General features: G+C 43.5%; 3 protein-coding genes and 2 non-coding genes across 7 annotated transcripts; 4 read left to right on the forward strand and 1 right to left on the reverse strand.

Annotated features, from left to right (window-relative positions):
• Positions 1-3,874: 3,874 nt before the first annotated feature.
• On the forward strand, positions 3,875-9,591 carry TPT1 (tumor protein, translationally-controlled 1). Its single transcript, XM_030565485.1, has 6 exons — positions 3,875-3,997; positions 4,557-4,630; positions 5,511-5,698; positions 6,998-7,103; positions 7,706-7,822; positions 9,364-9,591. Exons 1-6 carry the CDS (start codon positions 3,970-3,972, stop codon positions 9,364-9,366), a joined length of 516 nt encoding a protein of 171 aa, XP_030421345.1. The 5' UTR covers positions 3,875-3,969; the 3' UTR covers positions 9,367-9,591.
• LOC115644614 lies at positions 9,174-9,305 on the forward strand. The gene has a single exon (XR_003998550.1). It is a non-coding gene; the product is annotated as a small nucleolar RNA SNORA31 (small nucleolar RNA).
• An 859-nt stretch (positions 9,592-10,450) lies between the features above and the next one.
• Positions 10,451-10,585, forward strand: LOC115644615. Its single transcript, XR_003998551.1, has one exon. It is a non-coding gene; the product is annotated as a small nucleolar RNA SNORA31 (small nucleolar RNA).
• Positions 10,586-37,651: 27,066 nt separating this feature from the next.
• On the reverse strand, positions 37,652-205,608 carry GTF2F2 (general transcription factor IIF subunit 2). Of its 3 annotated transcripts, none has more exons than XM_030565504.1 (9): positions 205,441-205,607; positions 201,961-202,034; positions 199,889-199,907; positions 198,425-198,569; positions 176,476-176,514; positions 122,461-122,542; positions 73,321-73,420; positions 56,343-56,486; positions 37,652-38,095 (listed from the first exon to the last, which is right to left on the reverse strand). In XM_030565504.1, the coding sequence occupies exons 1-9, from the start codon at positions 205,504-205,506 to the stop codon at positions 37,976-37,978; spliced, it is 789 nt and encodes a 262-aa protein (XP_030421364.1). In that variant the 5' UTR covers positions 205,507-205,607; the 3' UTR covers positions 37,652-37,975. The 3 variants fall into 3 exon arrangements, with proteins under 3 accessions (XP_030421364.1, XP_030421355.1, XP_030421373.1); XM_030565495.1 differs by lacking the exon at positions 205,441-205,607 and adding an exon at positions 204,938-205,157; XM_030565513.1 differs by lacking the exon at positions 176,476-176,514 and having other exon boundaries at positions 205,441-205,608.
• On the forward strand, positions 159,070-160,487 carry KCTD4 (potassium channel tetramerization domain containing 4). The gene has a single exon (XM_030565525.1). It carries the CDS (start codon positions 159,250-159,252, stop codon positions 160,021-160,023), a length of 774 nt encoding a protein of 257 aa, XP_030421385.1. The 5' UTR covers positions 159,070-159,249; the 3' UTR covers positions 160,024-160,487.
• Positions 205,609-256,656: the final 51,048 nt, after the last annotated feature.

A 256,656-nucleotide genomic window follows, 5' to 3' on the forward strand; every position in this document is an offset into this window, starting at 1 on the left:
CACTCTGGTGGGCCAGGCCAGTTTGTTTACCTGCCGTGTCCACAGGTTTGGCTGACTGTGGCTCCCACTGGCCACAGTTTGCCGCTCCAGGCCAATGGGGGCGGCGGGAAGTGGCAGCCAGCACATCCCTCGGCCCGTGCCATCTCCCGTGCTGCCATTGGCCTAGGACGGTGAACCGTGGCCAGTGGGAGCCGCGATTGGCCAAACCTGCAGACGAGGCAGGTAAACAAACCAGCCTGGCCCGCCAGGGTGCTTACCCTAGGGAGCCGCATGCCAAATGTTGCCGTTCCCTGGATTAAAAATTCTTCCAAGTCACATTGAAACCAAATCTGAAATTTCTCAAAACTTTCAGGGTCTTTAGATCCAGTGTTCTGGCTTGGCTCGTTGTAGAGATAAACGTGAGTTATGAAGATTGGCTCAAGTTCTGGACCCAATCTGAAATCCCCCAGTGATTGCCAGGGACAGAGACAGACTAGATTATGCAGGCTTAATTAAAACACCCAAAACAAACAAACAAACGAACAAGTACACCTCTACCCCAATATAATGCGACCTGACATAACACAAATTCGGCTATAACACAGTAAAGCAGTGCTCCTGGGGGCGAGGGGGTGGCGAGGCTGCGCACTCCAGCAGATCAAAGCAAGTTCGATATAATGCGGTTTCACCTATAACGTGGTAAGATTTTTTGGCTCCCGAGGACAGTGTTACATCAGGGTAGAGGTGTAGTCTGATTTTCAGAGGTGCTAACCACACACAATTCCCATTGACTAATGTAGTTCAGCACCTGGAAAAACCGAGCCACTTACTTCCTGAAGACTCCTCCCTGTCAAAAGTTTGAAATGCCCAGTTAAGGCTACAATGTTTCAATTTTATGTACAGCATAGAGTCAGGGCTACAAAGTCACAGTACTCTCTTAGCCCTGGGTTTCAGCAGTAGAGAACAGAAGAGTTTCTAGGGACACAGGATCATTCTTGTGAGGTGCTCTGCACCCTCAACTTCCAGTACCTTCCATGTGAATTGAGAGCACTCAATACCTCCCCAGACTGGATCCTGGGCCCTGTGTAACTATACACTGAGTGTGCTTAGCGATAATTGGGACTTTGGACTTCAAATTTTTAATTGCTTTCTCACAAGTGCTACATTTTAAAATCCCTCCCTTCAATTCCCCCACTTCTACCTGTTGTACAGACAAAACTATGCAGGATCTTTTCAGGGGGCAAGACAAAGATGCCACATTTATTATGATAACAATCTGATTTATGACCAATAACTAATATCTTAATCCTTATACACACACATTATACCTAATACCTATATACACACACACACACACACACACACACACACACACACACACACACACACACACATCCATCAGATGTTCTGCAGCTACTGCATAGTTACCAATCCTGAAGATAGCTTAAGTTCAGGGCTTGATTTTGCAGCTTGGGTTTGTAACTTGTGGCGGCTAACTGGCCAGGAAAGCTGGGCACAAGGACAAGCTGGCTCTCTGTTAGGCATGCACTGATGTCCTTCCATGTTGGCGGCAGAATATTACCCTCCAAAGTCTTCCATCTCATCCACCCTTTTTGTAGGCTTTAGTTTGAATCCAGAGTCTATAGGTCTTGTTGTGTCAGGCTGCCTCTGGGTTTGGTGATTGATCACCTGTCAACTGCAGGCGTGACTTTCAGCCTGGGACCTGGCTTTGATCTTCCTTCTGTTGCACCTTTTCTTTTTAGGGTGGACTCTTCTTACTTTGTTAGGGCTCTTGTCTGCATCTTCAGTTTGAACTCTATTTCATCAGGACAGGCTGGGGCTGGAAGTTGATTCCATCATTCATACATGCCTCATTCACACATCTAAACTAAACTAATAAGATTACAGCAGGGTTTGCAAAAATGAAGGTTGGAGGAAGCTTTTACAAAATGGAGTGAGCGTTTTAAAATGGGGTTTGAATTACAATATGGCAAACAGTGAACAGAAGTTACAATATAGACAAGTGTAGTGGATGGCAAACAGTGAACAGAAGTTACAATGTAGACAAGTGTAGTGAATGGTGAACGGAAGTTACATTAATAAAGTGAACAATTAAAAATAATTTCATTTATCAGTTCTGCCTACCCAAAACACTAGTGTACAATATTGGTATAACAACAAATAGTTTCATTTGCACCTGCTCCTCCAGGGTTGCAATCTTAATATCCCCTTGTGTCTTTCAACTCACTCATCTCCATCTCAGAGTCCCCAAGTCCTATACCCAAGGCCCACATCACTTTCTTTCCAGGGAACAGACCCTACAGAGTCACAGCTATAGTTGTTCTTTGTTAGTGCATGATGCAATTGAATGGGAATCATCTGATGTCTTAAAAATGTATCTCTTACCGAGTAAGAAAATAACTATCTGTCATCTATCACCTGTCATTTTAATCTGATTGTTTTTTGAAGTGTTGTTGTAGCCGTGTTGGTCCCAGGATATTAGAGAGACAAGGTAGGTAAGGTAATATCTTTTACTGGCCCAGCATCTGTTGGTGAAAGGGTCAAGCTTTCAAGCTACACAGAGCTCTTTCTCAGGTCTACAACATGTATGCAGTGTACAAATGTAACATTTCCAGTTGCATACTACATTATAAAGAAGGAGTAAAATTCTCCACTGTCTTGTGACTTGTGTAGTGCAAAGTTAAGTGCAAAATGTTTTTTCCTTACTCTGTGGTCCTTGAGTGTAAACTCCTCAGGGCAAGAACCTGATTTTTGGGGGTGGGACATTGTATAAATAAACAAACAATATTAACAAATAAATAATAGCAGCAATAATTCTCATTCCCTGCCTGCCCCCCTAGAAAGTGGGGGAGGCGAGATTATTGCCCAGGGGCAGGCAAAGGAGTCTGTGGTCATCCTGTTAGCAGATATAAACCGACTCCCTTGTGGGTACGTCTACAGTGCAAGCTCTACAGCAGCAGCACTGCAGCATTGTATCTGTAGCACAGAAACTTGCTACTGTAACAGAGGAGATTTTTCTGTTGCTATAGTAAATCCACCTCCTGGAGAGGCTGGCATCACCTAGGTCAACAGAAGAATTCTACTATATCTACAGTGGGGAGTAAGTTGACCTAACTACAGTGCACTGGGCACGAAACTTTTCACAGCTCTGAGTGACTTAGCTGTGACTTAAGCTAGGTGTCCACCGGGCCTATGTATTGGCTGGCCCATGTAGCTCTGGGTGCAGAGTGGAGCTGGCTGGAAGAAACAATGAAAAATTGTGACTATTTTCATTACATATTTAGTTTGTAGGTTTGGGTCAAATTTGACTTGCCACCGGACAGTTTCTGACCGGCCATCAGCTAGCTGCAGCTGCTCTGGTGCAGTACAATAATGCCTGTATCTGTAATTTTCACTCCATGCATCTGAAGCAGCGGGGGTTTTACCCATGAACGCTTATGTCCAAATAAAGCTGTTAGTCTTTAAGGTGCCACGCGACGCCTTGCTGTTCTGGTGCTCGGCGTGCAGCTGCAGCCCCATCTGGGAGGGCTCACACTGCTGTCAGTGCCAACACCCAGTCCCTTCCCGGGGCGCAGCACTGAGGGGCAGGGCTGGATCGTGCCCACTGAACTCAGGGACAGCTCTGCCCCCTGCCACTGACAGCAACACTCCTGGAGGCGCCCTGGGGCAGAAAGCCGCGCAGCCGCAGTGCGGCGCGGCGCATCCCCGGCTCGCCGTAGCCAACGCCAGGCAGCCGCCGCCTCCGATATGGCCGCAAGGTGGCGCCGCGCTGCAGGGTGTGTGTGCTACGTCACTATTCTCGGCGCTGCGAGGAGCGCAGGGATTGGTGACGCGCCGGGGACGTGCCCGCTATATGAGCTCTGGAAGCCGCTGACTCGGCCCTTTCCGCCTCGCTCCCTCCCGCTCTCGGGTCGCTCGCCGCGCAGAGATCGAGCCGCGCCGCCGCCCCCCTCCCCCGCCGCCGCCGCCATGATCATCTACCGGGACTGCATCAGCCGTGAGCGCCAGGCGGGCGGGGCGGGCCGGGCCGGGCCGCCAGGGCCCGGAGCACTAGCAGGCCGGGCGGGGAATGCGGAGCTCTGCGGCGGGGGAGGGGAGCGGCCGCGGCCCGCCTGGGAGTGGCCGGGGGCGGTGCCTGGGCCGCGGGGAGGAGCGGCGGACTGAGGGTTGCGGGGCTGGAGCCGGGGGTGGGGCGGTGTGCTGGGGTGGGGGGGCGGGACAGGGCCGCGGGGGGGCTGGGCTGGAGCCGGGCGGGGGGGGGGCTGGGCTGGGCTGGAGCTGAGGGGTGCGGGACAGGGCCGCAGGGGGGGCTGGAGCCGGGCGGGAGGGGTGTGCTGGGCTGGAGCCGGGGGGTGGCGGGGTGCGGGACAGGGCCGGGGGGGGCTGGGCTGGTGCCGGGCGGGGTGGGGGGGCTGGAGCTGAGGGGTGCGGGACAGGGCCGCAGGGGGGGCTGGAGCCGGGCGGGAGGGGTGTGCTGGGCTGGAGCCGGGGGGGTGGGGTGCGGGACAGGGCCGCGGTGGGGCTGGAGCCGGGTTGACGCCGCGCTCTCCCCGCAGAGGATGAGATGTTCTCCGATATCTACAGCATCCGGGAGGTCGCCGACGGGCTCTGCTTGGAAGTGGAGGGGAAGGTGAGTCACTGGGGCAGGGCCTGTCCGGGACTGGGGACACGTGTCCCGCACAGCTGCCGTGGACACTGCTCCCTGCCCGGGGCACGCGCCGATCCCGAGCGCTTCCCCGGGACGCAGGCCTCGGAGCTACCTCTGGCCCCAGCCTCCGGCCCGTATCTGACCTATTGCTCCCCAGAGGCCCAGCCTCTCCGCGGGTGTAACCACCCAGGCTGGCTGGTAAGTGATCGGCGCTGGCCCCTAGCATCAGCTGCTTGCCCGGTTCTGCTGGGGCCAATAGGCAGTTTCAGGAGCAAAGCTGCTATGGTGTGAGGCAGCTCTGGCCAAGCCCTGTTGGCCTCACCAGGGTATCCCATCTTAGAGTAACAAAGGCAAAGGGTTAACTTGGTGACAAGCACAGTTGAAGGTAGCTCACCTTGTTTTGGTCCTTCCTGCTTAGCAGATCAGTTAACTATGGTTTTTAGCCCTTTCCTGAAATGGTTAACAACTTGATCTGTTGCTCGTGACTAAAGGGAGGCAAACCACTGAGGTGGCTGGCATGTCTGAGACTATCCCAGCTAGAGGATTGACATATCTGAGAATAGTCTGTATAGCTTTTGGTGGTGTTATTCTTATCAGGACTTGGCACAGAAATAGTATACTAGAACTGACAAATATTTTTAATCTGTATGGAAGTTCTAGCCCTACTTATCTGATAGGACAGTCGAATTCAGTGCTGCTGTTGTGAAATAATGGGGTAGTTCTATAGTCCACTTCAGCTTTAAAATGAGCAGTTCCTGAATTGACTGACAGCTGAGTTGATAGTGCTTTTCCAAACAATGTAAGTATCATTTGATTCTGGGGAGCTTTTCTCTAAAGCTTTTGGGGTTCTCTTTAAATCTAGATGGTTACCAGGACAGAGGGTCAGATTGCTGATGCTTTAATTGGTGGCAATGCCTCCTCTGAAGCTGTTGAAGAAGGAACAGATCCCACAGTTATCACTGGTGTCGATATAGTAATGAATCACCATCTTCAGGAAACTAGCTTTACAAAAGAGTCCTACAAGAAGTATATCAAGGACTACATGAAAGCGTAAGTGAACTCACCAGTGAATGGTGCATCACAAATGTCACCTCCTTAGGTGGCATATTCCCAAAAGCAAGTGTGAGTCATGATAGATGCTGATATGTGCTGTGGTCAGTTTGACACTTTAATAACTTTCAGTGTATTTGATGAAGAGGATTTTAGCCCACAAAAGCGTGTGCCAAAATAAATTTTGGTCTCTAAGGTGCCACAAGGACTGCTCATTGTTAGTGCTCCAGTAGTTTGCCATCATTTCAGGCTCATGAGGATTGAGTATAGGGGAGCACTTCAGACAATGGTCTTAACTAAGGTACAGGACTTGTTCATGCGGTGTAGGTCTTACCCTTGCCTTCCTGTTCGATTGAGTGTTGCAGGCTTTGTGTAAAACAGGAATGTTTCCTCTACTCCACACAGTAAGGCTTGATGCGCTAACATTTATTAGGCCTCATTGCCTTAGATTAGAGGCATTCTAGAACTAGTGTAAAGCTAGAATATTTGTAGGTAAATGCTTGTGTGTTATAAATTATAAGAGAGATTTCCAGGAAGCTGTTTAATTTGACACAACACCAAAAAGTTTCATTACCTAAAATTATGCATGTGAATAGAATTCTGATCTAATTATCCAGCTGTCCAGCATTCAGACTCATAGCTTTCTTCCCTCCAAGTTGGAGGGAGCACCTTTCACTTGGGAGTCCCATCTTGGGCCTTATATTTATATTTTTTGGCTTGGAACAGTGCTCTTGCTGCTGTGGAACTCTGCCTACTCTCTACACATCCATGAAAGTACTGTTAGTAGCCTTTTTTTAGCAGCCAGAGCATTTTGCATTGCAGATGTCAACAGTCAGGTTGCTGGGAGTACAGGCAAGTCTATCTTAGGCAGGGGTTCCATTCCATGGTTATCGCGTAAAGTGAAAACCGCGTATTGTCAAAATTATATCCCCAAGCCTTTTAAATCCTGCCCGCAGCTTTGGGGGGAGCTCCATGGTGGCTGGAGTCTCGGGCCCTTTAGTTCGCCACAGGAGCTACCAGCCACCTCTGCAGCTGGGAGCCCTCTGGGTGATTTAAAGGCCCTGGGACTCATGCCCCAGGACCCTTAAATCTTGAGGCCATGCCCCCCGACTCCAGCCATACATGTAAAGTTGAAATTGTGCATGTTAAATGTACGTAAGTTGCGACAGACCTGTATTAGGGATGCTGGTTCAGCAACAGCAAGCCAACTACTTCACCTTTGGCATGAAGTGACCCCAGTCTGCTGAACATCTTTGATGTTTGTTAGAAAACAAGCTCTTAACTAGAATCTCTTTTTAGAATCAAAGCCAGACTTGAGGAACACAAGCCAGACAGAGTAAAGCCTTTCATGACAGGGGCTGCAGAACAAGTCAAACACATCCTTGCGAACTTCAAAAATTACCAGGTAAACTTCAATAGCTTTATACTATTTTTGTGGTATAAAACAAAGGGATATAACTGAGATTTGTCCTACTCTTGCAGATACCTTATAGATTCTGAACCTCTTGACTACTGCAAGTGTGGTGATTGGGGGGGAGGGAAGGCGGGGGGGGGGCTTCAATCTACCTTTTTCTAGGCTGTCTAGTCATACTTTATAAATGGCTCTAATGTGGTGCTTGCTCATAGCTTTCCTGAGCAGCAACAGAATGGAGTTTACCTGACTCTTGACTCTCACTGCCTAAAGGCTCTGAATAGAAATAGTACAGTTGACCAGTCTGAGTATCACAGCTTTGCCCAGCTGTTGAACATGCAGTGGAAGTCTCGAAACGGGCTTTAAAAGTCATACTGCATTGACTTATTTGGAAGGCTCTAATCATAACAGTTAAAACTCGTCCAAAATGGGCTTAGATTATTAGAAGTTGATGGCACTTGCCTGAACTTTCTAGATCTGGATGATGGTTTTTTGTTCCCCCCCAAACACTGTCCACAGAGTGTTTTGGTTACTCATAGTTAGTCTTTACTTCATAGTACATCCATAATTGTAGTAACACCAGTTCTTTTTCAAAGTTCTTTGTAGGTGAGAACATGAATCCAGATGGCATGGTGGCTCTCCTGGACTTCCGTGAGGATGGAGTAACTCCATATATGATTTTCTTTAAGGATGGTTTAGAAACTGAGAAGTGTGTAAGTACTGACTTCTTGAGTCACATTAACGTATTTAAGCATGTGGCTAACTTCCTTGGTGTATAAAATGTCCACTGTTGCAATATAAGTGTTGCAAGTGACTAATTCAGAGTTGCTTTGGAACTAGAATCACCTGTCAAAATGTCGATGTGACAGCACTGATTATCAGGCTCCATACTGGTGGATAGCTGGTGATATATAATAGTCTGACCTATGTATCAGAGGCTATCTAGCCAATAGTCCCTTCTGGCATTAAACTGAATTGTACTGAAACAGTACTGGAAGGCATCTATCAAAGATGTGGTCCCACTACAGAGACCAAATCAGACCAGTGGTGGTATATTTCATGGTGTGGTGCTCACCATATAGAGCCCATCCTTTCCTCTGGTAATCATAGTGGTTCTTGCCTAACATACTAGGGCAGTATTTAAGACAAAATAAAACCTCTAATGCAGGTGATGTTGTTTCTTGGGTTACATTCTGGTACATAAACTCTAGATTGCTGCAGCCCCCATTATACTCTTAACTGTACAGCTTGGCTCACACCTTCCCTTCAAATTCAATTGGCTTCAAATTTAGTCAGTTACACATCTCGGCTAAAGCAGGTTAAATGACTTCAGGTTCTAGAAGGGCCAAGTACCCAGGATGGAATTAATTTGATCCTACAGTGAAGTTAGTATTTGATTATAATCAGCCACAGCAAATCCCTTCCTTTAAATTACTTTGATGGGGCCAGTACTGCAGTTAAAGTGGCTGTGAACAATATTCATCCAGGAAAACCAGGTGCAAGGCACTAAAATAAATTTTCTGGTAGGCAAGATTTTAAAGGTGGCCAGCTAATTTTTTTTCCTACTCTTACAGGAGATCCTACAAATTTCATACAGCGCTAACTATGCTTGTTAACTCCTGCAGCTCTGATTTCTCAGGGACATGTAGTTTTCACACTGTTAGAATAAAGTAGTGAACAATGGGACTATCTTCCCCACTTGGGCTGAGCAGAAACTTTTTTGTGCATCGCTTTCCCAATCTACCAGTGCGCACTGAAGGTCTAACACTATTGATTCCAGGGGAGGCTAGCAGGATATTGTTTTTGTTCTCTTGGAATGCTCTACCTTGAAACTGTCTCACAGCTCCTCTTGACTTTATCAGATTTGTACCATATTCTGTAAAGCTTAATCAGTCTTGTCCCCTGTGAACCTGAACTTGTATTCAGGAGGTGGCATAAGATGAATCCAGTCACGTTGTCATGCCAGCAGTGGAGATGCAGGGAGAAATCTAGGTGGCCACTGTTATGTTTGGTATCTTTAGAAAGCTCAGAGCATCAGTAGCGCTGAAAGCTTGTAGAAATGTTATGCATCCTCTGATAGACCGTGAGCAATTCTCCTGCTGCTCCTGGGTTTGCACTGTGATGCGAAAGCAACTTCCTTGTGCTTTCTGCCTGCCTGGTCATGTGGCAGCTCAGATTGAATTGGGGAACACATGAAGAGTTTAGAGACACTTGCTCGGCTGAACCTGAAATAACCGTTGTATTCTTGTTACAGTAACAAAACAGAGCAACTATTTTGGATCACCTGTCATCATAACTTGCTGCTACTCTTTCCTCATCAACACAACACCAGGACTCAGCAGTGTCTACCAACTGGACTGATACCATCTTGAGCTTTATTCACTTATTTTTTACCCTGATTTGGAGTGGAGGCATTGTTTTAAAAAAAAAACTTGTCATGTAGGTTGTCTAAAATAAAACTCATTAAACCCATTCTAGGTAATGCCTGTTGGTCTAATGTGTTTGTTACGCTGAACTCCTACCGTAAGCTTGCTGCAAGTCTTGTGCCCAAGGACCTTTATACTTGTTGGTAATATAGCCTGATCCTAGTACACTGCAACTTAAGACTGTCTTCAGATAGACTTCATGCAAGTCACTACTTGAGACACGGGAATGCGAGCGCAGGCTCCTAAACTTCTGCCTGCCTAGCAGTCTGAGGTGACTAAGGGAAATGTCCAAAGTGCCATCATAATGAAGTGGACCTTCTGCATCTCTCACAGTTCTACAAACTGAAGTAATTAACTCTCTGGAAGAGATACCAAAACCAAATAAAACAAAACTGAATTTAAAGCTATTAATATGGAGTATTGGCTGAGCTTCTTTATCAGGCAAGAATATTTGGTTTCTTTACTGTGCACAGCAAGCTTAAAGCAGGGGGGGAAGATCTCCGTAACAACACCAGAATGCAGATGTTGAGCTAGTGCATGTGTGTACAGGGGAGGTTGTGGGAATGCAGCTAATATAAAATTAGTGTTGCTTTATAGACTGTCTACAGGTACCACGGAACCATGGAGCAGTATTCTCACTTGGAGCAGCAGTGCGTAAGTGATCAGTGATAGGATTATGTAGATTTACAACTGGCTTAATAGGTGGGACACTGAATTTACTTGAACTAGCTAAAATATTCCCAATGAAAAATGAAGTAGGTTTTGACAGGAAAATAAGTATTGAAGAAAGCTAATAGAGATCACCTTGCTACTTGGGTAAAGCATGCAGGGCTGGTGTTATACCTTACAACCCCTTCAATACTGTACCCAGCTTTTATTTGGATGTTAGTCCTTGGTGGAGGATTGTCACTAACAATGCATCTACTTGACAGACCTGGAGCATGTGACGATTGCTTCTCTGGTCCTCACTAGGATGCAAGAGTAAAACAGTTCCTTGCGCTTTCTGCCTGTCATCCTGTGGCAGTCCAGATTGAATAAAGGAATATAGTTAGCCTAGAGCCATTACTGTTAAACTAAAATAGCTTGACATTAACAAGCTTGGCAGTAGGTGGAAGGACTGGGTATACCTTTCCAGTCACAATAGCCTCTTCAAAGGGTTTCTGCTACATGTGATCAATTTAGGGTGTTTCAGAGCAGGTTGCTGTTAGATCACTAAACAGTGATGGAAATAAGATTTAATCTTTTACCCAAGATGGACTTACAGTTGTCAACAAAAGTAAATTACTTTAGTCTGTAAGTGGCAATCTTGTAGTTATGCATTCAACTTCTAGTTTAGCATTGTCCCATCTCATTGCTCTCCCCTCTCAATCTAGCCTACAATCACCAGCTTTATTCCTGGGGGAAGGCAGTTACCTTAGACTTGTACCCTTCCCCCACACTGCAAAATTATGTTCTTCCTTGACACTGTCTCAGCCCTTTCAGGGAGAGAAGCAATGAGATGCTAGTCCCATGCACTGCCAGGGGCTTCTTGTCTCCTTCCCTTCTGCAGTGGGTGGCTTTAATCTGTCCTCATTGGAGGAGCTGTTGTATTGGGCTGGGTGACAGACCTCTTTAGGCTCTACCTATTTTCTAGTTTACGTACCCAAGGTGCCCAGTACAGCTGGGGTGGATCCTACAGAAAGACTTCCTAAGGCTTCATGTAATGTCTATAGCCCACTACTCCCCCTTAGCCATTCACGTTTCTTTTGGCTGTCTTCCCTACTTAGCATGTAGTCAGATTAAATGACCTCAGTGATTGAATAATGAAAGCCCAAGGGCTTGTCTAGCCTTGAAAGGGTTGCAGCTTCAGATATACCCACTATGTGAAGCAGCAGCTCCCTCATGTGGATACACTAAGTATAAAAGTTCATAGTTTATTGCAGTTCAGGATGAGGACTAATCTCATCTGCTACAAATCACCTTTATAACAGCATGGGTTTCTATAATTACAATGGTGGTAAATCATACACCCAAGTGCCAACTCCCACAGTGTAGCTTCAGTGTACGTTCAGTCTAAACTGCTTTAAAAAATGAGGAGTCTGGTGACACCTTAAAGACTAAGATTTATTTGGGCATAAGATTTTGTGGGTAAAAATCCCACTTCAGATTCAGCTGAAGAAGTGGGATTTTTACCCACACAAGCTTATGCCCAAATAAATGTTAGTCTTTAAGGTGTCACCAGATTCCTCATTGTTTTTGTGGATACAGACTAACACAGTTGCCCCCTCCTGCTTACACACACATCTTTGGTCCTGTTCTAAAATGGGAGACAGCAAGTGTGATGCTTTGGTGGAGGATTCCTTAGACAATATGAGCCCTTGATTGAAGGGGCTTTTCCTCCCAAGTCTGTGTCAAAAGCTCAAATAAAAGAGGGTTGAGCAGCTGAACTGAAATCCTATTTCCTTGTGCTTGTACGTTAGTTAAAAAAATGCATTATCAGCCATGCAGTCATAGCCACACCCTCCCCAACTTAAGTTTTATTCTTGGCTATAGGCCTAAGAATGGCTCCATTGTCCAGCTTTGGTCACTAAAAAATTAATGCAAAAAAATGGATGTCAATCCCCACCAAGCACTGCTGCCTGGCTCTGTGATACAGCTGATGACTTGCAGCAAGCAAACCCTGGCATGCTGCAGAAGGTGAATGCCCAAAAAATTCAAAGCAATTTGGACTGAATGATTAGAGGTCTGTGATTCATGTAGAGCCTGAAACTATGTCCCTTCCCCTCCCTTTATCTTAACCCTCTTTACATCATGAGATGTGATGGGGGGGGGGAGGAATTAAACTGCTGTACATGTAGTGTCAGCATCATGTCTTCCTGATATTCCTCAGTGCTGTGCGGGCAGGGCATGGATCACTGTTCACATTGCACTCTGTCAGTGCCTGGCCGGGGCCAGGATAACTAATGACCCAACCACTCAACCAAATTTTGTGATGAATCCTAGTCATGTGCCACCTGATACATGTGCGTAAACTAAGAGTTCCCTTATTTTCTCCCTTTCAATGAGTAGCTTGCATTTCTCTAAGCAGCCTAACTGCTTTCTACCACAGCTGTCTCTCTTTGGGTACGTCTACACTACAGGATTATTCCGATTTTATATAAACCAGTTTTATAAAACAGATTGTATGAAGTCAAGTGCATGCGGCCACCCTAAGCACATTAATTCAGTGATGTGCGTCCATGGTCTGAGGCTAGCGTCGATTTCTGGAGCATTGCATTGTGGGTAGCTATTCCGTAGCTATACCATAGTTCCTGCAGTCTCCCCCACCCCTTAGAATTCTGGGTTGAGAGCCCAGTGGCTGATGGGGCAAAAATCATTGTCGCGGGTGGTTCTGGGTAAATGTCATCAGTCATTCCTTCCTCCGGGAAAGCAACGGCAGACAATCATGTCGTGCCCTTTTTCCCTGGATTGCCCTAGCAGATGCCATAGCACGGCAACCATGGAGCCCGTTCAACTCTTTTTTTTTACAGTCACCATATGTGTACTGGATGCCTCGGACAGAGGCGATACTCCAGCGCTACACGGCAGCATTCATTTGCTTTTGCATGATAGCAGAGATGGTTACCAGTTGTTCTGTACTATCTGCTGCCAGTGTAATTTGGCAATGAGATGATAGTTATCTGTCCTGTGCTGTCTGCTGCTATCATGGGTGCCCCTGGCTGAGATTGGCCGGGGTTGCAAAAGCAAAACTGGGATTGACTCCCCAAGTCAATCCCTCCTTTATGGTTTCTAAAAATAGAGTCAGTCCTGCCTAGAATATGGGGCAAATGTACTAGAGAAGCAGTGTATCAGAGAGTACAGCTGCTCTGTGTCAGATCCTGCAGAAATGATGAGCTATATGCCATTCACAGGGGGTGCCCCTGCAACAACCCCACCCGTTGCTTCCCTTCTCCCCCAACCTTCCTGGGCTACCGTGGCAGTGTCCCCCCCCATTTGTGTCATGAAGTAATAAAGAATGCAGGAATAAGAAACACTGAGTTTTTTGTGACATAAAATGGGGGAGGCAGCCTCCCAGTGCTATGATAGTCCAGGCAGGACATTAAGCAGTGTGGGGGAGAGGAGCCCAGCATCCCACTGCTATGATAGTCCAGGCAGTATAGAATCTTTTCTTTTCACATGAAAGGGAGGGGGCTGATTGAAGCTCAGCCCCCACTTGCTATGATGAAGAAGGTTACCAGCCATTCTGTACCATCTACTGGGAATGACGGAGTCATTCCAATTTTCTCCCAGGCGCCCCCAGCCAGCATCATCTGAAGCCAGCCAGGAGCACTCATGGTTTGATAAGGACGGTTACCAGTCCTACTGCACTGTCTGCCACCAGGGAGGGAAGAGGAGTGGATACTTCTGCTGCAGCATCGCGTCTACCAGCAGCATTCAGTAGACATAGGGTGACATTGAAAGAAGTCAAGAAACGATTTCTTTCCCTTTCACGTGTGGGGGGGTGTAAATTGATGAGCTATTCTCTGAACCACGCTGGACAATGTGTTTGAACCTACAGGCATTGGGAGCTCAGCCAAGAATGCAAATACTTTTCGGAGACTGCTGGGGACTGTGGGATAGCTGGAGTCCTCAGTACCCCCTTCCTCCATGAGCATCCATTTGAGTCTCTGGCTTCCCATTAGACTTGTCACGCAGCACTGTGTAGCCTGGAGATTTTTTTTTTTCAAACGCTTTGGCATTTCGTCTTCTGTAACGGAGCTTTGATAGAACAGATTTGTCTCCCTATACAGCGATCAGATCCAGTATCTCCCGTACGGTCCATGCTGGAGCTCTTTTTGGATTTGGGACTGCATTGCCACCCATGCTGATCAGAGCGCCACGCTGGGCAAACAGGAAATGAAAATCAAAATTTCGTGGGGCTTTTCCTGTTTACCTGGCCACTGCATCCGAGCTGAGAGTGCTGTCCAGAGCGGTCACAGTGGTGCACTGTGGGATACTGCCCAGAGGCCAATTTGCAGCCACACTAACCCTAATCCGATATGGTAATACCAATTTTAGCGCTACTCCTCTCATCGGGGAGGAGTACAGAAACCGATGTAAAGAGCCCTTTATATCGATATAAAGGGCCTCGTGTGGACGGGTACAGCGTTAAATCGGTTTAACGCTGCTAAAATCGGTTTTGAGTGGTGTAGACCAGGCCTTTGTCTTAACTCAATGCTAACTACCAATTGATAGTGTTGTTTCACTCATCTCCTAGCCCTACAAATTTTGCTCAGTGCTTTGCAGTTCCTTTAGCATTTAGTGCTTCAGTCAGTTAAAATCCAAGTGCCACTGAAAAATTGATGGTTTCAGATACACTACTCAGCTGATTAAGATCCAAATGCCACAGCACCTGCTAGCTCAGTGTTTCTCAAACTGGGGTCACCACTTCTGTAGGGAAAGCCCCTGGTGAGCCAGGCCAGTTTGTTTACCTTGTGAAAAGTGCCTACAGGTGACAGGATTTTATTTTTGGGGGGGGGGGGGTATTATTTTTTCTGGGTGAATTCCCTTGAAAGCATAGTGAGTGTCTGGTTTCATGTGCCTAGTTGTTACTGAGGCATTTAATGCAGTGGCTGAGGTACATCACATCTTGTGATAGTTCCCTGTAACAATGCAGTGAGGCTCGTTGGCTCCTGAATGAGAGCATCTACACGGGCATTTAATTAATACACTTGACCATGCATTGGACTTCAGTTGATTAGGCTTGACTGTCCTGTGGCCTGATCTATACTGAAAAATTATATCAGCATAGCTGCACCTGCATCAGTCAGGGTGTGAAACAACTACACCCTTCATTAACATAACTGCATCTACGCTGGGAGCTATGGCCAGGAGAGAGGACTTCTGTTGACATAGCTAAGGTTGTTTGGGGAGAGGGTGTTCCTGTGCTAATGGGGAAAAAGCTCTCCTGTAAGTGTAGACTGAGGGTCTACACATTACAGATTTTAAGAGGTCCTGTGAGATGTGCCTGGAATCTATAAATGGGTTCTTAATCCTACACTAGCCATCAAATAAGCCAGCATCCATGATACCTTACAATAGGATATGTGCATTTAAGCCTCTCTTTCTACCCAGGATGTAAATGTCTCAATAGAAGAAGAAAAAAATCCCTGCAGATCTGGGTAAAAAATCTTGGCAAATTAGTCTCAATTTAATTTTCACTGGATTTTCAACTTGACAAGCCCTGATTGAAAACTTGCTCATCTTGCTTACCCAGCCCCTATGTCAAATTGCACCCAAGCCTGGCAGCACACAGCTTCAAGAGTTGTGCTGTGCTGTGGCTGGTCTTGTTAATATGCAAGCCCAGCTTGCAGCTATCCTGATGCTTCTGTGGCTCTCATCACTGATAGTGGAGTCAGATGCTTCCATTTAGAGTGATCTGTGAGCAAAAAAACAAAAAGCTTAAGTGACACAAGAAATGCTCCGAAGAAAGTGATCTAAGCCCAAAAAATGTGTGGCACTTGTCAAAAACGCTCAGCATTGGCCTCACTGCTACTACTGAAGTACCATTGACTTTACTGGGCAGAGAGTGAGGTGGACACTAAAGAACGTTGCAAACTCCTACCCCATATGAACAGTGAGCACTAGGTTAGTGTTGATAAAGCACTATAAACGTGACTAATGCCTTACATATAGAAGCCAGCCTGGGCCATATACCATTCAAGCTAATGGCCCAATCCTGCTAATACATGCATGTGAATAAATGTACTCACGAGTAGTCTGAGCCTCTGAACATCGGCAGCTTTCCCAGTGTTCCCCTTCAGGTGCTCTGACCAAGGCAAGGTTTCATTCAAGACTTCAATCTCTTTGGCCTTGTCTACACTACAAAAGCCGCCATGTTAAGAATCTCACTAGGATTACATGAGTAAAGTTACTCCTGTAATAAGTATTTGCTGGATCAGGCCCTAAATTAAGATGGTTCTTGAAGAGTAATGATCACTAACATGGGAAGTGAAATAATACGGGTAACAGCAATACAAGGGTAGTTCTTTGAAGATTAGCGTATCGGCTGCCAAGAGCTGTGGTGTAAATTGGTAGGAGCTCTTCATCCAGCACCTAACAAATTATCAGGTTCATAGATCTCCATTGTGCCAAGAGAAGTTGAGTCTAATTTAAATTGGGATTATAAAGGGTGATTTTTTAAAAAAAATCATTACTTTAATATCCAGTATTAGTTGAGTATTGGCTGGTAAGTATCCATAATGCTACTAGAACCCTGGCATTTCATTTAACAGCAGACAGCACAGATTGGGTTGCAGCTTCTAGCGCAGTGTTATTGCATCAGCACACTTGGAAATACCACTTCTTGACATCAGTTCAAAGTGAACCTGAGTAAGCAGTTGCGCACACTGAGGAAAGATGAGTAACCTCTTCACACCCTCCTTGTACTCAAAGCCAATAACTGACTCAGAACATTGTGTGAGCACAGAGACTTGCAAACTAAAAGAAAAGAGACCTGACTCCATTCGGTGGGCAACTGTTTTTTTCTTTTCAAGTCTTAGTTCATCATCCTCCTGCCTGCCCTCACATCAAGACCCTGCAAATTCTCTGGCACTGTATCATGGACAGGTCCCGTGGACCCAAAAGCTGAACATAACAAAGGAACGTGGGGGGGGGGGTTACATCCAGAAAGAATATTTAATGAATTGGGCTGCCAGCAAAGAACCTTTCATTTATGATTTAGCTCCCTGACATCTTTGTGATACAATAACTATTCAAGAGTAGTCATAATTGACTGCTTCCACACCACCTTAATTACTGGCAATTTACCAGAATGTTACTGTTTATATATTGTATTGCTAAGATTTTACAATACACTATAATAATATAAGGTAAAGGTGAACAATGCTGTAATATAAATAGGCTGAAACAGGGAGGGGAAATTACAAATGTTTATTTTTGAGCACAGCATGAAACACTCTGGCATTCTATTCTCCCCAAAAGGGGGGTTATTGACATACCTGTTAAATTACTTACATATGGCAGAAGAAGAGTATTTAAAAAATTCACCATTTACTAGTCTTTAAAAATTTGTGTACAAAGACTTAGGCTCAGACTTTGAAAAGTATTTAGGTGCTTGACTCCCTTTGAAATCAATGGGATCCAGGTGCATAAATACCTTTTAAAATCTGGGCTTTATTTACCAGGAGAGTGACCCCAATTCAGTCATCATTGGCTGGCAGCTGACATAGGTACACCAGTGATGCCTCCTGTGGCTGATTTATGCCAGTGTAAACATGTTAAACCAGTTTAAGTGCATCTATTAGGGATTTGCATCAATTTAACTAGACTGATTTTTAAATGTAATTAAACTGGTAGGAAAGTACTCTGGAAGTAAAGGCAAGGCCTTGTCTATATTCTCCTCTGTACTTGCATGTCTTCTGCCTAGTACATGATGAGACAAGAACAACTGTCCTCCAGTGTCTAATTTCCTGTGGAATTTGGCTTCTCCTCTCCCCGGTGCTATGCCTTAACAGACAACTATCACTCGAGAGACAAGGTGGGTGAGGTCAGATCTTTTATTGGATCAACTTGTGTTGGTGGTAAAAATACAAACGTTTGAGCTACACAGAGCTCTTCTTCAGATGACTGTGTAGCATGAAAGATTCTCTCTTGCCAACAGAAGTTGGTCCAGTAAAAGATATTTCTTCACCGACCTTGTCTCTGAGGCTTTGTCTACACTAGCACTTTCAATCGGTCAAACTTTTGTCGGGGTATGAAAAAAAAAACATCCCTGACCAACAAAAGCCCCCCTGTGGACAGCACTATGTCAGTGGGAGACACTCTCCTGCCAACATAGCTACCGCTGCTTGTTAGGGGTGTCTTAATTATATTGGCCAAAGAGCTGTCTCCTGCCGGCAGAGAGCAGCTACCCAGGAGACCTTGCAGTGGCACAACTGTGCCGCTGTAAGGTCTGTAGCAGGGCCGGCTCCAGGCCCCAGCGCGCCAAGTGCGTGCTTGGGGCGGCATGCCGCGAGGGGCGCTCTGCCGGTTGCCAGGAGGGCAGCAGGTGGCTCCGGTGGACCTCCTGCAGGCGTCCCTGCGGAGGGTCTGCTGGTCCCGCGGCTCCAGTGCAGCAGCCGCAGGCATGCCTGCAGGAGGTCCACCAGGGCTGCGGGACCAGCGGACCCTCCGCAGGGACGCCTGTGGGACGTCCACCAGAGCTGCAGGACCAGCGAGCGGCAGAGCGCCCCCCATGGCGTGCCGCCGTGCTTGGGGTGGCGAAGTGGCTAGAGCTGGTCCTGGTCTTTAGTGTAGACATAGCTTAACATCCTGGGATCAACATGGGTACAACAACACTGTTTGCAAACAACTATCATTGGAGTCATTTTATTCCACTAATTCCTTATTTACATACATTATTCCCGCCCTCCCCCCGGCCAATATTCTGGAAATAGTATCGACCAATATGGGAAACATGCAGAAATTCTTTATTTCAGCAGTTCCCATCCTGGTCCATGGGCCATTGAGAGCAGGGAGGTCACATACTGCTGGTTCTTCCAATATTTCCAGCTACTTCTAGGATCAGCTAGGTTTTTCATTGCAAGGCATGGCCTTGAGAAGCAGCTGGAAACATGGAGGGGGCACCAGCCTTATAATCTGTGCTACGATCACAAGTATATAACAGGAAAGGAGGTGGTAGGAGCTTCACATAGACTGCAGCCGTCAGCCACCAGCTGGAGAATAATGTCAGATAATAGGGAATGTGGCTGCCCCCTGGACATTCCATCCATGTGCTGATTAGGGGACAAGCTGCTGTCAGAGTTTGGGAGGAAGCCATCTGATAACTCACATGCTTCCACTTTTAATGTTACAGGAAAAACCCAGCCACGCAGTGACAACTCCCAGCAGCCACCACCAATTCCCAGTCTGAAGCTCAGCGGAACTGGATTAAAATGGCTGCAGGGAGTTCTAATGCACACCTCTGATTGGGGGAATAGCAGCTAGAATGGCAGAGGCCTCACCCAAGGGCCAGATAGGACTCAGGGTAACGTTGGATTCTGCCCAGAGAAGCTTGGGCCTTGTACAATTTTCCTGCCATCTAAGGGAGGGAGTTTATTAGCAAACATAGACTTGTGGACTATGGGGAAACCTTTTGTTTGTTTTTAAACCAAAAGGGCGTTTTTGCCTTCCACTCTTGTTTGTAAGATAACCCCACTAGCTTAGGCACCGTTTCCTTCTCACCCTGTACTAAGGACTCTTTCCCATAATGGTGTATTTTTACCCATCCCTCCCCCCATCACAAACAGCTTCATCTTACTTTGTTTCCTCTCCCAAGAGATGTCTAGGGAAATGTCACCTCCCTCCAGCGGTGGGATACAACCACATCAGTTGCGCTTATTACATCTCCCACGTCCCATTCTGCACCTTCGGTAGAGCCAACATGTGTCTCATACAGATTTCTGATCAGGCCCTTTGTGAGGCTGTTAAACAGTGGAAGAAGTTGGATAGGGAAACCCTGCAAATAAGATGACAAGAACCCAGCCTGTCATCTAATTTACAGGGCAAGGTGGGAGTCACTTAACTCTTACAATGCTGAAAGGGAGGAGGATTGCCTTCTGTACTACACACTTAACGAACATCAGAACAGTCACACTGGGTCAGACTAAAGGTCCATCTATCCAGTATCCTGTCTTCTGACAGTGGCCAATGCCAGGTGCTTCAGAGGGGGTGAACAGATCAGGTAATCATCAAGTGATCCATCCTGTCATCCACTCCCAATTTCTGGTAAACAGGCTAGGGACACTCAGAGCATGGGTTGCAGAACTTGGATTCTGAAGAGGAGTACGCTTGTTCTTAATACCTCCTCAATCTCTCTTCTCTCCACAAGGGTGGGTATACTCCTGCCCCTCTCTCTGATCTGTTGGTCCATGAGATCTTCCGGCATGATCTACGCTGCTTGGCTGCCTCCTTTTGGCCACCAGCCTTCATGGCCTAGGCACAGATATGCACTGGGCTTCCTGCAAGCTCCAGTTCAAATTCCTCACTTTCACCCTGTTATCTTCCTGGCCTAAATGGGAAGACATCAGCTGACAGTGGGGAAACAAGTGATGTCGGGCATACAGGTCAGAGGCAAAAGTACTGGTTCCACTCCAGACACCTCCTGGCCCTATCTCATCAGTCAAGCCTTTCCCTTTTTCCTGCACATCAGATAACGCTTGCTGCCCCTCCTCCGCTCCATACACACACCCAAATATGTGGCAATTATCCAGTTTGCCTAAGAATTTAAGCAGCCTGAATGTCATTTCATGATTGATGTGCGTTAATATTTCTATTGTTCAGCTGCTTTAGGGATGATGGTTACATTACCACAAAAAAATCCCCTAAATATGGCAGACAGAACCCCAAGTTAACAGCTGCACCACAATACTGATATAGCCTGGCAGTTTTATATCTAGGTTATTTTTCTAATTGCCTCTGATGACTAATAAGGAGTACATGCCTGGGGGCAGTGGAGTATTGTGTTAACTTACACAAGAGGATGACAGGATGTCCAGATGATTCAAAATACAAGTTCTCTCATACCAATTAGCTTGCAGCCATTTAGCCTTTCACTGGGATCCTGTCAGATCTCACAGGCTAAGCTGGTTGACCCAGGTCAATGCTTGAGTGTGAATCTTCTAAGGCATTGTCTACCTAAGGGAAATTAACCAGCATCACTATTCCTGTGTGAATGCTATTCAAGAATAAGAGAGATTTTATGCCAGAATAATTGCTTCCCTTCCAATGCAGAATTACACCAAATTTCTTCTGGAATAGAGAATGCAGAGCATCCCCATGGGGAGCTATTGCAGCATAGTTAGTCTGGAATAGCTCTGCTGGTTAATTTTTCTGATGTCGACAAATCCTAAGGAACACTTACATGCAGCCAATGACTCTGCCTAGTGCCAGGGTTTGTCAGATAAAACATACAATCAAGTTCTTGACCACTTGAAAGACCATGCATGAGATGAGTGAAGTGTTAACACTGTTGGCCAAATCCCCATGTGGGTAATAACAGAGTCTATCTATGTTAGAGGAAGAATTGCCATGGTGTTAAAGTAAGTGAACTGGCAATAAAGAGATCTGTACTCTATTCAGCTGTTGGCTTGATGTGTCACCTTGTACAGTTCATGTTCCATTCCCGTGCTTGTTTCCCCATCTGTCTGATGTGGATAACACCTACTCCATGTGCTGCTTTGCCATATACCTGACAGAAGAGGTGACAGGGGAGATATAGGGCCATATTGTTGCATCGGAGGAGCCAACTGGTAATTGTGGCACTGGAAACATGCCAGCTGGCTGGCTGGAGTACAATTCCCAACAACAGAGACAACTGCATAAGTGACCTGTAAAAGAAACCAGTGATTACTCTATCCCTCCCACCTTCAATCTGTCCCTCCCACACATTGTTTTTCATTTGGTTTGTTTGTTTTTGGTTCTTTAAAATGTATAAGAAGTCTTTATTCCTCCCACTTCCCCTCCCCCCCAACCACCCTTTCCCCCCAAAATAATTTTTTTGGATACTCTCCCCGCTTCATAAGAAATATCACATATTGACTTCTCTTTTGCTGGAAGACACTTTGGAGAATTAGTGGCCTTGTGAGAACCCCTGATGGAGAAGGGAGAAGAGATTTTTAGTCAGGTGGTTTAAACTCTAATTTAAATGGGCTTTTTGAAAAAATATTAAACTGACAGCTTTCATTAGGAAAGATTTAAACAACTCACTTCCTCAAAGGAAAGCCTGAGAAAGCTCTGCCTCCAATGCTCCCCTCTTCCAAAGCAAGGCTTGATCTTCATAATATTTCCAAGATTAGAAACAAGCAGAAAAGAAATTAACAAATATAAAACCATCCAGAACATTTACATTATGAAGAAACAAAAAGGTCACACACTTAAAAAAAAAAATCTTTGCAGGTCACCTTTAATATCATGGTTAGATTATCATGAAGAATCTATGCGGGGGGATTCCAGTCTGAAGAAAAAGGAGTACACCCCAGTTCAGCACACATGTGGACAAATACAATTTAAGGGGGGAGACGAAAGAGAGACCTCTAACCACTTCCAGCAGTTCATGGATGAATGAAGCAGAGTCCTGCCAATCCTGTGGTCTCCTTTCTTGGTGGAGGTTTTGATTTGTATACCTAGAATTTGCATTAATGTCCCACATTTCAGGGACAGAGGGTATTTATTTATAGTTATTTGAGTTGAGCATAAGTGGCTGCTTTTTTGTTTGTTTGGGGTTTTTTTTTTGAGCAGATTGGGAAGAGTTAGTCAGAAGCTGGTAATGGGAACTCATAACAGCCACAGACAATTAAGGAAGCAGATCAATTGTCAAGTGCAGGACAATGGTGAAATCTGATGAGAATATTCATCGAGTGATGCAGAAGGTGTGTGGGGCTGTACAGTCCACTCCTGGTACACAACTGCTGAGAGAGTTGCGTCTGGGGCACTGGGACCAGTAAATGTTATTACTGTGGCCTTATATAGCACATTTCAAACAGGCCTCAAAGTGCTAAGCACTAACTAGTATCCCAATTTTACAGAAAGGACAAATGAGGCATCAATGTTAAGGGTCTTGGCTAAGGTTATACAGCAATCCAGTGGCAAAGCCAGGAACAGAACCTCAAAGTCTCATCTCCTAGTCTGTGCTCAATCTACCAAATTACAGCTCAGTTTTGAGTGGAAAGCTGGGGCTGCTAGGACATGTAGCTCCCAGGGAGTAGCTGCAAATTGGGGCTGGATTAGGGAGAGGCAAGCAGGCCTACTCCTGATGCCTTGATGTTGCACTTCACATGGTACAGTTTTACTGCATATATTTAATATATTTGAAAGCGAGCATTAAGTACAAACTAGCTATTGATCCAGTTGCCAGACTCACTCCAGAGTGACAAGTATCAGAGGGTAGCCGTGTTAGTCTGGATCTGTAAAAGCAGCAAAGAATCCTGTGGCACCTTATTAGTCTATAAGGTGCCACAGGATTCTTTGCTGCTTTTACAGATCCAGACTAACACGGCTACCCTCTGATACTTGACACCATGCAAGGCACTGCATTTAGCCGTATGGAATGGAAATCCATCAACCTCATGAAGAAACTTGCACAAATACAGACAGATATCATCTTCCTTTCCAAATGCAAACGGATGGACATCATACCAAATGGACTAAAGGTAAAAAATCCACTGCTATCTACATACTACACAGACCACAGTGAGAGATTATGTCATACTCTATCAAAAAAACTGAGGAACCACCTGATCAGCATCCTATACAGCAAACAGGAAAACATCAAAAAAGAGCTCTCCAACCTGGAGACTCTCATTAATAACAAAACTTCTATACAAACGGACTTCACTAGAATAAGACAGGAGATCTACATTACTCACTTCACCTCTCTTCAAAGGAAAAAGGACTGTAAGCTGTCTAAACTCCTACCTGCCACATGGGGCCACAACAGTGGTACCCCTAACCCACCCAGCAATATCGTCAATCTATCCAACTACACACTCAGCCCAGAAGAAAAGTCTGTCCTATCTCGGGGACTCTCTTTCTGCCCTGCCACCCCCACCAACATGATACAGTTCTGTGGCAATCTGGAAGCCTACTTTCACCGTCTCCGACTCAAAGAATACTTCCAGGACAACACTGAACAGTGCACTGATACACAGGTGCCCTCCCACCAACAGCACAAGAAAAAGAACTCCACATTTTACGTCTGTTAGTCTATAAGGTGCCACAGGATTCTTTGCTGCTACTTCAGAGTGACTGGCTCAATGACAGAATGGTTCACTCAGGGCAGTTACACTCTGGCAGAATAGTGTGCAGCATTTTCACCTAGCACTGACTACTTTGCATTACTTATATTGTAGCAGCACCACACAGCCCCAGTCATGGGTCAGGATCCCATTGTACTAGGTACAAACCAGATGCATTTGTCCTAGGTTTTCATCCTCAAACAAAGTAGCACTATTAAGTCAGATGTAAAAAGCCTCTTCCCTTGGATGCTCCTGATCTGGACTTGGGACAACCAAGATAAATAGCTCCCAAAGTTTTACACAAAACTCACTACACTCTGTGACAGGACACTAGGTTATACTTCTCTAAGCACAGTGCAATACATTGTCACTGTCAAGGACCAGACTTCAAAGAGAAACTGCTGAGCTTCAGTTCATTTGCAAATTTGACACCATCAGCTCAGGATTAAACAGACTGTGAATGGCTAGCCAACTACAAAAGCAGTTTCTCCTCCCTTAGTGTTCACACATCAACTGCTAGAAGAGGGCCTCACCCTCCCTGATTGAACTAAACTTGTTATCTCCAGACTGCTTCTGGCCTGCATATTTATACCTGCCTCTGGAAATTTCCACCACATGCATCCGACGAAGTGAGACTTCACCCACGAAAGCTTATGCTCCAATACATCTGTTAGTCTTTAAGGTGCTACGGGACTCTTTGTTGCTTTTTACAGGTCCAGACTCGCATGGCTACCCCTCTGATACTTGTCACTGTCTAGACGTTTGCAGGTTGGGAATAATGCCAATAGATACAACGTATCAATGGAATGTATCACCACATAACATTTAGAGACAACAATCTCCGAGAAACATTTAGCTACTTAAAGGTTACTAGAAAACTTTATGGGAAGTCATGGCTATTTACAGCGGCAAGCTGCTTTCCAGGCTTACAACAGTTGGGACGTGACCCTATATTGCTCCTTTCTCCCAGAAAATTCCTATCAACTTTAATAGGAATTTGCCCAAGAAAATGTTGTGTTATCATAGCCTTAAACGCTAGTTGAAACAAGGTGTAGGGGCCTTTAGATGTTATTTAAAAAACAGGATCATAGCATTAAAGATAGGATAAAAGCAGAAAAACCTGAGGTGCCTGTAAAAGGTCTCTCCCTCTGACATGGGACAGGTCAGTCCACACATATTGGGTTCTCTGTCACACACTGAAGAAGCAGGAATACAAATTAAACTGTAAAAATTTCAAACATGAATCTAGGTAGGCACCTTCTCTCTCCTGAGCTACCCAGGAGCCACTGACGTCTCACCTGCTACTCCCACTGCACTTAGAAGACAGGACAATTTTGTCTAGAAATTTAACTAGTCCACATGCTGGGTTTTTGCCAGGCCAGGATGCACTGATAGAGCTCCCACAGGCCACAAACTGGAGACATTTCTGTGCAAACTCTTGTCCCTGTGAGGTCTAGCCACTGAGGCTTTCCACAGCTTCTCTTGAAACTGGAAATCCTACTATCACTTTTAACATGATTTTTATTGAAAGGTCAATGGGAAAATGCTCATTCAATCTTAAACTGAAAAATTGCCTGGTGGATTCCAGAGCAGTGGAGGGGAGAGGGAAAGGTCTGCCCAGGTCTAGGGGCACAATCATTTTGACTAAATAGTTGCTATATTTTTTCTCTGGGCTGTTGGGAGTGTGTGATGGCAGCTGAGCTGTCTGACTGGGTTAAGAAAGGTTTTTCCTGTAGGGAACATTGCTCTTCTCACCCCTCACTTCTAAGGCATTGCTGCATACTTTTGGAGTTAAGCACATTTTCAGTGATTCCTCCAGGTTATTAGGTGTCTTACACATAAATATGGGTGAAACAGGGGAGAGAGATAGCTCAGTGGTTTGAGCATTGTCCTCCTAAGCCCAGGGTTGTGAGTTCAATCCTTAAGGGGGCCATTTAAGGATCTGGGGCAAAAATCTGTCTGGGGATTGGTCCTGCTTTGAGCAGAGGATTGGACTAGATGACCTCCTGAGGTCCCTTCCAACCCTGATATTCTGTCTGCCTCACCACTGAGGAAAACTATGAGAGAGTCTCCTGCAGAATTAATTAGATACTTTAAAATTCTCAGTATAATACAGCCATTGATTCCTTTGATTATGCTAACAAAACAGCAGAGCCCTTTCAATGTGAGAACTTGCTAGGCAGGTAAATGCACCTTGGTCAAGCCCCCTCTTTGCTCAAATTAGGCCTTTAATTTTAGTAGGTCATTTCATTACCTGTTCCACCACAATTGTGCGGGGATCATTGTTTCATCATTTTTAAAAGCAAATGTAAAGCTACTGAGCTCTTCCATTGGGAGTTCCCATTTTCTCTATTCTGACTGATTTTCAAGATAGTCCTGACCATACACATTCCATTCATTTTATTGACTAGTTCAGATAATTGTTGCCCAGCAGCAATTTGGCACAGATTGAAATGTTTTAAAGAACCTTCCATTGTTTTAACTGCCACTTTAATTCAACCCTTTGTCCTTCCTTATTTTCTTTCTTTAAGGTCATTTAGGCCTCATCTCTGCTTCAGAATCAAAACACTGTGAATATGGTTGTCTGCAGCTGGCTTAGCTGAGCTGGTATTGAGCGAAGGCTAGCCATAAAAGCACTTGTGTTCAGCATTCTTTCCGACAACTGTGCTCAAAGCTTGCTCATAACACAGGGTGTATGTGGTTAGCTGAAACGATGCTGAATATGGTTTTTCCTTGTCTACACTTGCAGCTCAGTGGTGCTCAGTGTTAAGCTTATCACTGACAACTGCTCTGCAATGGTTTAATATTGTCATGTAAACTAGGCCTTAGTGCTCTGCATTTCTTTTTCCTTTATCTCTTCCCCAGAGAGGTACCAGAACCTCTTCTTATCCCAGGTTCTGGTATATGTTAGGACCTTCACCTACTGTCACCCACTGCCAGTCTCCCCATTTCTATTCTAGAAAGAGGACTCCATGGATTCATGGCTTGCTCATGGCAGGTCGGCCTCTATCCTCTGCACTCAGGGAGAGAAGCGGGCAAGGAAGAGTATCTCAGATTATGCCCAAGAAGCTTGAAAAATGTTGGTTGAAGAAGCAGCTGGGATGATGGAGGATAAACAAGCCAAGGTGAGGAGAAAGTTAGAGTTGAAAGGTAGAGAAGTCTGAAAACTCACAACAAATCTCGCAGAAATTTAAAGATCAAAAGGCAGAGCAGCTCTGGAGAAATGTTCCCACTGCTGTTTGTACCACAGGGGCAGGCTGCCCTTCAGAGGCTTGCCATGCTGACCACAGCTCTGAACTGTCTCTGGAAACTACAGAGAAAGGACCCTCACAGGGGTGAGCCTGCAGAAGCGCTCTCAACCATGAATAATAAATAATCAAAGAAAATGATTTGCTGGGAGTCAATATGATGACTAACCAAATACCATCTGAGTGATGGTGACATCTGAACGTGGGTAGGCAGAACTGACACATACAGGAGGTATGTTCAGTCAAAGCCAATTTAAAGCAGCTGGTGAAGACAATACAGAAGTGACAGAAAACAATGTAGGCTTTGAGGAGCACTTACTCAGATTTTAACAGTTAGTTAGCACTGTTTCCACTCCAAATGATGACGCTCACTTCTGTGTCAAAGAATCAGTAACACCTTTCCAATAGACACACATAACTTTCTGCCAGCACCCTTTTAATATTCACATGCTGCTCCTTTTGAGGTGCAGCAAAGAAAACTAACATCTCTCATTTGTAAGACAACTTCCCAGAATTGACAGTGTCTAGCATCATCTACTCCAACCCATTTTTCTGAGTTTATATTTTAGAACATACAGACTTACATATGCACATTCCAAGGTAGACCTGCTCATCTTCCACATAATTTTCTGGAGACAGCTACTGCTAGATTCTTGGACTGCCTTCACCACGAATCACATACGCTTGGACCGTGTCTACACTAGGGAGTTTTGCACTGGGATAAAAAATGGTTACCTACCTTTCATAACTGTTGTTCTTTGAGATGTGTTGTCCATTCCACATTAGGTGTGCGCATGCCGCGTGCGTGGACTTCGGGAACTTTTTCCTTAGCAGCTCCTGTTGGGTCGGGCAGGGGAGCCCACCAAAGTGGTGCCTCCATGCCGGGGCATATATACTCCTGCTGACCCAACTCCCCTTCAGTTCCTTCTTGCCGGAGACTCCAACAGAGGGGAAGGAGGGTGGGAAGTGTAATGGATGCGAACACCACATCTTGAAGAACAACAGTTATGAAAGGTAGGTAACCGTTTTTTCTTCTTCTTCGAGTCCTTGTTCACATCCATTCCATATTAGGTGACTCACAAGCTTACCATAGGAGGAGGGTAGGAGTCATGGAGCAATTGACTGAAGAACAGCCCTGCCAACCATTGCATCATCTCTGGCTTGCTTGTTGACTGCGTAGTGGGCTGTGAAAGTGTGCACCGATGACCAGGTGGCTGCTTTAAAGATCTCCTGGATTGGGACGTGCGCCAGGAAAGCTGCTGAGGACGTCTATGCCCTTGTTGAATGAGCTGTGATCACTGGGGCTGGAACCTTGGCAAGCTCGTAGTAAGTGCGCATGCAGTCCGCAATCCACGATGAAATGTGTTGTGCTGAGACCGGAAGCCCTTTCATTCTATCAGCTATAGTGACAAACAACTGCATTGACTTGCAGAAAGCTTTAGTTCACTCCAAATAGAATGCCAGGGCTCTTTGGACATCCACAGTGTGCAGGCTACGGTGACTCGGGTCTGTATGTGGTTTAGGAAAGAACACTGGTCAACAAATGTCCTGGCCCATATGAAATTGTGAGACTATCTTAGGGAGGAATTTTGAGTGTGGCCTGAGTTGCACTTTGTCCCTATAAAAAATTGTATAAGGAGCCTCCGAGGTTAGGGCTCGTAACTCGGACACCCTCCTTACGATGTAATGGCCACCAGGAATGCCACTTTCCAGGAGAGGTGCAGGAGAGAGCAAGAGGCCAGGGGCTCGAATGGGGGCCCCATAAGCTTGGAAAGGACCAGATTAAGGTTCCAGGGAGGGACCGGTGGGCGCGAGTAGGGGAAACCTCTCTCCAATTCCTTGAGGAACTGCACCACCATGGGGTTAGAGAACACAGAGTATTCGGATTCCCCCAGGTGGAACTCTGAAATGGCAGCTAGATGCACCCTGATTTAAGAAGGAGTGAGACCCTGATGTCTGAGGTGCAGGAGGTATTCTACGATGATTGGAATAGTGGCCTGGGGTGGCTGTATCTGCTTAGGCTCACACCAGCAGGAAAATCTTTTCCATTTAGCTAGGTAGGCCGCCCTAGTGGAAGGTTTCCTACTGCTAAGGAGAATTTGTCGTACCGGAAGAGAGCACTGGCTCCCCATAGCGTTGAGCCATATAGCTTTCAAGCTATGAGGTGCAGAGATGCAGATCCAGGCGGAGTAGGCACCCTCTGTCCTGCATGATGAGGTCTGGTGTAGGGGCAGGGCAACCGGAGTGGCCACTTACAGCTCTAGCAGGGTTGTAAACCTGTGCTGCCGAGGCCACGCTGGAGCGATCAAAATTATCATCACCTGGTTCCTGTGAACTTTGAAGAGGACTCTGGATGAGCGGGAGTGGAAGGAAGGTGTACTTCAGATTTCCGCTCCAAGGGATCGCGAAGGCATCTGCGACCGAGCTCAGACTGTGGTTCTGGAACATGCAAAACCGCACACCTTGGCTGTTGTCCTTGGTGGCAAAGCGGTCCATTTGGGGAAACCCCCATTTCTGGAAGACTGACTGCAAGATATCCGATCTTATCAATCACTCGTGCATGCAGTATGACCTGCTGAGGCTGTCCACTAGCTTGTTCCATTCTCCCGGGAGATATGATGCCACGAGATGGATGGAGCGGGCTATACAAAAGTCCCACAGAAGAAGGGCCTCTTGGCAGAAGGGAGAGGAGTGGGATCTGCCATAGTGTCATCTGTCAGAACTGTCATGTTGTGACTTTCCAGAGTAGCGTGAAAGGTTTGGCAGGCTAGACAAACCGCCCTGAGCGCCTTCACATTGATGTGGAGCGACATCTCGGCCTTGGACCAAAAGCCCTGCCTCCTTAGGTCCCCTAAGTGAGCTCTCCAGCTGAGGTCTGCGGTGTCTGTCACCAGTGTCAGAGCAGGCGGCGATGCGTCGAAGGGGATACCCTCACATACTACCGGCCCATTGAGCCACCAGCGCAGGGAGTCCAACATCTGGGCAGGAACCGTCAATACAAGGTCTAGGGGATCACTGCCTGGGCGATACAATCGGGCAAGCCACGCTTGTAAAGTCCTGAGCCGTAGTCGAGCGTATTTGACTACGTGGGTGCACAGTGCCATGTGCCCTAGGAGCTGCAGGCAGCATCTGCCCATGGTAGCAGGGAACCTTACATTGAGTCTATGACTCACTGGATGGCCATGAACCTCGATTCTGGAAGGCTCGCTCGTGCATGCACCAAGTCCAGCACTGCCCCGATGAACTCCAGCATTTGGGTTGGTATCAGGGAAGACCTGGGCAAATTGAGTAGATGGTCCAGCTTGTGGAATGCGTCTAGGGACACCGTCACATGGAAGCAGACCTCCCCTTCAAACCGACCTGTGAGAAGCCAATCGTCTAGGTATGGGTATATCCGTATTCTCCTTTTTTGCAGGAAGGCTGCCACTACTGACATGCACTTTGTGAAGATGTGGGGGGCTGCTGCCCGGCTAATGGGAGGACTGGGAACTGGTAATGGTGCTGGTTTATGGCAAATCGTAGGAACCGCCAGTGAGTGGGGTGAATAGCGATGTGAAAGTAGGCATCTTTCATATTGAGGGCAGTGTACCAATCCCCCAGATCCAGGGATGGGATAATAGTGGCTAGAAGAACCGTACAGAAGCGGACCTTGACTAAGAACTTGTTGAGCCCATGAAGGTCTAAAATGGGCGGAAGGCCCCCCTTTGCCTTTGGGATGAGAATGTAGCGGGAGTAAAACCTCTTTCCCCTTAGTTCCCGAGGGACTTCCTCCACCACCCCTGCCTCTAGGAGCAACTGTACCTCCTGCATAAGGAGTTGTTCATGAGAAGGGTCCATGAAGAGGGACAGGGAATGAGGTGGAGAGGGAAGGAGGAGAACTACAGCGTGTAACCCACTTGTACCATGCGTAAGACCCAACGGTCCGACGTTATACGGGACCACGCCTGGTAGAAGTGGGAGAAGCGGTCCGAGAAACGTGGGGAAGGATCTGGGATCTGGGTTGGTACGCTGCCCTCGAGCGAACCGTCAAAACCCCTGCTGGTTGCCAGGCTGGGGCATGCCCTGGCCCTGGCCCTGACTAGGCATGTTATTCCGCCTGCGCCTGTTGTCTCTGCCCCTCCTGCGATAAGGCTCCTGCCTAGGGTGGGGCTGGTACTGCCGTTGTTGCAACGGATGGGGTTTGAATGGCCTCCTCTTGAGTCGCCGGAGTGTGCATGCCTAATGGCTGGGGGTGGTCCCTTGCTGCTGCTGATAGGCCCAGGGTGTTCAAGAGGGCCATTATCCCGGCGGTCCCCATTGGGGCTGCCACATGATCTAGGGCTCCCTACTAGCCAATGCTCTGCAGGTGTAGCTGGAGCGGCCTGAGTCAACCTCAGATTCTGAGGAGGCCGATCTTGAAGGCCAAGGCGGTGCCCTGGCATGGTGCCGTTGGGGGGCTAGAAAGCGGCTTCTCCCTGACCGGGATCGGTACCAATGCTCTTGGGACCGGGATTGCTGTCTTTTGTCTGGGGCCAGGGATCGTGGCCTTATGTCCCCTTGGTGCCGGCTTAGTGGCAGTGCCGGGGAGCGGTGCTGTGCGCTGGCTCAGTTTCGGTGCCATAGAGTCCCGCTGAGTCAAAGGTGGCTGGGAGTCCACGGAGGCTGAGCTCGACTGGGAGCGGTGCCGAGGAAGTGACCTCGAGTGGTGCACCATTACTGGCTTGCCTCTGGACGACACCCTTGGTGATGGCCCCGAAGGCTGCTCCTTGCCAGGGTGGGGGCTTGCCACCGACAGCTCGATGAGGTCTTTTGCAGCCTCAAAGGTGACTGGCGTGGAGCGCTGTTCCAGTCCTCCTTCTGCACTCAACCCACTTAGTCCGGGGCTCCACAGGCCCTGTGGCGCTGGAGCCACCGGTGCTGGTGTATGTCCTGGGGCTGCACTGCTCTTTTGTGTTTGGTCCCTTGGGAGGTGCCTCCTTCTTATGTGGGGAGCGCTCTCTTTGCCTTTTGGCTTCCCCTTTGACCGTACCAGAGAGGTCAAGCGGTGCCGGGGCTTGTCCTGTTGTTTTGGTGCCGCATGCTTGCAGTGCCCCACTGGCACCAGATCATGGACTGAGAGGTCCGCACCGAGGATGTCAGCCCCAAAGCTGGCTGGTCCGAGGCCGCAGGTTGTAGCACAGCCTCCATGAGCAACTGCTTGAGGCGAAAGTTTCTCTCTTTCTTAGATCTTGGCTTAAAGGCCTTACATATCTTGCAGCGCTCAGTCTGGTGCGCTTCCCTCAAACAACGGAGACACAAGTCATGGGGATCACTGATCAGCATAGGCTTGTGGCACGTGGCACAAGCCGTAAACCCTTGGGCCTGTGGCATGCCCCGCAGCCCAGGGCTAGTGCTGGAAACAACTTCTAGGCACCTAAACCAAAGGAAGCTTAACCATCTACTATTAAGTAGGGCTAACTACAGATAACTATTAACTACAGATAACTGTTACAACTGTGCTAAGGGATCACTCGCAAGTGAGAGAAGAGTTGTTCCAATGCGGCTGCGGATAGTAAGAAGGAACTGAAGGGGGGTCGGGTCGGCTGGGGTATATATGCACCGGTGTGGAGGCACCGCTCTGGCGGGCTCCCCTGCCATCCCGATGGGAGCCGCTAAGGGAAAAAGTTTCCGACGTCTGTGCACACGGCGCGCGCACACTTAATGTGGAATGGATGTTGTCATAAACAGATAGTTAAGGGTTAATAGAACAGGAGTACTTCATGTCTCTTTTGACTGTAAAGGGTTAACAAGTTCAGTGAGCCTGGCTGTCATCTGACCAGAGGACCAATCAGGGGACAGGATACTTTCAAATCTTGAAGGAGGGAAGTTTTTGTGTGTGCTGTTAGTCTTTGGTTGTTGTTCTCTCTGGGTTCTCAGAGGGACCAGACGTGCAACCAGGTTTCTCTCCAATCTCTCTGATACAGTCTCTTATATGTCCAGAATAGTAAGTACTAGGTAGATAAGGCGAGTTAGGCTTATGTTTGTTTTCTTTATTTGCAAATGTGTATTTGGCTGGGAGGAGTTCAAATTTGTATTTTGCTGAAAGGATTTTAATTTGTACTTGTATACTTAGGCTGGGAGGGTATTCCCAGTGTCTATAGTTGAAAGACCCTGTAACATATTCCATCTTAAATCTACAAAGATAATTTTTACTGTTTTTCTTTCTTTAATTAAAAGCTTTTCTTGTTTAAGAACCTGATTTTTTTATTCTGGTGAGACCCCAGGGGACGGGGTCTGGATTCACCAGGGAATTGGTGGGGAGAAAGGAGGGAAGGGGGAGAGAAAGGTTACTTTCCTCTCTGTGTTAGGATTACTTTCTCAGGGAGAGTCTGGGAGGGGGAGAGAGAAGGAGGGGAGAAGGTGAATTTTCTTCTCTGTTTTAAGATTCAAGGAGTTTGAATCACAGTGATCTTCCAGGGTAACCCAGGGAGGGGAAGCCTGGGAGAGGCAATGGTGAGGGAAAGGGTTTACTTTCCTTGTGTTAAGATCTGGAGGGACTGGGTCTTGGGGGTCCCCGGGCAAGGTTTTGGGGGGACCAGAGTGTACCAGGCACTGGAATTCCTGGTTGGTGGCAGCGCTACAAGTACTAAGCTGGTAATTGAGCTTAGAGGAATTCATGCTGGTACCCCATCTTTTGGACGCTAAGGTTCAGAGTGGGGAATTGTACCATGACAGACATGAACAAGCACTCAAAGAACTGCACCAATGTGGTTTGCTCTGGTTTGAAGCTGCTGCTCTGAGTTTACCCTCAGGATTTATACCAGTGCAGCTGAATTGGTGCAACATCCCTAACGCTGATGACTAGTTCTTTGCATCCAATTTGTCTGTCATCTTTAGGGTAAGCTCCTTGCGACTGAGACTGGGTTATCTTATTTTAAAGTACCAAGCACACTGCTGACATGTGACAAATAATGTTGGGATTGGAATTAGGGCTATGGATTTCAACATTTATTTTCTGAAATATTCAGAGGCTGTTTTTAGCGACTAAATACAAAGGGTGCAGTTTCAGACATTTCCCAGTTGATGTTTATTTTACTTCAAGTGCACATGATCCTTAGTCTACTACACAGCCTAAACCACAAAAGTCATGGCATGAACTACAGGGTGGGTTCCCAATTTTTCAGTGCGTGAATCATATCTTAAAAATAATTTCGTGGACCATCTCCCTTCTCATTCACTATTCCACAGGCCACTGAACAGTGCCACCATATTCCCTCTATTCGGGAGTATGTAATATCTCTGTGGCAGCTACAGAACTTGCCAGCACAAAGTGACATTGGGAAACCGATAACCCTAAAAATACATCCGTTTATTTAATAAAATTTAGCAAGCAGATACAAGGAGAACCAGCACTACGTGACCTGCCAGTTCTTCAGGGATGACCAAGCACGTGTTTTGCAAACCACAGTTCGGGAACCTCTGCACTAGAGAAGAATGCAGTCTTATTGTAGGCATGACCATCATGCAGGAAAAGGCAGTCAGTGGAGGAACAATCAGCATATCTGACGTTGCTGCAACTCTCTGGTTAAATGAATAAATAAGTAGTCAGGGAGACCAGGACATCAGACCAGACTGCCTAAAGCCAGGCTACTCCCATCAGACTGCTTGGGCAAGTGGCACTCCTCCCCCTCTTCTGCTGGATCTCCCTGGAGGAAAAGCTAGTAAAAACGAGAAACCCAACACTATTTTTGCTCAGAAGAGTAGGCACATGAAGGGATTATTCATCCCATCCCTAATTCAGACAAACTTGAGGTCCTTAGCACCATGTGTTACACATACGGAAGAACTCTGAAACCAGGGAGAGGGAGGGAAGGGGATGCATTAGCTGACTGAAGTCTTTTCTGTCTCTAGGTCAAGGCCTAAAGATCACCTGCAAGCTTCAGCCTGTGATCAACACAGTGGCCCAGCTCCTGGGTGGTTCAACTGGCAAGAATATGGATATTAATTTATTTCTGGCAACATTAGTGTCTTCATGTTACCCATTCTGAATAGGTTTCTATAGTACACATTTATCTCATATATGGTTTTAATTTCTGTAAACAGTGCCTAGTTTCTATAGCAACAGGCACTCTGCATATCACTAAAATAACTGAATTTCTTTAATTCCACTGACCTTTTGCAGTACTGTGACTGATCAGTTCATCTCATTAGAACTACAATATTTTGCTAAACCACTGAGCAGCTGAAGACATATTATAAAACAGTAAATTAACATGCATCAAAATCAAAAATATGTTCTTGTTTGGCGAATCACACAGGACTGCCATCAAGAGCATTTTACGCCTATGGCTGGACTTAATTTCTATATCAATATTGGCAAATTACAAATAGAAGAACAAGATTGTAGTCTTTTTGCAATAGACACACGTATTTCTGTTCTTTTTGTACAGCACCTAGCAAATGGCATCTGTCTGATGACAGTCCGAGGCACTACAGTACCACAAACAAATAATAACTAGGAATGTGACTTTAGAAATCAGGATATTTCCAAAAACAACAGTAAGGGAGAACTGAGTTCAATCACATGAAGACAATCAATAGAAAGTACTTAAGTTGGAAAAATTAATCAAGCTTTTTCTTTCTCTCTTAGGCAATGGGTAAGTAAGCAGGCTAAACTGTATACAGTTCTTTTCTCTCCACTCACCTCAAATAAATATTTTTTTTACCTCATCTGGATATACCTCAGTGATATATTGCCCCTGAGCTACCATCCTTCCTTCAGCTCCTCCCTCCACTTCCTTTGCCTGCACCTTGACCTTCAAAACCTTTAGAGGCCTAGGACACTGCTACATCAGTGTTATCATTTGTATCCATGGGCTCATCCACACTCATCCGTGGCTAATGCAGCGCCGAAAGTCCAGAAAAAAGCACCACAGAGCTGGAGATAAAGCATTCTTGGCTGAAGGAGCTCAGCTGTGGAAGAAAATTCCAGTGAAGATCAGAACAATACAGAATCTCATCACCCTCGGGCAATTCTTAAAGACTCTCCTCTCTGATAAAGCATTTCTTCCATAATCAACATGATAATGACAATAAAAACTTCTGTTCCACCTTGTGTTTAGCTGTGACATTCTGAAACAGAGCTCTGTGTAAGCTTGAAAGCTTGACTCTCTCACCAACAGAAGTTCTTCCAATAAAAAATATTACCTCATCCACCTTGTCTCTCTAATAAAAACATTGGTATTTACTCAACATTTTTTTATTTTTTTTTTAAAGTAGATCTTTCCAATTTCATTGGTATCTGTAAACACGTGAGACACAGATTTTAGTGATGTAGGAAAATGTGACGAGGAAAAAAATATCCAAGGCATAGATTAAGTTAAATTGACCCTGTTTAAAAACAAAATGCCTTTAAACACCCCACCCAATCTGAAACTACTGCTATAACTGAGTTAATTAATATGCATCCATAATTTTTCCTGACATTTTGGGATGCCAAAATATAACAACTCTTTAAAAAAAATAAAAGGAGACTACTTTTCACTTAGAACAGTACATGTCAGCTGAATGCTTTACAAAAGTGGGCATTTAGTCCCATTTTAAAAATGCGGAAAGCAAGGCACAGAATGGTTAAGTGACTTTCTCAATGTTGCAGAGAGATCCAGTGGCAAACTCAGGGATAGAAACTATGTCTAAAAATAACTTTTCATATCTGTATAATTCAATTGATCAGAGCTCTAATATTCACTCAATAATGTACGTAATGTTATTTGCTACAAATTAAATGTTCTCTTTATTGATAGGCTTACACACAAAACATGATCACATTTTAAAAAACAAACATACTAAAGATCTATTCGTTCCTCACTGTACTTATGGGGCCAGAGTAGTTTTTCCTCAGTGATACACTGTAGTGGTTCCCCTCTCCCCCATTAACTAGTTTAGCAGAGAGTTTTTTTTTAAGCTGAGCTTTATTTGTTCTCAGGAAGACTTAGGATCACCATGAGTGTCATGGCTGAAGACTGATCCTGAAAAGCACAGAGTACCATTAAACTCCATATCAGTATTAACTATGGATGATCAGGCCCCTAAGGAACACAGTAGAATAGGACGTAAAAAGCTCAGTACTGCTGGGATGCAAAACACAAAGTTACAGATCCCTCTAAAGTATATTTTAATTTAAAGTTATCAATATTTAACAAAACTACTTAAAATATAAAGCCAAAACTCAAAAGGTTTCTAATAAAGATAAATCTAATACAAGTTTATTCTGTACATTTTTTTGTCAAAAACAAGACAAATGTATAGAAACGTCCAAGAAATTTGTTTTTAAAAATGAAGCCAGGCAAATTACAAAGTATTACTCTTTTTAATATCTCTTGGTACTGAATTGTGCTCAATCCAGTCTGTTTAACTGCAGTGTTCCCTCAGTGCAGTCCCATTATTCTATAACCTCTGTGTTTGCTTCATTAACAGTTGCATTAATCACTCTTCTCTTCTCCTTGATAATGTCTGTATTCTGGCTTCAGCTCCCATGTGTTTTTGTGGGTTCCCTTAACATTGTAGATGCCTATTTCTCTTAAAATTTCTTTCAAATATATCTGAAAAGGAACAAAACATTTAAATTACAAAGACAGGCAATTACTGTAGTTCTAACTGAAAACAATGCACATGATCTGCCAACCCACATTTACACTGTTAATAAAAATGATAATGAAACAATCTGACAATTACCAATAATTTCTTTATAAGGTTTAATAGTATAATGGAACTAACTTCTGACATTCTGTGTGATTAGTTGTGCAATAATTGCATTTTGAATGAATGGCTGACAGGTTTTAAATCCCTTGACTACAATACATATTAAAGCAGAAGTAGATTTAATAGTCAAAAATGCATCCTTGGAACTGGAGAAGGAATTACTGAGTCACAACTAAGACAGTTCTTCAGTTGGCCTCATTGTTTAGTTAAGAAGTGCAGCACCTCTAGCGAGCTGAACTAAGGGTCAGAGGTTGGGGCAGTAGGTGCTTGGAGTGTCACAGAAGCAGTATCTTAACATCCCGGGAAGGAGGATTATATATCTGTAGAGCACATGTAAATAAAAAGCATTAACACCCAGAGGTCGGGAGGCAAGAAGGATCCCACAGCATACTGATTTGTTGGGAGATTAGAAAAATCAAAAGGCTGCAAGATGCCGAAGATACTATATGCTTTACAAATTCCAGTGTGAACAATTTTATTTATCTTTCGATTGGACAGTATTACAATGCTACAAAGGAGTCTGAGTGATGAGGTGCCTTCAACTTCAAAGGCCCAGAAATATGGCAGGAGGTCGCATGTTCCAATGGTGAGCTTCTGAGAGTAGGCGTTCCAGGAGGTGACTGTAGGCTGTCCCAGTCACCTCTACTGATACATTAGGGGCGTAAATAACTGAGGCCTGGTCTACACTACGCGTTTAAACCGATTTTAGCAGCGATAAACCGATTTGACGTCACACCCGTCCACACTACGAGGCCCTTTATATCGATATAAAGGGCTCTTTAAACCGGTTTCTGTACTCCTCCCCGACGAGAGGAGTAGCGCTGAAATCGATATTACCATATCGGATTAGGGTTAGTGTGGCCGCAAATCGACGGTATTGGCCTCCGGGCGGTACCCCACAGTGCACCACTGTGACCGCTCTGGACAGCAATCTGAACTTGGATGCACTGGCCAGGTAGACAGGAAAAGCCCCGCAAACTTTTGAATTGCATTTCTGTTTGGCCAGCGTGGAGCTCTGATCAGCACAGGTAGCAATGCAGTCTCCTGAGAATAGAGAAAGAGCTCCAGCATGGACCGCACGGGAGGTACTGGATCTGATCACTATATGGGGAGAGGATTCAGTGCTAACAGAACTCTGTTCCAAAAGACAAAATGAAAAAATATTTGAAAAAATTTCCAAGGCTATGATGGAAAAAGGCCACACCAGGGACTCAGTGCAGTACAGAGTGAAAGTTAAGGAGCTCAGACAAACCTACCAGAAAACCAAGAAGCAAATGGAAGGTTCGGGTCAGGGCAGAAAACATGTAGCTTCTATGCTGAGTTGCATGCAATTTCAGGGGGCTGCGCCACCACTACCCCACCCCTGCCCATGGATTCCAAGGTGGGGGTTGTAATCTCAACCATGGCTGAGGATTCTGTGGAGGGGGAAGATGAGGAGGAGGAAGAGGACGAGGACGACCTTGCAGAGAGCACACAGCACTCCGTTAGCCCCAAGAGCCAGGAGCTTTTTGTGACCCAGATGGAATTACCCTCCCATCCCTCCCAAGCCACTATCCCAGACAGTGAAGCCATGGAAGCGACCTCTGGTGAGTGTACCTTTGTAAATATAAAACATGGTTTAAAAGCAAGCGTTTTTTAATGATTGATTTGCCATGAGGGCTTGGGATGCATTCGCGGCCAGTAAAGTTACTGGAAAAGTTTGTTAACATGTCTGGGGATGGAGTGGAAATCCTCCAGGGACATCTCCATGAAGTGCTCCTGGAGGTACTCCAAAAGCCTTTGCAGAAGGTTTCTGGGCAAGGCAGCCTTGTTTCGTCCACCATGGTAGGACACTTTACCACGCCATGCATGTAGCAAGTAATTGGGTATCACTGCATGACAAAGCATAGCTGCATATGGTCCCGGTGATTGCTGGCATTCAAGAAACATCCGTTCTTTATCTCGCTCTGTTATCCTCAGGAAAGTGATATCGTTCACAGTAACCTAGTTGAAATTCAAGAATTTAAGTAAGGGGACAGAGATGGCCATTCCTATTGGGCTGTTTGCCTGTTGCTTAAAAGAAATCCTTCCTTGCATGTAGCCAAGCGGGGGAAGGGAAATAGCGCTGAGCTTTTTCGCGTTTGGCTATCAGGGATCATCCCTGCTACCAGCCACGCGGTGGGGGGGGGGGGAGGGGGGTGATTAGCAGTGATCTTCCATGATACCAGCCATGTGGTGGGGGGAGGGGTAAAGCGATCATCCCACAGAATTGGAGGGGGGAGGTGACTTTTCTGCTGCTGCATGTTAACAGGAAAGAAGCATCACTGAACGGGATTTGCTTGGTTTTTGGGAAAGGAGGGCACTGTTATATGAAGGCTGCAGAAGCCGAAAGACAATGGCTTACCATGGCTGCATGCAAGCTGAATTCTGATGCCCGGGCCTGCGTCTGTGAGATCTGTAACACCAGAGCCGCAGGCACTCAATATTAAAATGCAACCTTGTAGTGAAATCACATGTGCTATGTAAGGTGGATAGTGTTGTTCATTGTGACAGTATAACCATTGTTCCCTAAAATGTATCTTATTAAATACTTCTCTCCCTTTTTTCCCTCCCTCATGCAGCTGCACATTTTTCAAGTCTCCCTACTCCATCCCGAAGGCTATCTCAGATAAGGCGGAGGAAAAAGAAGACGCGAGATGAAATGTTCTCGGATATCATGGAAGTGACCTGCAATGAAAGAGCTCATCTGAATGAGTGGAAGGACGTGGTATCAAATTACAGGAAAGATGCCAGTGAAGGTGAGGATAGGAGGGACGCTCGAGATAAGAGGTGGCGCCAGGAACATCAGAGGTGTAGGCAGGAAGATATGCGGTGGCAGAATGCAACGCTGGGGCTGCTGCGTGATCAAACTGACATCCTCCGACGTCTGGTGGAGCTTCAGGAAGAGCAGCGCGGTCACAGAGTGCTGCTGCAGCCCCTGTGTAACCACCCTCACCACGTTCCATATCTTCCTCAGCCAGACGTGTAAGAACGCGTGGAGGAAGGCTTCGTGCACCCGCCCACTCCACCCCCGTGGACAGCCCAACCAAAAGGTTGTCATTACATTGAAATGTTTTTAGTGGCCTTTTCCTTCCCTCCTATCCTCCTCCCAAACCACACCAGGGATACCTTGTCATTTCTCTCCCTCTTTTCATAATGATTTTTTAATAAAGAATACATTATTTTTATTGTGACTTTATTTCCTTAAGCAAGCTGTAATAGAAGGGGGAGGGTGGGTTGCTTACAGGGAATGAGTCAATCAAGGGGGGGCATTCATCAAGGGGAAACAAACACAACAGTTACACCAGACCCTGGCCTGTGATGAAACTTTTATTCAAAGCTTCTCTGATGCACACCGCTTCCTGGTGTGCTCTTTTAATCGCCCTGGTGTCTGGCTGCGCGTAATCAGCGGCCAGGTGATTTGCCTCAGCCTCCCACCCCGCCATAAAGGTCTCCCCCTTACTCTCACACAGATTGTGGAGCACACAGCAAGCAGCAATAACAAAGGGGACATTGGTTTGGCTGAGGTCTGAGTGAGTCAGTAATGTGAGCCAGCGTGCCTTTAAACGGCCAAATGCACATTCTACCACCATTCTGCACTTGCTCAGCCTGTAGTTGAACAGCTCCTGACTACTGTCCAGGCTGCCTGTGTATGGCTTCATGAGCCATGGCATCAAGGGGTAGGCTGGGTCACCCAGGATAACTACAGGCATTTCAACATCCCCAATTGTTATTTTCTGGTCTGGGAAGTAATTCCCTTGCTGCAGCCGTTTAAACAGACTAGTGTTCCTGAAGACGCGAGTGTCATGAACCCTTCTTGGCCATCCCACGTGGATGTTGGTGTAACGTCCCTTGTGATCCACCAGCGCTTGCAGCACCATTGAAAAGTACCCCTTGCGGTACTTTTTTAATTTTTAAACGATAGTGACTTTATTTCCTTAAGCAAGCTGTAATAGAAGGGGGAGGGTGGGTTGCTTACAGGGAATGAGTCAATCAAGGGGGGGCGTTCATCAAGGGGAAACAAACACAACAGTTACACCGGACCCTGGCCTGTGATGAAATTCGTATTCAAAGCTTCTCTGATGCACACTGCTTCCTGGTGTGCTCTTTTAATCGCCCTGGTGTCTGGCTGCGCGTAATCAGCGGCCAGGTGATTTGCTGGCTAGTCTGTTTAAATGGCTGCAGCAAGGGAATTACTTCGACAATGATTTTTGCCCCATCAGGTACTGGGATCTCAACCCAGAATTCCAAGGGGTGGGGGAGACTGCGGGAACTATGGGTTAGCTATGGGATAGCTACCCACAGTGCAACGCTCCAGAAATTGACGCTAGCCTCGGACCATGGACGCACACCACTGAATTAATGTGCCTAGTGTGGCCGCGTGCACTCGACTTTATACAAGCTGTTTTACAAAACCGGTTTATGTAAAATCGGAACAATCCCATAGTGTAGATGTACCCTGGGAGGGTGAAGAACTATTTCAGCTTAAGGACATTTGGCACAAGAACAAATGAATATAAAGCTGGCTGTGAACAGATTTAGGCTGGAAATTAGAAGGTTCCTAACCATCAGACAGGTAAGGCTCTGGAATAGCCTCCCAATACAAGTTGTGGAGGAAAACACCTTAACTAGTTTTGAGAGAGTAGAACAAATTTATGAGTGCAACTGTATGACCGTGTTGCTTCTGATGGCAAGGGGCAGGGCTTAGCATCCCTGGAGCTCATTTGTGGTTTATATCTTACGCTCCTAAAAGCTCATGTTTTAGCCAGCTACCTGTGGGGGTCAAGAAGGGACTCTTCCCCCCCACCCCACATATTCTGGAATTTTTTAATCTTCTTCCTCTGAAGCAGTAGGGATGGCTACAGCTGGAGATGGACCACTGGATGGGGAGGGCCAGGGCTTTAAGAAGGCATCAAGCATCCTCTCTCAGATGCTTGGCTGGCTGGTTCTTGCTCACATGGTCATGATCTAAGTGATCGCCATATGTGGGATTGGGAAGGAATTTCCGCCCAGGTCAGACTGGCAGTGACCTCAGGGATTTTCCACCTTCCTTTGCAGTGTGTCAGTGAGGCTCACTTGCCAGGATTATCTGGGTATATCTCATTTCCCTGCCATGGCAGGGGCTCAGGAATAGGTGCACCTTGGTCCCTCCTATTCCCTGCCTGTGGCACATAATAGTCTAGTCTATTCTGGGCTGTTATACTTTGGTCTAATTTTGGTTGTTGGGTTTAGCGTTGATGGCCTGTGATATACAGGCAATCAGACTTGATGATCTGGTGGTCCCTTCATGGCCTTAAACTCCATGACTATGACTCAGTCTATTGGCAGTACAATAACTCCTCACTTAAAGTCATCTCAGATAATGATGTTTCATTATTACGTTGCTGACTAATTATGGAACGTGCTTGTTTAAAGTTGTGCAATGCTCCCTTCTAAAGTCTTTCGGCAGCTGCCTGCTTTGTCCACTGCTTTCAGGAAGAGCAGCCCGTTGCAGCTAGCTTGTGGGGACTTGGAACCAGGGTGGACCGGCAGCCCCCCTATCAGCTCCCTGCTCCCCTAAGTTCCCTGAGCTGCAGCTGCCCAGCAGGCTATCAATTTCAGGCTATCAATTGCCGACAGTTCAGCTGTCCCTCCCTCCACTGCCACGTGCTGCTCCTGCCCTCTACCTTAGAGCTGCTCCCCAAAACTCCTGCTTGCTGTGCAGGGGGGGAATGAGGGAGGGTAACATCATCAGGGTGTCCCCCTCCCCCTGCTCCTGCACCCCGCTTACCCCTTCTCCATATAGAGCAGGGAGGGGACAGACGGAGAGAGACAGAGAGCTTGGGGTAGCAGCTGCTGTCTCAACTTCCTGATCCACTTAAAAAGACAACGCACTTAAGAGAGGGTCAGCTTACTTGAAGGGGCAGCGTGCATCTCTCTCTCTCCCCCACAAACGAGGTGTGTGTCTGTCTTTGTCTGCTATGCTGTTTCCCCTCCCTTGTGTTCATGCTGCCTTGGGTGAGAGGCTACATTAACAACGTGTTAACCCTTGAGGGCTCAGCTGGGTGCTAGTTCATCATTTAGCAGCAAGGCATTCCCTGGGAAATATCCCTTCTTCTTCCACCCTCTAACTTCACCACCTCAACCAAGCTTCACAATCATCATAGCTGTGAACAGTATTACACTGTTTGTTTAAAACGTATACTGTGTGTGTATATATATCTCTATAATATATAGTTTTTTGTCTGGTGAAAAAACATTTCCCTGGAACCTAACCCCCTCATTTACATTAATTCTTATGGGCAAATTGGATTTGCTCAACATCGTTTCGCTTAAAGTCGCATTTTTTCAGGAACATAACTACAACGTTAAACAAGGAGTTACTGTACCGCTCGTTTACTGGATCCTCAGCTGCTTCTGAATGTGCAGATGACACTAGTGACCAACAGTGGTTTTTTCCCATCTGCTCTTAGCCAGAGGTTGCAACCTTTTATTTCAGATTGCTACACTGATCCTTGCTTTTGTCACCTCAAGTTTGTACTTAGTGTCAGTACTCCATAGGATTTGTTAAATATCAACATTCAATACCTCAGAAAGCATCTTAGCCAATTGTTTTAAAACTCTTGGGTGAAAGTTATGTGGTCCTGCAGATTTTAAAATGTTTAACTTTAGTAATTATTTAACATCCTACCTAATTACTGTCAGAATAGTTGTGATAAAAAAAAAGGTCATCCCTTTAAGATGTGAGTATATCATCTTGCTTTCTTCCAAATAAAGAACAAGTATGTATTGAAAAATGCTTTCCCTTCATCATTACTTACAATTTTACCAACCCCACCTTCTAATAGACTTATACAATTGTTAGGATTTCATTTGTTCCAGATATTTTATTTACCATTTATATTATTGCAGTGCCCACAGTCCCCAGTCAGGATCATGGCCCTACTATTCTGGCACTGTACAAACAGAAGTAGATATTGGTCCCTGCCCCAAAGAGCTTACAAGCTGGGTAAAACTAATCAGGTTTTTGAACGTGAAATAGCTAACAATGATTACATCTAAAGATTAACTACAAAGAAAAAAATTCGGGTTGTTGCTTCTTTTGATTCTTTATAATGTATGTTGGAAAGTTTTGCTGTTTTTGTTTGTTTGTTTGTTAAGGATTAGATATTCAGGTACTGCCTACCCTGGAATACTATAGCAACCACAGTTTGAGAATCACTACCTAAGATTTATAGTGTGAGCATTTTCAAACTCATTCTACAAAATGTATTGATCTGTGTTTGTTAGAACTTTTACAGCTTTTACATCTCTAGTGACACTAAGTGATAACATCTGCCTAATCTTTCTCTTACAGATGAGCCCATGGAAAGCAGAAGTGTTGATACAACAGCCCCCCTCTCATCCTTGTGCAATTTTATCTCCACCCCAAGTTCTACTTGGAGCAGAGACTGAGATGAACGTATGCAAGAAAGATTTGGCCAACTTTATTTTTTGGCTTTAAGAACCTGGATTCTGATCATTAGTATTCTCCCACATCAAAATTTTACTAAGCATAGTCTCTATCACCAGTTCTGTAAAAATGTTATTCTAATTAGATTTATGTAGGAAAATCATTCTTAAAATGCATTCTGAGGATATTTTAAAATAATTTCCCCTTCATTATGTAATGATTATAAATAAACCTGGATTAATAATCGACCACACATACAAAAGAACTACTTTTTCATTATCCTTTTTAGGTCTTCAATTAAAATTATCATTGGTACAAATGGCAAACAAAGAACACAAGGTTCATTTTGTACTGCATGGATGACTCTTCAGTGTCTGAGTTTTAAGTGCCATAGACATAGAGCACTAACCCCAGCAGGTGGCAGCAATAGATTAAAGGAAACTGAGATGCACATTACTGTGTTTAGTATCAGAGGGGTAGCCGTGTTAGTCTGGATCTGTAAAAGCAGCAAAGAATCCTGTGGCACCTTATAGACTAACAGACTGCGTCTGTGAGTACAGATGAGCTTCCCTCCAAACAATATACAGCTGCTTTCATATTATAAACTAGACAGACTTTTCAGCTTCCTGACTGAGTATTCATACATGATTCTAGGCCATGCAGATCAATTATGTGAGTTTTTTTGTTAAAATGATACTGGTAGTGTGCAGTACATTTTCAAAAACGTGCATGCCATATGTACAATTTAACAGGAACTGCATGCAAGTACACTGACGCATGCACACATGGAATTAAACATGCATTCATTTTCAACTCTTGTGCACAGGCAACACTGCACTTCATAGCATGGCCTCCCTGTCTTAGTCCCAAGCACTGTCAAGCTATGCTAAGAAGTGCAAAATTGGATCCAGCCTGCGGGACTGCCCCTGGTAGCTAAGTGGCCCCCGGATGAGAGTGGGGGGCCGAGGGCTCCATATGCATTGTCCTTGCCTCCAGACACTGTCCCCCGCAGCTCCTATTGGCCAGGAATGGGGAACTGTGGCCCCCTTCCACACCCCGCACTCTCTCCTGCACCCCAACCCCCTGCCCCAGCCCTGCATACAATTTCCCCACCCAGATGTGGTCCTCGGCCCAAAAAGTTTGCTCACCCCTGGATTAAGATATATTTATGAAATCAAGGCCAAATTCTACCCTTGAAGATGTGCACAGCTACCACTGAAGTCCATGGGAATTAAGCACAACAAAAGCTATATACCCACCCAACCACATTAAGCAAATATATGTAGGCAGTTATTGGACTGATTTGATTAAGTTACGGCTTAGAAGACAGGTCACACAACTGCAAAATGCTTCTGTGGAAGAGAAAGCATAGCATGAGGAATACAATACTTATAGGCATTTCTCAACAGAATTCAGAGAACTAGGCACTTTATTTTTTTTAGATCAAACTGAAAAGACAGGCTTTTCTGAGAACAAGATTTGATTAACTTTATTTGAACTTTGTGAGGAAATTTAAGGACATTTAGTCCCTGTCTACTCTGGGATTAAACTGTTACCTGAAGCATGGCTTTAAAACTCACTTTAAACATGGTTTAAAGACACTGTGAATAGGATTAAAATTAAGTTTAAACAGAATTTAGAAACTGTTAAGAGTTTTATTTAAAAAAAAAGATTTATTTTTAAAAATGTGTCAATAATTGTTTTAAGTTAGTTTATTTACCTTGTATATGGGTGGATTCTGGAGTGCTAGATAAAATCCCTGCACCCCCAAATCCTGTGAAAACAACAAAGCATTCTCCATATCCAGTGCCAAAAACTGGAGAGCAGGGACTGGGAGCTTTGGGCATGCGTAGAAATGAGATTTCTTTGCCAATCCTAGCGTCTCTCTCTTTAATATAACTCAAAATTATATCAGAAAGTAACAAAGGAAGTCTCTCTTGTGGGAACAGTCAAAACAAGTTCACAAGAATAATGCAAAATAGGACTGACACTGAGGTCATTAGCTTGCTTTTGTTGCACTTCCCTGCTTGAGAAACTTCCCCTTGTTTTCAGCGAGTCCTGAGTCAGACTAGAGAGAAAAAAATAACCGGTAGGGGAACCTATCCCTTTTTCCACAATTGGGGAGGGGGGCAGGAAGGTTGGCAACAGAGGGTAAAAGGTAAACACTTCATAGGAGCGCTGATTCTAAGGTTTCTTTTTATTAGAATAAAAAGGTGTATTTTAAGAATCTTTTAGGTAGCAATGTTCTAACTAACACATTCTAAAAACCACCTTTTATCCCCATCAAGAGAAACTAAGGGAGAGTAGAGCTGCAATATTATCTCCCTTGATCAAAAACTCACAGACCTCAACTACCCGTAATGTAAACCAACGCTACATTTAAAAGAAAAGCACTTGGATTTTCCTTCAATCTCTATCAAATTTGCACTCTAGCACAAATCCTTAACAGAGACCTCAAATGCTTTCCTATCATTTATATACTATCAGATCAACACATCTGACTGTCACACACTGCATGCTTTTGGGAAGTCATTTTGTCGTAACATTGCTGAGGTCATTGTTAGGATTTTGTATTAGAGTGTAAGGCTAGATGAGGCTGGGCTACATATTGATATTGGGTATCAGTTGGAGATGGGAGCTGAAGACTTCAGATATGTCGGAGTGTGTTACAGGCACTATGAAGACGAAAAGGAATAAACAAGTCTTTTCCCTTGGCTTAGCTTATTTCAAGGCTTTTAAGGTTCTGGACGGATGGGACATGTCCTGTCACAGGCTTAGCTATCACAAAATAGTTTTTATTAGCTAAATTCCTAGTTTTTCCTCAAGCTTTGGTGTACCTCAGTGAAAAAGCTCGCCAGAGTCAGGGATAAGAAGTGGTGCCCCTCTCTATAACTCAGAGAGAAAATATGTTCAGGCTGTTCACACGTTGACCCTCTGGAAGAGGGAAAGAGACTGTGATATGCCTCAGGGTCGATATAACATTTTATGCCCATTAAAGTTACTGAAAGCAAGTACACCAAGAGCAACCCTGCACATTTAACAGTGACTATATGGACAGCAGCTCTTCCCTCACTGTCTTCTAGGTTGGGATTCACTGTTGTCATCAATGATAAACAGTAAATAGCAAGGACATTTAAAACAGCACCAAAGAGATGAGATTTGAATCCCTAGTGTCCTTTCCCATTTCAGAGTAATTTCTCCATGGCTATGGGGGTCTCTTTGGAGAAGGGGAGGGAGTGTGCGCAAACCTCTTTATTTTCAGCCTCAGTCAGTAGTTTTTGGCATTCATACTGCGGAAGATTTGTCATCAAATTAAAACGCGATGGGTTCAGCTTGGAACATATTTTATGTTATGGCTAAGAAGTTATAAAATATTCTGTAGACAAACACGATCAATGTATAACTGATATTTAGGAATCAGGACATGAGGAGCAACAATGTTGCCAGAGGACAGGTCTCAGAGTTTTTTAGATTTATTGCAAAAGGGGTACAAAGAAAAGGCAATCCCATAGGGGAAAAACTGCCAAAAGATGCTATTTTTAAATGCTTATTCTCAGTGCATCAATTCACTTTTCAACAAGCCACCACGAAAAAGTCAGACAGTGCTCAAAGCGTATATTCTGTCTTTTGGGTTTTGCCACTTCAAAGAGATTTTTACAAAATAAAGGGTTTAAAGCTTCTGTTAAAACCAAACTCCATAACACAACCTTACCTAAGGTGCCATCATCACTCCATCATAATGGATCTACTATACAAAAACTGCTGCTGTTACCTAGAAAATGTAAGTTCTAGGAACAACTCTTCCAACGGCAAAATAGTCTAGTTAAAATTACAAATAAAGCCCATCCCCCACTGGCTCAGGTCCTTCCTCTCAGTCTGAATCCAGAAGGTCATTACAAGCAACTGTTCCCCCATCTCTAAAGGCCTCTCCTGGAGAGTCAGACAAAACCCAAGACTCCACATTATTATTAATGGTTGGAGAGGGTGAAATGATATGGGCTGAAGCAGGGCCGGCTCCAGGCACCAGCTTATCAAGCAGGTGCTTGAGGCGGCCACTCCGGAGCGGGGCGGCACTTTCAGGTATTTGGCGGCAATTCGGCGGAGGGTCCCTCACTCCCACTGGGAGCAAAGGACCTCCCGCTGAATTGCTGCAGATCGCAACCGTGGCTGCTTTTTTGTTTTGTTTTGTTTTTGGCTGCTTGGGGCAGCAAACCCCCTGGAGCCGGCCCTGGGCTGAAGTGTCAAGATTATGCATGTTACAACTTGATCCCCGCTCCTCTCCTTTACACCTAACCTAACTCCATCTCCCAGCTTTCACAATGCCTAGTGGAAATTAGCATCCAGATGGCACAATGAAGTCATTAAAGAGAATTCATCTACTCACTCATATCCTGCACTGGCTTATTATAGCCTAAGCATCCTTTGGATTACTCAGTGCTATTGGGTGCTCAAATAGTCATAGCAACTAAGCCACCCACTTTCATCTGCAAGTGGCCTGAAGACTGCACTGGGCCGAAGATTGCTATTGCACTCGCTCCTGGCCAAGTGATCCATGCCTTTAGTGATCTTCAGGCTGATTAGTGGAACTCATCTCTTGGAATGAAACGATGTGCCCTGAAAAAGCTCCAACTGGAAGAAAATGCTCCCACTTTCTGTCTGCTTACCAACACCGATGATCATGAGTACATCACTCCATTCTCTACCATCAGCACTTGCTCCCCTTTGATTACACAGTCCAATTCAAGGTCTCTGTTCCGATATTCAAAACCCTCCCTGGCTTTGGTTCTGGCTGCCCAAGGGTATGTCCACACAGCAAAAAGATCCACAGCACTGAGTCTCAGAGCCTGGGTCAACTGACTCAAGCTCATGCGTCTCACACCGTAGAGCTTAAAATAGCAGTGTAGACATTTGGGCTTGGATGGAAACTTGCGCTCTGTAACCTGATGAAAGGGCAGGGGCTAGGAGCCCAGGCTCCAGTCTGAGCCTGAACCTCTACTCTGATATTTCTAGCCCTGCAGCATGGGCCTGAGTCAGTTGGCCTGGGCTCAGAGACTTGCTGCCATGGATTTTTGTTTGTTTGTTTGTTTTTGCTGTGTAGCCTACCCTAAAAGATCACCTCCCCCTCTGTGACCAACACCTCCCAAAACAGCTACATTCCACTGGAACAATTACACTGTTAGATTAGACTGAATGTCTAAGTATTAACACACAAATGAGCATAATAAATATACCAGTCTGCATCTAGAATTCCCATATCACCACAAGTAAGTTTCGTGGTTTTTTTTGTTTTTTGCAGTCTGAAGAAAAATTGTAAGTGATTAGAGATTTAAGGCAATTTCCATAAATATTCTCCCTTTATGAAGAGAATGCCTTGAAAATGCTGAAGCTGAAATAAACAACAAAAGCAAGAGTCTCCTTGGGCAGATACAGAACCATTATAAAGGACATCAATTAATTAACTAGCCGTGTTTCACTGAATACATAGCACTAATTACAAAATTACTTGGCAACAAACAATAAGTAGATTACATTACTGAATCACACCACTGAGTCTGAAAAAGTAGTCAACTACATCATAATTCAACCAAAGACAACCTTCATTCCACACCCCTAATTGATGTTAAAACTCTATTTTTAGAATCTGGTTGTTGTTATTATTAGGGATTCACAGATTTTTGTGGAAGGCGATGCTAGATTATTTTCTGCCCAGGTATGTACATATGTAGATAAGGCAAAAGTGTTCAGATGATCTTAGATGCATGAATTGTGTATCGTCAATTCATTTCTCAACTTCAGGCCCAGGATTTAGTTCCTGAGCCTTTGCTTGATGGCTCTGTCCACTTTTAAATCTACAGGGACAGAAGTGAGTGGTGTCTTTTTTAGAGAGACTTCTCTTTGAGCATAACTGCACCTGCAAATGCTCCTGATACCTGGATGGCCTCATCTACCATTTGTCTCAAATGTTCTTAAGGCCAACTGACTATCAGTTTCAAGTTGATTTTTTTCTGTCACACAGTAAGTTTTTCTCAGTGCCTCACATTACACCCATTCCCTGTCCCTCTTCTTTGCTTTTCACATCCTTCTTTATCCCTTTACACTTGCCCTTTGCTTCAGATCTTGATCCCTAATATAAAAGCAATTCTTTTTGAAGTGAAGAAAGTGATAATGAAATTAAACCTTCTCTAAACCCATTGAAACTACTAGGAGTTGTAGCAGTCTCTTTCCCTGATACATGCATATAAGAGCCTCTGGTCAGAACATAATTAAAAGGGCAATTTCTCCAAGAAACTTGTTGCCCATCTCTTATAGATGATTATAAAAAACTCAAGCATATTCAATATTACGTGCAAGAGTTAATTAATGCAATATGAAAGAAACAAAGCATAGAAAAAAGTCAAAAAATTCCAAAATTTTGAAGGTTTTTTTTTAAACACAATGTTAACTTGGCTACACTGCACATCCTGTATATTTGAAAACTCGCCCAAAATAAAATACAGCACAGTTGTGCAACCTCACCAAGTTAAAGCCTCCAAATACAATATTATCTCAAACTTGTGGCACATTAAATTGAGAAAATTAAGAGCAATTGAAAAGTATGGGAGTGAGAATGCTACTATCAGTGAATGCTACCACTGTCAGCAAAATCTGAAGAGGGCAACAGAAAGAAACAGGAACTTTATTAAAAAGCCAAACTGGAAAACTCTTGTCTAGAGCAATACAGATTATTTGATAAACCAATCCCCATTGACAGAAAAATAAACAGTAATGAGAAGAATGTGATTTCAGTGCAACTTTTGAACTTCCCACTGCTCAGGCTAGAAGGAAGATTACAGAGGCTGCATTGGCAAGGAAGTCTGATGTCCTGGCACAGTATCTTCCAGTGGTTTGGCTGAAAAAACTCAAAATAAACTGAATCATCAGCTACTGCTCATTGCTTTCTGTTCTTCAGCAATATCCACTATTTTAATGTTACCTCATGACATTTATTACATGCACTAAGAGCTATGGGATCAGACATTACTGTACCAATATTGCTCAAATATTCTGCAATTAAAAAGGAGCTCACCTAGTAAACCATTCGCAAGCAAAGTCTTTCAATTTTTTGCTTTGGGAAAAATGCCTCCAAAATTTCAAAGACTGAAGTTACAGCATAAGAAGATCTTACTGCTACTGCATTTTTTAAGGTCTGAGAAGCCTCAATACAGTTTTTTAAATGGAGAGTGAAATGTTAGTGTGGCATTATAGTGAAAACATACTTGAGAAGCTGCAGAGTGCATCAACATCTAAGCTCTGTACAATGTTTTTTCAAAACTTATGAGGAATGCAAAAACACTTGAGAACAAGTGGACTAAGCTTAAGTGTTAGAAATAATTATAAATAGTCCTCATTATTAGCCATTTATAAATAATACAATTCAAATTAGACATAGTACTCCCATTCTTTAGTGAATATTTTACTGTTTACACACCAGATAAATTCTGTTCTTTGTTATTTATTCAGTTTAAGTCTGGAACAACTCCAACAACTTCTATGGAGTTACTCTATATTTAGATCAGGGTAAAGGAGAGTAGATTTGGCTATTATCATAGTGTAATTTGTACGTGTTTATATTATTTTGAAGTTAAAATATAAAATGTATTAGAATTCACAGGAGACCTGCTCTGTGTTTACAGGACTTCAGAATAAATATAATGTCGGATCCAACATACACCAATGTACTCCTCAAAAGTGTCAGAAGGATGCTATTTAAAATCACACATAAAATACTGGAATTTTTTGCTATTTGATTAACTAAGTTTCTGACTGTTTTGCTAAGTGAATTTTAAACATTAACACCCAGTGAGGTAAGCATCAATAGATTAATTCTAACATAGCTGAAAAAGAATTGGCAAAACCTTTTAGTCAATTCCGAAAATAACCACAGCATTTAGAAACCTAGAGGAAAAATTACATACCAAGAAAGTCTTAAAAGCTATTTTAGAAAATCAAGCAGCGAACACTTAGGCAGAGTTTAATTAACAGCCAACCTCTTTACAATAAGTAAGAAGAGAAAATATCTATTCAACCTGTTGGGGTGTGTGTGTGTGCGCGCGCGCGCAAAGCAGAGCTGCTATAGCAACAATGAAAACCCAGTGGGTTATAGGAACAGATACTATATTTTTGGAAAAAATGTTTCACACTAGAGATTAATGTCTACGGGCACAGAGAAAATTGGCACATTGGAATGAAAATAGGCCGAAGGGCAGGAAATAAATAGCTGATAGCTGCTAATGGAATTGTTTCCATTTAGAAAATGCTTACTAGAGAAGTACTTAAAGGAAACAGTTAGAAACTTAGCATGATAATTTTGTGTGAGGGGTAGGTGACATATTGAAAGAACATTTCTAAGTTATCACTACACTGAATATCATGTGAACAAAGAAGAAGGCAGCCAAGCACAGGCTGTACTATCACCATTAATATTTGGGTGTAGGGGAATCAGCAAACATCCATCAAAAAAGTAAAAAGGAAGAGGCAACTATATATCACGTTCTTCTGAACAGACACTGCAGAACATACTGAGAGGGAAAGGGTTCAACAGCTGTAAAATTTTGGTAGTCTTCAGATAAACTTGCAGGTTCAGCTCAAGGGACCAGGAAAATGTGGTACTGGGTTGGAACAGAATATAAATTTAGATATATTGTATCATTATTAAGAGTTCCCCGGTTAAAAGCAATAGAACCTCACTGAGATTAGAGTCATTAATTAATATAGATCCACCACACTATGAGCTGAATAATTTCTTTCATGGGAATAAAACAAAAGTGAGAGATATTATTTAAATTGGTGTAGAGCCCAGATTGTGCTATGTGCTTTTCAAATATAGAAGATGACAAAGTCCCTGCTTCCAGTAAGAACAGCCTGAAAAGACGAGGACAAAAGGTGTGACTAAGGGGTACAACACATAAGCAAAGCAATCAGGATGATGATAGGTCACATATTACTGGTACATTTTAATCTTTTTTTTTTTTTTTTTTTTTTAAATTGAGAACACATGATTCCCTTCCCCATTCCCTCCACACAACTCAGCCCTCATCTTCCTCCCACACCAACTCTCAGCTTGTGTCCCTACACCCTCCCCCTCCCAACAGATGAAGAGTTTACTTGTACAATAAACAAATGAACAGAGAAATGGATGAATTAATCAGCTTGTTTCTTCTTTGTGTTGCAGAACAAGTGAGCCTTCACATATCTGAATAAGAGAATCATGGCTTTGTGGCCCTGCTGAAGGAGGTCATTCCGTCATGGGGAGGAGGGATAGCTCAGTGGTTTGAGCATTGGCCCAAACCCAGGGTTGTGAGTTCAATCCTTGAGGAGGCCATTTAGGGATCTGGGGCAAAAATCTGTTAGGGGATTGGTCCTGCTTTGAGCAGGGGGTTGGACTAGACGACCTCCTGAGGCCCCTTCCAACCCTGATATTAACATTTAACTGGTTAAAATTTTTAAATAACTATTTACTCACACATCTCCACATTTGATACGTATTAAGTGAGCAAAACTGACATGTGTATTCACTCTATTATAATAAGGAATATATGGATCTAAAGGTTTTATGTTATGATTTGGGCCACTATTTCGGTTGTGTATATAACATGGAGTGCTGGAAGGAGCTCAGAAAATTAGCCAGAGCTGCTGCAGTTCCTACTACTGGTCTCCAGGGTTTGCTATTGTGTTCAGCAGGCTACTTACAGTTCTGGGGCGGGGTTGGGGGGGGGGGTGCACAAGGGAGAGAACCATGGAGTTAAGACAGGCTGAACAGCAGCTCTGCACTTCACGATGCTTTGCTAAGGGTATCCATAAAGACAGAAATCCCAGGGAACTGGAGAAAGAGACAAAATCCCATGGGTGCAACTCCTTTTCCACTTCCCCTGCCAGAAATAGCAGGGCATAAAAGGCAGTCTCTCCCCTGCACAGGACTGCTGGCACTTGCCAGAAGGCGCAGTTGGGATCTGCCAGGATGGGAAAGGGAAACAGAAAAGAAATCCAAGGGCTGGAGTCTGCTGGGGGGGATATAGAACACAGTGAGGTGGTGGAATGTCACTTCATCCAGGGAAAGAAGGGACAGGGCTACTCTCCCAAGGCCCATTTTTGAGTATGTATTTGTGGGTTTCTTTTCATGTTTTATTTTCATCCTAAACAGTCCCACACACAAATGAGGTAGAAAAAAGCCAGAACTTCCCCATCTCCCCCCCAAAGTGGAATTTTAAAAGTCTAAATGTTGGCAATAATGAGAATATTTAATATTAAATGTATTTGAGGCCTGAAATAGGATATTTGACTTTTTTCTACCTATTTACATGGATACATATTCTGATTTCTAGCATTAAAACACAGAAGCCAAACACAGAAGAGATCTATTATTTTACCCATCTCTTTGTCAAGGGAGGATTTAGTCTCTACAATATTTTGTATCTTAAAATTTTGTGCCAACTTACCTCTCTTTACTATAAACACACACAATATATACATTTAAAAGGTATATATTTTTAAGACTATGTATTGTAAGTATAAAAGGCACATTCCTAATATATCAATATATTTTGTAGTGGTCATTACTGAAAAATATGTTACGAAGGCTATTATAAACACATACATACCACAGGCTGTTTGGTTATGTCCACCAAGTCCTTAATGTTGTAATACTGGTGTTTTTCAAAGGCAGAAAAAAGCATGTCCAACACTTGCTGCTTATCAGCCCGAGCTCGTTTTCCATCTTCTTTTTTCTTTTTTTCATACTCAATCTATGAATTAAAATACCTTTTTTAAAAAAGATGTACATGCAACCAGGGCCAGCTCCAGGGCTTTTGCCACTCCAAGCAGCAAAAAAGAAAAAAGAAGCTGCGATCACGATCTGCAGCTTTACTGCTGCTGCTTCAGTCTTCGGCGGCAGTTCAGCGGCTGGTCCTTCGCTCCGAGAGAGTGAGGGACCTGCCACTGCTTTGCCGCCAAAGACCTGGACGTGCCGCCCCTCACCGTTGGCCGCCTCAAGCAGCCACTTGCTGGGCTGGTGCCTGGAGCCGGCCCTGCACGCAACACATTCTCTGGGTATTTCTCTGAACAGAGTACTACTGTATTTAATAATAATAAAACATTCTGCAGCTACATCCTGCTTTTCCTCTCCAAAAAAATCAACATGTGGAATGATCAATCAATCTTTAGTACCTCTATAACACGCATAAATAATAACCCCACTTCACAAATAAAGGAACAGACACAAAGAGATTAAGTGACTCGTCCAAAGCTAGAGAGAGTTCACATCCCAGTGTCAGAACAGCAATATGAATTCAGAAGTTCGCAGTGTACACCTCTTGACACAGTCAACTTATTTTCATTCTCTGATGCATTTCGGTGATTTATTACACTATAATTATTCTGAAAGCCTGTTTCTTAAATTTGAGAAATCTTCAAAATAGTAGCAAGTCTGCAACATTTGCAAACTGCACCAGTCAATAAAGTGGGTAATAAAATACCATCTTGATTGCCAAGACCTACAGCAGAACAGCTGGACTCCACAGAAACTACAGAATGAGAAAAAAAATCCTGGCAGTCTACTTTTTTGTTTTTGTTTTAAACAGTACACTGAGACATTTGTATCCAAAGCACTCCACTGAAAATCCAACAGGCAATGAGCTAGGACCTCCTGCAAATACTGAAGAGATATTATGGCTTTCCAACATCTTATAATCCTCAGACTACATGGTGAATTTAATTTCATTCTGTCTAGTACTACCATAGCACTGTCCCACACAAGTAGATTTTTACGTTAGAAGAAAGCAAGCACGATAAAATTAGACACAGTCCAGCTACAAACTCATCTGCAAACAATTACAGGTATCTTCAATTAGGTAATGACAGAACCAAGTGTGGATCCTTTAACTATAAAGCTAACAGAATTAGGGACCCATTAGTTTGATGGAAACTTGTTACGTTGATAGAGAATGTAGAGTTACAGAAGTTTTGTTGTAAGCAGTTTACTCCTTTAACGAGTGGCTTGGGTATCATGAGTAGAATATTTGGAGTCAGTGCTTCCTCCTCCCTCCGAATTTTGCAAACAGCTTCCCCACTAGGGTGACCAGACAGCAAGTGTGAAAAATCAAGACAAGGGGTGAGGGGTAATAGGAGCCTATATACGAAAAATATCCTTAAATCGGGACTGTCCCTATATAATCTGGACTGTCCCTATAAAATAGGGACATCTGGCCACCCTATTCCCCACCAACGCAATCAACCAGCTCTGGACTGCACACATTTCTGTGGTGATGCAGGAACCAGAATGGAACTGAGTAAGATTTGCAGGTTACATTTGTACCATAGAGAAACACTATGTACCTGAGTCCAGGCAGACAGTACAACTGTATATTGAGGAAGGAAAACACAATTTTGGGGCCATTGTCGTGGTGCCTAACATGAAGGGTGGGAATATCTGAGCTGAATGGCCCTTTACTATCTGAGGTGGAGAGTGGAAGAGAAACAGTAAAAGTGCCTGTTGTTTTTGCTAGAAGTATCACAATGTGCTATACTTACTGTCTTACGACTGGAAAGTTCTCTGCATGTCACTGTGGAGGGAACTCTCTTAGAGTCTCAGTCTGCAAAGTCTTAACATTGTGTTTAATGTTCAGCCAGGGTAGGGTTGGACTTCTTAATTTCCTGGGGTTGGGGCAGGGGAAGGTGGGTATACTGAGCACCTAACTTCTTCCCATTGAACTGTGTCTCTCAAGCTCACTTCCCAAATTACTATTGTTGTGCTTTAGGTCGACTGAGCATTATGCACTTGATGCAGAAACACTTGGTGTTGGCAGATCAGACTTTTAAAATGTATTTAATTGTGTACCCATAACAGTCCCTTCTGGTCTTAAAACTCTATGAATCTGCCACATCCTATCTGAGCCTGATAATCTTATTGTCATGTATACCTATATAATCTGTATCATAGGAGCACCAGAAGGTACCTGTCATGAATGGAGTCCCATCATGTTAGGTGCTGTACACACACTTAGGAAGACAGATCCCACCCTGAGGAACAGTGAAATGGCTTGTTTGTTTTTTCTGTAGTGACCACTTATGATTAGTATTCTCTGGAAAGGACTCTTTTCTCATATCAGTTGAGCTAGTATCAAAGGAGAAGATGGCTATCACATAAATAATCGTCTGCTGAAAGTAAGACAGACATGAAGTGAAGCCACACTATTTTAAAAGGTAAAGCCATTGATCTGATGACAATGTTCTATTAGTGATTTTATTTGTGTCATAACTCTCCTACTCAGATCTGAACCTTAGAGTTCAGAACATGAGAAGCTAGCATGAAACCTCCAAACTTAATTACCAGCTTGGATCTGATATCGCTGCCACCAGCCAGAAAATTCCAGGGTCTGGCTCACTCTGGTCTCCCCCAAACCTTCCCTGGGAGACCCCAAGACTCAGATGTCCTGAGTCTCACTACCAAGGGAAATAACCCACTTCCCTTCCCCCTCTTTACCTCCTCCCAGATTTTCCCGACCTGGGTACTCTAGGATATTCCCTGCTTCAAGTCCTTGAAACACAAGTACCGAGAGATCAAATCTCTCCCTCCCCTCCCCCAGAGAGTATGCAAAGTCAGGCTTAGTAAATCTAACACAAAGAGATTTTCCCCCTCCCGTCGTTTCTTAGCCTTAACCAGTGAAAAAACTCAAACAGGTCTTAAAAAGAAAGCTTTATATAAAGAGAAAGAAAAAGACATAAAAATGGTCTCTGTATCAAGGTGACAATATATAGGGTCAATTGCTTAAAAGAAAAAAATGAATAAACAGCCTTATCCAAAAAGAATACAATTTAAAACATTCCAGCAACTACACACATGTAAATACAAAAAAACAATATAAACCTATTGTCTTACTATCCTTGTACTTACAACTTGGAAACAGAAGAATAGAAACTTGGAGATACAGAGATCACTCCCAGAGCTGAGAGGGTCACCGAACCGAGACAAAGAACAAAGGACTCACACCCAAAACTTCCCTCCACCCAGATTTGAAAAAGTCTTGTTTCCTGATTGGTCCTCTGGTCAGGTGTTTGCAGGTCACTGTTGGTTAACCCTTTATAGGTGAAAGAGACATTAACCCTTAGCTATGTGTTTATGACAATTTGTATTTTGACAAATAACTGACATAAATTAATGTGTTTGGTCTGCAGGAGGTTGTTGCTGTAAAGTGGCAATTGCTCATTGTCCCATTACTTGATAGGTAAAAAGACCTATCCATGGATTTCCTTAACTCTAGCTATAAAATGAAAAGGAGAGCTTCTGGTTTTCTTTTTTTTTAATCTTTATATGTTATCAGCCAATTCTGTTCTCCGTTACACCAGTGCAGGTCTGGAATAATGAGACTGGCTTCCACGGAGTTATTCCAGATTGGCATGTTTGCAAGTAAGAGCAGACTTTGGCATTCTGCAACGAATCTCTTTTTGGTGTTTCTGAAGTGTCCATTATTATTGTGATATCTAAGTGCTGTAATAATACTTTGTGCATATAACACTTTCCATCTGAGGAACTCAAATAGCTTTATAAACATTAATGAATAACATCCCTATAATTATTAGTAATAATAAATATATGAAGTAAGGAAGAATCATCCTGATTTTACATGGGGGGAAACCAAGAGAGAGAGATTCACTGGCCTGCCCAAAGTCAGTGTCATGTCCCGTAGTGACAACATAATATGGAGGGAGATGGGAGCGGGGAGGAAGAAACAGAAGAGAGAGGAATCAAACATATCTTTAAAATCAGTTTAACTTACTATAGAACTACAAACAATATAAAGCTCCTGTTGGAAATTACTGTCTCTCAGTTTGGTTTCTGAAAATATCTTCCCTTTGGCTGTTTCACGCTCAAGTACATCGATTGTACTGAGGGACTCTTTAAAAACAGCCTTGAATAAAAACCTTCTCCATTGAAATTTAAAGTATCTTTTGCAGAAAGTATGGCCAGAAAGACTAGTTTAATATGCTTATACATTCAAAAATTCAGGAAGTGGGCTAAAGGATGAATGAGTATTGGTCCCTCTGGGCAACAAGAATCTTCTTCATTAATTCAAAACAAAACAACAAAAAACGTTGAATGACCAGCTTTGCTTAGGACAAGGTCAGTCTTTAGGTAGATGGTCTCTTACTTACATAAACATCAGTGATCAGTGAGACTGGAGCTGAAAAATGTGTTAGCTATTGGTCACTTTGGCCTTTTACCTTATTTACTGCAATGTAAATAAAAATGCAGCTGACTCACCCTTCCCTGTCCATTGGGGACGTGGGGGATGGAGAGGGGGAAGCCATTAATCACCTCTCAATGCTGCTGTGAAAGTTTACGAGGCCAGTTACTAACATTGGCATTACTGTAGTGCCCAGAGGGATCTCCTAATCCTGTCAATAACTTGTAATTATTTCCAAGCATATAGCTGATAAGTAGACTGTTCGGCAAGAACAGAAAAATGAATGGGACTTCTTTTATAAGAGAGTGATAACTTTGTGTTGAGGGACTCAAGGACTGGCACTGTCCTCTACTGGGAGAGGGGGTTTTCCAGCAAAAGTAGCCACAGCAGAATCAACTTTGTGAAAGGCAGCTCACTTCTTGCTTTCTCAAACAGCACCTTGCTAATCTTGGAGGAATCAACTAGGAGGCTGAAATGAAAACTGGTAACATCAATTAACTTCTGACAGCAGGATGCAGTTGGATAGCAGCACTACATTATAACTCAACATGTATGAAAAGCACCTCTAGCTCTTTGGAGGGATGCAATTCAGTGATGTTCCATCATAAGATAGGAAAGTCCTTCAAGACCAAAATGCCTCGACTGATAAGGAACTGTCTCTTGAAGGGAGTCCTCAGGGAAGTCAGGTCCATGTGGCATTTGGCAAATGGGGACAAATGCAGAATAGTTGTAGAGGCCCAGGCCTTTAGCCTATAAATATATCTGAAGTGAGTTTTCATATGATACACCCATAATATATAAGTTATCATAAGAAGAGACACATGGACCGGATCAACAGAAATTTAACAGGTGGACCCAAAGAGGTTTTAAGTGTAAGCACTTTCTGAAGCTAGGAGGAGCAGAGGTGGGATTATCCGGTCATGCTATGGCTGCCACAAAGGCTTCTGATATTAGAAAAGCCAGGTCCAGTAGGAAGGAGAAAGGAAGAGGATAGCTCCAATTGTGGCTCTTTTAAGGTCCTGGGATCCTACATAATAGAAATAAGAGAAAGACTTGTTGAACGTCTCTGGGTAAGGATAAAAGGGGTAGAAAACATGGGTGATGTCATGATAGGGGTCTACTACAGACCACCTAACTAAGAAGAGGTGGATTAGGTTTTTTAAACAATATCCAAAGCACAGGACTTGGTGGTGATGGGGGACTTCAACTACCCAGACATGTGTTGAGAATATAACACAGCAGGGCACAGATTATCCAACGAATTCTTGGAATGTATTGGAGACAATTTTTTATTTCAGATGGTTGAGAAAGCTACTGGGGGAGGATGGTCTAGATTTGATTTTGATAAATAGGGAGGAACTGGTTGAGAATTTGAAAGTGGAAGGCAACTTGGATGTTTACCACTACAAAAAGTTTTTTTTTCTCTCCTGCTGGTAAAGCTCATACCTTAACTGATCACTCTTGCTAGTGTGTGTATGGTAACACCCATTGTTCCATGTTCTCTGTGTGTGTGTGTGTGTGTGTGTGTGTGTGTGTGTGTGTGTGTGTGTATCACTTCCTACTGTATTTTCCACAACATGCATCCGATGAAGTGGGCTGTAGCCCACGAAAGCTTATGCTCAAATAAATTTGTTAGTCTTTAAGGTGCCACAAGTGCTCCTGTTCTTTTTGCGGATACAGACTAACATGGCTGCTACTCTTCGACAAGTTAGATGTCTTCAAATCACCACGGCCTGATGAAATGCATCCTGAAATATGCAAGGAGCTGACTGAGGTGATATCTGAGCCATTAGCAATTATCTTTGAAAAGTCATGGAAGACTGGAGACATTCCAGAAGACTGGAAAAGGACAAATAAGGACCGGGGAATTTCAGACCACTCAGTTCAACTTCTGTACCCAGAAAGATAATGGAGCAAATAATTAAGCAATCAATTTGCAAATACCTAGAAGGTAATAAGATGATAAACAACAGTCAGCATGGATTTGTCAAGAACAAAATGTGTCAAACCAACCTGACAGCTTTCTTTGACAGGGTAACAAGCCTTGTGGATAGGGGGAAGCGGTAGATGTGGTATATCTTGACTTTAGTAACGCTTTTGATAATGTCTTCCATGACCATCTCATAAACAAACTAGGAAAATACAACCTAGAATGGAGCTACCATACGGTGGGTGCATAACTGGTTGGAAAATCATTCCTAGAGAGTAGTTATCAGAGGTTCACAGTCATGCTGGAAGGGCATAATGAGTGGGGTCCCGTAGTGATCAGTTCTGGGTCTGATTCTGTTCAATATCTTCATCAATGATTTAGATCAGGGATTGGAAACCTTTTGCAGGTGGCCCACCAGGGTAAGTACCCTGGTAGGCCAGGATGGTTTGTTTACCTGCTGCGTCCACAGGTTCTGCTGATCGCGACTCCCACTGGCCGCGGTTTGCCTTCTCAGGCCAAAAGGGGCTATAGGAAGCAGTGCGGCTTGAGGAATGTGCTGGCTGCCGCTTCCTGCCGCCCCCATTGGCCTGGAGTGGCGAACTGAGGCCAGTGGGAGCCACGATCGGCCGAACCTGCGGACGTGGCAGGTAAACAAACCTGCCTGGCCCACCAGGATGCTTACCCTGGTGGGCCGCGTGTCAAAGGTTGCAGATCCATGATTTAGAAAATGGCATAGAGAGTACACTTGTAAATTTTGCGGACGATACCAAGCTGGGAAGGATTGCAAGTGCTTTGGAGGATAGGATTAAAATAAATGAGCTGGATAAACTAGAGAAATGGTCTGAAGTAAATAGGATGAAATTCAATAAAGAAAAATGCAAAGTACTCCACTTCGGAAGGAACAATCAGTTGCACACATACAAAATGGGAAATGACTGCCTAGGAAGGAGTACTGCGGAAAAGGATCTGGGAGTCATAGTGGATTCACAAGCTAAGTATGAGTCAACAGTGTAATGCTGTGGCAAAAAAAGCAAAGATTATTCTGGGATGGATTAGTAGGAGTATTGTAAGCAAGATACGAGAACTAAGTCTTCCGCTCTACTCCACACTGATTAGGTCTCAACTAGAGTATTGTGTCCAGTTCCGGGCACCATATTTCAGGAAAGATGTGAGGAAAATGGAAAAAGTCCAGAGAAGAGCAACAAAAATGATTAAAGGTCTAGAAAACATGATCTATGAGGTTTGTTTAGTCTGGAGAAGAGAAGAAAGAAGGGACATGATAACAGTTTTCAAGTACATAAAAGGTTTTTACAAGGAGGAGGGAGAAAAATTGTTCTTCTTAACCTCTGAGGATAGGACAAGAAGCAATGGCTTAAATTGAATCAAGGCAGGCTTAGGTTGGACGTTAGGAAAAGCTTCCTAACTGTCAGAGTGGTTAATCACTGGAATAAATTGCCTAGGGAGGTTGTGGAATCTCCATCATTGGGATTTTTAAGAGCAGGTTGGACAAACACCTGTCAGGGATGGTCTAGATAATATTTAGTCCTGCTCTGAGTGCAGGGGACTGGACTAGATAACTTCTCGCGGTCTCTTCCAGTTTTATGATTCTATGATAATCTGATCTCTCTTCCGTGGCAAAAGTCCATTATCCTTTGCCTGCTTTTGAGTTTGGTGACTTCAATAACTCAAAAACATAATTGTTGAGATTTTGGGCATGAAAGGTGGAGAGAGCCTGTCACTCCAGGTTGAATGATTTTTCCAGAAGAGTAACACTGACTTGATTTCCTAAAATCCTTTTAGGAATTTTCTGTTCCTATCAATCACTCAAGAACCAAACCAAACCAAACGACACCCTGAGGTGGAAGGTCAAACTAAAGTGAGAGAAAAAAACAGTTTAAGGGATTTTTTGAAGCAAAAATATGAGCTAAATCCTCCTGCCTTTCATTCAGCATCCTTGTACCTGAACAAGTGAGATTTAGAGAAAACTTGTTTAGAGACTGATTATCTTCACTTGGAGAAACAACCTGTTAAAATTTGACACTGTCAAGCAAAAATGCTTACTCTCTAAAATGGAGACTTTCTACACAGAGGAGGAAATCAAGTGATCTTGCACCACATTATTATGAGGAGATCCTCAAAACAATCCCCACTGCTGTTAGCCTTTTATGGGACTATTTTATCAAAGGTTCTCACATACTGCAATATCTAATTTTTGACCCCAAGAAAATGTTATGGAACAGTATGCATTTTGTTTTTTAACTGAGCTGAAATACTGCTATTTTATTATCTGCTAAATGGCAATGGACAACATTTCTGTTTCTCTGCTACTTTGCAATTTTATAGGCTAATTAATTTCTTCCCATTGGGAGCTTTCATTTTGCATTCTCTTGATTATCTAAGCCACAGACAAGTGCTCTCTATAAAAATGAAGCTTGAGTACTCTAGAATTCATAAATCATTAATCCCATACACCAATTCACACACAAAAGTGATTATCACTCCTCACTTCTTAGCAAAGATTACTCTAGGAGTGAGGTCTTGTATTGTTAAAACTTCATTATTTTGTTGGAAACATTCAGTTATTTTCAATCAGTATCTCAGTCATGTTAATTAGCGATGCTCAAAATTAGCTTAAAACTTCAGCAACAGCTCCCACTGCACTGTAGGAGCACCAAAAGCAGTGTGAATATTGAGATTTTTAAAAAATATAGTATTGCTGTAGCATTCTCTCCACAGCTGTGAGGACTGACACGACAGTTCTTATAAAGTTACAATGCCTCACTTTAACTTTATTCATCTTTTGTAACAAGATACATCCTGCAAGAGAACCAAAACAGTTTGTGTGTGTAGCATGATATATATAGACACTGTATAAGCTAAATTAATATTTTCTTAAATTAAAAAAGCCAAAATATTAAAATATATTTGGATATCATAAGGGTGTAGTTTTGGGATTGGATGGTAAGCACTGAAGTTGCTGTTTTATCCCCTGCAATTCTTTGTACAAGATCAATTTTTCTTTGTTTACCTTCACAGTGCATCGCTAGTCTTACTGGAAGGTTGCCAAGATTCCCTATTTGAAGGTGTCATTAATACAGACATGTATTATATTTCTTCAGCAGATGGTTAATACAAAGACGAAGAAAAAGACGTGATAGGTGAAAGTAAAGTTTTCTCTTAAAAAAACATTTGAAAGAAGCTTTAAAAAAGTTCTGTATTCTTTTCAAAACTCCTTTTTTTAAAATGAGGAACTATTCTGTAGTCAGTGAAACACCCCGACATTTATCATTTCAGCCTGCAAAGACACCACTCTAGCAAACAAATAAATGCAATTAATTTAACAATGAAATTCACAGTCCAACTCAAAACTGATTTCTTGGTCTGCCTGGTATTCTGAAGAACAACCTAATGTGCATTTGCTGAAGAGATTTCACACTGTGTGTTGAAGTAAGGTCTTGTCTACACCCTAAGCTTTTTCTGAAAATTGTTCTACTCTTTCAGCAACAGTAGCACCATCAGTGTAAGACATGGTACTAGCAACTTCTGCTGTTTCAACCATATAGTCTAGCCATGCTGTAAGCAGGGTTACATAGCATGGTGGTAAAAATCTATGAGATCAGCCTATATTTAGTACTCTCACTGTTAGCACAGTGGAGTTTTACCAATACTATACCACAGGTGGGAGAGTTTCAGACATCCTCAATGTAAATGCAGCCAAAATGAATGAGGTTGAGTCAACCTGGAGGACATGCATAAGCAGAGAAATGGAAGTGGTAGGCTTTGTGCTGAGAGACTGGGAAGGTTATAGGGTCAGACTGGGTAAGCAAAGCCCATGCCAACAACGGACGAAAAGAGGTCTCCACAGGAGAATGCAGCAGCAAATAGGAGCAGTCACAGGGAAAGAGAGGCTGGTGACAGGAAGGGCTTGCAGCTGATTTGAAAGAGGAGAGAGAAGCTACTAAAGGAAAGGAGCTGACAGGTAAGGGAAGAGAGTGGTAAACAGTGATGGATGCTGGAAATGGGGAGTGATGGCAGTACAAGGGGAAGCAACGGTCTTAGAAAAATGGTGAAGGGCTTTGGGGGCTCAAGTCTTTCAGCCTGACTGGAAGTTCTTCATTATCTGAGGGCTAGGGCATGTCTACGTATGTGGGACAGGTGTCTGGGACTGGTAATAATATGGATGAATACCCTTTAAAGAAAAAAACACTGTTTACTGCTAATGTTCTCTAAACACAATTTAATTCCCTACCACTATATTTTGTATTGTAAAGTGCTGTTTTCACACATTTATAAGGGCTTGAAATTAATGTGGTCTGTTAGTCTGCAGAACCACCTAAATGGAGTACAAATCCCTAACATATTGTCTGAAGCTTACATAAATAGTAAGTACTTCAGAAAATTTCTCAACAAGGAAGTGGTGATATTTATTAAGCCAACATCAAGATGTTTACAGCTAGATGGTGACTAGCCCTGTATGGGTGCATATTTAGAGGGGAATAGAGACAAGATATTTTCTCACCACTTTGCTCAGTGACACTAGCCTCTCTAAATAGGAGAGGGGATAAGAGCAAACTGGGCTCTTGTTGCGGGAAGAGCATGCAGCACCTTCTGAAAGGATGTATCTAGGACTGCCACGGCCCATGCTACAACATTAGAGACAATGCCTCTGAAATGTTCTTTCTGTGTTTTTAATATAGTGCCCATCATCATAGTTTCTTATGGCTGAACAAAATTAAGAAGCCCTAAACCAAGGGCTTTTCATTCTGTTTCTATGAGGGAAACAAATGTCTTGAAACCCCATCACTGCAGGCAATAAGTTACATGCTATGATCTCACTCTTAGGGCTCAGGCCTTGCAAAATCATATTAAAGTCAGTCAGATTTCAGGCTTGACTTATTGACCAATATTGCTGCAAAAACATCTGACAAACAATACAAGTCTTACTCCTAACAAGGCCACAGTGAGCTCCATACATAGCTGTCATGGTACAATTCCCCACTCTGAACCTTAGCGTCCAAAAGATGGCGTACCAGCATGAATTCCTCTAAGCTCAATACCAGCTAAGAACCTGTAGCACTGCCACCAACCAGGAATTCCAGTGCCTGGTATACTCTGGTCCCCCCCAAACCTTGCCCGGGGACCCCCAAGACCCAGACGCTCTGGATCTTAACACAAGGAAAGTAAACCCTTTCCCTCACTGTTGCCTCTCCCAGGCTTCACCTCCCTGGGTAACCCTGGAAGATCACTGTGGGATTCAAACTCCTTGAATCACAAAACAGAGAGGACAATTCACCTTCCTCCCTCCTTCTCTTTCCCCCTCCCAGACTCTTCTTGAGAGAAAGTAATCCTGGCACAGAGAGAAATCAGCCTCTCTCTCCCTCTTCCCTCCTTTCTCCCCACCAATAACCTGGTGAATCCAGACCCAGTACCCTGGGGTCTCACCAGAATAAAAAAAAAACAATCAGGTTCTTAAACAAGAAAAGCATTTAATTAAAGAAAGAAAAAAACAGTAAAAATTATCTTTGTAAATTAAAAAAAAATGGAATAGGTACAGGGTCTTTCAGCTATAGACACTGGGAACACACTCCCAGCCTAAGTATACAAGTACAAATTAAAATCTTTTCAGCAAAACAACAATTTGAACTCCTTTCAGCCAAATACACATTTGAACTCCTTCCACCAAATACACATTTGCAAATAAAGAAAACAACCATAAGCCTAACTCGCTTTATCTACCTAGTACTCACTAGTCTGAACTTATAAGAGCCTGTATTTGGAGAGATTGGAGAGAAACCTGGTTGCACATCTGATCACTCTGGGCCCCCAGAGTGAACAACAACCAAAACTAACAGCACAGCACAAAAACTTCCATCCCTCAAGATTTGAAAGTATCCTGTCCTCTGATTGGTCCTCTGGTCAGGTGACAGCCAGGCTCACTGTTCTTGTTAACCCTTTCCAGGCAAAGAGATATAAAGCACTTTTGTTCTATTAACTCTTACTTATCTGTTTATGACAACAGCAATATCTGCAGCATTCAGTTTAAGACTTCAAGAGACGTGGGAAATTGAAAATAAATACTATATAACACATTCTTCCATATATTAGGAGTTTATCACTTTTGTTGTGGTACAAATGGTTGAAGATTATTTGGTAAAGTTAATGATTTTGCACTGCTCAGTAAAGTAATAACTTTTTAAAAAATTAACTCAGAGGTGAAGTCTCATTTATTGACTGCATTATCATCCAACAGGTATTATTCTGTTTATTTGCATTGTTAAAACAAACTGAAAATGATGTAGACACACTTAGTGGAGCCTAGAGAGCTTTGTTAGCATATGATAAAAGACAGTTAAGCAACAGAAGTTTCATAGCCGTGAGAACATTGTTATAATACTACAGGCATGCATTCACAAATATATAAGGAGAAATTCCCTTCCCCAAAGAACTAAAACTCTAAGTTACAATTACCAGTTACAATAACGTTACAATTACAATATTCTAGTGAGAAGGCTAGGTTTAATTTCATTTTGGGAGAGAAGGAATCTCTTCCCCTCCATTCTCATACTGATGGATGAGGAATGTCATTAAAAAAAACGAAGAAAAGAGATTGCCCACCTCCAGTTCTTCTTCCTACCCTTTCCTTCTGTACCTCCCATCATGGGGCAGGGGAAGGCGAAGAGGTGGAGTCATACTCACATCCCACTTACTATGCACCTTCCCGTCAGTAGCTCCACCCCTTTCATTTGTCCCATTCCTTTCATTTTTGCCCTTCCTGGGAGTCTCCCTCTTCCGTGGTAGAGGTTTTCCCTTCTTCCCCCTTCCCAGATTACTTCATATTTTTCCTGTCCCTTGGTAACTGCTGCCCTTATTAGAGCAGTGTGGTATAACTGAGAATATTGGGATGAGCTTAAGAAAATAATTTCATCCTGAAAAAGTCAGGAAAAATTTAATTGTGAGATCTTTTAAGAGAAATGGGAGAAGACTCACCATTTGGGACATCTAAACCTAGATTCCACGGACTGGAGAAGTCACTGTAGAAAACAGTCCTTCACTGGCATTTGGTGGGGAATGAAGGAGGGATGATATGATGCAAGTGATCTATTTTAATAGGCTTTTTCCATCAGAAGTTCTACAACTAACCATACTGGATACCTACTGTATGTCTTTTGGATGTTTATATCAACATGACCAGCTGCAAGCTGCTAACCATGTTAAAATTTGGGTACTCCCATATTACAACCACGTTCTCATTAGGGGTACATCTACAAAGCAACTAGACATGGGCAAGCCAACTCGGGTTCATGGGGCTTGGACTATGGTGCTGTTTCATTGCTGGGTAGAGGTCTGGGCTTGGGCTGGAGCCTGGGCTCTAGGACCCTGTGAGGTGGGAGAGTTCCAGAGCTCAGGCTCCAGCCTATGGGCGGTGGGTAGGGGAGGCTGCCCGGCGAGGCCACGCCCACACTGCAACTCCAGGGCCCTGCTTCCCAGGGTTGCAGCAGTGCCACGTGCTCTCCCTCCTGGTACGCTGGGGAGGCTGCAGCGGTGCTGCTGTGCGCTATCCCTCCTGGCGCTCCGAGGCTGGGGGAGGCTGCGGGCACTAGACAGCCTGGTGCGGGGACCGGCAGCCACGGTGGGAAGGATCTGGGTTCCAGGGGCACGGAAGGGGCAGGACCTTGGGTGGAAGGGGCGGGAATCTGAGGGCTAGCCGCCCCCAGCCAGTGGCTCACACGGAGCCCACGCTCCAGCCCGGGCCCAGAAGTCTACATAGCAATGAAACAGTACCTGAGCCCAAGCCCCAGGAGCCCAAGTCAGCTGGCATGGGTCAGCCATGAGATTTTCTTTGCTGTGTAGACATATCCTAGGAGATCTAGTAACAGGCTGGGGGAACAACTGTGTTACAAGACTATTAAAAGTTGTTGCATCAATAGCATCATGACTGTAGTCTATAACTAGACTAAAACTTTAGGGCTTGTCTACACACAAAAGTTATACTGCTTTAACTACAGTGGTACAGTCAAAGTAGTATAACCCCCTAATATGGTGTTTTGTTCTCTGATTAAAATAGGACCATATAGATCATTGCTGCAACCACTGTTATATATTTGCAACAAATCTTGTACAAAATGTAGCACCTAAGATGTCTATGGAAAGGTTATGATTTGCTGAATATAATTATGTTATTTGTATGCACGTATCATTTTTGTATTTGAAGTTATGAGTACTGGCTCTATACCTGTATTTCAAATGTTTGCTTCTGGGGTAATGCCCACAAGGTAGTTAGCTAGCACATCTTGGAGGAACTATTCAAACTGAGTGGCCCATCAAAAGGACACTTAGCTCACAATGGACCATGGGAGATGACCATCTAAACTGAACAGACTTTCCTGTGAACATTCCATCTGAAGTATAGGTAATGGCTTCCTGCTATGACTAAGTGAAATTGGGCATGGACATGTGAATTGCCCATGTGACTCCAAACTCCCATCTTTTACCTGTAGTTTTCCATTAGCTGTGTTGAGGGCTTTGTTTGAAACAACTGGTTTCCTTCCACATGGCAAAAGCTATAAAAGGCCCTGGAAATCCCTCCATTTTGCCTCTTTCCTGGTCCAGCCTCTTTCATGCTCAAACCTCTGGACTATGGATTTATATTATTGGGAGCATTCTAATCAAAGGACTGAGGTTCTTCCAATGATTTAGAAGCAGCCAGAGACTTAACAAGCCAGCAGTTTATTCCATCACTGCTACAAGCCTGAACCAAGAACTTTGCAATTATTGTATGTATTTGATTCCTTTAACCAATTTTAACTTTCACCTTTCTTTCTTCTTATAAATAAACCTTTAGATTTTAGATACTAAAGGATTGGCATCAGTGTGATTTTTGGGTAAGATCTGAGTTGTTTATTGACCTGGGTGTGTGGCTGGTTCTTTGGGATCAGAAGAACCTTTTATTTGATGAGACTGGTTGTAAAGAACCACTCATCTTTTAATCCAGGGTTTTGGGGGGTCATACAAGGACTGAAATATTTAAGGAAACCGTTTACCTGATTTCTTGTTAGCCAGTGTGGTGAGACAGAAGTTTACTGTTGTTGCTTATTTCAGTATTGGAAGAGGAATAAATTATACCAGGATAAGGCACATGCATGCTGGTATAACTGCATCTACACTAAAGAGTTTACCAGTATAACTACTTTGGTAAAAAGGTCACATTCCTAACTGGAATATTGGTATGAAATCTGTGTGTACATCAGTCCTTAGACTATAGCTACTATAAAAGCAGTGTGCTCTGAGAAAGGAATGATTATTTTGTGACCTGTTAGAATAAGCTGTCTACATTATAGGAACTACAGTGGCATAGCTACAGCACCATAGCTATGCTGCACTAATCCCATAGTGTAGACGCAGCCCATAGTGACAGAAGGGGGTTTTCTATCACCGTAGGTAGTTCACCTCCCTGAGTGGCAGTAGATAGGTCGATATAAGTATTCTTCCATTGACCTAGCTGCATTTCCATGGGTTACGTTGGCATAGCTATGCCACAAAGGGAAGTGAGTTTTTCTTACTCAGAGAAATGCAGCTACATCAATCTAAATTTTAAGTGTAGACCAGGTCTTAAATTGAATTGTAGTCTAAAATAATGGCTGTGTACCATGCGTGTTATCATTTTTTTTATGTAAATAAAATCTTAACCAGAAGTACAAAAGAGCAAATGACTCATACAGTGACTAATTCTTAGTGTGATTTAATTTTAACAATGTTCCTTGCATTCAACATCTAAGTTGCTTATTATACATGCACACATACACATTGCACAAAAAGGATCTTTTAAGACGGAGGGCATTATAGCTTGTATTCACACCAGATGACACTGACCTGCAATCTGGATGTAATATTTTTAGAGTAATTGACACAGAAAATAGGTACTATCAAGGAATAATGATGCAAAGCTTTACCAGTTGTTTCCCGTCATTCAGGAAACTCGCTGCAAAGGCTTGGAAGTTAAAGATACTTCCTTAGCCTTTCATATCTGCAGAATACATTATTCATGACCCAAAAGTGGAATGTACCATCTCATGGTACAGTGTCTCTGCCCTTAAGGCTACGAAATAGAATTTCAGACATGACTAAAGATGAGAGGTAATAAAAACAGCAGAAAGAGGTTGTGAAAGGAAAAACAGGAAGGACAGTTCCACTATGCCTCTGCCATGCAACAAAGAGGAATTAGAATCAGCAGTTCTTAGCCACTGGATTGGCGCTGGACTCCAGAGAGAAGGAAGTTATCCAGGAAACAAAACATAGGCAGAATCTTTATACCATAGAAATAAGAGATTTTCAAAGGTGAAGATTTTTGATACGAAAAAAGGCCACAGAAAGCCTGGACCCACAGGGGAGTCATTATATAGAACAACTATATTCCTTAGAGACTTGCAGTGATTAAGATTAGCAGGGAAAAAGATTAAAGTAACTTACATTATACTGATGATTAGCCACAGGTTTATAATTGGTTGTTACAGCTTTGTCCAATTGCTGTGATAGTCTTACAGGTTTAGAAGATTCTTCTATCTGTAGCCTTCAATAGAGAAAGAGTATAACTATTAAGAACTTCACAATACACACACCACTACTGAATTTATTCTAAGAATCAACAAGTATGGACCAACTCTAATCAAAAGTGAATTGCAAAGAAAAGTAGTATTTGTACACTCTTCCCCGTTTCATATTTATAATTGGGTTTTTTTTAATACAGCAAATATACTATAACACCAGATTAATCATAAATCTTTTTCTTTTTTAAATCAGGTCTTGTCTATCCTATTTTTGCTCAAGAACCCTATGGACTATTAGGAAATCTTGGAAGTACGCCATCAGGAGATAATGAAAGCAATTGAGTGGGGATGGTCAGATTTATTAACCATAATTTAACTCAAAAGCATGATAAACTCTTGACAGAAAAAGTTTTGTTAAAGATTCAAATCCACACCTATAGTTCATTCAGTGGAAGGCTGTGGAAAACATTCACTTCAGCTATGCAGTCCTCCAAATGTCCCTAGTATTTTAAAGATAAATATAAAAACATGCAGAAGAGACTTTTCAGACCTTCATCTTGCATGATAAAGAAGCAATGAAGAGCACAATTTTTTTTTGCATGTCACTTATAAAAGCATGAATGCAGGGATAAAGTTATCCAAGTTTGGAACAACATATGATTAGTCAGCATGCTAAGATATATAACAAAAGTGACCACAAAGCTATCTCTTAGTCCAAAGTCACTGTACATCAATTTTTGAATATCTAGTCTAAGGTTCAGATTTACACAATTTTTGCTAATTCCATCACACTAAAAGGATAAAGGAATTGTTGTGTTGGGCCAGATCCAGCCCTCAATCTCGTTCAGTATTACTGGCATAAACAATTGCTTCAAAGGAAGGTGCAAGAAACTCTGCAGTAGAAAGTTATAGGATAACTTGCCCCGAGAGAAAATTTAAATTAATTTCTGTTTGATGTCACCACTTAAATAAAATGAAAACTTCCAACCAGTGAAGTATTTTTCCCCTAAAGGCACACTTTACAGATACAAATATCAATTTTTAATCATACATGATCCAAGTATTGTATAATGGTAAGCGAACAATGAAGTCAGTCTGGGACTGAAGAAAAAAACATTGACACTAAGGCAACACAAAATACAACACCTGATAAACCACCAGATAATATAAAAAAAAATGTGATTAAAAAGTCAGAGTTCTCTGATCTCTTTAGTTCTTGTTCCTATCCATGCACCTGTATCTTTTCAAACTATATTTTACATTTGAAGGCCAATGTGTCAGATATACAAGATTAAATCCAACATAGACTTTTCCAGTTTACATTGACAATGGGAGAATCTCCTCTTTTTGTCTCTACTAGAAAAATAAATTATATTGACAGGAACAATGTGTTTATTTTAGAGAATTTCAGAAGGAAAATAAGTTAAGAATCTACTATATACAGCAGCTGGAGGTACAAATGATCATCCTTCAAATTTAGCATCTCTGAGCACTGGGTCACAGTTATATTTTCTTCTACAGAGATATATATTCAACTTCCTTTGGGATTTTTGTAAAGATGTTATTTGTTTATTAGTTTCAGGGTGTCTTAAAAATACATCTGCCTTGTACTCTAAACCCAAGTAAAGTATGCCAACATTCCTAATTAAAGCCAACCCTGAACAAAATATAGTTTAAATATCTTCACTACATAAGCGTTAGCCAATTTTTCTTCTGTCTGGGAGCAGTTTTCCCCAGGATTTAATTTAATTCTTGCCCATTGTCCTCAGCTCCAGTTCTTTCAAATGAAAGCAGCATTTTTCTATTTTAAAAGTTTCTTTTGTTTTCCAGTCTAATCAGTTACTGTTATACGTTATTGATTTGGTTACCAAAGCACTCTCAAGCGAGTAGACTGATTTCTGGAGAAGGGACAAGGAGGGTAAAACCAGGGCCAGCTCTAGCCATTTTGCTGCCCCAAGCACAGTGGCACGCCATGGGGGGCGCTCTGCCGCTCGCCAGTCTCACGGCTCCGTGGACCTCCTACAGGCATGCCTGCGGATGCTCCACTGGAGCCGTGGGACCAGCAGACCCTCCGCAGGGACGCCTGCAGATGCTCCACCGGAGCCGTGGGACCAGCAGACCCTCCGCAGGGAAGCCTGCGGGAGGTCCACCGGAGCCACGGGACTAGCGGACCCTCTGCAGGCACGCCTGCGAGAGGTTCACTGGAGCCGCCTGCTGCCCTCCGGGCAACTGGCAGAGCGCCCCCCCCCCCGGCATGCCGCCTCAAGCACGCGCTTGGTGCGCTGGGACCTGGAGCCGGCCCTGGGTAAAACAGTGAAAGTAAACTTCTGTGTCTTCTCCCCAACCCCAATGGACATCATGAACCAAATTCTGCCCTGTTCTCAATTTCATGTAACCCTTATGTGAGTGAGGTTAAACAGGGTGTAATTCAGGGCAGAATTTGGCCCATTGTGTTCCTCTCTTTTCTTTACACCTGTCTTTTCCTCTCAATTGGCTATTTAGGTCTTTGAGTCTTTCCCCTCCCTGATTTTTTCCCTTATTTCACTTGTCTCCTCCAAGGCCCCTCTTTTAGGCAATGCTCCTAGAAAAGGAGGACAAGAAACAGTTCCTGACAAAACCTCTCAGTGCTGTTCCTTGTCTTTGTCAAAAGTGGTTTCTAGAGATAAAGTAGGCAGTGTGCACTAGGTTTGCACTTCTCAGGAAATCACAGAATCATAGAACCGGAAGGGACCCGAGAGGTCATCAAGTCCAGTCCCCTGCACTCATGGCAGGACTAAGTATTATTTAGACCATCCCTGACAGGTGTTGGTCCAACTTGCTCTTAAAAATCTCCAATGATGGAGATTCCAGAACCTCCCTAGGCAATTTATTCCAGTGCTTAACCACTCTGACAGTTAGGAAGCTTTTCCTAATGTCCAACCTAAGCCTGCCTTGATGCAATTTAAACCCATTGCTTCTTGTCCTATCCTCAGAGGTTAAGCAGAACAATTTTTCTCCCTCCTTGTAAAAACCTTTTGTGTACTTGAAAACTGTTATCATGTCCCCTCTCAGTCTTCTCTTCTTCAGACTAAACAAACCCAATTTTTTCATTCTTACCTTGTAAGTCATGCTTTCTAGACCTTTAATTATTTTTGTTGCTCTTCTCTGGACTTTCTCCAGTTTGTCCACATCTTTCCTGAAATATGGTGCCCAGAATCATACACAATACTCCAGTTGAGGCCTAACCAGCGTGGAGTAGAGCGGAAGAATTACTTCTTGTGTTTTGCTTACAATACTCCTGCTAATCCATCCCAGAATTATGTCTGCTTTTTTTGCAACAGTGTTACATTGTTGACTCATATTTAGCTTGTGATCCACTATGACCCCCAGATCCTTTTCCACAGTACTCCTTCCTAGGCAGTCATTTTCCATTTTGTATGTGTGCAACTGACTGTTCCTTCCTAAGTGGAGTACTTTGCATTTGTCCTTATTGAATTTCATCCTATTTACATCAGACCATTTCTCCAGTTTGTCCAGATCATTCTGAATTTTAATCCTATCCTCCAAAGCATTTTAAATACCCCCCTACCTTGGTATTATCCACAAACTTTATAAGTGTAATCTCTATGCCATTATCTAAATACTTGATGAAGATATTGAACAGAACCGGATCCAGAACCGATCCCTGCAGGATCCCACTCGTTATGCCCTTCCAGCATGACTGAACCACTGATAACTACTCTCTGGGAATGATTTTCCAACCAGTTATGCACTCAACTTATAGTAGCTCCATCTAGGTTGTATTTCCCTAGTTTGTTTATGAGGTCAAAAGCCTTACTAAAGTCAAGATATATCACATCTATCACTTCCCCCTATCCACAAGGCTTGTTACTCTGTCAATGAAAAGTCTCAGGTTGGTTTGACACGTTTTGTTCTTGACAAATCCTTGCTGACTGTTATTTATCACTTTAATATCTTCTAGGTATTTACAAATTGATTGCTTAATTATTCGCTCCATTATCTTTCCGGGTACAGAAGTTAAGGTGACTGGTCTCTAATTTCCCAGGTTGTCCTTATTTCCCTTTTTATAAATGGGCACTATATTTGTCCTTTTCCAGTCGTCTGGAATGTCTCTCGTCTTTCACAACTTTTCAAAGATATTTGCTAATGGCTCAGATATCTCCTCAGTCAGTAACTTGAGTATTCTAGGATGCATTTCATCAGGCCCTGGTGATTTGAAGACATCTAACTTGTCTAAGTAATTTTTGACTTGTTCTTTCCCTATTTAAGACTGTGATCATATCTCACATTCACTGTGATCAAACCTCATTGACTATGTTAGACGTCCAATCGCCACCAATCTTCTTGGTGAAAACCGAAACAAAGAAGTCATTAAACACCTCTGCCATTTCCACATTTTCTGTTATTGTCTTCCCCCCTTCATTGAGTAACGGGCCTACTCTGTCCTATGTGACCACAGCTTAGGCTTGAATTCAGATGCTCTGCCATTAGGCCACTAGAACAAACTCCTCAAGGCCATTTCAGTGTCTCTACTTTTCTCTCTCATTATTTTAAATTTCCCTCTTGTTCCCATCATCCTTTCACACCACTACACAGCACCCTTGCAATAGCAGGGCACCGTGCCTGTGCTCCTGATCATAACACATCCCCAGTAGCACTGCCAAGATACAATGTGTACTATGTGCAAATGCTGAGATACAGTCTCCTCTTTAGGATTGCCCACATGAGCAATTTAATAACACTTAGTAAATACTCATCTAATTCTTTAAGTTTCTAAAGCACTGTACTGATGTTAAATAATGATCATAGAATCACAGAAGATTGGGGTTGGAAGAGATCTTAGAAGGTCATCTAGTCCAACCCCCTGCTCAAAGCAGGACCAAACCCAATTACATCATCCCAGCCAGGGCTGTGTCAAGCTGGGCCTTAAAAACCTCTAAGGATGGAGATTCCACCGCCTCCCTAGGTAACCTATTCCAGTGCTTCACCACCCTCCTAGTGAAATAGTTTTCTTAAAATCCAACCTAAAGCTCCCCCACTGCAACTTGAGACCATTGCTACTTGTTCTGTCATCTGCCATGATGAGAACAGCCTAGCTCCATTCTCTTTGGAACCCCACTTCAAGTAGCTGAAGGCTATGAAATTCCCCCCCACTCTTCTCTCTTGCAGACTAAACAAGACCAGTTCCCTCAGCCTCGCCTCATAAGTCATGTGCCCCAGCCTCCTAATCATTTTTGTTGCCTTCCATTGGACACTCTCCAATTTGTCCACATCCTTTATGTAGCTGAGGGTCCAAAACTGGACAATACTCCAGATATGGCCTCATCAGTGCCAAACAGAGGGGAATAATCACTTTCCTTGATCTGCTGGCAATGCTCCTACTAATGCAGCCCAATATGCCATTAACCTTCTTGGCAACAAGGGCACACCATTGACTCATATCCAGCTTCTTGTCCACTGTAATCCCCAGGTCCTTTTCTTCAGAACTGCCACTTAGCCAGTCAGTCCCCAGCCTGTAGCAGTGCATGGGACTCTTCCGTCCTAAGTGCATGACTCTGCACTTGTCCTTGTTGAACCTCATCAGATTTCTTTTGGCCCAATCTTCTAATTTGTCTAGGTCACTCTGGACCCTATCTCTTCCCCTAGCTCAGTGTCATCTGTGAATTTGCCGAGAGTGGAATTAATCCCATTATCCAGATCATTAATGAAGATGTTGAACAAAACCAGTCCCAGGACAGACCCTTGGGGCACTCCACTTGATAACGGCTGCCAACTAGACATCGAGCTGTTGATCACTACCAGATGATCTAGCCAGCTTTCTATCCACCTTATAGTCCATTCATTCAATTCTTGCTGGCAAGAATACTGTGGGAGACCGTATCAAAAGCTTTGCTAAAGTTAAGATATATCAGGTCCACTGCTTTTCCCATATCCACAGATCCAGTTATCTCAGTATAGAAGGCAATCAGGTTGGTCAGGCATGACTTGCCCTTGGTGAATTCATGTTGACTGTTCCTGATCACCTTACTCTCCTTCAAGTTCTTTGAAATGGATTCCTTGAGGACCTGCTCCATGATTTTTCCAGGAATTGAGGAGAGGCTGTAGTTCCCCGGATTCTCCTTCTCCCCTTTTTTAAAGATGGGCACTATATTTGCCTTTTTCCAATTGTCCAAGTTTTCAGAGATAATGGCTAACGGCTCTTCACATCAGCAAACTACCTAAGCACCCTCAGATGCATTAGATCCAGACCCATGGACTTGCACATGTCCAGCTTGTGCATGCCTAACAACAATGCAGAGAAGTTTCCCCATATTACAGATATGGAAACAGAGGCAAAGAAAAGACAGTTACTCACCTTTTTAACTGTTGTTCTTCGAGATATGTTGTTCATATCCATTCCAATTAGGTGTGCGTGCACCGCGTGCATGTTCGTCGGAAGATTTTTACCCTAGCAACACTCGGTTGGTCGGCTGGGTCGCCCCCTGGAGTGGCGCCGTTACGGCGCTGGATATATACTCCTGCCGACTCAACGGCCCTTCAGTTCCTTCTTGCTGGCTACTCCAACAGAGGGCAAGGAGGGTGGGTTCGGAATGGATATGAGCAACACATCTCGAAGAACAACAGTTACAAAAGGTGAGTAACTGTCTTTTCTTCTTTGAGTGCTTGCTCATATCGATTCCAATTAGGTGATTCCCAAGCCTTACCTAGGCGGTGGGGTCGGAGTGAGATGTTGCAGAATGCAAAACTGCTGAGCCAAATGCTGCATCATCTCTGGACTGTTGAACCAATGTGTAACGTGAGGCAAGGTGTGAATTGATGACCAGGAAGCTGCCCGACATATTTCCTGGATGGGGACATGGGCCAGGAAGGCGGTAGATGAAGCTTGCACCCGAGTAGAATGGGCGGTGAGGTGGCTTGCTGGAACGTGAGCCAGTTCATAGCATGTGCGGATACAGGATGTCACCCAAGATGAAATTGGTTGGGAAGAGACCGGTAGGCCTTTCATCCAGTCTGCAACAGCTACAAAGAGCTGAGGTGACCTTTGGAAGCGTTTGGTTCTCTCGATATAAAAGGCGAGAGCCCTGCGGACATCCAGCGTGTGTAGCTGTTGTTCCCGACGCGATGGATGTGGCTTCGGGAAGAAGACTGGGAGGAAGATGTCTTGATTGACATGAAAGATGGACACCACCTTATTGAGGAAAGAGGGGTGTGGTCACAGCTGTACCTTGTCCTTATGGAATACCATATACGGGGGGTCCGCTGTCAAAGCCTGCAGCTTAAATACCCGTCTCGCCGAAGTAATAGCGACGAGGAAGGCTGTCTTCCAGGAAAGGTACAGCAGCGAGCAGGTGGCCAGTGGCTTGAAAAGAGCACCCATAAGCTTGGCTAGCACCAGGTTTAGATCCCAGGTAGGAGTCGGGCGTCTGACTTGCGGGTACAAACGCTCCAATCCCTTGAGGAACCTTGACACTATAGGGTGAGAGAAGATTGATCGGTCATTTTCCCCTGGGTGGAAGGTGGAAATGGCTGCCAGATGCACCTTTACGGAAGAGACCGCTAGGCCCTGCTCTTTTAGGGACGGCCACCTGTCTGGGGACTAAGTTACGCTGAGCACATCAGCAGGAGAAACGCTTCCACTTGGCGAGATATGTCATCCTAGTGGAAGGCTTCCTACTGCCCAAGAGCACCTGTTGGACCGAGGCAGAGCAACGCAACTCAGACTGGCTCAACCACGCACCACCATGCTGTGCGATGAAGGGACTGCAGGTCCGGATGGTGAAGCCTGCCGAAGTCTTGTGTTATGAGGTCCGGCCAGAGTGACAGGAGGATCGGGTCTGCCACTGAGAGGTCGAACAATATGGTGTACCAGTGCTGCCTCAGCCATGCTGGAGCAACCAGGATCAGGTGGGCGCTGTCCCTGCGGAGCTTGAGTAGGACTCTGTGGATAAGCGGAAACGGTGGGAAGGCATAAAGTAGGTGCCTCTTCCATGGAATCAGGAATGTGTCTGAGAGGGAGCCCGGGGAGCGTCCCTGGAAGGAGCAGAACACCTGGCATTTCCTGTTCTCTCGGGAGGCAACTAAGTCTATGTGGGGAAACCCCCACTTCCGGAAAACAGAATGGATGATGTCCGGAGAAATTGACCACTCATGAGACAGGAAGAATCTGCTGAGATGATCCACCAGAATGTTCTGGACTCCTGGGAGAAAAGATGCTACCAATTCAATCAAGTGGGCTATGCAAAAGTTCCAGAGGTGGACGGCTTCTTGACAAAGGAGGGAGGAGCGTGCTCCGCTCTGTTTGTTTATGTAAAACATGGCCGTTGTGTCATCCGTGAATACTGACACACAATTGCCTTGGAGATGGTCTCGAAACATCTGGCATGCTAGACGGACTGCTCTCAGCTCCCGCACATTGATGTGTAAGGCCAGTTCTTGGGGCGACCAGAGGCCTTGAGTGCGAAGGTCCCCGAGTTAGGCACCCCAACTCAGAGATGACTCGTCCGTGGTCAGGGCCATCGAGGGTTGTGGTGGGTGGAATGGCATCCCTGCACAGACTAGAGTGGGGTCTAGCCATCAGGTTAGGGGGTCCAGAACCTTCCTGGGGATAGTTAGCACCGAGTCCAGGCTGTGTCTGCGTGGTTGGTACATTGAAGCAAGCCAGGTTTGGAAGGGACGGAGGCGTAGCCTGGCGTACTTGGTCACGAAGGTGCAGGAGGCCATGTGACCTACTAGGCTGAGGCAGGTGTGCACCGACGTTGTCGGGAAGGTTTTAAGACTTTAAGGATTATTGAAGCCATTGCTTGAAAACGCGACTGCAGGAAGCAGGCTCTGGCCAGATTGGAGTCCAGAACTGCTCCGATAAAATCTATTCTCTGCGTGGGTGTCAGAGTAGACTTTTCTGTGTTGATCATGAGGCCTAGGCTCCTGAAGAGGTCTGTGATGATGCACAGGTGCTGTGATACTTGCAACTGGGAAGTCCCTTGAATGAGCCAATTGTCGAGATACGGGTAGACGTGTACCCGACGACGCCAGAGGGAGGTGGCGACCACAGCCATGCATTTTGTGAAGACACGCGGAGTTGTAGAAAGGCCAAACGGAAGTACAGTGAACTGAAAGTGTTGATGGTTGACCACAAAACGGAGGTACCGTCTGTGTGGTGGATAAATTGCGATGTGGAAATACGCGTCCTTCATATCGAGGGTGGCATACCAGTCTCCCGGATCCAGGGACGAGATAATTGTCCCCAGGGATACCATGCGGAACTTCAGTTTTATCATGAATTTGTTGAGTTCTCGCAGGTCTAGGATCGGTCGCAGACCTCCCTTTGCCTTGGGGATTAAGAAGTAATGGGAATAGAACCCCTTGCCTCTCATGTCCTCTGGCACCTCCTCTATAGCTCATGGCTAGAAGCGATTGAACCTCTTGTAAGAGGAATTGCTTGTGAGAGGGGTCCCTGAAGAAAGATGGGTAGGGAGGGTGGGAAGGTGGGGTTGACGCAAACTGGAGGTGGTATCCCCCTTCCATCGTGCACAGGACCCAACGATCTGAAGTTAGCTGGGACTAGGCAGGGAGGAATTGGGAGAGGCGGTTGAAAAAGGGAGGAGAAGGATCCGGTAGGGTAACTGGTGGGCAGCCCTCGGGCGTCCCATCAAAAGTTCTGCTTGGGCCCTGCTGGTGGTTTAGGGGGTGCCTGATTTTGAGCTCCTTGAAGGCCAGATTGTCTCTGGTGATTCCCCCTGCCACGCCTTCTGGTAATGTCCTGACGCGGCCTAGGCTGGGGCCGGAAGGTCCTGCGTTGGGTCACTGGCATGTGCATACCCAGCAAGCGCGTTATAACGCGACTGTCCTTCAGACTTTGCAACCTGGGGTTAGTTTTGTCTGAGAAAAGGCCCTGGCCTTCGAAGGGTAAATCCTGAATGGTTTGTTGCAATTCAAGGGGAAGGCCTCATACCTGGAGCCAGAAGATACACCTCATCATCACTCCTGATGCCAGAGTTCTGGCTGCAGAGTCTGCTGAATCCAGAGAGGCTTGGAGGGAGGTTCTTGCTACCTTTTTACCCTCCTCAAGTAGGGCCGTGAATTCTTGACGGGACTCCTGGGGAAAAAGCTCCATAAACTTCCCCAAGGACACCCAAGTGTTAAAGTTATACCTACTTAGGAGGGCTTGTTGGTTCGCCATCCTAAGTTGAAGGCCCCTAGCCGAGTATATTTTGCGGCCTAGTAGGTCCACACACCTAGCCTCCTTTGACTTAGGAGCCGGGGCTTGCTGGCCGTGACGCTCCCTTTCGTTCACCGACTGGACAACTAGGGAGCAAGGAGGTGGGTGAGTGTAGAGATATTCATACCCCTTTGAGGGGACCATATTTCCTCTCTACTCCCCTTGCTGTAGGTGGAATTGAAGTTGGGGATTGCCAAATGGTATCTGCATTAGCCTGTATGGTGCAGATGAACGGAAGAGCGACTCTAGTAGGTGCACCAACCAATAGGATGTCCACGACTGGGTCCTCTATTTCAGGGACCTCCTCCACCTGCAAGTTCATATTCTGAGCCACTCGCCTCAAAAGTTCTTGATGGGCCCAGAGATCAATTTGTGGAGGACCTGAGGAGGATATCCTGGCCACTGCCTCATCAGGCGAGGAGGAGGAGGAGAGGCTCGGGACCAAAGAGTCCTGTGGTGGCTCCTGTATTTGAGGGGTGTTATCTGCATCAGGTGGAACTTTTGTGACTGCAGATGGTATTGGAGCCTCATCCGTGCCCGTGGGCGGGGGGGGGAGGGGCTTATTGTCGCCTCTGGTACTTGATGTTCTGACGGGCCGACCGTTGAGCCACTGATGGTGCACCCTGGGCTTTGTGGTATGCCCACGGTGTCCAGAAGGACCAGTGATGAGGCCCTTGTTTGTGGCTCTGTCTCTCTGGGAATATGTGGCTGGGGACATCAGAGTCACGCTCCTGATGGTAGGATGAGCTACCAGCCTGCGATGAGACCGATGTGTGTCTTGAAGGCCACGGCGGTGCCAATAGACCCTGGGAGGGCACCACTGTTCTCGACGCTCAAGCCTGGGGCAGTACCAGGGAGCGGTACCGCGAGCTATAACAGTACTGCGAGACCGGGACCTTCTATCGTACCGGTGCTGGGAGGTCAACCAAGATCTCAAGTCCCTTCGTCTGGAGCGACTGCGGGATACACGGTGCCGAGATCGATGCCGTGAATCGGATTAGTACCAGGAGTATCTGTCCGGCGAACGAGATGTCGAACGGTGCCGCGAGTGCAACCGGTACCGCGATGGAGAGCAGTGCCGGGAGTGCGAGCAGCACCGGGAGCGGAAACGGTGCTATCAGGAGTGTCTGTGAGACCATGACCTTGAACGACGTCTCTCTGGTGGACCAATGGAAGGTGGCCTTACTAGGGCCGGCTTGCCAATGGATTGTACGACCTGCACCGGTGGTGCCGGGGGTTGAGGCTGTGTTGACTACATCATTGCGATGAGCTCCCTTGCCGTGGAGAAGGTCTCCGGCATAGAAGGGAGGGCAAGCTCAACCACAGCATGAGCCGGGGAGCTGTCAGGCACCGGACTCAACTGCCCTTGTGGGACTGGAATCGACGGTGCTGCTCTTGGCGGAGCCGCAATCTGCAGTGCCATAGTCGACGGTGCCGGACGAACCGTCTTGGAAGAGCGCTTCTTCCGTGGAGCTGAAGTTGGAGCACTATGTTGTTTCCTGGGTCTCGGGGACATGGAGCGGTGCCGAGCAGATGTCAGTGCCAGTAGGGGACGATGCTGGGACTCCTTCTCAGTACCGGAGCAGTCTGGGGCCGGAGAGGCGCTCCTTACAGAAGCAGTCTGTTGGGCACTTGGTACTGACGCTGCAGGACTAAGTGCTGACTCCATGAGGAGCTGTTTCAATTGAAAGTCCCGCTCCTTCTTCGTCCTTGGTTTAAACAACTTGCAGATGAGGCACTTATCAGCAAGGTGGGATTCCCCTAGGCACTTGAGGCAGGAGTCGTGGGGATCCCCTATTGGCATCAGCTTTTGGCACGCCGAGCACGGTTTGAATCCCGGTGCCTTGGGCATGGGCTCGCACCGGGGTGGAGGAAAGGGGCTAATCCCCGATCCCCCCTTAAACTATATACACTAAAGACAACTAATACTAACTATAACTACAAGAACTCGAACTATACATACAGTAAACAGCAAAGAACTACGAGTAGCTAGGGATGTAGAGATCAGCAAAGCCAAGCTCCACTGTTCCAACGACCGTCATGAGCGGTAAGAAGGAACTGAAGGGCCATTGGATCGGCAGGGGTATATATCCAGCGCTATAACGGTGCCACTCCAGGGGGCGACCCAGCCGATTCAGCGAGTGTTGCTAGAGTAAAAATCTTCCGACGAACGTGCACGCGGCACGCACACATATAACTGGAATGGACATGAGCAAGCACTTGAAGAAGTAGTTAAATAACTTGCCCAAGACTGGATACTGAGCCTGTGGCAAAGTCAGGACTAGAACTCATGGGTTCCTTGCTTCTAACCCTGTGTTCAAGTCCACTAGATGACACTGCTATTGTGGTAACAGGCCAAAAGTAAATCAATGCCTTTCCATGCTGCACATTCCTTCCTACCAACAATTCTCCACTACAATACATTTATCAGGTAAATATATTTGTCCATAGCTATATTAAAATCAATCTGAATACCTCCACCTTCTTCTAGGGTTACCGGGAACTAAAGGCACTTCACATTTAGAGGATCAAGCCCTGCATGCTGATATGTGATTTCAATACTGAAATACTCACTATGGATTCTCAACACCTCCAGCTCCTGCACTGAGGAGAAAACAGCCAAGGAATATTAAATCTTCTGCACAGATGAATATAACCTTCATAAAAGAAGACTACTTTCAAAATAAAACTGAAAGTATGGGTTTGAACACCTCATAATACACTGGAAACAGCCTTATGGTTGTTACGCCAAAAATGTTGCTGCTTAATAAGTCAGAAATTTTGACCATAGTGAATGCAATCAAGAGATTCCCCAAGCACAGTACCTGATACGGATTGGAAACCATTTAAGGCCAAAGAAGAACATTTCCATGTTTCAGCATTTTATTTAAAATTACATTCAAATGCACAAACACTATCCATTTCAGTGCAGATTCTAAAAATTAACCTATTTTGCATACAAGCAAGACAGTAATTTCTTACGTTTACATTTCTTAAAAAGAGTTGCTATGCAGTCTAGTATTTTTATGTTAACACTAGAGCAGTGGTATTTTCCAGAATACCTACATTTGCTGTCTTCAAAGAGTGACAAGCCTTGTGGGATCTTTGTTTTGACTAAATATATGTCTGTACTTGTTACATTTTGAGTGCCACATTTCAATACTAAGCAAAAGAAAAGTAGTAATGAATGTAATGTGAAGCCCCCGCCCCCAACATAGAGTATTTGTAAGGAGCGTTTGAGAAAATTCTTGCCTTTATGGAGAATGAGAGAGAACTTGCAAGTCAAGTCAACCTGTTTGAGCAGATGTCGGCAAGCTTCACTTCCAAGATGTACCAGCTTTAATTGGCAGCAATTCTCCAGTTGAAATCACTGTATCTGGCACCCACTAAGATCTAAGAAATATCAATATGGTAGTTCAATGTTTCTTCCGCTCTCCACACTAAAGATTCCCTAAGTGTGATCCATGAATCACTGGTGGTACACAGAAAGCTACCTGATAACAAAGGGGCTAATTTTTCTTCCTGTTTCCAGCTGCTGAACTGCAGTACAGAAAGCTAAAAATATATCAATTTCTGAAAATCACTCTTTAATGTAAGCAATTGCTGCACTTGCCACAAACATGTTCTGCATCTGTAAGTGGGAACAGTGGTGAGCCATGAGAGAATCTTTTTACTATGTGTCCACACTATGAAAATGATGGACAACCTGCTCCTTCCACCTCTTGCCCCACTGGGCCATATTTCCCATTTTTTGTTTTCTTATGTTTTCACACTCTCCTGAAGAATTATGGCATCCAAACACCTCTCCAGATGTTTTGAACCACCAGGTGTCTATGTTGGGAAACATTCACAATATTTTTCTCTGGTACTCTGATGCCAGCCACTCAGTCACTTTGCTCAGAAGCCCCAGAATGTGCAATTACAAACAGCTGAGAAGCATGATAGATACAAACACATTAATGTTGTTCCAGTAGTTGACAGAGTTTTGCACTGTGGATGAACTAAAGCCAGGTTTGTCCCATAATAGTATAATAACAGTTCTATGTAATAATTTTACCCGCCATATTTATAAACTCCAGTGCACTACTCCTGGGAGACTTCTGCACCAAAAAATTAAAAATTGTGCACCAAATTAAAAAATTCTGCACACAATCTTTTAAAATGCTGCACATTTTATTTGTCCAAATAATGCAAATATAAATCACACTGGATCTAATTATTTTGGTAATTTATTTAAACTATAATACAATGGATGGACAATGGGAGTGGGAAGCGTTAAAGAAAATCTTCAAATCCCCTTCCCTAATACTAATGTAGCTAGATTTGACCCTTTATTTCTAGTTACTAGTCAACAAATATATGCATCCATAGACTCAGTGTTACATCACAGGCAACTGAAGAGCAAGTGAGGGATGGGGAATCAAACTCACAATTTGTATTGACTATTGATCACCTCCAGAAAGGTCACTAGCAAACAGTTCATGAAATAGATTTTGATAAGAAATTTTTCAATCCAAAAATGTATACCAGTTCTAATCACAATAAGCATTTACAAGGCCATACTGTCCGTTACACCACTCTGACCATGTAAAGGAGCCTTAAAACTTTTACACTCCTGGAGGAATTCACAAAGCGAATGGGAACAATTCACTAAGCAGGCAGACTGCTCTATTTTGCTCTGCCTGAAGGGACAGAGCCTGCCCCATGCCTACCTCCTCAGAAACACCCCAAGACCCTGTCCGTCCCTGCTAAGAATGCTGCAGTAGTGAGCAAGAGGGAGAGGGTGTCTCTAGCTCTTACAGGCACGACTGCCCAGCCCCACCTTCCCCAACAGCAATTTACGTTTCTACCAGCTGCTTCAGGCGCCTGAACTGACCTGCCTGCACTGCTGGGGAGGGGAAAGTGCCCGCTCTTGTGGCTTCCCTTTGCTTCCCCATCAGAAATCATTTTTCTGCGGGGAAGTAAAAAAATCTGTGGGAGTCATGAATTCTGTGCATGAACAGTGATGAAGAATTGCCCCAGGGGCAACAGTGCATACCATGCTTTCAACCACAAAATAAGGCAGATTTTGTCAGAAGTAAAATACAGTCTTCCTATATTTATGAAATACAGTTGGAGGGCTTAACCATTCTTGAAGCTAGCATTTCTACATTTCATTACTTTTGCTCATTTGAAAAAATTAATAAAAACATTTACACATTCAAGTGATTAGTCTTTTAAATGAGGTAACAGAAGTCTTGCATGTGGAACTATATTAACCTTTTAGATTTCAGTTTCAGCATGCTAGAGGGATAATTATTTTAAAATACATCTTTGTGAAAATAAACTAAGAAACTAATACCAGCCTGAAAAAGACTATGAACAACGACACACAAAAGTACAGGTTTTATAGATATTTTTCTCAGAGAAGCTATTTTGAAAAATAACTGAAATACTGATGGCAGGAATAAAAAGTCAACAAACAGTCGAATCACTGGTGACAATGAAGTAAAGTAAAGGTGACTTTTCACCATAACACTCTTTTTAGCAGAAGTATTAACTAGGGCTCCAAGGCGCTATGGTATGGACATGTACCCCCTTGTTCTAGGAGCTACACAAAGATGATGTTTTTTGATTTAGCATTTCCATATTCCTTCTAGTTAAAATAACTGCATCGTAGCACATTTTAGTGCCTGGCCAAGAAAACAAAATGCAGACTTTTTCCAAAGTCACCACTGAATTAATTATGTAAAGCATCCACCAGAATGTGTACTGTGGTTTTCTGCCCCACCCTCCAAGATCATATGTATCCCCTCCGCAACATGCCAGTGTGACATCAAATTCTCCACCATCATTACCAAGTCAATGTGCTGCATATGTCAACTGAGTTGTCGTCATGACTATGATTGAAAAAGAAAAAGTTTCAGTAAGGTTAGAATTGTAGCATGTTACTTCTCAATATCATAAAAAAGTAGCAAATAATTGAGGGCAGTATTCACACCAAAAGAAATAACTGTTCATCACTTTATGGATTAATAGTATTTTCCACTGTTGGAAAAATAAACTAATAGTTCTAGACAGATGATTTGCCCTGATTAATTTTTGATCACAATAGAATTTCCAAGTTCCGAAGTAAGTTATTAGTCAGAGTTATAGCTGAGGCTACAGCTTGGAATTAATAAGATTTCTGAGAATAATATTGCAAAGATGGGACTGAAGAGCTTTAATATACATCTGACTTTATATTTAGTTTTACTTATGCAGGGCACTAACACACACAGCTGTCTTATACAATGTTTAAATGACCCCCGCCAAAAGTAACAGAATGACATTTTGCTTTGCACTCCAATTATACTAGTGGCAGGTCTTCCTTTTGATTCTGTTCTCTGGTTGGATAATCACTTCTGAAGCAATACAGTAAATTATCTAAATGCACATAAAGTATAACTTCATCTTCTTTTCCTTTTGAGTTTATTGTGGACTACAGATACCTTATGAAGGTTTATGCACCGTGTTTTCTTTAACGTACTCCTTTCTAACTAATTTTTGAAACAAGCCTATTAGTTTGACAGTACACCAAGGGCTTGATGATACAAGGGGATGAACACCTTCTGACAGATGCTGAACACTCAACTCCCATAATTCAATGGGAACAGAGAGAGCTCAGCAACTTGCAGGACAGACCTTAATAAAATAACTGTATTAGAGAAAAATCTCCAATTACAAATTGTATGATAAATTACCATAATGGGTACACAATGTAAGCAATGCTTATTACCAATAATAATAATACTGTCAGACTGTCCCTGTTGTAGGTTTATCACTATGACTACTCTAAATTAAAAGACATTAAAAGTATCAACATGCAAATTAAATATATATTTTAAATGTACAGTCAAAACATATAAATCACATTTTTTTTTGTTTTTGTTTTGTTTTTTTACAGGCAACGTGATACAGAACCCTAACCTGTTTAATATTCACTTTCTCAATTAAAAAGAACAAGGAGTACCTGTGGCACCTTAGAGACTAACAACTTTATTTGAGCATAAGCTTTCATGGGCTAAAGCCCACTTCATCAGATGCATGCAGTGGAAAATACAGTAGGGACACACACACACACACACACACACACACACACACACACACACACACACACACACACACACACAGAGAGAGAGAACATGAAAAAAATGGGGGTTGCCATACCAACTCTAATGAGACTAATTGATTAAGGTGAGCTATCATCAGCAGGAGAAAAAAAAACTTTTGTAGTGATAATTAGGATGGCCCATTTCAAACAGTTGACAAGAAAGTGTGAGTAATGGTAGGGGTAAAATTAGCATGGGGAAAAATTAGCAACTAGTTTTTAGTTTGTGTAGTGACTCAGCCACTCCCAGTCTTTATTCAAGTCTAATTTAATGGTGTCCATTTTGCAAATTAATTCCAGTTCTGTAGTTTCTCGTTGGAGTAAGTTTTTTTTTGTTGAATAATTGTGACTTTTAGATCTGTAATTGAGTGACCAGGGAGGTTGAAGTACTCTCCGATTGGTTTTTGAATGTTATCGTTCTTGACGTCTGATTCTTTTGCGTAGAGACTGTCTGGTATGACCAATGTACATGACAGAGGGGCACTGCTGGCACATGATGGCATATATCACATTGGTAGATGCGCTGGTGAATGAGCCTCTGATAGTGTGGCTGATGTGATTAGGTCCTATGATGGTGTTCCCTGAATAGACATGTGGACAGAGTTGGCAATGGGCTTTGTTGCAAAGATAGGTTCCTGAGTTAGTGTTTTTGATGTGTGGTTGCTAGTGAATATTTGCTTCAGGTTGGGGGGCTGTCTGTAAGTGAGGACTGACCTGTGTCCCAAGATCTGTGAGAGTGAGGGATCATCCTTCAGGATAGGTTGTAGATCCTTGATGATGTGCTGGAGAGCTTTTAGTTGGGGGCTGAAGGTGACAGCTAGTGGCATTCTGTTACTTTCTTTGTTGGGCCTGTCCTACAGTAGGTGATTTCTGGGTACTCTTCTGGCTCTGTCACTCTGTTTCTTCACTACAGCAGGTGGGTATTGTAGTTGTAGGAACGCTTGTAAGTTGTAAGAGATCTAGTAGGTGTTTGTCTCTGAGGGGTTGGAGAAAATGCGGTTGTATCTTAGAGCTCTGCTGTAGACAATGGATCATGTGGCATGGTCTGGATGAAAGCTGAAGGCATGTAGATAAGTATAGCAGTCAACAGATTTCCGGTATCGGGTGGTGTTTATGTGACCATAGCTTATTAGCACTGTAGTGTCCAGGAAGTGGATCTCTTGTGTGGACTGGTGCAGGCTGAGGCTGATGGTGGGATGGAAATTGTTGAAATCATGGTGTTATTCCTCAAGGGCTTCTTTTCCATGGGTCCAGATGATGATGTCATCAATGTAGTACAAGTAGAGTACGGGTGTTAGGGGACAAGAGCTAAAGAAGTGTTGTTCTAAGTCAGCCATAAAAATGTTGGCATACTGTGGGGCCATATCAGATAACACTCAAAAACCAGTAGGAGCACACTTCAACTCCCTGGTCACTCAATTACAGAACTGAAAGTCTCAATTATTCAATGAAAAAACTTCAAAAATAGACTCCAATGAGAAACTGCAGAACTGGAATTAAATTTGCAAAATGGACACCATTAAATTATGCTTTAATAAAGACTGGGAGTGGCTGAGTCATTATGCAAACTAAAAACTACACTTCTACCCTGATATAATGCGACGCTATGTAACACGAAGTCAATGCGGTAAAGGAGCGCTCCGGGGGGGCGGGGCTGTGTGCTCCGGCAAATCTGATCTCATGAAAGCTTATGCTCAAATAAATGTGTTAATCTCTAAGGTGCCACAAATACTCCTCGTTCTTTTTGCTGATACAAACTAACATGGCTACCACTCTGAAACTTTCTCCATTAAGTTACTTTAAGGTCAAACTTTGATCCTTTGTGACAGCTGACCTGGAGACCCAACATTTGAAAGCCTAATGAAGTATGGAAGAAGGGCTGAAATGCTTCCAAAGAATAAAATCTTGGACATTTCTTAAATAAACCTTTCATAATTTAAAATAACTCAACATGGTTCTCATCAAATACTAAATAATTCACAAATAAATTATCTCTAAGATACATATGCCTCTGTACAATTTCACAGCAACTGCAACAATTAGGATATACCATGTAATAACAAAGTTAATGATTCTCTCTTTTTCCCTTCTATACACTCCACTACTTCATCAAACCAGGGTTTTACTTATTTTGTAGTGAGCAATTTAAATCACCTTCAATTCTGATTCCCACTGTGACTCCTCTTTGCTGTTAACTGTTTTTTCACTGACTAGTACTGTCTGAAGTGTTTCTTTCCCTTTGTTACCAGCACATGCGCACCATTACTTTAGTTTCTTAACATCACCTCACTGCGTCTCAGATACAGAATTGCTTGACCAAAATAGTTTTAATTTTCTCAATCTTTTCCAAACTTAAATGACTCTTACTGCTTTAGTATGGCTTTCTTAACAAGCATTACCAGGCCCCAGAAGTGAGTGATTGCAAGTGTGCTGGTTTAGGTTCCACTTCAGAAAAGCATTTAAGCCTGTGCTCAGAGTTGTATGTGGTCCCGAAGAAGGTGGTTTTCTGAAGTCAGGGCCTTAGCCTGGAACTGTTTCTCTGCCTTGTCATTCACTCATCTTTTCTCTTCTGCCTTCTACTCTCCTCATTGGTCCTATACTTTCTTTAACTGGTGGTCTTAAAGAATCACAATACTGATGCCATGGTTTTCTCTTTGGTATTCATTTCTCTCTCCAGTTAGTCTCTCTCTCTCTCTCTTTCTCTCTGGTTATTTTATCTTTTTGTATGTCTTGGCTAGAAACATACAGGTAGGTGATAGCCAAGAGAGTGAGCCCATCAGATCCAAGTATATTAATTGGCATTGTGATGTACCAGATTGAATCAGGACTTGGGACTCTCCAACTTTAAATTTTACTTCATAAACTATCTTTCATGTAATGTTACAGTTGAGAAGTCACCACAATGGAAAGTCATTAAATCCTAAACGTTACTCATTAATTATTATTATTTGTATTATTGTAGTGCCTAGGAGCCTCAGTCGTGGATTAAAACCCCATTGTGCTAGCAGTTGTACAAACACTGAACAGAAAGACAATCCCTCCTGTGGTCAAGTTGTTTTGTAGGCATCGTGGCAAGAGGAGAGTTTTAAGGAGGGATTTGAAGGATAATGAGTTCATTTTGTGGATGTTTACAGGGAGCTATACCCAAACACAAGGGGTCGCATGAGAGAAAGCACAAAGGTGCCTGTTTGAAAATTTAACACAGTGGTTCTCAAACTTTTGTACTGGTGACCCCTTTCACATAGCAAGCCTCTAGGTGTGACCCCCCCTTTATAAAGTAAAAACACATTTATATATATTTAACACCATTATAAATGCTGGAGAAAAAGTGGGGTTTGGGGTGGAGGCTGACAGCTCCCAATCCCCAGTTTGAGAACCTCTGATTTACCAAGTGATGGAGGCTGGCATCATGGGCCAACTTGGAGGTAGAAGTTTCCCTCCAACACAGTTGTATCATGGAATTCCTCTCCCCCCCCCCCCGCCCCTTAACATAGTTGTTTCATGGAAGAAAGTACATAACAGGACAATTTTCCAAAAATCAAAGTTGTTGCAATAGCAGATCGAGATTTGATGAAACAGAAATAAATCACATCCTAATTCATCTGTCTTTGGTACAGAACTAGATACTCAAACACACGATCCTAAAACATAGGCCAACAGCTCTCTGAAAGATGAAATAAGCTTGGTAGAATATTAACAACACTCTTGGTCAAATTCAAGAAAATGGTGCCTCTAATCAGGAGGGTTTAGAGAACTGGTACACAAACATTTTCACCTTGATTGTAGGCCTCTGATTCTAATGCAACTTAGTCATTTTCACAGGATAGCTGTTCAATGACTACTGCATGTGAAATTAATTGGTTTGAGTCCAGTTCTGGTCCCACCCACCTCTCTCTCGGTTGCTGGGAGCTGCGTAAAGAGCCCTGCTGTTTCTTACATATGCTCCCACTTTATGAAAGGGGTGCACAACTTTCCTGACAACCTGCTCTTTGCTGCTGGTGGGAGAACAGTGCCATTGCTTCATCTACAATGGACATTTGTTAATTGTAGCCTCACTCCACAGGTGAATTCTTTAGTCTTTTTCACATATTGGAGTGACACCCTGATACCCATGTTAACACAAGGCTGAGTGAACAGAACCCCAATTGGCAAGAACAGAGGAATGGGAGCAGGCATTGGATGGAGCTGGCCAGGAGGAAATGGGGGAGAAGAGCCATTGCTTGATTATTTGACTCTCCAAGACCAAATGGATGACTGAATTTTTCATGCTCTAAATAGGGAGTGGGATATCAAACTAATTTTTAATGCTGAAACCCCAGCATTTCAAGAAGCATACTGTGAATACATGATGTTAATTACACCTACTAATGTAATGTGGGTGGTATCTTGTGTATATTCTGTAGGCTGGCATCTTGTGTATATTCAAGAGTGAGTGATGAATCACTGGAGTCTATGGCATTTTCATGTCTATTATTGAGACAACAAGCATCCTACAGCATGATTGACTATTCCAATTCTATAGATTTTTGCTTTACATGCCACATGAAGTGAAATGAGTGACAGCTGAATACTATGCAACATTCTCTTTTCAATGCTTTGTTTTGTTCCCTATTTGATAAAATGTGGGTAATTCAGTAGAGCTGCTAAATCCCTAGTTTTATGTCTGAGTTTATTCGCATTCTAGAACTTATGCTTAAATTCAAGGTAAAGATTGAATGCCATCAGTATAAATACATGGCTTTCAGCATTCCAGAATAAAGTGACAAAATCCTCGGACGGTATTACCTTGCCCCAATGTATCCGCTGCATTCACTTTACCTATTAGTGCCCACAATTCAGCAAGGAAGTTCAGCATATGCCTAACTTTAAACATGTAAATAGCCCTACTGAAGTGATGAGAGTGCCCAAGAGCTTAAACTGGGGATAAAAACAAAACAAAATAAATCTAAACCAGGGACCTCTGGAGCTTAGTGCTTGAGCCTCTACTGCGTGAGCTGAAAGTCCACTGGCTGTTCACTAAGGCTGTGGAGCAAACTCATTTTATCTCAGTGCCACTGGATGGGACAAAACACCACACCTTGGAGTTATGTGGGTTATACTTAGCACTTGTGTTCTGATCCAGCAAAGCACTCAAGCACATCCTACCGATGTCAATGGGACTAGTCATTCATGTGCTTAAACACATGTAAGTGCTTTTGCCCTTAGAGCCCAGCAACTTGCAGGCTCAAGCCCTAAATCACCTTTTATCTCAATAGGAACTTACTTGACTACTTGCTTTGAGATCATAAACCTACTAGTTCTCACATGATCCACAAAGACTTCCAGGAAAGACAGGGCAGACAAGACCTGACCTCCTAATGTAAAAACAAACCAAAATAAATCGTTTAAATAATTCATGCATCAAGCACATAACTTCTGTTTGAGCTATAGCATAGAAAGAGATATAGCTCTAATTTAAAGATCAGAAGTGATGGAAAATCCACTACATACCGAGGTGCCTTTTTCAGGGAATCATAACAGCATAACAAAGTGCAAAAAAACCCAAGTCCTTGTTTAAACTAGTATCAAGACAGCTTTACAATAAATGCAAGTATCTCCTTATTGTTAGGTCTTATTTGAACTCAGATTGTCGAAAAGGAAACTGAAATTTGTAGCTGTTAACATTAATAATTTCTACATTAAAATGAAAAAAAACCTCCATTGTCCTCAGATAATAAAATCCTCCATCACTTTTAATATTTACCAAGAGTATTAACAGCAGAGACTGATCTGGCAAAACATCTAGGGAAGACAGTCTAAAATTTCTTGCCATTGGTGAAGATCCACCAGAAATGGAGGAACATTTTGCTGGCGGTAGCACTGGTGAGAAATTTTAGGAGGAGGAATCCAGTGTAGAAAAGCTCTTAGTTCTTTCACTGCCCTTTGCTGCATCTGTTGCAAAGCCAGGGGTTTAAGGAGGAAGGTTAATTTACAAGCTCAGTTATTTTGCTATGCAAAATCTTCTGACGGAGTAGTTAAAGATCAGCAGGAAAGGAAGAGTCAGACTAGTGTTTAAGATTCCCAAAATAAAAATTAGGGCAGCTACAGCATCTCTGCTTATTCTCCTTTGACCTCTCAACCTAAATCTGTTGCACTCTAACCACGTGACTCTGAAAATAATACTCCCAGGGCTTGTCTACATCACAAAGTTGCAGCGCTGGTGAGGGAGTTACAGCGCTGCAACTTAGGAGGTGTACACATCTGCAGGGCATCACCAGCGCTGCAACTCCCTGTTTGCAGCGCTGGCCGTACTTCCGTTTTGTCTCAGGTGTAGAGGATCCAGCGCTGGTGATCCAGCGCTGGTAATCAAGTGTAGACACTTACCAGCGCTTTTCTTGACCTCCGTGGAATAAGCAGGTATCCCAGCATACCTGAGGATACCTCTCTGGTAATCAAGAAAACTCCTCTGCCCTGTGCTCACCTGACCCCTCCTTTAAATGCCCCGGGAAATTTCAAAAATCACCTTCCTGTTTGCTCAGCCAGGCGTGGAGTGCAATTAATCAATTCATCATTCAGCGACCATGCCTCCACGCACCAAACGAGCCCCAGCATGGACCAATGCAGAGCTGCAGGATCTAATTAGTGTGTGGGGAGATGAGGCTGTTCAAACACAGCTGCGCTCCAGAAGGAGAAACTATGATACCTATGGTCAGATATCGCAGTCCATGATGAGAAGGGGCCACGAACGGGACGCCTTGCAATGCAGAGTCAAAATTAAGGAGCTGAGGAGTGCATACTGCAAAGCCCGTGAGGGAAACCGACGCTCAGGAGCTGCCCCCACAACCTGCAGGTTTTACAAGGAGCTGGATGCCATACTTGGGTGTGACCCCACCGTGAATCCTAGGAGCACGATGGAGAGTTCAGAGCAGGGAGAAGTGGGGGATGGTGTAGAGGATGAATACAGTGATGCTACTGGCGTGGAGGGAGACACCCCAGAGTCTCAGGACACAGGCAGCCAGGAGCTCTTCTCCAGCCCTGAGGAGACTAGCCAGTCGCAGCAGCTGGAAGCGGACGTTGATGAGGAAGCTGAGGATCGTGCTCATGGTAAGTAGATTGCAATGTTTTGGGAGAGGAGGATTTTCGTTATGGCTGCCTGCATGCATGCCTAAACGTGGAATAGCCCATTGATGTGATCTACGACATCTGTGTAATCTGCCTCAGTAATGTCTTGAAAAGTTGCAGCCAGAGCGTGGGCAATGTGCTTTCTCAAGTTTATAGGGAGAGCCACCGTGGTCCCTGTCCCGGTCAGGCTAACTCGTCTGATCCCCTGTGCAGCGAGGGGTGGGGGGACCATGGCTGCACACAGGCAAGCTGCATAGGGGCCAGGGCGGTATCCACATTCCTGTAGAAGACCCTCCCTCTCTTCCCAGGTAACACGCAGCAGTGATATGTCTGGCAGTACGAAAGCCTGTTGATAGTTTAGGGATAATTGAGGGCAGGGAGCTAGATTCACAGCTCCCCAGCCCAAGGCGCTCTGTTTCCCCTCCCCCAACCCCCCCCCACTGCCCTTCCCAGCACGTAGGCATCCACGCGGTGTGCTCTGTTGTTCCCCCAGCCCCCCTTCCAAGCAGGCAACCTGCCCCGTGGTGTGCTCTGTTGTTTCCCCAGCCAGCAGTCCAAGCAGGCACTCAGCCCCGCGGTGTTAGCTGTTGTTCCCCCAGCCAGCAGTCCAAGCAGGCACCCTGCCCCGCGGTGTGCTCTGTTGTTTCCCCAGCCAGCAGTCCAAGCAGGCACTCATCCCCGCGGTGTGCTCTGTTGTTTCCCCAGCCAGCAGTCCAAGCAGGCACTCAGCCCCGCGGTGTTAGCTGTTGTTCCCCCAGCCAGCAGTCCAAGCAGGCACCCTGCCCCGTGGTGTGCTCTGTTGTTCCCCCAGCCCCCCTTCCAAGCAGGCACCCTGCCCCGCGGTGTGCTCTGTTGTTTCCCCAGCCAGCAGTCCAAGCAGGCATTCAGCCCCGCGGTGTTAGCTGTTGTTCCCCCAGCCAGCAGTCCAAGCAGGCACCCTGCCCCGCGGTGTGCTCTGTTGGTTCCCCAGCCAGCAGTCCAAGCAGGCACTCAGCCCCGCGGTGTTATCTGTTGTTCCCCCAGCCAGCAGTCCAAGCAGGCACCCTGCCCCGCGGTGTGCTCTGTTGTTCCCCCAGCCCCCCTTCCAAGCAGGCACCCTGCCCCGCGTTGTGCTCTGTTGGTTCCCCAGCCAGCCGTCCAAGCAGGCACCCTGCCCCGCGGTGTGCTCTGTTGTTTCCCCAGCCAGCAGTCCAAGCAGGCACTCATCCCCGCGGTGTGCTCTGTTGTTCCCCCAGCCAGCAGTCCAAGCAGGCACCCTGCCCCACGGTGTGCTCTGTTGTTCCCCCAGCCCCCCTTCCAAGCAGGCACCCTGCCCCGCGGTGTGCTCTGTTGTTTCCTCAGCCAGCAGTCCAAGCAGGCACTCATCCCCGCGGTGTGATCTGTTGGTTCCCCAGCCAGCAGTCCAAGCAGGCATTCAGCCCCGCGGTGTTAGCTGTTGTTCCCCCAGCCAGCAGTCCAAGCAGGCACCCTGCCCCGCGGTGTGCTCTGTTGGTTCCCCAGCCAGCAGTCCAAGCAGGCACTCAGCCCCGCGGTGTTATCTGTTGTTCCCCCAGCCAGCAGTCCAAGCAGGCACCCTGCCCCGCGGTGTGCTCTGTTGTTCCCCCAGCCCCCCTTCCAAGCAGGCACCCTGCCCCGCGTTGTGCTCTGTTGGTTCCCCAGCCAGCCGTCCAAGCAGGCACCCTGCCCCGCGGTGTGCTCTGTTGTTTCCCCAGCCAGCAGTCCAAGCAGGCACTCATCCCCGCGGTGTGCTCTGTTGTTTCCCCAGCCACCAGTCCAAGCAGGCACTCATCCCCGCGGTGTGCTCTGTTGTTTCCCCAGCCACCAGTCCAAGCAGGAACCAAGGCATCCCACTAACATGGGAGAAATTTTAGCAAAAGTACTCACCCCATTGCTCGACATGACTTAGCTTTCTTGACCTATACAGTGTTATGTGAGGTATGTGAGAGGGATGCTACCTAAAGTTTCAAATGTCCTTCAAAATTTGATAATAAACAATGATGCCCCTGTGTATTACATGTCTCTATCTCTATTTTTTCTAGGGAACTCGAATAATGCAGCTGTATCACCGGCCTCACGTAGATTACAGAACTTGAGGCACAATCCTAGGAAATCAAAAGAGGAATTGATCAAGACTGTTCTGAACCACTACAACAAGGAAAGTAGGAAGACTGAGGAATGGAGAAATACTGTACATGAATGGAGGCAGAGAGAAAGCAGGAGAAAGGAATTGTCTGCCAAAAAAATAGCCAGGCAGATGATGAGCCTCCTGTCTCGCCAAACCAAGTCTTTTGAGTCTCTTGTAGCCATGCAGACAAATATATACCGTGATAACCCACAGCCTTCCCAAAGCACTCTTCCTTGTCCCCCTGTGTATCCTCAAAACAGCTTTCTGCAGCAGCCAGTTCCTTATTATCACCAGCTGCCCCCAACACCTATAAGATCACCTACTAACCAAGATATCTATAATTCTTACCCAGTGCACTCCACCCCCATCATTCTGCAGCAAAGTAATGGTGACTTGCATCAGACAGTGACAATTGAGTAAAATAGGACAGAGTAAAACCTCTTAATGTACTGTGAACCACCCATACCCCCTTGCATGTTTTTTACTGTATGACAAATAAAAGTTTTTGGTTTGTATTTCTTTCAATACGTTTAATTGGTTCTAGAAATGGTAAATTATACACAGCAAGGTAAAGCAAAGCACAACACATGCATCAAACATTACTGCTGGCTCTCAGCATCAAATTGCTCCCTTATAGCATCCCTAATCCTTCAAGCCCTTTCCTGGGCCTCCCTATTAGCCCTGCTCTCTGGCTGAGCAAACTCATTCTCCAAGCGTCTAACCTCGGAGGTCCATTCCTCACTGAACCTTTCACCCTTCCCTTCACAAATATTATGGAGGGTGCAGCACGCGGATATAACAGCGGTTATGCTGCTTTCCATCAAATCTAGCTTCCCATAGAGACTGCGCCAGCGAGCTTTCAAACGGCCAAAAGCACGCTCCACAGTCATTCTGCACCGGCTCAACCTGTAGTTGAACCGTTCCTTGCTCCTGTCAAGCTTCCCTGTATATGGTTTCATGAGCCATGGCATTAATGGGTAAGCGGGGTCTCCCAGAATCACAATGGGCATTTCCACGTCCCCTACTGTTATCCTGTGATCTGGGAAAAAGGTCCCGGCCCTAAGCCTCCTGAACAGGGCACTGTTCCTAAATATGCGTGCATCGTGCACCTTTCCAGGCCATCCAGAGTAAATGTCAGTGAAATGCCCACGGTGATCCACAAGCGCCTGCAGAACCACGGAGAAGTACCCCTTGCGATTAACATACTCTGATGCCAGGTGGGGTGGAGAGATAATAGGAATATGCGTCCCCATCTACTGCCCCTCCACAGTTAGGGAACCCCATTTCTGCAAAGCCATCTAAAATGTCCTGCACATTCCCAAGAGTCATGGTTCTTCTTGTCAGTGTTCGATTAATGGCCCTGCAAACTTGCATCAGCACCATTCCAATGGTGGACTTTCCCACTCCGAACTGGTTCGCCACTGATCGGAAACAGTCTGGAGTTGCCAGCTTCCAGATTGCAATAGCCACCCGCTTCTCCACAGAAAGGGCATCTCTAAATCTCGTGTTCATGTGCCGCAGGTTGGGGGCGAGATCATCACAAAGTGCCATGAAAGTGGCTTTCCTCATACGAAAGTTCTGCAGCCACTGCTCGTCATCCCATGATTGCAGGACGATGTGATCCCACCACTCAGTGCTGGTTTCCCGAGCCCAAACGCGCCGGTCCACGGAGCAGAGCACGTCTGTTACTGCCACTAGCAATGTACTGTCTGCACATTGATGCGATTCACTATCATCGTCTGACTCCTCAATGTCACTCTCACTCACATTTAGCAGCTGAAGGAATAGCTCCACAGCCAGGCGAGATGTGCTGGCAATAGTCATTAGTAAGGTATTCAGTAGCTGAGGATCCATTCTTGAAAGATAATGCAGAAAAAGCGCTGTACAGTCACAATGCTGCCACAGTGCTCCACATGTGTACCAAAGCAACACTGGCCGTTGGAACAGGAACAGGAAGCGGAAAGACAATCACACTTCCTTCCCCTTCCCACAAGCCCCAGCGCCGCTGTGGGACGAGGTGCTCTGTGGGATAGCCGCCCACAATGCATCACTCCCAACAGCGCTGCAGTGTGGCCACATCTAACAGCACTTGCAGCGCTGCTAGCTGTAAGTGTGGACACTCTGCAGCGCTGGCCCTATACAGCTGTACTAATACAGCTGTAACAACCAGCACTGCAAAATTTTAGATGTAGACATGGCCCCAGTCTCTCACAAAGCACTGCTGGGAGAGACTCTGGCATTCCCTGCTCTATCTTGATCTCCTCATTACCACTCGGTTGCAACTCCCAGCACTTTCCTTCCTCTTTACATACACACAGCCACTTCACTATCCACATTTAACACTCTCTGGGCCTTGAACAGCATTCATACCTAGAACTCCATTTCCAAAATACTACACATGCCACCCTGATACTTTACAAGTGACTAGAATCTAGGTCAATTATTGTTGCTCTTGCAACTAAATTTCACAATAAGCAATTTCTCTTGTTAGTCTGTAACAATCTATGAATCACTTGGAACATTTCCTTGAAAATCCAATTGGCTTGAGTGCTCAAGGTTTTCCTTTGCCTCTCTCCTCCCTATGGAGTCTGCTTGCACCAAAGCTAAAACATGCTAAAAAGTAAACTGCTTGAGGGCTTCTACCTCCTCTCTGCAGAGCACACTATTCCTCCATCAAGCCAAACCAAGACAATACCTAGTTTTGTTTACATGTTCAGCCACTATTCATCTGAGGCTATGTCTAGACTACCCGCCGTATCGGCGGGTTAAAATCGATTGCTCGGGGATCAATATATCACGTCTCATCTAGACGCAATATATTGATCCCCGAGTGTGCTTATATCGATTCCGGAACTCCACCAACCCCAACGGAGTTGCAGAATTGACAGGGGGAGCTGCGGACATCGATCCCATGCGGTGAGGACAGGTGAGTAATCCAATCTTAGATATTCGACTTCAGCTACGTTATTCACGTAGCTGAAGTTGCGTATCTAAGATCGATTTCCCCCCGTAGTGTAGACCAGCCCCCAGTCTATCATATTCTTTTGCCATTTTCATAACATTCTACTGCTGGGTTTGGTTTCTACCTTAATTTCATTCTCATTGAGAGGAAGTTTTGTTCTCATTTTCTTAATAAAGGTTGCCTCACTTGCTAATGCTTAAGAGGACAGTCACAGCCACAGCATCACATCTTTAATGTTGGGTAAGAGCTCGAGTACAACATTCTGACAATACTCTCAGGTGCTGTATGCCATGACTCAACACTTAGCTTCAAGGCTCTGCTATACCTTTAACTGCCAGTTCTACTTACTGCTATTAGAAACTCTTTACAATATGTTCTTCAGTTAAACATACAGTGCCACCGATTACCTAAAAAGGTATTGTCAAAAAGACTATCTATAAACTAGCCTATAATTTAATTATAACTAACACTTAGTTAAGTTGTAAATTTATATAAAATTTAATTGTAAGACTTTAAAAATAAAATTTTAAGACTGAAGGGAATGTGCTGCTTTTTGTTTATAATGAAACTGCCAGGATAAGTTTCTAGCTCAACATGCTAACTTTTGCATGGTCCCTGTGGGATTTGTTTATTAAAGAATATGATATGCATCTAAATTCTTCAATGCTACTGTTTTCCCCTTAGAGAATTTTAGACACAGAAGGTGCCTCATTAGTAGATAAGATGAGACTCACCGAATGTTTAACCCAGGCTTTGTGAAACAATATCTATTCTGTTATTAAATAAAAAGAAAAGATTTGATTATGAATTCATCTGACATGACAAATCCCAAAACTACTTAATGGCTTTACCAGTGGCTGAAGCATAACTGTTGTCTTGTTTCCCAAATAGGAAGCTGTATAATTGGGTTTGTCCACAAGGTCTGTGTGAAAGCAGTCTCCATGAAAACATAATCTACTTGAGTAAGCCCTATATAGTAATAAGCTTCTAAGATGCTGCAAGACCTTTATTTTTCAAAGCCTTTCATGCATAATTTTTTTCAAATTACAGCACCACCATTCACACTGCTACAGATACAAGTTCTGTTAACCATTTATTTTATTTTTTTTAAAATGTTGGTGTTCTTTTTCAGAGATTACACTAGTTTGCCAGAAAATATGTTCTGACCAAATCTGACATTCAACACCACAAACAAGAACTATAATACACTGTGGAACTGGTTACTTGGACTGAAAATATATATTTAAAATCACAACAATTTTCAGTTCCATGTGCTCATATCACTACTACAGATATCCTCAAGGGTAAAACACTACTGAAATGTATATATTTTAGAAATTCTAAACAATGTAGGCCTTTTGAAAATTTGGTAGCACATTTTCTGGGATTGGAGAGCTTTTGTGCTATACATTTTTTTAAAAATATGTTTTTTTTTGTTTAAAGTAAGTACTAGATACTTCATATTGAATAGTACACATACTAGTTCAGTCAGCAGAAAACACAAAATTGTTGGAGCAGTAAATAATGCAGACAGGTCAGGTCAATAGAACAGTCTGGATCACTTGGTATGCTGGGCTCATCTGAACAACAAGCATTTTAACAGAGCCAAATACAAGGACATATATTCAGAAGAAAAGGTAGGTAGGTCACATTTACAGGGTGAAAGAGGCTATATTCTGGAAAGCAGACTCTGAAAAGAACTCAGGAATCTTACTGGATAACCAACTGAATTTGAGATTCCAGTGCAATGCTGTGGGTTACAAGGGCTAACAATCCTTGAGTCAATAAGCAGAGGAATATTTAACAGGAGTAGTGAGGTGGTTATTACTGTACCTCTGTGCACAGCATTAATTAGATTGAAATACTGAAAGTGGTTCAGAAGAGCTACAATAATGATTTGCGGCATGGAAAATCTGTCTTACAGTGAGAGACTTAAGAACTTAATCTATTTAGTTTATCCAAAGAATGTCTAAGAGGAAGAGGAGATTTCTGATGCACAAGACTCTTTAATCTAGAAGGCAAAGACATAATGAGCTCCAATAGCTAGAAACTGAAATTAGACAAATTCAGATTAGAAATAAGAGGCAAATTTTTAACAGTGACAGTAATTAACCATTGGAGCAATTTACCGAGAGATGTAGTAGATTTTCTGTTACTCAAAGTCTTTAAATGGAGATTGAATTTATTTTTAAAAGATATACTCTAGCTCAAACAGAAGTTGTTTGTTTTGATGCAGGAATTACTGGGTGAAATTCTATGACCTGTGTTTATGCAAGTCAGACTAGATCAGCAGTTCTCAAACTGAGGGTCCTGACCCCGTTTTAATGGGGTAACCAGGGCTGGCATTAGACTTGCTGGGGCCTGAGCCCAAAGCCCAATCTCCACCACTGGGGTCAAAGCCCAAAGGCTTCAGCCCTGGGTGATGGGGTTCAGGTTACAGGCCCCCTGCCTGGCCCTGAAGCCTTTGGGCTTCGTCTGTCGCCTCCTTCCCCGCCCAGAGTGGTGCGGCTCAGGCAGGCTCAGGTTTGGGTCCCTCTTCCTGGGGTCATGTACTAATTTTTGTTGTCAGAAGGGGGTCGCGGAGCAATAAAGTTTGAGAACCCTGGGCTAGATCATCATAATGGCCCTTTCTTACTTTAAAATCTGTGAACACTGCCTTTAAAGATTTATTTTTTTATAATTTTTATATTATATCCACCTGCTGCTACACATCAAAAAGAAAAGTTTTTATTTCCCTTATGTATCATGCCCTTCTGTTTGGTCCCTTTCCTTTTCCCAATTCTATCAACCCAAAATAAGTTTGTTTGTTTGCTTTATTTATTGTTGGCTCTGTAATGTTTTTCTAGAAAAGCTGAAAAGTACTTTTGTCTCTGTCACAATATTCCACAGCTTTGGAAGAACTCCGCTGGTGTGGAACTGCTGAGCTGTGCTCATTCTGTTAAGGTTAATATTTTTCAAGTTCTATCCCCAAGTCTTAAGAAGGTGAGGACACCTATGAGTGAGAATGGGTGGGCAAAATCTCTTAAAAGACATCTGAACAGATACAAGGAAATAGTTAAGAGAATATAATTAAGAGAACTGAAGACCGATTTGCAAGTACTACCAAAAATATTGCCACAATAAGATGGACTACAGTAGCATTAATTTTCAGAAACCCTGTTAGCTAGCTGTACTTTTCTGGGGGAGAAACCTCCACCCCTCACTTTATCATCTCGGCAACACTGTCAGGGGATTCTCACATCCTGTAGTCAAGAATGAAATGGAGCACAAATATCTATGGCTCCAGGCCTTTCTTGCAGGCAGAGTCTGTATCTCTGAATGCAAAGAGTGGTGATGGTAGTGCAACCTTTCTGCATCACGTGCTCAGGAACTCTGTCTTTTTGTGGCAATTCATTACCTCACCCTGCGTAGCTGCCTCAGATACTTGGGAATATCACTGAACTTGAGAACAGACATTTCACACACAATACCCTCTCCTACATTTGGTTCAGGAAATACAGCACATTAAGAGCTTTTGTTGGCTTAGGCTCTTGCTTTTCTGGAAAAGTCTTGCATTTTCAAGGAAGGAGCTGCTCTCTTACTATAGAGCCTCAGGAGTAACTAAGCAGGGTCACAGGAATGGTTTTCCAGAAAAAAAAGGGAACAAAAAAAGCCACATTAAAGACAAAACTTTCAGAATAAATGTTTTTAATCTAGTTTTTGAAGAAAATTTGGAAACAGTTTTGCTATTGTCACATCTCTGACATAAATTCTGTCAGAGGATGCAGAACAATCTGGCTTGTAACTAGGAGTTTGATTGACAATCCCCAGGTCTCAAGTAGAAGAGGAATAGTGAAGAACTGGTGGACATGATAATGCAAGAAAACACCGGAATAGGAAAACAGATTTTTGTGGGTTAAAGCCACATGCTTTAACACAGGGTATTCTGCTATGGAATATATATATATATATATAGCATAGTAGATTAAATAAAAGCCTTTCTGTAATGAGCTCTTTCCCGCTTCACGTTTCATGGCAGATGGCACTGGAGTGATGTCTGCTGCAATCAAGACTAGATCACAGTTTTAAAAACTGAACTCCATCCATGAGTTTGCAGATTGCACAGTCTGCTTCTATTAAGGTATATTAGAGAATGTGCGTATTTTCTGTAACTGCGTATTACTCTGTAATTAGGAGATTAAAATAAAAATATATATAGCTTGGCTAAAGAATGACTGAGGAACAAGCTGTTGAGGGTTTCAGGGTGTAAACAGGAAGGAAGAAATGTTTAGGATGGTTCAGGGCTATATATCTAGAAGTAATGATACAAAGTTAAACTGAATATTGAGATACTACAGTGATTGAACAATACAAATCTAATAAAAATAGGCATAATATGTCTGCAATATCTAGTAGATGGGGAAATAAATAGTCTCCCAACTGAAGTGTTGAGTCCTCATGTCTTGAGTAATTTAAAATTAGAGTTAATCAAGAACTCAAGAATCCACAATAGTGAACAATCCTGTATTGGCAAAGGGACATGGACAGTCCCACACTTGCCTACAACTCTTCCAAATCATACCCTTCACCTCACTAACCCAGCACACCTTGACACGCCCCTATGTCTCCTGCTCTCAACAAAGAGCTCCATAATTATTTCATGATCTTTGGTACATTTAGACAATATACCCTGAGTCTATATAGCATGCAACCTTGCCCCTTCAGGATTGCTGCCCAATCAATTAGCCCTCTAAAATTGACCCATTTCACCATCAGTTATTCCTGCTCCTTTTTCAGATTGTGTTCCTTCAACTCTTAATTTATTCCCAGATACAAACTAGGTTAAATTGGAGTTAAGGTTTAAGGTTAAGCCCCAAAGGGGGCTGCGGTAAGCAATGTGGGCTGGGCCACCTCTTCCCACAGCCCCCATTGGCCTGGAATGGCGAACCGCGGCCAGTGGGAGCTGCGATCAGCTGAACTTGTGGACACTGCAGGGAAACAAACCGTCATGGCCTGCCAGCAGCTTTCCCTGACGGACCGCATGCCAAAGGTTGCCAATCCCTGTACTAAAGGAAGTGCTGAATACTCCATCCTTTGATTTTGAGATCAAGTCTGGGTGCCTTTCTGGAAGAAATGCTTTTGTAAAACATTTGTTACTGGGTTAAAATTAATGGCTTATGATATTCAGGGAGTTGGACTAGATGATTCAAATTGTCCTTTCTGGTCTAAAACTCTATCAATCTTTGTATAGAAATAGACTATAAGGCCCAGCCAGGCCATCCATAGAAGGTCTACCAGCTGAGCAGCAGCACTTTTACCAACAGCCCTCTTAAACCAATCTGATTTCACAACAATAAACATACACTGGAAGTACTTTTACATTTCCTCTTATTTCCCTCAATCTTATTTTTTCCCTTCTTTCTTTTTTAAACTTAGCAAAAGCTTTGTACAAACCTGAAGCCAAAGCTAGGTTCAGTTTTTCTGGGCAGAGAATGTGATTTCTTACATCCAGAGGTGCTGGCCTCTCTTCACACAGTGGAATAAGGAGAGTGATAACTGTTTGGTCTTTGTGAGAGCTCAGTTCTGATGAGAGTTTCTGACCACAAGGAACTCATTTTCAGAGACATTTTCATACCCATTCAAATCTGAAACCAAAGCTAGGTTCCATTAATTTTTTTGAAAGGAGGCCACGGAGTCTGGGGCACTCATCTCAAGGTGATTTCTGAAGGGAAAAAGTATAACTGTGAAGCTTGTGTGAGTGACCATCTCACTGAGTAGAATCTTGCCCTACAGCAAAACCCACAATTGTTTTCAATGGTTAAGAACCTATATAGAATAGAATAGAATGCGACACTCTGGAATGGGTTTTTCTTCCCTTCCTTTTCTGTTTCAGGAGAGGAATAGCAGCAGTGTCTTACTTGTTTTTAAGGCAGAAACAGACCAGGGAGGAGGACGGGGTAGGTATTGCATTACACCAGAAGGTGCAAAATAAGTTTTGGGTTTTGTTTTTTTTTAAATCACAGTGTGAGGTCACAAACAAGATAATGAACACAACTGAGTGAAAGCCAATCTATATAGACATTAAGGGACTGATTTGATGCCTACTGCAGTAAACTGGAGACTTTCCACTTACTTCTTTGGATCAGGTCCTAAGTGGTCCCAATGGGAACTTCTTTGGCATATGTCATGTCAAAATACTCAGCAGTTAGTTTAGTATGCCTTTTGATTTTTATCATAGAAGTCTCCTGGACGAGTGCCACTTCTCTTTTTAATGCCAACACAAAATCATTAAGAACTGCCAACATCTTCATCTAAGCCATATTACCTAACCAGACTTTATCCCCTCAACTGCAAAGATATATAGGTTTTTCTTCATCTGAAAGAGAACACTCTCTCTCTCTCTCTCTCTCTCCACAGTCTAGCAACCTTTCACGCACACCTGTCAAGTCCTACTTGCACTTTTTCCTTCAGCAGAACTCCTGAGTCCCAAATGCCAACTTTTTTTTTAAATAGTGCATGCAGTAATTGCGTGGACTTTTGTATATCCTTTTAATCTCCTCAGCATGGACAGTTTCACACTTTACTAATATGAGTTTCAAAAATCATTCAATACATAATCCACATAACTCTAAATTACTTCATGCACAGCCAGACGTGTCATAATTTTCATTAATCAGGCTTATCAGTCAGATATTTATATAGTGCCATATTGAATGGGAAATATATGACTCCTCACTACTACACGGATGTTTAATTAGGTTGGATTCATTTACAAGGGATTTAATTAATTTCAATCCTCCCACCACACACACAGATGTTCAATGTGTGGGAGGTCATCAAGGTCATGTGACCTCACTTAACTCCTCTAGTACTTCAGTTTCCCCATTTGTAACATGAGAATAACTCTTACCTTCCTCAGAGGAGTGCTGTGAGGCTAAATTAATTCAAGATTGTAAATAGCTTTGAGATCTTAGGCTAGAAGGCACTGGAGAAATACACTGTATTATCAGCCCTTACTTATATTATGGCTCAAGCCTGAGGGGTAAAAATTGCCATTTACATGCAGAAGATTTACATACGTAGGTCCAATTAGCACAACTATAAGATTCCTATCAGCCTGAAGGGAAATTTTATTTGTGACTTCAGCAGATATAACTTCTCCTTTTTGTTTTGAGAAAACAAGTATACTAATACTAAGTAGAGCAGTGGTTCTCAACCTTTTTGGGCTCAGGACCCTTTTGTAAATGTTTATGGCTGTTGCAACCCAGTAAATAGTCTAAGAGTGGAAGCCCTTGGGTGGTTTTGTCATGTCCTGTCCAGCACTCACCCCACATTGGCAGCTCCTGTGCTGTGAGGCTGGATGGTGTTGGCTTTCTGCTGCAGGCATTGCAACCTCCAAATTTGTGTGAGAGGGTTGTGACCTGGCCTCACAGGGTTGCAGTGCCACTCAGACAAATTTGGCCTACCTACATCATCATGATGGCTGAGCCAAACCTGAGTGACGCTGGGACCCCAGAAGTTGCAGTGCCTGGAGTAGGGAGACAAGCAAAGCCAGCCCCGTGATACAGGAGCCACAGGTGCTGCCATGTGACCAGTTGAAACATTCTGGCAATTCAATTTTGGGTCCCGACCCACGGCTTGAGAAACCCTGAAGTAGAGGATACAGGTTATTATTGCTTCCATTGTACAGAATATTGCTTTTATTTTTGAACTTCTATACATTTATTCCAAATAATATGCCTGGGGGAATTGTGCGTCACTGCACATGCACAGAATTAATGTCCCCTGCAGATTTCTTTGCTTCCCCGCAGAAAAATGACTTGTCAGTGGAGCTGCAAGAGCAATCATGCACCACTCCCCGGCAGCACAGGCAGGTCAGTTCCGGCACCCAGAGTAGCCAATAGAGATGTAAATCACCACCAGGAGTGTGTGAAGGAGTGGGCAGTTGTGCATATGAGACAGAGACAAATACTCTGTCCCTCTCGCTCACTATTGTGGCACGCTCGGCACGGAGGGGCAGGGTTTCAGGGTGTGTCTGAGGAAGTAGGTGTGGCACAGACTGTCCCTTCAGGCAGAGCAGAATGTAGCAGCCTGCCTACTTAATGAATTGTTCCCATTGTCCTTGTGAATTTCCCCAGAAGCATAAAACAGGTGTAAAAGTTTTATGGCACCTTTACATGGCCAGAGTGGTGTAAAGGACAGTATGGCTTTATAAATCTATTAATTAAAGCACCATAAAGAACTGGTCTAAATTTTTGGACTGAAAAAACTTTCTATCCAAATCTACTTCATGAACTGTTTGCTATTAACCTTTTTGGAGATGGTCAGTAGCCAATATAACACTGAGCATATGGATACATGTATTTAACTAGAAATAAAGGGTCAAACCTAGCTACCTTACTATTAGACAAGGGGGCTTGGGGATTTCCTCCAAAGCTCCCCACACCCATTCTCCATCCATTATATTGTAGTTTAAATAAGTTACCTAAATAACTAAAACCAGTGTGATTATATTGCATTATTTTGACACATAAAATATGCTGAATTTTGCAGAATTTTAAAATATTGTGGGCAGAAATTTTAATTTTTTGGTACAGAATTCTCCCAGAAGTAAAATAACTATGAGCAGAGAGGGCAAAATCTTATTTGTAATTTCTTACATACAGTTTTGAAAACAAAAAAGAATAGTTACACTTCCCTATATCCACTTCATATCCACATTTTCAGCATCTGAAAGACATTTGAAAATGTATACCACACAAGGTAGGTGAGGTAATATCTTTTATTGGATCCAACTTCTGTTGGTGAGAAAGACATGCTTTGGCAAGTTCTCTCATCAACAGAAGTAGGTCCAATAAAAGATATTACACCTCACCCACCTTGTCTCTTTAATATCCTGGGACCAACACAGCTACAAATACCCTGCATCCAACATTTGAAAATATAGATATTTTAGAAGGGAAATTGTACCAATTAATTGGCTTTACCAATTGAGATGCAAGGAGTGCATCCTTCCTTAGATCAACCACCTGCTTCTAAAGCAATCTCTACAAATCTTATTTCCTTGTACTTATAAATTCTGTGTTTTACTGTATAAATAGAAGGGAAAAATACCTGAGAAGCTATTTTCCTCTACCTTTCAATCCCTTTATCATACTCTATATTTGGCTTTGCCAAGTTCTATACTTCAATAAAGTGTACACTTAAGTAATTGCAGCATATGAATTTTCTCCACTAGTTACACTGTGTACATCCATAAATGTGAAGTAATGTATGTAATGGAAAATGGCTGCATTTCCTAAATTAAAAGAGCAAAATAATAAAACCAAATAGTGCTAAGACTCTAGTCTATATTTTGACAAAAGACAGACTCCTTGTTCCAATTATGGTAACTGCTCACCAATCACACCACCCTCACTGTGGGCACAGACTACAGAGTGACTGATTTTATGGGTGCTGTGTAGGTTTAGCTGCAGTACATAAAGTCAAATGAAAAAGAGAAAGCATTCCAGAAGTGCCATGTTTAATAATTACTCAGGTTCATCAAGAGAGAAGACACATCACTTTACTAAATAGACAAATACTCAATTCACTCTCAATATGCTCTGGCTTCTGGAAAAACAGAGTTCATAATGGGCATGCTCAAAAACACAGATATTAGCATACTCACATTGATGCTACCATTGCACCGTTTGATTTACATAGTCACTTCTAGAAAAGCAACTTGATAAAATGGAGAACAAAAGCTATTTTAACTATCATATGTATTAAAAAGCCTTCCTAATAGTTACAGTACATTAATATGACACCCAAAAGGTAGGTACCATGAGAGAGAGAGAGAGAGAGAGCGAACTTATCTTTTGGATGTCATATTAATATATATATAAGCAAGCAGAGGTTCTTTCATGTGGAAGATCTTGCAATTGTAAGTGCCCAAGACCTGGAGATTTATTGGTAACGTGGGGAGTATGGCATGGGCAGGAGTAAAAAGAAAGGCAAACGGTAATGGGAAAATGAAATATAGTTTTAAGTTTGTAATGAAAGGGTATTCTCAATTAAGTAAATGGTTAAACGTGGAATGTCATTTTGTTAGTGCTGCCCTTGATACAGCTCTCCAAACTAGCACCTTCCGTGGGAAGCAGTTTGTTAAATCACAGAGCAATATCACTTGTACTGGAAAAATACTTGTGCTGATAAATCTTCAGATCTGCACCCTACCTCCTTTTCATCATTTTACCTTTGTATAAATTAATATGACTAGAAAAAGGAAAGAATAATAAACACACAGGTTTAACAAACTACTGCACAGAAGAATGCAGTTTAGGCATAAATTTAAAATATTCCACTAAACTGCATCTTATTCCAACACATAGTAACATAGCTGAGCTGAAAGAACAGGAGTACTTGTGGTACCTTAGAGACTGACAAATTTATTTCAGCATGAGCTTTCGTGAGCTACAGCTCATTTCTTCGGATGCATAGAATGGAACACACAGACAGGAGATATTTATACGTATAGAGAACATGAAAAGGTGGAAGTACACATACCAACAGGAAGAGTCAATTGATTAGACTCTTCCTGTTGGTATCCATACTTCCACCTTTTCGTGTTCTCTGTATGTATAAATATCTCCTGTCTGTGTGTTCCTTTCTATGCATCCGAAGAAGTGAGCTGTAGCTCACGAAAGCTCATGCTGAAATAAATTTGTTAGTCTCTAAGGTGCCACAAGTACTCCTGTTCTTTTTGCATATACAGACTAACATGGCTGCTACTCTGATAGCTGAGCTGTGCATTTTCTACTCATACCACTATGAAAATTGTTTTTCAGTATAATGGAAAAGGATGCTTTATATTTCTTTTTATTTCTACTAGAATATGGGAAGAACTCAAAGATTTTAAGACTACATTTCACTCCTGATGCAGATATGCTAATCTGGAACAATTTAATGGACTATATTTGTATGATTCAATTTCACAGGATTTGAAGATAAATCCTCTAAGGATTTAATTAGCAATACTTTATCAAAGACTGCATTTGAATAGACAGATGCTGCAACTGCATCATGCTGATAATAAACACAGACTCACTGATACTTAAGTCTTCTGAAATGTGTTTTTCTGAATATGTTAGGTACAAGTAGGAGGATCATTAAATGCTGCCAAATTAAAGGTGTGATGGTTTTCCTAACTAGTTTATCATTGCTATTTAAAGGACAGTTTGTCTTATTTTATTGTAAAGAAACTCACCTTCTCCCCTGTCATGAGGTTGCAGGCTTTACCAACCTAAAGGTCTCATGTTCTCAATTTGCATATTGAAAAGTAGTATGTATAAATCCCTACTAATTTACTCTATCCATGGTAGCTCTTTATGAAAGGCTGAAAATAGTCTGATTTGAACACAGTGGTGTTGATCTATCAATCGCTGTCATTGAAAAGGTCAGTTTTTTATGACTCAGATTTTTATAACTGTAAACACTTATACAACATAAATTAAAAAGTAAAATTTGACACTTGCACGTTGCTTTACATCTTAGAAGTGCTTCAGCAACCTTCACCATCGCCCGCAAGGTGCATGAAATTAATTAAATCCCTTTTTCCAATTAAGAAACAGAGATTAAGTGGCTTCCCAAAGGCTACAACGACAATTTGTATCAGCATTGGGATTACAGCACAGGATGAAATGATTTCCATATGTATAGTTAGAAAATCATGAGGTTCTTTCTGATTGAACGGTGCTATACAAATGTAGGCCTAATATATATATTATATATATTTTTTCCTTACTACTCAATCTCATGCATATGTACATGTATGCATCAACATACATAGGGTAACATTCCCGTGCATTTATCTTGAATTTTTGATGGTGTTACCTTCACTCAAAGCCACTAAAATATCTTGCTAGGATTCCTTCTAACATTCCAAACCTTTCAGGAGCTTTCAAAAAGCTGCTTTTTAAAAAGCAAAAAACAACCCACCCCACAAAAACAAAAAACAAATATTTTTGCCTCCCCTTTCATGCATCCTTCCCCAAGAGAGCAGTATACTGATGTAAGGTGCAGTATGGACAAGATTGAGTTCTATATTTGAGTTAGGTTTAACTTCTTAACTATTGGGGACAGAAACATGCTTTATACCACTGGATATCAAGAAATCTCTCCCTTCCCGCTTTCTAATAGGAAATGGGAATTACAAATAATTTGTTCAGTGTCAACAATAAATGTGCCAACTTGTTTCTAGCCCTGGCAGGACATTAAATTTTTTCCTCCATTCCTCAGTTTCGGATTTGCTGCATTCAGTCAAATTCCTAACACACTGTGAAACAGTTGTGTTTAATTCTATAGAAAGGACTGAACTACATTTTTATTTAGAGCCTTTGGACTGGGATTACCAAATCAAGGCCATATACTACCATCTATTCACAAGTGGATTCTCATTTAAATCAATGGGAGTTTTGTTCAAAAGATGAGAATTCAATATGGCCCAGAAGCAAAGGGCAGGAATGCCGACTGGTGGATGGTTTCTCTTCCTGGATCACTGTTACCTTTCCTTTTCCTCTCAAGAGCTCAACGAGAGGTCAGGCCATGACAGTGAAACACAGTGCAGTAGGGCAGCAGTGCAGTCTGCTGCAGGTACTAAATCTGCTACTACTATCAAAAGGCAGAAACCTGTACCTCCTTAGACATGCCAGACATTTGTAGATAAGACGATTGTTTCATGAAGTTGCTACAGACCTGGCTATCATATCCAAAGCGTCAAGTACTGCTTGGAGTGAAGTACATGCAACTAACTGTCTTTCAGCAAACAGTGATATTTAAATCCCTCTCTGCAATCCTGCAGAATCTTGTCAGTGAATTTTGAGATATTTTCATAATTCAAAAAGTAATATTTTGCCAACAGTGTTTGACAGCTGGCAATTTTCATCTGTATGCTTGCAGATTTTATGCCCAAAGAGATCTAATTGTTTGGGCTCCATGTCCCACAGGGTAGCCTTTGGAGAATCCTGGTGTCTTGATCTTTTCTGGACTGTAGGTACACAGAGGATCCTGGAGTAGCATGTGAGTAAAACTGCTCCAATACAGGTGATGGGTCCTGGTACTGATACTTCTGCATGTTCGAGCTGTCAAGGCTTGCATGTAGCAGAACAGAATTGCAGATCCAGGAGACTTTCATTGATCATCTAGTATTGCCTACCTGGCATGATAGTGTGCACGATGTTCTGGAGCTTGTGCGGCCGAGGGACCTTTCTTAGGCCTTGCAGTATCCTCTTCAGCAGATAAATGGGAAGATGTATGCCTCCTCAGAGCTAGTTTCTCAGAAAAGAGAATTAGTTTTCTTCCCTTTAACATCAGAATGCTCCTTTGCCTCCCAGTATGACAGGTGCTACCAGCAGAGAAGTATTATCGCCTGGAGACATACATATCAAAGAAGCAGGCTGATGAGGTGACAGGAGCACTTTTGGATGACAATTCCTCTGGATTTTCTGCTTCAGGGACCCTGTGGTCTGAGAAGGGACCCACAGATATTTCCATTAGAAACATTATTGAATGTGCCTCTCTAATTTTCTGTGTTCTTTTTGAGTACCACTTACAAATAGACAGCTGTCAACAAAGGGCACACACAAAAGGCATCTGGTGGGCCCATTGTTAAGGAGCCACTACTGCGTCACAGGAAGGACAATTCTTAAACCCAGTTGGGAACATGAGGACATTCAAGGAGCACGTATGTCACCCCAACAGACACGACTAGACAAAAGAATCCAAATTTGAGTGCACAAGGTGCAAGCACACCATGAGTGAAATGTATACGGTCAAGAACTTGAAGAAGAATGTGTTCATAGACTTTGGTTCCTATTAACCCTTCTCTCGCTGCTTGTGATGTCCCTATCAATACATAAACCATACTCTGCTTTGAACAAACTGTTCAATGTAACTGCATTTTCACACTAACCACAGGCTCCTGGAGAGAAATCTAAGCAGGCGTCAAAATCCAGCTGGTTATGCATTCTTACCTGGTCATTCCACACTAAAAGTGAGGTTAGTCACAGGACTCCAATTTAAGATGTAAAGGTACAGGCCTATCCTTTGGAAAGGGTGCTCATGGTGAGAGAAAGAGGGAAAAGGCGCATTCACTCTGACCATAACAGGGTCTGTTTGTGGTAATGAACAACAAGATAGATAAGTTACTCAGTCTAATTAGTAAAAAAGCCTACACTTTTTGCAGGGCGAAGAGAATGGCACTATATTGTCAAATATTTACACACTGTGCTTTTTGCACTTGTATCAATTTTCATAATTAGTATACTCCCTGGGAGACTAAACCATACTGAAATGAAAGAGCAAAAAAAATTTTGGTTTCCTTCTAACAAAGCTGTCAGTACACATCTGGCTACCTATAGCAAATGGATTAATAAACAGAGTTATTTTTGGAGGAAAGAAAAAAGAGAAGTATTTAACTGAATTCTTGACTAGGGAACTGGTGGGGTGCGTGGAGGGGGGGTAGAATTTTGAAATCTATAAATATTCTGGAGTGATTATATTTGAGAAAAGACAAATTTGCAGATTTTCTAGATCTTGATGTACAGGTACACAGCTCCATCAGTTAGTTGTGAAGATTCTTCTTCCTAACCAAGTCCCTCCAGGAAATCCCTCTTCCTCTTCCATAAAAGTTTCCCAGTTTTTGCATCTCCATATTATTTTTTGAATTTCATTTTAAAAAAAGACAGATTTGTTATTTGTATTATAGTACAAGCACACAGTAAGAGACAGACCCGGCCTCAAAGAGTTTACAGTTTAAACAGACAAGACAGACAAAGGGTGAGTGGTGGAAGAGGCAAAGAAAGGTGAAGTGGCTTATTCTATTTCACAGAGTAGGTCAGTGACAAACCAAGCACAGAATCCAGGTATCCTGATCCCCCAACTCCAGTATTTATCCACTCAACTTTATTATTAAATTCACATTCTTTTAACAACATTTTAAATAATACTCCAAATTTCTTGCTCCCCTCTCTTTCTGTATTGTGAGTTTTTACCTTGCATAGTAAGGAAAAACTCCTGTCACCATGACCTGGGACAAGTACTGTCTGCTTATTAACTGTATTGCAAATCTTTAAAGTATTCACTACTAGAAATAGTAGCTTTGTTGTTGTTTACCCAGGCGCTTTGTAGAAAGACAGAATACATCTCCCAAGGACAGTTTTTCTTCCTACCAAACCCAAACTTCAGATAATTTTGTGCAAGTCCTGTAAGGTAATATGCTTATGTAAAACAAGGAGCTAAAATTTTATTACACACTAGAAGATATTGTCCTCATTTTTGCCATAAAAATGAATTATGTTCTCAAAAACAAACTACCCAAACCAATACATTGTTATATGTACATATACTGAATTTCACTTCAAAAACAAGATGTTCATTTATGTGCTTAAAAGTCCTGAGTACACTGAGCGACAAGCAGATCAAACCTGATTTGAACACAAAAATGGCCTACCTCAAACAACTGATCACCAGTTGTGATACACACTGCATTTTGGGGCAGACTGCATGAATAAGAAATCATATGCATTTATTGTGTAGGAAAGTAGAAAGGACAACTGCTTGAGCAGAGCTAGAGGAAAAATTTAACAAAGTAGCAGACCAAGCAAATTATCCATGTCTTCTGCTGTTGTGCTGACATTTGCAAAGAACCTGACATCAAAATATAGTGTTAATTTTCAGCTATAAATTGAAATGTCAGTCAGTCAGCGCACACAATTTTTAGAGGTCACCAACTTGACGAGTGAGCATTAATTACATTTCACTGGTACTGAGCATGCTCTTGGTTGGCCCAGACTGGCAGACATTCAATATAATTGTGTAGAAATTTAGCTTCTTTTTTAAATATAGCAGTAGGTGAGCTATTTTGGAATGGCTTAATGTCCATTTTTTCTTTTAATTTACACTGTTTGTTTGTTCCAGTCTCTTTTCCTTATGATTTTAATCACATTCTTTTTAGAGAATTTTCCTAAAACAATCACTTTTCCCCCCAGTGATAAAATCTTCTGATATTGATGGTCTGTGTAAGATACACAAATAAACCATTTTCACTAGTGATACCTCAAGATGTTCTGTGTTTGATTACTTTACAGTTTTGTACTTCTCTCCTGCATTGACCTTGTTACTACAGAAGTTAAAGCTTAGCTGATTCTTGTTGTTTGTCCCTTCTTGTCTTTTTATCAATATTAAATTCCACCTCTGGGAAGCTTATCTTCTCTAAAGCAAAACAGTAAATAAAAAAATGTGAAAAAAAGAAGTTTTATGAAACTTAATCTCATAACCTGTATGCTCATAATCTTTAGACTTAAAACAAGTAACTGTATTAAATATGTTCTGTAGCATGTGGGGACTTGTAGATAGCAAAGGAAGTTAGAGAAAATGTTTAGATGTTGCTACTGTTCCCACTAGGAAAAGCGTACAAAAGATTAACAGTTTCTTCTGAGGTTGTGATCACCAGGTCTGCTAAATATCAAACTGAGTTCTACCAGGAGAGAATTTTTTGCTCCACTCAATGCTCAAAGATAAGAAATTTCTAACAATGTGAGAAGTTAAAATCTAAGCAGGGAAAGCCTGACACAACCTTTCCACAAGAAAAACCAGCGCTACAATCAGTTTTCAGCTTGCCAAGGTGCATGTCTCAGGAGAAAAACAGCTTTCATTTTTTGATTCTTTCTGTGGTTACTGATCCTGAAGGCACTCACTGTGACAAGAGACACAAATGATAGTCCGGGGCAGGTAAGTGTTTGCAGGCAAGACATCAGAATGTAAAATGCCAACAAATTCAAAGTTAGGACAAGCAGCAAAGAATCCTGTGGCACCTTATAGACTAACAGACGTTTTGGAGCATGAGCTTTCGTGGGTGAATACCCACTTCCTCAGATGCAAGTTAGGACAGTATTTCATTAAACCTGTCAGTTTCATTTTGGCCTCCTGCTGAGACCTTCCCACATGAACCTGGTATGATCAACTAATAGGAGATAGTTTGCAAATAACAAGAAACTGTTGAGCTCAGGAAATAGGATTAAAACAATTCTGAAACAGATAAAGACTATATTTAAATTTGCCAGAATAAAATAAATTCCCTTCAACAAAGATTCAGTGTTGCTCAAATTCCATTCTATATCAATGGCAGAAACCATGACAGCACGTACACTGTGAAGCACAACTGAAGTAGCTGCAATAGTGAGCCTGCAGAAATTACAGGAAATCAGTGTATAAAAATTATATACATGGACACCCACACATAATAATGAAAAGATTGGGACTGTTTAGTTTAGAGAGAAGATAAATAAGAGGATCTAACAGAGGTACACAAAATTAATGAATGATATATGGAAAGTAAATCAAACTCACCCATTTACCCTCCCTCATAATACAAGACTAAGAGGATATTTAATTAAGGTGAAAGATAAATTTAGAACTAATAAAACAAATCACTTTTTTTTAAATGCATAATTAACCGGCAGATCTCTCTCTCTCTCTCTCTCTCTCTCTCTCTCACATACACACACACACACACACTCTCTCTCTCTCTCTCCAGTGTGAATTATTACAGGATGAATTCTACAGATGAAGTTAAATTTTCAAAAGCTCCTGAGTGACTTTCAATTAGATAGGCTCCTAAGTACCACTTCCACAAATGTTACCTATTACTTTTCCTAGCAATATTCTCCATTTTAAGTATAAGGTTTCTCTATGAAACCATTACTATTTCTAAAACTTGAAAAATCTTTTCAATTTTGGCTTGGAAGGAAACACCTGCCAGACTAAAATGATCCACAATTTTCATTGCCTGTGTTTTTTGATCACCCGCAGAAGCCATTTAGGATGATCAGAAAGTTGCATTCCATTTAATTAAAATAGTCCCAGGGAGTTTTCAAACTCTTACTGGAAGGCTGAACTTCAGCAGGAGGGATTACTATACATGTGTTCAAATAAACTTAAATTCAAAGCTGATTGCGAAAAGTTACAAAGGATTCTCTCAAAACTGGGTGACTTGGCAACTTAAAAGGCAGATGAAATTCAATGTTGATAAATGCAAAATAATACACGTTAGAAAACATAATCCCAACAATACATACAAAATGATGGGGTCTAAATTAGAGATTACCACTCAAGACAGAGATCTTGGAGTCATCGTGAATAGTTCTCTGAAAACCATCTACTCAGTGTGTGGTGGCAAACAAAAAATTAACAATGTTAGGAATCACTATGGAAAGGGTATAGATAATGAGACATAAAATATCATAATGACACTATATAAATCCATGGTACACCTACACCTTGAATACTGTGTGCAGTTATGGTTGCCTCATCCCCAAAAAGGTATATTCAAATTGGAAAAAGTACAGAGAAGGATAACATGAATGATTATGGAAGCTATTCCATATCCCCATGAGAAAAGATGAAAAAGACTGGGATAGTTCATCTTAGAAAAGAGGCAACTAAGGGGCAATATAAGAGGTACATAAAATCACGAATGATGTGGAGAAAGTGATTCATAAAGTTATTTACTTCTTCATGTAACACAAGAACCAGGGTCACCTAATGAAATTAATAGGCAGCAGGTTTAAAACAAACATAAGAGAGTACTTCATCACACAACCTCCAGTCAACCTGTGGAACTTGCTGCCAGGGGATCTGAAGGTCAAATGTATAACTGAGTTAAAAAACAAATTAGGTAAATTCATGTAGGATAGGTCTATCAATGGCTATTAGCCAAGATGATCAGGGATGCCACCCCATGCTCTGGGTGTCCCTAATCTCTGACTACTAGAAGCTTGGACTGAACAACACGGGATGGATCACTGGATAAATTGCTGTGTTCTGTTCATTCCCTCTGCAGCATCTGGCATTGGCCACTGTCAGAAGACAGAATACTGGGCTAGTTGGACCACTGGTCTGACCCACTATGGACATGCTCATGTTCTTAAATGTGCTCACCACATAATGGAACAGTACAGCATAAGGTGCTACTGGCACTCATTTTGGGAAGTCTGTACCACCACTTAATATGATCATCCTATCCATGCCAATGAAAACCTTTAAACCCCATCTGTGTGTATTCCTTTTTATTTCTGTATTACAGTTTAGCATCCAAGTATATGCACAAATTTAGATATATTTATATACACACACTATAGCAGAGGTTTTCAAACTGTGAGGCATGCCCCCTGGGGGGTGCAGAAGAATGATCAGGTGGTGCTCAGGCTTCAGCCCCACATGGCGGGGACCAGGAAGGGAGCACCACCTGCACCCTTTGACTCACTTCTTTTTGTCTGGGTTGGGGGGACACAACCAAAAATTCTAAAGGGGAAGCTCAGCTCAAAAAGTTTGAAAACCGCTGCACTACACACTCTGTTATATCTAAATCCAGTCTTAAAACCGAAACAAAATCACGCAAATAAAATAGTTTTACTTTTCAGAAAGTAATCTGGCTCTTACCGGGAAAGGAGATAAAATATCAAAACAAGACATTACAGACTCATTGATAATAAAAAGAGATATACCTACCTTTTCAGTTTCATATAATTTTCACTAGCTGCAGGTCTGCATTCAGCACGTTGAACCACTATTCCTTCCAATGAAAGTTTATCTTGAATAGAAAGAAATACTTTATTATAAAACACAGAAGTGTACATCATTCACCTTTTCAACTACTGTCGTACTATTTATGTTCAGAGTTTAGAAAACACAATATAAATCCTTTAGTCTAGTACTATTCAGCTATTTAGGGAGCTGAAGAATTATACATTTGATATCCGCACTTCTGTTCCATCCCTAGCTCTGCCACAGATTTCTTACGTGATATTGGGCAAGTCACTGACACCAAAGTATTCATTAGTGGCCAACAGGAGCTCCAGCTGCGTAGTATCTCTCAAAAATTGGACCCAGAGGAAATAACCCTAAAACACCAAAAGGAATACTGCACAGAAAGCAAGCACAGGTGACTACATTTAGAAGATCCTGGAAATTACTACCCGCCTAACTATGTCCTTTTCGCTCCAATCCTCCCTATTGTATGTAGACAGCACAATACATCCAAATACACCCTCTGTTTGGACAACCCATCCAAAAGCCAGGTGTAGTAGGATAAGGTAAGGACAGAATTTTACTCTCAGTTTTGCCTTTGCTTTAGGGCACTGCAGTGCCACCATCCCATTCAGATGGCATTGAAGATGATAAAAAAAAATGCTTAGCGGGATTTTGAGCAACATAGGTCACTCTCTTTATAAGTATACTACATCCGCTGTTTTTTCAGTGCCTTGCTGACTGAATTATTTATTACTGAAACCTAAAATCTAACTCTGGTCTCACTAATGACACTGCAGAGAACAATTATCTGATGCTAGGCATTTAACATGGCTGCATTTATATATTTTTGCTTTGCCTAAGTAATGAATTAAATCCTTCAAAAGAACAAGAAAGTAGAATTTGGCTTTTCTGACAGTTCTGTGTACGCAGAGCTGAAGCTGTATGGCGAGTGGGTGAACCTCGGGCTTGGGGCAGTCAGTTCCCAATCTCGCCCACCCCTTCCTTCTGAAGCCCTGCCCCTCGCCTCCTCCCACCCCAGCCCTGGTTCACCCAAGCCTCTCCAACCCCAGAGCGCCAGGCAGTGCCAGCCACCCCAAGTCCCAACTGCCCTAGCTGTACGCTTCCTGGAAGAGGAGCAGCCTACCTGGGCTAGGGACAACTACCAGCAGGAGGCGGCCACGGGGCGTAGCATGGACAGGGCCACACAGGGGTGTTTGGGGAGGCACAGCCTTCCCGAGCCTATTATACACACCGCCCATGTGAAGCCATATGACAATAAATTCTTCTCTCTAAGATTCACAGGGGTTAAAAGCCAGAAGGAACAACTAGATCACCTAGTAAGACTTACTGTATACCACAGACCATTAAAATTCACACAATTGTCCTGTATGGAGCCCAATAATAACTTGTGTTTAGCTAAAGTCTAACTTACACAAAGGCATCCAGTCTTGATCTGAGGACATCAAGAAAAGGAGAATCCTCTACTTCCTTTGGTAGTTTGTTTCAATGGTCATTCACCCTGGCTGTTAAAAATCTCAGCCTAATGTTTAATTTGAATTTGACTCGCGTCAGCTTCCACGAATTGGTGGTTGTTATGCCCTTACCCACTAGGTTAAAGAGCCCTTCAGTACTCAGTAAAAAGTGACAAAGAGTCCTGTGGCACCTTATAGACTAACAGATGTATTGGAGCATGAGCTTTTGTGAGTGAATACCCACTTTGTCTGCATCTGTTAGTCTATAAGGTGCCACAGGACTCTTTGTCGCTTTTTACAGATCCAGGCTAACATGGCTACCTCTCTGATACTTCAGCACTCAGGATTTTCTCACCATGAAGGTACTTATACACTGTAATCAAGTCACCTCTCAATCTTTTTAATAAGCTAGACCAGTGGTTCTCAACAAGGAGTACACAGACATCTTCCTGAAGCCACCAAGCTCTCCTCACACCCAGCGCACCGCGTCCCTGCTCCTCTGCCTACCTCCAGGCGCTTTCCGCTGCCAAACAGCAGCACTTTCCAGGGGCGGGGGGTGGAGGAGTAGGGAGCTGTGGGCTCAGGGGAAGAGGCGGAGAAGAGGTGGGGATTTGGGGAAGGGTTGGAATAGGGGCAGGGGGCAGAGTTGGAGTGGGGACTTCGAGGAAGGGGTTGGAATGGGGGTAGGGAAGGGGTGGGAAGAGGCAGGGCAGGGGCGGGGCCACCTAGAAGGGATGGAGTGGGGTGGAGGCAGCGGGGGGGCGGAGGTGTCAGTGATGCGGCCCTCGGACCAATGTACTAGTCCTCATGTGACTCTCGTGATCATTTGAGTTTGAGATCCCTGTTCTTGGAGTACATCAACTCATCTAGATATTTGCTTAGTTTTACAACAGGCTACATAAAAAGCACTAGTGAAGTCAGTACAAACTAAAATTTCATATGACTTGTTTATACTGCTCTATACACTAGATGAAAGCACAATATTTACATTCCAATTGATTTAATTTACAATTATATGGTGAAAATGAGAAAGTCAGCAATTTTTCAGTAATAGTGGGCTGTGACACTTTTGTATTTTTATGTTTGACTTTGTAAGCAAGTAGTTTTTAAGTGAGGTGAAACTTGGAGTACACAAAACAAATCAGACTTCTGAAAGGGGTACAGTAGTCTGGAAAGGTTGAGAGCCACTGAGCTAGACGGACTGAGCTCTGCAAGCTCCCACCCTAAGGCATTTTCATGGCTCTTCTCTGCACCCTCTCAAATTTTTCAACATCATTTTTAAAGTGTGGACCAGAAAGGGATGTAGTATTCCAGTATCAGTCTTGCCACTGCTACATACAGAGGTAAAATCACCTTCCTACTCCTACTCACTGCTCCTGTTTATACATTGTAGGATCACTTTAGCCTATTTTTCCCCACAGCATTGCACTGGGAGCTCATACTGAGTTTCCCTGGCATCTCTGGCCCCTAAATGCTTTTCAGAGTCATTGCTTTCCAAGATACAGTCCCCTCACTGTGTAGACCTGGCCTGCATTCCTTGTTTCTAGATATATCACTTTGCATTTGGCTGTATTAAAATGCATTTTCTTTGAATGGGCCCAGTTTACCAAGCATTACAAACTGCTCTGTATGACAGCTGTCCTTGACATTACTTACCACTCCCTCAGTCTTCATATCCGCTGTACATTTTAGCAGCAGTGATTTTATATTTACTTCCAGATAATTCATTAAAAAATGAACAGCATCAGGCCTAGTACTGACCCTTCTGCAACCCCCCGAGAAACACATCCATTCAGTGATGATTCCCCATTGACAACTACTTTGTGATCTGTCAGCTAACCAGTTCTTAATCCATTTAATGTATACTTTATCAATATAGCATAGTGTTAATTTGTTATCTGGAATGTCATGTAGTACTGAGTCAAACCCCTTATAAAGTCAAAGCATATTAAATCAATGGAATTAAGTTTATCAACTACACTTGTAATCTCAAAAAATGAATTCAGATTTGACAAGACCTATTTTCAATAAAACCATGCTGAATGGTATTAATTATATTCCCATCCCTTCATTCTTTATTGATTAAATCCAGTATCTGCTTTTTCATTATTTCACGTAGGACTGGTATCTGGCTAACCGACATCTAGTTGCCCTAGTCATCCTGCTTTCCCTTTTTGAATATTATCATTTTTCCAGTCTTATGATTTTTCCCAGTCTTCTAAGATTGATTAAAAATTAACATTAGTGGGCCAGAGATCTCCTCAGCCAACTCTTTTATAACTCCTGGGTGCAAGTTATACAGACCTGCAGACTTTAAAATATTTATACTTAGCAGATGATGTCTAATATCCTCCTCAGCAAAGATGAATTATGAACAACTCAAGAAAGATTAGCTTCTATCTGGATTTATCTGGAATAGACTAATATATCTGCTCTTGGCTTTCAGTTTAAAAACAGAAAATGTTAGGGTCTTGAAAAAAGCTTCTTTTAAAATGCTTACACATTACCATAATGATCCCACCTCGCTGCCTCCACGTCACAGCCCTGGTAAAGCTTTCCAGGCTGGACATGCAGCAGACTGCTATGTCTGAGTCTTAAAGTGGATCTGTGTGCTTTTAAGCTTCCCTTAGTCTGGGTTAGGCTTCAGCGCTATTTTCTTGTCCTCTCTGTTTGTTACACCTTAATGGAAATGGAACCTTGTAGTCCAGCTGCTCTAGGTCAGTAGTTCTCAACCTGGGGGTATGCAGAGGTCTTACAGGGGGTACATCAACTCATCTAAGTTTCTGCCTAGTTTTAGAACAAGCATCATAAAATCACTAGAGAAGTCAGGAAAAACTAGAATTTCATACGACTTGTTTATACTCTTCTATATACTACACACTGAAATGTAAGTACAATATTTATATTCCAATTGATTTATTTTATATTTATTTGGTAAAAATGAGAAACTAAGCAATATTTAAGTAATAGTGTGCTATGACACTTTTGTATTTTTATGTCTGATTTTGAAAGCAAGTAGTTTTTAAGTGAGGTGAAACTTGGGGGACGTAAGACAAATCAGACTCCTAAAAGGGGTACAGAAGTCTGGAAAGGTAGAGAACCACTGGTCTAGGTCATCAAACACCCCAGTTGCTTAAGCCCACCCATTCTCAGAGCTCCAACACTGTGGGCACTCTGCTTTACGGTTTCCATCTAGGGTCACATAATAAGTACTTTGAAAAGCTTACAAGCTTACTGTTAGACAACACAAGAAATATACAGATATAGGCAGACTACCACCACGTCTATATAATATCTCTGCCTGAGCTTCCTCACCACTCTGGAGAGTTCTTTGGACTTAGGTTGATGTTTCTAGGGAGTCCAGGATCCTTCCTCTCCCCCAGCCCAGGGCTTCTCATCTGGAACTTATACTCTCTCTGGTCTCTTCTCCTTTCCCTTCTAAAATGTCTGGTCAGAGATCCTTTTCTCTGAATGAGAAGAATATGGGGGGATTTGATAGCTGCTTTCAACTACCTTAAAGGAGGTTCCAAAGAGGATGATTCTAGATCATTCTCAGTGGTAACAGATGACAGAACAAGGAGTAACGGTCTCAAGTTGCAGTGGGGGAGGTTTAGGTTGGATATTAGGAAAAACTTTTTCACTACAAGGGAGGTGAACCACTGGAATGGGTTACTTAGGGAGGTGGTAGAATTTCCTTCCTCAGAGGTTTTTAAGGTCAGGCTTGACAACCCTGACTGGGATGATTTAGTTGGGAATTGGTCCTGGTTTGAGCAGGGGGTTGGACTAGATGACCTCCTGAGGTCCCTTCCAACCCTGATATTCTCTGATTCTATGACAACCTCCAGGCCCCTTTGTCCAGTAGTGCCCTAAGCCAAGCTGCATCAGGTATTTTAAGTCCCAAAGCAAGTGATCCATTGCTTAGTTACCAACCTCACCTAGGGAGTCTAGTCCTTCTGGGGCAATAGCCAACTCTGTTCAAGAGTGCTTCTATGTGAATAGATGACTATGAAGGTTTAACAACCCTCCATTGTTAGCCCTGTGTCATTATCCTTCGGAATTTCAGTCCAACATGGAAGTAAAAAACACAGAAGGCAGACAAGCCTCACATTCAAAATGGAATTTGTAGTTTGACAACCATATATAGAGTTCATAATTTTGAAGTGGAATTCATAAGCTGTATGATTCTCCAAACAGTCAAAACAATATTCCTTAATATAAGTTGTAACTCCCCATTCTTTCACTAACAGAGTAAAATCTTCACTAACTGCATTCCACAATGGACTACATATATCCAGAAGGGGAAATCCTCTTGGGGTAGGTGCTAGATACTGCCAAAGACACTGTCCAGAGGGCAAAGTCTGAAACTCCTCTCCCTCTTGTGCTCACTTGGGAATTGTAACACTTCTAGATGAAGATATCTGCTAGAGAGCTGGGTAAAGCCTGCTGCAGCAAAAATGCACCACCCCCTCTATATTCCTTGGGGTGGAAGAAAGTAATGACAGTTCCTGCTCCCTTTCTGACTCTTTAGCTGTCTTCACTCACCAACGATACTGTCAAATATATAAAGGGAAGGGTAACCACCTTTCTGTACACAGTGCTATAAAATCCCTCCTGGCCTGGGGCACAAAATCCTTTTACCTGCAAAGGGTTAAGAAGCTCAGGTAACCTAGCTGGCACCTGACCAAAAGGACCAATAAGGGGACCAAATCTGGGGAGGGGGAAAAGGCTTTGTTTTGTCTGTTCTTTGTCTGTCTGTTGTGTGCTTGCCGGAGACAGCTCAAGAAAGCAAGCTATCCAACTCTATTAGTAAGTACTAATGAAGAAATACGTTAGATTACTTTTATTTTGGCTTGTGATTTTACTTGTCTAGAGGGAGGTTTATCCCTAGATTTGTAACTTTAAGGTTTTGCCCAGAGGGGAGATCCTCTATGTTCTTGAAGTCTTTTGTTATTATGTAAATTACTTACCATCCTGATTTTACAGAGGTAATTTTTTTACCTTTTCTTTAATTAAAATTCTTCTTTTAAGAACCTGATTGATTTTTCATCATTTTAAGATCCAAGAGTTTGGGTCTGTGTTCACCTGTACCAATTGGTGAGGATATTATTCTCAAACCTCCCCAGGGAATGGGGTGTAGGGGATTGGGGGATTATTCTCAAGCCTGCCCAGGAAAAGGGATATAGCGGCTTGGGGGGATATTTGGGGAAGGTAGGGCTCCAAGTGGCCCTCCCTAAATGTTTGTTTAAATCACTTGGTGGTGGCAGCGTTACTTAATCCAAGGAATAGGGGAGTTTTTAACCTAAGCTGGTAGAAATAAGCTTGGGGGATCTTTCATGCGGGTCCCCACATCTGTACCTCATAGTTCAGAGTGGGGAGGGAACCCTGAAAGATACCATATATAATAACCTCATATTGGGAAGGGTTTTAAGTTTTCTTGATTAATAATTTCCTGAATATTGAGCACTAGATATTGCAACCTTAATAATGCATGAAAGCTTGTCTTTTTAGTTTAATACCTCTTTGCCTGTATCCTTTTCTTTGCTTTGCTTTAAAGGAAAAAAAAAAGAGAAAAAATCTTGAGCTATTTGGCTTTCACAGTTTACAAGCACTGCATACTTACTAATGAGCTTGTTCTGGAAACAATGGATTTGTGGTGCTTTAGATGGTATAAACTCCTTAGTCTGGTGTGCAGCAAGTGTACCGCATTTACAAGATCCACCAGCCCTCGTCCTGAAGGCATTATAGTGGGACTGTTGCCACATTATAGTTAAACAGTAAGTTCATATCAGTCTTAACAGCTAATCTTCCAAAGGGCTTGTCTACACATGGAGTTATTCAGGAATAGCTGTCCCTGAATAGCTCCATGCGTAGACAAGCCCTAAGCACTCTCATAGACACACACATGATCAGATTGGTGAGGTACTACCATTTTCAAGACAGAGTCCATGGTAGGGTTAGTGATGCATATTTAGACCATGTCTACACTAACAAGCTTACAGTGGCACAACTGTACCGATGCAGCTGTGCCGCTCTAAGACTGCTCATGTAGCCGTTTTATGCCGATAGAAGAGAGCTCTCTCCTCTCAACATAATAAAACCATCTCAATGAGCGTTGGTAGCTATCTCGGCGGGAGAAGCTCTTCCACAGACATAGCTCTATGCACACTATCACTTATGCTGGTGAAACTTATGTCGCACGTGTGTTCTTCACACTCCTGAACAATATAAGTTTTGCTAGCATAAGCAGAAGTGTAGACATGGCCAAGGGAGTCCCAGGACACAGTACCCTTACAAAATAGGAAATGAATAAAATTGTCTGGTTCTTCTAACTTATTTTTGCATACACCTGGGGTTCAAACTATTGCATTGATCCACCTCAAGCTGATATAACCTGATTGGGTTTGAACTCAACTAGTACAGCACAGACTGTCCTGATGAAAAGCAATATTTAATAGTTAAGGGTTAAAGTTAGCTGTACAAAGTGGCTAGAATCTGGGTGATGTGCCAGAGACAATGATAAGCACATGAACCATGAGAGACTTGTTCTTTGTGAAGAGCAAGAGTGTATACAGGAACACCTGCCATAGCAGCTCAGGGCAACATGCTGTAGTCATTGAACCTAACTAGCTCAATTCCTCTCCCCAGCGGTTTCCTGAAAATATCTATGGACATTACTACACTTTGCCATTCTTTCTGTTTTGGGGAAGAAGCTCCTTTGGGAAGTTTTGCCTTGTCGAAGAGCAGATATTTTAAAGTGTTCTACAATCCACATGGATTCTCAAACTACCATGAAATTTTCTGTTCCACATCAGGGCCAAGACTAGCTAGTAGGGCATATTTTGTCAAGGAGTTCCTTAGATATCTCTCCCAACCAGAAGCTGATTTTAACAACCTAAGTGCTCTAAAATACAGACACACAGTGAGATTATTATTTATTTTTATGAACATAGTACTGAGGAGCCCCAAGTATGAAATAGGGCCCATTGTGCTAGGCATTGTAAAAACAGAACAAAAAAAGGCAGTCCCCATGCCAGAGAGCTTTCAAACTTGTCTGGAACCCTGGTGTGCCACAACAGGGTTGTGTGTACTTTGGGAGAGGGGGAAGGAGAACATCAATTGAGATGAATAGTGCATTTCGCACTTCTCCGAACTGGATGTCAGGCTGCATTCATCTCCATGAAGTGTTCTCATTGAGCTGAGAGCATCCCACTGAGATGTATGGCCACTTCATTGCAATGCTCCTGTGCTGCAGAAGACTGTGCAGAGACCTGTTCCCTAGCCCCTGAAGCAGCTATGGAAGCTAGAGCTCGCCTCCAGCTTGTATATGATACCTTAATCTATTGATTACCACCTTCCCTCCTCCACATGGCCCTTCAGCCCAAGGGGCCTGGAGGGCTGAACAGATAGCTGAGACAGGAAGATGTTCCCAGGAAAACCACTCATTCACCCCTCAATCATGCCCACCTGACTGTCACCACTTCCTCAAAAAAACACTGCCCAAAACACTTTGTTAATGTAGGTTTCAGATTGACCAGCAGTGACCTATACCCTTCGAATGTCAATGAACCTATGCCTAGATCTCTGAAAACCAGGAAACACATTGTTCAGGGAATCTCTCTCACACCACACAATCTTAACTCAGGTTTCAGAGTGGTAACTGTGTTACTCAGTATCTGCAAAAAGAACAAGGCGTACTTGTGGTACCTTAGAGCAGTGTTTCCAAAACCTTTTTTGGCTACGGAACACTTTTTAGCCTATTACGGAACACTTATATTATTCTGTAGTCATTTGGTTTTCAAATAAAAAAATTGCGTTATTTATGCTCAAATATATTTTATTTTATAAAACAAAGCAAAAATACAAATTTAAAATAAACTAAATTTCTAACTGGAAAGTGTGTATAAAGTAGTACAAAATTCAAGTGCAAGAGTCAAATTAAAAGCAGTGTTCTACTTAAAAAAACTGTTTTTATATATACACAAACACCAAACAAATTATAAAATAGATTTTCCTAGTAAAAATCTAAACAGAAATACAAATTTGGATTTAATGGGATTGGTGTTTCTGCATTTTTCTATCACAAACTCACTTAATATTAGGAATAATACTGCAAAGTTGAATCCTCATGTCAAGCGCAGCATCAAGTCTATTCCTATATTTGGTTTTTGTTGCAGTATAATACGAAAATCCCGTCTCACACAAATAAGTTGTAGCAAAAAGAAGGAGCACTCAAACTGCACGCTTAGCCACATTAGGGTACTCTTCTATTAAGCTGCTCCAAAAATTATTCAGCGGAAGATCCTTAAACTTTTGTTTCAAGTCAGAGTCAGAAATTAAGTCAATTAGGCTTTCATAATCACATGCAGTAATGCCGACTGGTTTGGCTGTAATTACAAATGGATTTTGAACCCAAGCATTGCCATCAGTAGTTGTAGGAAAATATTCTAATAAAGAGGCCTGCAAGTCATGTAAGTGCTGTAAAATGGTGCTGGAAACTTCTTCATGGACTATAGAATTTATTTCAGTCAGAAATTCATGTACTGTAGGGAAGCAGTCAAAGCTATTCTGTTCTACAGAAGATGCCCAGAATTCGAGTTTCTTTTTTAATGACAACATTTTATCCATTGTAGTAAAAATGGTTATATTCTTTCCTTGCAGCAACAGATTAATTTCATTTAATTTTGCAAAAATATCTGCAAGATATGCAAGTCTCATTAGCCACGAGGAATTTGTCAGACAGTCATTAAATTTTCGTCCTGAATTATCTGAAGTGAAGAATACCAGTAGTCAGGGCCGGCACTACCATTTAGGCAGCCTAGGCAATCGCCTAGGGCACCAGAATAATTGATGGGCGCCTTTTTGCCGGAGGGGGCGGCAGGCAGCTCCGGTGGAGCTGCCGCAGTGGTGCCTGCGGAAGGTCCGCTGGTCCGCAGCTCCGGTGGAGCTGCCGCAGTCGTGCCTGCGGACGGTCGGCTCCTTGCACGGCTCCAGTGGACCGCCCGCAGGCATGACTGCGGCAGCTCCACCGGAGCCGCGGGACCAGCACGCAGGGCGGCGAAACTGCCGTGCGCCTAGGGCGCTCAAACCCCTAGCGACAGTCCTGCCAGTAGTTCACTATGAAGCTCAAAAATCCTCACAAGCACTTTCCCTCTGGATAGCCACCTCACTTCCATATGTAAAAGAAGCATTTTGTGCTGACTACCCATTTCCTCGCACACAATTTTAAATAACCTGGACTGAAGGGGTCAAGATATGACAAAATTGATACTTTGTATTGCTTCATGAAGCACAATTTTCAGATATGCTGGTATTTTTATTTTTTTTTAACTGCAAGTGCTTGTCTGTGTAGAACACAATGGCTCTTAGTGCTTTCTGGAGCCACACTTATGATTCGCATTACAGCTCCCTTCATCTTCCCCATCATTGCCCGAGCAGCGTCAGTACATACAACTAATTTCATGTATTCTGATAAAATTGTTGATGCAGTTGAATATGTCTTCTCCAGCAGTGTTGCTTTGCAGAGATTCACATAAGAGCAGGTCCTCTTCAATATTATTATTAAAATCCATATCAGACAAATACTAGTAGCACAGAAAGTCCTGAAAAGTCAGTGGATTCATGTAGCTGCGATGAATACTCATGGCAAATTTTCAGTCAGCAAACTAGCTCTTTTTCTAAGTCATTGGCAAGATCTTTAATATGGCATGCAACAGTATTATTTGACAACTGTACAGCATCAATTTTTTTTTTAACCAGACTGCTCACTCAATATGCACGTTAAAATATCTTTTGCACAAGGCTTGATAAGCGTTTCTCCAATAGTGTGAGCTTCTCCGGCAAGCGCTATATGGTAACTTACTTGATAAGATGCCTCCGTTGCACTTTCATTGTCTGTTTACCAATTTTAATCATCGAAAGTTTACAATTTCCAAGTGAGTCACAAGTTTTTTCAAGAAGCAGTGTATCTTTGTCTTTGTATTCAGCATGCTTTGTTTCCAAATGCCTGCAAAGTTTAGCAGGAGCCAATGAACCGTTTGCTAGTATTTTGCTGCACATGACGCACTGTGCATGAGGAACATCTTTATTTCCAACACGCATAAAACCGAAAGACAAATAACTTTCATCATACTTTCGTTTCAGGCTTTTAACACCTGCTTCTTGTTTTTTGATATACTTTGGTGGAAATTCTTTCACCATGGATAACTCACTAGTACTAACAGACTTTTTAGCAACAAAAGACTGTGATTGTTCATCTTCTCTTTGAAGTTTTAACGATATTTTGCTCATTTATTTCAGCCACAGCTGGAGTAATAGAAGAACTTGCTTTTCGTTTCAAAGTTCCTTCTTTTAGCCACAAATCCATGGTGATTACGTTTAGTAACAATATTTAGAAATACTGATTTTTGTCTAATTTTGTTTGTCACAAATATTTATATTGTTTCAAGCGAAGCTAGTTTAGTTGTGCTTACCGCACACATGGTAAAGACCCACAAGTTTGAACATGTTGCATGAATATGTTATATTCAACATGGCATAAAGAGAATGGTGGGTGCATACTGCTTAAGTTCGCACAGCCTCGAGCGGAAGGGATACAACGTCACTAACTGAAACATGCCCGAAAGGGGTAGACGTCAACATGCTTGTGTGCCGCGTTCAATTTACGCCATGTTATTCAATACGAGATATATCCATAACCAGAAAAAAGAGTTTGTCATAAACAGATAGCTAAGGGTTAATGTCTCTTTCACCTGAAACACCTGACCAGAGAACCAATCAGGAAACCGGATTTTTTCAACTTTGGGTGGAGGGAATTGTGTGTCTGAGTCTTTTGTCTGTCTGCCTGCTGTCTCTGAGCTTCGGAGAAGTAGTTCTGTTTTCTAATCTTCTGTTTCTAAGTGTAAGGACAAAGAGATCAGATAGTAAGTTATATGGTTTCTTTTCTTTGGTATTTACATGACTATAAGTGCTGGAGTGCTTTGATTTGTATTCTTTTTGAATAAGGCTGTTTATTCAATATTCTTTTAAGCAATTGACCCTGTGTTGTATCATCTTAATACAGAGAGAACATTTGTATGTATTTTTCTTTCTTTTTTATATAAAGCTTTCTTTTAAGACCTGTTGGAGTTTTTCTTTACTTCAGGGAAATTGAGTCTGTACTCACCAGGGAATTGGTGGGAGGAAGAAATCAGGGGGTAGAGCTGTGTGTGGGTTGTATTGGCTAGCCTGATTTTGCATTCCCTCTGGGGAAATAGGGAAGTACTTTTTGTTTCCAGGATTGGAAACGGAGAGGGCAAGTTACTCTGTTTGGATTCACAGAGCTTGTGTCTGTGTATCTCTCCAGGAGCACCTGGAGGGGGGAAGGGAAAAAGGATTATTTCCCTTTGTTGTGAGACTCAAGGGATTTGGGTCTTGGGGTCCCCAGGGAAGGTTTTTCAGAGGGACCAGAGTGCCCCAAAACACTCTAATTTTTTGGGTGGTGGCAGCAGGTACCAGGTCCAAGCTGGCAACTAAGCTTGGAGGTTTTCATGCTAACCCCCATATTTTGGACGCTAAGGTCCAAATCTGGGAATAAGGTTATAACATGGTGTAGCAGCGGTGGGATATAGACAGAATCCAGAAGCCAGTAGGAATATTATATTTTTCTTTTCTCTGCTAAGGGCTTTTTAGCAGAGAGAAACAGTTTGGTTTTAAAAGGGAACCAGAGAGAATTTTTTTTTTCTGCTCTCTCTGGCAGTGTGTGCCTTGCATGTTAAGCAAGAAGTCGTTAAGGGCTATCACCAGTCTTTTGTCATGCAATAGCCCTCCCATTAGGAGGCAAGTACCAGCACTTATATGCATGCAAATAAAGTGGTTTTTCAGGTTTACTTAACATTGAAGATTAGCTAAAGGCACTGTTGCTAGGCAGACTTCAGGAGGCAACAGAGCCTGCAGTTCAAAAGAGAAACACCGGAGGGCACCCCAACACAAGAAAACAGGAACCATGTCTACCAGGACAAAAATGGAGGCCGAAGACCAATTCAAAGAAGCTGAACACAGGCGAGAGATGGAAAAACACAAACAGGAACTAGAAATAAAACAAAAAGAGATGGAGATAAAAGAAAAGGAAGAAAACATGAAACTGGCAGCCTTCCAAAGAGAACAGGCAGCCCAAGAGGCAGCACACAAAAGAAAACTAGAAGAAGAAGAGGTGGCCTACCGAAGGAAACAAGCAGAAGATGAGGCGGCCCACCGCCGAGACATGGAAAAACACCAAAAAGAAATGGAAAAACAACAAAAACAAATGGAAAAAGAAAATGAAGAGAAGGAAAAACAGAGAAAACATGAACTGGAGTTGGCAAAAGCTGGGCTGCATGTGCCAGCCACCCCTAACAACCCGGCGCCAATTATTGCTCCACAGCACAGGAAATTTCCCACCTAAAAGGCAGGTGATGACACCGAGGCCTTCTTGGAAAATTTTGAAAGAGCCTGTCTTGGGTACAGCATCCCCGAAGACCAGTACATGGTAGAATTAAGGCCACACCTCAGTGGACCTTTAGCAGAGGTGGCAGCTGAAATGCCTAAGCGGCAAATGAATGACTATAAACTTTTTCAAACCAAGGCCAGATACAGGATGGGGATAACCCCAGATCATGCCCGTCGGCGTTTCAGAACCCAAAAGTGGAAACCAGAGGTGTCATTTCCCAAACACGCCTACTACATTGCAAAAAACTATGAGGCCTGGTTAACAGGAAACAACATTCAAACCTTGGAAGAACTGAACCTCCTCATACAAATGGAACAGTTCTTGGATGGTGTTCCTGAAGACATCACACGGTACATACAAGATAGAAATCCCAAAGATATCGCTGAGGCGGGGGAGATTGGAGCCAAATGGATCAAACTGGCAGAAAGCAAGAAAGCTACTGTCAAGGGGAACGATTACCCCAGGGGGCACACAGATCATAAACCCTACAACCGAGGACAGCCAAAGACCCCACATACCACCCAAGTAAAGCCACACATACCCTACCCTTCAACCTCACCAGTCTCCAGTAACTCACCTCGGCCCAGTGACCCATCAGATGGAAGATGCTTTAAGTGTAATGAACTGGGACATATCAAGGCCAACTGTCCCAAGAACACCATGCGAGTGCAATTCATTACACCTCCATCACACCAAAGATCCCCAGGCCCAGATGCCTCTCAAATACCCGTGGAGCGAAGGGAAAATTTGAGAGTGGGCGGAAAGAAGGTTACTGCGTGGAGAGACACGGGGGCACAAGTGTCAGCTATCCACCAATCCTTCGTTGACCCCAAATTCATCAACCCAAAGGCCAAAGTTACAATTTACCCCTTCATGTCACAAGCTGTAGACTTGCCTACAGCTCAACTGCCTGTCCAGTACAAAGGCTGGTCAGGAATGTGGACTTTTGCAGTCTATGACAATTATCCTATCCCCATGCTACTGGGGGAAGACTTGGCCAACCAGGTGAGGCGGGCCAAGAGAGTGGGAATGGTTACCCGTAGCCAAACCAGGCAAGCTTCCAGATCCATTCCTGTTCCTGAGCCGTCCACAGAGGCCCCGTCTGTGTTACCAGAGACCCAGACAGAGGTAGTGGACCCGGATTCCATGCCTACCACTGAAACAGCCACAGCATCTCCAGTCCCAGGCCCGGAACTGGAACAGCAACCAGCACCAGCAAGTGCAACCACATCTTCAAACTCAATGCCAGTGGGCGCCAGCGAGCCAGAACTGGCAGAAACAACAGACAGCCATACCCAAAAGGCTCAGCCAGAGCCTGAAATACCCTCAGGTGCACCAGCGGAGAGTGGTTCACCAGCAATGGAAACAACCCCATCACCTACATCGCTTCCAGAGGGACCAAGCCCAAGTCCACAGTCTGAGAAAGAACTGGTGACCCCAGCCTCAAGGGAACAGTTCCAGACTGAGCAGGAAGCAGATGACAGCCTTCAGAAAGCTTGGGCGGCGGCACGGAGCGCCCCACCACCTCTCAGCTCTTCTAATCGATCCCGGTTTGTTATAGACCAAGGACTTTTATACAAGGAAATTCTTTCTGGTGGACACCGGGAAGAATGGCAGCCGCAAAAACAGTTGGTGGTTCCAACTAAGTACCGGGGGAAGCTCTTAAGCTTAGCCCAAGATCATCCCAGTGGCCATGCTGGGGTGAACAGAACCAAGGACCGGTTGGGGAAGTCCTTCCACTGGGAGGGGATGGGCAAGGATGTTGCCAAGTATGTCCGGTCTTGTGAGGTATGCCAAAGAGTGGGTAAGCCTCAAGACCAGGTCAAGGCCCCTCTCCAGCCACTCCCCATAATTGAGGTCCCATTTCAGCGAGTAGCTGTGGATATTCTGGGCCCTTTCCCAAAAAAGACGCCCAGAGGAAAGCAGTACGTACTGACTTTAGTGGACTTTGCTACCCGATGGCCAGAAGCAGTAGCTCTAGGCAACACCAGGGCTAACACTGTGTGCCTGGCCCTAACAGACATCTTTGCCAGGGTAGGTTGGCCCTCTGACATCCTTACAGATTCAGGGTCTAATTTCCTGGCAGGGACCATGGAAAAACTGTGGGAAACTCATGGGGTGAACCACTTGGTTGCCACCCCGTACCACCATCAAACCAATGGCCTGGTGGAAAGGTTCAATGGAACTTTGGGGGCCAGGATACGAAAATTCATCAACGAATTCTCCAATAATTGGGATCTAGTGTTGCAGCAGTTGCTGTTTGCCTACAGGGCTGTACCACATCCCAGTTTAGGGTTTTCACCATTTGAACTTGTGTATGGTCACGAGGTTAAGGGGCCATTACAGTTGGTGAAGCAGCAATGGGAGGGGTTTACGCCTTCTCCAGGAACTAACATTCTGGACTTTGTAAGCAACCTACAAAGCACCCTCCAACGCTCTTTAGCCCTTGCTAGAGAGAACCTAAAGGATGCTCAAGAAGATCAAAAGGCCTGGTATGACAGACATGCCAGAGAACGTTCCTTCAAGGTAGGAGACCAGGTTATGGTCTTAAAGGCGCAACAGGCCCATAAGATGGAAGCATCATGGGAAGGGCCATTCACGGTCCAAGAGCGCCTGGGAGCTGTGAACTACCTCATAGCATTTCCCAATTCCTCACTAAAGCCTAAAGTGTACCATGTTAATTCTCTCAAGCCTTTCTATTCCAGAGACTTACAGGTTTTTCAGTTTACAGTCCAGGGAGATGATGCTGAGTGGCCTGACGGTGTCTACTACGATGGGAAAAAAGACGGTGGCGTGGAAGAGGTGAACCTCTCAACCACCCTGGAAGGTCTGCAGCGGCAACAAATCAAGGAGCTGTGCACTAGCTTCGCCGCATTGTTCTCAGCCACCCCAGGAAGGACTGAATGGGCATACCACTCCATTGACACAGGTAATGCTCACCCAATCAGAACCCCACCCTACCGGGTGTCTCCTCATGCCCAAGCTGCTATAGAACGGGAGATCCAGAACATGCTACAGATGGGTATAATCCGCTCATCTACCAGTGCAAGGGCATCTCCAGTGGTTCTGGTACCCAAACCCGATGGGGAAATACGCTTTTGCGTGGACTACCGTAAGCTAAATGCTGTAACTCGTCCGGACAACTATCCAATGCCACGCACTAATGAGCTATTGGAAAAGTTGGGACGTGCCCAGTTCATCTCTACAATAAACTTAACCAAGGGGTACTGGCAAGTACCACTAGATAAACCTGCCAAGGAGAGGTCAGCATTCGTCACCCATGCGGGGGTGTATGAATTCAATGTCCTTCCTTTCGGCCTTCGAAATGCACCCGCCACCTTCCAGAGGCTGGTAGATGGTCTACTAGCTGGACTGGAAGAATTTGCAGTTGCCTACCTCGATGATGTGGCCATTTTTTCAGACTCCTGGCCCGAACACCTACTACACCTGGAAAAGGTCTTTGAGCGCATCAGGCAGGCAGGACTAACTGTTAAGGCCAAAAAGTGTCAAATAGGCCAAAACAGAGTGACTTACCTGGGGCACCAGGTGGGTCAAGAAACCATAAACCCCCTACAGGCCAAGGTGGATGCTATCCAAAAGTGGCCTGTCCCAAGGTCAAAGAAACAGGTCCAATCCTTCTTAGGCTTGGCCGGATACTACAGGCGATTTGTACCACACTACAGCCAAATCGCTGCCCCATTGACCGACCTGACCAAAAAGACCCAGCCAAATGCCGTTAAGTGGACTAATGAGTGTCAAAAGGCCTTTACCCAGCTTAAGGCGATGCTCATGTCTGACCCTGTGCTCAGGGCCCCGGACTTTGACAAGCCATTCCTAGTAACCACAGATGCATCTGAGCGTGGTATAGGAGCAGTGCTCATGCAGGAAGCAACAGATCACAACTTCCATCCTGTCGTGTTCCTCAGCAAGAAACTGTCTGAGAGGGAAAGTCACTGGTCAGTCAGTGAAAAGGAATGCTATGCCATTGTGTACACCCTGGAAAAGCTACGCCCATATGTTTGGGGACGGCGGTTCCAACTACAAACTGACCATGCTGCACTAAAGTGGCTTCATACTGCCAAGGGGAACAACAAGAAACTTCTTCGTTGGAGTTTAGCTCTCCAGGATTTTGATTTTGAAATTCAACACATCACAGGAGCTTCTAACAAAGTTGCTGATGCACTCTCCCGTGAGAGTTTCCCAGAATCCAGTAGTTAAACAGTGTTCTTAAAATGTAAAAGTCTGTTAGTTATATACTTAGTGGCATATGTAAAGGTGCATGTGTTGTATTACCCTGGTTATTTTCAAGTTCTAGAAGGAAATTGCCGCCAGTGAGCTTCCCCACTGTCTGCAGTTTGGGGGGCGTGTCATAAACAGATAGCTAAGGGTTAATGTCTCTTTCACCTGAAACACCTGACCAGAGAACCAATCAGGAAACCGGATTTTTTCAACTTTGGGTGGAGGGAATTGTGTGTCTGAGTCTTTTGTCTGTCTGCCTGCTGTCTCTGAGCTTCGGAGAAGTAGTTCTGTTTTCTAATCTTCTGTTTCTAAGTGTAAGGACAAAGAGATCAGATAGTAAGTTATATGGTTTCTTTTCTTTGGTATTTACATGACTATAAGTGCTGGAGTGCTTTGATTTGTATTCTTTTTGAATAAGGCTGTTTATTCAATATTCTTTTAAGCAATTGACCCTGTGTTGTATCATCTTAATACAGAGAGAACATTTGTATGTATTTTTCTTTCTTTTTTATATAAAGCTTTCTTTTAAGACCTGTTGGAGTTTTTCTTTACTTCAGGGAAATTGAGTCTGTACTCACCAGGGAATTGGTGGGAGGAAGAAATCAGGGGGTAGAGCTGTGTGTGGGTTGTATTGGCTAGCCTGATTTTGCATTCCCTCTGGGGAAATAGGGAAGTACTTTTTGTTTCCAGGATTGGAAACGGAGAGGGCAAGTTACTCTGTTTGGATTCACAGAGCTTGTGTCTGTGTATCTCTCCAGGAGCACCTGGAGGGGGGAAGGGAAAAAGGATTATTTCCCTTTGTTGTGAGACGCAAGGGATTTGGGTCTTGGGGTCCCCAGGGAAGGTTTTTCAGAGGGACCAGAGTGCCCCAAAACACTCTAATTTTTTGGGTGGTGGCAGCAGGTACCAGGTCCAAGCTGGCAACTAAGCTTGGAGGTTTTCATGCTAACCCCCATATTTTGGACGCTAAGGTCCAAATCTGGGAATAAGGTTATAACAGAGTTTTATGTTAAATTATAGTCATTCAAAAACAGTTGCAAACTACACTTCAAATATGCCAAATTTAAAATTAAAAAAAATTTAAAGACACTTTTTTTATATTACGATTCTTTCACAGAACACCTATTCACATTGTGCGGAACACCAGTGCTCCACAGAACACAGTTTGGGAAACACTGAGAGACTAACAAATTTATTCGGGCATAAGCTTTTGTGGGCTAAAACCCAATTCATCAGATGCATAGAGTAGAAAATGCAGTAGGGGCATTAGGGGATGAGAGCTGAGTAAGCATTGTTCTAAGTCAGCCATAAAAACACCCCTACTCTACTTGCACTACACTGGTGACATCTTCATCATCTGGACTCATGGGAAAGAGGACCTTGAGGAATTCCACCAAGATTTCAACAAATTTCCACCCCACCATAAGAACAGCCGTACCGGGTCAGACCAAAAGGTCCATCTAGCTCAGTATCTGTCTACTGACTGTGGCCAACGCCAGGTGTCCCAGAGGGAGAGAACCTAACAGGCAATGATCAAGTGGTCTCTCTCCTGCCATCCATCTCCATCCTCTGGCAAATAGAGGCTAGGGATACCATTCCTTACCCATCCGGGCTAATAGCCGTTTATGGACTTCACCACCATGAATTTGTCCAGTTCTCTTTTAAATGCTGTTTTAGTCCTAGACTTCACAACCTCCTCAGGTAAGGAGTTCCACAAGTTGACTGTGCACTGCGTGAAGAAAAACTTCCTTTTATTTGTTTTAAACCTGCTGCCTATTAATTTCATTTGGTGACCCTAGTTCTTGTATTATGGGAATAAGTAACTTTTCCTTATCCACTTTCTCAACATCACTCATGATTTTATATACCTCTATCATATCCCCCTAGTCTCCTCTTTTCCAAGCTGAAGAGTCCTAGCCTCTTTAGTCTTTCCTCATATGGGACCCTCTCCAAACCCCTAATCATTTTAGTTGCTCTTTTCTGAACCTTGGTCTAGTGCCAGTATATCTTTTTTGAGGTGAGGAGACCACATCTGCACGCAGTATTCGAGATGTGGGCGTACCATTGATTTATATAAGGGCAATAATATATTCTCAGTCTTATTCTCTATCCCCTTTTTAATGATTCCTAACACCCCGTTTGCTTTTTTGACCGACTCTGCACACTGCGTGGACATCTTCAGAGAACTATCCACAATGACTCCAAGGTCTTTTTCCTGATCCATTGTAGCTAAATTGGCTCCCATCATATTGTATGTATAGTTGGGGTTATTTTTTCCAATGTGCATTACTTTACATTTATCCACATTAAATTTCATTTGCCATTTTGTTGTCCAATCACTTGTTGCCCATCAACCTCAGCCTGGACCAATCCACACAAGAAATCACTTCCTGGACACTACAGTGCAAATAAGTGATGGTCACATAAACATCACCATATACCAGAAACCTACTGACAGCTATACTTACCTATAACCTCCAGCTTTCATCCAGATCACATCACACGATCCATTGTCTACAGTCAAGCTCTAAGATAAAACTGATATTGCTCCAATCCCTCAGACAGAGACAAACACCTAAGGATCTCTATCAAGCATTCTTAAAACTACAATATCTTCTTGGTGAAGTGAAGAAACAGACTGACAGAGCCAGAAGGGACCCAGAAATCACCTACCTACTACAGGACAGGACCAATAATAAAGTAACAAAACACTACTAGCCATCATCTTCAGCCCCCAACTAAAACCTCTCCAGCACATCATCAAGGATCTACAACCTATCCTGATAGATGATCCCTCACTCTCTCAGACCCTGGGAGACAGGTCAGTCCTCGCTTACAAACAGCCCCCAACCTGAAGCAAATACTCACCAGCAACTACACACCACACAACAAAAACACTAGCCCTGCAACAAACCCCGTTGCCAACTCTGTCTGCATATCTATTCAAGAGACACCATCATAGGACCTAACCACATCAGCCACACCATCAAGGACTCATTCACCTGCACATCTACCAATGTGATATATGCCATAATGTGCCAGCAATGCCCCTTTGCCATATACACGGCCAAACCGGACAGTCTCTACGCAAAAGAATAAATGGACACAAATCAGATGTCAAGAATTACAACATTCAAAAACCAATCAGAGAAAAAAGACAGTTACTCACCTTTGTAACTGTTGTTCTTCGAGATGTGTTGCTCATATCCATTCCAGTTAGGTGTGCGCGCGCCACGTGCACGTTCGTCGGAAGATTTTTACCCTAGCAACACTCAGTGGGTCGGCTGGGCGCCCCCTGCAGTGGCACTGCCATGGTGCCGGATATATACCCCTGCCGACCCAACTGCCCCTCAGTTCCTTCTTGCCAGCTACTCCAACACTGGGGAAGGAGGGTGGGTTTGGAATGGATATGAGCAACACATCTCAAAGAATAACAGTTACAAAGGTGAGTAAAAGACGGTTACTCACCTTTGTAACTGTTGTTCTTCGAGATGTGTTGCTCATATCCATTTCAGTAGGTGTGCGCGCGCCGCGTGCACGTTCGTCGGAGACTTTTACCCTAGCAACACTCAGTGGGCCGGCAGGGTGCCCCCTGGAGTGGCGCCGCCATGGCGTCGGTTATATACCCCTGCCGGCCCGCCAGTCCTCAGTTCCTTCTTGCCGGCTACTCCGACAGTGGGGAAGGAGGGCGGGTGTGGAATGGATATGAGCAACACATCTCGAAGAACAACAGTTACAAAGGTGAGTAACCGTTTTTTCTTCTTCGAGGGCTTGCTCATATCCATTCCAGTAGGTGATTCCCAAGCCTTACCTAGGCGGTGGGGTCGGAGTAAGATGTTGCGCAGTGCAAGATCGCTGAGTCAAAGGCGGCATCGTCTCTTGTTTGCGCAACGAGCGCATAGTGAGAAGTGAACGTATGCACTGACGACCAGGTAGCTGCGCGGCATATCTCCTGGATGGGAATGTGCACCAGGAAGGCGGTCAACGAGGCTTGAGCCCGAGTAGAGTGGGCGGTGAGACAGCCAATCGGGACGTGGGCCAAGTCGTAGCACGTCCGGATACAGGACGTTACCCATGATGAGAGCCTCTGAGGAGATATAGGCATACCTTTCATACGCTCCGCCACCACTATAAATAACTGGGGCGAGCACCTGAAAGGTTTTGTCCTCTGGATGTAAAAGGCGAGGGCTCAGCGGACATCCAGGGTGTGAAGCTGTTGGTCCCTGCTTGATGCGTGCGGCTTCGGGAAGAAGACCGGTAGAAAGATATCCTGATTAATGTGGAAGGCCGAGACCACCTTGGGGAGAAAAGCCGGGTGCGGGCGTAGCTGCACCTTATCTTTGTGGAAGATCGTATACGGAAGGTCTGCCATTAAAGCACGAAGCTCCGAAACCTGCCTGGCCGATGTGATAGCTACCAGGAAGGCTGTCTTCCAGGACAGGTACAGCAACGAGCAAGTGGCTAAGGGCTCAAAGGCTGGTGCTGTGAGCCGAGTCAGAACAAGGTAGGGGAAGGAGGCTTAACCGGTGGGTAGAGGCGCTCCAAGCCCTTAAGGAATCTCGAAACCATCGGGTGAGAGAAGGTGGAACTGTTCGCCTCCCTTTGATGGAAGGTGGAGATGGCGGCTAAATGCACCCTTATTGACGAGAGTGCCAAACCTTGTTCCTTGAGGTACCACAAGTAGTCCAGGATAATAGGAATCGAAACGGCCTCTGGAACTAGGGAACGTTGTGTACACCAAAGAGAAAACCGTTTCCACTTGGAGAGGTATGTCGTCCTCGTGGAGGGTTTCCTGCTTCCCAAAAGGACCTGTTGAACCTGGGCAGAGCAGTGGAGCTCGGATTGGTTCAACCAGACAGTAGCCACGCTGTCAGGTGCAGGGACTGCAGGTCTGGATGGTGAAGCCTGCCGAAGTCCTGCGTTATAAGATCTGGGCAGAGTGGCAGTGGTATCGGGGTTGTTAGGGATAGGTCGAGTAGCATGGGATACCAGTGCTGCCTCGGCCATGCTGGAGCTATCAGTATCAGTCTGGCCCTGTCCCTGCGGAGCTTAAGCAGGACTCTGTGGACTAGGGAAAAGGGTGGAAAGGCATAGAGAAGATGTCCTTCTAGGGGATCAGGAACGCGTCCGAGAGAGAGCCCCAGGAGCAGCCCTGAAGGGAGGAGAACACCTGGCATTTCCTGTTCTCCCTGGAGGCAAACAGGTCTATTTGGGGAAAGCCCCACTTCCGGAATACAGAAAGAAGGATGTCCGGACGGATGGACCAATTCGTGGGACAGGAAGGATCTGCTCAGGCGATCTGCGAGAGAGTTCTGGGCTCCCGGAAGAAAGGAGACTACGAGGTCTATAGAGTGGGCTGTATAGAAGTCCCACAGTCGCATCGCCTCTTGGCAAAGTGGAGAAGACCGTGTGCCCCCCTGTTTGTTTATGTAATACATGGCCATTGTGTTGTCCATGAAAATCGCAACACAACGGCCCTGTAGATGGTGTTGGAAGGCCTGGCATGCCAAGCGGACCGCTCTCAGTTCGCGAACATTGATATGCAGAGTCAGCTCTTGCAAGGACCAAAGGTCCTGGGTGTGAAGGTGCCCTAAGTGTGCACCCCAGCCCAGTGATGAACCATCCGTTGTTAGCGACACCGAAGGCTGTGGTGGGTGGAACGGGCGACTGGCACACACTAGGGAAGGTGTCAGCCACCAGTTGAGGGAGTCCAGGGTTTTTGTTGGGATTGTGACTAACATGTTCAGGGCAACCCTGCGCGGACGATAAACTGAGGCAAGCCAAGTCTGGAGAGGGCGCATGCAGTCTTGCGTGCTTTGTCACGAAAGTGCACGCAGCCATGTGGCCGAGTAGGGTGAGGGTGGTACGGACAGAGGTTGTTGGGAAGGCTTGTAGCCTCTGGATGAGAGAGACTATAGTCTGGAACCTCTGTGGAGGTAGACTGGCCATTGCAAGATTCGAGTCCAGCATGGCCCCGATGATTCTATTCTCTGCGTAGGAAGCAGAATGGATTTGTCTAGATTGAGGATCAGACCTAGATGAGAAAATAGGTCCTTGATGACGCTTACGTGTGCGGTAACCTGAGCCTCGGAGGTCCCTCGAATAAGCCAGTCGTCGAGATATGGGAAAACGTGAACTCGACGGCGACGGAGGTAGGTGGCGACTACTGCCATACACTTTGTGAATACTCGAGGGGCCGAGGAGAGGCCAAAGGGAAGGACCGTAAATTGGTAGTGATGACGGTTTATCACGAAGCGAAGGAACCTTCTGTGTGGGGGGTAAATCACAATATGAAAATATGCGTCCCTCATGTCGAGAGCAGCGTACCAATCTCCGGGATCCAAGGAGGGTATAATGTTTCCCAGGGATACCATGCGGAACTTGAACTTCGTGATGAACTTCTTCAGAGCTCGCAGGTCCAGGATGGGCCGGAGGCCGCCTTTCGCCTTGGGAATTAGGAAGTATCTGGAATAGAACCCTTTTCCCCTTAGGTCCTCTGGAACCTCCTCTATAGCTCCCAACGCAAGGAGCTTCGAAACTTCCTGCAGAAGGAATTGCTCGTGAGAGGGGTCCCTGAAGAGGGACGGGGAGGGAGGGTAGGAAGGAGGGGACGAAATAAACTGAAGACGGTAGCCACACTCCACCATGCTGAGAACCCATCGGTCCGATGTTATCTGGGACCATGCAGGGAAGAATGCGGCAAGGCGGTTGGCGAACTGAAAAGGATCCTGGGAGGTAATTGGGACAGTGCTCCCGAGAGCACCCTCAAAAGTTTGGCTTCGGTCCCGCCGGTGGTTTGGCGGGGCCGGAGTTATTACCCCCTTGCGGGCCAGATTGGCGTCTGCGGGAGTTACGGCCTCTCCTTCTGGAGAAGTCCTGTCTTGGCCGAGGCGGGGGATAGTGGCGCTGAGGTTGAGGGTGGAAGGGTCGCCTCTGGGTCTGCGGCGTATGCATGCCTGGGGAACACATGATCATGCGGTTGTCCTTTAAACTTTGGAGGCGAGGATCTGCCTTTTGGGAAAAAAGGCCCTGACCATCAAATGGTAGGTCCTGTATAGTATATTGCAGCTCGGGTGGTAGACCGGACGCTTGTAACCACGATATGCGCCTCATAGCAATCCCTGAGGCGACCGTTCGAGCTGCCGAATCAGTGGCATCTAATGAGGTCTGGAGGGAGGTTCGTGCCACTTTTTTCCCTTCTTCCAGGAGAACCGAGAACTCCTGGCGGGAATCCTGCGGGACTAGTTCGACAAACTTCCCAACCGACTCCCATGTATTATAATTGTATCTACTCAAGAGGGCTTGCTGATTCGCCACTCTGAGCTGGAGGCCCCCCGCGGAGGAGATCTTCCTTCCCAACAAGTCCATGCGCCTGGCTTCCCTCGATTTAAGCGCAGGGGCTTGTTGGCCATGGTGCTCTCGTTCGTTAACGGATTCGACCACTAACGAACAAGGGGGAGGGTGTACGTACAGGTACTCGTACCCCTTGGATGGAACCATATATTTGCGCTCGACCCCTTTGGCTGTAGGTGGAACGGATGCCGGGGTTTGCCAGATTGTATCTGCTCAAGCCTGTATGGTACGAATAAAGGGGAGGGCCACCCTTGTCGGAGCCTCCGCTGACAGGATGGTAACCACTGGGTCTTCCACCTCAGGAACTTCTTCCACGGGTAGATTTATATTAAGAGCGACCCGGTGGAGGAGGTCCTGGTGCGACCGAAGGTCAATTGGGGGCGGTCCAGATGTGATCGTCCCCGCTACTGCCTCATCTGGTGACGAAGAGGAAGAGACCCCGGGGACCACTAGGTCTTGAAGCGAGTCGTGGTCCTGTGGAACGTCCTGGGGTGGGTCTTGCACGTCCAAGCCCAGCGCCGGGAGATGTTCTGTATCCGCTGGAGGGGGTCTGCTCACTGTGGCCTCTGGCGCCCTATGTACGGAGGGCCTCGAGCGCGGCGGTGGATGTGGGGCACCTTGGCTCTGATGGTAGGCCCAAGGAGTCCAAAAGGACCACTGCTGAGGGTCCTGCTGATTGTCCGAGTCCCCATACGATGCCGATCCGGCATGGGAGGAGACTGATGGTTGACGAGATGGCCATGGCGGGGCAGAGACCGTGAAGTGATGGTCCCTGCATCCACTGGAACCATCCCTACATGGTGCCGGGGAGCGGCGCCGCGAGCCTCGACGGTGCCGAGATTGCGACCGGGAACCTGTCACCAGCGCAGTGCCGGGAGGTCGACCGGTGCCGGGAGCCGTGGTGCCGAGATCAGCTGCGGGAAGCCCGGTGCCGTGAATGACGACGGGACCTAGAACGGTGCCATTAGTGTCCGGACGGCGACCAGGACCTCGAGCGGTACCGCGAGTACGACCGGTACCGCGACGGGGAATGGTACCGGGACTGCGAGCGGCCGCGGGATCGAGAACGATGGCAGGACCGTGAGCGTCTGCGGGACCTGGACCGGGACTGAGAGTGACGAAGTCCCATGGTACCGGGAGAAGAAGGTCTTACAAGGGCCGGCTTGCCTGTGGATTGAGGGACCTGCACCGGCAGTGCCGGGGGTCGAGGCCGCTCAGGTTCCATTAATGCGATCAGGTCCCATGCCACGGAGAACGCCTCCGGAGTGGAGGGCACGACAAGCTCAACCACGGCCCGTGCTGGGGAGCTGGTAGGCACCGGACTCGACGGCTCGTCCGAGGCCGGAGTCAACGGTGCAGCGGAAGTCGACGCCGCGGCAGACGGCAGCGCCGGGCGGTCCGGCCTGGCTAAGCGCTCTGACTGCAGTGCGGGCACGGCAGCCGCAGGAGGCTTGCGCTTCTTGCTCAGAGGTCACGTTGAGCGGTGTCGGGTAGAAGCCGGTGCCGGAGAAGGCTGGTGACTCGGAGTCTTCGCTGAGGTATGCTCCAGTGCCGATGAAGCGGTTGATCTCAGTGTCGATGCCGGTGCCGAGGAGTGGGGAGTCAGTGCTGCCTCCATCAGCAACTGCTTGAGGCGAACGTCCAGCTCTTTTTTCGTTCGGGGCTTAAAGGCCTTACAGATCCGGCACTTATCTGTCAAATGGGCCTCGCCCAAGCACTTAAGGCAGGCTTCGTGAGGGTCACCAGTGGGCATCGGCCGACGACAGACCGCGCACGGTTTGAAGCCCGGTGAGCCGGGCATGGGCCTGATACCGGGGTTGGGGAAGGGGCTAACCCCCAATCCCGTTGAACTATCTACACTACACAAACTCAACTACTAAATAACACTAACTAACTACAATTAATCGAACTATATACAATCTAAGACAAAGACGAGTGAATCGCTAGGGAGGTGGAGAACAGCAAGCTGCGCTCCACAGTTCCAACGACCAACACGGGCAGTAAGAAGGAACTGAGGAGCGGCGGGCCGGCAGGGGTATATAACCGACGCCATGGCGGCGCCACTCCAGGGGGCGCCCTGCCGGCCCACCGAGTGTTGCTAGGGTAAAAGTCTCCGACGAACGTGCACACGGCGCGCGTACACCTACTGGAATGGATATGAGCAAACACTCGAAGAAGAACCGTCTTTTTGTCTTTGAGTGATTGCTCATATCCATTCCAGTTAGGTGATTCCCAAGCCTTACCTAGGCGGTGGGGTCAGATTGAGATTTGGCAGAATGCAAGACTGCTGAGCCAAAGGCTGTATCATCTCTAGACTGTTGAACCAGAGCATAATGCGAAGCAAAGGTGTGGACCGAGGACCAGGTAGCTGCGCGACATATTTCCTGGATTGGAACATGGGCCAGGAAGGCAGCCGTTGAAGCCTGAGCCCTGGTAGAATGTGCGGTGAGATGGCTCGAGGGAACTCGAGCCAAGTCACAGCAAGTGCGGATGCACACGATCACCCAAGAGGAGATCTTCTGGAAGGAGACAGGCAAGCCCTTCATTTGGTCTGCCACTGCAACGAACAGTTGGGGCGATTTACGAAAGGGCTTCGTCAGTTTGATATAAAATGCGAGCGCCCTACGGACATCTAGGGAGTGCAATTGTTGTTCCCATCATGATGAGAGTGGCTTCGGGAAGAAGACCGGAAGGAAGATGTCCTGATTGGTATGGAAGGCCGATACCACTTTAGGGAGGAACGCTGGGTGTGGTCGCAACTGCACCTTGTCCTTGTGAAACACAGTATACGGTGGGTCCACCGTGAGCGCCCGAAGCTCGGAGATTCGTCTGGCCGATGTAATGGCTACGAGGAAAACTGTCTTCCAGGACAGGTATAGCAGCAAGCAAGTTGCCAACAGCTCGAATGGTGGAGACATAAGTCTGGTTAAGACTAGGTTGAGGTCCCAGGTAGGGGCAAGGCGGCTTACTTGGGGGTATAGGCGCTCCAAGCCCTTGAGGAACCTGGAAACCATAGGGTGTGAGAACACGGAGTGGCCACTCTCTCCTGGGTGGAAGGCAGAAATGGCCGCCAAGTGCACCCTCAATGATGATACCGCTAGGCCCTGCTGTTTGAAAGACCACAGGTAGTCCAGGATGGTGGGGATCGAGACCTCGGTGGGAGCAACATTTTGCGTTTCACATCAGCAGGAGAAACGTTTCCACTTGGCCAGATACGTAGACTGAGTGGAAAGTTTTCTGCTACCCAGGAGTACTTGTTGCACTGAGGCAGAGCAACATAACTCTGACTGGGTTAACCACGCAGCAGCCATGCCGTGAGGTGAAGGGACTGCAGGTCTGGGTGGTGAAGTCTGCCGTGGTCCTGAGTTATGAGGTCTGGACGAAGAGGCAGGGTGACTGGGTTGGCTATCAACAGGTCAAGAAACATGGTGTACCATTGTTGCCTGGGCCACGTAGGGGCAATCATGATCAGGCGAGCTTTGTCCCTGCGGAGCTTTATTAGGACCTTGTGAACCAACGGAAATGGTGGAAAGGCGTAAAGTAGTTGGCTCTTCCGCAGAATCAGGAAGGCATCCGAGATCGAACCCAGGGAGAGACCTTGGAAGGAGCAGTACCTCTGGCATTTCCTGTTCTCGCGGGAAGCGAAGAAGACTATGTGGGGAAATCCCCACTTCTGGAAAACAGAATGTATAATGTCCGGACGAATCGACCACTCACGAGACAGGAAGGATCTGCTGAGTTGATGTGCCAGAGTGTTCCGAACTCCTGGGAGAAAGGACGCTACCAGGTCTATTGAGTGGGCTATGCAAAAGTCCCATAGTTGGATCGCTTCCCAACAAAGGGGGGAGGATCGTGTCCCTCCCTGCTTGTTTATCTAATACATGGCCGTTGTGTTGTCTGTAAACACTGAGACACAACTGCCCTGTAGATGTTGCTGGAACGCCTGGCATGCCAGGCGGACTGCTCTTAGTTCTCGGACATTTATGTGTAACGCCAGCTCCTGAGACGACCAAAGGCCCTGAGTGCGAAGATGACTGAGGTGAGCACTCCAGTCGAAAGATGACGCGTCCGTCGTCAGGGACATGGAGGGATGTGGAGGATGGAACAGCATTCCTGCACACACCAGGGAGGGTGTCAGCCACCAGTCGAGGGAGCCTAGGATGCTAGGGGGAATAGTGACTACCATGTCTATGGCGTCCCTGCCTGGGCGGTAAACCGAGGCGAGTCAAGTTTGAAAGGGACGCAGACGTAGTCTGGCGTGCTTGGTCACGAACGTGCAGGCAGCCATGTGACTGAGGAGGCTGAGATAAGTGCAAGCCAAAGTTGTCGGGAAGTTTTGAAGGCTTTGTATAATTGATACTATTGCCTGAAATTGGGGTCGTGGTAAACTGGCCCTTGCGAGAATGGAGTCCAGGATGGCCCCAATGAACCCTATTCTTTGTGTGGGCACCAGAGTAGATTTCTCTAGGTTGATCATCATGCCTAGTCGCATGAAGAGGTCCTTGACGACGCCCACATGACTGGTGACTTGGGCCTCGGAGGTCCCTCGAATGAGCCAATCGTCAAGGTATGGGAAGAAATGTATTTGATGACGACGGAGGGAGGCAGCGACTACAGCCATGCACTTTGTGAATACCCGAGGGGCTGCAGAGAGGCCAAACAGAAGGACCGTAAACTGAAAATACTGATGGTTGACCACAAACTGGAGGTACCGTCTGTGCGGAGAGTAAATGGCAATGTGGAAATATGCGTCCTTCATGTCGAGGGCGGCATACCAGTCTCCGGGATCCAAGGATGGGATGATGGTCCCCAGGGATGCCATGTGGAACTTCAACTTTTTCATCAACTTGTTCAGTCCTCGCAGGTCTAGGATAGGCCTGAGGTCTCCTTTCGCCTTGGGGATTAGGGAATATCGGGAATAGAACCCCTTGCCCCTTAAGTCCTTCAGTACCTCCTCTATAGCTCCCATGGCAAGGAGCGTCCGTACCTCTTGCAAGAGGAATTGCTTGTGTGAGGGATCCCTGAAGAGGAACAAGGAGGGGGGTTGGGAGGGAGGGAGTGAAATAAACTGGAGTTGGTATCCGAATTCTGCCGTGCGTAGGACCCAACGATCCGAGGTTAATTGGGTCCATGCAGGGAGGAAAGGGGAAAGGCGGTTGTAAAACTGAAAAGGATTTTGGGAGATAACTGGTACACCGCTCTCGGGCACATCTTCAAAAGTTCGGTTTGGGTCCCGTCATTGGCTTGGAGGGACCATTATTCTGACCCCCTTGAGGTCCAGACTGTCGTCTGCGGTTGCCTCGACCTCGCCTCCTGCCAAAGTCCAGTCTTGGTCTGGGCGGGGGGTAAGGGTGTTGAGGTTGGGTGCGGAAGGATCTTCGTTGAGTCTGTGATGTATGCATTCCAAACAAACGCATAATCACCCGATTATCTTTCAGACTCTGTAGCCTAGGGTCCGTCTTCTCGGAGAATAGACCCTGGCCATCGAATGGCAAGTCTTGGATAGTGTGCTGAAGTTCAGGTGGCAGGTCTGACACCTGAAGCAATGATATACGCTTCATGGCGATTCCAGAGGCCACAGTTCTGGCTGCCGAATTGGAAGCGTCCAGCGAGGCCTGGAGAGAAGTTCTCGCCATCTTCTTTCCTTCCTCCAATAGTGCCTTAAATTCTTGGCAGGAGTCTTGCGGGACCAGCTCTGTGAATTTCCCTACCGCCTCCCAGGTGTTGTAATTATACCTGCTAAGTAGGGCTTGCTGGTTCGCCACCCTGAGCTGGAGGCTCCCTGCGGAGTAGATTTTATGGCCCAATAAATTCATGTGCGTAGCCTCCTTTGATTTTGGGGCAGGGGCTTGCTGGCCGTGGCGCTCTCATTCATTTACGGACTGTACAACCAGTGAGCAGGGAGGAGGGTGCACATATAAATACTCGTACCCCTTAGAGGGCACCATGTACTTCCATTCAACTCCTCTGGCCATGGGCGGAATAGATGCCGGGGATTGCCAAATGGTATCTGCCTTAGCTTGAATCGATCAAATGAACGGTAAGGCCACTCAAGTTGGTGCATCCGCCGACAATATATCTACCACCGGGTCCTCAACCTCTGGAACATCCTCCACTTGCAGGTTTATATTCAGGGTGACGTGTCTCAGGAAGTCCTGATGTGCCCTGAGGTCAATTGGAGGCGGGCCTGATGAGGATGTCCCTGCTACCGCTTCATCCGGGGAAGAGGAAGACGAAAGGCCCAGGACGAGTGGTCCTGTATGGTCTCCTGATCATGGGGGACGTCAGGGACCCATGGGACCTGAGGGTCCTGTGCGTAGATGGAAGCTTCCTCCGTACCCACAGGAGGGGGGCGGCTGACAGTGACCTCTGGCACCCGGTGTTCCAATGGAACAGAGCGTGATGCCACTGCAGGTCCACCTTGGGCTTGGTGATATGCCCACGGTGTCCAGAAAGACCACTGAGGAGGTCCCTGGTCTGGGCCGTGGGTCTCTTGGAAGACTCGGCTGCGTGTATCCGAATCACGGTCCTGTGTGTAGGAAGCACTGTCCGTGTGTGATGATACAGACGTATGGCGAGACGGCCACGGAGGAGCTGAAACCACTTGGGAAGGGTCTCTGTGTCTGCTTGATCCGTCTCCATGTGGCACCGGAGAACGGTACCGGGTGCCGTAGTGGTACCGGGAATGAGACCAGGACCTGCGACCGGAGCGGTGCCAGGAGGTCGACCGGGACCGCGAAGCTCGATGTCAAGAGTGGCTACGAGAGATGCAGTGCCATGAACAGTGCCGGGAGCTGGATCGGTGTCGAGAGTATCGGGTCGGCGAGCGAGATCTCGAATGGTGCCGCAAGTACGACCGGTACCAAGATGGGGAGCAGTACCGGGACTGCGAGCGGCGTTGGGACCGGGATCGGTGACGGAACCGAGAATGCCAGCGGGACCTCGATCGTGACGGGTGCCTTTTGGCGGTGCTGAGCGAGGATGGTCTCAGCAGGGCAGGCTTGCCTATTGATTGGGTAACCCGCACCGGCAGTGCCGGGGGTTGAGGCAGCGCAGGCTCTGTCAGGGCAATCAGCTCCCTTGCCATAGAGAATGTCTCCAGAGTGGAGGAAACAATAAGCTCAATCATGGCACGTGCCGGGGAGCTGTCAGGCACCAGACTCGACGGCTCCTGCGAGGCCGGAATCAACAGTGCTGAAGGAACTGAGGGGCAGTTGGGTCAGCAGGGGTATATATCTGGCGCCATAGCGGTGCCACTCCAGGGGGCGCCCAGCCGACCCACCGAGTGTTGCTAGGGTAAAAATCTTCCGACGAATGTGCACGCGGCACGCGCGCACCTAACTGGAATGGATATGAGCAATCACTCGAAGAAGAACTTCAATCATCCTAGACACTCAATAACAGACTTAGAAGTGGCAATTCTTCAACAAAAAAAAGTCAAAAACAGACTCCAACGAGAAACTGCAGAACTGGAATTAATTTGCAAACTGGACACCACGAAATTAGGCCTGAATAAAGACTGGCAGCGGATGGTTCACCACAAAAACTAATTTTCCCATACTAATTTCCCCATACTGTTACTCACACCTTCTTGTCAACTGTTTGAAATGGGCCACCCTGATTACATTGGCCTCATTACCACTACAAAAGTGATTTTTCCTCCCTTGGCACTCTACTGTTGAGTATAGCCCACTCCCACTTTAACTGAATTATCTTGTTAGCACTGAGCCCCCCACACTTCATAAGGCAACTCACTTGTTTCCATGTATTGTGTATATATACCTGCCTACTGTATTTTCCACTCCATGCATCTTATGAAGTGGGTTTTAGCCCACGAAAGCTTATGTTCAAATACATTTGTTAGTCTTTAAGGTGCCACAAGTACTCCTCATTGTTTTCACTAATCTTAACTCAGTCTCCTTTTGGTGATGTCTCAACAAGTCCCTGTGAGAGATTATAGGGTTGCCCCTTTCCCAGGCAGTGTGTAAAGTACACAACAGTAGTCTGAGAAAACACTTAGGCCTCATGTTCACTGTAATCAAGACCAGATGTAGGTCAGAATTAGTGAACATGAGCTATCTAGGAATGACCTTCACTCAACCAATTCACCTACTCCAGATTAAGCACCAAAGAGTTGCTCGATGTCAACAGCTATTCAGTCCTTGTCCAAGTTATTCTTTCTTGGACTTCACCTCAGGTTCACCTCAACTAGGGTCATGGTGCACTGTGAAGCGTGCCATCACACTGCTAGAATGCTTCAGGGAAATAGCACAGCACAGAGTATACATGTTACTGTATAAATGGGGTTTAGGTTGGGCACTGAGAATATGCAAGAGTTAGATTGGGGTGAAGCACTCTTACATCCCCTATTTCTTGATATGCCCAGTGGAATGTCAACTTCCAGAGGTTGCAGTCATTCTAGTTGTCCTAAAACCCTACAAACACTATTAGAAACTCTTTCATACACGCTTCAATTTTTGTGCCAACAAGGGCCATTGTGCTCATCCAGTTTGATCTCCTGAATATCACAGCCCACGGAAAAAAAAGGATCCCTGATTCCTCTAGTTTCAGCTGCTCCTCTGCTCAGATGGCAGTTTGGTATCTAGGAACTTGCCGCAACTAATTCCTGCATCAGTACAACTACATCTAATACAGTAAGGAGTGTCTGAAGAATGACATAATGCTGCGTTGAGCACAAACACCACAAAAAATTGCAGATTTTGTGGACAAGTACGGTATGGTTTTGTTAAATTGCCTATTGCCAACTGCAAAGGGGCAGAGTTAAGGTTGTGTGGGGGTATGGTGTGGAAGACTAACTCTTTTACGCAATTGTCATAAGTTTAAGGATAGGCACACGTGACATTCTCCTTGAGTCAACAGCTGAGCCTGTAAATAGGCAGACAGATAGACTCTCTCTTTTTCTCCTCCTCCACCCTCGCCCCCCATCCTGGGGTCTGGAGCTAGCAGCTTGCTGACATTTTTTACTTTCTAAACAGCTGAAGTGATTTAGCCTGACCTTTCAAAAATATTTAACTATAGCCAAACCTGGAAAATTTCAGCCCCAAAGACAGAGGTTTCAGAAGATAATGAGCATATGAAGCTAAGAAATGGCTACTGTTTTGCAGCTGCCTTGTCTTAAAATGTATACAGCTCAGTTGCCATGAAGGATTGCAAACTCCTTTACAAATCTGGGCTTTCTTTGGAAATCTCCTATCCAGCAGTGACCCAGCTTAGCTTCAAAGAGATGACAAGATCACCATGCAAGACAGAATGACCCCAGAGTCAATCAAAGGGTTTATCAATTACCACTATCATTCTTACAGTTGGTTATAAGATTAAAACCCACATCAAACTTGATCAAATGGAGTCTGATACTTGACTATTAACTGGATTTGAGCAAAAGTCTCCCACAGTGGCAAAATATTATCCACAAAGCTTATGTCAGAACTACAGCACCGGTTTTCCTCTCTCTTCAAATATCTTTATTAACTCTTAGTAACTGTCATAAGAGTTGATTTTCAAACGGTTAGCATATTCAACAGGTATTAAATGATTAAAATCTCTTCAAATTGAAGTGATACTAAACACAATGAGGGCATCAAAGTGTTAAATTTAAATGCTGACTTTGTAATGCCTGATGCACAGAGTCTAATTAATACAATAATGCTTAATATGTTACACATAGCAGCAGACAAAAGATTTAGCAGAGCAGCTCTGCGGACTGGGAATATTGAAGTATGGGGGCAACAAGTAGAATCAGCATGTAATTTACATCAACAGGCACACAGTCACATTAATCAATTTAAAAAAATCACATTATTAAAGCAACGTTTCTACAATACTGTATCTATAAGTAATTGCTCATATGTGTTGGGAGCAGTATGAAGACAGTCTTAACATAAACAAAGGCACAGAGAATCCTTTTCACAAAAGGATAATTGACTTAGTTGTTAACAGGCCAAAGCAATAGACATCTCCTTGTAGACTTAAAAATACGTTCTTAAAAAAAAAAAATCTGAATCTCTGATTTCCATGTTCAGGCTAAGGTAAGTGTTAAATCTCTACCTTGCTTTGGAATGCATGCTGCATACACTACCCTCCATCTCCTGCACACTCCCTAAGGAAATACACAAATGTTTGTACAGCTTTCCTTTTCCTCTTCCCAGCTGCAAATGTTTAAAGGGGAAAACCTTTTTTAAAAAGGTAATTTCAAATGAACCTTTAATCTTAGCTTCATACAGAGAAATGAGCCAGTCATTTGATTCAAGTATACTTTGTCAATGTTTTCTCCCTTACTGAAGTGTTGCTAAGCTATAGTGTTATGTGATATTCAAAGATTTCTATAGGCACACTGGCCCTTTGTTCCACATGGCAATAGAATTGTTTTGATTAAATATAAAATAATCTGTGAAATCTAACATTGGTTATTTTAAAATTACCAATACAAGTAATAAAATGTGCCTTTTCTCTAAAATAATTTTTACTCTATGGTAAAGAGAGACTTTTTAATATCAAAAGGATACAAAAACCTAATAAAGGCTATATTTTTTGCCTCACTAAGGATAGCTGAATCAACAAAAAATGACAGTTTTTATTAAATACTAAACTGATTAGATCAGAAATGCTTTATACCACTTTGAAACATTTTCTGATAACATATTAAGCCAGTGTGTTTCATACATAAGGTATATACACACAATCATCTGTTTTCAGCTATCTTCCATTAAACAGGTGAAGTATCTTAAACAGTAACAAAATTTGCTTTTTCTAAAAGGTACTGTGTAAAACCAAAAATACCTAAAAAAGGAAACAAAGCTATCACTACAATGTTCTCAGTGCTAATGTGGAATTGCTAAACAACCCATTTTTAAAGTAAATATTAAAATTTAACTGGTCAGTAAAAAGGTATTTGTCCATTCTGCACAGAGTAATTCAAAATGCTATTTTTAAATAATTTAACCCTACTAGACTTCAAAGAAAATAATTAAAACAGCTTTTACATCCATACTCTTCCCTTATACAGTTAAATGCAAATTCTCCTTACAGCCACGCTCCTGATATCTCACTGCATACATAGCTGATACGCCACCTACTGCAAAACTGAGCTGACAATCCATGCAATGCTAGCAGCACTTCCATTCCATCACCGTGCTGGAGCTGAAAAAAGGTGCTTTTAAAATATCTCTTTTCAAGCACACAAGAACAAGGCAAGAGAGCTGTCTTTTTAACTTGGCTTTAAGAATGGAGCGAAAAACAAACAGAAGAGAAAAGGAACATGAAGAAAAGCATAACTCCTCTGAGGGTACTGAGGAAGGCAAGAACTGTAAAATGCCTCTTATTACCCTCAATGTTGGTGGATACCTGTACATTACACAAAAACAAACACTAACCAAGTACCCAGACTCTTTTCTTGAAGGTGTGGTAAATGGAAAAATTCTCTGTCCATTTGATGCAGATGGCCATTATTTCATAGACAGGGATGGACTCCTTTTCAGGCACATTCTGAACTTCCTACGAAATGGAGAACTACTTCTTCCAGAGGGGTTTCGAGAAAATCAACTTTTGGCACAAGAAGCAGATTTTTTTCAGCTTAAGATGTTAGCTGATGCAGTGAAATCAAGGTGGGAGAAAGAACAGCTAGCATCCAGAGAGACTACTTTCCTGGAAATAACTGATAGCCACGACCGTTCACAAGGTCTTAGGATCTTTTGTAATGCTCCTGATTTCATAGCAAAAATCAAATCTCGCATTGTTCTGGTGTCAAAAAGCAGGCTGGATGGATTTCCAGAGGAGTTTTCAATATCTTCAAACATTATTCAATTCAAATACTTCATAAAGTCAGAAAATGGTACACGACTTGTACTGAAGGAAGACAACACCTTTGTCTGCACCCTGGAAACTCTTAAGTTTGAAGCTATAATGATGGCTTTAAAATGTGGATTTAGACTGCTGACCAGTCTGGATTGTTCCAAAGGGTCAATTGTTCACAGCGATGCACTTCATTTTATCAAGTAATTACTTCTACCACCAGACAAAGGCAACAAGCATGCAGCCAGTAAACCTCATTAAACTACAGCATCCAGACATCACAAATAATGTATCTAACTAGCCCTGTACCACAGACTCTGCTGCTAATGAATTAATGTGAGCTAATGGTATGTAAAATCCATAATGACATTCATCTCTGGGTTATTTAGGCTGAACAAGTATCTTATGTTTAAATTTAATAAAAGTGATCTGGTAAACATTGTAAATACAGATCGAATGCTGCTGCTATTTGCATATATTTTTCCTTCATGTTGTCTTTCACTCAGTCTAGCTGAAATGTTTTGTGTACTTGTATGATTAACATGCATACACCTTATTGTTCATTTGAACAGTGGTGAAAGTATTTTCATATAGTATGCAAGCATGAAACATGTTTTGCTTATGACAAAATTCACACTGGATTTTAACTGAAATAAAACATTTTGAGTGTTTATTAGAGTTTCTGCAAATCTATTCAAAGCTGAGTTACTGAAATTACAACAATATCAGACTGCAAAAGGCTATAAAAGCTATCAATTTGATTTTACAATTAAGCAGATTTCAGAGCTCGTGTATTTGAATCATCAAATTTACAGCTCCACCACTCATTTGGTGAGAATCTCTGAAAAAAATGCCTCCTATAACAAAAGCCAAATAATGCTAGTATAATTTACTTTACATTTTATTACAGGAAATATGTAAATGCATAAAGGTAGGCAGAGAATTAGATATATTTCAAAAGTATCTATTCTGAATGGTTTATTCAAAGGTTTTGCATAAAATTTAATGTAACAGGTTTTCAGTTACATATTAGATTCAAATTTTGAAGTTGACATTCTCCATCTGTCGTTGCTGTTCATAAAGAGTGGCAAATTAGCAGATCTATTGCTTTGTATAATGTATTACTAACCAGTAAGTGGAACTTTGAATTCTGAATAGATCGCCTGCTGATATTTAAAATGCATCCATGTAAGGGGCAGATGAAACATTCTCTCCCTTCTCATATCCTTAATATTTATCCAGTTCTTTCTTTCATTTATAATATTTATTAAGGGAACAAGATAATTCTAGTTGCACTGTGGACAATGTAATAAATCCAGAAGTAAACATTAACTAAATATCTGTCAATAAGAAAACTTGGACCAAACACAACCTTCATGTAAGCAGGTGCAAATCCTATTCACCTCACCTTTGGGTCAGTTGGAGCTGCACCTGCTTATGCAAGGTCTGAATTTGGCCCTTGACTATCAACCATGCACCGTTCAACTGAAATCAAGTGTGAAGAAACTGGTGCTATTTAAATTTTTAAAAACAGCAGTTTCTTATTAAATAAGACTGGAGTTCGCTTTATTAGTATAGAAAATGAACTCCACATAGGAAAAAATTTTAAAAAAAGTTTTCATACAAAAAAATATGATTCTCACTACACTAAAATTTCAATCATGTTGAACAACACGACTGTCACCAGACAAGTTTAAAGTGCCATTCTGTCTTGGATTTTAGACAGGACCAAACCAATTTTTAATAGGGAATGGGAATACGCCATGTGTCTATCCTGCAACATGGAACTGTACTTCAACAATAACTGGGAACAACTGTATCTCTCACTAGAGCTAATTTGCAATATTGAGAGAACCAAAATTTCCAGACAAGAGAATAGAGACGCTTAATGACTCAAAATGGTATTCCCATGTGGTAAAAAACAATTTTTTTATTGAAATCTCTCTGGAATCCCTCCCCAAAATGCATAAGATCACCACTCCAAATCATGCATTTTATTATTTTGCTTCCAGGTACAACACTTCGGAATAATTATAGCATAGTAGTATGTGGGAAAGTTACCATTTTAAACTGAAGTAGTTTCTAATAGATCACTACATTGTCATTTTCACAAAGTGTTTTCAAATCAGTATACTTTTCAAGAAACTTCATTAGCCATTAAATTAGTAAACATAGCGCTATCAATGACTCCTGCCTGAAGTGAATGTGAAAACTTACATGAAACAAGTTTGATACAGTACAACCTCAGAGTTATGAACACCAGAGTTACAAACTGACCTGTCAACCACACACCTCATTTGGAACCAAAAGTATACAATCTGGTAGCAGCAGACACAAATAAACAAAAAAAAATAATAAAGGCAAATGCAGTACAGTACTGTGTTAAACTACTAAAAAAAATAAAGGTAAAGTTTAAAATGAAATATTTGACAAGGTAAGGAAATTGTTCCCATGTTTGTTTAATTTAAATTAAGATGGTTAAAAGCAGTATTTTTCGTCTGCATAATAAAGTTTCACAGCTGTTTTAAGTCAACGTTCAGCTGTAAACTTCTGAAAGAACAATAATGTTTTGTTTGGAGTTACGAACAAACTCCATTCCCATATTTTGCTGATTTTTAATGGACTCTGAACTTTAGCAAAAAGACTATTGCAAACTATAGCAAAAAGGTACCGTGGCACAAAATAATTGTGAACAAACTGCAAGTAAACCTTTAGTGGACTTGTCATCTCTATACTAGAATGGGTAACAGTAACTAGGCAGGCAACTTAAAGAAGCACCATAACTGCCCTACAAATCATAAAGAAGTTTGTTTCCAGTACTGTCAAAAACAAAACCTGTATAAGCACAAAGTCTGGAGGAGGCTGTCATTCATAAGATGTCAAATCATCCATCTTCTTAAACATTTTTGGATATAATCTTCAGTTCTATTGAATTCTTGATTGGGATTTAAGTAACTATTGAATTTTAAATAAAGAAAATAGTAAATATTTATTTTGATTGTAACAGTCATTAATACAAAAGATATACTGTCTTTTACCTTTCCAACTGACTTCTTGGCATTTGACCTTTAAAGAAATTGAAGTGGTTTAACGTCAGAGTAGTACTATTTTCTTTACCTTAAGATTTCACACTGAAAAAAAAGGGGGGGGGGGTGCAGATTTGGTGATTCTGCATTTACTAAGGGAAATTGTTCTTCACTATTAAAAATGGTAGGCCATACTTAAATTACCATACCAGCCCACCCATAACAGCATAAAACCCAACCCCATCACAAATAAGTTTACAAAAAAGAGTAAATCACACTACAATGCTTTTACAAAGGTTAAATGAAAGCTTTTTACTTGATAAGACCTAAGTCCAGGGTTAGCGCTCCCTTCTAGCAGCTGATTATATTACTATCTGAAATAATTCAAGAACCTTTACCATAAACATGTGTTGTATTTGAGGTCAAATATGCCCAGAGGAGAAAAAGCATCCTATGCCCAGGACTAAGAAAAAAAAAATTACCCATTATATTATAAAATGTGTGGGTTTAAGTCTCAAGGATTCAGGCTATTAAACAATTCTTATTAGAAAGCTTCCCAATTCTCATTTAAAATATCACTGGCATCAATGTTTTATAGCAAGCATTTGAGAGCGCCTGCTGCCATACTGACGTCTACCTCCTGTCTGAAATTTGTCAAACTCTCTCTCTCAAAGTATATTTTCCAAAAAGTTTAAGCAAAATCCCTTCAGCTGTTTGAATAAGGATTTATGCAGGGAGACAAGAGAATTTTCTCCCTCTCTCCATTTAAAAACTGGAGACATTGCATAAGACAAGATTATAGTAGGAACAGTTTGTTTAAAACTGGATACAGACTTAGCAGACCTGTACGTTTGCTCAGTTTGAAACATTGTTAGATATTCATGGTATGCAATTCTCAAATAGAGAAAGTTTCCTTTTTAGTCTACAGATGCACCAATAGATCAAAACACTGCATGTGTTCACAGCTAGTTAGGTGTACGTTTGAATTCAAACACAGCTGACTTTTGTCAGAGAAGCTAGTAAGATATGCAACCCCGTCATCTTTAGGGATTTTTTTTTCCTTTTATCTTAAAAAAAAAAAAAAAAAAAAAAGGTAGAAAATTGCATGCTAAAGGTATGCCTACACTACGGGATTATTCCGATTTTACATAAACCGGTTTTATAAAACAGATTGTATAAAGTCGAGTGCACGCGGCCACACTAAGCACATTAATTTGGCAGTGTGCATCCATGGTCCGAGGCTAGCGTCGATTTCCAAAGCATTGCTCTGTGGGTAGCTATTCCGTAGCTATCCCATAGTTCTCGCAGTCTCCCCCACCCCTTAGAATTCTGGGTTGAGAGCCCAGTGGCTGATGGGGCAAAAATCATTGTCGTGGGTGGTTCTGGATAAATGTCGTCACTCATTCCTTCCTCCGGGAAAGCAACAGCAGACAATCATTTCGTGCCCTTTTTCCCTGGACTGCCCTGACAGACGCCATAGCACGGCAACCATGGAGCCCGTTCAGCTTTTTTCTTTTTTCTTCTTTTTTTTTTTTTTTTAGTCACCGTATGTGTACTGGATGCCGCGGACAGAGGTGATACTCCAGCGCTACACAGCAACATTCATTTGCTTTTGCATGATAGAGACGGTTACCAGTCGTTCTGTACCATCTGCTGCCGGTGTAAATTGGCAATGAGATGACGGTTATCTGTCCTTCTGTGGTGTCTGCTGCTATCATGGGTGCCCCTGGCTGAGATCGGCCGGGGGCGCAAAAGCAAAACTGGGAATGACTCCCCGAGTCAATCCCTCCTTTATGGTTTCTAAAAATAGAGTCAGTCCTGCCTAGAATATGAGGCAAGTATACTAGAGAACCAGTGTATCAGAGAGCACAGCTGCTCCGTGTCAGATCCCGCAGAAATGATGAGCTACATGCCATTCACGGGGGTGCCTCTACAACAACCCCACCCATTGCTTCCCTCCTCCCCCAACCTTCCTGGGCTACCATGGTAGTGTCCCCCCCATGTGTGTCATGAAATTATAAAGAATGCAGGAATAAGAAAAAATGATTTGTTAGTGAGATAAAATGAGGAGGCGGCAGCCTCCCGGTGCTATGATAGTCTAGCCAGGACATTAAGCGGTGCAGGGGAGAGGAGCCCAGCATGCCGCTGCTATGATAGTCCAGGCAGGACAGAATCTTTTCTTTACATAGGAAAGGGAGGGGGCTGGTGGAGCTCAACCCCCAGTTGCTATGATGAGGATGGTTACCAGCCATTCTGCACCATCTGCTTGGAATGACCGAGAATCATTCCTATTTTCACCCAGGCACCCCCGGCCAGCCTCACCTGAAGCCAGCCAGGAGCACTCACGGGTTGATAAGAAGGACGGTTACCAGTCCTACTGCACCGTCTGCCACCGGGCAGGGGAGAGGAGTGGATACTGCTCTTCACTGCTGCAGCATCGCGTCTACCAGCAGCATTCAGTAGACATAGGTTGACACTGAAAGAAGTCAAGAAACGCTTTCTTTCCCTTTTCTTTCACATGGGGGGGGGCGTAAATTGACGATCTATTCCCTGAACCACGCCGGACAATGTGTTTGAACATACAGGCATTGGGAGCTCAGCTTACAATGCAAATACTTTTCAGAGACTACTGGGGACTGTGGAATAGCTGGAGTCCTCAGTACCCCCTCCCTCCCTCCATGAGCGTCCATTTGAGTCTCTGGCTTCCCGTTACGCTTGTCACGCAGCACTGTGTAGCCTGGAGATTTTTTTCAAATGCTTTGGCATTTCGTCTTCTGTAACGGAGCTCTGATAGAACAGATTTGTCTCCCCATACAGCGATCAGATCCAGTATCTCCCGTACGGTCCATGCTGGAGCTCTTTTTGGATTTGGGACTGCACTGCCACCCGTGCTGATCAGAGCTCCACGCTGGTCAAACAGGAAATGAAAATCAAAATTTCGCGGGGCTTTTCCTGTCTACCTGGCCACTGCATCCAAGTTCAGATTGCTGTCCAGAGCGGTCACAGCGGTGCACTGTGGGATACCACCCAGAGGCCAATACCGTCGATTTGCGGTCACACTAACCCTAATCCGATATGGTAATACCTATTTTAGCACTACTCCTCTCGTCGGGGAGGAGTACAGAAATCGGTTTAAAGAGCCCTTTATATCGATATAAAGGGCCTCGTAGCGTGGACGGGTATTGCGTTAAATTGGTTTAACACTGCTAAAATCGGTTTAAACACGTAGTGTAGACCAAGCCTTAGTGTTAGTATTGATACAACACTGGAGTTACAGAATCAAGTGCTCAAAGGTCAGAAAATACCTGAAGTTAAGATTGTCCTGGCAATGCTAACTTGGGCACTATGTACAGGTGAAATATTTTCTTTTCTTCTTTTTCTTGTTAAGGGTTAGACTAATGGTGTGATGGTAAAAATATATATTAAAAAAAAACACACCCTAAAGTCCATATGCCCCAAATAAGGAGTAAACTCAGTTTACCCAAGTTTACCCTCAACTATGCTACTAATTAGACTGAACTGCTAGGTTCAGCCCTAAATATTAGGCTTCACCCACAGGAAGACCACAATAAAATTGGAACTCAGGCCACATCTACATTAGCGAGCTTAGTCTATGGTCTTGGCTACACTGGAGCTTTACAGCGCTGCAACTTTCTCGCTCAGGGGTGTGAAACCCCCCCCCCCGAGTGCAGCAAGTTACAGCGCTGTAAAGCACCAGTGTGAACAGTGCCCCAGCGCTGGGAGCACGGGGAGGTAGAGTACCTGCAGCGCTGGGAGAGCTCTCTTCCAGCGCTGGCGCAGCGACCACACTCGCACTTCAAAGCGCTGCCGCGGGAGCGCTCCCACAGCATCGCTGCACAGTTGCAAGCGTAGCCATACCCTATGTCTACACCACGCAACTTTTAGCGACACAGCTGTGTTGCTACAGCCATGACGCTAAAAGGCGCACAGTGTAGCCACTGTTTGTGGGCGCTTCTGCCTACAAAGCGCTGTTCTTTTGACTTTCGGGGGAAGGGGTGTGTTTTTTTAACATCTCTGAATGACAAAAGTTTTGTTATTCAGTTGCCTGTGCAGACACAACCTACACACCTCAAAGGCTCTTTTTGAGGATGAGGACTGATAGGTCATATATAGAGTGTTGGCTTTGTGAAAAGTGTTCGCCCACAGGTAACAGTGTATTTTTGTCTTTTATCATTTTTCTGTGAGAGTTCATTCAAGAGCACAGCGAGCATCTGGTTTCACCTATGTAATTGTGATTGGGGCATTTAATGCATTGAATGAGGTATACCACATGTGACATCGATGGATCCTACACATGCCTCTTGAAAGATGGGTTTGCGGGGGCGTGCTGATTATTGTAGAAGTGGAAATGTCTCTGCAGGTTTTGCATCTGTTGTTCTGGCAGGGTCTGGTGCTGCTATGAATTGGTGTGTCCTGGTCTCTGGGAAGCTTGTTTCTGATGATGAACTTGAAGAGGCTGGGGGGTTGTTTAAAGGCCAGAAGTGAGGGTTCAGGAAAGAATTCTTTCAGGATGGGGTCACCGCTGAGTATGGGTTGTAGTTATTTGATGATACCCCATATGAATCCTAGTACAGGTGGTAACTGACAAGTAGAGGTCTGCTGTCAGAGGAGGTTCTATTTCTGTACCAAAGCAGGTTCTCCTGGTGAGATCTATTTTTCTGGGGGAGTGTCCTTGTTTGGTGAAGGTGGTTTTAATTGTGTTATGGTGTCTATCCGAGGCTTTCTCCTCAGACCATATTCTGTGGTATCTGAGTGCCAGGCTGCAGATAACAGATTTCGTGGTGTGTTTGGAGTGGTTACTGGACCTATGAAGGTAGGTATGGTGATTCGTGGGTTTCTTGTCTTTAGGATTCCATTGTTGAAGCTGATTATGGTGTACCCAAAGTTGATGTTAGTGTGGGAGTGTTCCAGAGAGATTAATGCTTGCTTCCCCAATGACCAGTGTTTTATATCATCACTTTAACACTGCATTATGATTTTTTAAAAAAGCTTTTAAACAACTATATGTCTTATTTAAATTATCATTGCATTTGCAACTATAACAACTGCATAATTATCAACTAGTCTGAGATGAAAATACTTTTTAGGTAGATATGATTTTTTTAAGTCCTAAACTAAGGAAAAATTAATTTAAAAAATTCCATGTAAGCTTTTAAAACATCTCACTTGTGCCCCCCAAAAAGTGAACACTCATGGCTGAAAAGTTAATTTATGAAAATTCAGTAGTGATTCAGTTGATTGGTGTGATAGGTTAGGCAGTGGCAAGAGAAAACAAGACAAAAAGGAACAGCATTATGTAATGAGGTGCGTTTATTCACTGAAAGGAAAACATCCGGAAGGGGTCTAAGAGACTTGACTAGAACAAGCAAGCAGATAGAAAACAAACTGAGTGAAGGGGAAGAGGAAGCTATTGGTCCTGGGAGGGAAATCACAGATATTAAAGGTAGCTCAGGTGGCGGTGATAGTTATCTTTTCGTAGAACATTAGCAAAGTTACTCTCTTTCAAAGCAGAAAGGGATGGAAGATTAAAGATATAACGGGAAGGTTACATTTCAGTAGGAATTGAAGATTGCCAGCAACCTCTGCACTTAGACACAGAATATTGAATTTTAAGCATTCTGAAAAAGGTGCTATACTAAGTCAAGCAAGATTTGAAGATGTCATAGCAAACACACAAACCAGAGTCCTCCAGGTACCATACAGTAGTTTTATAGGCCCTGTGGTGCTTGTCATACCAGAGGAACTGTCTAGATTTACGATAAATGGGGGAAACTATATAAGAGCAAGAGAACAGAATTTAGATAGCCAACCATCATAAGGGGATTTGTCCCATCTAGATTAGGGAAGAATAAAATTTTTGAGTAATCAGCTGGAGAAAGAGATGTAGAGGTTATTTTGTTAAAGTTTGTCTAGCTTAGAAAAAGGGGTCAGGTTTAGATAACATGTTACCTTGACCAGCTAAACTGAGGGGTATTAAGGTTTTAACCTATGTCTATATTAGTGAAAAGATTTTGATTAGGCTGGGGCTGGCTAGCCTTTTGTTAGATAATCCTTCCTAATGTAGACAACCCTAAGGGAGAAACGTTAAACTTAACAAGGAAGTGGCCACTAATAGTGAAGTCAAGAGTAGTCCAATGAAAAAGAGAGGTAATTCTGCTATGTCAATTAAAAACAATCTATGAGGAGATAAGGGTGTGGCATTCACTAAAGAAGTCGAGAAGGAGTAAGACATTCGAGACAAGTAAATTAATGTTTATAAAGCACTTTTAAGATAAAAATGCTACATATTAATATATGGAATGTAATCTTAAATGTTTTTTTCCAGAGATCATCATTTACACAGAAATAAGAGTGGATGAGAAGTGAGATGAGAACTCCAGAAGGAAGTTAGGGTTCGATGTTAAAGAGTGTGAGAGCTGTAGAGTCTTAGTAATCAGGTAAACAGAAAGGAGAGGAAAGTACAGTCACCTGCTAATAGCAGTGCTAGACTCTGGATAATGATTTTACGGAAGTGTGGTATAAGTACCACATGCAGCTAAAGAAACAGTCTTTTAAAAAAATAGTTTCTACCTGTAGTGGCAATAGATTAACACCATTTCCATTACAGACATGTCATTTAAAACAAATCCTGTTCATTTGAAACCTCTAGAATAGGGTATTACTCTGCTGCTTCAGAAATAAAAAGGTCCCCAAACTGTTAATTACAATTGTACATAATAGCTTTTCACTTAAATCACTATTAGACCGTAAAGACTTCTGAGCTCAAGTCAACAAACCAACATTTTAAAGTAAAAAAATTAGGTGATTGTTTAAAATTAATCCACGCAAAGGGTCTCCAAATATTTAGTTAATGTTGGTATTATAACTCACACACACCCCTTACCTTGGCTTATCCACTCATTATGATGAGGGAACCCTATTAGTTGGTACAGTGAAACCCCACTATAACGCGATGTTTGGGGTCCAAATACTTCCATTGCGATAAATGCGGGGTTGCGGTATAGCGGGGTTTCAAGCCAGTCAGTTTGTCAGTGGTCCCCAACACGGTGCATTGATGTGCACCGCCTAGTGCCTAGCAGGGGAGAGGAGCCATGGCCCCGTGCCTGCCAGGGACAGAGCATCAGCGCCTGCAGCCCCGGAGAAGTCGGAGAGAAGCTGCGGCCCCGTGCCTGCTGGGGACAGAGAGCACCAGCGCCCGCAGCCTCGGAGTTCTCTGTCCCCGGCAGGCGCGAGGCTGCAGCTTCTCTCCCCTGCCATGGCGCTGGGGACCACTGGTACAGTACTGTATTATGCCTTAAAGGGGAGCCAACCTGTGGTCGTGGTATATGCAATTTCGAATTATGGCGAGGCACATTATTGCGAGGTTTGACTGTACTTGAAAAATGTGTTTGCATTCTCTGATGAATATGAGAATTACAATAGCATGGTCTTTGTTTGTATGATCCTGTGACAGAGTGCAAGGAGTTAATAGGTGAGCCCCTACGCTGATCACTCTGCCACCAATTAGTTCCCCAAAGAAAGCTGATCAGATAATTAACTTCAATTATCCCAAGGAGGTGGGGAGGGGACACTGGGTGAGCTAAAGAGACATTTAGCCCATCAATTCAAGACTGATAAGAAGGGCACAAGGAAGGAAGGATTGGGATGAACAGGCTAATTGAGCCCACTCAAAAAGATCCTAGAGAAGGGAGACCTCTGCTCCTCAGGCCCTGGAGAAAGGGCCAAAAGCACAGGGAACATTGTAAATAGCATTGTTGCATAGGACCATAAAGAAGTTGTTGGAGGGAACACATATAAACAACACAGTGTGTATATCTAATCACTGGAGGTTTCTGAGCAGGTTTCTGTGGTGCAAGAAGGCAGGAGCAGACCAAAGCCTGCTATAGAACCCTATGTTGGATAGCTATTAGATCAGTGTTTCTCAAACTGGGGTCGCCGCTTGTGTAGGGAAAGCCCCTGGCGGGTCGGGCCGATTTGTTTACCTGCCCCATCCGCAGGTCCAGCCAATCACGGCTCCCACTGGCCGCGGTTCACCGCTGCAGGCCAACCAGGGCTGCTGGAAGTGGCAGCCAGTAAGTCCGTTGGCCTGCACCGCTTGCAGCAGCTCCTATTGGCCTGGAGCAGCGACCGCAGTAGTGGGAGACATGATGGGCCAGACCTGCAGACGAGGCAGGTAAATAAACCCGCTCGGCCCGCCAGGGGCTTTCCCTACACAAGCGGCGACCCCAGTTTGAGAAACACTGCATTAGATGCTCATGAGTCATCTCAAAATATATTATCTTTGTGGAAATTCAGAGAAGCAACCAGAAATCTGTTTTTCTCCATAGCAAATACCTTTTCTATTATTATCCAAACCGTGTAATTAAAAATACTCTTAAGCACTAGTTCTACTTGAAGCCTAGAAAATGTGAGAAATTGGCATTCGGACACCACACTCTTGAGATATGCAATGACAAAGACACACAATAGAAGACCTTTCCAAATATTAAACAGTGGTTGTTTCTTTGAAGTCACATATCTCAAATGGATGAGTCTGATTGATCTCAAAACTACTAAAAAATTCTGCTTTGGCTTATCATATGCAAAATTTCAGCCAGAAAGTGCTTTTTTGTGGATGTTTGGGGAATAGGAAATTCACAACTATATTTTAATATAAATTACTAAATAAAGAGATGCTACTGCAGCCTCACACTTTAGAAACAGATCTCAAATTTGTGAGAGATGATAAACAGATTGAGGAAAAACAGTTTCTTTATTCACTCCCGACCTGTTCTATCAAGGAAGGAAGGAAGGAGAATTAAGCAAACAAACTAGTGATGAGGGAAGTAAGTATTCAGAAACAAATAGAATAAGCAATTGCAACAACAAGTTTAGTATAGTTTGTTGAGATGTTAAACCCTGTGGCAAATACTAGGGAGGAAGCAGTATATTTGTTCAATGTTGAAACCAGTGACACAGAGAAATAAATTAGAGGTCCAGCAAGCTTGGTTGAAAAAAATCAGTAAGACCAAGAAAAGGCCTTTGAGGGTTCTAGTCTTATTAATACTAAGAGTACTTTGTCTAAGGCTTTCAACTCTCTCAATATTTCCATCATCATCTCTGAAGTCAGCAGAAGACAATGCTTTTGCATCACAGAACTGAAAAAAACAGGGGAAAAATACATGTTCATTTGTTCTGAAAAAATTACAGAGACTGCCAGAGAAATTGAAGATACCTTATCATCCGGGATCCCCACCTAAAGTAGCAGTGGTCACTAACAGGGCATTGTAATCCTCTATCTAGTCTGTGGAGGCTGGTTGTGTAATGTGAGGCTCACTCTGGGAATTCATCACAGAGGACATGGAGGAAGATCCTGCAAACTCTCTAATCTGAGCCAGGAGAATATTTTGGTTTAGTCTACTACATCAACCAAAGCATGTCTGACATGTCTAGAGAGGCACGGAACTCTGGAAAGGAACACAAACTTTGCACTTAGAACAGAACCTGGTGGCCTTCAGTTCAGACAGCACATGCCAAGAGTAGTGATCTAGACTGAATGCTCTAAAGTGAAGTCAAATTGTCTGCACGAGGCACAAACTTGCCTTTTTATTACTGAAATAAATTACTATTGAGGTAAACATTAATTGCTGAGCACTGCAAGCTGAAAACAACATGACAGTACTGTTAAAGCAAACAATTATAATAAAATATTCGTAGTATACTGAAATGTATAGTTGGCCACTAGGGATTTCTATAATTGCTGGCCCATGTTCATGCATGCTCTCCTCCTTACACTAGTATTCCCTCCCTACTTCTTCCCAATGTTTGCAATATCCTTTGTTGTACCATGTTTTAATCTAGACTGTATACACTCTGGGGCAGGGATTGTTACCCTACCCTGTGTTTGTACAGCAAATGAAGCCTCAATCCTGACTAGGGCTTCCAGGCACTACCGAAGAGTTTGTAATATAAATGTTGTGTGTATCTGCTCACTCCTGAAGACACTGAATAGAAGTCATGCATCCGACGAAGTGGGTATTCACCCACGAAAGTTCATGCTCCAATACGTCTGTTGGTCTATACAGTGACACAGGACTCTTTGCTGCTTGAACAGAGGGCAATTAGAGATCCTTGTCACATATGACTTCACAAGCTGGAAAACGGTACATTTCACACTTGAATGGGTTTTTTAACGATTAGGTTTTTTTGTTTTTGGAGAGTAATTCATTGGAGTGTTGCACCATAACTCTTGTTGATAACCATATTTCACAGAGTTACAGCTTTCCTTCAAAACATTATTAGTAAATATATGTTGAAATATTTAAGCAGAAGAAAGGAAATCTAATTTGAGCCTAACAGCAAATCTTTCTTAAATTGTTGCACAAAATTACATAACCTTATACAAACTTCCATACAAATTTTACCGCTCTCCCTGCCCTACAGAATTGTTTGCACTGTATTCCATTTTTTCCAGCGCAAATGTCATCAAAACCTAAAATACTCTAAATTATTTCCTTTCTTTCACGATTATTTCACATTTCTTACTATATTAGGTTTATCTATCTACAGACAATTTAAGAATTAAGTATTTGTGTCTACACTTTGCCAGCACATGAATATTTGTGGCGGACAAAATTTACACACTAGGTTCATGCTGTACTGCCTGAGGTATAGATCAAATAATTAACTCCTTTTGCTTGAATGCACAAGGGAAACTGTAAAAAGGATGCATCTCTTCCCATCAGAACAGAGGGCATCAAGATTGCCCACTGGCAAGTTCAGGAAAAGAATACAAGTGACAAGTTGTCCAAAAGGAAAATATGCATTAAATAGCAGTTGTTCAGGGCTTGCTATGAATTCATGTCAAGATTTTGAAACCTGAATTTAGATCTGTGAAGTGTATGATTGGCTTGCTACAGGTATTTCATAGATGCATAGCTTAACATTCATATCAACTAGTAAATAAACGTACATGTTTAGTTGTATGTATAGTTGTACCGTATGTTGTATGTAGATGCATTAACCAAATAAAATAAATGTGACAGCCAAGATTTTTTTTCTGTAAACGCTGTGATGCAAGTCTATCCATTAATTTATTAGTATCCATCCCCCGTCTCTAGTTTTTTAGATTCTAAATTTCATCAGGTAGGGATCATCTTTTCATTATGTGTACACAAGTGCCTAGTATAATGGGACTCCAATCCCTGACTGAGGTCTGTAAGCACTACTGCAATACAAATAATAGTGAGGTACAACAAAATCCCAAACTGCTGCACTTATTTACATGTAAGCATGTGGTCAACATGGGTAAATCATATAGGGTGTCTGTGGTGAGAGAGGTAATAATTTAATAATTCCCCAGAAGAGGAATGGAGTGTGACAGTTCTACTGCAGTCCAATTAAAAAAAAAAAGAAAAAAAAATATTTACAATAAAATAATGTTAAATACAACACAACATAAATGGTACCATTCTGAAAGATTTTAGCAATTACTAGCTGCTGTACGTACACCAGCTGAAAACAACAAATCTCAGCTTCCAGGTACACCGCTACCTCGATATAATGCCACCTAATATAACACGAATTTGGATATAACACAGTAAAGTAGTGCTCGGGGGTGGGGTTGCACACTCTGGTGGATCAAAGCAAGTCCAATATTAACACGGTAAGATTTTTTGGCTCCCAAGGACAGTGTTATATCGTGATAGAGGTGTAGTATAAAACTTTCACCTCTAAGTTCATTACAGGCAAGTTGTTTAAGTCACAACACACACAAAATACAAGAGTAAAACAGTAATCAGAATGAACAGATTTTAACAAATAATCATGTAACATTCCCAACTACAAATATACTATGGAATTGTACAAATGCATTCCCAACACAAACATTTCTAAGCACTCATCATGATCCCTTTGACATGGTTAGTCCATTTTATCAGAAAGCATCTCAATCAGCTCAGTACTGGAAATCTATCCCTTCTCAGAAATAATTATTCTCAGTACCCCAGAACTAAATGGTATGCTCTTTCAGCAACCTTTAAAGTTAAGATGTGATTCAAATAAAAGTCAAAATATTGGAACATTAAGAGATTTATATGGAGGTGGATGAGAAATAATATTCTGGTGAGTCTTTCTGAAACAGTTAATATTGGACATGTGTTTAAGGATTGTTTTGAGGGGAAAAAAGGAAGAAGCCAGCCTTTGCAATCCATCTAAATCTAAAATCCCTTTCATTACCATTTACTGAGTGTCATCATAGCCCTTACTGTACTTTATTTGTACATGCAAATGGTAATCCATGTTCTGAGAAGACTTAATTTCTCTCCAAATTTTATGTTAGCTGTGTCTAATATCCCCATTCCCCAAGTTCGTGCTTAACATTGGCCTTTATTTCCTTCTGCATTTTAAATGATAATTTTCATTCTCCATCAAACAAAAGCTTTTCATTTCAAAAAAGAGGAACTGGACCTTTTCCTAAGTAACACTTAACACTATCATGCTCTCATGTGCTCATTTGGAAACTCCAGCAACATAATCATATATAAACATGTTGCTGACCTTAGTAAAACCAATAGAACAGTTTGTTTCTAGGCAAGCCACATCTGATTTTCTGTGACTAATCAGAGGTAGCCCAAATGTATATGTGACTTCCTTCATACTATACCTACACTACCTTTCAGTAAAAGCACAAAATGTAATTTCTATACTTATTACATTCTTTATTGTAGCAACTACAGCTCATCATTTGAAAATGTATTTTTCCTACAATTAGAAAAGAAATCTTAATATACAGAGATTGGTTATTATACAAAATAATGCTTTAAAATGCTTGCTTTGACACACAATTTGAAAGAGACAATGGATCTCATCTTTTCAAAATGTATATATGCAGAGTTTATTTTATTAGTGTTCGTGTTGCGCATTAACAGATAGATATTTCTTATGCTGAACTTCCTATCCCAGTGGCTCTCTGAACTAAAGATCACTGATGTGTGTTCCATCAATTTGAACTGATTTAAATATCACCATCATCTTTAACCCTATTTGATAAGCCACTTTTGAAACAATCACCTTACTAATGATCCAAGTATTATTTTTTCCTTTCTTGACTCCTCCTTGGCAATTATATCCTGTGCACAACAGTTAAGTATGCAGAATCGAATTAATGCAATACAACCAGTATATGACCTTTTTTGATTTCTGACTCTGTAGGGTTAAACCCAAATACCACATTTTGGGAATGAGACAGAATAAAAATACTTTCCCATCAAAAAGTCAGACAAAACATAAACTACAAATTATCAAACAAGAGACCACAAAAAAACACCAACCCAAAAACAGAAATACTGAATCCAAACACTTAAAAAAAGATTCCAAGAAATATTAAGGATTTACTATTCTTCCTTTCCTAACAACTTTACATTTCTTATAAAATCTATGAATAATTTAAGTCTCTCATTATAGCTGTCAATCAATTCAAGTTATTTTTCAAATATATGGTGTTTCTCTATCTAGTCACCCTGAACAAGAAATTAGCACACTAAAAATAAAATAGAAAAATTGAAAATGAGGATTTCTTTATTAGATGCAAAGCATTTCTCAAGTGTACCAGGCAGCTGAGTTCAACACTTACCAGCATTGCTGTTCTCAGATTTTTCTTCTGGCTGGCTTTCTGCAGAAAAAGAACAATAATGTTTCTTTGATCTTGGATTATGACAAAAATTATTCTAAAGTATGTCTAAGAAGTGACTTGCAAAAAATCCAAGAATATACAAGTGGATAAAAGGGATGAGAAATAGCACAAACATAGGAGTCATTTCCTTAGAGTTTATAAATATACTTTGAAAGAGGCAATTCCCCACAAAGAGCAACAAAAGTCTCATTTGGAGTCCAAGCCCACAACAAACTCCATACAGGAGCACCCCTAAGCTCCTGTTAATAGGGCTCCATCTGAGTGCAGCCCGCTGCCTATGCTGAGTCAGTGACAAGACTGGATTTAAATAATGAGTAGAAACCTTCTACTTCACTAGGCCATGCTGGTCAAAACTCATTTTATTTTGTGGGTTTAGAAATGCAGACTGATCTGTAGAGAGATCTGCACTCATATAGTTTGCAAGGAATAGAATTGGGGAGAAGACTGGATACAGTTAAACCAGGTTAAATCTCTATAGTTTGTTAGATATATATATAGCTTGGTTTCAGATGGAGAGTTTAAAGAATTTCCAGAATATGGGTAGTGCTCGTTAATTAGCATGAGATAACCTCCTCTCAGTCTATTCTACAGCTATCTTGCAGCTTAGAATCCAAAATAAGAGTTTGTTTCTGTAACCGTGCTTCCACAGCTGTCTGATTTACCATTTGACTATTATTGTTTCTAGAACTGTAGTCTTAAACAGCCCCCAAATGAGACTAGAGCCCCTTTGTGCTAGGCACTGTATATACAAAGAGTCCCTGCTCCAAGGCATTTATAATAAAATAGACAGGACACAAAAGGGTGGGAGTGGGGGGAAAGAGAGTGATGAAGTACCTTGCTGAAACTTACAGGAATCCTATCCCCTATACCAGAGGTGGGCAAACTAAGGCCTGCAGGCCACATCCAGCCCGCAGGCCCATCCTGCCCAGCCCTTGAGCTCCTGGCCTGGGAGGCTAGCCCCCGCTGTCCCCCCTCCCCGCAGCCATGCTACCGTGTGGGCAGCACTCTGGGCAGCGGGGTTGCGCACTCCTACCGAGCAGTGCGGCAGCGTGTCTAGCTCCAGCCAGGCGGCACAGTTGCCAGACATGCTGCTCTGAGTGGCATGGTAAGGGAGCCAGGGCAGGGGGGTTGGATAAGGGATGGTGGGGTTTCAGGGGCAGTCAGGAGGCAGGGTGTGGATAGGGGTCAGAGCAGTCAGGGGGCTGGGAGCGGGGGGGTGGTGGATAGGGGGTGGGGGTCCCGGGAGGGGTCGGTTAGGGGACAAGGAGCAGGGGGCTTTGGATGGGTCAGGGGTTCTGAGGGGCAGTCAGGGGGCGGGAAGTGAGAGGGGGTGGATGGGGGCAGGGCCCAGGCTGTTTGGCAAGGGACAGCCTTCCCTACCTGGTCCTCCATACAGTTTTGCAACCCCAATGTGGCCCTCGGGCCAAAAAGTTTGCCCACCTCTGCCCTACACTAAGGTCTGCATGGCACAAACTACAGATACACAACCTTGCAAGAGATGGAAGACAGTGGATATATTTTACTGAATTGAACCCTACAGAATTCTGTAAAGATACATTTCTGCACAGAAGTATGACAACTCAAAACTAAACTTAATTCTTTCTCCCTGCCTCCACCTCTCCTAAATGTTTTCCAGGATTAGGAATAAAAACAGTATTTCCTCCTTTTGATATGGTGTCACACCAATAGGAGATATTTGTCCTTAGCTACTCAATTCAACAGACTTGCCAAAGCTACCATTACAGATTATTTACTTAGATCCTAGAGTGTGTTATCACTTATCAGAGGGGTAGCCGTGTTAGTCTGGATCTGTAAAAGCAGCAAAGAATCCTGTGGCACCTTACAGACTAACAGACGTTTTGGAGCATGAGCTTTGGGAGGTGAATACCCACTTCATCAGATGCATGACATGCATCTGACGAAGTGGGTATTCACCCACGAAAGCTCATGCTCCAAAACGTCTGTTAGTCTATAAGGTGCCACAGGATTCTTTGCGTGTGTTATCACTGTAGTTCAATGAGTATTCTATTTTTTTAGTTCAGTTTGTTTCCTCATTTTGTGCCTGTGAGCACTGACAGGCTGAGGGACTAAATGCATTAGAAAAAATGAAGTCTCTAAAAAAAAAATCTCCTTCTGGGCACTGCCTCTCAAGGGTTCATGACAGAGGGTACTATTTGCTCAATGAGAGAACAAAATCAACTATCACATATATCTACACAGAGAGGATATATTATAGCTTTTCTGTCCTACAGCATCCTCAAAATTAGTGCAGATACCTGGCAACATTCAAATACGCTGGCATTTTATTCCCGTAGGAGTAACAATAACATGTCTTTTCCTGTTTAGATGCCTCTTTAACATGTTATACTTGTCATACATACGTTGTACGGTATTACCCAAACATTAAAGTAAACAGTATCACAATTTGATTGTACAGGTAATTTATTTCCACATAATTCTGTAAGCACAATGTACGAGCCTTACTGAAGACACAAATGGACAAACTAAGAGACAATGTATCCCTAACTAGAATACAAAATAAGAGAAAAAAGTCATTATTAAGGTTGTAAGAGTCATGATTTTTTGGTTCACAAGTTGCACACACTTTTAAGTTGTGGTTTTAGTGCAGGGAGACATCAACATGGGGACACTCACAAGACGACACTCCCATAGGGGTTAAGTCTCAGGCTTCCTCTTAACCTGTTTCGTGACAAGGAATGAAGTCATGCCCCCCTCTCCCCTAGGTAACCCCAGACGGAGCAGGATCACATACACGCTCCAGCATCTTCTTCCAAGCCATGCAGCCTCCCTTCCAAGGCAGAACACTGTGTCCTTCACCTGGCTCTGGAAAGCAAACAGGCCAAATCTGAGCGAGTTGCTTTGTGACTTGGTGCAATGGGTCACAATGCCAGTCAAATCTATAGCAACTATAAAAAGTTGCAGTTTCTACAACAAAATTATGGTATGCAATTTTCTTAAAGCCCTGATCATTATAGAAAGCTATTTCATAATTCCAGAGTCTATATACTCTTAGTCTTCAAGTAAGCTCTACCAGAAGTCATTTCTCAGCATTTGTGCAACATAAGGTTTGCTATTCAACTAAGACGGGGGTGGGCAAACTTTTTGGGCCAAGGGCCACATCTGAGTGGGGAAATTGTACACAGGGCCAGAGTAGAGGGTTGGGCTGTGAGAGGGAGTGCAGGGTGTGGGAGGAGGTGCAGTGTGCAGGAAGGGCCTCAGGGCAAGGGATTGGGGCAAAGCAGGGGTGCAGGGTATATGAGGGGGCTCAGAAAAGGGTGCACAGGGGTGCAGGGTGCAACAGGGAGCTCAGGGCAGGGGGTTGGGGTACAGGAGGGATGCAGGGTGTATGAGGGGGCTCAGGGCAGGGAGTTGGGGTGCAGGAGGGATTTGGGCTCCAGCCCAGCACCACTTACCTAAAGCGGCTCCGGGGTGGCAGCGGCGTGCACCGGGGCCAGGGTAGGCTCCCTGCATGCCTGCCCTGTCCCCAGCCCCACAACGCTTCAGGAAGCGGTGTGGCCCTTGGGAAGAGAGGGCAGGGGGCTCCTCATGTGCTGCCCTTGCTGTGCCTCCAGGTACCTCCCCCAAATCTCCCACTGGCCGCGGTTCCCTGTTCCTGGCCAATGGGAGCTGTGGGGGGCGGTGCCTGGAGACAAGGGCAATGCACAGAGCCCTCTGCCCCCGCTTCCCCCCAGGGACCCAGGGACTTGGTGCCGGCCACTTCTGAGAGCAGCATGGGGCCCATGGTGTCACGAGGGGGCAATCCCAAGAGCCGGATCCAAAGCCCTGAGGGGCCAGATCTGGCCTGCAGGCCGTAGTTTGCCCACCCCTGAGCTAAGACTGCTGCATAAAAAGGCAACACGCTTAGGCAGTTCACATCATTCTGAGAGGTTTTAGATTCTAGATCAGGCCTGCACAACTCGTAAAGCAGCGAGGGCCACATTACTCCAAAGAAAACAGCTGAGGGCCAAAACACCCCACCCCAGCACCACCCAGCCCTGCAGAAACAAACCCTCCTTCCCCAGCGCCACCCCACCAAAACAGCTGTGGGCCAAAAAGGAAGGTTGGGGGTGGGGAGGTGATACTTGATTTTAAATCAAGCAGGGGCTCCCAGCTGAAGAGGTGGCTGGGAGCCTTCAGGGGCAAATTAAAGGGCTCAGGGCTCTGGCGATTGGGGGAACCCGGAGCTTTGCGGGGCTGGGGCAGGGATTTAAAGGGCCCAGAGCTCCTGCCGCTGAGGGGAGCCTGAGCCCTTTAAATCCCAGCACATCTGCTGGAGTCACGGCCAGGATTCAAAGGGCTCTGGGCTGCCCGCAGAGTGCCATGTGCGCGGAATTTAGAATAGCTCCGCGGGCCGTATGTTGTGCAGGCCTGTTCTAGATCAAGTTATCAACTTCTACAAATGGGATGAGTGGGTTTCCTTTTACTGAGCCACAGAATATGCCCTCAACAGTAGATATAAAACTAGAATTCCAGTCTTAGAAAAATATTCAGCTCCTTCCTCATAATTGGGCAATTTGTTCATTATATGTAGTCCATATGTTTTCACACACATTTTTGGGCTTTCCCTCTCTTTCAGTACTAACTTGACACAAACATTGGAGGAAGTACCTCTTCTGCCTAGTTACCAAGTATATTTTATCACTGCAGATTTGTTCAGTCTCGTTGATGTAGGAGTAAAAAATGCCAAATCCTATTGCCCAACATTCTAGGAAGCTCTCATACATCAAGGTGGCGACATAATCTTTAAAGTTACTACAGTAGACATGTTGCCAACCCCATTCCCCACACAGTGAATCAACTTTCACCACCTAAAATTTATTTTGCACTTTATATCGTCAACATGCCTTATTTGGATTTATACAAGAATTGAAAAGGTTGCCTATCCAAGGCTCAGGACATTCTAATTAAAATAACAAAAGTAAAATTAAACAATAGCTTAGTCAGCCACACTCAAACTAACAAACATCTGTTAATCTTCACCACACCCACGAGGAAGGGTGAGCAAATACCATCCCCATTTTACAGATGGAAAAGCTGAGGCAGAGAGATTCGGTGATTTCCCAAAGTGAGTGAAGGGCTGGTATCATCCATCAAAATGCAGTCTGTAAAGAAGTCAGTTGGAGTAGTGTTTTTGGTTTTCTGATAATAGAATGCAGCTTCTTTATGATCTTTGCAAATATTTTGGAATCTGCATTAATGAGATAGATCTAAAAGGCTACTGTTGCTTCTACTTCTTTTGATCATGTGGCTGTCAATGGGTTTTCTTCTCCTGCTGCTATAGCTCCACAGTCAGTCCGTAAAAAACTCAAGTACATAAAGTAACAGAGAGGTATTAAATGAGACCTCAGAGGTATCTTGGACAACAGAATGTGTGGCTAAGTGCTAGAATCACAAAAGTACAGAGAACTGGAAAGGGTGGCGGCAGCAGGAAGCATATAATTTTCTGGGGCTCTATCTTTCTCTTTTTTATCACTTTTCGTTTTATTTTTCAGAAATTTCATATTTCATTTTATCCTGGGTGGAAGACCTAGGGAGTGTCCTGCCCTCTGAGGGGGTTGGACAGGTATCAAGAAAAACAGCAGCTTTCAATAATGTGGCAACAACAATTCAGCAACAACAATTGAGCTGAATTTAGCCTTAGACCATAATTTAGCCTTACTGTGGTTTGAAATAATAACACAAGATGCTAAAAATCTTGAAAACTGAGGAATTTACAGAAAACAAAAAAAAAGTGATTGTAGTCATGTTAGCAGCATTGCTTTAATGAAGGAGGGGACAAACATTTTTCTAGGACTGTAATCACTTTCTATAAGTAAAATCTTTTCTCCAAAATTCTTAAAATGGCTGGTACACCTGCAGTTTCAAAGATTTCAACCAGTAACAACAACAAACCCAAAGTACCAACAGTGACTATTAATACTGGTTGGTACACAATTGCATGTAAAGAATCTAATACTGCAGTAGTGGCTCTGCATGCCGCTCAGAAAGGGTTTTCCACGTGGGAATTAGCATGGAAAAAGAGACAAAGTCAGTTGTGGAAAAAGAAAATCAAGTAGTTAGAGGGTGGAGAGCCAGTGAGTACAACATATTAAGAGACATGGACAGATGAAGAGAGAGGGACAGAATTTCCTGAAGCTTTGAATGCAATCACAAAAAGCTTGAAATTGATACTCCTCTCTTAGAGACTTTCCAGTGTATCAGTCAGAAAAAACTAGCATGGATGATATTAGCAGCTGCATTTTTGTTAAGAGCTGTAGGTCATGATAGTACACATAATCAGTCCATTGGAGAGAGAGAGATAATATTGTTATTTTCTGTGCTGTTTATGTTGGAATTCTCTATACTATGACTGTTCAACAGAAACAACTTCTTACACAAGATTAGAAAGTAGAAATTACTAATAGGTATTCAGAAACCACACTGAGCCATATAAGAACCTAGACAGCTTTAGTTTTAAGAATTTGGTTATTTCCTAGATTTTTCCACCCACTTTTAAAAAGAAACATTAACATCACATTTTATAACTCAGTGTGGCAGCTTGAGCTATAAATATTTCAGACATATAGTAAGTTTAGAGTGTAAAAAAAAAAAGAAAAAAGAAAAAAAAAGAAGCATTTAACTTGCATCTAGGAACAAGTCATTAGAAAGAAAAAAATCCAGGACCTATGGAGCCAAACTCAAAATTCCACATAAACAGGACCAACTCCACCCAATTTACTGGATTTATCCACCTTATACTGGGTTTGAATTGGCCCATAGTGTAAAATCTACACACATCCCATATGTTGGGCCTGATCCTGCTGTTCTGAAACACACAAGTAGCACATTTTTCCAAGCAGTTCTACCCAAGATCTAACAAAGCAAGAAAAGCACTTTTCATCATCCATAAATCAAATATTTGAAAGTGATGTTAAAATTTAGCGTCAGCATTTCTGAGCTACCTGCTGTAACAAAATGATGTAAGGGGCTACTAAAATAGGATGGGGACTGATTTATAGACACATTCAGAAAAGAAAGTGTACTGATAAATATTTAACACAATCACCCTCCAATTTTTGATCCAGGAATGAAATGGTCAAATAATGCTACTTTCCAGCCCCATGGCGGCTGCCAGTAGAAAACTCAGAAATGACAATTTTAATCAAACATGTCCAGTCTAAAAGAGAAACCCTACCCATATATTAACAAAGTCACCCTCATTTTGCTCAGTGTAGCATATTGGAATATATGCAAAAACACCTCCCTCCTCCCAAAAAATTACAACTATGATAACTGATGACAAAGATAAGACAAAATGACTGGAAGCACAAATAGCATTGTTGCATAGCAACTGGTGATGTACATATGGTGAAGTTCATGGAACAGTATGTAGTTCATATTTATTGCAAAAATAAGACCAAAGATCAGCCTAGATAGCAAGAGAAACAATTGTGTTCTGGGTTCCCCATGCAACAATCATAGAAACCACACCTTCCAGTTACATAGCTTTCCTAAACTGATCTTCAGGAACATTACCCAGGCATTAGTGTTTTACCCAACAATAGGATACATACACATTGCAGATAACATACACTAACTAGTATCCTTACCAAAAAAAGGCTGCATAAGCCAAACCAGACAGGTAACATTTTTGAGAGGTGGGTATCAGCTATCAACTTACACTAAATAGATATCTCAATTGTTATTTTATAGTTGGACAATACAGCAAATTAGGCTGGCATTTTGTACCTGGTGTTTTGGAATGAAGTACAATGCTTCATATAGTTCCACAGAACTGTTTTTATAATATACAATGTGTGCAAAACTAAACCGATGGGGACAGGGAAGGAATGCAGAAATGCATCAACACACAAAGCCTAATATGCTTTTAGGAAGCATACAGGTAGGATGAGCAGATTTTTAAAGGTATTTCAGTGCCTCACGATGCAGATAGGCACCTAGTGGGATTTTCACAATGATTTAGACACCTAACTCCCACTGCATACAACCTATATGGATACATAAGTCTGCTTACTGATCATACGTATGTATGGATACGCTGTCTGAATCAAGAACCAAAGTAGGTTCGCTTTTTTTCACCTTCCAGATTTTAACAGATAATAAGTAACCATCTTTATCATGACAAGAAAGAGAACTGGAGGCTCTCTCAGTAGTCCTGGAGTTATGCAACATGATACTATGTGGAGGATCATCTATTATGCCTCAAGTTTGATTCCTTACCCGTTCAGGGAGGTCCACAGAGAAAGAACAAGGTGAAGTAGTGGCTGAAGTGCCTTAAATCCGTGTAGCAACCTTTCGCTGGCTACTGTTAGAGCAGCAATGGCAGACTTCAGAGGCAGCTATATTCATCCCTCCCTTCTCAGCCGGAAAGGATGGTCACTTTCCTGAGGTCCACAGGAAGAGGAGGGAGAAATAAGAAAATATCTTTGGGCTACAAGAAAGAGGAAGTACTGTACATTTAATCAATCGGGTTTTTATGAAGTTTTTTGTTTCACTTTTAAAACTAGTATGGTGTTTAGAAAAGGTGTTGACTTGAAAGCACTGGAAAATGAAGTACTCCCTTTATCTACAGAACAAATGCATTTCACCCACATTGTTTTACTAATGTCTCAACCTGGACTCAGAAGGAGCATTTAAAATGGAAGAATGACCTCCAGGTCAACTGTGTCTTTGGGCCATCTGCTCAGACTGGCACTTCTACCGGCATTCTTGTTAATTGTAGTGCAGTTTGTGACAGACATTTTTAAAACAGAAACAGGACTGAGCTCATCACCACATTTCATGGAGGTAAGGAGATGTAGTGATAAATGGTGCCTGGTGGGCTTACCCGACCTGTGAGCATAACCAAGGGACGCTGATAGAAGTTTATGAAGTGTTACAATAACCTATAACAATGAATAATGATGGGAAAAGGTGCAAAAGGGAGAAAGCCCGAATTAGGACAAACAAAAAGACCAACTGATATAAATTAAAGACTGCATTAAAATCACGTTTGGTAAACAAGTTAAATGTAGGATCAGAAATTAACAGAACAAAATTAGCATGATGGAAATTAGGTTTACCTGGTGAATCAGATAGTGAGGGGATGGGCTATTGTACCCATCATCGCCTTTTAGGGTCCCTAAAAAAAGGATTTTGGGTGAAGGCAAGTACAAGTGCAAGTATGCTGACTGAAAAGAAAAAAAAGGAAAAAAAGAGGAGCAAGCTTCACCATTATGGCTGTGTAGCGAGGCGGTGGGATACTCCACAGCCCCGCTGAGGGACGAACCTCCCCTAACACCAATGTGGGCGGAGCCATTGGGTCCTGTGCCCACCCCTCAGAGGTCACGGCGCAGACCTGGAAATATAAAAGCTCACCGGCAGAGCTCAGTTGGGAACCAGCTGCCGGAGAGGCCAGGCGTCTGCGATCAAGCTCCCTCTGGGGAGACAGGAGCAGGCCGCAACCGGCCTGAGCTTGCACACAGCCAGCTGAGCCTGCCCCGTGCCCGCTACCCCGAGAAGGACTGGTCGAGCCTGCCCTTCGCCGTGTACCCAGAGGAACCAATAGTGTTCAAGACAGCCGAGGACGCCAGCACAACCCAGGTACCCTACGAGGGGAAGTGTGGAAGTACCCGGGGGCAGCCGACTCCAGTCTGGCTGCAGCACTGCCTAAACCTATGTCAGTGGGCTGCGGCCAGGATCCCCACTGACAGCAGCGAGTCTTTGCCACTGCTAGGGTCCCAGGCTGGGACGCAGTGGAGAGGGAGGGCCTGCGTCTCCCCCCGCCACCTACTCCTTGGGTGACAGGCTCCCCATTGCCCTTTTCCTGGCCTGGAGAGGCTAGGACAATTTGGTTATAGAACTATTGACTCAGCCCCTGCTTAAGGGCCTGAGTCCTTGACTGTTTGGGTGCTGCCTCACCCTGACCTAGGGCCTGGGCTGCTATTGATCTCCTGACTCAGCCCCTGCCTCAGGGCCTGAGGGCTTGGCTATACTGGCGCTTTACAGCGCTGCAACTTTCTAGCTCAGGGGTGTGAAAAAACACACCCCTGAGCACAGCAAGTTACAGCACTGTAAAGCGCCAGTGTAAACAGTGCCCCAGCGCTGGGAGCGCGGCTCCCAGTGCTGCAAGCTAATCCCCACAGGGAGGTGGAGTACTGCAATGCTGGGAGAGCTCTCCCCCAGCACTGGCACCGCGACCACGCTCGCACTTCAAAGCGCTGCCACTGGAGAGCTCCCACGGCAGCGCTTTAGAGTTTCGAGTGTAGCCAGGCCCTGAGTCTCGACTGTTTGCTGCCCCGCCCTGACCCAGGGCCTGGGCTGCTATTTGAACTATTGACTCAGTCCCTGCTTAAAGGCCTGAGTCCCTGACTGTTTGGGTGCTGCCCCACCCTGCTCCAAGGGCCTGAGCCCCTAACCACATGTGCGTTATTCCCCCGACCACAGAGCCGACAGATGGCGAGGTAGAGCAAGGCGGTGGGATAACCCACAGCCCTGCTGAGGGACAAACCCCAGCCAAGCCGCACTACACGCTGCCACCCCCCACCACCTCCTGGGACATCGGGATCCATCATGACACCACTAGGTATTTGTCATCCTAATCCTGAGAGATGTCCCAACCAAACCAGGCCAAGAAAGGGATCCAGATGATGTTTCGACTTCCACTGGCTCCAGATGTATCCCAACCACCAACTGGGATGTGAGACTTTCTGTGTGTCCCCTACCTCTTCCCATCTTTTCCTTTCCCACCTTACTTCATCTCTTTCCTGTCCTTCTCCATTTTCTTTGTCTAATAAAAGTCTCACTTACCCAGCCAAAACTGTGTATGTTGCAACACTGCTGTAAGCCTGTGACCAAAGCTGCAACTAAAAGCAATGTCCTAACTGCCCAATGTTGATACAAGTTTGCCGGGTCTCTGAGTGGCTGATAAAACCATCTGCTTGTGCCTGTTTTTCCCCCCCAGCAGTGAGACTGGAAATAAAAGTCATTAAATGACTTAACTCTTCTCTTCACTCCAAATGCTATTCATCACACTGAACACTTGTTCCACTGAACTGTTTGTTCCTGATAAACACTGCAAATTCTACTCGATAGAGCCATATGCCTTGAACAAACTCTATGTAGTTATTAAAAAACCACCAAGTGGAAAGAATAGGACTGTGTAAAAGTGTTAAAACAACTCCAGGTAGCACCCTAATTTTTCCACCATAGAAATTTGGATAGAAGCAGACTATCAATGCTGGTTTAGCCCTACAGTGAATCCCTAATATCCTCAGATAGCTTTACTGATGTTTAATTATACATAATCTAATCCACCGAACAGGTACAGAGAACAGCATATTCTCTGTACAGATTTCCATAGGCTACTAGTTAGTATTATACACAACTTAATAAATACTGTAACCATATCCACATAAAAACCTAAAGCCCAGGGACCAGTGTCTACACTAGAAACGCTACAGCAGCAACTGCGTCACAGTAGTGTAGATATGTACTATAGCAATGGAAAGCCTTCTTCCATCACTGTAGTAAAATCCACTTCTCCGAGAGGCCTTAATTATGTTGACAGAAAAATTCTTCTGTCCCCCCAGTAGCTTCTACACTCAGGCTTACATTGGCTTAATTACATCATGCAGGGCATGACATTTTTCACAGTGCTGAGCTATGAAGTTAAGTCAACCTAACTTTGTAGCATAGATCAGGCCTGAAACAAACTGCATATTCTTTCTTGATATTTCTCCAAGGGTTTATGAGTCAAGCCCAAATCAGTTAATTATCTAGATATACTTGATTCCCCAAAGTTTCAGCCTTTACTGCCTTTTACTCATTGCATACTTTTAGGCCTGTAGGAAAGCTAAAGGGCAAAATTTTATAATGGTAGTGAGTGCAAAAGCAAACGTATTTTTGGTGAGCCAGCCTAAAAATATACTTATTTCCCCATTGCTTTAAGATGCGACACCTTAACTAGTTTTTCAAGGAAAGGGATAACAGAACTAGAATTCAAATTTTCTTTGACTTAACTGTAAGAAATAGTCTTTCCAAACCGGCTACCATTTTACAAGTTCACATTAATGAATAAAACAAGTATTTATGTCAATGGATCTCAAAAGTGGCAAAGTTGTACTTAAATGTTAGTTCAGCCCACTTAATATTTAAGGTCTGAATACTCCAACTCCGTCCAACCAGCTTTGGTATTTCTTTACTCAATTACTTTGATATGAACAGATTAGCAACCCCCAAATTATTTATCAGTATAATAACAAAAGATGACCGTATAACTCTGTATAATCTCTAGCATGCACTCCTGAAGATTAAACAAATTAAGAGAACAAATCTTAAGCACCTCATTTCTTCTCCAATTAAAGAAACAAGCACAGAGGATTGGTGTACTAGCTTATTTTTCCTTTAAAAAACAAAAACAAGAGACACTTCTGATGAAGTGGATATAAAGATAGTGCAGTTATAAAATTAATGGAAATTACCTAAAGATGCCAGAGGACATATGTCTACATTACTAATGTAAAAGACCAGGCGGTCTCTTGCCAAGAGAGACCCAGAACAGGAGTACCATCAAAGGGCTGTTTTAAGTCTAGACTGAGGTCAGCTAGCACAACTGTTTCTGGAAGCTGGCATAACACTCATTCATAGTTTGTATACATGGCACTAACTATTGCCTTTGGTCCCCTGTTCTTATAAGCATCCCAAAGTTACAGTAACTCCTTGCTTAACGTTATAGTTATGTTCCTGAAAAATGCGACTTTAAGCAAAACAATGTTAAGCAAATCCAATTTTCCCGTAAGAATTAATGTAAATAAGGGGGGTTAGGTTCCAGGGAAAAAATTTTCACCAGACAAAAGATTATATATACACATACACTCACACACATACATACACACAGTATAAGTTTTAAACAATGTAATACTGTAGACGGCAATGATAGTGAAGCTTGGTTGAGGCAGTGAAGTCAGAGGGTGGGATATTTCCCACAGAATGCCTTAGTGCTGAATGATGAACTAGCACTCGGCTGAGCCCTCAAGGGTTAAAACGTTGTTAATGTAGCCTCACACTCTACAAAGCAGCACAAATGGAGGGAGGGGAGACAGCATCGCAGGCAGGGATAGAGACGTGTGTGTGTGTGTGTGTGTGTGTGTGTGTGTGTGTGTGTGTGTGTGTGTGTGTGTGTGTGTGTGTGTGTGTGTGTGTGTGTGTGTGTGTGTGTGTGTGAGAGAGAGAGAGAGAGAGAGAGAGAGAGAGAGATGTGCATTGCCCCTTTAAGTACAGTAACTCCTCACTTAAAGTCGTCCCGGTTAACGTTGTTACATTGCTGATCAATTAGGGAACATACTCGTTTAAAGTTGTGCAATGCTCCCTTCTAATGTCATTTGGCAGCCGCCTGCTTTGTCCATTGCTTGCAGGAAGAGCAGCTCATTGCAGCTAGCTAGTGGGGGCTTGGAACCAGAGTGGACCGGCAGCTCCTCGCTCCCCTAAATTCCCTGTGCTGCTGCCGCCCAGGAGGCTATCAAGGCAGTTCAGCTGTCCCTTCCCCTCTTGCCATATGCTGTTCCTGCCCTCTGCCTTGGAGCTGCTCCCAGAGACTCCTGCTTGCTGTGCAGGGGGGGAGGGCGAGGGCTAATGTCAGGATGTCCCTCTCCCCCCTGCTCCTGCACCCCACTTACCCCTTCTCCATATAGAGCAGGGAGGGGACACGGAGGGAGAGAGACAGCATGGTGCAGCAGCTGCTGTCTCAACTTCCTGATCCACTTGAAAAGACAATGCACTTAAGAGTGGGTCAGCTTACTTAAAGGGGCAACGTGCATCTCTCTCTCGCTCTCACATACAAAGTGTGTGTCTGTCTCTGTCTGCTATGTTGTCTCCCCTCCCTCACATTCGTGCTGCCTCCTGTGAGAGGCTACATTAACAACGTGTTAACCCTTGAGGGCTCAGCAGGTGCTAGTTCCTCATTTAGCAGCAAGGCATTCCCTGGAAAATATCCCTCCCTCTTCCACCCTCTAACTTCACCACCTCAACCAAGCTTCACAATCATCATAGCTGTGAACAGTATTAAATTGTTCGATTAAAATGTATACTGTGTGTATATCTATAATATATAGTTTTTTGTCTAGTGAAAAAAATTTCCCTTGAACTCAACCCCCCCTGTTTACATTAATTCTTAAGGGAAACTGGATTCACTCAACATCGTTTCGCTTAAAGTTGCACTTTTCAGGAACATAACTACAACATTAAGCGAGGAGTTACTGTACGATGACCGCACTCTAAGTACACTGCCTTTTTAAGTAGATCAGCAAATTGAGACTGCAGCTGCTCTCAGCAAGCTCCCTCTGTCCTGAGCCCTGTCGTGTCCCACCCCTGCTCTATGGAAATGGGGTAAGCGAGAGGCAGGAGCAAGAGGGAGAGGGACACCCTGACATTAGCCCCCCTCTCCCTCCGCCTAACAAGCAGGAGGCTCCCGGGAGCAGCTCCAAGGCAGAGGGCAGGAGCAGCACATGGCAGTGGTGGGAGCCACAGCTGAACTGCTGGCAATTGATAGCCTGCTGGGTTGTTCCGCAAAGGGAACTTAGGAGAGCGGGGAGCTGATGAGGGGCTGCCAGTCCACTCTGGTTATAAGCCCCCAACAGCTAGCTGCAACGGGCTGCTCTTCCTGCAGGCAGTGGACAAAGCAGCAGCTGCCAAACAAGGTTATAAGGGAGCACTGCACAACTTTAAACTAGCATGTTCTCTAATCGATCAACAACGTAACAACGTTAACCAGGACGAATTTAAGTGAGGAGTTACTGTACTTGATTTTTAAACTTAATAAAAATAAAATTAAAATATAACAAAAAAAAAGCATGGTAGGAATGTAGGCCCATATTAGATTTGGATGAACCCTGGTTTTAAATTGAGTTGGGATTAATAGCTGGAACTGAGCAATAGGCTCATGGCATGCGACCAAAGAAGTCATGAGAAAGAAGAGCCATTGTGTTAAACTTGTAATGAACCTTCAAAATAGCTAAAGTAACAGTAATAAATATACTTAATTGGGTACCAAGTGCAGTAAATAATTGGCTGTATAAGAAACTCCTTCATCAGGCCTTAGCTGGGGTCTAATAATTGGCAGTGACACCACTTGTTTGTTAAAGGGTATAAAAAAGTAAACTCATAAAGGGTTCATACCTGCCTGCCCAAATTGGAGCTGACCAATATGGGTTTAAGTACCTCTGGGTTTTCCCCATTTTTAAGTATCTTAATCAAATACTTGTGTTTTGTTACTGTTTGGCGGTAGTAACTGCTTATTATTTAGGCGTCTTTAGAGCAACTGTATAAATACCATATAGCCTTTGGATTTAATAAAGGAATTTATCGTTAAATTGGGGCTATGCTAATACCCTACATAAATAATAGTAATTCCAACAAGCACATTTTTGGCTACACTGTATATCATCACACAACTTACAATAGTTATGTAACAAAAAATCCATACATGAGAATTTTCAATGGTCTGAGCTTAGTGAGAGGCACAATTACAGTTTATGAATGCTCACATAATTTACCCATTTATTGCCTCTTAAACTAAGTTTGTATAAACTCACTGGGGCAGGGGATATCTTCCTACAAATCTATACAGCGCCTTTGACAACTGGGTGCTCACCTGCAGGCTCCAACATAATGCGTATCAGTATACAACCCTATCACATATTTTTTATGTTATTTCTTCACTAAGCAGTGTTAGTCAGACAGACATGCTGTTAAGTCCCACTGAAGTCAACAGAAGCAGGATCAGGACTTGTATCATTAAAATCCTTTTGGATATAGACAAACCCTAAAGCGGAAGAAAATTGCTACTGTGAAGGGTACATCTATACTGCAGCTCGGGGTGTGATTTGCAACTCTTGTAGAAATACCAGTGCTAGCTTTAATCTAGCTAGCTCACTAAAAATAGTAGTGAAGAAGTGGCAATGTGGACTTCTGCTTGGGCTGCTCAAGCCCACCTAACCCCATAGGTACATATTCACTTGAGCGGCCCACCCCACTGCTCTTTAAATGCTATTTTTTATGAGCTAGCTAAATTAAAGCTAGTGTGAGTAGTCAACACAAATTGCAAATCACATCTCTGATCCCAGTGTAGACATATCCCACAACTTCAGCAATGCCCAAAAAGTCACAGTTGCGAAAAAGGCTAATATGATTCTGGGGTGTATTAATGGGAGTGTCAAATGTAAGATACAGGAGGCAACTGTCCCATTCTATCTGGCACTGGTGAGGCCTCAGCTGGAGTACTGTCTAGTTTTGGGTGCCAAACCTTAAGAAAGATGTGGACAAACTGGGAAGAGTTAAAAGGAGAACAACAAAAATATAAAAAGGTTTAGAAAACCTGACCTACAGGGAAAGCTTTAAAAAAAAAACAAAACCTGAGCATGTTTAGTCTTGAGAAAAGACTAACATCCTGATGAGCGGTCCTGATGACAGTCTTCAAATACTTTCCAGGCTGTTATAAAGAGGACAGTGATCAATTGTTCTCCATGTTCAGTGAAGACTGGACAACTAATGGGCTTAATCTGCAGCAAGGGAGATTTAGGTTAGATATTAGGAAAAGCTTTCTAACTATAAGGGTAGTTAACCACTGAACTAGACTGCTAAGGGAGTGGAATCTCCATTACTGGACATTTTAAAGAAAAGGTTGGACAAACACCTGTCAAGGTCCTGCCTCAGCAAAGGGGACTGGATAGGATGACTTCTTGAGGTCCATTTCAGCCTACATTCCTATGAGTCTATGAAATGCATTAGCTACTTTCCAAACATAGAGGAAATAGAGTTCCATGCTCCAAAGAGCATCCACCACACTAAGAAGACAATGAAAGAAACTGTGTAGGGGGGAAACAATACCCAAGCAAACTAATCTGACTGATGATAGGTACATCTTGCTACTTACATTTGTTTTCAGATTAAACAAGGCAATAAACTCCTTACCCCCTATCCTCCTTTCCTCCCCTCCACAATTCAATCTACATCTTTTGTCAGGGTAATTTCTAGATTCGGCTCCACTGTCTTTAGGCCACTCTCTTCCAATAAATTAGCAGTTCATACATAAGATAAATAGTGAAATAGACATTGTGGGAAAAGTATATCTACGGGAAGGATTTAAATGAGACATCAGTGACTTTACAAACCAACCCAGAAAACTGCATTGCATGCATAGAGAATGCCATGGAAAATGCACAGATTGTTGTAGGGGGAAATGGACAAATTGTGTATCAATGCAGACATCATGGAGGTGGGGGGGGTCCATATCATAAGATATGGGTCAAGGCTATTGCCGAAGCTTGAGCCTGATGTGGTATAGAAGACAGATTCACATATAGATTGTGACGACATCATGCGAGGAGCATTAAAGATGATCCTAGTGATGGTAGCATAAATAGACTGAATTGCAATGATGTGTCACAGTGCATCTTTCAGTGGACTACTCATATAAGTAGAGTTACACAGGCTAAGACTTTACATAATCAGAATGTAACTAAGTTTCACATAAATGATTTTCATGGATTCAGTTAATATGGCATACACAGGTGAACACACAACTAAAAGACACTAGCTTGGGTTGTAGAAAAAAATGTAATTCTAAGTTAGCCATACATGAATACAAAATGCAGCCAGCTTTACTCAGAATATTGCTAGAGTGTGTTTAAAAAAAAGTCACACAATATTCTTTGCATCATACACACAGATGATTTTCAAAAGCTTGTAATTTGGTAAAATCAAAACTACCTTTCCCAGCAGAATACCCAATGATGCACTCTCAATAGTAGCTATTTGCATGCCAAATTTCAGTTTAATATCCCACGCCATTTTGATACTATAATTGTACAAGACAGGGTTGCAATGGTTCTCTTTTACTTTTCCAGTAACAAGGATTTTTTTTTCTCCACTTATAAGCAAAAACAGTTTAATCTTATTTTGAGAAGTTTGAACAAATATTCATCTTAAAGCACAGACCAAGCTTGAAAAATTACAGTAAGTTGTAAGAGACTGAAAAACGGGGGGTCAGAACATTAACCATTTCACAACTTTAACTATAGGGGTTGCTGCTGTTCTTAGTTTATTAATCAACTTGGCTCTTAAAACTGAAGTTGAGGACTTCCCACTGCCCCTAAACAAAAAGGCATATTTGGGGTCGGGAAGGAATTTTCCTCCAGGGCAGACTGGCAGAGGCCCTGGAGGTTTTTCGCCTTCCCCTGCAGCGTGGGGCATGGGTTACTTGCTGGTGGATTCTCTGCAGCTTGAGGTCTTCAAACCACAATTTGAAGACTTCAATAACTCAGGCTTAGGTTAGGGGTTTGTTATAGAACTGGATGGGCAGGGTTCTGTGGTCTGCTTTGTGCAGGGGGTCGGACTAGATGATCACATTGGTCCCTTCTGACCCTAGAATCTATGAATCTATAGATTCCTTCACTTGTTTGCAAAACTTTTTTCCCTTGAAGAACAACTTTGAAATTGAGTAACTTTTTCCAGCTCAGAAACAATACATGGTACAGTAATTATGATCTAAAGTACTTAGGAGAGATCACATTAGAAAAAAATATCAGTGTTGACAACTGAATGAAACAAATACATTTGATTTCACAGACCGAATATATGAATTTAGTTTCCAATTTACAGAAAACTAAACCATTCTACCGGTCTTTCTGTATACAATGTAAATCAGTTTTCTGTGTACCATGCTGTTTTTGCTAACAGAAGCACAATTCATCTAGCAATTGAATTTGGTTTTATCTAATTACATTACCCATTATACTGACTTGGCATACTAATCCCTGAATGGACATTAAAGGAATCCATACACTCTGCCGCTAACTATGCACTTTATATTAACTTAGACGGAAAAATTTAGAATATGTAGCAATTCAGTGGACTTCCCTTCTGTTTCAAAAGGACATAACCCATTCTGAGAGATCAGAATTGTGTATTTACAAAAAGCAGTGCTTCATAAGAAGTAAAGTTGATGATCATTTATTTTATCTTGAAAGACACCTCAGATTTAGCTAAAACATTAATGCCAAATTCTGGTCTGGCTTACAGTCCAAGATTGCACAAGACGTAAATCAGGGGAGAAAGTGGCTCAAAAAGGCTTTGTATACATTCTTCTCCATTAAAAATGAGAATCAGTATTTTCCCCTGGTATTTTTTTCTTACCCCACCTTATTGTCTAATCCAGTGGTCTCCAAACATTTTTGATCACGCACCCCTATCAGTAAAAAATTTTGAGCACGCACCCCCAATATATGTATATTTATGTATAAATTATATATATGTACTACTATACTAATATATTATGCACATTATAAAACATACAAAAAATAGAAATTAAAAAAGGATGAGATAAAGATGAAAAACAATATTTTTAAAATATTTGTTATTAACAGTACAAAAAACCTTTTTGCTCTCACAAAAAAATTATTAATAATATTTTTAGTGAGTGCAGTGTGATTGAATATGCTTCATTATTTCTGAAAATATTGGTTTAACACTTTGGGAGTCAAAGGTTGGATTAGGGTTAAGATGCAGGAGGGGGCTCAGAGTGGGGATGTGGGGTCTGGGAGGGGGTTAGAGTGCGGGAGGGCACTCAGAGAGGGGGTGTGGGAGGAGGCACAGGGCTCGGGCAGGCAGGAGGTGCAGAGCACTTACCTGGGGCAGCTCCTGTCTGGTGCAGGAGGCTCTGTGCAGCGTGGCACTGCCCCCATGGCCACGATTCTGGGAGCTGCCCCACCCCGGGGCAGGGCCACCCAGAATGCAGGGGCTTTAGGGGCTGCAGGACCCTGGGCTAAGGGGGCCCCGGGCTAAGGGGGCCCCGGGGCCCTGGCCTGCAGCTTTAAAGCCCCTTTTGGAATGAAGTCCTGCGAGCACAGGCTAAAGAACTCAGGAGCAGCAGGGGCAGCCGCACAGCCAGCAGCCAGAGAGAAGCGGCACTTTCCTCGTCAAAGCACTGTTTTTCCCTTCAAAGCCCCACTTCTCTCCAACCGGCTTTGAAGGGAAAAGCGCCACTTCTTTCCAGCCGCTGGCTGTGCGGCTGCCCCTGCTCCTGCTCCTCCAGGGGCCGAAGGACTCAGGGCCACATTCCGAAAGGGGCTTTAGAGCTGCAGGCCAGGGCCCTGGGGCCCCCTTAGCCCAGGGCCCTGCAGCCCTAAAGCCCCTGCGTTCCGGGTGGCCCTGCCTGCAGGGGCGGGGGGGGGAAGCCAACTTCCCCACTCGCTCATTCCCTTCCTCCTCCGGCAACCCTTTCTCTCCCCACCCCACCCCCCGCGGTGCTCCTCCTGCCGTGCCCCCCTGTGGATCGTCTTGGGCACCTCACTTTGGAGACCACTGCTCTAGGATACACCTAGTTGGACAGCAGATGGAAAGCGTAATAGGAATCACTCTCATAAAATTACACACGCTAATGCGGAAATTTAAATTTTCCATTTCATTGCCTTACGATAGACAAAATGCAGTCATAAACATGTATGCCATATATGGGTATGTTGTATCACTCAGCAGTTCATCGCAATAAGTAGGTCTGTCCCTTAACCCTTTTTTAAAAACAAAACAGTATCTCAGAGACTTGTGAACGATCCCATGCATATTTATATGGTGTCAAGTCTAAAATCTAATTATTATACTTCAAATGCCACTGTTCACTATTCCATTGTTGAGCACTCATATTCAGGTAATGTGTTTATCCACTCTAAGATATAGTGACAGATATTTGGGCAAGATGCAACAGGGGCAGCTAGTTCCTGGCCAGCCTTGCAGGAGTGGAAAATGAAGCATTCAAACCATCCAAAAATCCAGCATATCCAAATGTATAGTCACCTTTGAACCTGGCCAAAAAAGGGAAGGGAAAGCATCATAAACTTTATTTGCCTGGTGGGGACTCCCAAACATTTTAAGATACCTGAAGCCCCAAATATCCTCTACTAAGCTTTCAAGGCATCCAGTCTTTCTTTTCTCCCACCTTATTTTCTATGATGGTGCCATACATTTACAACATACAAATCTGCAGCACATGAAGTTCAGGGACTACATAACATTAATTTAGTATCAGAACAGCCAAACAGCAAAGGAAAATATACTGACTATTCCACAAGAGGAAGGAGAGCCGTGAAAGGGAGGGCACGATCATAATTTTGATGTTTCCATCATATAGTTTAGGCCTAACACGCTCATAGAACATGGTATCCTGAAAATGCTCCACACTTACCATGTATTGCTACCATAATATCAGTGACCTACACATAATGTAGGTCAAGGAATTTGAATACAATAGACAAAAATACAGTTATTTTTCATGCGCTCCAAAGACCACCTTACTATTACACTTTCTGACAAAGTGAACAACTAGAAAATTTGATGAATGACAGTTAATATTTACTGGTCAACAAGCCACTATATCAAGACTGATAGAAAAAAATGAACACAATTCAAAATTGATTTTCAGCACACTGTAGCTAGATTTCTGACGAATCTATCCTTTCCTCCAAAAGAAATGTTGAACAAAGCAGCAGTTTTCTGCTGGGTTATCCTATCAGAAGCACAAGTTGTGATGAAACCCAAAGGTTTTGCACTGTACTGCATTCTTCCTCTCTGATCTGTTCAGCAGGCTGATATTGGAATGTACAATACAATCCTTTCTGGAGACATTTCAGGCTCTTACTCAATTAAAAGAAGAAAAACAGTCAACTAGAATGAAGTATTATGTGCATGCACGTGACCATAAAACTAAGCTGAAAGGTCTTTATTTTAGATCTATCAGCTTGACGGTGTCCTTTTAACCAACTATCATGCTGAGATTATGAATCTACGCAAACATGCATGACAGGAATTATATTAACAAATAATTTTCATTCTATCTTACCTCCTGAGCTTTCTGTAAACACTGTTAATGTCTGTCCTCCCACACTTTGCAAAAGAAATGGATGTTCTCTGGGTGCACTGACTGAAGCAGGTTTTCCTCCAATATCATTGATACTTGCAAGATCTTCATTCAAAGTAAATGATACCTAACACCCACAATGAACATAATATTATTACATAGACCTTTTAACTACATAGATTTTTAGAGCTTAGGAAACAGGAAAAGAAAGAAAAATGAAATAGCACAATACAATTTTGAATTTTTCAAATATACATCTGGGATCTAATTTTTAACATATTAATCTTCTGAAATATTTTATTCAACATTTTCACATATATATACAATTTACTCAGCATACTATTATCTCCTCTTGATGTCAGAGAACAATTAATTGCATTTCATTATTTTTTAAAATGTTTGAGAACCTAAGATAGTTATACCTTTCAATGTAGATATTTTAAATGTTTCACACAGCTAACTTCACTTTCGAGAAAGTGTCAGCAGTATATATTACAGCCAACCATAAGCATGATCAAACCCCAAACACAACTGGAGTCTCTCCATGTATTCCAATGAGAGTTAGATCAGACTTTAAGATGGTAAATTCAGCTTTTACCCACTGCTGAGTTTTTGCTAAGTCTCTTCCAATTCAATGTATTGGTTGGCTCTGGGGTATACTGAATCATGCTGCTACCTTCTCATCTAACATGAAAGGTAAAATACTTGGTAAAGCTATTAATTCAATTGCTAATAAAATAAATTACTCATCTGCCTTTGTGGATGAAAAAAACCCAAATTCCCTAATACTTTCTATTTAACAAAACCAATGAATTAATACCAAATATGATATAGTATATTTCTGAACTCTTACTTCTTTGTTCCCAACATTTTCTGCTTAATATTAATGTTTAGCTCTCATATAGCACTTTACAAAGGATAGTAGCATCATCATCCTCATTTTACAGATGGGGAAACTGAGGCACAAAGAGATAAGTGACTTGCCCAAGGTCACGCAGTAGCCAGTGACAGAGCCAATCATTCAGATCTGCCAACTCCCAGTTCAGTGCTCTATTACAAGTACTATAAGGGCTGGTCCACACTACGGGGGGGAAATCGATCTTAGATACGCAACTTCAGCTACGTGAATAACGTAGCTGAAGTCGAATATCTAAGATCGGATTACTCACCCGTCCTCACCGCGCGGGATCGATGTTCGCGGCTCTCCCTGTTGATTCCGCAACTCCGTTGGGGTTGATGGAGTTCCGGAATCGATATAAGCGCGCTCGGGGATCAATATATCGCGTCTAGATGAGACGCGATATATCAATCCCCGAGCAATCGATTTTAACCCGCCGATACGGCGGGTAGTCTGGACGTAGCCTAAGAGAAATTTACACTACAAAGAAATATACTAAAGTTCAAAATATAACACATTTATAGGCTTTGGATTTGATAATTACTTACTTCTGTTCTTCCTTGATTTCTGTAAAAGAAAATATTTAATGTTTTAGTTTCCATAATCTAATTTCACAGGTCTAGCTCCTCTGATAACAGCAGCAACCTCAAATTCTAGCTCTGTTACTGTCTTCACTCCTGAGCTACCCAAGGACAAATGGAGAAATCAGCAGGAGCAAATAGAAGTGTTACTGAAATATTGGGTTTGTTTAGCTGAGAGCTAACAACCGCTTGACAGGGATAAGGAAGAATGCTTTATTTTGCAGAAGAAAGGAGAGCTTGTATTTTGGTACAAAAGACTTTATTTAGTATAAAAATAAAAATTTTGATACACACATTTATATACAGGCTTTGGTTATGCTAGCATTTGATTGGTGGTTAACAAACCCGGCACTTCTGCAATTTGCTTAGCAAAAACCAGCTAAGAACTAGCTTTAACTGCCTCAAAACTGATAAGGGGTGACAGTTTAAAAGTTCAGGGTACTGTGTCCATGAGGCTTTTGCTTCTCCCTACTGGCTGCTTATAAGTTGTTAAGGGGGGCTATTAGTGACTTTCACAGAAGCAACACAATAGCATATAAATAAATTGATGGAGATTCTTTATTTAGATGTGCCTATTTCTGATGTCTATGAAATCAGAAATGGTGTTCTAAAATACATCGACACACATCAGTATAATTTTTTGTATTTATCAGTGTATATTATAAACAGTATGATTACTAGGCAGCTATATTTCAAGCTTCATAGAAAAAACACAACGTGTACTTGCAATAAATATTATGCAATATAAGTAGTACTTCACGGCAATACACTACTGTTACGGTATCTCCCATAAGGCTTTATGGAAATATGCTTAGAATGTGCTTCATCCTACATATGCCATGTAACATATCTCCATAAAGGTTATGATCTACTGAATGTATTAATCATATTTGTATGCAGGTATCATTTTTGTATTTGAAGTTATGAATGTTATGAATGTTGGCTGTGTACTGGCTTGAATAACCTTAGTAGAACATTTGGTCAGTTCCTGGAGAAAGGAATGTTGAAATTAAATACCTAATCAAGAAACACTTAAAGGACAACGGACCTTGGAATGCTCCAATCCACATAAGAAGTCTACTTGAGGATATTCAAGGTAGCATGTAAACAATGGATGCTACTGTAAAAACTGAGAGTCATGCATGGAAATGTGAGTTGCCCAGGTGACTCCTAAACTCCATCTTGAAGCTGGACTTTGCATAGAGGTGAGGAAGTGGTCTCCACCCACAAGAAAAAGTCTATTTAAATCCCTGGGAGGCCCCTCCATTTTATCTTCAGCTGGCTAAAGAGGGAACCTCTCCACCCCCCAGGATACCTGAAAGAAACTGGAACAAAGGACAGTAACTACAGGGGGTGTGAGTGACTGCTGGACTCAGACTAAAAGGACATTAGTCTGTAAAAGGGAGCATTCTAGAACTGGTGAGGATCTTAGCTGTATTGAGTTTGATTAGACATAGATTTGCACATTTTATTTTATTTTGCTTGGTGACTTACTTTGTTCTGTCTGTTACTACTTGGAACCACTTAAATCCTACTTTCTGTATTTAATAAAATCACTTTTTACTTATTAAATAACTCAGAGAATGTATTAATACCTGGGGGAGCAAACAGCCATGCACCTCTCTCTATCAGTGTTATAGAGGGCAAACAATTTATGAGTTTACCCTGCATAAGCTTTATACAGAGTAAAACGGGTTTATTTGGGTTTAGACCCCATTGGGAGTTGGGCATCTGAGTATTAAAGACAAGCACACTTCTGTGAGCTGCTTTCAGGTAAACCTGCAGCTTTGGGGCAAGTAATTCAGACCCTGGGTCTTCACTGGAGCAGACGGGAGTGTCTGGCTCAGCAAGACAGGATGCTGGGGTCCTGAGCTGACAGGGAAGCAGGGGTAGAAGTAGTCTTGGCACATCGGGTGGCAGCTCCCAAGGGGGTTTCTATGATCCAACCCGTCACAACTGCTGTATACTAAAAATAACTTTTTCTACTTCTGTAATAATTCTAAGAATTCCTACCAAAAAAAATATGATGAACTACTTACTTGGCAATCCTCAGCTTCCCTACTTCACCCCTTCCGGAAGCTTTAGTCCATTGTTGTGACAAGTACTTGGGGACCTAAATAATGATAAATTTCAGGTAACTTTGCAACAGGTAGTTATATCAAATATTTTTTTAATTTAAAAAATCCATCTTTTTTGTATTGCTTTCTTTAGAACAAAAATCAAAATACACGGGAGATTAATATTTCTTTGATAGGGAAGGCAAAGAGAATAAGTCAGCACCAAAACCTGACCATATCTAACCTTCCAAAGCCTACCAAGCATCGCCTAAGACGTATCACTTAAATGAGACTAAAAGAGGTGATTACACATTGCAGCCTTAACACTTAACAGGAGATCTGAATGACTTGTGGAACAAAAAAAGAAGTCAAGTTTTACTAACCCTAAGGCCATGCCCTAAAAAAGCATTCATGTACAATGTTCTTTTTATACTCTTCTTTTGACACTCAAAATGCATCAGAAACTCCAGCAAATCCACTTTTATTTTTAGCTTTGTATCAATAACTTTCTAGGGTTTTACTAGTACAGTAAAGTCATTCCATATTTGCATTTATATCCACTGTAGAAAGTATATATATATAACTAAAGGATTGCATACTTTGTTGCTTATGTAGGCAGAGCTGCACACCCAATGAGAGAGAGAAGCACCCAACACAATGAGATCCTGATCCATGACTATAGCTCCTAAGTGCTATGGTAATACAAATATTAAATAATAATATTAAGCCACAGCCTATGATGTATAGGCAATACCAGGGGGCACCAGTAAGATTTATCTGCCAGCAACACCAATCAGGCACTTGGTGGGCCTGATTTTCCTTCACTTATACCAGTGGAAATCAAGCTTTTCCAGATTTACATTTTCACCAACTTCAATAGGGTTCTGCCTATTGCTGCCTAGAATATTCTCTGAAATTTTGGAATTGATACAACATGTTTAAAAGTTGTCACATTACACACATAATAAAAAAGATGCCATTAAGTGTAGGGCCTCACTTCACCCAGCTAAATCTGTAGTTGTATACTGGATGGGATTGTGCAATCTATAGGAAAATAGGAAACGTCTTACACAATAAAACATCCACTCTGCCAGATTTCTTTCAATTTTAGCAAGAACAATTAGGAGGATTAGTTTTCAAAAATCTTTTAACAATCCTGAATATAGTGTACAGAAACATTGCAATCTGTTACTATAAACAAAAACAGAATTCAAATAATTTTAACTTGGATTTTGGAAAAGGGATTCCTCAGTTAAGGTCTGACATGAGACCATGAGTGAACTAATAGCATCTGAACAAAACATATATAAAATACTTAAGATTCTAGAGACATGGTCTTTATTCTTGGCTATGTAGATAGGGATAACACTTCTCCCTCACAATTTGTAACATGACCATGTGGGAAGAGAGATGACATAAAGCAATATCATTTCAAAATAAAATACTCCCTAGTTAGCACAAACTACTTCTCTATTTTTTGCACTTTAAAACCTCACAGCCTTAGTTGTACTTACTTTTATTGCATATATTCCTAAAGCACCCACCACTGTAATATCTGGGCTATTATTACCTATTAAGTTGTCTCTCCCTTGGATACTTCCTATATTAGCTCCACACAGCCTAAAGTGAAACCAGGTTAGCCAGAACTATTTTTCCAATAGGTCTTTTCCCCAAAAATTAATTAACAATTGCAACATTGTTATATCTGGTCTTCATTAGTTAGGGAAATCTTGTTGTGAACTGTTGTGGTAAAGCAGCACTACACAAAACATTTTGTTGTTTAAAGAGAGGTTTTTTTAAATTAAATCCACCAAATGATAATCAGCTTTGCTCCAATAATATGAGGTCCCATCTATGTTGTGATTCCTAACATGTTGGGGAACCTACTTAAAAAAGTTTGCCCAGGTTTAAAAATCCAGTTCAGATCTGAAGCAGGTCTCTCTCTCCTTCAGGTCTGAACTGGATTTTAAACCAGGAGGGTAGAGGAAATCTATGCATAACCCTTTTACAGTTTCAAACTTTTTAGCTGTAATTCACAAGTGTTACAGCAATGGTAGAAGATGTAACGTGGGCAGGATTTACATGTTTTTACCATTGTATGATCTAGCCTGTGATAACACAGTGGTAAAAATGCCCAGCCAATTGTAGTTTGTTGGCTTAAAAAAGGTGCAGTTGTTTGCACAGTTACCAAGTTCAGTTCATTACCATCTTCACCAACCATGCTGGGGTACTACAGAGTTGTGGACTCCCACTATATGAAAGGAAGTACAACGTTACCAAGACCATAGGCTTGGTCAATACCAGCCATGGAAGTCATTTTTATGTCATGTTAGCACCTATCTGTGAAAAATCATGTCTTTCTCATCTTATTATAGACAGTGTACCTAGGAAAGTTCTGTTGCTAATAACTAATATCAATATTGGGTCCCCTTTCACCTCATCTCCCCAGATTTGAAAACTCCTTGGTAAGCATAATTAGGACCAGCTCATTTTCAACAGGGCTTCATAAAACCTACTAGTCAGAAACTGACACTAAAGAGGAAGTATAAAGACCTGGCCACAAGCCCATCCCTTGACCTTGTCCACATTGAGGATTTTCTGAAATCTTCTATTGCTGCTCTAGCACCAGTGCTGCCAATGATGGAGGCAATAGCATAAACCAGCCACTGGCTTTTTTACCACAGGGATTTTAAAGATGACACAAGTGCAGATATAACTCCAGCTTCTTAGAAGATAAAGTATGATGTGAATCCTAGCAGGGTGCTGGCCCGGGACCCTGCTTAGTGAGCCTCATCCATCTTTGCCCAAGGGTGTCTGATAAATCTGAAGTCCTCACCCCCGCTACAGAAAAGGAGAATGTTAATTCTCCCCTTCCTGCCAGGGCCTCCTGAATGCTACTGGGATAGAGAGACGCATCCACTAGTTCATTCCCTCTCCCCCTTGCCTTGCTAGTGCTCACAATCTTTGCCAAAAGCAGAGCGGTCGTTACGTGCCACTCGTCACTTTCAGGGTTGCTCCCGAGCGCAGCCACTGACGGGGCTGGAATCTCGCAGTCCTCGGGGCGGTGCCGGGCACCGCAGCGAGCGCCCGTGGGACCTGCCCACTGACTCTGCATTGGTTCGCGCGTGGCGAGGTCTCCGCAACTCCAGGGAGATCGCACGAGCCCCTGCTTTCCTGCGGAGACCGCGGGGCCGCCAAGGGGCGTGGGAAAGTCACTCCGCCCCCCGCCACAGAAACAGGGAATTGCTGCCCCTCCCCCGAATCTTCGAGCCCCCCACAAGAATCTCCCCGCCGACCCACAGCGACCCCGCCCCGGCGTATTCTCGAGGCGAGCTGCGGTCTCGGCCCCAGGGAGGGAAGGAGCCGCCCCAGCCCGTGGCAGGACCTCCCTAGCGGGGCAGAAGCCGGGGGAGGGGGCAGGATGAGTCGCTAGCCCGACCCGGGGCCCGCGCGGCCTCTCACCTTCACCAGCCACATGCCCGTGTTCTGCTTGGCCCCGGTCAGGTCCAGCTCCCCCTTCTCACTCATGGCTGCCCGGGCCGGGGGCGCGGGGACACGCGGAACGAGCTCGAGCCGCCCGCACACACAATGGCAATTGCATCCACCCGGACAGGAATCAGCAGCTCACCCGACTACGGTGGCCCGACGCCGCCAAACTTCCGCGGGAAAGGGGAGCGAAGAGGGAGTTCCTCGCCTCCTCCCCAGGAGAAAGGGGGAGGGGGGAAAGCCTGTGGAGTCTCGCGCTTCCTCCGGCAGGCGTGGGGGTGGGGCAGTAAGAGGGCCTGAGGCAGGGGTGCTGTAGTGGCTGTGCCGCAGGCCGCCGGGGTGTTTCCCGCGCTGCACGGGGAGGGGGCCGGGTGGGCTGCGGTGAGCCCCAGCGCCGCGCTGGCTGGAGGTTTGACTTGTGGCAGGGCCACCCCAGCTGACAGTAGGGAGGAGATGAAAAGCAGCCACTGGCCTTGCCCGGGATGGATGGAGTGAGAGGCGCCTGGAAGAGTTGGGTTATAGACGGTGCTTAATTTGTACTGAAGGAGGTGCCAGGGCCGAAGCAGTGGTTTACTTTCATAACTGATGGGGCAACCCAGAGGCGTTGGGGTCTGAGGTGCCTGGGCTACACCCTGGCACAAACTAAGCACTGGTTATAGAAACAACAAGGAGGAAGTCAGATGCATGTCGTTTTAATCAGTTAATGGTACTGTAAAAGTCAGCCACTTCACAGCATCCCCAGAGCCTGGGCACGACTGTGGAATCATCAGGCTCAGACTGTCAACTCAGATTTGGCCCAAAATTCAGGTTAAAGACAAAATTTTACTAAACACTGTGGTGATATTTCCCCAAATTAAATTAAAACCTCAGTGGGTACATGTGTATTTAAACAAAGACTCACCCTTTGCCATGTTTGCAACCCAGACATTGCAACTCTAAAAGCCTGAATGTGAAATGCAGGGCTTGTCTCCCTGGAAACTGGAACCATAATAAGTTATTTGTAATTCTCACTTTTAGTTATTTCAGTGCAAGTCTTTGTGTGGACACTCTTCTTTGAACTCAATGGGGAGGATATTCAGCATCTCAAAGAAATTCTGTAAGCGGAAGGATTTACAGATGATTGTTAACTGAGGCTTAGGGACTGAGTGTGATGAGCACAAGGAGGTAGGAAGAGCTCAGCACCTTTCAACATCTGACCCAGTGTGATTCATCAAAAAGTGAGCAAATAGCAGAGTTGTGTCTAAATAGCCCATGCCATATGCTCAGACCGCACCTACCGCGACTTAAAAATGACATGGAATGAATGTCTTCAACTCAAGTGACATTTTCAATAATCTGGTGTCATGATTCAGTAGTTCTAATATACGTTACTGACACTACCAAACTGATGTAAAAATTTAAAAAGAGGAATATAAACAGGCCAAGTGCACAAGTAACCCAATAACTGACCAAATCAGGATTGTTAGCTGAATTGCCCTGTGAGAAATCATTGTTCTCATTTAAGGTGCTAAAAACAATAGGAAAAAAATCTGGCAATATCCCTGGGTCATCTGGTGGCTCAGAGCTGAAAGTGACAAGGCAGAGATTTCCTTCCCAGTTATATGCTACAGGCAGCCTTTCCAGTCCTGTTTCCATGGAAACTACAGTAAGGGGGCAACAGAGTAAGAAGCATTTTCATTAATTCCTAATTTAAAATCCTAACCTTATGTTTGCCATTCCAGTGTTTCATTCCATGGATGAAGAATCAGAAACCAGTAGGCAGTAGCTGAGAGTTGGAGCTCTGTGTTTCAATTTCTGCTCCTGTTTATATGCCACAAATGTCAAATCGGGAAATAAATTTCAGGGTTTTAAATTACAGAACATTTACTTCTGATTTTTTCATCCCACCAGGTGGGATCAATAGATTGCACTGTAGCAAGCCTTAGAGAAGACCTCCCTTTGTCACTTTCAGGTGCTGCCTGAAGTCTGAGGGCTGGCAGTGCTGATTTATGAAATAAAAATAATCTACAGACATAAATGGCCTGATCCTGTCTGTTAAAATGAATAGGAGTTTTGTTGTGGACTACAATGAATTTATGTATGCTTCCCTCAGAACCAAGAGGATATCAGGGAAAATATGCTTATAGAAGTTAACACTGTCCAACCTGCACTGTGTCAGCAGCCCCTGTGAAGAGGGGAAGGGGTGGCATAGATGCAGGCAGAGAAGGCAATGGCAATAGAGAGGGAGCAGTTCTCAACTATGACTATGAAAGGTGTAGCACACTGTGGGTCGCCGCTTCCTTTCCTAGTACTGATCCACAGAGTTCAGAGACAAAGCCCTCTGCCTCCTCAAGGGCTCCAAAATTCCTTCCTCCTGGGGGCAGTAAACAGAGGAAACCCCGCACGGTAACCCTTGGGGTGTCCAAGATTTCTTTATCCCCAGTCTTGTAAATTTTATTTGCCAGATGATTAAATATAGTTTTTGTGCTCCCATGGCTAACCCCCCAAAAAATAACAAAACAGTGAGGATTTGTTTTACAAATGTTAGTATGTTTAATCAAACATACTTTTCCAGTATTTCACCTTACTTAGAGGACTCTCCAGGAAAGTGAGCTGTTGTGTGTAGAGAGGAAATAAAACTTAGCCTACAATAATTGTTATTTTACAATGTAATGGAATGCATATATATAGAGAGAGAGATTTCTTTTTGCAAGCATCATAGAATCTTCCACATCAGATAAAATTACAGTTAACAAACAGTGCTGATGTGGTAGATCAAACAGATCAGATATAATCACACAAAACTGTAAGTGCTGAATTATATTAAACAGATGGCTCTTGACTTGTGTTTGGATGTGTAAGCAAAGTAGACGATGCTCAGTGAATATTAATGAAAAAATATTTCCATAATGTGGGTGTGTAACAATAGAACAGAAGAATCTTGCTCTAAGAGGCAGAAGGACAGATTCATAGCCCCACTGGCTCATTTGTACTGCTTTGCTGGCACAGAGGGACTATAAATTCAACTTTATTAGCCACATGAGTTTTTCCATGTAGAGAAAACTTCCAGGGTCCTGTAGAACCATTACACCAGTTCCACACCACCCCCCAGTGCTTAGTGTAAAGTTTATTCCCAGAACAAAAGGGGGCATAGCCAATGTGTTGCTGTACCTCAGTGATTATGGCTGCCAGTACAGCTATGGAGACCACAGGCAATTAAGAGCAGCTCTGAAGCTACTTAGAGTTGTGCGGAAGTCCAAAGCATCCCCAGCCAGCCCCACAATTGAGAAGCAACAAAAAACCACTTTTGTTATTCCTTCCTTTGGGTCCTGTGCCAAGTACAGCTTGACCAACCAGGAATTGTATTTTGTCAGTTTCTGGAAGATAGCCATATATATTTAAGGAAAGTACAGGGGTAATTCAGATTCAAACATTCAACAAGCTATATTTTCTTCACTCACTTCTAACTCGTTTCACACACTTCTCTTAAAACCTGAGGGTCCTGTCTATTCAGCATGGACATTCAGGATCTCCTAGCAGTTTATTTTCCTCTGCTCACCAACTGGGCAATATTTTATTTCCTCCCTCTTCTATTCCTACGTGCAAACTGTCTGTTTGGTGCTTCTCATCTCAAAGGTGGTTGTATCAGTAATGATTGCTGCATGTATGTAGGTCATGAGGGCCTCTGGCAACCTTCAGGATGAGAGATACTATCTAAATGTAAGATATTATTATTAATAGGTCCATTAAAAAAATGTCACCAGACATAGGGATGGCTAGGACCAGAACACTAGATGCACCCACCAGCTCCTTTTCACGAATTTTGAGGCTCTGTCTAGTTATGTTTCTATACATTGCCTCTTGCTGTGGAATCTGAGTGGTTTCTGGTTCTGGATTCTGTCTTGCCCAAGGCACATCTCTGTAAGGGACTTATGAAGGCCACTGAATTTGAACACCCCAGAGTTTGGGAAAATTCAGATTTGGGTCTGGATCTGAACTCCACAGCTCAGGCCAATATCTAACCAAGCAGAAAAGGGAGAGATGATGAATGATGTTTTCATTCAAAGCAGGAGTGATACAGGCATTTTATCAGAAAGAAAACTGATCCAGAGACAGCTGATGCTCTTACTTCATTCATTCTTATCAGCAAACTCCTCATTAATAAATTAAAGTGAAAAAAGTGCTGAGCAGTTTCAGAAAAAAAAACTAATGGAGTTAGACTGCCAAAGAGCTTCATGTCCTCCTCCTTAATCAAATGTGCCCGGTTTTTCCTCCGCATCATCTTGGTTTAGCAGACAGTGGGGCAGATCTTCAGGTGTAATTATCCTCATTTCATTGAAGTCAATTGGCAATTTATGTCAATTTACATGCTATCGTAATGGTGCTCCAGTAGCTGTCCCACAATGACCAGCAGTGACTGCTCTGGTCACAAATGTGTACTCTACTGCCCAGGGTCCTGGAATCCAGAAGACACCCCCCTCGTCACTCCTCAAAATTCTGTGCATTTTTGAAATGCCTTTTCCTGGTTACCCAGCTTGGCGAGCACACCTAGCATCTCTCCCTGGTTGTGTGCAACTGCCCAGCCAACCACGCTGCTAGAACATCTAGATGCTTTCCTGCCTGAAGTAGACAGAAGATATCGGATCTCCTGTGCCTGTGAGGAGAAGAGGCGGTGCAGGCACTGCTATAGACGTGTCACAGAAACATGGACATCTATGAAAAGATTGCAGGGGGATGCAGGCAGAGGGGTACAACAGGGATCAGCTGAAGTGCCATGTGAAAGCGAAGGAACTGTGGCAGGTATACCGCAAGGCCAGGGAGGCCAACAGTCGATCCAGGCCCAAGTTGCAGACCTGCCACCTTTACAATAAGCTGGATGCCATACTTGGCAGAGACACCATCACCACTCTACAGATCATCATAAATACCTTGGAGTTGCCCAAGGCAGAGACCCCTGCCATGAACAGTGAGGAGGAAGAGGGCATGCGGTGGGGGCTCCAGTTATGCCATGAACCAGGATCTTTTTGAGACTTCACCGCAGTCCTACCAGCCAACCAGAGACAAGCCTGATCTAGGGTAAGGAACCTCAGGTAAGTTTGTGCATGCATTTTCCCTTAAACAGTTTGTGAAGATGAAATGTGAAGATGGTGCCCACCCCAACCCCAAGTTGGCACGACACAAATATCTTTTCGTTGTTTTGCTTCTATGAGAAAAGGTAGAGCTACAACAAACTTAGAGATAAAATCGTTATCTACTTTCCATTCCCCTTTAGGGTTATTTGGTGGGAGGACCATGTGGAGTAGTTTATGTGCATCAGGAAGTCCCTTGCATCCTCCTGAGAGATCTCATGGAGGTACTCTGCAATCTTCTCATGATCTTTTGTTACTTACTCCATGGTAGGACTCCTCTGTCGCCCTGTGATGAGTTTGGCAGGCACCATTGCAGTAAACAGACTTTGGCAGCTTTGGGATGGCAGCAGCAGCTGTGCTCTCTATGCCTTCGTTACCCTCAGGAGTGAGATACCAGCTAAAATTGCCACCTGTGGAAAATAGCACCAGTGTTCAGGTCATCACCCTGTACTCTTCCCCTAGGAAACAGGGACTGACATTTCCAAACAATTCCCTTCTTATTTCCCTCGCCACAGGCGGGCCATACTCACCCTGGCTGTGGCAGACAGCCTGGAGAAGGAAATAGTGGACAGGAGAAAAGTCCAGGAGTGTCAGCAGGAAAGGGAGAGGGAGATGCACCAGGACATAATGGGGCTTCTCAGGCAGCAAACACAGATGTTGCAGACTCTTGTTGATCTAAAGTTCCAAAAGTCATATGTTCCCTTTGCAGTCAATGGAGAACTCCATTTCAGTAGTTCCCTACACTGCCCTTCCTCCCCGCCAACATTCCCCAAGGCATCAGGGGCTGCATCCCTGCTCTCCCACTCCATGCCAGGAGACAGTAAAGAAAACCACAGCTTCACATAAACTGATTGATGTATGTTTGACTGAAATGGACACACATGTTTTCTAGCATATTGAAGGTCTGTTCTGTTAATTTTATTTTTAAGTTTGCACTATATTGTTGTTATGTTACACATTTTTTCAGTGTTTTTGTTATGCAATAAATTTTTATATTTTTGGAAATACATTCATCTTTATTACTTCATAATATATCCAGTAGAATGCCTAGTGCTACTCAAGCACACCTTAATTGTAATTGTAATTAACAGGACCACAGAACTCATAGTTTCAGTGCAAAGCAAATTGTAACAATTATAAATGTACAGTAAGCACTGCATTATTCATAGAATCATAGGACAATAGGGTTAGAAGAGATGGCAAGGATCATCTAGTCTAACTTCCTGACAAGATGCAGGATTTGTTTGGCCTAAACCATCCAACACAGATGGCTATCCAGCCTCCTTTTGAAAACTTTTAGTGAGGGAGCTTCCACAACTTCTCTAGGCAGTCTGTTCCATTGTCCTACTGTTCTTACATTTAGGATTTAATCTAAATCTGCTATGTTGTAGTTTGAACCTATTGCCTCTTGTCCTGCTCTCTGTGGCACAAGAGAACAACTTTTCTCCATCTTTTTTTGGCAGCCTTTCAAGTATTTGAAGATCGCTGTCATGTTCCCCCTTAATCTCCTCTTTTCCAAACTAAATATACCCAGTTCCTTCAGCCTTTGCTCATATGGCTTGTATTCCATCCCTTTGAACATCTTTGTCACTCACCTCTGGATCCTTTCCAGTTTCTCTATATTGTTTCTATACAGTGGTGACCAAAATTGGACACAGTACTCCAGCTGAGGCCTAACCAGCACCAGGTAGAGCAGCAGGGCCAGCTTTAGGCCAATTCATCCGATTCCCCGGAATCAGGCTCTGCGCCTAAGAGAGCCCCGCACCAGGGCCCTGCGCCTTAGGTGCCTTTTTAATTATTTTTTTTACTCACCTGGTGGCGGTCCACTCCACGGGTCTTCGGTGGCATTTCAGTGGCTGGGGGTCCGCTCCAGGGGTCTTCGGCAGCATTTCAGCAGCGGGGGGTCTTTTGGTGCTGCGGAAGACCGGAGCGGACCCCCCGCCACCGAAGTGCCGCTGAAGCCCTGGACCACTGCCAGGTGTTCGAATTGGGCCCCGCAGTTAATAAAGCCAGCCCTGTAGAGCGGTACTATCACCTCCCATGACTTGCGTGCTATGCCTCTGTTAATGCAACCCAAAATTGCATTTGCTTTTTTTGCTACAGCAGTGCATTGTTGACTCATGTTAACTCATAATGATCCACCACAACTCCCAGATCCTTCTCAGCAATGCTGCTGCCCGGCCATAGGTTCATTAAAGATAATGTGCTATTCATAAATCAAGCACTACACAATTCCTAACCCCTAAAACTTCAGGGCCAGGTACCGCATTGTCCAGAACAGCACATCGCCATGTCTGACTCGTAAAATGCTCTTTCAAGGCCCCCCTGAGCCACATAGCTCCTCGCTGAGCTCTTCTGATGGCTCTTGTGTTTGGCTGTTCAAAGTCAACAGCCACTCCACCTTCACCCTCCACCCCAACAGCAACCTTTCCCCCCTTTGCCTCACAGATATTATTCAGGACACACAGGCAGCTGTAACCAGTAGAATATTTTTCTCACTGAGATCTAATCTAGTAAGAAAACAATGCCACCATCCCTTCAATCTACTGCATGCAAATCCAACTATCATTCTGCACCTGCTGAGCTGGTAGTTGAGTCTTTCCTTGGAGATATCAAAGGTACTAGAGTACAGCTTCATGAGACAAGGGAGCAAGGGCTAAGATGGATCCCCCAGAATCACTACTAGCATTTAAATATCAGCAATGGTAATACACTAGGGTCAGGAAAGAAATTCCCTGCTTCAGCTTCCTGAACAGTCCTGTATTCTTAAAAATGTGTGTTCATGCACCTTTCCTGACCAGCCCACACTGATATCAGTGAAGCATCCCCAGTGATCCACCAATGCTTGCATAACCGTAGAAATGTAGCCCTTTCTGTCAATGTGCTCTGTATCAAGGAGGGCTTGGGGCCAAAATAAAGACATTTCTTCTTTCAGTTGTTTTGTTTGCCCTACATTACCCAGAATAAGAGGGCGATAAACTGCCAGAAGAGAACAGTCTGTCCACGTAAAGCAGGGGTCAGCAACCTCTGGCATGTGGCTTGCCAGGGTAAGCACCTTGGCAGGCCGGGCCAGTTTGTTTACCTGCCGTGTCGGCAGGTTCAGTGGACCACGGCTCCCACTGGCCACCGTTCGCCGCTCCAGGCCAATGGAGATGGCGGGAAGCTGTGGCCAGCACATCCCTCGGCCCTCACCGCTTTCCGCAGCCCCCATTGGCCTGGGACGGTGAATCACGGCCAGTGGTAGCCGTGGTCTGCTGAATCTGCTGACGCGGAGGTAAACAAACTGGTCCAGCCCTCCAGGTGCTTACCCTGGAGAGCTGCGTGCCAGAGGTTGCCAACCCCTGATGTAGAGTATGATCATGTACATTGGGATGAGAGGAATCCCAAAGTAACTAACTCCTAGCATAGAATATAGACCATCTAATCTTGGGTCTGTTTGTTATCCTTTTACAACCAAGGATTTTCAAGATACCCCTCTAGAGATAGTGGAAATATTTTTTGCAGCTATGAATTTTCAGGATTGCATGTCGCCAGTACACTAATAACAATACTGCTCCCATAAAATGCAAAGTAGTACTACCTAATTCAAACAGCACTTGCTTAGCAGTGCAGGGAATGATACTGAGTTCATATCTGGAGCTGATCTTGCAGTTAGTAAGGCTGTCGATAACAGTTAACTCATGTGATTAACTCAAAAAATTAATCGTGATTTAAAAAAATTAATCATAATTAATTGCACTGTTAAACAATGGAATACCAATTGAAATATATTAAATATTGTTGATGTTTTTCTACATTTTTAAATATATTGATTTCAATTGCAACACATTATATAAAGTTGACAGTGCTCACTTCATATTATTATTATTATACCCAATATTTGCACTGTAAAATGGCAAACAAAAGAAATAGTATTTTTCAATTCACTTTATACAAGTACTGTAGCGCAATCTCTTTATCATGAAAGTGCAACTTACAAATGTAGATTTTTACATAACTGTGCTCAAAAGCAAAACAATGTAAAACCTTAGAGCCTACAAGTCCACTCAGTCCTACTTCTTGTTCAGCTAATCACTAAGACAAACAAGTTTGTTTACATTTACAGGAGATAATGCTGTCTGCTTCTTATTTACAATGTCACCTGAAAGTGAGAACAGGCGTGGCACTTTTGTAGCCTGCATTGCAAAGTATTTACGTGCCAGTTATGTTAAATGTCCGTATGCCCCTTCATGCTTCTGCCACCATTCCAGGGGATATGCTTCCATGCTGTTTATGCTCATTAAAAAATAATGCATTAATTAAATTTGCGACTTAACTCCTTCAGAGAGAATTGTATGTCTCCTGTTTTCTTTTATCCGCATCCTGTCACATATTTCATGTTATAGCAATCTCGGATGATGACCCAGCACATGTTTTTCATTTTAAGAACACTTTCACTGCAGATTTGACAAAACACAAAGAAGGTACCAATGTGAGATTTCTAAAGATAGCTACAGCACTCAACCCAAGGTTTAAGAATCTGAAGTGCCTTCCAAAATCTGACAGGGATGAGGTGTAGAGCGTGCTTTCAGAAGTCTTAAAAGAGTAACACTCTGATGTAGAAACTACAGAACCCAGACTACCAAAAAAGAAAATCAACCTTCTGCTGGTGGCATTTGCCTCAGAGGATAAAAATGAACATGCGTCGGTCTGCACTGCTTTGGATAGTTATCAAGCAGAAGCTGTTACAGCATGGACACATGTCCTCTGGAACACTAGTTGAAGCATGAAGGGACATACAAATCTTTAGTGCATCTGGCACATAAATATCTTGCAATGCCGACTACAACAGTGCCATGAGAATGCCTGTTCTTTTTTTCAGGTGATATTGTAAACAAGAAGAGAACAGCATTATGTCTTCTGCAAATGTAAACAAACTTGTTTGTCTGAGTGATTGGCTGACCAAGAAGTAAGATTGACTGGACTTGTAGGCTGTAAAGTTTTACAGTTTTGTTTCTGAGTGCAGTTTTTTTTTTGTACATTGTTCTACACTTACGTTCAACTTTCATGATAGAGTTTGCTCTACAGTGCTTGCTTTAGGTTAATTGAAAAATACTATTTCCTTTGTTTTTTACTATGCAAATATTTTTAATCAAAAATAAATTTAAAGTGAGCACCATACACTTTGTATTCTGTGTTGTAACTGAAATCAATATATTTGAAAATGTAGAAAATATCCACAACTATTTAAATAAATGGTATTCTATTATTGTTTAACAGTGCAATTAATCGCACAATTAATCATGGTTAATTTTTTTAATCGCTTGACAGCCCTAAATATTAGCAACTTAAACATTATTGTTGTCTGAAAATGCTACTAAAGAACCACCTAAGATCATTAAAATAGAGATGGGGGGATCTAAACCCCCCCGTGCCCACCCTCCTCTTCTCGTTTATAAATATTGTGCATTTGAAAGCACTTTGGCCTCAGTGTGCTTAAATCCCATCTGTGACAGATATGACAGTCTCCTGCAATATACTAGACAAAACTTATGGAAATAAAATAAATCTTATTGAATTAGGTTTGATGGATCCATTGTATTAAAAATGCAATTGTTTATGTGTTATTGTGGAACTGTATGTAATTTCTGTAGGAGATGGAACTAATGCAATCTCTGGGAAATATTAGGATCTTCAAAGGACTTTTTGGGGCAACATTTGTGACATGGATTTCCTAGGAAATATTTGGGGTGAGGACAATGCAAATAGTCCTTCTCTGAGTCTATTCTTTTGAAACTGCATCTTGAGCAGAAATCCATTGTCTGGCTGATAACCCATTCCTGGTCTCTGCAAAGGCCCAAACCTGATAAATGAGGGCTTCACAAATGAATATTCTAGTTTGGGTAAAAAGTTCTTTATGAACTATGTCATAACCTTAGTCCCAGATTTGGACCTTAGCGTCCAAAATATGGGGGTTAGCATGAAAACCTCCAAGCTTAGCTACCAGCTTGGACCTGGTACTGGCTGCCACCACCCAAAAAATTAGAGTGTTTTGGGGCACTCTGGTCCCCCTGAAAAACCTTCCCTGGGGACCCCGAGACCCAAATCCCTTGAGTCTCACAACAAAGGGAAATAATCCTTTTTCCCTTCCCCCCTCCAGGTGCTCCTGGAGAGATACACAGACACAAGCTCTGTGAAACTACACAGAGTGACTCCCCCTCTCTGTTCCCAGTCCTGGAAACAAAAGTACTTTCCTCTTCACCCAGAGGGAATGCAAAATCAGGCTAGCAAATCCAACACACACAGATCTCCCCCCCTGATTTCTTCCTCCCACCAATTCCCTGGTGAGTACAGACTCAATTTCCCTGAAATTTCCCAGTAAAGAAAACTTCAACAGGTCTTAAAAGAAAGCTTTATATAAAAAGAAAGAAAAATACATACAAATGGTCTCTCTGTATTAAGGTGACACAATACAGGGTCAATTGCTTAAAAGAATATTGAATAAACAGCCTTATTCAAAAAGAATACAAATCAAAGCACTCCAGCACTTATATTCATGCAAATACCAAAGAAAAGAAACCATATAACTTACTACCTGATCTCTTTGTCCTTACATTTAGAAACAGAAGACTAGAAAGTAGAAACTACTTCTCCAAAGCTCAGAGAAAGCAGGCAGGCAGAAAACAAAGACTCAGACACAAACTTCCCTCCACCCAAAGTTGAAAAAATCCGGTTTCCTGATTGGTCCTCTGGTCAGGTGCTTCAGGTGAAAGAGACATTAACCCTTAGCTATCTGTTTATGACAGAACTGGAAGCCACAGGAAAACTCTCGTGTAGGGGTCTGAAAGATTGCTCCCCTGCCAGAGCCCATGCTGGAGTTGATGCGATCTCTGGTAAGCTTATTACCATATGTGTATGTTCTTTTATTGGTTTTATCTGTATTCTTTTTGCATTAAGAATAAAATGTGCTTGCTTAGAAAGATCTGTGTGTTAATTTATACCTGTGACAATTACACTGTGTACTGTCTCTGAAGAGAAGGCAAAAGAATCATAGAATCATACACTTTAAGGTAAGAAGGGACCATTATGATCATCTAGTCCGACCTCGTGCACAACGCAGGCAACAGAATCTCACCCACTCACTCTTGCTTAGGCAGCCTATCTTTTGCTGGGGATATCACAATACAGTCAGGGGACTGTACAGCCTGAAAATACCCAGATCAGAATGGAGAGAGACATGTCTCTCCACCCAAGATAGCCAAGAGATGGGGAGCCAGAAGCCTAGAGTGGTACCCTTGCTGGACCATAGAGAGGGAATACCATTGCAGTTGCCCTGAACTCTGATGCCATAGACTTACTTCACTGGGACTTTAAAGATGTGCTTAAGTGATTTCTTGAGTAGGAATACTTCCCTGAATCAGGGGCATTGCGTACAATCAGTTTTACTATAGATAATTTCCCTTGTTGTTTGTATGAATCTTTCACACAACAGCACGGAAGAGAAAAAATATTTTAAAAAGTAGAAAGATGTGGCTGTAAAATCACAAAAACTCAGGGGGACTAAGAGGGCAGGTGTTGTATCTGAATTTTATTTTAACCAATTTTTTAAAAAGTGACTAGATTTTAAGTTGACAGTGTCCCTTTTAATCAAGTTCCTCTCTGCCTCTTTCTGGTGTATGTCCAGTTAGCTGTTAGAGTATCAGCACTTCTCAAGAAAAATTCACTGACCAAACAAGCATTCTCTCAATAAGAGGTTTTTAAAGTCCAAGGTTCTCTTTGTGCTATTATTTAGCTCATAATGTGTGCTCCATGTAGCTTATCAGTTTCTAAAGTGTTTTTTTTATACTGTGAGTATAAAGGATGCTGTATAGCTAAATCCTCTTCTATCTGCTGTTTGCTTCTTGACTTATTTACATTTCCTTTGATTCTCGTGTTTTCTTTAGAGATACTGCCTGTGAACATGATAGGTCAGTAGTTTTGTGATCATTTATTTTTATACACCGTGAGCAGTAAAGTCACACGTCTCAGATGAAACAACAATCTTTAGTTCCAAATAATGATAGAATGAGGCATTTTCTATTTAGCTGCAAAGTAAATCTATTTTCAATAGATTTTTCTCCCTTTCTTTGTTTTAAATGAGATGATTAATCTGAATCATGAGGCCTGTCTGCTTCATCATTCTTGCTAACTAACTGCAGCTTCCTTCTTAGGATCTTTACTTCTCCAGCCTAATGATCTTTTGCTTTCAGTGCTATTCTTGCTGAGTGTGTGTTGGTGGCAATTTTCTAAAATGGTACTTGTGGTCTATTAAGTATTGTTAATTACAGCACTAAGTCTCCTTGTTCCATATGCTAATATTGATATTAATGACAGGAGTAAAACTTTCCACTCTCCCTACCCTAAAAAAAAAAAAAAGTATTTTCCTACAAAATCAAATTAGATATACACCTGTACCCCCATATAATGCAACCCAATATAACACAAATTCGGATGTAACACAGTAAAGCAGTGCTCTGGGTGGGCAGGACTGAACACTCCAGCAGATCAAAGCAAGTTCGATATAACGCGGTTTCACCTATAATGCAGTAAGATTTTTTGGCTCCCGAGGACAGCGTTCTATCAGGGTAGAGGTGTATGTGAAATAATGAAAAATCTTAAATATTTAAAAATCAAATGACATCTTATTGATTTTGTTAACAGATTATGTTAAATAGGGTTTGAGCTTCTGATCTGTAATTCCGGGAGAAGAGAGAGTGAAGCTGGCATTGGAAGGATGGAAAGGGAGAGGGGAGGGCCAGTGCAAGGAAGTTTCGCACCCTAGGTGAAACTTCGACCTTGCACCCGCCACCCAGCTAACCCTGCCCCCCCCACAGCTAACTCAGCCTCTGACCCAGGGAGCCCCCCCCACAGCAGCTACCCCCCCTCCCACCACAACAGCTAACCCCTCTCCCCCCCGTTCCCTCCACGGCAACTGACCCCGCTCAGGGAGACTTCTCCCGCCCCGCCACGGCAGCTAACCCTGCCTGGGGAGACTTTCCCCCTCTCCCGCCCCCGCCACGGCAGCTAACCCTGCCTGGGGAGACTTTCCCCCTCTCCCGCCCCCGCCATGGCAGCTAACCCTGCCTGGGTAGCCCGCCCCAGCTCACCTTGGCTCCACCTCCTCCACTGAGCACACCGGCACTACTGTAATTCTCCTCCCCTCCCAGGCTTGCAGCGCTGATTGCAGGAGACTTAGAGCTGGGCTGTGTGCTCAGCAGAGGAGGCAGAGTGGAGGTAAGCTGGGGCAGGGACCTGTTCCCCTGTGCGCCCCCCCCGTTACTGCGGGCAGCCCTCCTCGCGCACCCCCCCTGCATGCCCTCCCACCCAGCTCACCTCCACTCAATCTCCTCGCCTGAGGGGACTTTTAGGCGCCCCCAACCACTAGGCGCCCTAGGTGGCCACCTAGTTTGCCTAAATGTGTGCACCGGCCCTGGAGAGGGGGCAGAAGGAAGCTAGAGCAGAAAAAAAAATAGCAAAATACTTTGTTAGTGCAGAGTTAAGGTTGTCTGGTGATCTTCTGTTCCCTTCCAGAATATTTTGTTCAATAAAATTCAAACTTCCAGAAGTCAGGAAATGAAGAGTTAAGGTAAATGCCCACACAAACTTAACTCTCTCCCCTCCACCTCTCAGCTGGCAAGAGCCACTGGGAGTTATCTACATTCAGTCCAGCTGTATTTACTGTGTTAGGTGTAGCTGTACTGAATGGTGGAGGAATAAGCTGGAGCAGGTAGGAAGAGGTGTGATATGAGAAGATCTGGGTCTGAATCCCTGCATGTATGTTATCAAAGGATCTTTCCTTTGATATGCATGTGTATCTTGAGTTTCCCGTCTGCATCATTTCAATACAGAATTGAATTGGATAGATTGTGTCACTAGCAAGGCACTGGGGTCTTCTTGCCATGGGTATTGTCAGTACTGAGGTGAGATATGAAAGCAGTGTGTGGATTTAAATGATGGAAGGGTTTTTCCCATCTCTTCCTCCTCCCCGAGCCTTGGTAGCTAGTTCAATGGAAGCATTCTTCCTTTGGCATAGCTGCAGCTACACAAAGGGTTAGGTTCGTGTAGCTACAGTGCTCAGGGATGTGACATAGTTGATCAAATTTTTTACTGTAAACCAGGCCTGTGTGATTCCTCAGTGCTCTTCCCATGTCCTATACATTTTGTTATAGTGGAATGGGGATAACGGTCGTGCTTTGAAATGGTTACAGTGTGTAATTATTCAGGGAAGAGGGTAGGTTTAGAAGATAAAATAAAAAAAGAGCAAGTAAAAAATCACTTAGCAAAGTTAGATGCCTGCAAGTCACCAGGGCCTGATGAAATGCATCCTAGAATACTCAAGGAGTTAATAGAGGAGGTATCTGAGCCTCTAGCTATTATCTTTGGGAAATCATGGCAGACGGGAGAGATTCCGGAAGACTGGAAAAGGGCAAATATAGTGCCCATCTATAAAAAGGGAAATAAAAACAACCCAGGAAACTACAGACCAGTTAGTTTAACTTCTGTGCCAGGGAAGATAATGGAGCAAGTAATTAAAGAAATCATCTGCAAACACTTGGAAGGTGGTAAGGTGACAGGGAATAGCCAGCATGGATTTGTAAAGAACAAATCGTGTCAAACTAATCTGATAGCATTTTTTGATAGGATAAGGAGCTTTGTGGATAAGGGAGAAGCGGTGGATGTGATATACCTAGACTTTAGTAAGGCATTTGATATGGTCTCGCATGATATTCTTATAGATAAACTAGGAAAGTACAGTTTAGATGGGGCTACTATAAGATGGGTGCATAACTGGCTGGATAACCGTACTCAGAGAGTAGTTATTAATGGCTCCCAATCCTGCTGGAAAGGTATAACAAGTGGGGTTCCACAGAGGTCTGTTTTGGGACCGGCTCTGTTCAATATCTTCATCAACGATTTAGATGTTGGCATAGAAAGTATGCTTATTAAGTTTGCGGACGATACCAAACTGGGAGGGATTGCAACTGCTTTGGAGGACAGGGTCAAAATTCAAAATGATCTGGATAAATTGGAGAAATGGTCTGAGATAAACAGGATGAAGTTCAATAAAGATAAATGCAAAGTGCTCCACTTAGGAAGGAACAATCAGTTTCACACATACAGAATGGAAAGAGACTGTCTAGGAAGGAGTATGGCAGAAAGTGATCTAGGGGTCATAGTGGACCACAAGCTTAATATGAGTCAACAGTGTGATACTGTTGCAAAAAAAGCAAACATGATTCTGGGATGCATTAGCAAGTGTGTTGTAAACAGGACATGAGAAGTCATTCTTCTGCTTTACTCTGCGCTGGTTAGGCCTCAACTGGAGTATTGTGTCCAGTTCTGGGCACTGCATTTCAAGAAAGATGTGGAGAAATTGGAGAGGGTCCAGAGAAGAGCAACAAGAATGATTAAAGGTCTTGAGAACATGACCTATGAAGGAAGGTTGAAACAATTGGGTTTGTTTAGTTTGGAAAAGAGAAGACTGAGAGGGAACATGATAGCAGTTTTCAGGTATCTAAAAGGGTGTCATCAGGAGGAGGAAGAAAACTTGTTCACCTTAGCCTCCAATGATAGAACAAGAAGCAATGGGCTTAAAACTGCAGCAAGGGAGATTTAGGTTGGACATTAGGAAAAAGTTCCTAACTGTCAGGGTAGTTAAACACTGGAATAGATTGCCTAGGGAAGTTGTGGAATCTCCATCTCTGGAGATATTTAAGAGTAGGTTAGATAAATGTCTATTAGGGATGGTCTAGACAGTATTTGGTCCTGCCATGAGGGCAGGGGACTGGACTCGATGACCTCTCGAGGTCCCTTCCAGTCCTAGAGTCTATGAGGGTTGGTGAGAAAAGTCTCATCTTATGTCCCTCACCAAAGACTCTTACACAAAGTAAGCTGCTGCGGGATAAGAGGGAAGGTTCTCTCCCGATTTGGTAACTGATTAAAAGATAGAAAACAATGGATAGGTATAAATGGTCAGTTTTCAGAATGGAGAGAGATAAATAGTGGTGTCCCCCAGGGGTCTGTTCTGGGACCAGTCCTATTCAACTTATTCACAAATGATCTGGAAAAAGGGGTAAAAGTAAGGTGGCAAAATTTGCAGATGTTACAAAATTACTAAAGATAGTTAAGACCCAGGCAGTCTGCGAAGAGCTACAAAAAGATCTCTCAAAACTGGGTGACTAGGCAACAAAATGGCAGATGAAATGTAAATGTTGATAAATGCAAAGTAATGTACATTGGAAAACATAATCCCAACTATACATACAAAATTATGGGTCTAAATTAGCTCTCACCACTCAAGAAAGAGATCTTGGAGTCATTGTGGATAGTTCTCTGGAAACATCCACTCAATGTGCAGTGACAGCCAAAAAAGTGAACAGATTGCTGGGAATAATTAAGAAAGGGATAGATAATAGGACAGAAAATATGTTACCTCTATATAAATCCATGGTATGCCCACGTCTTAAATACTGTGTGCAGATGTGGTCACCCCATCTCAAAAAGGATATATTAGAATTGGAAAAGGTTCAGAAAAGGGCAACAAAAATGATTAGGGATATGGAATGGCTTCCGTATGATGAGAGATTAATAAAATTGGGACTTTTCAACTTGAAAAAGAGATGGCTAAGGGGAGATGTGATTGAGGTCTGTAAAATCATGACTAGTGTAGAGAAAGATAAGGAAGTGTTGTTTACTACTTCTCATAACACAGGAACTAGGGGTCACCAAATGAAATTAATAGGCAGCAGGTTTAAAACAAATAAAAGGAAGTATTTCTTCACACAATGCACAGTCAACCTCTAGAACTCCATGCCAGAGAATGTTGTGAAGGGTTGAATGTTGTGAAGGGTTGAAAAAAGAACTAGATAAATTCATGGAGGATAGGTCCATCAATGGCTATTAGCCAGGATGGGCAGGAATGGCCTCTGTTTGCCAGAAGCTGGGAATGAGCAACAGGGGATGGATCACTTTATGATTATCTGCTCTGTTCATTCCCTCTGGGGCACCTGGTATTGGCCACTGTCAGAAGACAGGATACTGGGCTAGATGGGCCTTTGGTCTGACCCAGTAGAGCCAATTTTATGTTCTTATCCATGGTCTATGGTCCCAAACCAGTAACAATTTTATTACATGGTTTTATTACAAGTTACACAGTAACTTTAAGCATGTGAGAAGTCTAGTGTGCATCTCTCTCCTTTTCCACTCCTTACTCCACTATTCACTGCAATATGTAGTGCCCCTCCCCCACCCACGTTTCCAGCTCCCGCTCCCCTTCCCATCTGTAGAAGCCATTAACATGTAAGTTGCTCTTTTCTGTCTCCTGCCCTATGCTGCTGCATGCAATCATCACAGGCAGCAGCTTACTGGAGGGGCTGCATGCTACCTTGATTGTGTAGCCTGAGCTGCACACTGAGCTGGGCCCCTCACTCCCACTATCCAACCACCGCTGGGATTCCTGCTTCTGCTTCAGCCAGGTTTCCTCAATCATACCCCCCCAGGACCACCCAGTCTGTGCCTTCTCCAAAGCAGACCCCACACACACACACAGAGGCCAGTTCTCCCCTGCCCAGCCTCCCCCACCCCAGAGGAATAATATGTATCTTAACTTCATTTTCAGGATTTCAGATGTTTACATTTGTGTTTCTTTAATTCCCCTTGCTCCAGATCCCAGCTCACATGGAGGGGTTGGGAGAGGTGCTCCGACCCCCATACCCCATATCCCCATCACACATTGAGGGGGAGAATTCAGAGCTGACAGTCCCCTCCTTTAACTCCCCAACTTCCTTTACTACTTCTCCTATTCACCAACCTCTCCCCTTGCAGTTCCCCAATCCCTACCCATTACCTGAGCCCTTCACCTTTCTTCCCTCAACTACCATCCATTCATCCCCATAATACTCTTGTCCTTCCTGCAGATCCAAACCCCTCTTCCCTATTCCCACCTCCTCTTGCACCCCTAATCACCCCTCCTGTCCAGGCAAGTGTTTGCATGTATAATACATTGTCCTTTCAAAAATGTTTTCAGTGCCTTCCAAATATTCTGCTGTACTCAGATTACATTTCTTTATTTCTTTCATTCATTTTATTTTTTTATTTTTGTTTCTAGAGGACTTCAAAGGGGCTGATTTTTCCCAAATGATTACAGTTCATTCTCAGATTTCTGCCCAGGGCGGTATTCAAACTTCAACTTAATGAAATGCTTGTGTTTTTTTTTCTGGGGGCTGTATCTTGGGAAACTCTTTCTCAAATGATCTCACATTTGGCTTACTAACCCTACCCTGCACTCCCATGAGATGAGGCATAACAAATTTCAAGGCAAGCTGTGTAAGTAGGCAGATTTTAGAGCACTTAAGCCTGATTTACACTACAGAGTTAGATCAACATAAGGCAGCTTATGTAGACCTAACTCTGTAAGCATCTGCACTACAATGTTGCTTCCACTGATGTAGCTCACCTACTATGTCAACTTAATGACACCATGTCTATAAGAGATGTAGTGCTTAGGTCAACATAGTTAGACTGACGCAGTGTCAGTAAACACTGAATTATTGACGCTGACCTCTGGGAGGTGTCCCACAGTGCCCCACCATGACGACTCTGGTCACCATTTTGAACTCAGCTGGCCAGCGGCCAGCTACACATCCCTTCCCTCTAAATCCCTGCAAATTTTTGAAATTCTGTTTCCTGTTTGCTTGGTGTGGAGAGCTCACCAGGCAACTTCCCAGCTCACCATGCCAATTCCACGCTGCAGATACACCCATGCCTTGAGTACACAGGAGGAGGTAGATCCCCTGGGTCTGTGGGGAGAAGACCCTGTGCAGGCACAGCTCTGAACTAGCCATAGAAACATCGACATCTAGAAGCAGATTGCTTGGGGCATGTGGGAGAAGGGCTACAGGGGGGATGTGCAGCTGTGCTGCATGAAAGCCAAGCGGGTGCGACAGGTGTACCAAAAGCCAGGGGAGGCTAACAGTCATGCTGGTATTGCGCTGCAGACATACCACTTTTTCAAAGAGCTGCATGCCATCCTGGGCAGAGACCCCACCAGCCTTGTGGATACTTTGGAGGAGCCAGCGTCACAGGTCCTCCGAGTGAACAGTCAGGAAGAGGTATTGGACAAGGAAGAGGAGGAGGATGGGGGACAGGCAACCAGGGATCCAGTGGCGCAGTGAGCTAAGACCTGTTTTTGACTTCAGAGCAATCAAGTCAGTCCCTACAGTCCAGCACGGGTGAGCCTCATGCAGGAGAAGGAACTTCAAGTAAGCAATTTGCTTTGATATTTCAGGGACACATCCACAGGCGCCAGCTCTATGGGTGCTCTGGGGCTGGCACATCTATGTGGAAAAATTGTGGGTCCTCTGCAACCACTGGCAGCTCCCCTCCCCCCGGCACCAGCTTACTTCCACCTCCACTCTGCCTCCGCCTCCTCCCCTGAGTGCGCTGCTTCTCCCTCTAGCTCCCAGTTCTTCCCCCTGTGAACCAGCTGTTTTGTGGCGGCAAGTGCTGGGAGGGAGCGGGGAGGAGAGGGAATGCAGTGCACTCGGGGAAGAGGCGGGGCCAGGGCAGGGATTTGGGGAAGGAATCCAGTGGGGATGGAGTTGGGGCGGGGACTTTGGGAAAGGGGTTGGAATGGGGGCAGGGCAGGGCTGGGGCAGGTGTGGAGTTGGAGCGGGGCTAGGGGGGGCCTGAGCACTCACCATCACTGGGAAAAGTTGGTGCATATGGACACTTCTGTTCATTTACTCTTTTTTAATCATGGTAGAAGAGGTAGTGAAATAACAAAATAAAGCTAGAATTGCTATCTGCTTCTCATTCCCCTGTACAGTAAGGCAGAGGGGGGTCTTGCAGAAATGTGCACTGGGATGTCCCGTGAATCCTCCACAGAGTCCTCGAGGAAACTTTCCTGGTGGGAATCTGCAATTCTCTGCCAAAGGTTTCCGGGGAGGGCTGCCTTATTTCTTCCATCCTGTGCCACTTAGCACTTACTTCATCAGGCCCAGGGCCGGCGCTAGCATTTAGGCAACTTAGGCAGTCGCCTAAGGTGCCAGGATTATTCGGGGGTGGCATTTTGCTGGGGGGGGGGCAGCAGTCGGCTCCGGTTGACCTGCCACAGGCATGCCTGTGGAGGGTCCGTTGGTCCGCGGCTCCGGTGGAGCTGCCGCAGTCATGCCTGCAGACGGTCGGCTGGTCGCGCGGCTCCGGTAGACTGCCCGCAGGCATGCCTGCGGCAGCTCCACCGAAGCCACGGACCAACAGACCCTCCGCAGGAATGACTGCGGCAGCTCCACCGGAGCCACAGGATCAGCGCAGGCGGTGGCAAAATGGCCGTATGCCTATGGCGTGAGAAACCCTAGCACTGGTCCTGATCAGGCCCCATTGCAGCACACAGGCTAGCAGCACGTGGACCCGATCTGCAGTCAGACGCCTGCTGGAGCTGCTCCCTTTCAGCCCCCGTTACTCTCAGGAGTGAGATATCCACTAAAATCACTACTGCCTGTGGAAAATGGTGCGAGTACTCATTTCAATTGTCCTAGCTACATATACTCATGTTGATGAGCTATTCCCCAGCTTATTGTCTCAACTCGTCCCCGCCCCCCCTCTGGGCCATACTCACCATGACTGGGACTGCCCCCATGTAATGTCTGTAACTAGTGTGGATCAAGAGGAGTGAGTTCAGTGTACCAAGTTTCCATTTATCTTGTGAATACATTCACAGTAGTACTTCTGTGCATTGTACCTTTTGCAGTTGGAAATGTGGCCTTGAGGGTCTCTCCATCTACGCCAGTGGAGCAGCTCAGTCAGACAATGAAAAGAAGGAAAAGGAAATGGGATGACATGTTACAAAAGAGCCTGCAAGCCTCTGTTGCTTCGGATACCGAGCACAGGGCTTGGAGGATTGCCCTTACAGACAGCATGGCCAAGGATAGAGTGGAGAGGAGAAAGGCACAGGAAAAGAAGAAGGTGCAACAAGAGATGCTAGTGCTTCTCAAGCAGCAAACAGAGATGCTGCAGACTCTTGTTAGCCTTCTCATTTAACAGTCCCATGCTATCCTCCCTCTTTACCCCATAGAAAATAGCATTCTGGGATGCCCCTACACCCTACACCTTCCCTGTGGTGTCTGGGGCCACTGCACTATCCCTTCCACTCCATCTCGGGGGAGAGTACAGGCAATCACAGCTGCAAATACACTGACCTGTGAGAGACATGGTTGGTGTACATGTTTGTGAAATGGAAATGACTCTTCTTTCCTCTTCAAAAGCTCTTTCTCCTTTATTTATTAAGTTTTATTCAGTTATGAGTGTGTCGGTTTGGAATAAAAGTCTATTTATGGAAACTTAATTCATCCTCATTAGTTCACAACATATGACATCATTCACAGATAATCGCAGTAAGTGCATTTGCAATGTTATAATACTGCACACACAGCACTCATTACAAGTTTCTAACTGGGGTGCAACACAGCAATGCCAGGTACAGCACACTGCATCAACACACATTATTGTGGCTCACTATTGAAATGGTCTTTCAAAGCCTCCCTGAGCCGGATAGCTCTGTGTTAAGTTCTCCTTGTAGCCCTGGTATCAGGTTGCTCAAAATCAGCAGACAGCCATTGCACCTCAGCCATCCACCCTGACGGAAACTTTTCTCCCTTTGCTTCACAGGTATTATGAAGCACACACCCTTGGGATATTTTTTTCACTGAGGTCTAATCTCATGAGTAGACAGTACCAGCAGCCTTTCAGACAGCCAAAGACACATTCAACTGTCTTTCTGCACTTGCTGAACCTGGAGTTGAATCTCTCCTTGCTGCTGTCGAGGTGGCCGGTGTGTGGCTTCATGAGCCATGGGAGTAAGAGGTAGGCTGGGTCTCCCAGGATCACTACTGGCATTTCAACATCCCCAATCATAATCTATTGGTCTGGAAAGAAAGTCCCTGTTTGCAGCTTCCTGTACTATCCTGCATTCTTGAAGATATGCTTGTTATGCACCTTCACTGAGCAGCCCACGTTGATGTTGGTAAAGTATTCCCGGTGACCCACCAGCACAAGCAATACCGTAGAAAAATAGCCCTTTTTGTTGATGTACTCTGTGGCAAAGTTGTCTGGTGCCAAAATAGGGATATGCGTGCCATCTATTACCCACCACAGTTTGGGAACACCACTGCTGCAAAACCATCCACTATGTCCTGCACATTGTCCAGAGTTACAGTCCTTTGTGGCAGGATGCAATGAATAGCCCCGCACACAGTGCATTTTCCTAACTCCAAACTGATTCCTGACTGATCAGTAGCAAACAGGCACTGAAAGTTTCCACAGAGCAATTGCCACTCACTTCTCCACTGTCAGACAGATCTCATTTTGGTGTCACTGTGCTGGAGGGCTGGGCTGAGCTCAGCACACAGATCCAGGAATGTGGCCTTACGCATCCAAAGGTTTTGCAGCCATTGCTCATTATCCCAAACCTGTATTACAATGTGATCCTGCCAGTCAGTGCTTGTTTTTCGGGTCCAGAACTGGCACTCCTCCATATGCAGCTGCTCTGTGAATACCAACAACAACATTAAATTGTTCCTTTCTATGTCGCACAGTAATCTAGCCTCCAAGAAATCGTCATGTTCCTTGCAGCTCCTCTGGATCAGGTGCTGCATAATTGCAACACTCATCACAATAATAAAGAGCTGTGCAAGATCCATGCTTCTCAGACAGATGGTGGACAGTGAAGAGGGACATGCAGATTTGCACGGATTTTGAAAAGAGGTGTGAAACATTATCAGATGCAATTTAAATTGTGGGATGGAGAACACTGCATTATGGGACATTGAAATCATGTTCCCAGTCACCCTTATGTGACTCATTTGGCCCCAATGAGGCATTGCATACCTTTCCGAAAACACCCTGCACAGTGAGATAGCTAGCTACTGTTTACTGCACTCTGCATCAGTGCAAGTGCTACAAGTTAGGACATGCACCGCTGACACAAGGAGTATAGTGTGGACGCAAAAGAGATTTAATTACTGCAGTGGCTGTATGCCAACCTAATTTAAATCAACATAATTTTGTAGTGTAGACAAGGCCTTGAGCGATCTTTGTGGATAATCAGTTGCCAGTGTGTTGCTGTGGCCAAAGGGGCTAATGCAAATTATACAATCCTTGGATGCATAAAAGGGGAATTTTGAATAAGAACAGAGAAATTATTTTACCTCTGTATTTGGCATTAGTCTGACTGCTACTGGAATACTGTGTGTGCAGGTCTGGTGTCCTCAATTCAAGAAGGATGTTGATAAATTGCAGAGGGCTCAGAGAAGAGTCACGAGAATGATTAAAAGATTAGAAAACATGTCTTATAGAGCTAGACTCAAAAAGGGATAGACTCAATCTATGTAGCTTAACAAAGAGAATGGTAAGGGTTGACTTGATGACAGTCTGTAAGTACCTGCATGGGGACCAGATATTTAAGAATAGGCTCTTCAGTCTAGCGGAGAAAGATATAACATGATCCAATGACTGGAAGTTGAAGCTAGGCATATTCAAAAAGCACAAGATTTTTAACAGTGAGGATAATGAACCATTGGAACAATTTGCCAAAGGTCGTGGTGGATTCCCCATCACTGCCAATTTTTAAATGAAGATTGGCTGTTTTCCTACAAGATATGCACTAGGAATTATTTTGGGAAAGGTCTGTGTTAAACAGGAGGTCAAGCTAGATGATCATAATGGGCCTTTCCGGCCCTGGAATCTATGGATCTATGATATAAACTCCTTTCCCCTCCTCCCCCTGGGGAAGGGCTTCCACAGATCCTGGCTTAAACCCCATTAGGCACCCCAGATTCCAGCTTACACAACAAGGTGAGGTAGGAAGAGGGGCTCAGACATCTACAGAAAGGCAAGCCCCATCCAGAACCTGGCTCACATTGGGGGATAGGAAAGGAGGATCATACCCCCTACAAATGGGCAGGAGCCCCCCAGATTTGGAACACACAGGGGCAGGAAGTGGGCTCAGAACCCCCCAAATGCCAGTTAAAATAGGGAAGGTGGGGGAGGGGCTCAGACCCCTGAGATAGGTAGGTGTGGTGGGGCACCTACCCCATACAGGTAGATAGTTAATGCAACCGTCAGAGAGGTTGTGCAAAACCCAACCAATGGGAGGAAGGCTTGTAGCCAATCAGGAGAAGGCTTGTTGGAGCAGCCAATCAGGGCCAGGGAGGGCCATATAAGAATGACTGCTCAACAGAACAGAGGTTGTTTCTCCTTAGACTGCAAGTGAGAAGGACTAGCTGCCTTTGAGGAGTACTCAGATAGATCAGTGTTGGCAGGGCCAGCTCCAGCTTTTTTGCCATCCCAAGTGGCAAAGCAAAAAAAAAAAAATAAATAAATAAAGCCAACTGGCGACACGTCAGCTGGAGCTCAATCGCGCTGCTTCATTCTTCAGGGGCAATTTGGCTGCAGGTCCTTCACTCCCTCTCTTCCTCTTTAGTGGCACTTTGGTGCCAGCTCAAAGAGGAAGAGAGGGGCTGAGGGACTCGCCACAGAATTGCCACCGAAGACCTGGACATGCTGCCCCTTTCCATGGGCTGCCCCAAGCACCTGCTTCCTTTGCTGGTGCCTGAAGCTGGCCCTGAGCGTTGGGCAGGGTCAGGAAAGCAATAGGGAGCTCTACCCTGAGGCCTGTCAGACTGAGGCCCCTGGTATGGAGGGCCAGGTAGGTGCTAGGGCTATGGGGAAGTAGCCCAGGTAAATAGGTGGTGGGAGTTGGAGGAGCGGCAGCATGTGGGTCCCTGTGTTGGTGCCTGGAGTAGTGGATGGGCCCTGATTTTCTCCCACTTGCCACAGAGGGAGTGGCTAGTATTCAGACTGCAATTTGCCCCTTGAGCTGAGCGGCTAGACTGAAAATTGCAGTAGGCCACAGTGGCAAGTGGATGGACTAGAGACAGCTTATCCCCCTGAAAGGGGGGGAGAAAGCAGAGTAGGGCACAGCTGGAGGGCAGTGCCCAGAAGAGGATGCTGTATTCCGGGGAGTGACGTGGGTCTTAGAGGGAGAGGAGAAGTGTTGGTGCTGAAACACCACTACAGGAAGGTGCACTGGCAACCAAGAGCTAACTCCCAGCACTGCCAGCAGGAGGTTCTGTGGTGGTGAGTCCTGCCCTGTTACGGCAGGGAAGGGTGGGGGGGTCACACCCCAGTAGATAAGCTGGGTGCCCCCAGATTGTGGCACATAGAAGGGGAATGAGGGGCTGCCCCTATTCTCTCCCGGTCCTCTGGTCACTCATCTGTATGTCTTCTGTCCCACATTTCCCTATCATGACCACCCAATCCCTTTCCCCCATTCCCACCTACTCTTTCAACCAATCACTCCCCCATCCCAGTAAGTGTTTGCTTGTATAGTTTTTTTCCCTCTTTTCAAATAATAGTTTCAGAGCCTCCTAACTAATCTGCTGTACTCTGATTACATGCCTCCAAAATAAAATATACTCTTTGACAGAGGTAGATTCCCTCTTTCTTATTTCAGATTTCTGCCCTGGATTGGATTCAACCTCACAGTGGTAATGGTGTACTTAAATTTGATGACAAGACTATATTCAGAGCAAACCAGCTCTTGTGATGGAGAGGTAGTTTTTCGGGTAGTTAGCCTCTTTCTCTGCAAATGTTCAGTGTAATCTGGTGCATGAGCCTTAGAACTGCTGGGTGCACACCTGACTGGAGAAACAAACTCTTTTGCTGGACTGGTGAGTGTCAAGCTGTGACCCAAGAACCTCTTGATGACAAGAGGCAGAGGGCACAGAGTATTGGGTGCAGGGATCCTCTGGGTTCACACAAAAAATGTCATGTAAGATCTCTGTTGAAAGTCTGTGTTACACTGGTCTTCATAATCATTTTGAGATGTAGGCATGGAAAATGTGAGGAGTTATGTGTGTGTGTATATATACCCTAAATATTACAGTCTCTGGGAGTGTATTTAAATCAGGTCACTGAAAGGTAGCATGTATTGAGACAAACTCCTCCAGACAATGGGTGGGAGATGGTTATCTCCATGGTGGACTATTGAGTATTGCATGTCGTACAACAGGAGTCTATTAGCATACTGCTGTCCGAGACTTGTGAAGGAAAATGACAGGAAGAACTAAGCAGAGGAGGGAGGGGAACCCTATTTTCAGGTGAACATCAAAGATCTGTTCTGATATATTGGGGGTTCACAGAGATAGGCCAACATCCTTCACCAAGGAACTAAACTGACAGTGGGTTTGCTTTATGAAAAAGGGATCTCACCTAGGCTTGACTGAAAATGCTGAGAAGAATGTTGGGTGATATGAACTTTTTTAGACAGGAGGATAACAGGTTAGTCTTTAGCAAAGTTATGAATTTATTTTATATGCAACCATTTGTTTCCACTATTCTCACTCCATTACTTGAATTTCTGTTCTTTGATAATAAATGTTTTCTTTTCACTGTATATGTACCCTATCAGAGTTCGGTGAGCCTCCAGTGGAAAAGGTGCAGAGCATACCTAAGGGACACTTGACGGTGTGGCTATCGCTAACTGGAGAGAGGGGCCTGGAAGGTAGCATTTGTGTTGTAAGAGGCTGGTGCTCTGCTATCATAAAAACCAAGCAGAAACAGAAGGCGGTGGACTCTGATCACAGCTGTTCTCCCTAGGCTGTGAAAGCAAGCTAGCCCTCTGCCTTATCCTGCTCCTTGTTCCTTCTGGATGAGGAAACAGTCTCTGTTCCCAGGGCTGCCTCATCCCCTATAGGGTCTGCCCTTCCTCCTCAAGCCCACATGGCTGGGGAAAGGAAGTCACGTGTGGCCTTGTGCCCTTAGCGAGTTGCCTCAGGGAAGGCTCCTCCCAGACCTGCTGAATGTAGGAGTGATGTGAAGGCTGGTGGCCCCGGCTGGACTTACTTCTAGCTTTACTGCTCTTGCACTGCTCACCCAGCTCCAAGGCATGGATCACTCTTACCACCTAGCACAAGGCTACGAATCTCACTAAAGGCCCTTCTATGCTGTAAGCATCTTTTTTTTGGAGGTTACTTCTGAGTGATTTTAAAAGTATCTGGCTCCAACATGGCACAAGCTGTCAGCCCACTTCACTTGCACACTATTCTAGGAAGTATTGTCTAGGCTGTAGGTCACTGCTGTTATATTGCCTGAACCTTCTTCATGGAAGAGTATTAGGAAAAAGAAAAAAAAGTCGCTAGCTACTGCAAGAAATGAAAGACAAAAATAGTCCTAAAATATTAGAGTCTGACTTAAATCCACCAAATCATGGAAACAGCAAATTCCACCCTTATTTATGTAGGTCTAGACATTGTAGTTTATTGGTTTTCTCCAAAGCTAACCAGAAGTCACATTGGTTCCCCAGAAATAACAAAATGGGGAGGGAGGGGAGATACAATAAGTAGCATTCCTATTTATTCATTAACTCACTGTGCATTTCCCCTTTGATTGATCTACCTCAGTCAGTGCAGGTTGACATCTGAAAGTGAGTAGGCATAACTGGTACAAAGTTGGACTCTGAGCCAATCTGCAATCCATATTTTATCTAATTTATAAGAGGGGAGATAATCCCTGTTACGAGGAGGCTGCACTGCTCAGTTTGTTGTAGGCAGGGTCAACTTCTTCCCTCGCAGCCTGGGAACCCCACTGACATTTGTGCAGTTGTAGGAGTGAATTAGGACAGGCTACTGTCTTTGCTGTGTGTCCTCATGCTGATGAATTGTACATTTTATATTGACTCCATTCCAAGCACTTTGGGGTCAACATGTTTTCTCTCTTATAAGACATTAATGTCTGAACCACAGGTGCATTTTTGATGAAGTTTAAAGTGCTTGTTGCAGTATTGTGCAAATTCACACAAAGAGCCAAATGCTAAAGATGTGCAGAAACTTCCTACAGACCAGATACATACTTACCTGAGATTTTTGTGCATTATAAATGGCATGGATATTAAACACCATTACATCGACTGAGACACTAGTACAAATGATTGACAGTCATTTGAGGTACTCCAGTTTAGCTCCCCAAATTGTTCAGCACATCTAACAAATTTTTTGATACTCTATTTTGAAAATAGGGTGAGATTTGCTTAACCTATGAATTCCTTGACAGTCTGCCAAGGATGAGATTTAGTGTTTTAGGGTATATCTATACTACAATGTAAGCTCAGACTCAGACTCAGGCTCAAGTCCTAAGCCCCACTTCTGTCTACACATATATATCTTTGACTCAGGCTCAGACCTAGAGTACTACGATGGCGCAAGGGAGTCAAGGTGGGACCCAGGTTTGCAACCTATTGTTTTTGCAGTGCAGATGCCGCCTCCCCAGACTTGGGTCCTTGGAATTGGCCAATAGTGTCTCACAATGCTAGTCCTTGGAAAACGTGGAAGGAAGGGAAAGGAGAACGAGGGGGCCAACAGACCCACAATAGTTGTGGGGGGCAGCAGAGGATGTCTTGCACATAGTTTCATGGTTTGTATTTGTTTATACATTTTATTCTTGGTTATTTTTAAAGCTTTTGGTAGTGCTGGTGTTTTGGTGTGCTAATGGCAGCTGATTGCCAGGCCCTGGCTTGATAGTGTAGTTAAAGACTTTTACACATTTATTGGGAAAATAAATCTTTTGACCATCCCTGCAACACACACACACACAATGCATATTTCAAAGACTAAAAGTAAACACATGATCAGAGAACTCAGAAGCTATATGTAAAACCCATGTCTCAGTACAGCTACATCAATCCATACTGTTCTCTCCCCTTCCCCATTTCAGAAATGGTCATGTCATTCAAAAGTACGATCCAGGGAAATCAATGCCTCCCAGCATATTCATAATTGTACTATTGTGCCTTTTTCAGGGGCCCATGCAAATCCATGATGTGGGAACACAGAGCCATATATCGCCCCCTCCCTTGTTATAAGTGCCAACAGTATGGGCAAGTAGCAGCTGTTTGTAAAGGGAAAACAAGATGCAGTAAGTGTGTAGGAGAATATTCTTATGAAAATTACATAGAAAGGACAGAGGCCAAATGTAGTAATTGCAGTGGTAATCACAGATCAACATATAGAGGGTGTATCATGGAAAGGCAAGCTAGAGATATAAAAGACAAATTGCAGAAGCTGTAAGGATACTCTCAAAGCATTAGGTGGAGAAGGAAGAGAATCAGCACAGGAAAAGGGGACCTGCAGACCTAGCCTCATTCTAAGAATGTGGTAAGCACTGCAGAAGTAACAGGCAATGATCTACCAGTAATGAAAAAAGGGTTTAGTGCATTTATGATAGAAGTGATAAACTGTCATCACAAATTGGGGGAGGTAAAAAAATAAATTATAGCAAGGGCAGTGGAAAAATACTTGTATGTTAGCAACTTGTCAATGGACCATATTTTACCATTACCTTCATTCAAAATTGCACAAATGACTAGTACAGGGATCACACTCTTTTGTTGGAATGCACACAGTCTGATAGCACATGGTCAAGAAGTAAAAGAAAATATCCTGGAAATGAAAAAGAAACAAAATGTTCCAGGAAACATCGTTGGTTGAAAAGCTTGCTTTAAAACTCCAGAGTATATTGCCTTTAGGCAAGATTAAAAAGGAGGAGATTGTACTTGCGTAAAGGAAAGAATACACTACATAGCACTAGAGCAGTGGTTCTTAACCTTTACTGCAGCCTGCACCCCTTTAGTTCTCAAAATATGTTCTCACACCCCTTATCAAAAATCATTGAAGTAGATCAGTTCTTTAAACCTAGATATATTTTTATTTGTATATTATAGTAATCGTTAACTATATAATGTTAATACATAGGTTTGATGAAACAAAGTAGTTGTATTTAAGTGCCTGTGCTTAATTTATGTTTTCGCTGATTTACCTTCTAAAAACATCTGGCATGTCTTGCACCTCCAGAAATGGCATCTCACACTCCCAGGGGGTGCATGTACCCCAGGTTAAGAACCACTGCACTAGAGAATGAGGAATTAAGCCTAGACTATAATGCTGTTGAGGTCCCAATGCAGAAGAGTAATATTTCTTTAAGGATTTTAGTATCTATAACCTATGTGGGAAATCAGAAAGTTCAGAGCTACAAGAAACAGTAAAGAATGCTGAAAGACCATACACTACATGTGGTGACCTAAATATTCATAATAAATTGTGGGGAAGTAAGACAACTGATAAAAATGGTGCATGTTTAGAAGAGTTAATTGGTTTTAAACAACTGCACCCGAGCTAGATTTAAATGCAGCAGATGGTAGTTTTTCCTGCTCAAACCTGGGAATTATAACAGAAGGTATTGGAAGTAAATGCAACTGGAAAATATATAAGGAAAAAGGATTGCTCCCCATTCATTTCCAAATGCTCCTTGCTTTTCAAAGGCAAGGCAAGGTTGAAGGTAATGGAAAATTACCCACCTGTAAGTTTACGAAAGCTAACTGGGAGCTATTTACAAGTGTACTGAATTTGAATAATCATTGTGTGAGTGATGACAGAATTTCAGTGATAATGTAACAAAGAGATTAGTAGAAGGAGCTATTGTAGCAAGACTAGGTTACTGAAGCACCCCAAAACTGAAAACCTCACTTCTGTGGTGGAATGAGGAGTGCAAAATGATAGTTATAAAAGGAACAAATCCTATTAAAAAAAAAAGCAAAAATAAATACAAGGAATAGTGCAAATCTAATGAAGTGTAAAAGAAATCAGGTAATAGCACAAAGAATTATACAAAAATCAAAGACTTTGTCTGCCCACAGCACTTAGTCGAAGATACACATCAGAAATACATGGGCAGATTACAAGAATGAATGGAATTCAGCGTGTAGTGATCTATCAGGGAATCGATGTATCATGTCTTGTCTAGATGCAATACATCGATCCCCGAACACGTTCCCCATTGACTCCAGAACTCCATCAGGGCGAGAGGCGGAAGCGGGGGGGAGCGGCGGCGGCCGTCAATCCCGCACCTCGAGGATGCCAAGTAAGTCAATCTAAAAGTCGATCTAAGATATGTCAACTTCAGCTACACTATTCTCGTAGCTGAAGTTGTATATCATAGATCAATCCCACCCCCCACCCCCAGTGTAGACCAGGGGTAAAGTAGCCACATCCCAGGTCATTTTGGGACTGACAACATAATTAGAAATTCTGATATTGAGGAAGCAGAAGTTTTAGCAGAAACTTTCCAGGGTATGAGTAATGATGAAAACCAAAGTTCAACTTTCTACCAGATTAAAAGGCAATTCATTGAAGAGAATCACAATCTAATATTTAGTTGTCTTAGGCCTGGTCTACACTGGGCAGGGGGAGAAAAATCAATCTAAGATACGCAACTTCAGCTACGAGAATAGCTTAAGTCCTACTGGGACTAACTGGGAGATAGATAAGAAAACATTACTGGTGGTATATAGAGCCTTAATCAGACCTATTATTAACTATGGCTGACAAGGTACTTAAAAATTAGATTTAATACAAGCCAAGGCACTATGAATTGCGTGTGATACATTTATTACAACATCTATATGTATGCTACAGATAGCATCTAGTGAAATGCCAGTTATGCTATGAGTAAAACTACTGGACCTAATTTTCTGAGCCAAAGCTAATGGGAACTGCAATGATGAAGTAGCAAACACATTTGGGGATTGTGTGGTATTCAATAGATGAGCTATAGCACACAATGTTAGAACTCTACATGCTCTTCAAGTTAAAGTGTGGATGCAGGAGCTGAAAGACAAGGAAAAGCTGAATGAAGTCAAAACTTTTAGTCATGGGAAAACTATTTATGGATGGGAAGTCACATGTCCAAATGCGGATTTAGATTTTATAAAGTTAATCATAGACAGTATGTATCAAAAATGAAATATACCAATGTATAGATAAAAAGTGGAGTAAGTTGTCATCTCTCTCTCTCTCTCTCTCACACACACACAGTACATCTAAAAGAATAGCTGACTATTTCCCAATTTTGGTATACAATACCAAAATTGGGAAATAGATATTCTTTTAGATGTACTATGTAGCAGTCATTACAGCAAAACTAGTAGCAATAATGCTAGCAGCAGCCATCATTTTTTTCAGATTCAATCTCAGGCCATATGGCAATAAAAATGGGTGTCTCCGTATGTAGAAGTGATTTAATCAATGAAGTTATATGTTTAATAACAGAGTTAGTACAGGTGGGGATACATGTAGCATTAGCTTGAATCCCAGAGCATATTGGGATAGCAGGGAATGAAATGGTAGACAAAGCAGCTAAAAATGGGGGGTGGGGAAGGGGAGGATTGACATAGAAATACCCTTAAGTAAATAGGAATTCAAAAGCCTAGTACAGAAAAGTGTAAAAAAAAAGTTTTATTAATAAAAAAAGATTTTTTGAATTGTGCCATAGAGTTGAGGATTATGACATACTACAGGACCTAGATAGGACTAGGTAAGTGTTTATGTTTAGTGTAACTGGCTATTGTGGTTTAAATAAAAAAATCTTCATAGATGTTTATCTTCACAACACTGCAGTGAGGTGGTAATATTATCCCCATTTTACAGATGGGGAACTGGCTCATGGAGAAACTAAGGCCCTGATCGACAAAGTGCGTACTAATTTTGGCCGTACAACATGAGACACTTAGGGCCCGATTTTTTTTCATACAACTTAGAATTTCTGAACTAGTTTATACCAATTTCAGCATTCTGGGATTTTAAGATTCTATGCCAGGGCTATGTGGGAAACGAAAACGTTTATTTTCTCCAAACATAGCATCTTCAAAGTGTGGCACAGTGGAACTGTTATGAGCGGTAGAGAACTTGATGAATCCTCACTGTCTCAGCATGGTTGCTAAATCAAATTCTTTTCTCAGGGTATGTCTACATCTACAATTTTGCAGCGCTGGTTGTTACAGCTGTATTAGTACAGCTGTATAGGGCCAGCGCTGCAGAGTGGCCACACTTACAGCAACCAGTGCTGCAAGTGGTGGTAGATGTGGCCACACTGCAGCGCTGTTGGGCGGCTTCAAGGGGGGTTCGGGGAACGCGAGAGCAAACCGGGGAAGGAGACCAGCTTCGCTGCGGTTTGCTCTCGCGTTCCCCGAACCCCCCTGCAAACCGCAGGGAAGGAGACCTGCTTGCTCGGGGATTCGGGGAACGCGAGAGCAAACCGCAGGGAAGGAGACCTGCTTGCACGGGGGTTCGGGGAACGCGAGAGCAAACCGCAGGGAAGGAGACCAGCTTCGCCGCGGTTTGCTCTCGCGTTCCCCGAACCCCCCTGCAAACCGCAGGGAAGGAGACCTGCTTGCTCGGGGATTCGGGGAACGCGAGAGCAAACCGCAGGGAAGGAGACCTGCTTGCACGGGGGTTCGGGGAACGCGAGAGCAAACCGGGGAAGGAGACCTGCTTGATTACCAGAGGCTTCCTCAGGTATGCTGGGATACCTGCTTATTCCACGGAGGTCAAGAAAAGCGCTGGTAAGTGTCTACACTTGATTACCAGCGCTGGATCACCGGCGCTGGATCCTCTACACCCGAGACAAAACGGGAGTATGGCCAGCGCTGCAAACAGGGAGTTGCAGCGCTGGTGATGCCCTGCAGATGTGTACACCTCCTAAGTTGCAGCGCTGTAACTCTCTCACCAGCGCTGCAACTTTGTGATGTAGACAAGCCCTCACTGTGGAAAACTTTCCTGTGACTTTACAGATAAAATTATTCCAAATCTGACTGAGCTTTCTGCTGCCATTGAAACGTAATTGTTTCTTGATAGGCCACATACTGTGTCTTCTCTGTCTGCTTTTCAGCCAGTATTGGTCATTATCACTATAGAGGTGCTGAGGCAGCTTTGTGGCACAATATGTGATGTGGACCCTTGTCCTTCCTGACTGGTGAAGGCCATCAGGAAAATACTGGGTAGATTGGAGGTTGAGAATGTCACTGTTTCTCTATGGGTGTGCACCACTTACCGGTCTTCAGACATTTCCTCCTGGTCACTCTGGGGATTAGCTTTTGAGGCCAATACTTCTTCCCATGGTCACAGATCATTGCATCATCTCTCTTTCAGGTCTGTAGCTCCCCTCTCATCCCATAAACCAGAGCATCCTTTTCATGACTCAGCCCTCCAGCCAGTCACTCGGCATTCCCCCCTTCTGGGGTATATCAAAATCAAAAAGTCTTCTCATTCACTGCCTTAAGTACCACTCCTTCACTGACTGGTAGGAGAACCCAGGCCCACCCTCTACTCCAGGTTCCAGTCCAGGGACCCTCAACCTAGCAGAGCTTTACTCTTTGAGCCCTCAGTGCTTCTTCCTTGGACTGCTTCCTCCCACTCTTGATTCCCCCATTCCTCTGGGAATGCCAGCTCCAAACCTACCTTCCTTGCTCTTCCCAGGTTGTGATTGCTTCCTTTCTCAGCAGCCTCTGTCTGTTGCTAGCTTCTTGGCTTTATAGGCCCCACCTGTTCCTGCCCAGCTGAGCCTGCTTGCAGTCAATTCCCTGCTCCCTGTCTCTTCCTCTAGATGCAGCCTGTGGAGTTAATATGCCTACTTGGCCACCTTAATCCTTTCCAGTCCTCGATGAGGTGGAGATGCCATCACAATGGGTGGCAAGATTCCAGCAGCTCTGAAAGAAGCTATCATGAGGCTACATTTAAAAAAAAATAATTAAATCTTGATGTTGAAAGCCTGATGATCAACTTGTGTCCCATCTCCCATTTTAGGGGAGGTTACTGAACATATTAAGACAGGGCAATGCTGGCTGTTTCTTGATTCCTCAGATTTCCTTGACTCTGGGAAATCTGGTTATAAGCCTTGGTATGTAGTAAAAACCATACTGGTTGTGCTTACTGATTATATCTTCCTAGCAGTGGACAAGACAAACTGTCCATGCTGATTCTTTTAGATATATCAGTATCCTTTGATACTGCTGACCACAGGATTTTGTTTCCAGACATGAGCAGAGATGTCTTCTTTTTCATGGATGCTGGCAGCAAGATCACTGAGAGCCCAGGACAGACAGTCTCTCTGTTCACAAATCTGCTGCCTGGCACTGCACTGGCTGGTGGGAGGAGCAGTCCTGCACAGCCTGTCACCCTTGGTTGCTATATCCCAGTGCAGATGGAATCTAAAAAGAATTAAGCTGCCAAACTCTAACCAGTCTCTACTGAGAATGTGCAACCTGAGATTTTTCAGAGGCTCCTTCCCTGGCCAAATTTGGGTAGATTTTTACATGGACAGCAAAAGGTACTTTTTGAATTCCACTGAAAGACCCTTTCCTCACCAAATCTGTAGTTCCTGCTCCAATGGATGGAGGTGTAAGAACTTCTCAATGAAAGGGTTATAAGAATTTTTTTACATTGGCAAAACAATACCAACTTTGTTCTCTGAAAAAATCTTTAAAAGAGAAAAAAATCATCCTGAGGCATTGAAAACTTCAGGCCAAGGAGTTATTTGACAAAGTTATAAGCAACTGAAAACAGCATCTTATAATGGAAAGTGTTGGGCAACCTTAATTACAGGCATTACTGTGAGTTCTGTTTATAATTCATGAAGAGACAAAAACACTTGCATCAGACTATATCCTCCCCTCTATTTTATGCAGAACTCTCCATTGAGTTAACTGGGGAGTCCTGTACATGGACTAATGCCAGAACACAGTCCATCATTTGCAACTTATGCCATTTCTGAAATGGAGTATTATTTCCTTGGTCTTATTGCCTGGCTCCTGTTTTAAAAACTCAGACTGGAGCTTGTATACCTGCTGCCCTTGTACAGCCAAGTCCCCAGGCTATACAAAAACAATTAAATATCAACACTTGATTAGGGGACAGTGTAGTTGCCAAACAACTGAATGTATGTTCACAAGCTCTGTCAGAAGCTTACATTCAAATAACAAGCTCTACTCATGTACACAGCATAATAATGAATACAAGCATTGCATGACTTTCTGCATTAACCTTGATTTCACTATCCTTGGGAACACAGTGCTGAGGCATTTTACAATAGTAAAAGCTTAAAAAAAACAATTCACTAAAAATACTACATTCACTTTGTGCCCACGGGTGCCTACTTTGGCTCTCTTGTTTTCCTCTTTCTTGCTGATTTTGAAGAGGCAATTAAAAGCCCAGTGACTTTTGTAATAGATGGTAGAGAGATAAACAACATCTGACCCATGAATAAATAGCTATCTAGATTTCATTTTATAGCAACAGAATTTTTCGATGGTTGCTAGGGAGACTGTCATCTGCATCACATTACCTGACACAAAGTTTTGGTGGTCTTGACTTTTTCATTCCCTGAGACACTCAGTGGAATTCTTCAGGCAGTCAGTATCTGAGCACTCTGGTGGCTCCTTTCATATCTGAATGACATATTCTGCTAGTCCAAACCCTTGTATTATCTTAGTAAGATAGGTGAGTCAAGTTATTCTAGCTACATTTTGTATTGTCTAGGCAATATGATGTTTCATAGTTATGGGTTTCGGTAGCTTAACCAGAATGGCACCTGATCACACAATTTTTCTTTGAAAATTATAGCTGTACTTTACAAAATTCCCAGTGAATTCAGTCAGAGCACAGTTGGGTCCTCTGTGCAGTTTGTAGGTTCAGGCCTTTTCATTTTAAGTAACATCTTGAGCAATCTGTGCAATGCGGTATGCAGGTTTACAACCTCTTTGAAGGTTTTTTCATGTCTGTCTCTTTACACATGTGGGCAATAGATGTGTGCTTGCATGAAGGTAACAGGTAATGAAGTGTTTTAAATACAGTAGACCCCCATGTATCTGAATGGCCTGGGAGACATCCAAAACTTTTGAGTAACCAGGCATTTGGATAAACATAAGTGATTAACTAACTAGTTAACAGGGCAACATGGGGGAACACACTCTGGATTCAGATAACTAGGATTTTTGGAGAAAGTTGAATTTGGATATCTGGAATCAAACTGGATGGTTACTTGCTCACCTCTGAAAAACACTTCAAGGAAACAGAGCTTCCTGTAAGCAAGGAAAGGTAGAAGAGCAGAAACTCCATGAAGACTTAGAGGGGTAGCCATGTTAGTCTGGATCTGTAAAAGCATGAAGAAATTTGCACAAATATAGACAGATATCATCTTCCTTTCCAAATGCAAATGGATGGACATCATACCAAATGGATTAAAGGTAAAAAATCCATTGCTATCTATGTACTACACAGACCACAGTGAGAGATTATGCCATACTCTGTCAAAGAAACTGAGGAACCACCTGATCAGCATCCTATACAGCAAACAGGAAAACATCAAAAAAGAGCTCTCCAACCTGGAGACTCTCATTAATAACCAAACTTCCATACAGACGGACTTCACTAAAATAAGACAGGAGATCTACATTACTCACTTAACCTCTCTACAAAGGAAAAAGGACTGTAAGCTGTCTAAACTTCTACCTGCCACATGGGTCCACAACCATGGTACCCCTAACCCACCCAGCAATATCGTCAATCTATCCAACTACACACTCAACCCAGAAGAAAAGTCTGTCTTATCTCGGGGACTCTCTTTCTGCCCTGCCACCCCCACCAACATGATACAGTTCTGCGGCAATCTGGAAGCCTACTTTCACCGTCTCCGATTCAAAGAATATTTTCAGGACAACACTAAACAGTGCACTGATACACAGGTACCCTCCCACCAACAGCACAAGAAGAAGAACTCCACATGGACTCCTCCTGAGGGTCGAAATGACAGTCTGGACCTCTACATTGAATGCTTCCACCGACGTGCACAGGCAGAAATTGTGGAAAAACAACATTGCTTGCCTCATAACCTAAGTCATGCAGAACGCAATGCCATCCACAGCCTCAGAAACCACCCTGACATTATTGTCAAAGAGGCTGATAAAGGAGGTGCTGTTGTCATCATGAACAGGTCTGACTACCAAAAGGAGGCTGCCAGACAACTCTCCAATACCAAATTCTACAGGCCACTTCCCTCAGATCCCACTGAGGAATACACTAAGAAACTGCACCATCTACTCGGGATACTCCCTACACTAACACCGGAACAAATCAACATACCCTTAGAGCCCCGACCAGGGTTATTCTATCTACTACCCAAGATCCACAAACCCGGAAATCCTGGACACCCCATTATCTCGGGCATTGGCACTCTCACTGAAGGACTGTTTGGATATGTGGACTCTACTCAGACCCTATGCCACCAGCACTCCCAGCTACCACTGATCTCCTGAGTAAACTACAATGCATTGGTGACCTTCCAGAAAACACCATTCTAGCCACAATGGATGTAGAGGCTCTCTACACAAACATCCCACGCACAGATGGAATACAAGCTGTCAGGAACAGTATCCCTGATGATGCCACAGCACAACTGGCTGCTGAGCTTTGTGCCTTTATCCTCACACACAACTATTTCAAATTTGATGACAATATATATCTCCAGATCAGTGGCACTGCTATGGGCACCCGCATGGCCCCACAATATGACAATATTTTTATGGCCGACCTGGAACAACGCTTCCTCAGCTCTCGTCCACTCACGCCCCTTCTCTACCTATGCTACACTGATGACATCTTCATCATCTGGACCCATGGGAAAGAGACTCTGGAAAAATTCCACCACGATTTTAACAGCTTCCACCCCACCATCAACCTCAGCCTGGACCAATCTACACGGGAGGTCCACTTCCTAGACCCACGGTGCAAATAAGTGATGGTCACATTAACACCACCCTATACCGAAAACCTATCGACCACTATGCCTACCTTCATGCCTCCAGCTTCCATCCCGGGCACATCACACGATCCATTGTCTACAGCCAAGCACTGAGGTTCAACTGAATCTGCCTCAGACAGAGACCAACACCTACAAAATCTCCACCAAGTATTCTCAAAACTACAATACCCACACGAGGAAATATGGAAACAGATCAACAGAGCCAGACGTGTACCCAGAAACATCCTACTGCAAGACAAACCCAAGAAAGAAACCAACAGGACTCCACAGGCCACCACATACAGTCCCCAACTAAAACCCCTCCAATGCATCATCAGGGATCTACAACCCATCCTGGATAATGATCCCACACTTTCATAGGCCTTGGGTGGCAGGCCAGTCCTCGCCCACAGACAACCTGCCAACCTGAAACATATTCTCACCAGTAACTGCACACCGCACCATAGGAACTCTAGCTCAGGAACCAATCCATGCAACAAACCTCAATGCTAACTGTGCCCACATATCTACACCAGCGACACCATCACAGGACCTAACCAGATCAGCCACTCCATCACCGGTTCATTCACCTGCACGTCCACCAATGTAACATACGCTATCATATGCCAGCAATGCCCCTCTGCTATGTACATCGGCCAAACTGGACAGTCTCTACGGAAAAGGATAAACGGACACAAATCAGATATTAGGAATGGCAATATACAAAAACCTGTAGGAGAACACTTCAGCCTCCCTGGGCACACTATAGCAGACCTTAAGGTGGCCATTCTGCAGCAAAAAAACTTCAGGACCAGACTTCAAAGAGAAACTGCTGAACTTCAATTCATCTGCAAATTTGACACCGTCAGCTCAGGATTAAACAAAGACTGTGAATGGCTTGCCAATTACAAAACCAGTTTGTCCTCCCTTGGTTTTCACACCTCAACTGCTAGAACAGGGCCTCATCCTCCCTGATTGAACTAACCTCATTATCTCTAGCTTGCCTGCATATATATACCTGCTCCTGGAAATTTCCACTACATGCATGTGACGAAGTGGGTATTCACCCATGAAAGCTCATGCTCCAAAACGTCTGTTAGTCTATAAGATGCCACAGGATTCTTTGCTGCTTTTCCATGAAGACTGTGTTATTCCAATCTAGTAATTAAAAAGCACTTACTACTAAACACCTGTCAGTACAACACCCTAAAGCAGATCATCCATATTAAATCTTACTCTTGCCTTTCATTTCAGTCAAATTATTTGTAGCCTGCATATGTGCTTTGAAAGTCTGAGCCTTGTCTGGTTCACAAAAGATACAAATTATCTTAGAAGCTGGAAAGAATCCTTGTTGGCTGCAGAACAGTTTCCTCCAGATTGACCTCGTTTTGTACAGATCAGGAAACCAGGTTCTAAGAAGAAGCGGCTGTTCCCAACTGTACTCCTTTTTTCCTGAAATACTACACAAAATGGCTGTGCTAACTTGCAATGGCTCTACCATCCCCCTAGGGACCATTCTGCTGCCCCAGGATGACTGGACATGCCCCCAGTGCAGGGAAGGTTGGTGAGAAGGACCAGGACCAGGAGCAGGCAGTATAGAATGGGCTACGCTAGTCCAGCACCATCCAGGCATTCCTCTAGGCAAAGGGAATCCTCAGCTGCTTCCAGGGGGCATGCCATCTATGTATGCAAGGCATGCATTGCGTGCCTGACTGGCTGTGCATTGTCCATCTGGCCTCCAGAACAAAATGGCATCCTTTGCACAGCATAACCTCGCATGCACCATACGAGTGAGTCACGCTGCATGGAAAACATTATTTTGGACCCCCTAAGGCAAGCAAGTTGTTGCATACCTTACTAAAACTGTCACTGCAAGCCACTGGCCTTTCAGAAGGAGCATTGCAAAGTAATCAGACGGAGGGAGAAAGGATCAGGCCCTTAACTCCAGAATGGTGTAAAGTTGCTTTAGTGTAAATAAGAACCAGGCCCACTATGTTTAATGTAGTCAAATCAGTTAAACCATAAGGCCAAACATTCCCCTCTCTTTTGCAGAGAGATCTAGAAAAGCTGGCACTTTGCCCTGGTGTTAATGATGCCAACAACTGAGCCTGTTGCTACAGGGCAGGACAAAGGGGAATGCATACTGGGCCTAATCTGGCAAAGGGCTGAGCACCATTAACTCTCAGTACATCTGATTAGGTTCTTCTAAACCCTGTCTGGCTGGAGTGGCTATGCAGAGCCACCAACAATTCCTTTGCTGTACTTACAGCAAAATCCATCCTGCAGCACAAGGAGGCTATAGTGAGACAGAAGGGGAAGGTGACAAGGAACTGCTGTTTGATGTACCATGTTCCAGGAGCAAGCATCTGTGGCTGATGTCGGAATCAGCAGTACAAAACAATACTACTGGCAACAACTCACACCCCACGTGTGCTCCCATTGACAGGTTTATGTGCGCACCTTGCCAAAGGAGTACAAGTGACAGCTGTGCTGCCAGCACTGAGGGAGGAAGTGGGAGGCATATACAGAGACCGAACAAGCTGACGTGTTTGGTCTAGAGATCACCTGGATTAGAGGCTTGTGAATCCTTGGCGTCTGCTTGTGTGCCAGCTCTATCCCGTGCCAAATTTATGCTACTCTGGAGAGGAAAGTACAGCGGAATTTAGGGACCTCCACCCACATGGTTCATGTTTGTCTCCTCACATGGGAAAACATGGGTTTGACATAGGGAGGGAAGGTTTTGGATAATAGGCTATAAAGGTGGTGTGGCCACCCACTTCACCTCCCTGCCTGTGCAGGATTGCTCCCTGCAGCACAGTCTCTCTAGTTCTCTATGAGGTGTTCTCTGCTGTGAGCCAAAGGTTTTTAAAAGGAGCTATTGGACTCTAAAACCACAGAAAAAGCAGGTCCCTAGCAAGAGGGGTTCTGCAGTACTGGTGCTCTCAGCACCGTGCTTTTCATGCGACCATTTGCAGTGCTGAATACTCTACCAGGACGACTTTACCAACACCATGGGCAGCCAACAGCCTGCACTTTGGTCACCCTTGTGCTACCACAGCAGAAACCATCTCACTTTGCTCTGAGAAACAGTGAGATTAAACATCCACTTAATGTATATAACTGAGATGCTTTTAAACAAATCATCAGAAGTTTATGCTAATTCTGTGTACATGACTGAATACTGGAGGATGACACAACTCTTATCTTGTCACCTTATAGGATAGACCAGTATTCTTTCACAGACATTTCAAACTGAAGGAAAGGACTCCATAGGCAAATTATTATAAAAACTGTCTCTGAACTCCTAGTGAGGGCCAGAACCTGAGACGTAGCTGCAAATCTCATTAAATTACTACCTCTCAGGATCAGGCCCTAAGCGAGCATGTTGAAATGCAGGGCCACATTCTCAGCTGATGCAATTCCATGTGTTCTAGAGTGCTGGGAGCTCCGGAGCTATGCTGATTGACACCAGCTGAGCGTGTGGGACATAACAGCTTTCTCAAAGTTCACTTATGAGAGTTGCACTTGGAATATTTATAAAGTTGGTTGCTCATTTGAAAGAAAATACAGCTGCAGCTGCTCACGGTAGCGTGACAGCTTTCTCTGTTGCTATCTATCTGGGAAGCCTTAAGATTCAACTGTAAAAGAGTGGGGTGCAGGTGGGGGAGGGGAATCTTGTTTCACTACTGATATGCTGAGTTTAAAACCAGAATACATTCAATTACACTCCTTGAAAATGCAGCAGTTTAAAATCAGCGTCTCAGCATAGAGAATAAGGCCCTCTAATATGTAACAAAGGACAGGATCATCTCTTTTTGGAGAAAGGGCTTTAGCAAGTCATTTGGAAAGCTAGTTGCAGCTCACAAAAGACTGTGGAAAAAACAACTCCTCTATGAGTAAATGGAGGTATATGCCTGGAGCTCCATGTTAGGGGGGAGAAAAACAAATCTGCCATATGCATCTGGAATTTCTGTGCTTTCATCAAAACTACAATTCCGTTTGGTTAATGGGGCTGAGAGCATCAGAGCAGATTCTAGTGCATTTAATAGGAACATAACTTTAGGACAGGTTTAGGGTAGTACATTCACGCCTGAAAGACCTCAGATACAAAGACACCATCTGCACTGGCAGAATCACACAGTGAAGCTTTACAAGTGCTTCTCTAAACAATGCCAAGCCCTAGCCAGAAGCACTAGTAGTATTATTAGACTGCATTCTCCATATTATTCAAACAAAAAAAAATTCTTGCAATCTTTTTTGACAAATAGCTGGGGAAAAAAAGATGACATTCAGGCGTGCTTTTCATTGTTCCTGTGAACAATGGTTTAGATTTTGGCTGAGCTCAGAGCCTTTGCAAATTGAATGTGAAATATCAGGCCACCATGAAAATTAAAATAATGTAAGAATACAAGAATGAAAAATGTATTACAAGATACTGTACATTGCGTCCAGTTATAAAAAACATGTATACTCTATTTTATTTGAGAATAATATATAATCATGTAATTGAAGACTCATAATGCATATGCACAAGGGGTCAGAGTTAAGGCTGCATATGCCCAACTTTAACTTTGGCAAATTCTGATTTTTTAAGTGCTAATTATCATGTTCAGTCTTAGTGTACAGTTGATATAGTTGTATAGTTATAGTTTTGTATGGAGTTAATATTAAAATTCATACTTAAAGAAAGCAGTTCTACATAGTAGAAATAAACCTAAAAGGCAATTCCTGGAACAATCTTTTATTCGGAGAGGAAAAAATTCCACTGAACAGAAATGCATAATCAAAAAACAACACACTCTGACGTTGCTAACCTGAGAAATTTAAACTACCCTTTATTTACAGACAAAATTACAGTATCTGGGTCTAAAATCTGCATTTTTCACTAGCTCTTTACTATTTGTAAAGTTCACATCATCAGGTGAAACTGACATGAGTAGTACATACATTGTAACTGTATGCAAGAGATGACCTGTTTATATTGGAAACGCAGATCGACATCTCAGTCTACTTTATTCTATTCATCATGGTATCTCATTGCCTTGTGGTGAAGACGATGCAAACAAATTATTTAAAGTCTCTGAGATGTCCCTTTTCTCCTTTATTGCTTCCTGGTAACAGAGTAGATTTACCATTAATTCTCTTACAGGCTTCTGATAGGAACAATGTTTTTATTTTATTTGCGTATCCAGCCATTCCCCTTCATATTCCTTCTTAACCCTCTTCATTTACATCTTACCTGCCATAGTGCATGCTTCTTTCTATTGGCTTCACTATGGTTGGATTTTCAAGCATGTCTTAAAAAGTATAGTTCATAAAAGTAGGCTATCACTGTTGTGAATTGTTTTTAATTAAGACGTTAAAAAATATACTCAGCTCCACAAAACAGAGACAAGCATTTTAAACCCAGGATAAGTCCATTTAAACCTGCCTTTGACATTTCTTGACCAGTCATAGATTGACATGCCACCATATAGGCTGGCAGCATAGAATAGCAACAGAGAGGCTCTTACATATGTTTTAGGAGCTGGTTACCACAAATGTTACCCAGAAATTATACTGGGGACTTTTCATGACCTAACACTGGTTTTTAAATGAGATTCTGAAAATCACTCAGTAGAGTTTTAACACAAATGCTATTCGGTTTGCACAAATTGTAGAGAACAGCTCATCTCTTCACATAAAAGCTTTCAGAGCTTTTAATTTAGTGAGTTATTGTTTATTTTAATGAGTGTCCTAGGAGATGATTTGGCATTAGTAGGGGAAGATTAATTTGTGTACTAACCCAACTTGAAAGTTCACTCAATTTACACAAAAAAATGAAAAGCTTAAACTCAATAAAAATTCAGCTGTTTTCTCCCACTGTGGTTTCTAGCATGTGCTTCATCCAAGCCAGAGTAAGTGAGGCATCAGGAAAAAAATCAGGTCAGAGAAAATGACTTCCCAAATTTATATCAAGGCTTTGATAATTAGAATTGTGTACCCCATACTTCAAGGCGCACTGGCTGAAGTGGTACCAAATTACTGTAATGTTCTATTTGTGCTGCTGTAGCAACAGGTCTGTCGGTATTTTTGTTATAACTCTCCACTTCAGGAACAAACTAAATGCAGCTCCCACAGAAATCACTAGTTTATCCATTGACTTCAATGGCAACCTAGCTTTAACATCAAGGGACTTTTTATGATGAAAGACCTGATCCTGTAAACTTTACTCATATGAGAAATCCTCATTCAAAGAGTCCTTAGTCAAGTACCTTAGCCATAAAATGACACCTGATACAGATAGGATTTGCCTAAGGCAGTGTGTCCCAAACTGTGGTTTGAAGATCATTTTCTGTGGGCCATAAATAATTGGCTGTTCAGAGAATGCAGTTCCTCCTCCTTGTCTCTAGCTGCAAAATAATGCACCAAGCAGTTAAAATATATTAAATATTCTCCTAATGTTACACTTCCATGTCAGCAATGTTGTAGCTGCCACAGGAATGTTATTCAATCTCCAGCTGGAGGGGAGGTAGTTCTTGCAATCACCAGTGAGAATGGAGATTGTCCAGAAGCCAATGCCCATTGAGGTGTAATTTGTTGTGACACTGATTTAAGCCTATTTTAATAAATAAATAAATTAAATAAATAAAAAATCTCTTTGGTGGTTTTATTCCTAAACACAAACCTTCTTTTCCCCTGAAAAACTAAGAAGCTTTACCTCAAAACCAACTGATTTTAACAACAATGTTCTGCAGATAAGGCTACATTGTTTTTTCAATTATTGTTTTAGAAACTTAACTATTGTGCACATTAACTTTTTGCAGGGCCTATGTATTACCTCAGGGCCTATGTATTACCTCATTAAACTAACGACTGAAAACATGGTAGTGTGTGGGGTGCTGATCTGTTGAGGTAAGAAACCCCAGACACAGTATATCGCAGTAACTGTTCTGAACTATGGTGTGAGCCATGCTATATTTATCACGTAATAATTGAAAAGTTCACATCACCTTCAAATAAGTCTTTTTTTTTAACCAAATTACTTACATGGACAAGTTTTGGTTCTCTCAATGCCTTCTTGAAAAGGATCAGGGGAATTAAAATAAAGACAAAGCTTATGAACTTGAATTAGATAATTTTAAAATAGAGTTAATGTCAATAATACAGGTTATTTCACTGACTTTTGCTTATGCTGTTGCGCAAGAAAGAGCAGTAAGAGTGATAAAAGGACATAAGTGAATGTCGGTGTGCTGGTCTGGATTTTCAGATGTAACTGCAAATTTCTGTAACTTTGCTGAGATTAAAGTGTGATTGTGTATTAAAGTTACCGGAATGATATTGTAAGCCTTCATGTTCATTATATCTTGATTTCCAAATCAAATTTGCTCAATTTACAAATACAAACTGTGTTTTTTCTCATGGAAGTCACAGAATCATAGGGATCTTGAGAGATCTAGTCCAGTTTCCATGCTGAGGCAGGACCAAGTAAACCTACACAACCCCTGGAAAGTTGTGTAATCTGTTTTTAAAAACCATCTATGATGTGGATTCCACAACCTCTCTTGGTAACCTATTCCAGTAGTCAACTATCCTTATCCTTAGAAAGGATTTCCTAATTAACATATATCTTCTGTGCTGCAGGTTAAGCTCATTTCTTCTTTTGTCTTCCCAGGTGAAATGTCTTGGCCTAAGCAGGTTTCTTACCTATCTTCAATTTCCAGTGGCTTCAGCCCTTCCTTGATTGAAGGGCCCATCTTTCTCAGCTTGCAGAGCTCTGGCCCCTTCTGTCTGTCTAGTGATGGATGCCAAAGATGGCCTCTGTCCTTGCCTATATTTTACAAAATTCAATGACTTTAGAGAGGCAACATAAGATAATAGAAGAATGTAAGAATGGCCATACTGGGTCAGACTAAAGGTTCATCTAGCCCGTATCCTGTCTTCAGACAGCAAAGAATCCTGTGGCACCTTATAGACTAACAGACGTTTTGGAGCATGAGCTTTCATGGGTGAATACCCACTTCGTCAGATGCATGTAGTGAAAATTTCCAGGGGCAGGTATATATATGCAGGCAAGCTAGAGATAATGAGGTAGTTCAATCAGGGAGGATGAGGCCCTGTTCTAGCAGTTGAGGTGTGAAAACCAAGGGAGGAGAAACTGGTTTTGTAATTGGCAAGCCATTCACAGTCTTTGTTTAATCCTGAGCTGACGGTGTCAAATTTGCAGATGAACTGGAGCTCAGCAGTTTCTCTTTGAAGTCTGGTCCTGAAGTTTTTTTGCTGCAGGATGGCCACCTTAAGGTCTGCTATAGTGTGGCCAGGGAGGTTGAAGTGTTCTCCTACAGGTTTTTGTAGTCTATTAGTCTATAAGGTGCCACAGGATTGTTTGCTGCTTTTACAGATCCAGACTAACACGGCTACCCCTCTGATACTTGTCTTCAGACAGTGACGAGTGCCAGACACTTCAAAGGGAATGAACAGAACAGGAAAATTATAGAGAAATCCATCACCTGTCTATTCCCTCAGGGACACTCAGAGCATACATATATGACCATTTTGGCTATTAGCCATTGATGGACCTATCCTCCATGAACTTATTTGGTTCTTTCTTGAACTCATTTATACTTTTGGCCTTTACAACATCCCCTGGCACCAAGTTCCCCAGGTTGACTGTGTGTTGTGTGAAGAAGTACTTCCTTTGGTTTGTTTTAAACTTTCTGCCTATTAATTTCTATTCCCAACTGATAAGGCCTCAATTGAAGTATTGTGTCCAGTTCTGATGCCAAATTTCAGGAAGGATGTGGACAAATTGGAGAAGGTCCACAGAAGAGCAACAACAATGATTAAAGATCTGGAAAGCATGACCTATGAGGAGAGGTTGGAAAGACTGGGTTTGTTAGAGTGAAGACGAGGGGGGGGGGGACATAACATTTTTCAAGTACATATAAAGTTGTTACAAGGAAGTGGGTGAAAAATTGTTCTTTAACCTCTGAAGATAGGACAAGAAGCAATGGGCTTAAATTGCAGCAAGGGACGTTTAAGTTGGACATTGGGAAAAATTTCCTAACTGTCAGGGTAGTTAAGCACTGGAATAAATTACCTAGGGAGGCTGTGGAATCTCCGTCATTGGAGGTTTTATAAGAACAAGTTAGACAAATGCCTGTCAGGCACAGTTTAGTTATTACGTACGCCTGCCTTGAGTGCAGGGAACTGGATTAGATGACCTGTTGAGGTCCCTTCCAGTCCTATGATTCTATTGTTGGCTCATATTCAATTTATCTTTTTCAGCAGAACTACTGGCTAGTACAATTGTAGTTGTGCCTTTGATCTTCCCTTCCTAAGTGAAGTACTTTGCACTTGTCTTCACTGAATTTCATCTTACTGATTTTTAGACCAATTCTTCAGTTTATCAAGATCATTTTGAATCCTTATATCCTGTCTTCCAAAATGCTTGCAACCCTTCCGAGCTTGGTGTCATGCACAAATTTTATAAGCATATTCTCCATTCCATTATCCAAACCATTAATGAAAATATTGATTAGTACCAGATCCAAATGTGACATACTTAGGTACAGTCCAGACCAGTAAGCAACTGTGTCACCCCTGCCATGTGACCTGGGATGCTCTTTACAATGCCTTCCTACTGTAGCAACCAACCTGGACTGCTCACAATCAAACAGCCTCCAGAATGTAAGTCACTCCCAGCTATGTCTGTGTGTGCTGCAGCCAGCCAGCTCTTGGCTGTTACCAGCCTTAAAGATTACCAGAGTGTGAACCAGTTCCAGATTTCCACCCTCTCCTCCTCAAAAAAAAGCAACAGGTTTAAAACAAACAAAGGGAAGTATTTCTTCACACAATGCACAGTCAACCTGTGGAACTCTTTGCCAGAGGATGTTGTGAAGGCCAAAACTATAACAGGGTTCAAAAAAGAACTAGATAAATTCATGGAGGACAGGCCCATCAATGGCTATTAGCCTGGATGGGCAGGGATGGTGTCCCTAGCCTCTGTGTGCCAGAAGCTGGAAATGAGTGACAGGGAATGGATCACTTGATGATTGCCTGCTCTGTTCATGCCCTCTGGGATACCTGGCACTGGCCACTGTTGGAAGACAAGTTACTGGGCTAGATGGACCTTTGGTCTGACCCAGTATGGCCATTCTTATGTTCAGCTTCTCCCACATCCATTAGATCAGTAACTCTGTCAAAGAAGGAAATTAGATTGGTCCATGGGCGGCACGTAATGCTGCCGTGGGGTGGGGTGGGGCGCAGGTCAGGGGCCCTCTGAAAAATCTCTCCCCACCATGAGCCCAGGGCTGGAGAAGCTCTCACTCCCTGCTACAGCCCTGGTGCTGTAGCAGGAGCACAGAGCTTTTTTTGGTCTTAGGGCCGCAGCGGGAAAGGAACAAGTGGGGAGGGGCAGGGGGAAAGAAGAGGCAGAATGTGGGTGGAACAGGAGCTAGGCCATGGGGGAATGGACTGAATGGGATGGGGCCACAGGCAGAAGGGGCACCATGGGGAGGGGCTCTGGGCTCAGAGCTCCAGCCAGGGCAGATAGCCCCACCACCCTCCCAGCTGACTGTGGCTCTCAACGCCCCTGCCCCAGCCCGGGCCACAGGAGGAGGGGGGCTGTGAGCAGTGAGTGGGGGTGAGGTCTTGGGCAGAAAAGGTGGGGCAGAGAGCTGGCCTCCCCAAGGGAAGCTTCACCCCTGCCCATGGCTTGGTCCTGAAACTCAAAACAGGCTAGGAGTTAAATGCAGTTCTTTCTTTCTCATATATCCCTATTAATACACAAATTTGCAAACCAAATTATGCCTTGTTACATCTGGGCATGCCCATTGAAGGCTAACAGAATCACAATTCAGCTCCTCCCTTGAAGAGCACTTAAAAGAAAAGTTATGAAGATGACATACAATACTTCAAGAATTATATGTAGACACAAACAATTTTCAGAAAAACAGTATCTTTTCCTTAGGTGAAAGCTGCTATTGAATTTATACTTGTCAGCAGCAGCTCCAGTCAGGTGATACAGAACCTGGGACCTTCAGGGAGAATCAAGGCTTAACTGGCCCATGATGACTCTCTAAACTACACCCAGGAGCTGGTACCTGTTCCAGATGGTGGCTCGTTAGCCAATTAGCAAAGGAGAAGCTGAGTTCTAGAATTCTGCCGGCATAGCATAAATAGGAGGTTGCTCAACTAGGAAGGGAGATCCCAGCTGTGAGAAAGGAAAGTGCTGTTCCTAAGCAAGGCTTGGGCTTACAAGCTAGGGAGAATCAGGGAAAGCTCTGAGTTATGGCTTAGAGGTAAGAGGATGATCCCCAAAGGAAGGTGGTCAAAGCACTAGGGAAGGGAGACAGTAGGGGATGCTTGTTGTTGGGTCTGGGAGGCCAGCGTTTGGGTGCTTTTAGAG

This window comes from Gopherus evgoodei, chromosome 1 (assembly GCF_007399415.2).
Source record: "Gopherus evgoodei ecotype Sinaloan lineage chromosome 1, rGopEvg1_v1.p, whole genome shotgun sequence".
Lineage (NCBI taxonomy): Eukaryota > Metazoa > Chordata > Testudines > Testudinidae > Gopherus > Gopherus evgoodei.

Bases quoted from the DNA above. Each gene is read 5' to 3' on its own strand.
- TPT1 (XM_030565485.1), top strand. From the start codon at position 3,970: ATGATCATCTACCGGGACTGCATCAGCC. The intron at 3,998-4,556 runs GTGAGCGCCAGG...CTCTCCCCGCAG, and splicing joins CTACCGGGACTGCATCAGCC to AGGATGAGATGTTCTCCGAT. The intron at 7,104-7,705 runs GTAAACTTCAAT...TCTTTTTCAAAG, and splicing joins CGAACTTCAAAAATTACCAG to TTCTTTGTAGGTGAGAACAT.
- KCTD4 (XM_030565525.1), top strand. From the start codon at position 159,250: ATGGAGCGAAAAACAAACAGAAGAGAAAAGGAACATGAAGAAAAGCAT.
- GTF2F2 (XM_030565495.1), bottom strand. From the start codon at position 205,093: ATGCAGAGTCAGTGGGCAGGTCCCACGGGCGCTCGCTGCGGTGCCCGG. The intron at 176,515-198,424 runs GTAAGATAGAAT...CTTTTTCTGCAG, and splicing joins GTTTACAGAAAGCTCAGGAG to AAAGCCAGCCAGAAGAAAAA. The intron at 38,096-56,342 runs GTATGTATGTGT...GTTCCTTTTCAG, and splicing joins ACATAACCAAACAGCCTGTG to ATATATTTGAAAGAAATTTT.